This window comes from Podarcis raffonei, chromosome 1 (genome assembly GCF_027172205.1).
Source record: "Podarcis raffonei isolate rPodRaf1 chromosome 1, rPodRaf1.pri, whole genome shotgun sequence".
Lineage (NCBI taxonomy): Eukaryota > Metazoa > Chordata > Lepidosauria > Squamata > Lacertidae > Podarcis > Podarcis raffonei.
Genome location: NC_070602.1, coordinates 11,044,707 through 11,333,064, shown reverse-complemented (window position 1 = coordinate 11,333,064; position 288,358 = coordinate 11,044,707). Strand labels below are relative to the sequence as shown.

The 288,358-nt window shown below is 45.0% G+C and overlaps 2 protein-coding genes and 2 long non-coding RNA genes across 10 annotated transcripts; 3 read left to right on the top strand and 1 right to left on the bottom strand.

The window, feature by feature from the left end:
- The first annotated feature begins 31,066 nt into the window (after positions 1-31,066).
- On the top strand, positions 31,067-37,116 carry LOC128423500 (uncharacterized). The gene is made up of 3 exons (XR_008332774.1): positions 31,067-31,198; positions 32,674-32,747; positions 36,127-37,116. It is a non-coding gene; the product is annotated as an uncharacterized LOC128423500 (long non-coding RNA).
- A 48,706-nt stretch (positions 37,117-85,822) lies between these two features.
- BRF1 (BRF1 RNA polymerase III transcription initiation factor subunit) lies at positions 85,823-285,149 on the bottom strand. Of its 4 annotated transcripts, XM_053407882.1 has the most exons (18): positions 284,879-285,147; positions 274,875-274,952; positions 247,025-247,198; positions 222,268-222,299; positions 211,085-211,157; positions 196,277-196,426; positions 192,520-192,613; positions 184,773-184,899; positions 175,315-175,354; positions 175,139-175,231; positions 172,837-173,088; positions 143,882-143,943; positions 142,732-142,813; positions 140,588-140,643; positions 134,676-134,932; positions 92,153-92,204; positions 88,787-88,955; positions 85,823-86,245 (listed from the first exon to the last, which is right to left on the bottom strand). In XM_053407882.1, exons 1-18 carry the CDS (start codon positions 285,069-285,071, stop codon positions 86,208-86,210), a joined length of 2,022 nt encoding a protein of 673 aa, XP_053263857.1. In that variant the 5' UTR covers positions 285,072-285,147; the 3' UTR covers positions 85,823-86,207. The 4 variants fall into 4 exon arrangements, with proteins under 4 accessions (XP_053263857.1, XP_053263937.1, XP_053264028.1 ...); XM_053407962.1 differs by lacking the exon at positions 196,277-196,426 and having other exon boundaries at positions 284,879-285,149; XM_053408053.1 differs by lacking the exons at positions 247,025-247,198; positions 274,875-274,952; positions 284,879-285,147 and adding an exon at positions 228,419-228,423.
- On the top strand, positions 202,960-208,127 carry BTBD6 (BTB domain containing 6). Of its 4 annotated transcripts, none has more exons than XM_053408356.1 (5): positions 203,034-203,154; positions 205,184-205,475; positions 205,992-206,082; positions 206,430-206,548; positions 206,725-208,127. In XM_053408356.1, the coding sequence occupies exons 2-5, from the start codon at positions 205,273-205,275 to the stop codon at positions 207,755-207,757; spliced, it is 1,446 nt and encodes a 481-aa protein (XP_053264331.1). In that variant the 5' UTR covers positions 203,034-203,154; positions 205,184-205,272; the 3' UTR covers positions 207,758-208,127. The 4 variants fall into 4 exon arrangements, with proteins under 4 accessions (XP_053264413.1, XP_053264331.1, XP_053264493.1 ...); XM_053408518.1 differs by lacking the exon at positions 203,034-203,154 and adding an exon at positions 204,630-204,880; XM_053408438.1 differs by lacking the exon at positions 205,184-205,475 and having other exon boundaries at positions 202,960-203,154.
- On the top strand, positions 208,838-211,245 carry LOC128423456 (uncharacterized). Its single transcript, XR_008332763.1, has 2 exons — positions 208,838-210,106; positions 210,174-211,245. It is a non-coding gene; the product is annotated as an uncharacterized LOC128423456 (long non-coding RNA).
- Positions 285,150-288,358: the final 3,209 nt, after the last annotated feature.

The following is a 288,358-nucleotide window of genomic DNA, read 5'->3' as shown; positions in this document are numbered from 1 at the left end:
GTAAAATTAATCATCACTTTAGTGCAAATGTCTCCTAATATGCACATTTTTGCAAAGCAACTTCCCTCAATATAATGCACCTGTGTGTGTTGCTTTCAGTAATATAGGCATTCATCTGCATGCTTCCGCACCCTAGAATATGCATTTTTTTTACACGTTACTAGAGAAATGCACTGCAAAATTCAGAGAAGTGCACATTTTCAAGGGCAGCTGTGTTTCAGTCTGCATATTGTTTAGGAAAATGCAAATTAGGTCAGTTCAACTTGGAATGTGAACTGAGTTGAATCTCTCCCCAACCCCTAGTCCGCAGTGAACTTCCAAATTGTCCAGCTCTCCTTTAAAAAACAAACAAACAAGAAACACAAAAAACCCACAGAAGCAGACGAGTCAACCAGTTCCATCCCCAGAACTTCCTTGTTAAAAAACCTGTTTTCAGCTCCACAACCAGAACAGAAATAGTGCATTAACAAGGCAACCAAAGCAGGCATGTCTTTTATGTACTCGCATATGAAGATTACCTCTTTTGTCACCCGGTCTTTGAAGGAAGGTTCTGCAAAGCCTTCATGCAAATGTGCTCCAGGAACTTTAATATAAAGACACTTGATGGACAGGCGGCCCCCTCCTTCTCATCACCTTGGTTCGTCCAGAGTTGCAGGGGGCCAGGCGGCACAAATCAAACAAGGTGTAGCAGGTGGTGCTTTGATCACATTAGCCAGACATTCAAAGAAGGAGGCTTTCCACTACATTAGCTTCTACATGTTTCCATGGCTGCTGGAGCACTTCCAATGAGAATTCCTTGCCAGAGCTTCATCATTCTGTCTCCCAGGTCCAGATATGATGAATCTCCAAGTATGGGCAGACATCGAATATGGAATGGAGGACCCTGGTTGGCTTTTTGATGAAGCACAGACACTATCTACACCAGAGGTAGCCAATGTGGTGCCCTTCAGATCTTCCTGGACTACAACACCCATCAACCCTTGCCAACATGGTCAGCATGGCCAGTGGTCAGGGATGATGGAATTGTTTTCCAACCTTGTCTGAAGGGCATCACATTGCCTCCCTATCATCTGCTACAATTGGCCATGCATCACAATAATAAGATTAATGGCATAGCTGTCAACTTTTCCCTTTTCTTGCGAGAAATCCTATTCGGAATAAGGGAATTTCCCTTAAAAAAGGGAAAACGTTGACAGCTATGATTAATGGTGAGGTTAACACCCAGGGTCCAGTGTGAAGAACATGCTTAACTCTTGTATGATGATGATGATGATATATTTATATGCCACACATCTGACTGGATTACCCCGGGCACTCTGAGCGGCTTCCAACAAATGAAAACCCAGGAAGACATCAAACAATAAAAACTTCCAAATACAGAGTTGCCTTCAGATGTCTACAGAAGGACATATAATTACTCATCTCTTTGATATTTGATGAGAAGGTGTTCCACAGGGCAGGAGTGGCTACCAAGAAGGCCCTCTGCCTGGTTCCTTGTAACCTCACTTCTCGCAATGAGGGAAACACCAGAAGGCCCTCATTTTCGGTACTGGCCCCAACTTGGTGGAACGCTCTGTCACAAGAGACTAGGGCCCTGTGGGACTTGACATCTTTCCACAGGGCCTGCAAGACAGAGCTGTTCCGCCTGGCCTTTGGTTTGGACTCAGTCTGACCCTTATGTTTCCCTTCCCTTATAGTCTTGATTTATCGGCTACTTTTAAAATGAGGCTGCATTTTAAATTGCATTTTAACCTGTATTTCAAATTTTTGTTTCCCATCCACCATTATGTTTTTACTGTGATTTTATTGGTGTTAGCTACCCTGAGCCCGGCTCTGGCCGGGGAGGGTGGGGTATAAATTAAATTTGTTGTTGTTGTTGTTGTTGTTGTTGTTGTTGTTGTTGTTGTTGTTGTTGTTCTTTTGGATCTCAGTGTCTGGGCTGAACGACGTGGGTGGGTGGATGCTGTCCAACTGAGCCTGCCTGACAGGTAACTCTTTGTCCCGCTTTGAAACTGTAGTGTCCTACTCACAGAGATACAATCCACAGCACCCAAAGCAAACTACAGTTCCCAGGTTTCTCTGGGGGAAGCCATGTGCTTCATACGTGTGTTGTAGAACCTTCAAATGCAGGGTGTAGGTCTGACCCATCCACTCTTTTGCTGTCCATCATTTGCACGCACAAGCACACAAATCAACAGCACCACCCCAGCTCTGGCAAGGCAAGGAATAAGGGCTTGAGGGCCTGGGGGAGAAACTGCTCTTGTTGTTATTTTTCAGGCAGCTTGCGATTGCTGTCCAGGGCTTTGCCGTCCAAACTTGACTCTGGCTTCATTCCCTCTTTCCTTCCAAGCGAGGCTCTGAAATAAGTTTGAGTCTTCTTGGCTGGTCACCTGAGAACTCTTGCTCATTAACATGCATGCGAGCTCTCCTCTGCCTTGACACCAAGGGCAGCTCGTTCTCCTCGCTCATTGTAGAGAGCATGAGCTGCGCACGACGTGTCTTGGGTTCCATATCACCACATTGTCTTCCTTCCCCTCTTCGTATTACAGCTTTCATTTATCAGCTTCAATATTTTATCAAGGGTAATATGCTTTATTTATATTCTTCCTCGGCCCTTTTCGCAGTTCATATTCTTTAGGGCTGTTTATTTCATCAATATTTCCATACTGCCTTTTCCACCAGGCATGCATGAACATACACCCAAGAGATTCTGACATAAGGGGCAACATTCTCTTTAATTTAGAGGAGCCGAAACGCCACACATTGCCTCTGAATACCAGCCGCTGGGCAGTGCAGAAGAAAATGCTCTTGTAGCCTTGCTTGCAGGTCTGGCTGGCAACTGGGAAAACAGGATGGATAAACTAGATGGGCCATTGTCCTGATCCAGCAGCCTCTCCTTATGTTCCTATGACAAATATAGCATTGTTTTGCACATGCATATTGGCAGCATAGCACATACCCCTTAACTGCCCTGGAAAAAATGGGACATCCCATTTTTACCCAAAAGAGCACGGCGGCCAATTTGAAAGCTGCTATTTTGTGCCGTGATCTTGCCCAAGCAATGACAAACCTAGACAGCATCTTAAAAAGCAGAGACATCACCTTGCCAACAAAGGTCCGGATAGTTAAAGCTATGGTTTTCCCAGTAGTGATGTATGGAAGTGAGAGCTGGACCATAAAGAAGGCCGAATGGATGCTTTTGAATTATGGTGCTGGAGGAGACTCTTGAGAGTCCCATGGACTGCAAGAAGATCCAACCTATCCATTCTTAAGGAAATCAGCCCTGAGTGCTCACTAGAAGGACAGATCCTGAAGCTGATGCTCCAATACTTTGGCCACCTCATGAGAAGAGAAGACTCCCTGGAAAAGACCTTGATGTTGGGAAAGATGGAGGGCACGAGGAGAAGGGGACGACAGAGGACGAGATAGTTGGACAGTGTTCTCGAAGCTACCAGCATGAGTTTGACCAAACTGCGGGAGGCAGTGGAAGACAGGAGTGCCTGGCGTGCTCTGGTTCATGGGGTCAAGAAGAGTCGGACACGACTAAATGACTAAACAACAACAACAACATTTCGTGCCATGATCTTGCCCCCAAAAGTGCTTTTTCGGGACTGTGATCTCATGTGGCACCTCCAAAAGTGCATTATTGGGTGTCATGCCCCCCAAAGCACTTTTTTCAGGGCCACAATCTCACACAAGTCTCATGACTCACGTGCCATTGTGACCTCGAAAGATGGCATCTCAGGTTTTCCCCGCGACGCGTTGGAGGGTATGATAGTATCATCTGACATTATTTACAGAAGACACTGCAACGTTGATGGTGTGCTCAAGATCAGCAGTGGTTCCCAGAGCCACAATAACCACAGCTGTGGCAGCCATAGCTCCCACAAAACCCGTAGTATTTGCATTTCAGGCAGATGACCCCCAAGTCAGCCCCTGCCTTATCTCCAAGTGGGGCAAGGGGAGAAAGCCCTATATGGAATTCTGGAGAGTCTCCTCTGCCACCACAATCATTGTAGACCAGGCACAGCCAGTTTGGTTGGACTACAACTCCCATCATCCTTGATCATTTGTCTTGCTAGCTGGGGCTGATGGGAGTTGGAGTCCAAAAACATCTGGCGTGTGTGTGTACATTCAAACTACAGGGTCGTGGAAAATTGCTCTCCAAAACTAGCCATGTAAGAAAAAGCAAATCTGATCTTCATAAATTTAAGTTTTTGAAAGGAGGAGGAGGGCGAAACCCAATGCAATAATAGAAAAACGGCCGTTGTCATAAATCTAGGATCCAAATGAAAGAACGTGCTCTCCTTTCTGAGGCTATAAATGAAACTCAATAGCAGAAATCAAACTAAGCTGCAGGGTCTGCCAACAAAAGCAACGCCAAGCCCCTGACCCCTCACACCAATCCCAATAATGTGGTTACAGTGAAGTGGGCAGATTTAGCAAGAGCTATTTCAAGGCTGATGCCAAGGTCACAGACTCTGGCTTAGGGAAAAGGTTATCCTGGAGGAGATAATAGAATCCAGATATTCCTTCGTACAGGAACTGGATCCGAGAACCTCAACAGAGATTATTCCGTGCTGCGTTATAATGGTGTCCTGTTGTTGTTGTTGTTGTTGTTGTTGTTTAGTCGTTTAGACATGTCCGACTCTTCGTGACCCCATGGAGAGCACGCCAGGCACTCCTGTCTTCCACTGCCTCCCGCAGTTTGGTCAAACTCATGCTGGTAGCTTCGAGAACACTATCCAACCATCTCGTCCTCTGTCGTCCCTTCTCCTTGTGCCCTCCATCTTTCCCAACATCAGGGTCTTTTCCAGGGAGTCTTTTCTTCTCATGAGGTGGCCAAAGTATTGGAGCCTCAGCTTCACGATCTGTCCTTCCAATGAGCACTCAGGGCTGATTTCCTTAAGAATGGATAGGTTGGATCTTCTTGCAGTCCATGGGACTCTCAAGAGTCTCCTCCAGCACCATAATTCAAAAGCACCAATGGTGTCCTACAGCTCTTCAAATTGGTCTGTTGTCTTTCTCTATAACTGCTTTGCCAGAGTGGGCTGTAGAGAAGGCATCCCCAAACTCGTCCCTCCAAATGTTTTGGGACTACAATTCCCATCATCCCTGACCACTGGTCCTGTTAGCTAGGGATGATGGGAGTTGTACAGTGGTACCTCAGATTAAGTACTTAATTCGTTCCGGAGGTCCATACTTAACCTGAAACTGTTCTTAATCTGAAGCACCACTTTAGCTAATGGGGCCTCCTGCTGCTGCTGCTGCGCCACCGGATCACGATTTCTGTTCTCATCCTGAAGCAAAGTTCTTAACCTGAAGCACTATTTCTGGGTTAGCAGAGTCTGTAACCTGAAGTGTATGTAACCTGAAGCGCATGTAACCCGAGGTACCACTGTAGTCCCAAAACATCTGGAGGGCCAGGTTTGGGGGTGCCTGCTGTAGAACATATCCTTTTCTACTGTCCATTGTACAACCAGCTACGCAATTGCATGCCAAATTTACATTTTCTGTGAAAAAAATCTTATACTTTGGCAACAAGTTTCTTATTTTTTTTACAAGTCCTGGTCTAGAAGCATCCTATTCCACACTTAGTGTTCAAGATAAAGCATGGAATCACAAAGTTTCAACTGCTAGGATGTGCATCCTTCTAATGTTTTTGGTTTTATTCATCTCTCTAGAGCAGGCTTCCTCAACCTCGGCCCTCCAAGGGCCTACAACTCCCATGATCCCTAGCTAGCAGGACCAGTGGCCAGGGATGATGGGAATTGTAGTCTCAAAATATCTGGAGGGCCGGGTTTGAGGAAGTCTGCTGTAGAGGTTCTGTTGGAGACTTTGGAAAAGGGAGGATGTGTAGTTATGAGGGAGAGTCCCTCTGCCTGTGTTGGTTGAATATCTCCCTCCTATGTACAAGGCCTGGACAAAAAACAACAACACCTCTATGCTCCTTCCTCCTTAAATTACACACTGTTTTTGTTCCATGTGCTTGGTAAAGTGTTATCAGGACTTTTCTCTCTGAACTCCACCTACATTATTTAAGTGATTTTGCTAACGGGGCTCAGCTCCCGTATTCTTGGCTGTTCCTTCACATGCTCAGACTAAACGCTGATAACTTCTATTGATTTGGAAAAGGAGTTTCCAGGGCAGTTTTGTTTGCTGTCTGGCGAGTTCAGCTTTCTCCACCACTCACTTGCTCTTCCTTTGAATCCAACATCATTGTTGTTCTTGATGGCAATGATTGCTTCTCCTCTCTTCCCGTCATGCTTTGCTTTTGAATATTGATCTCAAAAATTGTTACAAGCATTTTGTTGTTGTTGTTTAGTTGTTTAGTCGTGTCCGACTCTTTGTGACCCCATGGACCAGAGCACGCCAGGCACTCCTGTCTTCCACTGCCTCCCGCAGTTTGGTCAAACTCATGCTGGTAGCTTTGAGAACACTGTCCAACCATCTCATCCTCTGTCGTCCCCTTCTCCTTGTGCCCTCCATCTTTCTCAACATCAGGGTCTTTTCCAGGGAGTCTTCTCTTCTCATGAGGTGGTCAAAGTATTGGAGCCTCAGCTTCAGGATCTGCCCTTCCAGTGAGTACTCAGGGCTCATTTCCTTCAGAATGGATCGGTTTTATCTTCTTGCAGTCCATGGGACTCTCAAGAGTCTCCTCCAGCACCATAATTCAAAAGCATCAATTCTTCGGCGATCAGCCTTCTTTATGGTCTAGCATTTTAGCATATGTTCAAACAGCACTTGCTATAAATATATCAGTCAAGGTGTCAAGCATATCTTGTTATTAAACATTTAATTGGGTTACAAGAGTATCTGATTAAATGTCCATCCAGCACCTTAAAAAAAAATAATAACTTGACAAACTGCTCCAGGGAGGGAGGGAGCCAGATTTGTGATTGTCACAAGGGCCAGCCAATCAGCACCACGCACAGCCAGTTTCCCCAGAGTTCAAGACCTGCAGTAAATGTAGACATCTGAGCAGGTGATATATGAGGCTCACTGTTCAAATTACATTTGTCTGGATGTACCCATGAAAAGCTTTTTGTATTTTCTTAATGCTTATACCTTAGGTTTAAGGGCTTCGGATCTGATAGGTCCAGAAAGACTGCTGTACTTGTTTAACGTTCCAAAATTGGAGAACTTCTCCTATGTCTTTCTCCAGAACCATGTTACATATCTTAGGGCTTTGAGCCTTTCCTCATAAATACACTGTCCTTTTGGCTTTCTTTTTTCTTCCTTTTAAAATGACCTTGTCAAACAGAAATTGACATTTTCAATTTCCTCACCCTGTACTTCTGTGTTAGGTGTGTATCGCCCAGCTAACATGCCCAGCAAATTGGGACCTTTATCGCGGGGGTACCTGTCTGATCACAGAATAATAAGCATGAACCACCACAGCCACTGCAAATGTTCTTCGTACTCAGGGATTCCTGCAATTCAGCCAGATGTGCCCTTGATCAGCTCCCTCCTTGATTTTGACATGACACGTGCGAATGAAGCTCCAGATGTATAGCAGAGCAGCACACAGAGATGGATCACATCTGGCAGAGCTCGGCATCCTCCCCCTTCTTAACATCAGCAGGGAGCGCCCCCCAGTTTCAGAGAAACCCTGTCTTTCTTTGCAAAGCCCTGCACCCTTTTCTCGGGACAGAGATCAGGTAGACCCACATGGCAACTCAAAAGTTGTCCATGACTCAGAACTCTGACAACGCTTGCGAAAGGCTCTTCTACCTATAACGGGTCAGGGAATGGTCTGCCCCATATTGCACAGCCCACACCTGCAGCAAAAAGGTGTGTGCAACACAGAGGTAAAGGTAAAGGGACCCCTGACCATTAGGTCCAGTCGTGACCGACTCTGGGGTTGCGGCGCTCATCTCGCTTTGTTGGCTGAGGGAGCTGGCGTACAGCTTCTGGGTCATGTGGCCAGCATGACTAAGCTGCTTCTGACGAACCAGAGCAGCGCACGGAAACACTGTTTACCTTCCCGCCAGAGTGGTACCTATTTATCTACTTGCACTTTGAGGTGCTTTTGAACTGCTAGGGTAGCAGGAGCAGGGACCGAGCAATGGGAGCTCACCCCGTCGCGGGGATTCAAACTGCCAACCTTCTGATCAGCAAGTCCTAGGCTCTGTGGTTTAACCCACAGCGCCACCCATTTCCCAGGGGTAGGATATAGTAAAAAGGACAATAAAATTAGTACGATGTAGAAATTAAAACAACAAACTAGAATAGCAATGGCCTGTTCAAACCTAGTGGTTCCGAAGAGCTTGGGGAAATGAAAATGTTTTTAGCTGGCATCCACATTATAGCAATGAGGGTGCAATACAGGAGGTGAGGAGCCACCACAGAAAAGGCTCTGTTGGGCTTTAAGGTTAAGATGTGCACTTTGAACTGAGCTCAAAACTTAGTTCCCTGTATTTCAGCCACTATACCCCTACGGTGCACTTTCTTCCTCAAACATCAAGCAGGCAGCCATAATCTGAAGTGACAGCTTCAAAGTGAACAGGTCCTGGAACCCATTAACAGCCACTCCACTGGGACACCTGGACATTTTCAGGGTAGCTGTTGGAGAAGATCCCTTCAGGTGTATCAATAACATTTCTTCCATGAGCTACATTGCTCTCCTTACAGGAAAGAAGGGAGGTGTTTTTCCACAAAGAAAATTAAGGTTTCCAGCACTACTCTTTCAAATTTGATACGTGCTGAGAAAATTAGAAAATTCAAATGTGAGTTTTAGATGTGCCGTTTTCAGATCCTGGCAGTGTCAAAGAAACGAGGGTCCACTGCAACAGGTTTATAGGCCACCCCACACCATCTTGTTGGGACGCGGGTGGCGCTGTGGGTTAAGCCATTGGGCCTAGGACTTGCCGATCAGAAGGTCGGCGGTTCGAATCCCCACAACGGGGTGAGCTCCCGTTGCTCAGTCCCTGCTCCTGCCAACCTAGCAGTTCGAAAGCACGTCAAAGTGCAAGTAGATAAATAGGTACCACTCCGGCGGGAAGGTAAACGGCATTTCCGTGCGCTGCTCTGGTTCACCAGAAGCAGCTTAGTCATGCTGGCCACATGACCTGGAAGCTGTATGCCAGCTCCCTCGGCCAATAAAGCGAGATGAGCGCTGCAACCCCAGAGTTGGCCACGACTGGACCTAATGGTCAGGGGTCCCTTTACCTTACCTTTACACCATCCTGTTAAATTGCCACATTGCCATATACAGGGACCACACCATGGCTCTGAACTGGCATCTGGCTGACTTACAGCTGAGAAAACAGCCTACAGCAGTTTTCCCAGAGTGTGGTGCACATAACCCCAGGGGGAGGACAACAGCATTTTGAAGGGTACACAGCAGAACAGCCAAATAACCTCTCAGATTCAGAAGAAGAAGAACTCTTGGAGACAGCTTCACCCTGAGAACAAAATTTGAGCAAAATACACTGACATTGGTTGGATATCCAGTTCTGTCAGACAAAGTTGTCAAGTGTCTCCTGCCCTTCCCCACTTCATATCTGTGCAAAGCTGGGTTCTCTGCACTTGGCTGGCATAAAAAAAGCAAAAAACAACAACAACCCTGAAATCTTATTGCCGTGGAGCCTTCAACTGAAAATCGCAAACATTGACCCGGATATCACGGCACTAGCGTCTGATCGCAACCAGCTCCATCCCTCACATTAAGCAGGTCCTCCCTCCGTACCGTACATGGTTTCGTGTAATTGGCTACCTCAAGGTTCATTTTGCCTTTTAATCTGCCTAAGCAGCTGTTGGGATGGAAGACTTGACAGCTACCACTTAGCTGTATCCAAGCGAGAGGGGAAATCACGTCTCCTTGTTGGCAGATGTCAAGAGTTGGAGGCAGGCGGGGGCTAAACAAACCCCATGCAGTTAAGATGACTACTGAATGGCTGACAATGTTGCACAGGGCATTCGTGAGCCGCCCAGGGTGCTACCCAGCCACTCAATATCTGCACACCTGCTGCAGGTAAGAACATAAAAAGGCCCACCAGGTCCAGCATCTCACAGTGACCAACCAGGTACCTGGGGCAAGCCTGCAAGAAGGAACCAAGCGCAAGAGGATTCTTCCCACTTGCAATTCCCAGCAGCTGGCATTCAGAGGGGGCATCTGGATAATTTGTTTGCTGGAGGTTTGTTTAATGAGCATTCATCCTGATTTGTTTGTGAGGAGGTGTGACCACACTGCATCAAGATTGAGGTTGAGGTTGAATCCTGACAAGACAGAAGTACTGTTTTGGGGGGACAGTGGGTGGGCGGGTGTGGAGGACTCCCTGGTCCTGAATGGGGTAACTGTGCCCCTGAAGGACCAGGTGCGCAGCCTGGGAGTCATTTTGGACTCTCAGCTGTCCATGGAGGCGAAGGTCAATTCTGTGTCCAGGGCAGCTGTTTACCAGCTCCATCTGGTACGCAGGCCGAGACCCTACCTGCCTGCAGACTGTCTTGCCAGAATGGTGCATGGTCTAGTTATCTCCTGCTTGGACTACTGCAATGAGCTCTATGTGGGGCTGCCTTTGAAGGTGACTCAGAAACTGCAATTAATCCAGAATGTGGCAGCTAGACTGGTGACTGGGAGTGGCTGCTGGGACCACATAACACCGGTCCTGAGAGATCTGCATTGGCTACCAGTACGTTTCCGAGCATAATTCAAAGTGTTGGTGCTGACCTTTAAAGCCCTAAATGGCCTCGGTCCTGTATACCTGAAGGAGAGTCTCCACGCCCATCATTCTGCCCGGACATTGAGATCCAGCGCCAAGGGCCTTCTGGCGGTTCCCTCGCTGTGAGAAGTGAGGCTACAGGGAATCAGACAGAGGGCCTTCTCGGTAGTGGCACCCGCCCTGTGGAACGCCCTCCCATCAGATGTCAAAGAGATAAACAACTACCTGACATTTAGAAGACAACTGAAGGCAGCCCTGTTTAGGGAAGTTTTTAATATTTAATGCTGTATTGTTTTTAACACTCAATTGGAAGCCACCCAGAGTGGCTGGGGAAATAATTGCTGTTGTTGTTGTTGTTGTTGTTATTATTATTATTATTATTATTATTATTATCATCATCACCTTTTTTATTAACATTCTTATGTCACATATGTATATATTATCATATTACATTACATGGCATATTATAATATAATTTCCAACATGTATACAAAGTTTATATACCAAATTAATGTACCTAAAGAAAGAAAAAACAAAGACATAAAGCCATTTCCAAATAATATTTGTACCAACACTATGGACTTCCTGTCAATCTCATTGTATATTCTTTTTTTACAAATGAATGTACTCTTATTATTGTATATTTCTTTACATTTTATCTAATACATTCCTATATCAATATGTACCCTTAATCTTGTTCTTAATCATGCTGCATCAAATTAAGCGTTATCTTTTTTCCCCTTTAATGTATTTTTTTTATTAAAGATTTCTTGGTTTACAAAAGTATGTGCAATGTCTCTTTTTTCAAGTTACATTTTCTACAGTCAGTTTCATTTGTTGAGACATTAGTGTTACATTAGGAAGAAAAGGAGGAAAAAGGTGGAGGGGGCCGTGGTGAGTGGGGGTCGGGTCGGGTGGCGATGTTTCTATTTTACTTAATGCATGTGTGGGTTTTGTGTCAGTGTCGCTTGTGCACATTCTCTTTGCTGTTCACTTGTGTTCCTTTGGTGGTGAGAGAGGTTGGGGTTGGCCTAGGGTGTGGTTGTTTGTTTGTGATTGGCTGTGGTGGTCTTTGTCTTCGTGTGTGAGTGGGGTGGGTGCGTGTTTTGTTTTGTTTTGTTTTTAAATATATTTATTAAGATTTTCGAATTTAAGACAATAAAAAACAAAAAGTCAAAAAGAAAAAAAGAAAAACAAAAAGCAAAAAAAAAATTAAAAACACATAAAGTTCACAAAATCTATTTTTCAATAACATATTTCCCTGACCTCCTCATACCCCCCTTTCTTGTATTCCAATTCAAATTGTTAATTCAGCAAATCCTTATCCATAATTTTTAACCTATTTCTATGCTTAATTTAACATATTATTATTTTACTTTTTCTCTTTCATCCATTTCCTCAATTTATTTCTGCTAACCTTATTTTCCTTTAATTTAGTCCGTTTTAAAACAAACCAATTTTACCTTATCCAAACTTCAACATCAACACTTCTCCTCAATACACATTCTTAAAACATTCTTTCTAAAGTCGACCCAGATTCCCTTCCACGAATTTCCCAAATTTCATACACATTACCAAAACAAAATGAAAACAAAAACACATTATAATTATGTACCCTTTGGATTCCCAAGCCCTACACCCCCCTTTCCTGGTTTCAGTCCCCCACAAATATCCACCAGTCTTAATCTAGTATTAGCCTGGAGATCTCACATCCGAGGCTCTTAATTCTCTCTCAATTCCTCTCTGCTGGTTTTTCTGATAGTCCTTAAAATTAAACACCAAATCTCGGAGAAGCTCTGGCCCTTCAGGATCCATATTTCTTCCAACCAGTCCTCCATACTTAAAGGTGGGGCCCAAATCTTGTTTCTTACTCCTTTCAAAACCAAATGTCCCCAAGGCTCCAACCTCCACCTTAAGCAAATTTGTAATCCTTAGGTCTTCAGATCTCCACATAAGGAGATCTCTCCTTTTTTCCATCTCCAATTCAGGCCAGATTTTCCACATCAAGTTCTTATTTTCCTTCATTGCCATCATGTCAAACCTCAAGTCCTCTTTCATCATCTGCAGAATTACAGCTCCTCCTTCCTTTTCTTCAGGGACAACATATGTCTCCTTCTCCAAGTTCTCAATGTTGTCAAGTTTCTCTTTCTGTTCAGTTGGATAAACTTCCTGATTCAAATCCTTATCAGGTTCCATGATATTGTTTACAGTTGAGTCCAGAGTTGTAACATTCATAGCCAAAACATCAATTTGGCCTTGTAACTTTCCCAAGAGAACAAAGACTCTGTCCAATTCAGCCTGAACTCTCCCTCCTCCAGCCATTCTTGTAATGTCCCAAAAACCCCTCTAGAGGGATTTTGGTTTCTTAATGTTCATTCCAGTTCAAATCCAAAAATCCAGTTAGTTTGTATTGGTTCTTCCTTGTTTTCAACAAATTGTAACAAAAATTGTAACAGATATAACCAGCAGAAGCAGCAGAAACAAAGTTCTCTTTTTCCGTCTTGACAGCTAATTTGACAGCTGTCAAGCTCTTTAGTACCTCATCAACAGGCTCTCTTGCGGAACACTCCCGGGTCCGGGAGGGTGACACTTCAGCTCCCAAAATTAGCTCTTTTATCCTCCAGCAAGATTTCTTATACTGCCAAACCGTGAAATTAAAGTCTTTTACCAAAGAAGGAAAAAAGAGGTTCTCTTGACCTTAGTTAGCAGGTCTTTGCTTTAACTTGTTTAAAAGACGGGGAGGCAGACTTCCTTTTTACACCTTCCCCGATCGTGCCTAATTCTTAAAAAAAAAAAAAAAATTCTTTATGATACCAATTTCCGTAGTACTCACGGGTTGCTACTTTTAGAGTCCAATTGTTCAAAAGAAGAAGTCAGCGCTCTCCGACCATGGCAATGCGGCTTCACTCTGCAGGAGAAGCAGTTGACTCTCAGCACCGCGCCGCTCACCCCGTCCCCCGTTCCGAAGCCTTTAAAAAGGCTCTTCACAGGTCGGGGGGGCGCAAATGGTGCCCGCCGAGTCACCAGGTTCACAGGCTTCACCGCCTGTGATTTTTAAGGGTCCCCGCGTCACCGCAGCGGCAAGACCCGATCCTGCGGAGCCGATTCCCTCCGGAGCTCAGAGGGAATCCGCCATTAGTCGATGGCGCTAACCCAGAAGTCCGGGGGTGGGTGGGTGTTTTGGATCAGGTTAGCCATATTGATTTGTATGCTGTTGGTGGATTCTTGTCATTGCCTTGTTGGGCTGTGTATGTGATAAAAGGGAGCCATAATGGGCTAAAGGCGTCTTCTTCCATTTGTCCCCATGCCAGTTTCAGTTTATTAGTTAATTTTTCTAATAAGGCTGTTTCCCATACGATTTGGTACCATTGGTCCATGCTTACTCCTGACAGGTCTCTCCAGTGTCTGGCTATGATGTTTCTGGCTCCTGAGAATAGGAAGGTAATTCAAGTGTTATCTGACACTTGGCAGAGCATTTCGTCCATCGCCTATTGCAGAAAGCCCAGTCTTTTGGGGGAAGCTGATTTGTTGCTCAAGGCCAGCATACTTTTTCAGGAGGGGGCCGGTCCACTGTCCCTCAGACCTTGTGGGGGGCTGGACTATATTTTGAAAAAAATAATGAACAAATTCCTATGCCCCACAAATAACCCAGAGATGCATTTTAAATAAAAGGACACATTCTACTCATGTAAAAACATGCTGATTCCTGGACCGTCTGCGGGCTGGATTTAGAAGGCGATTGGGCTGGATCCAGCCCCCAGGCCTTAGTTTGCCTACTCATGTTCAAAGCCTTCAAATTGCAATCGCACAACCTGAATTTTTGCAGTATGTGTATCCCACCCCAAAATCGGGAAGAGCTGGAAGTGCCCTGCATCTGGGGATAGAACATAATCATGGCTAGCAGCCATTGTGAAGGGACGCGGGTGGCGCTGTGGGTTAAACCACAGAGCCTAGGACCTGCTGATCAGAAGGTTGGCGGTTTGAATCCCCGCAACGGGGTGAGCTCCAGTTGCTCAGTCCCTGCTCCTGCCAACCTAGCAGTTTGAAAGCACGCCAGTGCATGTAGATAAATAGGTACTGCTCTGGTGAGAAGGTAAACGGCGTTTCTGTGCACTGCTCTGGTTCGCCAGAAGCGGCTTAGCCTGAAACTGTGCGCCGGCTTCCTTGGCCAATAAAGCGAGACGAGCGCCGCAACCCCAGAGTCGTCCACAACTGGACCTAATGGTCAGGGATCCCCTTACCTTTACCTAGCAGCCATTGTCAGTGCTAGCCAAACTTCTCCCTGCCCACAATGCCACCTGCAACTACCTATCAGTTAGAATGGATCATAGAATCCTAGAATTGTAGAGTTGGAAGGGACCCCAAGGGTCATCTAGTCCAACCCCCTGCCATGCAGGAATTTCAACAAGCTTCCAAAACAAATGGCCCTTCAATCTCTGCTTGAAAACCTCCAAGGAAGGAGAACCCTCCCCTCCCACCTGGGGAGACCATTCCAACTGCTTTTACTGTCAGAAAGTTTTTCCTGATGTTTAATCAGAATCTCCTTTCTTGTAACCTGAAGCCATTGGTTCGGGTCCTACCCTCCAGAGCAGGAAAAAACAAGTTTGTTCCCTCCTCCATGTGATAGCCCTTAAGATATTGGAAGATAGCTATCCTATCTCCTCTCAGTCTCCTCTTTTCCAGGCTAAACATATCCAGCTCCTTCAACCGTTCCTCATAAGGCTTGATTTCCAGACCCTTGATTATCTTGGCCGCCCTCCTCTGCACACATTCCAGCTTGTCAACACCCTTCTTAAATTGTGGTGCCCAGAACTGGGTCGTGACAGCAGTCAAGGATAGCCTCCCGTACCACACTTTACTAGCTACACCTTTAAAAGCAAAACATGTCTCCCAGTGGCCAGCTAACTATCAACTGTATTACAGATCAATATCAGAGTCACCACTGATAGGGAGTGAGTCCCCAGGAACGACCCCACAATTAGCCTCTTCAGCCATCTGCATGGATAGCCAGGGCTCCTAATGGGCTATAGATTTTTTTACTTCACCCCATTAGACACGCATCCAAATATTGACAGAGAGCAATGTCCAGAGTGGCCCAATCTTGCTGTCTTTCAAAACCAAAAACAGTCCAAAAAAATAAGAACACATATTTAAAAATTCTATATAGGTATCTTGGTTAAGCTTCCCAGGCTGGCATTGCAAAGCTAAATATGTGAAGCTGCTGTGTTAAAACAACTACTCATCCCTTTTAAGTTGGAGGAGAGCACCTCAGACTTAATGGCTGAATAAGGCTCTCAAGGCCTGTCTGACCCCAGGACTTTTCTTAGTTCCGCACCCCTTGCTTGAGGATGCAGAGGTGTTGTCATGGACTGGTATGGATGCAGAGGAATGGAGGCAGGAACCACCTGGGGAACCATCAAGGGAAGAAGGCTCAGAGCCCGGGGAGTGGTGGTGGGAATACGAGGAGTGGTCAGAGAGAGAAGAGAAGGAAGAAGGGGTGTCAGAAACTGAGGAGGTAACAGGGCTTAGTGAGCTAGGAGAGTCTGTGCCAGAGAGCAGTCCAGAATCAGAGGCAGAAGCAGGTGAGTGGGAGGAGGGAGGTCAAGAGGCAGAGGTGAGGCAGGCTGGAGAAGAGTGATGGGTGTCTCCTCCTGCTGCTGTGACAAGCTCCTCTCCCACCTTGTCTCCCAGAACCAGAAGAGGCATGAAGAGGTGGGGAGGAGAGGTTGGTGACATGCAGACACAGTCCCCAATTGTTTGCCAAAAACCCCGGAGAGGAGGGAACTTAGGCAGCTGTGGGGAGGCAGGGACCTTCAGCCTCAGCAACAGCTTCACTGGGGCAAGACCTACCAGAGGTGAGTTGCTGGGCTCATTAGGCTTGGCACTCCTTTGCAGATTATGTTTTTTGCTAATAAAGAGTTAAATCCAACTTGCACGGTGTGATTTACAGCCGGCTTGCTCCTGGCAGCGGGTGTGGGTGTGGGTGTGTGTAGAGAAACTACCTTATTTTACAAAAGTAAAATTTACATAGGTTGCTCGACTCACTTTTGCCTGTCATGAGACCCTTGAAGGGTTGCACAGAACTGTGAAGAGGGATTGATTGTTGAGCCACTCCGCTAACTGTAGCTTTGTGAGGGGAACAGGGCACCTCTTAACAACTCTCAGCACCCTTAACAAACCAAAGCTCCCGGAATTCCTTGAGGGAAGCAACGACTGTTTAAAATGACACGGTATTGCTTTCACTGTGTGATGTTAATGTGGCCTTACTCTCCCAAGCAGGTTTATGAGGTCTTGCGAGAAAATTATAACAAATATTATCTTATCCTCTCTGAGCTCATCATTCCAAGTAAGCTATGATGACAGAAGTGTGCTCCGAAAACATGTGAGGGAGGGGAGAAACCCCATAAACTGCTTGCTGAGGCAAACATAATATTGAGGGAAGAGCATAGAGAGGTGATTTATGAACTTTCTGAGCAAAAGAAACCTGAACTGCTGCAGCAAGCTTGGAAGCCGAAGGATGAGGAACAAAGGCAGTTGCCCCCCAAAAGAGGGGTTTCTTATTGGAGGGGGGGAGAGATAAATCACTGCATAGAAAAAGAACGGGTGTCCGAGCAAGCAGATGGTGTCACCAAAAGGAAAACAGTCTCTGTGCAGAGGGCAGGGGAATATTTCCATGCCCCTTGAGTTTCCAGACAACAGGGGAGAGAGCAACACAGAAACAGACGTCATGAGCAAACAAGTCAGCAACAGCCAGGCTTTGAGGCACCATCAGAAGAGCAGGCCTGAGTCAATGCGATGCGCACGCACACCCGGCTCTCCATATCTGAGGAAAACACATTGCTTTATTTGACAAAGACGGAAATGTGGCAACCAGAGACGGCTCCGGATAAACAAACAGAGAGGTGGCAGTGGCACCGAGGGGCTCTCAGAAAGCAGCAAACAGCAATTGTTTGGAGCAAAAGGAGCCCCAAGCAACAGGTGGGGAAGCTATTTGCCACCTGTGACAGAGCATCTTTTAGTACGGAGAGGTGACCTGATGTCAAGCGCTGTGGCAGTGGGTAGCAACAAACAATGTGGGGCCCTGCAACAAAAGGTTGCAGTGTATTTCAGCTTCTTTCCCAGGATACATCGCTGAAGCCCCTTCCCCTTCTAGCAAACACTATGGCTCTGTTGGCTGCAGCTAATGGGGGCCCAGAACGCCTCAAAGGCACCAGGTTGGCAAAGGGAGATGCTTCTGAAACAAAAGTGGGAAACCCATTTAGCCCAGTGGACCAGATCTTTACCTCTCCTTTCCTGCAGGCGAACTTTGACAGGTGGGTGGGACCATCCACAAGTCAGTCATCTGCCATCCAAATGACTTCAGGTGACTGACACCTGCCAAAGTGCAGTGCTTTGCAAATGCCAGACAATCAGCTGGTTATCAAAGTGTCTGTGAAGTATTGGGGTATATGGGGAGTTAGTGCCTCTGGTGTGGGACAAGCCATGCTCCTTCTGGGGTAGTTTGTCCACCTTTGGTCCCCACCCTGCACTCGGCTTTCATGTGTGGCTCTCACGTGTGGCTCCTCACGGGGAACCGTGGTATCGCCGCCGCAAGGAGAAGGGGGGCGTGGGTCACTGCTACACGCCCACCCCCATTTAGGGAAGATAGACTGAAGGATTCCGCCCAAGGCCTGATACCGCCAAAGTTGTGATGTTTTGCTATGGGAAAGGCAAAATTGCCAATGCAGGAGAATTTCTTTCCGGCCCTTCAACAGCGATCCTGACATAGCAGCACCCGCGTACCTGCGGAGAAAAGGTTAACCTGCAAAAGAAATCTTAACTGAGGGTGGGTAGGGTGGGAGAAGCTCTGGGGCCAACTGAGGATTCCCAGGTAAGATCCTCCCCCTATTGTGTGGGCAGGGTGGTCCCTCCCCCTACCTGGCCTGACCACCTTGGCAGCGCCTCCCCAGGCAGGATTGGGCAACTGGCTGAGGTAGGCAGAGACCTCCAGGTATCCCACCTGGGGAAGGTGAAGCCAAGCCTGTGCTAATGGTGCCGCATAGGGTCCCAGGGGCTGCGCACAACCACGCAACGGGCACCCCTTATTTAATGTGGGGAGCGGTCATTATGAAATATAATGTCCCTATTTTCATTGGAGAAATGTTGGACATGGTATGTTGCTGCAACATGCATAGAGCTTCCTTTTTAATTAAAGAATTATTTGCAGTGGGTTGTATCTCCTTCTTCTTTTCCTTGTTGGCTGAACTCCTGGAAAAGCTAAACAAAATGGCAATAGTGAAAACAAACATCGTGTTACGCCTCCCTCATTTTTGTAATTATGTGTTGTTTTTCTTCCTTTAAATGGAATGTTTTAGCTTCTCCCCACCTTACTGGTTTTTTTTAAATCACTCATCATTGTTGACGTGTGTTTTGGACAGTGTGGCAAAGCAGCGCTGGGGGTGGAATCGGGTGTCGGAAAATAAAATGGAACCAAATCACATTAGCAGCAAGTGATCATCTAAAAGCTGGCAACTACCTGCCTGCTTTTCGGGAATATCTTTGCCTACACAAACATCTGCAATACATACAAGGATTTTATTTGATGTGCGTTTCTCAAGCGCACATCTGGAAACGCAAGGGGATGGGAATGCAAAAAAAGAAATTCCATGAGTCAGTCATTACAGAAACTATTTATTTTCTTCCCCCTTAATCAAAGAAACTTAATGCCGAAACAAAGCTTACGGTTTATTTATAAGGTTTTTCCCCCGTCCTCCACCATAAGGTCCCAAGGAGAGTAACAAGAATCAAATATGCAGTTATATAAACAGGCAAAGCCATTACAAGTGTAAGACATGGGAGTTGTTAGAGTACGAGACTTTTAAATCTCAAGGTCATGGGTTCGAGCCCAATGATGGGCAAAAGATTCCTGCATTGCAGGGGGTTGAAACAGATGATCCCCCAACTCTACAAATCTATGAAATGAAACAGAACAATATATTTTTGGACTCACAGCTGTCCATGAGCCGCAGGTCAATTCTGTATCTAGGGCAGCTGTCTACCAGCTCCATCTGGTACACAGCTGAGACCCTACCTGCCCACAGACTGTCTCTCCGGAGTGGTGCATGCTCTCCTGCTTGGACTACTGCAATGCGCTCTATGTGGGGCTACCTTTGAAAGTGACCCAGAAACTACAACTAATCCAGAATGCGGCAGCTAGACTGGTGACTGGGGGCGGCCACCAAGACCATATAAAACTGGTCCTTAAAGACCTACATTGGCTCCCAGCAAGTTTCTGAGCACAATTCAAAGTGTTGGTGTTGACCTTTAAAGCCCTAAACGGCCTCGGTCCAGTATACCTGAAGGAGCGTCTCCACCCCCATCATTCTGCCCAGAAACTGAGGTCCAGAGCCAAGGGCCTTCTGGCGGTTCCCTCGCTGCGAGAAGCCAAGTTACAGGGAACCAGGCAGAGGGTCTTCTCGGTAGTGGCACCCACCCTGTGGAACGCCCATCAGATGTCAAGGAAATAAGCAACTCTCTGACTTTTAGAAGACATCTGAAGGCAGCCCTGTTCAGGGAAGTTTTTAATGTGTGACATTTTAATGTATTTTTAATCTTTGCTGGAAGCCAGCCAAGTGGGCGGGGTACAAATAATAAATCACTATTACTATTACTACTTTCAGCGGTTGACAGTCCTGTCAATATACCAAGGGTAACTAATAGCAGCAGCAGCAATTGTAAAAAAAAGTACTCAGATAAACTTTATTTGGCCTTTCTCTTAGCCCCCAATTTCCTGTCTCCTCTCCAAATGTTGCCCGTGACTCTGCTCTGATTCAGGAATGTAGAACGGGGGCTGGGGGTGGAGAAACCCCCAGATCTTTTTTGCCCCAATATCCAGCCGCAAACACAAACACACACTTCTTCTTTTTTAAGTGTTTTACTTTGTTTACAGGGTGACGGCAAACTGCCATCTTAATTTGCCCAGAGGGCACTCGATACTTTGCTGCTGCTGTTGTTGTTGTTGTTGTTCCGCTCTTGTCACAAACTTGACCCATAGTGATTTACGAAAACAATATAAACGTTTGAGTTTGTTATAGGAATTCTAATGTCATGTGTATGTGTGTGTGTATATATATATATATATATATATATATATATATATATATATATAATGTTCATAAATGTACAAGGCAATCACATACATAAGTATATAAACCATGTGTCTGAAATAGTACAGGAGAGCAATCCTGAAACCATTTTGACTCTCCCAAATTGACCTCAAATGTTTCTCTGCAAGGAGGAAGGAAATGAGAAAGCCTCCCCACTGTCTCTTTGTTCACAAGGGCGTATCTGTGTATGAATAGGGTGAGCCTGTGACCTGGAATCAGGAACTGAGTATTTACCATCACAAAAGAATGGCCAGGATGCCCAGGTAAAAGCAATCAGTGACCTTTATCAGGTATCCTGGCAGACAGGTTTCTGCTGTAGACTACCCCTTTGGTGATGTATGTATGAAGTTTCGGGGGGTGGTCTTGAGCTACAGGGGCGGCAATTTCAAAAGTCTATATAAGAGCTTCCACACCAGTGTTCTGGGTTCCTCTCCTCCCTCCCTGCGTGGGGTGAGCAGAGAACCCTGTTGCAACAGTTTAATAAAGATCAGGCTTACTAGCTCCTTTGCTTCTCAATATTCGCTGGTTGGCCTCTGTTATTTTCTCCTACTGATACAGAACCTACATATGGGCTCCTGGATACTGAGTAAGGGGGAAAAGGAGCAGTTTTGTCTTATAACACCTTAAAACCAAACTCTGTGCAAACTTGTGGCAGGGGCCTTTGATCCCTCAAGTCCTAACAGCATGTCTGCCTCACGCGTGCAAACTGATGCCAATTTCACCTGCTAGTAAGATCCCCAATGGGGCAGTTTCCCTCAGAACTTAAAGCATGTGAGGGATAAATCTGTGAGGGAAAGGAAGTTGGCAAGTGGAAGAAGGAGGAGCAGCAGCCCTAGTAATATAATATGAAACGTACTTTACAAAGAGCAAAAGGCCAAAAGGCCAGACAACAGTAACTAGAACGGAGACCAGAAATTCCCAGCATGGTGGAGGAAGCTGCCACATTCCTTTTGATGAAAATAGGGACATTGTATTCAATTATTATTATTATTATTATTATTATTATTATTATTATTATGCCCCACCTATCTGACTGGGCTGCCCCAGCCACTTTGGGTGGCTTCCAACATATATAGAAACATTGCAAAAACATTAAACATTTCTTAAAAACTTCCCTATACAGTCAGTGTGGTGTAGTGATTAAGAGTGGTAGACTCGTAATCTGGTGAACTGGGTTCGCTTCCCCGCTCCTCCACATGCAGCTGCTGGGTGACCTTGGGCCAGTCACACTTCTCTGAAGTTTCTCAGCCTCACTCAACTCACAGAGTGTTTGTTGTGGGCGAGGAAGGGAAAGGAGAATGTTAGCCGCTTTGAGACTCCTTCGGGTAGTGATAAAGCGGGATGTCAAATCCAAACTCTTCTTCTTCTTCTTCTTCTTCTTCTTCTTCTTCTTCTTCATACCTTAGATCTCAAACTTAATCCGTTCCGGGAGTCCATTCGACTCCTGAAATGGTTTGAAAACCAAGCCTCGGCTTCCAATTGGCTGCAGGAGCTTCCTGCACTCAAGCAGAAGCCACAGAGAATGTTTGGCTTCTGAAAAAAGTTCGCAAACCGGAACACCTACTTCTGGGTTTGCGGCATTCGGGAGCCGATTTGTTCGGCTACTAAGCCATTTGAGATCCAAGGTACGACTGTACAGGAATGCCTTCTGAGGTCTTCTAAAGTTTGTATAGTTACTTATCTGCTTGGCTTGGGGGTTGTGTAACTCCATCCCCTCCAATATTTCTCTGATGAAAATAGGGACCTCCTAATGAAACGCAAGACATTACTCGGTCCAGTATACCTGAAGGAGCGTCTCAACCGCCATCATTCTGCCCAGATACTGAGGTGCAGCGCTGAGGGCCTTCTGGTGGTTCCCTCGCTGCGAGAAGCCAGGTTACAGGGAACCAGGCAGAGGGCCTTCTCGGTAGTGGCTCCCGCCCTGTGGAACGCCCTCCCACCAGATGTCAAAGAGAAGAACAACTACCAGACTTTTAGAAGACACCTGAAGGCAGCCCTGTTTATGGAAGCTTTTAATGTTTAACAGACCACTGTATTTTAATACTTTGTTGGAAGCAGCCCAGAGTGGCTGGGGAAACCCAGTCAGATGGTTGGGGTAGACATTTATTATTATTATTATTATTATTATTATTATTATTATTATTATTATTATTTCGGGATCAAATCAGAAACTGGGATGGCTTTTGTAGATCTGGGACCATCCCTGGAAAATAGTGGTCTCTGAGGGCAATCCTATGGTGCTGTGAGGTTCTGTGGAGGGGAGGCTGGTGACGGAAAGTACTTGAAAGCATTATCAAGGCACTATGAAACCTAACCACGCAGGCAAAGGCTATTGTGCTGGGTCTGGGGGTAATCCATGAAATGGGTCCAGGACCGGTCCAGAATCCAAAGGTTCTGCTAGGAGTCAGTCCGACAAGGCCAAGGCAGGACATGAGGCAGGAAACCAGGTAAGGACAGGTACAGGATCTCAGGCAGGTTCGAGCATACAGCAATGTTGTTCCCACAACCTGGGGCGGGGTCCGACAGCCTTTTATCTTTGTTGGGGTAACGGCCGGTCCTGATCCCCCGGTGACTCACCTCCCTGTCTCGCCCAAAGGCGAGCACTCCTTTTGCGAGTACTCAGGCCTCTCCTTCTCTCAGACCTGAGTTTCTGCAGCTCGGGAGATGTCGGTGGGTTACTGGACCCAGAGGCCGCCTCAGCCTCTCCTGACCCACCTGGCAGTGGAGCAGCTGTAAGTGATTGCCCAGCTGGAGGCAACGAGGTAATCCCCGCATCTGGAGCCAGGGCAGGCTCAGGCCCCTGACTCGGCCCAGCTGGTGCTTGTTGCAGGGGAACCTGTGCAGACTGGGACTCTTCAGGGTCAGGCCCCAGACTAGATTCAAATGATGCCTGAGGCAAAGGATCCGGTGCAGACTGAGTCTCCTCTGGCTCCAAGTCCGAGCCCGAGTCCCAGGCCATCACAACCATGGAGTTTGCAGACCCCCCTGGTCAACTGCAGGCAGCTGTCCATTTTGCTTCAGGCAGATGACAATGATGATTTATTAAACTTGTATACTGATGATGCAGGGCGGTTTACAGCAAAAATTACAAAAAGAGAGCATAACATACACAAAGATTATGACTATTATTATTATTAATGCTGTTAGTATGCTTAAAGCATGAAAAGTTGGGTCATGGCCTCTGCTTTTCTATATTTTCAAAAATCTCATCCATTTTAGAAACGTGGCAATACTACTCTTGGGACGACACAGACGGCAGCCAATCAGTGCTGTGCTTCAATAAAACCCTAGTGGGCTTAGTGTCCCTGAGCTTGGCCTTGCAGCCTGTCAGGTACATGTGTCAAGAGAGCATGGCGAGTGCCCTTCCAGAACAAGACTCCTCTTCTTACCCACGCCAGTACAGTGCACACTTTGTGTTTATATAGCTGGTTGGGAGGAAGGGAGAAGGAGCGGGTTATGGAGCTAATAAATGCATTTTACTCCCCTTTTCGCCTTGAAGATAAATTAGAGTAGTTCCACTTGGCTCATTTCCAAATGAAGGCAACCCACCCATCTCTTTAATACAGCAATCTCTCTCTCCCAGTTCCCCCCGCCCAACCTCTTGTTCCTCTGCTGCTTGATAATTTATAGGAATGAATAATACAGATTTCTGTAAGGATGTTTTCCTTATTTTTGATGTGCCATTTCTCTCCGGGAGACGGCTCTCTGCTTTCTCTCTCTCTCTCTCCCACCCCTCATTTTCCCCTCTCTGCGCAAAATTAATGTGCATCTGAATGGTGGTTTTGGGGACGGGGGTGGGGGGAGTCAGCGGGGCTTAAGAGGAACAAAAGGCGACTGTGGCTCGACAGAGGAGCTATCGTTATAACACGCTACCTTGAGAGAGAACTATTTTTCATTAGCTGAATGGTAATACTATATAGGAAGGTGATTAAGTTTAATAGGCCTGAGACTGGCAAGGGGGAGATAAAGTTACGATTGAGAGCCCTACTGGATGGCAAGGGGCCGGGGGGGGGGGGGTGTCAGGCGGCAGGCAGACTGACAAGAATAGCTCTGTGTAGTACAGCGTTTGGCAGGAAACGGCACAGCTTCCCCATAAATTAGGCTTAAACAGAGGTAATTTTCGGAGATATTTAAAACATTAAGGCTCCTGCGAAGTGGCAGAGGCTAAGCACATTGTTAGCGAAATGCTACTCTGAGGCCCAGGATGTGTTTTGTTTTGTGTTTTTAAGGGGAAAAGGAAAGGCAGAGGACGCGATGGACAAAATAGAAAACAGCACCCGGGCTCTTTGTCAAACATAATTATCGCTTAGGGCGGCAGGCTTTAATTGGTAGATTAATCAACCACAGCTTTAGTTGATTCATCACGCGGGGGAAGGGCAGCTATTTTAATAGGTGAGAGAAGATTTGAACAGAGGCACCTCTGGATGTCAGTGTTTTGCAGATGGGGAGGGAGGATTTCAGCACGGCCAGGGAAATTTACTCTGCCACAGCCGAGCACCACAAATCTGCTTTTGAAAAGAAGCAGGCTTTTTGCAGTTAGGAAAGTGATCAACGATAGCACGTTTCTCCCTTGCGTCCTGAGTTCGAGTGTCTTCAAAGCCCATGACACCTTTGGTTAAGGCTGTTCTCCAACTGGAGCGCTCACAGGCCAGTGTTTCCCAGTTGTCAGTGTTTATACTACATTTTTTTAGATTTGCCTTGAGAGAGTCTTTAAACCTCTTTTGTTGACCACCAGCACTACACTTTCCATTTTTAAATTAGGAATAGAGTAGTTGCTTTGGAAGACGATCATCAGGCATCCGCACAACATGACCAGTCCAACGAAGTTGATGTTGAAGAATCATTGCTTCGACAATGGTGATCTTTGCTTCTTCCAATACACTGATATTAGTTCGCCTGTCTTCCCAAGTGATGTGTAAAATTTTTCAGAGACACCGTTGATGGAATCTTTCAAGAAGTTGGAGAAGGTGTTTATAAGTGGTCCATGTTTCACAAGCATATAGTAAGGTTGGTAGTACAATAGCTTTCTAAACAAGCATTTTGGTTTCCCTGCGAATGTCCCGGTCCTCAAACACTCTACGCTTCAATTCAGAGAAAACCGCACTTGCAGAGCTCAGGTGATGCTGGATATCAGCATCAATGTTGGCCCTTGTGGAAAGATAACTGCCTAGGTAGGAGAAGTGATCGACTGTCCCCACTGTGGAAGGACGTGTGGATCCAGAATTGGACTCCACAACCACTTATGGACTCATTGTTAAAACCGTGTTTATGGAAGACAATCTTACTCGACTACGAGTGATTGCCAAAGAAGAAGAAGTATCTGGGTGCAGCAAGATCAAACGTGGGAAAATAGGAACACCCCTATTTTCTTCTGAGAAATGTTGGCTGGTATGCCGTTCAACAGGTCAAGAGAAACAGGCAGCGCTGTGGTCTAAACTACTGAACCTCTTGATCAGAAGGTCAGCAGTTCGATTCTGCCCAATTGGGTGAGCTCCCGTTGCTCTGTCCCAGCTCCTGCCAGCCTAGCAGATCAAAAGCACACCAGTGCAAGTAGATAAATAGGTACCACTGTGACAGGAAGATAAATGGCGTTTCCGTGCACTCTGGTTTCCGTCACCATGTTCTGTTGTGCCATAAGTGGTTTAGTTATGGTGGCCACATGACCCAGAAAGCTGTCTGTGGACAAACACCAGCTCCCTCGGCCTGAAAGCGAGATGAGCACCGCAACCTCATAGTCACCTTTGACTGGACTGAACTGTCCAGGGGTCTTTTACCTTTACCTCAACAGGTCAGGCCTCCTGGAGCTATCTGGGGGATGGTTACGGGGTGGGGAGTCAGGCAGCAAGAAGGAGCTTGGGCAGGGCATGTCCATTCCCAGCAGTGGGACAAAACATGCAGTCCAAAGGAGCAGGGTTGAGCCCTCCACCCGCCAGCTGTCTTCAGTGGTCTCCCTCAACCATGATGTTTCCTGCATGGAATGTGCCAGGGAATCAGATCCCAGCAGGATTTGTCTTCTTGCTCCTTGGAGTACAGTGGTGCTGAATTTGTGCACATGCAAAGGCAGCTACAACTTAGGGTCTCAAATGATCAGGGTCCCCCTAACTACCAAATGAGCAAACAATTACAAATTTCGAGTTTTACATAATTGGTTAGAAACCAAAGGAAACAGGAAAAACTCCAAAACGGACATTATCAATCTGATGTGAGACAAATATGCAGAGTTATTTGCTGTATTGTGTTCATAAATCTATGTATAAATAACTATAATACAGTGTTCATATATGCTAAGTAAGAAATCATAAGGTATTCACATTTCAAGGTATTTCATATGCAAATAGGCTGCTGTAAGATATATGTTGCAGTTAGAGCATTACTTTTTCACTGCATCCTCACCTGTGTACTTTTGTACTGGTATATATGCAAAGATAAAAGCTTTTTGTTTCTATTTTTGTGGTCCTTTCTGTTAGAACAATCTGCATTCTTTTGTGAAAGCTATGGGGCCTCCCTTAAAAACGTGACCTAGCTTTGTGCCTCACCATGTCTCAGACTGGCTCTAGGATGGAGAATAGACTTCACCAACGTGACGCCCTCTAGTCTAGACAATTTTGGGATGCAACACCCGTCAGCCCCAGGCAGCCTGACCCAATGGGACTCCAAAACACCCGTCGAGCACCATGTTAGTGAAAGCTGCTTTAGATCGCTTAAAAATGCGGTAAGCCAGACCTAGGGTACGTTCACGTTACGGGGTTGAAATGCAGGGAGGTCATTCACACATGCATATGCACACCCTGCTGTGTTTCAAACCACTTTTGCACAGGGTTGGTTGCATCAGAGAGGGCGCAGGGATGACCTCACCTGCCACGCATGACCTGATAGATTATATTCATGTTTGCAGCACCAAAGTGAGCTCTCTAGGGTGAGCAGTGTGCATGGCAGTCCTGGGCTGCCCAGATGACAAGACCCTCTCTCTCAGCCTCGTAAAGGGACCCCTGACCATTAGGTCCAGTCGTAACCGACTCTGGGGTTGCGGCGCTCATCTCGCTTTATTGGCCGAGGGAGTCGGAGTACAGCTTCCGGGTCATGTGGCCCGCATGACTAAGCTGCTTCTGGCGAACCAGAGCAGCACACGGAAACGCCGTTTACCTTCCCGCCGGAGCGGTACCTATTGATCTACTTGCACTTTGATGTGCTTTTGCACTGCTAGGTTGGCAGAAGCAGGGACTGAGCAATGAGAGCTCACCCCGTCACAGGGATTCGAACCGCCAACCTTCTGATCAGCAAGTCCTAGGCTCTGTGGTTTAACCCACAGCGCCACCCGCGTCTCAGCCTCGCTATGGTGGTCCAAAGGAAAGCAGAACAAGACATTTGGCACCAGCTTGGCTGCAGGAGTTGCTGGAAGGAGATGTACAAGACACCATCCTATTATCCAACCTCCACTCCAGATTTCTGTAGGGCTTATTCCTTAGCCTTTTCTCCTTCCAAAGATGGCCTGCAAAGCAGTGGATACAGATTGTTCCTTGGGGTTTACACATGAATGAGTATAGCTGCAAGGGATATGATATATAATGAATTGAAAAGGATGTTTGTAAACAAAAAACAAAAAAACCCAGAAGCTTTTCTTTTGGGAATTCTAGGGACAGAACTACCTAAACTGTACAGAAACTAATTCATGTATGCTACTACAGCAGCAAGAATGTTACTTGCCCCAAAATGGAAAGATGCAGAAGTCCCAGCAAAGGAAGAATGGATACAAAAACTTACGGAATATGTAGAAGTGGCAAAGCTTACGCAAAGAATAAGAAATCAAGACAAAAAACTTTTTATAAAAGAATGGAAACGGTTTATTGAATATTTACAAACAAATTGTAAACGGATAAAAACACTGGCAGGCTTATTGTAATAACCTGCAGCTACATAAGAGCATTCTAGGACGCGGGTGGCGCTGTGGGTAAAAGCCTCAGCGCCTAGGACTTGCCGATCGAAAGGTCGGCAGTTTGAATCCCCGCGGCGGGGTGCGCTCCTGTCGCTTGGTCCCAGCGCCTGCCAACCTAGCAGTTCGAAAGCACCCTCGGGTGCAAGTAGATAAATAGGGACCGCTTACTAGCGGGAAGGTAAACGGCGTTCCGTGTGCTGCGCTGGCTTGCCAGATGCAGCTTGTCACGCTGGCCACGTGACCCGGAAGTGTCTGCGGACAGCGCTGGCCCCCGGCCTCTTAAGCGAGATGGGCGCGCAACCCTAGAGTCTGTCAAGACTGGCCCGTACGGGCAGGGGTACCTTTACCTTTACCTTACATAAGAGCATATATTTAAAGAAGATAAATAAATGAGTACGTTAAGTTAATTTGGATATGCAGAAGATATTGAAAATACATTTAAGGAACCACAGAAAGAGGGGGAAGGAAGTCAAGTTTTGAAATGTTGAAATGATTGTAAAATTAGTGAAATGTATAATCCTGAAAAGCATTATTTATTTATTTTAAAAAGAGTAACGCCGCAAGGCAGCAGATGTTCAGAATCATTACCACTATCTCTGCATTTAGTTTTCTAATCGGATTGAACCTAGGTTGAGGAAGGTGGGGATGCATCAAATGGCAGAATTTGCCAAGAAACCATGAGATCGATGGAGATTGTGACTAACATCCTGCAGCTTCAAAATTTTGCATTGAGAATACACCGGATGCAGAGTGAACAATAAAGTGAAGATCTCCGTTTGGAGTCCTCCGGCTCATTCATCCCACGGGCAGCAGTGATGGCCACCAATTTGGATGGCTTTAAAAGACAGTTGGACAAATTCATGGAGGATACTGCTAGGCATGGTGGCTATGGCCTGCCTCCACAGTTTGATGCAACTTTGCTTCCGAATAGGTAAAAAGGGTAAAGGTAAATGACCCCTGGACAGTTCAGTCCAGTCAAAGGCGACTATGGGGTTGCAGCGCTCATCTCACTTTCAGGCTGAGGGCGCCGGCGTTTGTCCACAGACAGCTTTTCCGGGTCATGTGGCCAGCATGACTAAACTGCTTCTGGCACAAGAGAACACCATGATGGAAACCAAAGCACACAGAAACACTGTTTACCTTCCCACTGCTACGGTACCTATTTATCTACTTGCACTGGTGTGCTTTCAAACTGCTAGGTTGGCAGGAGCTGGGACTGAGCAACGGGAGCTCACCCCGTTGGGCGGATTCAAACTGCCGACCTTCTGATCCATAAGCCCAAGAGGCTCAGTGGTTTAGACCACAGTGCCACCTGCGTCCCTTGACCTGTTGAACGGCATACCAGCCAACATTTCTCAGATGAAAATTGGGGTGTTCTGTGCTAGGTTGGCAGGAGCTGGGACAGAGCAACGGGAGCTCACCCCATCACGGGATTTAGAACCGCTGACCTTCCAATTGGCAAGCCCAAGAGGCTCAGCAGTGCCACGTACTTCCGTATACCTGTTGCTGGAAGCCACAAGAGGGGAGAGGGCTCTTGTTGTCAGGTCTGCTTGAGGGTTTCCCACAGGCCTCTGGGTAGCTGCTGGGAGAACCAGATACTGGACTAGCTAAGTTATTAGTCTGATCCAGACCACTCTTCTAATGTTCTTATGCTGGGCAGGGGGCCCAGACAGCATTGCTGCTCAGAGAGCTTTAGTGGGTGCTGTTTGCAGGATGGGAGCTTTGCCTGCGATTCCTGTGATCTGGGCACTTGCTGGCTTGATGCGTACAGGCCCCTGTTAGCAACCGATACAGCAGCTGCAGGCGCCTCCCCAGGATCGGGCCACCTTTGACCCAACTGTGAAGGGTTAGACAATTTTCGACTAGATGCTTCTAAGCAGGCTCCAGAGGTATTCGTGGAAAAACTCCTTTTCTTTAAGAAGCGATTTTGCAGACTGGCAGGGAGGCAGCTGTTGGTGGTTCACGGCTCGCGTTTCCTCAAGAAAGTGCAAAGTCCCAGCTGGACATCATGATGATAGATTTTATGGATTTTTCTCTGCCTCTCCCAGTCCCCTTACGGCCAGGCAGTTAAAATCTACAATAAGCTGCATTGCCTTAGTATATGGTTAACGTCTCCCCTAGCTAATCCCTTCGCCTTTGTTCTTTGAGAAACATACTGAATAAGCCACTTGTTTCACACTGCTGGGGAAATAACACTTTGGGGGCCTCCTTTCCGCCCTGTTTTATGTATAACAGAAGCACAGTATAGTATAGTATATACAGTACCCTGCCAGATGTTGGCTTTCTCCCCCCTCCCACCCCCCCACAACTACCTCTGGTTTTTTCCTTGCTAGATGGGGGCAGTGAGAAGTCGACTTTGGCTCTGCTGCTACATCCGAGCTTCAAATAATGCAGGGCTGTTTCTGGAAGAAAGAGAAGCTGTGTTATGACAGCGCCAGATGATTGACACGTTGCAGGTAGAGTGATGTGTGCACATTGCTGTAGCTTAAATGATGACGAACGGCTCCCAGCAATGTTCAATATTAGTCTAGTTATGAGCCGAGTCAGTATGAATCAAACGGAATTGCAAAGCCGGGAGGAAAGCTTGCATGTCTTCCTCCAGTCCTAAAAGGATCTTGAGGAGAAGAGCCTGGAAAGTGGTGCCCTCCCTGTGGAACGCCCCCCCCCCCCGCCCCCCCATCAGATGTCAAGGAGATAAAGAACGACACAAATTTTAGAATACATCTGGAGGCAGCCCTGTATCGGGAGGTCTTAATGTCTGACTTTTTTGTGATTTTATATGTACTGGAAGCAGCCCAGAGTTCCTGGGGAAACCCAGCCTGATGGGCAGGGTAAATAATAATAATAATGTTGTTGTTGTTTAGTCGTTTAGTCGTGTCTGACTCTTCATGACCCCATGGACCAGAGCACGCCAAGCACTCCTGTCTTCCACTGCCTCCCGCAGTTTAGTCAAACTCATGCTGGTAGCTTCGAGAATACTGTCCAACCATCTCGTCCTCTGTCGTCCCTTTCTCCAACATCAGGGTCTTTTCCAGGGAGTCTTCTCTTCTCATGAGGTGGCCAAAGTATTGGAGCCTCAGCTTCAGAATCTGTCCTTCCAGTGAGCACTCAGGGCTGATTTCCTTCAGAATGGATAGGTTTGATCTTCTTGCAGTCCACGGGACTCTCAAGAGTCTCCTCCAGCACCATAATTCAAAAGCATCAATTCTTCGGCGGTCAGCCTTCTTGATGGTCCAGCTTTCACTTCCATACATCACTACTGGGAAAACCATAGCTTTTACTATACGGACCTTTGTTGGCAAGGTGATTTCTCAATAATAATAATAATAATAATAATAATAATAATAATAATAATAATAATAGTAGTAGTAGTAGTAGTAATAATAGTAATAGTAATAATTTTATTTATTTATTTAAACCCCTGCCAGTCCAGGTTGGCACAGAGAATTTCTCTCTGCATTCTGGAAGATGAAAACATGGCCAGGCTACAGAGGAGAGGACAACAGTTTTATAAAAAAATGTCCCCAAGCCCCACCCACATTTAATGTTGTTTGACCAATTTGTCCTGACTTGACCCTGAGGGTTTAAGTTCCTATTTAATGTAGTGCACACTTGAGCGAACAGATGGGGGGGAGGTGAAAACAACAGGGAAGGGGACCAGAATTGATAGCAGCGGCAAAACCCGGCCAATTGGAGGGTGACGTCTGCATTATCGGCATCAATAGAGACACTATTCCCTACCTAACTTCAAAGCATTGCACAGCCCCCGACTTTGCTTTTAAGTTCCTGCCATTGTTGCTGACGACAAGCCGCCCTTTTGTCTGCAGGATTCCATCAATAAGCCCCTTTATGTGGGGCGGAGGGGGAGAAAGAGAGGAGGCCTGGACTCAGGCACCTCGACATAAGCCTCCTCCTTTGTTTGCCCCTCAAGGTTCATCTGCGCCCGGGTCTGAGCAGGCGGCAAAGGAGCCGCAAAGTTCAAAGGCTTTGGTTGCAAATTAACAGGTGAGCTTAGAAGATGCTAAACACTGGGAAGTTTCTTTTGGAATAAGGATGCAGTAGCGGGGGGGGGGGAGAGAGATGGGGACAAGGGAGTGTGGGCATTGTTGAAACTTGCCTTCGGGAGATGTACTCCAGAGCACAAAGATGAAAGGCAGGGATGCCCAGGTTTGTAACAAAGATGGTTCACTCGTAAAATGTTCCCTTTGTGCACGACTCTCCTATTTCATCTCCTGCAGTGGCTGGGGGGGGGGGCGTGTCTTACCAAGGCTAATTCCTGCGAAGCCTTTGTTTGATTAACTCCCCCAACCAGGAAAGTTTACACATTTGGGGCTTTTTAGTTTAGAGAAACGGCAAGTAAGAGGATGAAAGAAGTACAATTGTACCTTGGGTTACATACGCTTCAGGTTACATACGCTTCAGGTTACATACGCTTCAGGTTACAGACTAACCCAGAAATAGTGCTTCAGGTTAGGAACTTTGCTTCAGGATGAGAACAGAAATCGTGCTCCGGCAGCGCGGCGGCAGCAGGAGGCCCCATTAGCTAAAGTGGTGCTTCAGGTTAAGAACAGTTTCAGGTTAAGTACGGACCTCCGGAACGAATTAAGTACTAAACCCGAGGTACCACTGTATATAAAATTACGAATTACGCATAGCAAAGAGAACTGGTTTTTCTCCCTGTCTCATAACACCAAGACATGTGGACAGGAAATGAAGCTGAAAGCTGGAAGATTCAGGACCCAAAAAAAGAAAAACATTTATTTACACAGCGCAGAGATAAACTATGGAACTCACTGCTGCAAGTGTCAGTGATCTGGTTATAAGCAAACAGAGAAAGCATCAAGTTGTTGGTTGGCTGCCATCTGTCTGTCTCTTGAGACAGTGGAAGGGCACGTCTGATTGACTTTCATTCACCTTCAAATTTAGTGGCCAGCCCCTGTACCTGTGACTTTAACAGCAGCTTCAGCTGTGGCTATTAACAGGAGAGGATGTTCATTTCCATGCCGTGGAAAAGCTTCACCGGTTCATTGCTCCCAGTCATAAGAACACAGGGAGCTGCCATCCATGGCAATATTGCTGACACTGGCTGGCAGCATCTATCTACAATTTCAGGCAGGGGACATTCCCAGCCCTACCTGGGGATGCCAGGATTGAACTTTCTGCATTCAAAGCAGACGCTCAACCGCTGAACTTCAGCCCTTCCCTAAGTCCACGGGGAAATTCCTCCCTTCCCCTTTCGGTTAGTTAACAAAGATGTCCTTTAATAGCAAAGTCCTTTTTCTGCATAGTGGCGGACTCCTCCAGCCGGTGGCATTCAATTATCAGAGTTACAAGTCTGTGGGCCAATTAGCAGAGTGTGCAGTCCCTGCTTGAGCTGGGTACTGTTGTCAGCCGGTGACCTTGCAAGCAGCTTCTCTTCCTCCCTCTGGACAAGTTTGCATTAATCCACAAGCCGCATTAATTGTGGCAGTAACTCCTTTGGCCTTTCATTTCCCGGGGAGCAGCTGGAGAAGGGGAGGGGGTACGCAGAGCAAGAGAGCACAAAATCGATGTAACTGGAGCAGCACCTTGACTTCCTTATCAGCTGTGGAGTCCCAGTTCCATGTCACTCAAAGCGCTGCTATTGACTTACTCTCCAAAGGGCTGATCAGATTCCACCATCCACCCACCGGCCGATCCCAAGCACACCAGCATTAGCCATTATGCTCAGCATGGGGTGGTGGTGGTCTCACCCCAGTGGCGTTGCGTCCTTTGCCGGTGCCCGGGGCACACGCACATGTGCTGGGCAAGACCAGGGGCAGGGCAGGGCATGGAGGGCGAAGGAAACCTGCCACACCAGCCCTTGCTGCAGACACTGCCAGGTGGGCACAGGGAACAGAGGGTCCATGGGGCTGTGCAGCACTGCCCGCCCATCCGCCAGCGCAGGGGGGAGCCCAGCCAGTCAACATGGCCCTTAGAGGGCACATCCCCCAACAAGTGTGCTGGGCAGCCCTTCAGTGAGGGGGCCTACCATACAGGGCTGTGGTTTATGTTTGTTGTTCTACTCACGGCCTAGGATCCTCGTACCTACGGGACCGCCTCTCCCGGTATGCCCCACGGAGAGCCTCAAGGTCCATAAATAGCAACACACTAGTGGTCCCGGGCCCTAAGGAAGTCAGATTAGCCTCAACCAGAGCCAGGGCCTTTTCAACACTGGCTCTGGCTTGGTGGAACGGTCTGTCTCATGAGACCAGGGCCCTGCAGGATCTGATTTCTTTCTGCAGGGCCTGTAAGACAGAGTTGTTCCGCCTGGCCTTTGGCTTGGAGCCAATTTGATTCCCTCCCCTCTTTCTTTTTTCTTTTTCCTTTCTCCTCCTGTGATGAGGCTGCATTTTAATATTTTAATGTTTCAATATTTTAATGTTGTATTTTAATCTTGTTTTTAAGTTGTATTCATTCAACTTGTTTTTATTATTGCTTGTTAGCCGCCCTGAGCCCGGCCTTGGCTAGGGAGGGCGGGGTATAAATTATAATTATAATTATAATTATAATTATAATTATAATTATAATTATTATTATTATTATTATTATTATTATTACTCACTTTTACTTCTGGCCCTGCTTGCAGCTGACATGTGGCGCATGGAAAGTTGCCCAGAAAGGGATGTGCCCCCAAAGGTTCCCCACTGGGTTGGATTGAAGGAACATGGCCATGGCTATACCTGGGTACTTACTGCTGCCATGTGCAGTGGTAGCTGCTCATGGGAAGTCTGTAAGTGCCTGTAGCAGCTGCTGGTTCCAGCAATTACTGCACCAACCTGTGGCAAGCTCTGACACAGCACCAAAGCTTCCTACTCCCATTAGCACCTGAATTCCTCAAAGCAGCAAGGAGGAGAAACAAGAATGTTTCTGACGATGGACAAACTCTGATTCCTCGCTGCTTGTTCTGTTCTCTATAAAGTAAGCCGAACACTCCCATGGTGAAGATCAGAGGGGCTTCCTGTTACCTTGTAGCAGCTGTCAGAACTCCTAGCTGCTACAGTAACCCGGAGGCTTCTCACAAAAATAGAGCCCTGCTTGTGTAGTCCTGCACAAACTAGAGACTTCAAGGAAGGTTATTATGCTATATCAGCCACTACAAATGTCCTGGGCTTGCAGCTCTCAAAATGGCAACATGCCACAAATCCCCCAGTTCTGAACAAGTTAACATTTCTGTATGTAGCTTTATCTATTAGGCGGTCGAGCAAGATGTTCAATGAGTAGAGATCTGGCTGTTCACAGAATTGCAACCAAAGGGAAAATACACAGCAATGCCCGAGCGATGGCTAGACATTAACTTTCCCTGTATCGTATAGTAACTCTTTTTTGTGCTGTGTCTTCTTTTTTCCATTATTATTTTGCACAGATTATGGCTGCAGCATGCTCAGCAAACTTAAAGACAGCTGTAAAACGCCAGCTGAAATAAATGAGGCCGAGAGCAAGGAACTGTGAGCCATAAGCAAGCTGAGGAAGACTAGAAAAATGAGATTACGGGCCAAGGACACCACAGCATTTTATATGTCTACTGAAGTATTTTTAGATTAGGTTCATGTCTAGAAGGGATGCGGTTGAAGTAACTGATATTGTAAAGGGGATTGGATGATCAGATAGGTAGGCTTCCCAGAGGCATAGCAAGGAAGCCTGTTCAGAGTGAGAGCAAGGCTTCCTGCCCTCACTCTGACTTGGCTTCAATACAGCATCACATCTGATGTGGTGATGGCCACAACATGAATGTCTTTAAAGTGGATTTAAACAAACTCAGGGATGATAAAGCTGTCAATGATTTAGATAGTGGTGGTGGTGGTATTCAACGACAATTGTGTATTACCAGTAGTGTTGGAGGAAGTATGTCTCTGAACATCAATTGCTGGGAATCACAACTGGGGAGAATGCGGTTGCATACAGGTTCTGCTGGACTTTTAGGACCTTTGGCCTGATCCAGCAAACAGGCTCGCCTTATGTTCCTATATTGTGTTCTTATGAATCTGGAGGACCTTCTTTCATTGGAGCTTCTTAAGCAGAGGTTGGGTGGCCATCTGTGATTCCTGCTTTGCAGAGGGTTGGACTGGATGACCCTTGGGGTCCCTTCCAACTTTACAGATCCACGATACTTGCATTGCTCATGTACCTTGGAATATTGACTTCTGGACCTTGTGCTTGCTACTGAGCCTGTACAACCCGAATAAATAGCTCTTTCTCGCTTGCAAGTAAGAGCCACTGACATTGTGTTTTGGGACAGGAACCTGACACTTTTTCCCTTGCAGCGTTTTCCCAAGTAAAATCCCTATTGGCCCTATTAGGGAAAACCTACAGTAGAATACAAGGCTGGGGAAGCTCCAGCCCAGGGTCCAAATGCAATCCTCTAGTACTGTCTCCAGGGCTTCCCCTCAGACCACACCCCTCATTGGCTGAGCTTCACATTATTCAACATTTTTGCTTGGCAGATAGATGTCCTTGAAATCTGATAATGCCTCATGCTGGTCTGAATATATAGGCTAGACAAGGGGGAGTGATAATAATAATAATAATAATAATAATAATAATAATAATAATAATAATTTATTATTTGTACCCCGCCCATCTGGCTGGGTTTCCTCAGCCACTCTGGGTGGCTTCCAACAAATATTAAAAATACACTAAAATGTCACACATTAAAAGCCTCCCTAAACAGGGCTGCCTTCAGATGTCTTCTAAATGTCAGGTAGTTGTTTATCTCTTTGACATCTGATGGGAGGACGTTCCACAGGGCAGGTGCCACTACCAAGAAGGCCCTCTGCCTGGTTCCCTGTAGCTTTGCAATGAGGGAACCGCCAGAAGACCCTTGGCTCTGGACCTCAGCGTCCGGGCAGAACGATGGGGGTAGAGACACTCCTTCAGGTATACTGGGCCGAGGCCGTTTAGGGCTTTAAAGGTCAACACCAACACTTTGAGTGAGTGTGTGTAGAAGCTGGCCTCCTGTACAGAGGTAAAAATTATATTATTTTCTCTCCCCCACTTCTGCCTCTGATCCTCCCCACCACTGCCCAAAGATTGCTCAGAAGGCATTGTGGGCTTTGGGTGGAAAAAAGTATCCATGCCTCTGTACTGATAGGACAAAAGGCAGCTAGAGGGATGGTGGTTTTCATGAGGAAGATGGAGGAAGGGGGAAGAATTCCATGCTCCTAATCAAAACTGGAGCTTTTCCCAAAAAAAAAACTGGTGTTCTCCAAATGTTTTGGACTACAACTTCCATCGTTCCTGACCATCAGCTGATGGCAGGCACTGCAGACCAGAGGGTACCATGTTGGGGAAGGTATAGAAGACCTAATAATCATGGGGCCCTGTTGCCTTGCCTGGGTTTGCCCCCAAAGCTCTCCCTTTATATTTTCAGATGTTGACTGGTATATGAGAAGATCTTTGATGGTCCTCATGGGCTCTCCAGGACTGGACTCTGCCAGAGTGTGATACGCTTCAAAGCCCACCACTAAAGGCATCACAGCAGCCCTTTGTATTCGATACCTGCAGGTTTACTTCTGAACCCATCTCATGTTCCACCTCTAATGTAATATTGGGGCTGCTGTCAGAGTGTTCTGTCCATAGACATACACCCCACAAGCATTTCAAAGCACGGAGCCTGCCAGAAAGTAGTCATTGTCTTAGCCTTTCGTTTAGGCTACCCTCTTCCACAGGACATGCAGGGAATGGTTTCTCAGCTGGTAGGGTCACGACCCATAAATTGGACACCCAAAATATGGCTCAGATTAAGTCCTGGGGCTGCGGCTTGCAGGAGCTCCAAGAAGGAGAGGAAGAGAGGGAGGAGGTGGCAACAGCCCTGGTGCAGATCTTTGCTGGGAGGGAGTGTGGTCATCCCTGTATTCCTTAAATACAAGCATATAAGGACAGGGAAAGGACAACTTGAACACAGAGAGAGGAGCCCTACAATCCATCATTCATAATGCTACATTATGAGTCACTGTTGTGTAGTAGTCAGAGAGTTGGTCCAGGACATGGGAGACCAGGGTTCAAATCCCCACTCGGCCATGAGACACAAGTGCAAACTTGAAAAAAAAATTGGGGGAGCCCAGGTAAGCCATATGCCGCATAATCAATAACAAGACACGTACCATTTGAATGGCAGTGCCCATCAATCTGGAAGGACAGATCGTGAAGCTGAGGCTCCAATACTTTGGCCACCTCTTGAGAAGAGAAGACTCCCTGGAAAAGACCCTGATGTTGGAAAAGATGGAGGGCACAAGGAGAAGGGGACAACAGAGAGCGAGATGGTTGGACAATGTTCTCAAACCTATGAACGTGAGTTTGACCAAACTGCGGGAGGCAGTGGAAGACAGGAGTGCCTGGCATGCTCTGGTCCATGGGGTAACGAAGAGTCAGACGCGGCTAAACAACTAAACAACAAGCCCATCAACTTGGGTGGTGGTGGTGGCCGCCTCAAATATTTTATTGGGGAGCCCAAAGGGACCTCAGCTCCTAGGATTTGGCTCCTATGGTGCAACACATTAGCGACACACATCCTCCCCTCGATTCCTCTCCATCTCCATCAACATCCACTCTGTTGGCCGAGCATCAGTCTTTGGCTCGAGCTCAAGGCAGCATGCACTGAGCTACAAATTCAAAGAGCTGAAAGGGATTGCAGAGGACGTCTAGTCCAACTTCCAGCCCAATCAGGATATCTGCTGCTGCAGCATCCTCAGTAGGTGACCATCTAGTCTCTATTTAAAAACCTCCAGCGAAGGAAAATCCACCCCATTCCCAGGCAGTCTGTTCTATTGAGAAACAGATTGTACCATCAGGAGGTTCTGGAGATCCTGGGGTTGAATCCCAGTGGTACCTTTAGGTGCCGAAATCCCAAGTGGTACCTTTAGGTGGTATCTTTAGGTGGCACCCACTTACCTTTAGGTGCCGAAATCCCAAGGGAGCAGAGAAGACCACTTATGTATGCAACCACGGCTGCACGGATGTTATTGGCTCCGAGTTGGAATTAAATAGTCCCTACCAGGGAAGAATGGCAGATCAAGTTGATGGATTATGCTGAAATGGCCATAATGACCAGAAGAATCAGAAATCAGGAAGACCAAAATTTTAATAAGGAATGGGGAAAATTTATAACCTACCTTAAAAACCATTGTAAACAGTTAAAGTCGTTAGTAGAATTGGAATAACACTTGTAGTTTAATGGAGAATTTTGGACACAATGGAGAGGTAGGAGATTTGGATTATCATAAAGGATAGGAGGAAATGATTGAGAATGGGATCCACAAAGGGAAGGTCCAAGAGATTGTTTGGAATCTTGTGTTGTATGTTAGATATGTGACTGTAAAATTTTAATCTGAAAAATAAATAAATTTATTTTTAAAAAACATAGAATTCCTTTCATTCTTCTAGTTAAAGCTTTGTGAGCTGGGATAGCTCAGTTAGTAAAGCAAGAGAGGCAGGTTAAATGCAACTCCTTCCACCTTTCTTCCTAGGATAGGAACAGAGTCCCTGTGGCCATCATCCCTGACCCCTGGACATGCTGGCTGGGGCTAATGGGACCTGGAGTCCACCCACAATCCAGAGTGTCACAGGTTACCCATCCTGGTCCCAGGTCTTTGCCTCCAGGCACTTTGCTATTTTTTGCCGTCCTCCTTCCCATTTCACACAGACCCATACCCTGCAAAGCACCATGCGGTAGCTCAGACAGAGAGATCGGCCCGGCTCAAGGTCACCCGGCGAGCTCCTCCTTTGTGGCGGAGGGGGCTTCGCATCTTTGAAATCAAGAATGCAATTACCAGTGACACATATGACCTTTAGGAAGGCAGCAACAAAAATCACAGGTATATGAGCAACGCTGCTTGCTCTCGCCAGCTTCTTCTCTCTAGTCAGAGGCAGGAACAGATTTCAAGGATGCCTCTGTGCTTTGCCAAGCGATTTTGGCAGGCAGGAGAAAGGCTGGATCCAAAGCCATCAAGAATGAAGGTCAGAAGCCACCGCAGAGAAGCCAATAATCTTAGGCGGGGGGTTAGAGAGAGCTCAAGGAAAGCTGTCACAGCCAGACGAGACACTGAGGATCAGCCTGCATATTTGCAGTGGTAAATGAGACCATCTTTGAGACGTATGGCCCATCCAGACATCCCCCTTCCCTTCTCTGATGGCAGATGACTCATTCACATGTTACACTGAACACAGGTACAAGTTGCTGCTTGTGTGAAAGGGCATACCGTTTTTCATTTGTACAGCTCAGCTATGGTGTCCTCAGACTGTACATGCATTGAAGGCTGCATGCGAAGAAATGTATGAGTGTACAGCTTGACGGCTGGTGTACACAGTGTGATAAGAATTTTAAGCTCTTAGATATATATTAAATGTTCATAAATGTACCAACCTAGCGCGTACATAAACAGGTACACAGACTGCACACTCACTCAGTGTAACATGTGAATACCCCTAGAGTCGCTGTACACGGGTATTATACTGTAGGTTCTTCTACCTCATAACACCAGACCTCGTGGATATTCAGCAAAACTGGATATCGTAAGTCAGGACAGGTGTAAGAAGACGGAGGAGGTGTTTGGATTTGATATCCCGCTTTATCACTACCCTAAGGAGTATCAAAGCGGCTAACATTCTCCTTTCCCTTCCTTCCTCACAACATACACTCTGTGAGGTGAGTGGGGCTGAGAGACTTCAGAGAAGTGTGACTGGCCCAAGGTCACCCAGCAGCTGCATGTGGAGGAGCAGGGAAGCGAACCCGGTTCACCAGATTACGAGTCCATCGCTGGCTCTCCTCACACTGGTTTGCCAGAGTAGACCCCCTTCTGGCTCAGGTGGGCCCTGGCCATGGTGGCAGGACTCTCCGTCAGGACCAGGCAGTTGGGAGCACAGAGCGGGGAAGAAATTCAATTCAGTTTGCATTTGAAAGTGGATTGACCTCATTGACACCTTCCAAAATAATACATGGCCTGAAACACAGGATTCATCCAGACTTCCCTTTGTGCTGTGTTTCTAGGTGCAGGTCTGTTTTTTACAGCTCAGTGTCTGAGCGCTGCGCCCCTCCCTCCAGCCCAGCGCTTTCCCCACAAAATCCTGAATTGCTGTTTCTTCCGATTCAGCAGGTTTTCCTGGGGAAAGCGAGTGCCAGTTTTCCCAGCAACACCAAGTATCAGCCCGGAAGTGGCAGAAGCCACTAGTGTTCAAAACTATAGATGTCCACCCCCCGGAAGTGTGACCAGCCCAAGGTCACCCAGCAGCTGCGTGTGGAGGAGCGGGGAAGCAAACCCAGTTCACCAGATTACAAGTCTACCACTCTTAACCACTACACCACTCTGGCTCTTTCATAAGGCAGCTTTCTTTCTTCCTGGAGTGAACTGTCTTCCCTCAGACAAATCCCCACTCAGGGTGAGAACTTGGTTTGGTTGGGAAGTGCTGAAAGGTGTTTCATTGCCCCAAAGCCACAGAGGGAGGGCTCATCTGGATTTCCTTTTGTCCCGAAGCTTTTCCCCAGGGGGACGGGACGACTCTTTTCAATGCTCAGTTGGCACAAACGGCAAGGGGGAAACCATTCAGACCCATGCTTTTTAGAGTGTGGATGAGCCCTGAGAGTCTGCTGGCACAGACTGGGGCTCTCTTTGTGTGAGAGACAGCGGAGTGAGGGGGCTTCCGTAAGGGGGAAATGAGGCGGGAAGTGCTGCTAAGCTAAGGCCATTGATGGGCCAGTCTGTTGACTCTTCTGTATATTTGTAACCAAGTATTTTGCTTAAAGTTGAAACTTTAATTGCTGCCTTTACAGTGGTACCTCTGGTTACGAACTTCATTCGTTCCAGAGGTCCGTTCTTAAGCTGAAACTGCTCTTATCCTGAGGCGTGCTTTCGCAAGTGGGGCCTCCCACTGTGCGCATGTCTCCAGCGCACAATTTCCATTCACATCCTGGCGCAAAGTTCACAACCAGGCGCAGCTACTTCCGGGTTAGTGAAGTTCGTAACCTGAAGCGTTCGTAACCAGAGGTACCACTGTATTGCAGTGGGCTTTGTTTGCCTTGCTATGGAATTGCTAATTTGTTGTGGTTTACAGGACCTTCTTTTATGATTTTGTAATTGCTTTTCTGTATATCCTTATTACTTTGTTCCCCTGTTTCCTGCTCTAGGGTTGAAAATATCCAGCGAAGAGAAGGTTGTCAATACTTCCAACTAAATAAATAAATCTCAGCTGTGAGGTTTCACAGCAGCCCTTTGAGGTCAGTTAATCTGAGGCAAGTTTCGGGCAACGTGCAGGAATTTGAATCTGTACACCCTTTAAAGCTCCTTCTTTCCCTCAAAGCATTCTGGGTACTGTAGTTTGTTAAATGCTGCTGAGAATTGTAACACTGTGAGTGTGGCGTAATGGTTAGTGTATAGGACTAGGACCAGGGTTCAAATCCCACCCCACCCCACTCAGGTATGAAGTTCTGTAGTGGTAAAGCTATGCTTGAAAGTTTGTGGTGGTGAAATACAAGACGTGAGGAGAGACACTGAATTTGATTACCATGGCAATGGGAAAAGTTCCCCATGACCAGCAAAACCAGAACAAATCATGCAACATAGGAAAAATGCAGTTGGAAAATTGCTCAAATTGCAGAATGAATACAGGCCTTAGATTTTTTTTAAAAAAAAATAGCACTATTTTTTTTAGAAATTAAAAGAAGTATCACTGTAAGACATCAGGGATATACAGTGGTACCTCGGGTTAAGTACTTAATTCGTTCCAGAGGTCCGTTCATAACATGAAACTGTTCTTAACCTGAAGCACCACTTTAGCTAATGGGGCCTCCTGCTGCTGCCACGCCGCCGGAGCATGATTTCTGTTCTCATCCTGAAGCAAAGTTCTTAACCTGAAGCACTATTTCTGGGTTAGCGGAGTCTGTAACCTGAAGCGCATGTAACCTGAAGCATATGTAACCCGAGGTACCACTGTAAGTTCATATTCATGTGGACAGAGCTCTGATATATCTACTAGTTTGGGGGGTCACTGGGTGATGTTAGGCCAGTCACTATCTCTCAGCCTAAGGTCCCTTGTTGTGAGGATGAAATACTGGGAAAGTTTAGAGAACCTGAGCTCTTCTTTTTGGGTGGGTGGGGAGTGAGATATAAATATAATAAGGAAGCAAAATTCCCCCTCCAACTTTGATTGAGGCCAAACTGCAACTCTTCCACTATGTTCGGTTTCACGTTGTGAGCCATTTCCTCTTTCTACACTCCCCCCGCCCCCAGCCACCAACCCAATTTCTTTTCCAGACCACTGGTCCTGTTTTTCTCGGGGACATCTGCCATCTGTTTTATCATTTCGCCATTATCAGATGCTAAGACTCAATGACCTTTGTAGGCTTTTAATTAAAAGTTTCTTTCTTCTGTAAATCATCTGTGTCAAACTCATCTGCCCAAGTCGTATCTCTTGAGAAGAGTTGATCGTTTTTGATGCCAAAGCGGTACATGGCAGAAATTCATTAATCAGTGTGTGTGTATTCAGTGCTTTTTTTTCTTTAAAAATGTTTAGGGGTACTCTCATTTTGACTCAAGAAAATCACCAATTTATAGTTGAAATAGGGGAAAAATAAGTACAGTAAATGGACAAAAGTACAAAGATTCACAAAACGTTTAGGGGTATGCGTACCCCTGCATACCCCCCAGAAAAAAAGCACTGTATATCTTTAAAAATCTCAAACTGATGTCTGGGAACAAAACAAAAAAACCATGGTAGAGAAGAACTACCTCAGTCTATATACATGTCCTAAGACTCATCAGATGAGGTATAGTGGATGCTCGGGTTGCGAACGTGATCCGTGTGGGATGCATGTTTACAACCCGCAGCATTCGCAACCTGCAGCGGCACACCTGCGCATGCACGCGTTGCAATTTGGCGCTTCTGCACATGCGCAACCCCCAAAACCCGGAAGTAACCCGTCCCGGTACTTCCGGGTTTCAGCGGGTCCATAACCCGAAAAAACGCAACCTGAAGCATCTGTAACCCAAGGTATGACTGTATAATACTTCACACACACACACAGTTTGAGTTTTTGGCAATTCAGCCACAGGGCACAATCATTTTGTATTAATGGGCTTGCACAACCAGACAGTAAAACTAGGGAAGAGAACCTCAGGCCTAGAGCCCAACATGGCCCTCCTGGTCTTGCTGTCTGGCCCTTGGAAATCTCCCCAGGACACATTCCCCACCAGGCTTGCTTCACATCCTCCTTGAGTGTTTGTGCCTGGCAGGAATGCATCCTTGTCTGGTTGGATGCCGAGGAATGGTCGAAGGAACCAGCAAGGGAAGGAGGATAAGAGCCCAAGGAGTGGTGATGGGATGACAATGAGTGGTCAGAAGGAGAAGTCTGGGGGGAGGAGGAGGTGTCAGAAGCTGAATGTCAGGGACCGTGCTGAGGAGGGCTGCACTGAGGAGGAATGGTGGGAGCCTCCCCCTGCTTCTGATCAGGATCCTGAATCTCCCCAGGATCAGGAGGGCAGTATAGCTTTAGAACAGTGGTTTGCAGAGGGGCATGGTTCAGAAGGCAGAAGCTGGGAAGAACTGGGTGGTGAACAGCTAGGAGAAGAAGAACTGGGAGAGAGACAGTTAACAGACTCGCTTTCGCTGGAAAGCGCCCATCCGCCCAGCCTAAGGTCAAGGAGAGCAGATAAGGTGGCAGCACAGGAAGCACAGTAGCTTCAAGATCAGGTTGCAAGACGTAGTAGTGACGTGGGTGACTAGGCTGGAAGTGGGTGGAACCCTTAATTGGGAGCACCTTCGTTCCGAGGAATGGATTCCTTGTTCTCTTGTGATCATTAAAATCTCTTTTTTTAAAAAAGATATTTATTAAAATTTTCCATTGTAATACATTAAAAAATCAAAAAAGAAAAAACAAAAAAGTTTAAAAACACATAGAATTCACAATCCTTATTTTCAATAACATATTTCCCTGACTTCCCACACCTCCCCCTCTTGTATTCCAATTCAAATTGTTGGTTCAACAAGTTCTTATCCCTAATTTTTAACCTTTTTATATTTAGTTCATTTTAAAAAACCAATTTTGCCTTATAAACATCAATAGTGATACATCAGTGCTTATTCTTAAAACCTTTTTCTAAAGTCGGCCTAAATTCCCTTCCACGATTTCCTCAATTCTCAGACAGATAACAAAAGTAAAAACAAAACAGATTATAATTATACACCCTTTGGATTCCTAAACTCCACCCCCCCCTTTCCCGGTTTCAATCCCCAACAAACGTCCATCAATCAATCTACTATCAGCCTGGAGATCTCACGTCCGAGGCTCTTAATTCTCTCTCAGTTCCTCTCTGCCGGTTTTTTTGATAGTCCTTGGTATTAAGCACCAAATCTCGGAGAAGCACTAGTCCAATAGGGTCCATGTTTCTTCCAGCCAGACCTCCATACTTAAAAGTGGAGCCTGAATCTTGTTTCTTACTCCTTTCAAGTCCAAATGTCCCCAAAGCTCCAACTTCCACCTTAATCAAATTTGTAATCCTTGGGTCTTCCGATCTGCACATAAGGAGATCTCTCCATTCTTCAGTCTCCAATTCAGACCTAATTTTCACCATCAAGTTCTTATTTTCCTTTGTAACCATCATGTCAGGCCTCTGGCCCTCCTTTATTTTCTGTAACATTACATCTCCTCCTTCCTTTTCCTCAGGAACAACATATATCTCTTTCTTCACACTCTCAGAACTCTCAAGTTTCTCTTCTTGTCCAGCTGCATGGGCTTCCTGAGTCAATTCCTTATCAAATTCAATGGATTTGTTTACTGTTAAGTCCAGAGTTGCAACATTTATAGCCAAAACATCAATTTGGCCTTGTAACTTTCCCAAGAGAAGAAACACTCTGTCCAATTCAACCTGAATTTTCCCTCCTTCAGCCATTCTTGTAATGTCCCAAAATCCCCTCTAGAGGGATTTTGGTTACTTAGTATTCCTTCCAGTTCAAATCCGAAAGTCAAATTAGTTTGTATCAGTTCTTCCTTATTTTCAACAAAGTATAGTCAAATTATAACAAATATAGCCAGCAGAAGCAGCAGAAACAAAGTTCTCTTTTTCCGTCTTGACAGCTAATTTGACAGCTGTCAAACTCTTCAATGTCTTTTCAACAGGCTCTCTCGCGGATCACTCCCGGGTCCGGGGGGGGGTGGCACTTCAGCTCCCAAAATTAGCTCTTATCCTCCAGTAAAATTTCTTCTAGTGCCAAATCGTGAAATTAATGTCTTTTACCCAATAATAAAAGAAAGAATTCTCTCAACCTTAGTTAGCAGGTCCTTGCTTTAGATTGTTTACAAGACGGGGAGACGGACTTCCTGTTTACGCCTTCCCCGATCGTGCCTAATTCACAAAAGAAAGATTTCCTTAGAAATCCAATTTCCGTAGTACTCACGGGTTGTTATTTTAAAGTCCAAATCACAAGAAGAAGTCAGCGCTCTCCGGCCATGGCAGCGCGGCTTCACTCCGCAGGAGAAGCAGTCGACTCTCAGCACCACGCCGCTCACCCCGTCCCCCGTTCCAAAGCCTTTAAAAAGGCTCCTTCGCAGGTCGGGGGGCGCAAATGGTGCCCGCCGAGTCACCAGGTTCACAGGCTTCACCGCCTGTGATTTTTAAGGGTCCCCGCGTCGCCACAGCGGTAAGACCCTAATCCTGTGGAGCCGATTCCCTCCGGAGCTCGGAGGGAATCCGCCATTAGCCGATGGCGCTAACCCGGAAGTCCGTGATCATTAAAATCTCTAACTGGTAAGAGACTCTTTTCACTTTGTTCTGCTTATCTACAGCCAAAGGGAGGGGGGAGCCGAGTCCCTGAAGCCTGACACTGAAGAGGCAACAGGACTTAGTGAGCAGGAAGTGGCTGTGGCAGAGAGCAGTCCAGAATCAGAGGCAGAATCAGAAGCTGGAGAGGAGGGAGGTCAGGAGGCAGAGGTGAGGCAGACCGCTGAAGAATCCAAGGAATCTCCCCCTCCTGCTGCAACCAGCTCCCCTTCCCACTCTTCCAGAATATGCAGAGAAATGAAGAGGAAGCAGCAAAGAGAGAGAAGAACCTGAGGGAAGAGTCTTAGAGAGCCCAGTATACCTGAAGGAGCGTCTCCACCCCCATCGTTCTGCCCGGACGCTGAGGTCCAGCGCCAAGGGCCTTCTGGCGGTTCCCTCATTGCGAGAAGCAAAGCTACAGGGAACCAGGCAGAGGGCCTTCTCGGTAGTGGCACCCGCCCTGTGGAATGCCCTCCCATCAGATGTCAAAACGATAAACAACTATCTGACATTCAGAAGACATCTTAAGGCAGCCCTGTTCAGGGAAGTCTTTAATGTGTGATTTTACTGTATTTTTGGTTTCTGTGGAAGCCGCCCAGAGTGGCTGGGGAAACCCAGCCAGATGGGCGGGGTACAAATAAATTACTATTATTATTATTATTATTATTATTATTATTATTATTGGGAAGCAGGGACCTTCAGTCCTCGCAGCTGCCTCACTGGGGCAGGACCCACTGGGAAGAGTCGCTGTGATCACTAGGCCTGTGCTGTTTTTGTTTCTTTGAATAAAGAGTTAATGTAACGAACACTGGGTGTTTCATTGCTGACTTGCTCCTGACTCCAGCTCCTGACATTAGGAGGCCCCATTGCCCTCACATAACTACAATTCCCAGAGTTCCCTGGAAAGGGGGGGCAGTTGACTGTTAAGCCACTTTACAGATTGTAGATCTGTGGCGGGATTAAAAGGTAAAGGTAAAGGGACCCCTGACCACTAGGTCCAGTTATGGCCGACTCTGGGGTTGCGGCATTCATCTCACTTTATTGGCCAAGGGAGCCGGCGTACAGCTTCCGGGTCATGTGGCCAGCATGACTAAGCTGCTTCTGGCGAACCAGAGCAGCGCACGGAAACGCCGTTTACCTTCCCGACGGAGCGATACCTATTTATGTACTTGCACTTTGATGTGCTTTCGAACTGCTAGGTTGGCAGGAGCAGGGACCAAGCAACGGGAGCTCACCCCATTGTGGGGATTCGAACCACCGACTTTCTGATCAGCAAGTCCTAAGCTCTGTGCTTTAACCCCCCTGTGGTTTAATCCCCTGTGGGGGGATTAGGGGTCCCTTAACAACTCTCAGCACCCTAAACCAGGCATCCCTAACCTGCGGCCCTCCAGATGTTTTGGCCTACAACTCCCATGATCCCTGGCTAACAGGACCAGTGGTCAGGGAGGATGGGAATTGTAGTCCAAAACATCTGGAGGGCCGAAGGTTGGGGGTGCCTGCCCTAAACAAACCACATTTCCCATTATTCTTGGAGGAAGCTGTGACTCTTTAAAGAGGTGTGGTGCTGCTTTAAACGCACAGTGCATCTGGTCAAAATAAAGTCCCACTGAATTCAATGGGTCTTTCTCCTAGGTAAGGAGTGTAGCAAGATGCTCTCCTTCATTGCAAACTTTGTGAATTTCTGGATTCAGTCCACCACCTTCCCCATTGCGTGTCTGACACAGGCTCCAGCCCCTCCCTCCCTCATCAAATCATATAAAATTATTCACAGCTGTTCAGTGTCTTTGCCACAGATTCAATGAGTGAGCCCAATTGAACACAGCCCCAGTTAAGATTTCCCAATATAAAAAGCAGCTGGAGAGAGCTGGGGAAACAGGTGTAATTGCATTTTTCAAATTACCTGCCTCCCGATGAAAAGCAAGCGGGGTGTTATTATTAGAAATGAATAAACAGGGAGGCGAGCTTTTCAGTCGGGCCTCTACCTTAGAAGCAATTCCACTATCGGCACAGATGGTTGAGACACAAGCAGATTCTATGAGATTCCCCTCTCCCCACCACCACCTCTCTCCCCCCCAGCAAAGCAGTAAAAAGCCTTTAAGTGCACTAAATTGTTTTTCGATTGACTTTTCAGGGAACGGCTTATCGGAGAAGAGGCCTCACACCCCGGTCCATTATGTAGCACCTCACCCTGCGGTCTGTTTAATGGATAGAATGGTTAGAACAAACAAACAGTAAGCAACCCAGAAGCTGGGAAACGTCCGCATTACTACAGTTTCATAAAAACCTAAAATGAAGAGTTTGCAATCACGGAGTTGTTGACTTTAGAGGTGGCCAGGGTGCCACCTCTAAAGGACAACCGTGGTTTGTTTTTGTTTGTTTTTTGGCCTGTGGGCAAGTGCCACTGCCACCCTGTGGGCAGTCCTTGCTCACTTTCTCCCTCTGCTGCCCCTGGGAGACAGAAAGGTCATGTGCACACCCAAAAAAGATGTTAGAATGTTTTTGGGTGGCACTGTGGGTTAAACCACAGAGCCTAGGACTTGCCGATCAGAAGGTCGGCGGTTCGAATCCCCGCGACGGGGTGAGCTCCCATTGCTCAGTCCCTGCTCCTGCCAACCTAGCAGTTCAAAAGCATGTCAAAGTGCAAGTAGAGAAATAGGTACCGCTCCGGCGGGAAGGTAAACGGCATTTCCATGCGCTGCTCCGGTTCGCCAGAAGCAGCTTAGTCATGCTGGCCACATGACCCAGAAGCTGTACGCCGGCTCCCTTGGCCAGTAAAGTGAGATGAGCGCCGCAACCCCAGAGTCGGTCATGACTGGACCTAATGGTCAGGGGTCCCTTTACCTTTACCTTTACAGCGGCAAGACTTCTATTAGCTAAAAATTGGAAATCGCAAGAAATACCAACAATAGAAGAATGGCAGATGAAGATGTTGGACTTTTTGGAGCTGGCCGACCTGACGGGAAGAATCTGTGACCAGAAAGAAGAGGAGACACAAGAGGATTGGAATAAATTTAAAGAATATCTAGCTAAATATTGTAATATAAGATAAATAGAAAATTATTGGAAGTAATAAATAGGCTTAGGGGTAGAAGAAGAATACATGGTAGTAAATATTAAGGATTAGAATATTAACAAAAGAGAAGAGGTTAGTAAATGAAAGGAGTTAATATTATTAGAAATATGAATTTAGAGAACTGTTAAACAGGTGATATAATGAAATTCAGTTAGAGGGGATTTGAGGAAGTCAGTTAACAATGTAATGAAAATTAGGGATCTCTTTTTTCTGTTGTGTGTTTTGTAATGTTTTCTTTTTCTTTTTGTGCGAAAATCAATAAAATTGGTTTTTCTAAAAATGACTGAAATGTAAAAAGGTTAAAAATTGGGGACAAGAACTTGTTGAGCCAACAATTTGAACTGGAATACAAGAGGGGGAGGTGGGGGGAAGTCAAGAAAGTATGTTATTGAAAGTGAGGTCTTTGAATTTTATGTGTTTTTAAATCTTTTTTTGCTTTGTTTTTTTATTTGTGTTTTTGTGTTTTTCTTTGACTTTTTTGGATAATGGAAAAATCTTAATAAATATCATTTTAAAAAAAACAGACTCTCCAAGTGCCCTGGGGTTCTAGGAACAGTCCCAGATTTACAGAAGCAGTCTCAGTTTCTGATTTGATCCCAGAACATCCCGCTTTCCCTTAGGGCATCCCTATTTTCATCGGAGAAATGTTGGCCGGTGTGGAGCTATGTGACCCCCGAGCCGAGGAGATAAGAAACCATACAACCTTTAGAAGACATCTGAAGGCAGCCCTGTATAGAGAAGTCTTTACTGTTTAATGTTTTTATATGTGTTGGAAGCTGCTCAGAGTGGTGGGGGCAACTTGGTCAAGTGGGTAGAATTCCCTCACTGTGAGAAGTGATGTTACAGGGAAGCAGGCAGAGGACCTTCTTGGTAGTGGCACCTGCCCTGTGGAATGCCCTCCCACCAGATGTCAGGGAAATAAACAACTATCTGCCTTTTAGAAGACATCTGAAGGCAACCCTGTTTAGGGAAGTTTTTGATGTTTGATGTTTTATTGTGTTTTTAATATTCTGTTGGGAGCCACTCAGAGTGGCTGGGGAAACCCAGCCAGATGGGCGGTGTGTAAATAATAAATTATTATTATTATTATTATTATTATTATTATTATTATTATTATTAAATATTAAATAGGCTCTCCCTATTTTCTTTGGAGAATGTTGGAGGGCATGAAAATCTGAACCAGTAGAGTTAACTGGGATGAAGAGAATTTTAGGTAAGCAGCATCTGGAAGACCAAAGATTCCCCACACCACTCTCAGAGTGGCCACTTACATGATACCAAACAAGGATGACCCCAATTTGCATTTTTAAAAAATGTGTATGCAGATTTATAGGTATGCACCATTGAGTTGGGCAAGAGGCAGTTCCTCCCCACCCGTCTTGCAGACTGCGTGTGATCATTCCTGGGTCTCTCTGGTTCTCATATCAAAACCGCACTGGACGTTCTTGAAAAATACACTGTTTTTTCTTTGCAATTTAATATTGAATACACCCAGAGTAGATCTTGTAAGTTTTGCCTCTGCTTTTCAAAACTTTTAACGGCATATGATGGGAATGTGAGAAGAAGGCTGTTAGGATTAGAGGGCATAAATTACCTATGGACTCCGTAGTCTTATTAGTATATGAAGATTGGCTGAAATACTCCCTAATAAGTACAGAAACCTGGAAGGGAATATGTTGGCTGCCACTCAGATTTCAGTGGTTGAATACTGTGGGGAGGGGGAGAGCAACAAATTCCATCACTAAGGGAGTGAGGGAAAGACACAGCATAGAATATTAATGTATATCTTACTATATAAAATTATGGGAAGGCGTACGTCAACCAAAAAGGACTCACTCCAGTGTTAACATGACCTTTCCCCAATGAATCCATGGAACTGTAGTCACACATTAAAAACTTCCCTAAACAGGGAAAGCGTAACGCTGGTGGTTAACAAAAGGGGTTTAAAGACTGTCTCAAGGCAAATCTTAAAAAAGTAGTACAAACACTGACAACTGGGAAACACTGGCCTGCGAGCGCTCCAGTTGGAGAACAGCCTTTACCAAAAGTGTCATGGACTTTGAAGACACTCCAACTCAGGACGCAAGGGAGAAACTGTTACGAAAAAGGAGCAATGCAGAAGCAAGCACCAGGTGGCTGGAATGGTAAACAGGATGTGGATGTTATTGGATTGTACCGTGGGAACCAGGGACAGTCTATTCATTGCTCTGAGCGCCGGATGTTAGCTCAGAGTGACACATGACCCTGTACTGGAAGTACATGGGTGGAGTTTATTCTCTCTCTGCAGTTGGAATCAGAGTGTACAGACGTGTTTCTCTGTACTACTGAAAGACAGAAATAAAGACATGTAGATATATTTCTGTCTGTCTCTTTCCCCCTCCCAGGGGGAGGAGTGGTGTGTTCTTCTTCACGTTGAGGAGAATCGCCGATTGGAGACCTCCTTTGATCTTGCCGGGAGTCGCAGACAGGAGGTCATAAGGATTCAAGCCAGGCACCTGGAGGGTGGCCAAATTCCTTTGGACTAAGCTGTGCTCTGCTCGCTTGAATTCCGACATCTGGTAGCACATCGATGGTTATCTGATCTATGAGAATCTGCATGAGAGGTGAGAGGTCGATGAATCGTTGCCATCCTCTGCACCTAAGGAGATAAAGAAAAGCGTCTGCCTGCAGCCAGAAGCTGAACAGAACAGACAGCTGGACACCGAGAGGAGTGTATGCTCAAAAGGTATGCTGCATTTCGGGCTAGAAAGAATGAACGCAGAAAGGCTTATTTTCTGGTTCACAAGAAAGAGCTGCGTTTGAAAAAAAAAAACAAGCTCTGAGGGCAAGCTTGCATACCAGGAATTCCTGTGGTGAGATAAGGAATCCCGTCCTGAGCAGGTTGCTAGGCAACTACCGCAAGTACTTAGAAAGTTAAAGAATGGCTAAAAAGAGCCTGGGAAATCGAAAGTGTATCTGCGCAGCTGTGCAAGGGTTTTGAAAAAACAGCCCAAAGATTTGCCAGCCAGTGAAGCAGTAAACAGAGACTTTTGGAGTATACTGGCGTGAAAGTGAAAGCTGGCTTGAGAAAACTGACCCTTGGATTCAGCATGGATTCCAAGAAGGCGGGAGGTTTGCCCTATCCCCCTCCCCTCACTAATGACAATTATTCATCTTGGTCTATAAAGATGAAGGCCCTGCTGCAGAATCAGAGGGTCTTTGACGTGATTGAGAACCCCATCCCAGCAGCACCAACCCGAGGTTGGGAGTCACAGAATCTGAAAGCCAGAACGGCTATAATTCTGTGTGTGTCAGATGACCAATTGGTGCATATTCAGGGTTTGGAATATGCACGGGAAATTTGGGAAATGCTGCGAAGAACACATCAGAGGAATGCTGGTTCTTCAGCGTTGCTGTATTTTGAGAAGCTGACCAATCTGAGGCTTGCGCCTGATGGAGATGTTCAAGCGCACCTGACGGAGATGAAATATCTGCGCCAGCAGATGGTGGAACGCAATTTCCATCTGCAGGAGGAAGTGTTTTGCTTCATGATGATCAACAGCCTAAATCGGACTTACAAAACGGTTGCCAGTCAGCTTGGTTCCCTCCCGGCTCAGGATTTGACCGCGGAAAGGGTGACTGCCGTCGTATTGAATGAACATGACAGACTTGCTGCACTGGAAGAAAAGGACAGGGGGAGGGAGGAACGGAGTTCTAATTCCCCCGCAGATGAAGCTACTGGAGAAAAAGCTCTAGCTTTGAACGCTGTCCGATGTTACAATTGTGGAGAGGCTGGGCATCTTCAGCGGAACTGCAAGAAGCCACGTCAGCCTAAAGGAGCGAAGGGCCGCTCAGCAAAGCCTGAGGCGTCAGGCAAAGGTCACACCAAGACTTCGGTGAAACCTGGAAAAGCTTTGATGGCGACAGGAACCACGCCAGACGTTGGGAACTCGTTTGTTATTGACACGGGTGCGACAGTTCATATGTCTCCACACAAAGAACTCTTTTCATCGTTTAAGAAGCAAAGCTTCGCTGTGAAACAGGCCAACGGTCAGGAGCTGGAAGCGGCCGGCGTGGGGACTGTCTATCTTAAGAGTCTGGACTTGACAATAAACAATGTTTACTTGGTTCCTGAATTGAAGTTCAATCTGCTGAGTGTTTCGCAGATTGCAAAGAGGACTGAGATTGTCCTACGATGCTGAGAGCTGCAAGATCTACAAAGATGGAGAGTTATTTCTTTCGGCCAGAGAGAAGGATGGACTATATTTGTTGACTTTTGCACAAAGTGATTACATGGAATGTAATTCATCTGTGTCTACCCTAGTTTCTCTTGCAGGTGTGAGCAAGAAGGTGACCGGAGTCAACAGAGCATTTCAGCGGGTGTATGCTGATGTGATTGGTCCTCTAGAACCATCTAGAGGCAATGCAAGATATTATCTTGTGTGTGTGGATCATTTCTCTAACTATGTCTGGGTTTATGTGTTGAGAAAGTCACAGGAAGCCTTGGAGAGGTTTCAGGAGTTTTGTGACAAAGTTAAGAGTATGCATGATGCTAACATTGATTGTCTATTCACAGATGAGAAGCAGATTTTTCTTTTACAGGATTTCCAAAGGTTCCTGCAGAAGAAGGGGATCAGACACAAGATTGCTGTTTCAGCGGAAGCGTGGAACAGGGGTGTCTGTGTACGGGTGAACAAAGAATTGCAAAAGGGGATGGAAGCGCAATTGCTAAGTTCACATCTGCCACATGAGTACTGGGCCGAGTCTCTAATGTCGTTCTGTTATACGAAAATGAGAAAGGTTTCAAAAGAGTTGGGAAGTTCTCCTTTTGAGAAACTGTTCCACAGAAAACCTTCCGTTGCCCGTTTCAAGGTTTTTGGGTCTCATGTGAGAACAGAAGCTCCAGGTGGAGTAAAGAATGCCAGAGGCATTTTTGTGGGGTATGAAAAGGGTCTCTACAGAGTAATTTTGTCTGAATCTGGTCAGGTGATTCTCACAAAATTTCTAGAGAGTGCTCCTGAATAGGAGAGAGTGATAGTACACACATTTCCCACTGAGGATGATTCAGATGATGATGATTTTACTGATTACAGCTGTAATGAAAGTGATGACACTGATAGCTCGGAGAGCTCAGTTGTCACAGTCATTGAGAGGAAGTCTCACACAATAGATAGGCCTTCACAACTGAAGGATGAACCACTGTTTACCATTGGAACTAGTTCTCCAAAGAGTCCTGAGACTGGACCAGTGAGCAGAGAGGATCAGCACCTCATACGTAGGTCTGAGAGAGTTACAAAGGGTCAACCACCCAAGAGGTACTCAAAAGAGTTTGCTAACTTAGCTGTTGCATGTGTTGCTGTTGTAAACAACCGAGGACAGGTTGGAGCTGTGTCTAAGTCAGAGACAAAGACACAACAGAGAGTTGCTAGCCAAGGTAATGCAGATGCACTCATTCCTTGGAAACCAGACAACCAGAGAGGTACACTGGGGAAACCAGTGGCGGGGAGTTCCAAGGGTGGAACTGAAACAACAGGGGAGTGTTATGTGTATAACAACTGTTTGTTTTCTTCTCTGGATCATGCTTTGCTTGCTGCAACACGCATTGATTCTTTTGGGGGAGGATGTTACGAAAAAGGAGCAATGCAGAAGCAAGCACCAGGTGGCTGGAATGGTAAACAGGATGTGGATGTTATTGGATTGTACCGTGGGAACCAGGGACAGTCTATTCATTGCTCTGAGCGCCGGATGTTAGCTCAGAGTGACACATGACCCTGTACTGGAAGTACATGGGTGGAGTTTATTCTCTCTCTGCAGTTGGAATCAGAGTGTACAGACGTGTTTCTCTGTACTGCTGAAAGACAGAAATAAAGACATGTAGATATATTTCTGTCTGTCTCTTTCCCCCTCCCAGGGGGAGGAGTGGTGTGTTCTTCTTCACGTTGAGGAGAATCGCCGATTGGAGACCTCCTTTGATCTTGCCGGGAGTCACAGACAGGAGGTCATAAGGATTCAAGCCGGGCACCTGGAGGGTGGCCAAATTCCTTTGGACTAAGCTGTGCTCTGCTCGCTTGAATTCCGACAGAAACGTGCTAAGAGGAAGGCATGCTTGGCAAATCCACACCGCGATCAACTCCTGCCCAGAAACCAATGTCCCCACTGTGGAAGGACGTGTGGATCCAGAATTGGCCTCCACAGTCACTTACGGACTCATTGTTAAGACCGTGTTTATGGAAGACAATCTTACTCGGCTACGAGTGATCGCCAAAGAAGAAGAAGAAGTTTATCACAGATACTACAAATTGTAACTCTCTGGGGGAGTAAACTACAGTCTTCATGCTTTTTATGAGGAACGTCATGCGTTTTAACTGTTTGGCATGTACACAGACTATGGGGAACAATTGAAAGGACTGCGTGTGTTTAGCTTGAAGAAGAGGTCAGCATGGAGACACAATGGTGGTCTTCGAATTCCTGAAGGGTTGCCATCCAGAAGATGAAGTTTACTTGAGCCCCAGTATGATACCACTTTAAACAATCATGGCTTCCCCAAAGAATTGTGGGAGCTGTAGTTTGTCGAGGGTGCTTAGAATTGCTGGGAGACCCTTATTCACCTCATAGAGATACAATTCACAGATTTTTCTGAGAAGAGGAATTGACTGCTATATCACCCTGGAAATTATAGCTCTGCATCATTGGATAGCCCCAAGTTCTAATGTTAAGAGGGAGGGAGGGAGATCAACCACCCCCTATCCACTTTCTCAAAAGCCAACTTGTATCTTAGCAACCCCAAATTTCTTCACATATTCATGCGTCCCTCCTTCTTTCGATTCCCAAGCTGCTAGGAAGGTCAGGGTCAATACTGGCACAAGCACCCCCCCCCTAAAAAAGGGAACCTAAAAACCACCACCTCACAACAAACTTTTAAGCAGCAGCCATAAACGCTGGTTACCTATTTTCCACCCTCAAAACAGAGCCGAAATCAACAACATTTGCCGATAAGTTAAAGGAAGCACATTTTAAAAATAAAACTAAAAAGCCAGCTGCCACAGACAACAAAAATATTTATAATATTTAGAGTGCATATAGCGCTTTTTCATCTTCAAAGTGGTTTCCAATCAGGAACTAATTAATCCTCAATACCCCTGTGAGGTAAATGTATGTATTATGCATTTACACAGAGGCTATGTTTGATCTTCTCCCTAACAAGTCCCCAAAGCCCTGAAAATTCGGAGAGAAAAACAGGGCGGGGGGAGGGGGGCACACAACGCAGGCTTTGAAATCTGAAATACTTTTTCTTTGCATGTCACACAGAGGAGGAAAAATATCGTTGTCTGGCAAGGCCTTAGTCCCAGAAGAACTGGCTTTCTCTATTTGGTTTGGTTTGGTTGGTTTAATTGAGGTTTAATACACAGTGCATCCAATGAGGAAGACTGAGCAGCCACATTGTCATGGAAAGATGACTATGGGGTGTCAAAGGAAGAGGCAACCATCTTTAATTGCTTGCAGACGGACCGCATGTTTCTAGATCTTGCTGAAGAAACCTGCTCAGCAGCCTCAGGTGGCCAGAAGATATTTCTAAAGATGGATGAATCTGTCAGTTTCAGCTTTCCTCCATTTTTCATCCCCCCCGTCTTAAGTCCAGTTCACCTCATATCCACATCAGTTTGCGATTATTATTTTTGTACGTCCTCATGAAAACTCATCGGCATTTTAGTGCCAATTTCTCAAGAGAAACACAACCCAGCCAGATGAGTGGGGTATAAATAATAAACTTATTGTCACTGATACACATGAACTTGCCATTTTGACGAAGAGACACACTATGGCAAGCAATTTCCACCAAGGCAATGCATGTTTATAAGTTCTTGTTGCTAATGCGTGCATTGTGGTGCACACTTCAGCCGAATAGATACATTTCTGTACACGTCGCACAATTCAGAGAAGGGCAAATCTCAAAGCATAGTTGTGTTCCAGTTCACATCTTGTTGCGTGTCAAGACCTCGTGACCCCCCTCCCTCCAGTTCCCTAGGGGAAATGAATAACCACACAGAACGAATCCTATTGGGTTCTGGCTTGAATATGGCCCCAACTTTATTGGTTACGGTAGAGAATAGTGTGGTGTCTGCTGGGAGTGCATCTAAGCGTAATCGACAACCATGGGGAATGCCCTATGACTTACATCAAATTAGGGGTACCCCAGCGGGGTCCCCATTGAAAAAGTGGTATGGCCCTAGCCCTCACCTGGGCATCGGACAGAAACCACTCCTCCCAGATCCTGTTAACAGGACATCCTTACCCACAGAGGGGCGGGCAAAGGCTATAACCTCCCCTCCACCAAAGATCTAGGCTTAACCAATGCCTAACCACCTTACAAAGTTGTGACGGCCTCGGTCCAGTAAACCTGAAGGAGCGTCTCCACCCCCATTGTTCTGCCCGGACACTGAGGTCCAGTGCTGAGGGCCTTCTGGCGATTCCCTCATTGCGAGAAGCCAAGTTACAGGGAACCAGGCAGAGAGCCTTCTCGGTAGTGGCACCCACCCTGTGGAACGTCCTCCCACCAGATGTCAAAGGGAAACCCAGCCAGATGGGTGGGGTATAAATAAATTATTATTATTATTATTATTATTATTATTATTATTATTATTATTTACTGAAGTTCTCACCCTGGGCCAGCAGGGGGATACTGTCGATAGTTATGCAAATGAAGGATCAAAAGTGACGTTCAGTGATTGGATAGTTTTAGAAAGTTGTACTGGAGCTCTATATAAGCAGGCTGACTGAGCCCTTCAGCTCAGTTCTGTTCTGGCCTCTGAATACACAAGAGTTGTTTGAAGAATCACTGTGTTGTCTGATATGTTCACCCACAACTTAACAATTATTATTATTATTATTATTATTATTATTATTATTATTATTATTATTATTATTATACAAGGTAGGCGAAATCCAGATAGCCGGTGCCAGTTTGCCAAATGGAAAAATCCCTGCCCAGCCCCGAATATGGCGGCCGACTTGGTCCATAGCGAGGTCAGAGCACCAGTAAAAGCAAACACACTAGATTTGGTGAAAAAAAGACAGGAAAGACTGCTGGGCAGGCTGCAATTTAACTACCCCTGGGAGCGGGCCCAAGTGTCTTCACTGGCCGGTTTGGCCCGCTGCCTGGGGGAATACCTGAACAAGGACTGCTGGCATTGGCCATTAACCGAGCATTCTGGCCTGTCATTGGTTGGATCACCTGTGTGGTCTGGAGCCTGGTGGAAGTGTGACTTAGGAAGGGTCACCTGAAAATGTGAACCTAACCCATAGACCTGGGCAAGATGCTCACACAGCGGGAAGCATCCACACTGCGTTCCCACTTCCACCATGCGCAACCGACAGTGGGGAGGGCCTGTTGTTGTGAGCAGTGGGAAAGCTCCGCTTACGGTTTCCGCTAATCTTCCTTACCATCATTCATCCAAGCCTGGAAAGGCTATTTAGGTAATGCAATGTGCTTAAGAGGTCTGTGCCTGCCTTACATTTCCTGGTAGCAGTGTTTTGCTGCACTAGGCTTAAAGTGCCTTGCTGTGGACAGAAATTCTGCCTCGGGTTGTGGGTCCCGACGCTTCACAGCACAAATGGCTCTACCTTGGCAATTAATTGTTGGTGAGAGAAGGGGGTATGGGGGGACAAGCATACGCCACAGTTGGATGGCCACCCTCTTCATTGGAAGAATCGTAGAGTTGGAAGGAACCTTACAGGTCATCTAGTCCAACCCTCCTGCAATACAGGAATCTCAGCTAAAGCGTCCATGACAGATGGCCACCCAACCTCTGTTTAAAAGTCTCCAAGGGAGGAGAGTCCACGACCTCATGAGGGAGACCATTCCACTGTCAAATGTGTGGAAAACGCCAGAAAGCTTTTTCCTGAGATACACAGAAAAGGAAATTTGATATAAAAGCACAATTTAAAGTCCTGAATCAGCAGTCTGTTAGTGGCCCTTATTCTGATTGCCCCTGCTATGAACCCAGCAACCTTTGCTGTTATCTGCTCATTTTGATCTGATAGAGGAAAGGACATTGTGGCAGTGGTTGAGCACCCTGGGGTGGTTAGTACGAGTGGGGGGATGATCTTGTTCCTCAGGTCTTTGTAGAGAGTACAGGACAGGAGGACGTGTGCCGATGTTTCGGTGCAACCATCTCCACAGGGGCAAAGACGTTTCTCAGGCGGGATCTTTTGGAAATGACCCTCAAGTACCGCAGATGGCAAAACATCCAGTCTTGCAAGTGTAAAAGCACATCTGTATTTTGGGATAATAAGTTTGTGCAGATATGGGGCTAGAGAATCAAAATGGACAGGTGGAAACTGGACATACCAAGGGCAGAATTTCCTTATACAGTGGTACCTCGGGTTAAGTACTTAATTCGTTCCGGAGGTACGTTCTTAACCTGAAACTGCTCTTAACCTGAAGCACCACTTTAGCTAATGGGGCCTCCCGCTGCTGCCGTGCCACCGGAGCACAATTTCTGTTCTCATCCTGAAGCAAAGTTCTTAACCAGAGGTACTATTTCTGGGTTAACGGAGTCTGTAACCTGAAGTGCATGTAACCTGAAGCGTATGTAACCCGAGGTACTACTGTAGTTTCCTGATGTTTAGTCAGAATCTCCTTTCTTGTAACTTGAAGCCATTGGTTCGAGTCCTACCCTCCGGAGCAGGGGAAAACTGTTATGTACTGAAGTTCTCACCCTGGGCCAGCAGGGGGATACTGTAGATAGTTTTCACTCAGGTCCACATATGCAAATAAGGGATTAAAAGTGACGTTCAGTGATTGGATAGTTACAGAAAATGGTTACTGTTGTGTTCTCGTGGAGTTCTATATAAGCAGGCTGGCTGAACCCTTCAGTTCTGTTCTGTTCTGGCCTGTGAATAAACAAGAGCTGTTTGAAGAATCGCTGTGTCGTCTGATATGTTCACCCACAACTTAACAAAAACAAGCTTCTTGCCTCCAATTGCATCGCTGCCGTATCCTGCAATGGAGCAGGGCGAGGGACTGTGACAGCAGGATCAGAACTGTGCAAAGACATCATGTGAGCTAATCTACGTGATGCAGGCAGGCAGCCGTCAAGTCAGCAACACAACTCCAGACTTTCCACTGTGTTTGTGTGTGTGTACACACACACAAGAGGGGGAGGGAGAATTGTAAACAGTGGAGTCATGGAATTTAAATATCAGGGCTTGTGGCAGTTCAATTAAAGCTTAAATACATGCTAAATAAGCACCATGACCATTTGCAGCAGCAGCAGTCATCAGTGATAATACCTTCATCCTAGATTTGCTGTGTTAATTTACACCTGTAATGGGACATTATTCAATCCCAAATAGATAGAATTCAGGGATTTGAGTTGGGTTGGGACAGGAGAGGCTGGGAATTCTTTGTGGACCCTTCCAATCTGCATGTCTCTAGATTAATTGTTGTTAGTTAGCTAACTGAAGTGAGACCTCTAGCTTCACTTGATTATTTAACATGGCATGTGTCTGCAATTTGATCTCTCTCTTCAACACTGAGACACTGGAATGGCATTTGAGACACATGCGGAGGACACAGTTCTGCCTTCCATGGTTGGAAAACCAGCTCAAGTCCTGTGCTCATTTGAAAAAACGGAAGGGGAAAAACTGCTAATTGCAATTCAGTAAGTTGCAATGCAATATATCGCTTTATACTGAGACCGTATAACACCGGTCCTGAAAGACCTACATTGGCTCCCAGTATGTTTCCGAGCACAATTCAAAATGTTGGTGCTGACCATTAAAGCCCTAAACGGCCTCGGTCCAGTATACCTGAAGGAGCGTCTCCACCCCCATCATTCTGCCCGGACACTGAGGTCCAGCGCCGAGGGCCTTCTGACGGTTCCCTCCCTGTGAGAAATGAGGTTACAGGGAACCAGGCAGAGGGCCTTCTCGTTAGTGGCGCCCGCCCTGTGGAACGCCCTCCCACCAGATGTCAAACAGATAAACAGCTAGGTGATTTTTAAAAGGCATCCGAAGGCAGCCCTGTCCAGGGAAGTTTTTAATGTTTGATGCTGTATTGTGTTTTTGATATTCTGTTGGGAGCCGCCCATAGTGGCTGGGGAGGCCCAGCCAGATGGGCGGGGTATAAATAAATTATTAGTAGTAGTAGTAGTAGTATTAGCATTCATAGATCACAGTGAAATGTGGTTTACAATGAGGTACCTCCGTCCACAAACCCATCTTCAAGGTGGAGTCTGAGTATAAGGTGGAGCTCAGTTCATTGAAAGGGGATAACAGATGCCACACTTTTCACATTGCCTGTTGCTAATTAATTGTCGCTGCAAATGTCATTTCCCTTTACCTGCCTACCTCCCCCAGAGTAGAGTACCCAGAGAAGGCCAATGAATTTTCCTCTTCTTTACAAGGTGTCAAATTTCACCTGGTTTGCGCATCTGGGATGTTAATAATGCAGAGTGCCATAACTCGTGGCGCTTAGAATAAGCCACAGGAAGTTTGCAGAGTTCATTAGATCCCGTAACTAGACTGCTTCCCTCCCTCCTCTCCACGCATCCCATGGCTACCTTCTGTCCTCCTGAAACACTGAGAAGAGGGCGCCATGCTGATTTCTTTTCTTCTCTCTCTCTCTTGCACAAAAGCATAATGTTCTGGCAAGGTTTTTTTGAAATAATTTAATTAGCCTCCCTTGAATATCGCCGTCTTGCTTTGGATCCTGCGACAATAACATCTCAAGCCTGCTGTGATTATTGGGGGGGGGGCTGCCATATTAATGCTTCCCCAGCAAAACGGAGAGCGGTGGGAAAATGTCACAGTCAAATTATTCTCTCCCCCCACCCCTTTGCCGTTGGGGAATTGAAACCAATCACCCTTTCCCCTCTCTTCAAGGGCAGCTCTGCAACCACAGCCAATCTCGAAATTGCTAACACGAGTGATCCCAACATGATTGCCAATCACTTATCCGGTAACTTTAATGTGTAAAGAAGTGTGCTCTTTTATTAATATTTGCTCTTAGGACACTCAAGAATGCAGGTCGCTGTTCCAGTGCACCTGGGGGAAAGATGTGTAGCTGAGAGAGAACTCTTGTCTGTTGAGCTTTGATGGCCGATCCCAAGCCCTTATAATAACAGAGCTGACGTGTACCGTATTTTTCGCTCCATAAGATGCACCTGACCATAAGACGCACCTAGTTTTTAGCGGAGGAAAACAAGAAAAAAAAATATTCTGAACGAAAGTATGATTTTTGTGGTTCATGCTGTGGCCACAGACATAATATGTGATTTGACAGTGAGTTTGGGGTAGCCCAATGCAAAAAGCCTGAGGATCCATGTGGCTCTGTGCTTTGTAACTACGTTTTTGCGCCATTGCGGCCACACGAAACAGTGGATGCTTTTTTTTGTGCTGGCTGTAGCCATGGACATGCTATGTGATCTGATGGAGAATTTGGGGTGACCCAGTGCAAAAATCCTGAGGATCCATGTGCTTTTACCTCCCCCCTCCCAGGCAGTCTCCTTTTCTCTAGCATCCCTTAATCTCCCTCCCGATCGCTTGCCGATCAGCTGCTCAGCGGCTTCGTTTCAACACCCCCTTCCCTCTTGTTTGCCTTGGTGTCTATTCCTTAGCTGGAGCAGTTTTTTGCTCCTCCTTTTTTTCTAATTTCTCTCCTCATTGCTTTAATCTTCCTGTCTCCTCTCCTTGCAAGTTTGCTGTCTTTACCTCCCCCCTCCCAGGAGAACAATTCTCACCCTCGGAGCCGTTGTTGTTGTTTAGTCGTTTAGTCGTGTCTGACTCTTCGTGACCCCATGGACCAGAGCACGCCAGGCACTCCTGTCTTCCACTGCCTCCCGCAGTTTGGTCAAACTCATGCTGGTAGCTTCGAGAACACTGTCCAACCATCTCGTCCTCTGTCGTCCCCTTCTCCTTGTGCCCTCCATCTTTCCCAACATCAGGGTCTTTTCCAGGGAGTCTTCTCTTCTCATGAGGTGGCCAAAGGATTGGAGCCTCAGCTTCACGATCTGTCCTTCCAGTGAGCACTCAGGGCTGATTTCCTTAAGAATGGATAGGTTTGATCTTCTTGCAGTCCATGGGACTCTCAGGAGTCTCCTCCAGCACCATAATTCAAAAGCATCAATTCTTCGGCGATCAGCCTTCTTTATGGTCCAGCTCTCACTTCCATACATCACTACTGGGAAAACCATGGCTTTAAGTATACGGACCTTTGTTGGCAAGGTGATGTCTCTACTTTTTAAGATGCTGTCTAGGTTTGTCATTGCTTTTCTCTCAAGAAGCAGGCGTCTTTTAATTTCGTGGCTGCTGTCACCATCTGCAGTGATCATGGAACCCAAGAAAGTAAAATCTCTCACTGCCTCCATTTCTTCCCCTTCTATTTGCCAGGAGGTGATGGGCCCAGTGGCCTTAGAATGATAGAATTATCTTATTGTAAAGTTGGGGTGGATTCAAAGGGCCATCTGGTCCAGTCGCATAGTGTAGGGGGGAGCACAGGGGCAGTTGCCCCAGGCACAAGATGGTTAGGGGATGCGAAATGTCAACACACGGTGCTGCCTCAATACAGGTGTGCTCCTCAATCTCCGGACTCGGTTTAAAACAGCTTCTCCATGTGAACCAGGCAGGAAGTGACCTCTTCAAACAATAGAATGACTCTTTTCTTCTTTTCTCTGTGGATGTAATCTTCTGGGTCTTTGTTTTCACCCAGCCCTGGGCACTGGCAAACCACGCTATGCCACTGATCTTCTCCAAACCCTGCAATCACAGCTAGAAATCTGAAATCTGTTTAAACAGCATTGCTTCCCTGTTACTCACTCTACCATCCAGCATACAAGTAACCTCTCCCCTCTTCCTTCAGTTCACACTTTGTCTCCTTGATTCACCGCTGGGGTAGCTAGATCCAGAAAGGCATCTGTTTCCTTCTTCCCACACCATGTCCTAAATCTCTGTAGCAAGCCTTAACCTACTCTTCATTTCCTGCTACTCCTTCTCGGTCCTTGGTCCCTCCCTGATTGAAACCCCCTCTAAATGGGCCACCAACCTTAAGGACCTAAGTTGAACGCTACTGGATCAGGCCAATGGCCCATCTAGTCCAGCATCCTGTTCTCACAGTGGCCACCAGATGACTGTGGGAAGCCAACAAACAGGATCTGAGCACAGGAGCACTCTTCCCCTGCTGCGGTTTCCAGCAACTGGTATTCAGAAGCCTTGCTGCCCCCAACTGTGGAGACAAGAGCAGATCCCTCATGGCTAGTAGCTGTCAGGAGTGTGTGCAGAAGCCAGGCCCTGTGACCAGTAGGACTTTGCAGGACTGGGGCCTTCCTAAGTTTGTTCTGAAGAGGCAAGGCACGGCTGCACAGGTGAGGCCGATTGGTAACTAACAGCACCTAGTGGCAAGAGCCAGGAAGGGATATAAGGTCAGCATTTCCCTTCGGCTCTTTGCCACAGCAACACGTTTCCTGCCTTGCTGCGTTTGGCTTCTTGGCTCCTTGCTTCTTGATCCTGGGACCCTAGACTTCATGACTCCTTGCTTCTTGATGCTGGGACCCTTGACTTCGTGACTCCCGGCTCTCTGACCCTCGGACCCTTGACTTCGTGACTCCTGGCTCTCTGACCCTCGGACCCTTGACTTCGTGACTCCCGGCTCTCTGACCCTCGGACCCTTGGCTTCTTGACTCCCAGCTCTCTGACCCTTAGACTCTTGGCTTCCTGACTCCTGGATTCTGGACTCCCGTTCCTGCTCCCACCCCACCATCTTGCCCCCGGTCCCGACGGCCCCAGCTGGGTCCCATGAACCGGACCGTGACAGTAGCCTTTGATAGCCTTCTCCTCCATGTGTTTGTCTAATTGCCTTTGAAAGCCATCACTGCCTCTGGTGGGAGGAGTTCCATGGTTTACCTCTGTGCTGTGTGGAAAAAGTACCATGCCTTCATCCTGTAGCCCACCATCCATCTCTCTTCCTCCATCTGGGCAACCCTGCCCAGCCTCTTCTGGCTTCTTTGAGTCACCTATGCAGAGAACTGTCAGGATGGCAGCAGAAGCGGGCAGCTCCTTTGCCAGTCAGCCAGGCATAAGACCAGGACGGCAAGCCTTTTCACCACTGGAGAGATCACTTTAATGCTGCCATTTTATTTGCTGTTTCAGCCTTGGCCTTTCGCTGAAACTGTTGTCGTTTCGTTCCGATTTTATCCTCCTTACTGAGACTGTAAGCCATCCTGGAAATATTTACAGGATACAGTTCTCCAAAAACAGATAAAACGTCGCCTGCAGAGCAAAGGCAGCAAACCTGAATGGCTTTACGCTTCTACATTCTGCCACCCTTAGAGTAGGGACGGGTGGTGTTCTTCTCTTGGCATTCTTCCGAACTCTTAAACCGCCGAGCACAATGGAGCATTTGTCAAAATCACATTTGCAATTTGCTTGGTAACCGGTTTGGCAATTTAAATACAAGACCTTGGAGTAATTGCCTCTCCTACGCGCTTTTGAAACAATACCCTACACTGCTCAGGAAGGAGGCTTGATTAAAAATTAATTGCAGGGATCGGAAGGGAAGGTCAGAGAGCGCTCACGAAGCCTGAACTGGTTAATTGGGATGCTCGCACGGCCGCAGGAATCGGCTGCAAAGGATCCAAATGCAAAACCGAGGTCTCAAATGCAATTGCCAGCTGACCTCCTAAGGCAGTTCAACAGCATCTATTTAAAGCACCCCCAGTGCACTTTTTTTTTAAAAAAAAAACTTTTATTGATAAATGCAATACAGTGGTAACTCGGGTTACAGATGCTTCAGGTTACAGACTCCGCCAACCCAGAAATAGTGCTTCAGGTTAAGAACTTTGCTTCAGGAGGAGAACAGAAATTGTGCTCCGGCGGCACAGCGGCAGCAGGAGGCCCCATTAGCTAAAGTGGTGCTTCAGGTTAAGAACAGTTTCAGGTTAAGAACGGACCTCCAGAATGAATTAAGTACTTAACCCGAGGTACCACTGTAGCTGACAAACACAAACCAGAACACGAAACAAACTTATTATACATAGATACATACACCTCTCAACTTAGATTACAAAAAAAAGAAAACAAACATACAAACTAAACATACAGACATAAATTTTGACTTCCCTCCACCTATATGTGGCTTCCTTTGTTTATTTTCTTCTTTTCTCTGTGTTATCAATATTATTTTTGACTATCTCATCTTATACCCATTTCTTCTTAATTTTTTACTCTATACGTTTCATTCATTGCATATTGATATATTAATACCAGAACAATGTTTTTTGATGTATTCCTTCACGCAAGTCCACTCCTCTATCAGTTTTTGGTCTGATTGGCCTCTTACCACTGCTGTAAGTCTTGCTGATTCTATATATTCACAAAATCTTATTTGCCATTCTCTTATTGAGAGAGTTTTTTCTCCCTTCCAATTTTTTGCTATAATCATTCCAGCTGCAGCGGTTGCATATAAGAAAACTTTTTTCCTAGTGGCAGGAATGTCAGTCGATATAATTCCCAAGAGGTACGCCTCTGGGGGGTTTTTTACATAATATTTTAAGCATTTTGTTTAAGTTCCTCTTGAATGTTACTCCAAAATTGTTTAATATACACACACTCCCACCACATAGGTGCACATTTAAAGCATGTGGCTTCCCCCAAGAATCCTGAGTGAACTGCAGTTTGTTATGGGTGCTGGGAATTGTAGTCCTGGTGGCGCTGAGGACGCAGGTAGCGCTGTGGGTTAAACCACAGAGCCTAGGATTTGCCGATCAGAAGGTCGGCGGTTCGAATGCCCGCGACGGGGTGAGCTCCCGTTGCTTGGTCCCTGCTCCTGCCAACCTAGCAGTTCGAAAGCACATCAAGTGCAAGTAGATAAATAGATACCACTCTGGCAGGAAGGTAAACGGCGTTTCCGTGCGCTGCTCTGGTTTGCAGAAGCGGCTTAGTCATGCTCGCCACATGACCCGGAAGCTGTACGCCGGCTCCCTCGGCCAATAAAGCAAGATGAGTGCTGCAACCCCAGAGTCGGCCACGACTGGACCTAATGGTCAGGGGTCCCTTTACCTTTACCTAAGGAGGAAATGGCAGTTCCCAGGATTCTTTGGGGCTGTCATGTGCTTTAAATACGTGCTGAAAGTGCTTTAAATATATGGCGTAGCTCTGACCCTAGTTTATATGCACACACTCATGTGGGACCTGCACAGGAGTGCTCCTCTTCAGAGTTCCAGTAGGCCAGCCAGCCAGCCAGCCAGCCATGCCCCTTTCTGGCATACTTCATTCCACTCCATTCCATTAGCTTTTCCATCTCCAGTCCCACAACACAACTTTCCAAACCCTGTTAACACGTAAAAGTGACTGGTTTTGTTGCTGTTCAAACCTTGCAGCGCCTTGCTTGCCAAAACTCCCTCTTTTTTAAAAAAGCAAATAATAAAGATTATCACAATAAAGAGAAAATTGCACCTCACCAAAACAGCTCATTTTTACCTGAAAACCAAAACTGGAGAATATTTGTGCAGAACTAAATAAAATGCACACACACAACCGGTGCATGGGGCAACCATACAAAATGATTTTCGTGGCGTTTACGTCGTTTTCCCGACCTATTTAGGAAATGTATAAAGTATGAAGTGATGCTAAGTGAGGGCAATGCTTTGATTAGGCCAACCAAAATGTCACAAAATGCAAGCTTGTGAGTTCTCCAGGACTCTCCATCAGGTCAGATGCTAAACAACAGGTGGGAGGAAGTGCTGGCTGATGGACAAACCATCACTTGCACCTGTCCACAGAGAAATGTGGGAGGAGGTAGCAGGAATTCAGATGTGTCCCTCTGCAGTCTAGACAGGTTTCAGAGTTGCACTCAGGGCTTCTGGGAAGGAGGAATATACAGCGGTTGAAACCACCATGGCTCAGTGGTAAAGCATCTATGGTACCTTACATGCAGAAGGTCTCAGGTTCAATCCTGAGCATCTTCAGGTGGGACTGAAAAAAACTCCAGCCTCAGACCCTGAATAGCCACTGCCATTTCAGACACTCCAAGTGTCCCTATTGTCCAGGGACAGTCCTGGATTTACACAAGCCATCATGGTTTCTGATTTGCTCCTGGAATGTCCCGCTTTTCCTTAGGATGTCCCTACTTTCATCAGAGAAATATTGGAGGGCATGGAGTTATGTGACCCCTGAGCCAAGGAGATAAGTAATCATACAATCTTTAGAAGACATTGGAAGACAGCCCTGTATAGGGAAGATTTTTTTTTTAATGTTTCATGCTCTATTATGTTTTTTATATGTTGGAATCTGCCCGGAGTGGCTGGGGCAACCCAATCAGATAAACGATAAAATTATTATTATTGCAGAATAGGATGTCCCTATTTTCATTGGAGAAATGTATGCCATTTAGTGTAAACAATACTTGGTTACTTGGTTGCTATGTTTCATCTTTGGAAATACGAAACCCAGGTGTTACCCTGGTCTGTTTCCATCCTTAGGTGAAATACAGAAGCTTTGCAATGAGTCTAGAAAATTAAAAGGAACCAGGTGTTGGTGGTTTAAAAAAATAAGAAGCGTCAACCAGCTTTCAAAGGAAGAGAGGGAGTATTTCCTGCCTTGCAGAGTCCCTGTCTCTCTGTCTCTCCATCCCTTGACATTCAGCACATCATTTTCTGCCCACTGATTGCCTCTTGCACTTTTAATTTCCACCAGACTCCACTCTGAGGACTTCGACTGATTGCCCTGTCGATGCGCAGCTGAGTCCAAATATTTATGCCACCCTGCCCAGAACCCCCCCCCAGCTCTGCTCATCTTGATCATACCAATGTGTCACAGCACACTGAAAGGAAGGCTCAAGTAACTTAGGCCAAGCAGTGAATCATTACGCCCTTCCCTGCACCGTTAAACTCATCAATGGAGTGACTGGGCACAAGCAACAGGACACCCCCTCCCTTGCTCAGAAGGAAGGAAGGAAGGAAGGAAGGAAGGAAGGAAGGAAGGAAGGAAGGCCGTCTTAAGCATATCCGGTGCAAAGATCACTCAGGTGCCCCCCCCGCCGCCGCCCCCAATTTCCCAGAGTTGTCAACCTTTTCCCAAGCCTCTGTGGGGGTTGCTCTCCTTCTGCGGAGGCTCAGAAAGGAAGCTGCGTGCCCACCAGCCATATAGTTGGCAGGGCGCAGCTTCCATCCTAAGCCTCTGCAGGGATCACTCTCCTGCCGCGGAGGCTTGGGAGGCAAGCTGCACGCCCGCCAGCCATATGGTTGACGGGGCACAGGTGGCAGGCATGCAGGGAAAGGGGAGGCTGCCGGCAAAGCCGAGCAGCTCCCTCACTCACTGGGGCGCCCCTGAGAGGCCGGCGCCCTGGCACATCGCGCCAGTAAACCCAATGGGAAAGATGGCTCAGGAAGGAAGGAAGGCCTTAATATAAGAGAGTCAGGTTACTTTCTGTCCAGGTCTCACACAGCTTATCAGTCTGCCGCTCAGTGGAATGTTCAATCACCAGCGCCTTCACATAAGAACGAGAAAAACCCTGGAGTGCTGCTGCAAGTCTTTATAAATGACTTCAGTGAAGGATTTGAGGGGATGCTCATCACATTTGCAGGAGACACCAAAGTGGGAGGGGTAGCTAATGCCGCAGAAGTCAGAATTGTGATTCAAAACAATCTTAAGAGATTTGAGAACTGAGCCCAAACTAAGAAAATTAATTTCAACAGGGACAAATGTTAGGCAAGGAGAACCAGGTGCACAAATAGAAGATGTGGAACAGTAATACCTGTGGACCACAAGCTTAACATGGTGTGATGGCAGCTCAAGCATTGCATGTGTGACAGTCCCAGAGAGAAGTGGGCCAGACATCTATAGTTTTGAACACTAGTGGCTTCTGCCACTTCTGGGCTGATACTTGGTGTTGCTGGGAAAACTGGCACTCGCTTTCCCCAGGAAAACCTGCTGAATCGGAAGAAACAGCAATTCAGGATTTTGTGGGGAAAGCGCTGGGCTGGAGGGAGGGGCGCAGCGCTCAGACACTGAGCTGTAAAAAACAGACCTGCTCATGGAAACACAGCACAAAGGGAAGTCTGGATGAATCCTGTGTTTCAGGCCATGTATTATTTTGGAAGGTGTCAATGAGGTCAATCCACTTTCAAATGCAAACTGAATTGAATTTCTTCCCCGCTCTGTGCTCCCAACTGCCTGGTCCTGATGGAGAGTCCTGCCACCATGGCCAGGGCCCACCTGAGCCAGAAGGGGGTCTACTTTGGCAAACCAGTGTGAGGAGAGCCAGCGATGGACTCGTAATCTGGTGAACCGGGTTTGCTTCCCTGCTCCTCCACATGCAGCTGCTGGGTGACTTTGGGCCAGTCACACTTCTCTGAAGTCTCTCAGCCTTTCTCACCTCACAGAGTGTTTGTTGTGGGGGAGGAAGGGAAAAAGGAGATTGTTAGCCGCTTTGAGACTCCTGAAGGGGAGTGAAAGGTGGGATGTCAAGTCCAAACTCCTCCTCCTCCTCCTCCTCCTCTTCTTCTTCTCTTCTTCTAACAGGCCCCTGAGGCCCAGAGCTGGCCCTGCCAAGCCAACTTCCACAGAAGCATTCAATTCCTTAGATCTTGCAGCTTGGGGAACTGCAGGCTGTGCGCAACCTGTGTGGGGTGCCCAGAGCATCCTGACCAGCACCCCCTTCAGCCACATTCCTTAGCTACGTCCTTCAGCTTCACCGTCTGCTTCCGCTGTCCTGTTTCCTTTGCCGTCTGAGGAGGATTTTCTGAGGAAAGCGCCTGTCCCTTTAGGCAAAAGGACTGGACCGTTTCTAAGCGGGGTCTGCTGTGTCTCCTCTTTTGCCCCGGAGGGTGGGCTGGCTTGCGGTCTGGCGATACGTCACCTCGGCAATTGACAGGTCCTGCCTTTCCTCTCTGTCTCAACCCTTCCGTTCCTCTTATCTGCCACTGAGCCTCGGAGACAGGAGGAGATAAGTGCTCACAGGGCGAGGTCACAGGCGGGGCAGAGAGGCAGGGGCAAAATGGAGGGCGGATGAAGAGCTCCAAAGAGATGACACAGGGCACTGCGGAGAGGCAGAGAAGCCCCTGAATCCAGGCCTTGCCCACTCCCGGTTCATGTTAATGTTTCTAAGTCACCTCACCCCAAAGGCTCCGAGCTAGTCAGATTGGAGCATTCCATCTTAAAATCCAGTCCCGTTAATGGACAATTGGTGCGTGTGTGAAAAGAGACATCCCAGAATAAACAGTACCTAATGTTATCCCACACTTAGTGTGGCAGCACCTATTTCTCTGGAACTCCCTGCCTATTGATAGTAAGCTGACACCTTCATTTTGCTGCTTTCAACACCTGATAAAAACATTTTTGTTCAGGCACACCTGTCCCAGACAGGCAATTTTATTATATACATTTGCTTTTTCAACTGTTATCTATATATATGTGCATTGCACAGGGATGCGGGTGGCGCTGTGGGTTAAACCACAGAACCTAGGACTTGCCAATCAGAAGGTTGGCAGTTCGAATCCCCGCGATGGGGTGAGCTCCCATTGCTCGGTCCCTGCTCCTGCCAACCTTCGAAAGCACATGCAAGTGCAAGTAGATAAATAGGTACCGCTCCAGCGGGAAGGTAAACGGCGTTTCCATGCACTGCTCTGGTTCGCCAGAAGCGGCTTAGTCATGCTGGCCACATGACCCGGAAGCTGTACGTCGGCTCCCTCGGCCAGTAAAGCGAGATGAGCGCCGCAACCCCAGAGTCGGTCACGACTGGACCTAATGGTCAGGGGTCTCTTTACCTTTACCTTATGTGCATTGCACTTATATCCCACCTTTCCTTCAAGGAGTTCAAGGTGATGTCCACATTTTACCCTCACAGCAACCCTGTGAGGTTGGCTTGACTTCATATTAACAGATTTACTCTTTGTTTGGCCAGCCAGGCTGGTTTGCATAAACCAACCCAGGGATTGCTTGTCTGACACAGTTTGGCAACTGGTACTTTCATCCCTATCCCAATCAATCGAAATCCTACCATTTATTAATTTCAGAGGGGTTGGGGGTGTCCCCGCAAATCTATAACAGTATTTATAATCCGCACTTTCAGGAGAGTATATCAAGGTGGATTACAACATGCATAACTGGCTGGTTGGAGAGAGAAATTCATACTGCAAAGGCCCATCTAAGGAAGGCAGTTTTCAGAAGATGTTTAAAAGAAGACAGGAGTGGATCCTGGCAAACATCTAGTGGTGGGGAGTTTCACAGGGCAGAGCCAGCCACTCTGAAAGCTCAGATGCTAGTGAAGGCCAGCCGGACCTCAGGGGCATGGGGAACCACAAAAACACCCCATCAGAGGATCTTGGTGGGGGGTCAAGGCATAACATAAGGAAAAGGCAGTCCTAAGGGACTTTGGACTCAAGTTGCCCAGGCCTTTGTGAATTAGCAAATCGGCAACCAGCCACATGTAAAACGCATTTCAGTAACCAAGCCTTGAAGTTGCCAATGTAACTTTGGGCTATGCATACAATTCCTGCAATCCACAGGACTGCAAGCGTTTTCCTGGGAGCCGTGCTGCCGCCTGATGAAAAGAGAGGAGGCCCTTTATTGGGCTAATGAGGAGCACTCCTCAAACAGCTCTTGATCAAACTGCCTCAGCTTTTTGTTTTTCATAACGCAACTCTCGAGTCAAGATAATTAGGCTGCATGACTAATAAGATAATAGTACATTTACTGTACAGCTGACTCTTCAGCGTCAAAGGGCTTCATAAATATCAGCCAGAGAATCTTCACAACACCCGTTCGGCGAGAAGCCCTCCTCGCAGGAAAATCGTAAGCAGAAACAGAACCTTTTCTCTAGAAGGGGAGCAAGCCCACAATGAGGAAAGGTCAAAACATTGTGGGGTGGGGGGGTAGTTTAGAGCAAAGATGAATAAAAGGGGACGTGATTTAAGGGCATAAATTTATGCACATTGTGGAGAACACGGGGGCATGCATTGAAGCTGAATGCCATAAAATTCACGGCAGGACTGGGCCGACTAGATGGTTAGCTGGCCTGAACCAGCAGGCTCATCATATTATACCTGATATTATTATTGTAACAACAACAACTTTTTTATTTATATCCCACCCATCTGGCTGGGTTTCCCCAGCCACTCTTTGTGGGAAACGGCCTTGTTGCACAAGACCCCTAAAGCAATTTTAATTGTGTAACCTGAATTTGCCAGAATGTGATGGATTCTCACCAGAAAATAGTGACCGTTTGGAAGGAGACACATAGATATCTGGTTGGTCCCTGTGGCAAACAGGATGCTCGTAGACCTTCGGTAGCTATGCAATACAAATCAAGGAACATCACCTGATCTGGAAATTTTAATGGGGAACACCTGACCTGCTTTGTGTGGTGTAGTGGTTAAGAGCGGTAGTCTCATAATCTGGGGAACCGGGTTCGAATCTCCGCTCCTCCACATGCAGCTGCTGGGTGACCTTGGGCCAGTCACACTTCTTTGAAGTCTCTCAGCCCCACTCACCTCACAGAGTGTTTGTTGTGGGGGAGGAAGGGAAAGGAGAATGTTAGCCGCTTTGAGACTCCTTAAAGGGAGTGAAAGGCGGGATATCAAATCCAAACTCTTCTTCCTCTTCTTCTGCTTTGGCCAGAACTGAGTGGAGGTACATCAGATTTAACTGCCGTATGGCATTATTTCAAGATGGACCGGAACAGCAACCCTCTCTCTGCTGTGAGGGATTGAAGTGTTTCCTTCCCTGCCTGTCTTCACTTTGAAGATAACGGCTGAAGTTGGCTGGCTCATCAGCCAAGCGGATCCTTGTTATCTCAACGGCAGCCTTTTGAGTCCTCGAAGGACTGGCAGAACTAGCCTGACTTTGACCTGCTGCGTCTGCTTGTTGTTCCACCAGACAAGACTGCAGAGCTGATATGGACTTCCTTTGAACAGCGGCATTCCTGATGAATTGGTCTGACAAGCCGAGTCCCACAGACCATTCGCTTGCCACACGAACCCTCCGGGCATAGCAAAAACAATTTGCTTTCATGCTTGCACAAGGGGTGGGGGAGACCCTGCTTTGTCATCAAAGGATCCCAAAAGTGTAAAGGGTATTGTGAAGGCAATGACAGTCCCCTAGAGAGGATAAAAAGGTAAAGGGTAAAGGGACCCCTGACCATTAGGTCCAGCCGTGACCAATTCTGGGATTGTGTGCTCATCTCGCTCTATAGGCCAAGGGAACCGGCGTTTGTGGCCAGCATGACTAAGCCACTTCTGGCGAACCAGAGCAGCGCACGGAAACGCCGTTTACCTTCACGCCAGAGCGGTACCTATTTATCTACTTGCACTTTGACGTGCTTTCGAACTGCTAGGTTGGCAGGAGCTGGGACCGAGCAATGGGAGCTCACCCCGTCGCGGGGATTCGAACCGCCAATCTTCTGATCGGCAAGTCCTAGGCTCTGTGGTTTAACCCACAGCGCCACCCGCGTCCCTCCCAGAGAGGATATTTCAGCCTAAATCTCTCTCTTTAGGCTGCAGGTGGTGGGCTCTCCTTCCTTGGAGGTTTTTAAGCAGAGGTTGGATGGCTATCTGCTGTGGTGGCTTTAGCTGAGATTCCTGCATTGCAGGGGGATGGACTAGATCAGTGTTTCCCAAACTTAGGTCTACAGCTGTTTTTGGACTACAACTCCCATCCAGTGGTCATGGGTTATGGGAATTGTAGTCCAAAACATGTGGAAACACATGTTTTTGGAGGGGGGACACTGGACTAGATGATCCTCGTAGGATCCAACTCTACTATTCCATGATTCTATAATTATATATCATTAACATCATATAATTTTGTAGAGTTGGAAGGGACCATGAAAACCTTCTAGTCCAACTCCATGCAATCCAGGAATATTTTGCCCAACATGGGTCTCAAACCCACAACCCTGAGATTAAGAGTCTCGTGCTTTACTGGCTGAGCTATCCCAGCAGCCCTTGATCAGAATCTTCAAAACTGGTAAGAATCTATGGAAGACTCAGGTTTGCTGCCTTGCAATGCGTGAAAGGTTCCTTAGAGCTGTGTTCCTCAAGCTTGGGTTCCCAGAATATGGTTGGACCACAGTTCCCATCATCCCTAACCATGGGCTAAACTGGCTGGGATTTATGTGAGTTGTAGTCCAACATCATATGGAGACCTAAGGTTGAAGGCCACCACCTTAGAGTATGGCTGGAAAGTCTCACAGTTTGGATGGACTTAAATTTGGCCAACTTGTCCTTGTTTCTTGTGCCATCAAGGATGGTCTGGTCTCTGGTCTGGGATGGTGAAGATTTCTACATGCACACACAAAACACACACATACACACACTTTGTCAGCTGCAATTACAGGCATTTCTACACTGATGAAAACGTACAGCGATCATTTGTGTTTGTCTGGGAGGCAGCGAGGGGCAAAAGAGGTCTAAAGACTTTTGGCCCCTAGCCATTTTCAGAGCAGCTCCGTGGAAGGAGGGGGGGACATAAGTGGCGGGGGGGGCAGAGAGAATCTCTTGATTGGAATAATTATAAATCGTCTTCTCTTCGTTCTTGCTACACGAATTCCAGGCTAAATTATCATCTAATTTCAGAGAGCTCCATGACTGAGATTATCGGTGAGTCATTTGTAATTATGTGCCAGATTGTATTAAAGCATGAAAACACAAAGGATTCTCATCAAACACTAAGAGGGGGGAAAGAATCAAATTACATTTCGCAGGCAGGATAACAGTTCAGACTACATTTCAGATTCATGACATATTACAAATGTAAAACAGGAACGTGGGGAGGGGAAGGATGGCAGGGGGCCGGGGAGTGAGAAACTCTCAGCTTGAAAAGTGCACAACATGTTAAAAGAAAGACAATGGGCCTGATCCAGAAATATGAGGATGCATTGGTGGGTTACTCGTGAGGATCACAGGGTGCTTTACAATACAAAAACACAAAAATACATGCCATAATAACAAACAAAACAATAACCCCACAGTTAAAAGGCTATAGATTGTCTAATCAGCCAAGTACCTGAAGAGGAACATTTTTGCCTGGCACCTTAAAGGTGTATAATGAAGGGGCCAGGTGAACCTCCTTAAGGAGAGCATTCCACAAACAGGGGGCCACCACAGAAAAGGCCTGTTCTCATGCTGCCACCCTCCTGACCTCATAAGATCTTAGGGCCCAGGTAGGTTCATATGGGGAGAGGCAGTCCTTGAGGTGTTGTGGTCCTGAGACATTGAAGGCTTTATGGGTCAAAACCAGAACTTTGATTTGTGCCTGGAAGCTCATTGGCAGCCGGTGCGGTTGAACCAGGATCGGTGTAATATGCTGAATTCTGCACCAGATGAAGTTTCTGAACTGTCTTCATAGTCAGCCCCACGTATAACATGTTGCAGTAATCTAAGCAAGAGGTGGACCTAGTGACATCCAGCAGATAGCACACGGGAATGGCGCAGAGTGCTGTTGTGCACATGTCAAACCTGTGGGCTTCTCATCCACATCTGGTTGACCATGGTGAGAGCAGAATGCTGGACTAGATGGGCCCTTGACCTCATTCAGCAGGGATCGTCTTAGGTTCTTTTGCTAAGAGTCCATGGGAGCAACGTGAAACAAACTTGGTCTGCATCCAGCTTTCAAATCTGTAAGGTTTGTGGCATACACTTTGTACTCAGAAATTTCAGCGCCCCTTCAATCCAGTCATATGCAAAATGTATTCATTTAGCAATATAGATATATACCGCTTGATTGTGATGAAACCTCAAAGCAGTTTAGGTGAAGGTAAAGGTACCCCTGACCATTAGGTCCAGTCGTGGCCAACTCTGGGGTTGCAGCGCTCATCTCGCTTTATTGGCCCAGGGAGCCGGCGTGCAGCTTCCGGGTCATGTGGCCAGCATGACTAAGCCGCTTCTGGCAAACCAGAGCAGCGCAAGGAAACACCGTTTACCTTCCCGCTGGAGCGGTACCTATTTATCTACTTGCACTTTGAAGTGCTTTTGAACTGCAAGGTTCGCAGGAGCAGGGACCAAGAAATGGGAGCTCACCCCATCGCAGGGATTCGAACTACCAACCTTCTGATCAGCAAGCCCTAGGCTCTGTGGTTTAGACCACAGCACCACCCACTCCCCCCCCCTAAAAAAAGATCTACGGTCAGAAAGAGACTTTCCTCTGAATAAACATGTGCACGATTGCACTGGAAATATATCTACAATATATTCACTGTTCTCCCACTCCCCAACCTGCAACAACCACATAAGCACTGTTTTCATTTAAATCATGGCGTAAGTATTGAGCTTTTGCAGAGAGGAGGTACCTTCGTTGCTACATGTTCCATTTCTGCAGATATAATCCCATGGTTTAAAAAGAGAGGGGGAAAGCTAAAGGATTGCACCCTGGTGACACAAGCAAAATGTGAGGAGGGGATCCATTTAGAATGTGGAATTCACAATGTACTGAAGTGTAGATTGAAAAGCCTCTGGTGTTTCCTTCATTGCTACATTTAAAAAGACACTCAGAACCATCTGCCAGCTAATAACGGCTTTATTAAAGCTTTAATGTTGCATTCCGTCACGAAACACACAAAAAAGGTAGGTGGCGTTGCATCGGAGACAGGCAGCAACCTGCTATTTCTTCCCTTGAAACTCAGTGATATTCTTCCCCATCACAAATTAAAGAGGCAGAAGATTTGGGGCCCTTTGAACATCTCCTAATTCCTAAACGCATTTCTGCTTTTGTTCATGAAGCCCCCTGACTGCACAGCTCAGCTCTTATCACAAGGCTTTCAGAGTGGGAAAGAAAGGGTTTAATGCGCAGTGCCAATCTCCTTGGTTAATGTTCCATGCCTCAAGTGTTCATTATGAAAGGTGGGGCAATTCCAGTGCACACATTCGCCCTTAACATTATTCTTCTGGGCTGGGTTCTTGGGGCGAGGAAGGAGGGGAGATACGATGCTCTTTGAAAGCTCATTGAAAGCTCATTACCTCCCCCAAGGAATCCTGGGAATTATCATTCTGAGGGGGAAGCGACAGTTCCCAGGATCCTTTGGGGGAAGCCATGTGCTTTCTATCTACGGTGTGGGTGTCACCCCAGTATGTGCTAGATGGAGGTACAGGAATTAGCTAGTAAATGATGTTTAACGCTACTATGGATCCCCACCCCTCACTCCGCATGGTGGCTGCATACAAGTTCAGTTTTTAGCAGCTGATGCCATGGCCTAATTGGACACAGAGGAAGAGCAGGAAGCACCAGCTTGGGAGCCCCCAAGGCTCAGAGCCCGGGAAGTGATTGTGGGACGATGAGGAGTGGTCAGAGGGAGAAAGACTGCGAAGAGAAGATGTTGGAACCTGAAGGGATAACGGGACTTAGTGAGCTGGGAGAGTCTGTGGTAGAGAGAAGTCCAGAATCAGAGGCAGCAGCTGAAGCAGGAGAGTGGGAGGAGGGAGGTCAAGAGGCAGAGATGAGTCAGGCTGGGGGAAAGTCACAGGGGTCTCCCCCTCCTGCTGCAACAAGGCCCCTGCTCCCCTTGTCTCCCAGGACCAGAAATGGCTTAAAAGGGATAGGGAGGTTGGTTGTGCGCACAGTCTCCAATTGCTTGGAAAGACCCCTGGAGAGGAGACCTAGGCAGCTGTAGGAAGGCAGGGACTCAGTCTCAGCAACTGCTTCATGGGGGTCAGATGAGTTGCTGTACTCATTAGGCCTGTGTCGATCAGGGTTTTGCTAATAGAGAGTTAACTCCAACTTGCACTGTGTGATTTACTGCCGGCTCGCTCCTGACACTCATGTTTATATATGGAATTTTTACTTTGTGTTTTTCAAAAAACGTTTCACAGTATGTGTTGTTTTCCTGTTAAAATTATGTCATTTTCAATGTGGTTCATTAAATGTGTTTGTATCCGATTCTCATTTGCAATACACAATTTGATTATTTAAGGAAGGTTGTAGGCCACTTGGAGATTCCTTTGGACATGTGCAGTGGTATGGAAATGATTAAAAAAATAAAACAACTCTGGAAGATGCCTTGGCCCTAAGCCATGAGCACGGGCAATTGTCTTCTGCAATCTGGTGTAGTTCACTTCTGGTGAGAATGCAGAGGATCAGAATTAGGGGCATTTGCTCACTTGCAGAAGGTACCACACTCTGCATGCAAGAGGACACAAGACTCCTGGTGTCTCCAACAAGGAAGACTGGGAAAGATTTCTGCCCAAGTTCCTGGGGAGAGACCACCCAACCAAAGGCAATGCTGGCCTAACTAAGGAATGAGGAACACCAGCCTTGCTGCCAAATGTTGCCCTCCAGGTCTCTATCTGGCCCTTGGTCCTCTCCCTATGAAAGTAATGCACCTCCAAGAGCTGCACTGGAAGGGTGTGGCCAGAGCGGAGAGGGCAACAGCAGAAGCAAGAATGTTTGTTTTTTCAGGAAGCTCTCTCTGAAGAGTGGGCTCCATTGCTCTCTTGCCGACATCAGAATAAGTAGGGCAGAGTCTGAATGCCCTGTGGGAAACCCCCACTGCCTCCCCTCTCCTCCCAATTAGCAACAGCAAGGCCGCATAGCAGGGCGTCTGTGAGGCCCATGGTTCCTACAGCAGCAACATCGTATGCATCGGGGTCCATAGGAAATATACATTTCCCATGCTTCCCAAGTGCTGGAATACTGCCACAGCAGGAACCAAATGAAAGCTCCCCTGCCAACAGATAAACGTGGGTAAGAAAAGGACAGAGGGAGCGATGTAACAGTAACATGGAAGACTGCCATGGGGCAACATCGGTTGTGAAGCAAGCCCCAAACTGAACCTCTGAACCCCTCGTTCCAGCTGTCCCATTGATCCCAACCACTAGTCCTGCTTTGATACATGTCAATGGTTCTGAAATGTCTCTGTGTCTCATTTACTAAGTTATCAGCATCAGATTAGAATGGTGCTGGCAGTTCCCCCGCACAGGGTGCCAAGTCGAGAGAGTGGAAAGAGAGTGTCGGTTTATGCATTGTTCAGGAAGGGGGAAAACACACACTTTCAAAGAAAATGTACACACACCCTTAAATGTTTTAAAACACTTTTGCTTTGTAGACACAAAATAAGGATATACACTGGGTATTTTGTACACTGCTGTCCAAGTCACACAGAAACAGTCTTAAGAAACAAAAAGCCTGCAAGGGAAGGCAAGAACACATAATAAAAGATGACTTAAAAAAAATATATTTACAGCAGATATTACAATTTGTCTGGGGGGTGAGGAGGGGAGATGGCAGGCCGTGGCTCGTGATGTGGGCTGGAAGGACCCTTCAAGATGCTTACAGATTGTTTCGATTCGCTGGCACTGCCGCGCACCAAATGTGTTGGCCTTGTTAAGATGGGAGCGACAGGCGGCGAGGAGACTATGCAAGGAGTGATACATAAAAACAGCAAGAGGCGATAAACTCCCACGCAATCCAGAGGGAAGGCAAACAGCACAGCGAGAACTAATACGGAGATCACTTTTTAAGACGATGCTACACAGCTCCCGCCAAAGTCTTTCTGTGGTGAAGGGAGTCGCTCTCATGAAACAGAACATACAATTGAGATGCAATCGGTGCACACGTGTCACCATCAAAGCTTGCCTGCCCTAAATTGCTCTCTAAAATGCAATTTATACATTTGCCTCGCAGAGGAGCAAGCTTAGCCCCTTTCCTCCACTGTGCAGACAGCATCTATGCAGGACTGCACAAACATCTGATCATGTGGAGGTTTCTAGGTCCTCAAAAGAGAGGAGGCGGCGGCTGCAAAAACTGGATCTGCACAATCAGAAACGTGTAGGGTTCCTGTTCCACCCACCTAAGTGTTGGCAAGTCTGTGAACTGAGGCCAAGTGACCAAAGGTTAGAAAGACTTCAAGGTAGAAAAAGCCCAACACCACAGTTTGAGGATACTGCCTAGGAAATGTGCGCTACACTAGGAGCGGGAGGGAGCCAGGATTCACACCTCGCAATCTAAAACCAACCATTCTCGAAACCCTGTGAACTCTCTTCATCATCTGAATGCAGAATACGGCAAGCTCCAAATTATTTTCAGGGAAACGCAGCCAAGTGCCTCCCCCAAGGTCACTGTGATATGTTAACAGTAGCAGACAAGGGTGAACTGTGTACTCGCCTTTATTTTAACATTTTCCCTAAGTAGTTATGAAAACAGAAGGTGGCATCTGCTAATCCGTTTGTATTCCCTGAGCTTAGTTACACCGAGGAGGAATGAACACTCCAAAAAGGAAGGAGAAATAAAAGAAATCTGCGTGTAATATTACATGACTTAGAAATGTGCGAGGCAGGATTGAAAATCCTTATGCATTCCAAGGTTTATTAAAACGACACCTTTCTGCAGCCACAAGACAAAACACACACCTCAGTCCTCCCGCAGCTGAAGGCAAAGGATCGCAGCAGAGCTGGTGGCTTCTGAAATGCTCCTCGGCAGGCCTGCAAACTTTCCCATTTATGGGAACTGGAACTCAGGGCCAAACTGGATGGGTTGTTAGATGTGCCTTTGCACCTGATGTGCATCCTTTCAACAAAATGAAAATAGCAGTCGCTGGGGAGTGAATACAATTACTGGGATTCCTGCAGGCAGTGTATGGTATTTTAACCCTTTCCTCCCCTGCCGTGGTCTCAATGAAAACTGGTTCTCTGAAGCTGCTATTTGCACTGGGAGGGAAGCACCTATTGGCTTTAATTCAATTCCATTTGGGGAGGGGCGAGTGACAAATGAGTACAGCAGAATGAGGCAGTGGTGCCAGGAGAGGGTTTCTATTCCCTGCCCCCACTTTAGCTACAACTTTTACAAGTGTACAAGAGCTTTCCCTAAGAGGACAAGCAGCAGCTTGGGTGGGCGAGTTTCATTAGGAAGCACCTGGGGGGTGGTTCAATTCGGTTCTCCCAGTGCTGTGGCCCAATCCAAACTGTGCCTCCTGTGTGGGTGCTCTCTGCAAGAATTTAAAGATCACATACCTCCATCATGACACTGAATTTGGCCCTCAGAATCCCAACCCTTTAAAAAGCCAACCAAGCAAAAAACCCTCAGTGAGCCAAAGTAACACACTGGGGAGGGAGGAGGGGGAAACTGCTGATCCTACGGGACCTCTTAAGCATTAAGCAGCTGAGTAGTGGGCAAACTTCTCTTGTTTTAGCAAGAGACATACTATTGGATTCAAAATCAAACTGCTAAAGGACCAATAGAAGCCCGAGAATAAAGATTCAACATCTCCCCCAAAACTGCTTCTCCTATTTCTGTAGTTGGTATTTCATACGGATTGGCCAGATTCCATAGCTCTCCCTTTCTCAACCTTGTTGGCTAGGATTGACGGGAGTTGTAGTCTAAAATCAGAGCCTAGCTATGCAAACCTGGCCCCAAGGAGGCAAGTCTGGCAAGGAGAGATGCCAAGCTGCCTGGATTATCCACATGAAAAGCAGACTGCAAATGCCAGGGCAACTGCATGGACCCAGCCAACCACACAGAAGCAGATAGTGAGATACTGGCAAGCTCACCTCCTGGTACTTGGTCCCTAAAAAGAATTATTTGGGTTTTTTGTATCTTTGTTGTTTTAGGAGGGAGCTTGCCACAGCAATCTCTGCCAAAACAGAAGTGGCCACGTACTATCGAAGCAAGAATCTCCATTCTCCAAATCCAGACCTAGTAATTCAAATAAACGCCCAGATAAATCCCAGTCAGAGAATTAAATGCAGGATGTCCCAGGAGATCTGAGTCACCTCCTTCTGCCATCTCCTACCATAGTGACTTGAGTCTACTTCTCAAAGAGCTGGCAATCCATCTGGGCTGGAACATCGCAGGCTGAGAGTGGGGGATGGTGGGCCTCGTCAACTAAACCAGGGGTGCCAGACCTGTGGGCCTTCCAGAAGTTATTGGACTCCAACTCCCATCAGTCCCAGCCAGCATGGCCAATGGACACGGATGATGGGAGTTGTAGTCCAGCAACATCTGGAAGTCACCAGGTTCCCCAATCCTGAATTAAATACTTCTCCATACGAAAATATATCTGCCCACATAGAAAACTTTCTCCAACATACTAAGTTGTCTGCATGGAGGGATTTTTATCTTTTGCGAGGCCAGGTAGGTCACTATGTAAGTCACCACTTGCAGTCCGAAGTGGTACATCTCAAAAATACCAGCTGAGCGAGAAGTAGGTCTTCTGAATTCAGGAAAGGACTGCTTTCGGTCTCATCCTCTAACTAGGATATTTCAGCCTGGGGCTCTGGTAAAAGCAAGCAAGGACATAGAAAAGAGGCAGCTTGACCTTTTGGCATGGACAAGGCCAACATGGAGAACTGGGTGTATTTTTGCCTCAATGGGGCGGGGAATCCATTTCCCACAAAGTCAACTTGGCACATCCTCCTTGCCTGCCAGGCAACAGGGATGAGAACCGCCCCTGTGGTATGCGTCCTTTGGCCACCGGCGAGCAAATATATGCCGTGCTGCTAGAAAGTCAAAGGAGTCAAACGCAACGGCAGTTAAAATTCAGGCCGCAATCCTGCAAGGCCTGAAATGAGGAGGTGGGAAACTATTGGTCTGGTTTAACCTTAGGATCACAAGGTTTAAAGTTCTGACAGGTTACTGGACAGAGCCGAGAGAGCAGAGCTTGGTCAAGGTTCTCGCATGGCTGAGCCTGTATCAACCTCATTAAATAACATTAAATTAAATTACATTAGGGACGGGGGGAGAGGGAAGTAGCTTATTTACCTTAAAACAAAGCAAAGTAAAACTTACTGGAGACAAATCTGTCTATTGTGCCAAGCCAACCAAGACTGCCAGGAGGACAAAAAGTAAACAGAACCCCACTGCCCCCAATTGTGGTGAGTAGCACCATACTCTTAAATTTTAAGTGCATCACAGAGGCATAGGAGCTTGTGAGATGCCCTACAGCCAGAAGCAGGAGTGTCAAGTCTACCCCTTGAGCTCTTCTCCCCTGCCAATCCCTCGTTTGCTCTATCCCTATCTTACAGCAGCAGTGAGTGAAGGGAAGGCCTGGTTTAATTTCCTTGCAGCAGGAACAGACTCCCCTTACTGAGATGTCCAAACTGTTTCCCGCACCTCTGAGGTCTACCCCAGGGTACAGCAACCAACTTTGACAAACCCTCCTGTTGCTTCTTCAAACTTCTTAAGGTACCACTGCTGTCCTCTATGAGATACCTGCCCAATGGTGCTCTAACCTTAGGGTAACACTGCATGTATTTGGGGGGGGGGACCAGGTGTTTGGGATTGCTTTCCAGCTCTGATGTTATTTATTTCAGCATGGAAACACGGACACTACGCCAAGGTCAGGGGCAGGGAGATGTGCTTTTATCACCCCCAATGTAAACAGTGCATGTCCACAACTTTTCCACTTGGAGGTTTTGCACATTTATGATTTGCTCCTTGTCATATATGTGTTTTTATCAAGATAGGGCTGGATCAAGGGCAGCCGCAAGGCAGGTCCAACACCGCGCCGCTGAGTTGTGCCAGCCATTTTGCCTCTTCTCCTTTGTTCCCTGAAACTGATGCTTCGCTGAATCCCTTTCTCATAACATGATCCAGAAACATTTCAAGTATTCGAAAGTCAAACCCCGGTGCCAGGCTACAGGTCAATGGAAACTGACCAGCAAGCAATGGAAGTCAGGAGGGTTTGTTGACATCGCCAGGTTAACTTCCTTCACCGATCCCATTAGGTGGCAATTAGTATCCTTCATCGTCGTCCATCTCACAGCCATAATCTGAAAATACCAAAGCGGAGAAAAATTATCAGAAGAAACAGAATCATCAAGGATCCCTTAATACATTAGCCTCTACGCCACCCACTCCCAGAAGACAAGACAACAGAAATAGTCCCTCCTAGGAAAATATACAATGGGGAGGGAAAGGGAAAGCACAGGAAGAAATCACACACACAAAAGCAGTCCAATGAAACACTTTTTAAAAGACAGAGAGTTTAAATGTAGGTCACAGAAATGAGCAAGTGAGCCAATTTCTGTAGCATCCAAACTGTCAAGTAATTTCTAGGTGCATCGAGGTAAGCAAATTGCAGGTTTCGCTGGAGAGATGGGAAAAAAAACTCGCTGGGTTTTAAACTACCCCATGAGATCTGTTCCTTAAAAGAGCCTTATGAACATGCCCCCAAAAGATGCAAGTCTCCCAAAAATGTTACTAGCCTGCCAGGAGCTGGCAGACAGATCTGCCCTGCCTCCCTCAGCCAGCTGCGTTTCTACAGAGAAAGGGGCTTCCTCCTCTGCCCCTACAGCCATATGGAACTGCATGCACCTACCTGCGTACAGTCACCTCTGGCTGCCAGGCCAGTGCTTGAATACAAGGCTTAGTTTAGTTAAAATCTGAGACCTTCTGCTCTCACTCACTCACACCACACTGAGAAAGAGAGGAATAGTCCTTTCTTTCCATCCAGTTCAGGTACCTTCACAGTTCTCTCCTGTCCTGTCTTGCCTCTGCCTCATTCTGTTATATTCGCTCATGTACACTTTCCCCCTGATAACCCAGGGAACCCTTTTCTCAGCGACACTTAATGGTCAATGGTAACACAGATGTGTGCATGCTGGCTGAATCTGCTTCTGCAGTAAATCATTTAAATTATAATCTGCCCCCCATTCTAAAAGCTTAGGGAGACTTAGGGAGAGATTAAAGTTTTCGAAAACTGCCTTTTCCAGTTAAAAATCAAATTAAAGCGGCTCCAACTCTAGTTCTCTGCTGGCTTAGACCTGATTTGTTTGAACCTCTTTACATTTAGGCTTGCAACTTGCATCAGATTAAACATCCTCCAAATGCTATTGCACATATATCATGCTCTTCCTTCAAAGAGCTCAGGGTGGCACATATGGGCCTGCCTCCTTCCTTCCTTCCTTCCTTCCTTCCTTCCTTCCTTCCTTCCTTCCTATCTTCATTGGGAAAGTTAGGCTAAGAGACAAGCTTTTGAACTTGGATCTCCCCAGTCTAAGTCCAACACACTAACCACTATACCGCACTGTCTCTTCAAATGTATGTAGAAATGATTGCCAAAGAGTGTGGCTCTATTTGTAGCTGCTGCTGCATTTTCTTTTCTTTCTTTTTTTTACAAACAGGGTTTAATTGGTTGCAATTTTACGGATGTGCTGAGCATATGGCTGTAGATCCTTACTAAATGCTTTAGTGGATCATGCAATAACACAACTCTCTCCCCCTCTTGATGGAGATGTTCATCTCTAGGGGTATACTTTAATCTTGATTTTCTTATCAGTACATTTCTCTGCTTTCGATATCTGGCTTTCGACATCCCTAGGCTAACTGGCTTGAGCAAATAAGGAGGGCCTTAAAATGCACTGACAAATTTCCAAAGGATGGGAATTGCATGGCTCTAAGAGTCACAGATGAGATGGTCGGCTGGCCTGGATCACGGTGCAATTGAACACTTATGATGCAAATTTGTGATGCAAATATATCAGTGTTTGCATAACAGGGAGACAAAAATATGTTTAGAATGGTTTTAAAAACAGTTACAGTAGTAGAGGGGAAATGATTCAGCGAACTAATTTTGTACAGTTACTAGTACTGATACTATTTAATATACAAAATTATTATCATTACAATTCTTTCAGCTTCATTCAGCCCAGGCACACATCTCTGGCTGCATTTCTCTGGGAGTGCAATTCTAATCATATTTCCTAGAGGAGAAAGAGTTTCCTGCAGTCTGAATGACCCCTTTCCACTCAGATCAAACCACTCTGTTGTGATTATTCTATAGACCATGCACAAAAGCTGAAAACGGCACCAGTGAGAAATTAAGGGTGTTGAGACGATGGCGCAGTAAATAATCAACACCCCAGCACCAGCCTTCTCCCCTTGACACTGTCAGGCACCACAATTAGTGGGTTCTGTGTCAAGTCTTTGGCTATACATATTTACACTGTAACGAGAAGCTTCCGAGCAGCAATAATGCTGTACCCCCAAGTTCGGAATGTATTCTCAGCTCTGTCTGTAGACGCTGAATTCAATCGACTCAATGGCTCCCACCGCCGAAAGACTGTCTTGCTAAGAAATGTTTATGAGCGTTACTCAAGCCTGGAAGTACTGTCATGGTGTACATCACAACAACAGAAGAAGGTTGGCAGCCTAAATCCATGGTAGCCCCATGGGGTCCTTCTGTTACCTGCACTGATGAAGAAGTGCAGGAGCTGGAACATTAGTATAGAGCTGCCATTACTGGGGTAAGGAGGGGTTTTGGCCTTTCTTTAAGTGGATGGGTGTTTGCAATGGATGAAGTTAAGACCTACCATTTCCCCCCATCAGCTGTAGGGCACTCATGCAGTGCTCCTCTTCCTCCTCAACTTCTTCTTCTTCCACTTCTTCCTCATGGTTGTACGAGACGGGCCCGGATTCTACCAATACATTTGCTGGCTTTTCAGCTGCTTGGGCCTCTGTCTGAGTGCTTGGAAAGATTGCCTGCAAAGGATAAGAAAAGCAATAATAATAATAAGAAAAACCTAGACCCATCGCCTCTCACCTTTCCCCTTTAAAATCCCCAACTGAAAGGAAGAGAAAATCGCTTGGCAGATTCCTTATTGTCCCCCTATCAAAGCTCCTCGTTAAGAAGCTTAGAGCTATTCTGGGGGAAGCTCCCGTTCTCCTGTGCAAATTCAGAGTTGTTTGGATATTTCAAAGCATGGCCAAAGACTGAATGAGGAAGACGTTGCAGGTGGATATTAGCACGTAACAAGGTACAAGCTCTTAAAAGCGACACTATTTGGGGAAACTATTCGGGGGAAATTGTAAGTGTTTTCTCTCAATAGGTTTGCCTTTATCCAAACCTTCTGAGGTGCAACAATTGTGTAGGCACAAAATGAAACAAAGTGATGTGCACAACGCCCAGTGAATTAGGTACCATTCAGTTGCAATTAGAGAAAGAGTTAACAATTCATTGTGCAATTTTGCATCCAACTGTTTAATTAGGAGACGGGCCACAACTGATTGGTGCAACACCTGCTCTAAGTGTAGAATGAATCAGAGAATTACAGAATCATAGAGTTGGAAGGTACACCCTAGAGTCATATAGTCCAGCCCCCTGCAATTCATTTTATTTCCTTTTTAATTTGTATACAGTTGTACCTTGAATCCTGAATCCTGAATGCTCAGACGTTTTGGCTCTTGAACGCCGCAAAACCTGGAAGTGATTGTTCCGGTTTGCAAACGTTCTTTTGGAACCCGAATGTCCGACAGGGCTTCTGATTGGCTGCAGGACCTTCCTGCAGCCGATCAGAAGCTGTGATTTGGTTTTTGAACGTTTTGGAAGTCGAACGGACTTCCAGAATGGATTCCATTCAACTTCCAAGGTACGACTGTACTGCCTTTCTGCATTACTATACACAAGGAGGTTTACAGCAACAAGATATACAACAAAGAGCACATGATCTGATCCAATACAAAAAGTCATAATAAAACAAAACTTCAAAATGTTTGTTGGACCAGAAGCTTGGCAGCATGAGCAGCCGAAGCCAGATGATGGATGGGGATGGGTTCAACCTCTGGCATGTGACCTATGAGGATTATGAGAAGACTCATGCCTAAGACTTTTTTAAAGCTCTTGCCAAATGGAGCAGAGCAAACAGAAGAAGGTTGGACCAATGGAATGAACTCCTAATTAGGCAGTTTGATCTGCTGTAGAGGCATCGCTGATACTCAGTGAACTGACAACCAGACCATCAACTCTCATTTGACACCAAGGGGATATTACAAAGAGGCAGAGAGGTACAATGTACAGAAAACAGGAAAAGAAAAGCAAGTTTCACAAGACTTCTAGCAGTGCAAGATATTGCGCAACTGTTGTGCCAGGGGATGTGCTGTGCTCCCAACTGACTGGTTGCCCCAGCTACTCTGGGTGCCTTCCAACATAAGAAAACATCAAACATTAAAACCTTCCCTATAAAGGGCTGCCTTCAGATGTCTTCTAAAAGTTGTATAGTTATTTATCTCCTTGCACGAGCACTAGGCACAACCATTGGTCTTTAATGTCACTTAGCTGCCCTGTGGAGCCCCTCAAAAAGACAAGAGACACATCTACTATATATTTTGGAAAGCTGTTTGCCTGTTCACTCTGCATTTGGACACCTATTAAGGTACGGCAACCTCATTTTGCATGGCGGTTCCTGAGATCAAGGAGTCAGTTTTCGTTTATGTTTGGATACAATAAGGCAGCGTTCGAATCAAGATGGCAGAACCTTTCAAAACTGCACCGATTTTTTTGTTTTGTTTCTTAGAATTTTTGAGCTGAAAGCTGGGTACAAGGTTGTTAGTATTCTAATAATAATAAATACACAGTGAAGCAAAGCAGAAGCAGATAAGTTCTCTTGATTAACGAGGTGCCAGTTGAAACCAGAACTATTCAGACAATAAAGAACTAGTGCAGGAGTTGGCTAGGATATGGCTGTAGTTCAGGCTTCCACAACCTCGGCCCTCCAGACGTTTTGAGACTACAATTCCCAGCATCCCTGACCTCTGGTCCTGCTAGCTAGGGATCATGGGAGTTGTAGGCCAAAAACATCTGGAGGGCTGATGTTGAGGAAGCCTGCTGTAGATGGTTTCCAGTTATCCCATCCTGCCAGCTGAGAGAACCTCAAGGACAGCCCCAAATAATCCTAACAGCAAAAGGTCAAGAGGATAAGAGCTTTTCCCTTTCATGTTACCTCTGCTCTTGCTTTGCAAGACAATTATGCAACCCCAGATCTCCTGTACTCCGCTGCAGGGAATTCAGGTATCAAAAGAAACAGACAAGGCAGTAATAGTGGTAGAAGAAGCGCCATCCCCATTTATATTAATTGTTATGCCAGGAGTTTCCATCTGCCTTGAATGTTTTCACAGAGGAATGGCTGAATTTAAAAGAGCTACAACTGAACCATTATTTTAAAAAATTGCACAACCCTAATTAAAACGTGACCTTCTTCTAATTATCATGTCCATTTCCTGAATGTCTCCGTTCTAAAAATGTGCAGGTTTTTCTAATGAGGGAGCATACAAAGCAGAAAAAAAATAAAATTATTTCCCTTGACACGAGCGCAAGCTGTTTTTGGAGGGGGTGGAGGATGGAATCACGTGTTCTTAATCATTTTAAATGTGAAGCTGTCAAAGTCCTCTTTTAGCAGAACTTCCTGAATTGGTTTCTGAACTGAACTGAAGTCTGGCTTTTAAATTCACACAAAGGATGTGTGTGCTTTCTTGCCCCACTTCAGAAGCAGCAAAAACATGTCAAGCCGTCAAATCTAGCTAGCAAAAGTTTAGAAAGGTGCAAGAGTTCAGAGATTTATGCCTAGGGGTTGAGTAAAAGCGTATTGCACACGTTTTGCAAACTACCAGTATGCACTGGTTTGGTATTTTAGTTCAGCCAGTAGTTGCAGTGTGTGTGTGGGGGGGGGAATAGAAGAGGCACCTTGTTTTATTCTGGGACGATTTTTTGGCTGAGGTCCTACTCAGTTCAGAATCATAGAGCTAGAAGGAACCAGAGGTCACCAAGTATCCCATTCTGCCTCACAGTGTGAAAGAAGCAGTGAACAGCCGGATGGAAGAAAAGGGCTTACAGAGCAAATGAAAAGACTCAGATGACTCTCCAGCTACTGGGATTTTTAGAAGGTTCAAACAAAACACTGTACCTCTTCTGTGGCAGGCTTTTTTGCTAGCTGCGTTGAAATCAAGGGTCTTAACCTGAACGGAAGAAGAATTCAAAATGTTAGACCCTGTATGTGAAACAGAAAGGAAAAGGTTGAGCAAGTCTATCTAGAAAATGTTAAACAACCAGTTGAACTGGCACCCTTCCTGCTACAAAATGAAAAACAAAGATCCCACGGAAAAGCGTCTGACGAGAATTAGGAGAAAGATCAGTAACAGCTCAGTTAACAAACCACCGCCTAATAATAAATTCACATCAGGTCACTCTGCACCAACAATAAAAACTTTACAGGATCAGGCTCATCCCGCATGATTCTCTATATATTTGGGTTTTCGGTGACCCATTTTGGGTTCTTAATCTTTTCCTAAGCTGCTTGAGACTTTGTTGTAGTAAGTCAAATAAATAAACAAGAAAGACCTGGCAGAGTTGCAAGAAAGTTCACCTGAGAGCAACGTTAAGATTCCTGAAGCCCTGGAGAGTAATACTCCCAGGGCAGCTTGCTATGGAAACAAGGAGTGGCATTATACAGAAGCAACAGCCAGCCTCTCTTGCATGGCAATCCATTTCTGGTGTAATACCGAGGACCCAGAGGAGGTTCAATTTACTACCTATCTTCTGAACTGGCCCAATAAGTAGTTGCAAAGGCACACTTTGAAGCATATCGCCTACTCCTTTGGCTGCTTTAAAATGTGTTACAAAAACACTTTATCTCATTTAAAATTGAATTTATTTTAATTTTTGCTAAGCATTTGTCTGCAGGCTGCAAATATGTGAAGGGCTGATTGTGCAGAAGGTTATTACAGCAGTATTTTCCATGTATATAATTACAGTAAGCTACCCTAAGACTACAAGGAAGGGAACAAAATGCATTAAAAATAATCATTAAAAAAGTCAGAGGAATCTGTTTTATCCAGTTCTCTCTGTTCTTCAGATTCACGGTGTCTTAGTGTACACCGACGAACAACATCCAAAATGTTACGGCTGCTCAAACAAACAATGGCAAACCCTGCAATGCATTTCCCTCCCTTGGGCTGTGGGCGTTTTGCTTTTAAAACTCCAAATTCTGTTATCTGAATAAATGTGGTCTGCTTAGCTTGCATAATTTAAATGGTTTCCAAATAAATATGCACAGGATTTTCAAAATGTTTGGAAGGTTTTTGGAAATGTGCGAGGGTTAACCCAGGTCACGGAAGGCAAAAGAATGGAAATGTTGGTTGGATGGACTGTGCAGGGCACCTTCCCACTAAGCTATGGGAGACCTGTCGTTATGAGAAGCAACAACATGGCCTAGTTGATTCCTAGCGACATTTAAAAATGTGAACCCATCAGTCGAAAGGGGCAGAACCGCTGGAAAACGAACCCAGAAGGATGATCCACTGTGATTATCCCGTGAACCGCCCTGAGATCTTATGATGAAGGGTGGTTTATAAATCTAATAAAGAATAAATAAAATAAAATAAATACTACTCTGAGATATAACCTTTGAGAAATCTAATTCCCTTCTAAAGTCACATTCCCTGCCAAGATCCTGATAAAAACTGTACACCAGAGCCACCAAAGCAGTCTGGCCCACTTCCTCTATTGATATTTCAAGAAAAGACGATACAGTGGTACCTTGGGTTAAGAACTTAATTCGTTCTGGAGGTCCGTTCTTAACCTGAAACTGTTCTTAACCTGAGGTACCACTTTAGCTAATGGGGCCTCCAGCTGCCGCCGCTGCGCCATTTCTGTTCTCATCCTGAAGCAAAGTTCTTAACCTGAGGTACTATTTACAGTGGTACCTTGGGTTAAAGACGCTTCAGGTTACAGGCACTTCAGATTACAGACTCCACTAACCCGGAAATAGTACCTCAGGTTAAGAACTTTGCTTCAGAATGAGAACAGAAATCGCGCGGCGGCAGTGGGAGGCCCCATTAGCTAAAGTGGTACCTCAGGTTAAGAACAGTTTCAGGTTAAGAACGAACCCCCGAACGAATTAAGTTCTTAACCCGAGGTACCACTGTACTGTTAAAACTTGCCCCCTTAACACAAAGCTGAGGTGACTAATGTAAGTCTGCCTGCCCCGCGGTCAAAACTCAGTTAACAAATCCTTCTCCATGGCCTTGTAGCAAATCCCTCCCCGCTGTTAAACAGTTCCCCATTAAGGCTAGTCATGATACCCCTTAAGCCAGCTCCAGTCTGAACTGGGCTCTAGACCCCCAATTTAAGGGGAACCGTCCCTATCAGGGAAGTGGGTGGCGCTGTGGTCTAAACCACTGAGCCTCTTGGGCTTGCCGATCGGAAGGTCGGTGGTTCAAATCCATATGATGGGGTGAGCTCCCGTTGCTCTGTCCCTGCTCCTGCCAACCTAGCAGTTCCAAAGCACACCAGTACAAGTAGATAAATAGGTACCGCTGCGGTGGGAAGGTAAACGGCGTTTCTGTGCGCTCTGGTTTCCGTCACGGTGTTCCCTTGCGCCAGAAGCGGTTTAGTCATGCTGGCCACATGACCCAGAAAGCTGTCTGAGGACAAACGCCGGCTGCCTTGGCCCGAAAAGCGAGATGAGTGCCGCAACCCCATAGTCGCCTTTGACTGGACTTAAGCATCCAGGGGTCCTTTACCTTTCCCCACCAGGGAGGGGCTTCTCTTCCACACCCACCCTTTGTTAAGTGGGGTGCCAATTTGCTTAACTGCAGTTCGCACAGGACCTTAGGGAGCAAAGTTACGGCCTACCAAGGGGTAAGTGCAGCATAGACAGCTAGAGGGTGATTTTAATGGATAATCACTTAGTTGCATCTTCACATCATTAAGCATCAGTGCAGAAGACATTAAAGGTCTTCTTTTTTTAAAAAAAAAAAAGAGACAAGAATGGTGGTGATTATACTGATTAGCCACTGCAACCGGAATGTGCTGGCATCATAGGAGAAACCACACTTCCCAACGATACCCTGAAGACATCCTCGCCTCCCAATTAGGAACAAGCTGTTGAAGAAGTCCCCAGGGAAACCAGAATCTGTTGACATTTGTTTTACAGATGAGGAGGGTTCATATGCACCCTGAAAGTAGTTAGGCTCTGCTGCAGTACAGAGAATATTCCACTTTCCTTTTAAGTAAAATGGTGCAATAATTGGCATTCCCTTCCCCTCCAACCCAACTACCGAAATTTATAAGGAACTGTGGTGTGAGCAGATTACTGACCTTCACAAATAACTGCTTAGATCCATTTTTAAATTTCCACCCAAGGAATGTTGTTCCCCACCTCATGGGGAATCTTGCAATAGCTTGCAAGTCAATAAAAAGATAAACTACAGTGCAAAAAGGATAAAATGTTAAGATAAACCTAAGAAAAGCTTAAACAAATCCAAGAACACACATAGCAACAGCCAGTAATAAAGCATCTTAATAGAAAATTAAGAGAGAGCCAACCACCTTCTCTGCTTGCACAACCTGCAATCATTTCCTGACTTCTCAATGAACTGGAAGGTAAAAAGTCCAGCAATCTGTTTTCCCTAGTGACCAACCAGGTGGTGATGGGAAACCCAAAACGAAGATAGCCCTTTCCTGCTCATTTTCGCTTCTTCAGATGCAGAAGGTGCCTGCTTCAGTCCACAGCTGGCAGCTGGATGGAGAAACAGTCTGATGCAGTTTAAGGTTGCTTTCTGCTTTCCCAGAAACTGTATTTAGTGGCATGCAGCCTCTGTTCCCCAGACTAATAGTCATCAGCAGCCATATCCTCAATGAATTTATCCAACCTTCTTTTCAAGCGGTCCAGCTTGGTGGCAACCACCACAAGGTAGCAAATTCCACAGTTTACCTACGCACTATGTGAATTCGTTCTCCTTTTGCCTCTCCAGAATCTCCAGTGTTCACTTGGAGGACTCTGGAGTCCAGTATCTCTAGCATCTAGTTCTCTCTATTCATTATCTGCAAAGCGTTGCATCGTTTTATAAATCTGTCACGCCCCCTGCTTGTCTTCTCTCCCCCTCCAAAACTGTACTAATCGCCAGATGATGAAGGGTTTCCTAATGGAGAAGCTGAGATTGGTGGCTGGTTGTAAGAAGGCAGTGTGAGCTCTGTGGGGCACAGCCCCATTCGTCCTTATGGACCCACAGCCTTCCGCTGCCTCCAGCCTCTTGATTCTTCTCAATTTCCTTTTGCCCCGCCTGACCAAACTGACTCCCCTCTGAAGGCTCTTCCACAGAGTGGGGATCACAACAGAAAAACCCTGCTCACTGCAGCCTCCCAAGGCCACGGCAAGAAAAGCAGGACCTCTGTGGCAGATTTCAGAGCGTGCAGGGTGGAGAATGCCACATAACCTACGGGGCCGCCTCTCCTGGTATGCCCCGCGGAGGATCTTAAGGTCCACAAATGACAACATTTTGAAGGTCCCAAGTCACAAGGTGGTTAGGTTGGTCTCAACTAGGGCCAGGGCCTTTTCAGTACTGGCCCCGACTTGGTGGAACGCTCTGTCACAAGAGACTAGGGCCCTGTAGGACTTGACATCTTTCTGCAGGGCCTGCAAGACAGAGCTGTTCTGCCTGGCTTTTGGTTTGGACTCAGTCTGACCCTTATGTTTCCCTCCCCTTATGGTTTTGACTTTTAAAATGAGGCTGCATTTTAAATTGCATTTTAACCTGTATTTTAAATTGTTTTTGTCTTTGTCTTTTTCTTATTATGTTTTTACTGAAATTTTATTGGTGTTAGCCGCTCTGAGCCTGGCTCTGGTCAGGGGAGGGCGGGGTATAAATTATTATTATTATTATTATTATTATTATTATTATTATTATTATTATTACATCAGGAGTCCTGGGCAGCAAACCCGGAGCACCAACAATAATTTCACCAATTTATTTCCCTCTAAGGCATTACACACAATACTGCTTCTCCTCGTCCTACCCCTCCCTCCCTCTCTCTCTTTTTTAAGAGAGGGAAAATAGTTTATGCCTTTTGGCCGATCACATTCTCCATAGGGAGCAATTCTCCCTTTTACTGTACATGATGTACAGAAAAGTTTTCACAGTGCTGGGTATTCTTGCTGGCGCTTTTTTTTTAAAAAATACTGCATATGCCCTGACCTCCTTACAAGAAAGCAGCCTTCTGCCATCCCAGCCATATGGAATCGTAAATGGCTGGCTGCCATGGCTACAAATATTGGCTCCTTCTGCTGTCTCGTTTAACCAGCGAGGGCTCAGTTACTGAGAGATATGCCATCATTGGGGGGAAAGAAAAAAACAGCTGTTTTCTAGGCTGAGGGGGAAGCAGACACTGCTCTTCAAGCTCAAAGAACCCCTGAAAAGAAGAGCCCAAGTCTTTTATTCCAGCTTTTCACCAGACAGGTCTTGCCGCAGTTGGCACAAACCACATATGTTTCTTTGATTATTCAGATTTTTTATTATTATTATTATTATTATTATTATTATTATTATTATTATTCTGGGGAAGGGCAAAGAGGAGCCTAATAAAATTGGGTAGATTCAGAACATACAAAAGGGGAGCAAGTTTATGGAATTTGCTGCTGCAAAATGTGGTAACGGGCACTAGCCTAGGTAGCTTTGAAAAGAGAATATATAAGTCCACGAAGGATAGGTCAATCCAATGGCTAACAGCTATGACATTAATAATATATAATAATAATTTATTATTTCTACCCCGTCCATCTGTCTGGGTTTCTCCAGCCACTCTGGGCAGTTCCCAACAGAATATTAAAAATACGACAAAACATCAAACGTTAAAAACTTCCCTAAACAGGTGACTGTTACGAAAAAGGAGCAATGCAGCAGCGAGCTCCAGGTGGCTGGAAAGCCAAACAGGATGTTGATGTTTGGGACTGTTCCGTGGGAACAAAGGAACAGTCTATTCACTGTACTGAGCACCGGATGTTAGCTCAGAGTGTCATCTGACCTGTACTGGAAGTACAGGGGAGGAGTTTTTTCCCTCTCTGCTGTTGGTGTTAAGAGAGTGCAGACACGTTTCTCTGTACTGCTGGAAAGACAGAAATAAAGACATGTAAATACATTTCTGTCTGTCTCTCTCCCCTCCCTGGGGATGGCAGGGGAGGAGTGGTGTTCTTCTCATGTTAGAGGAGGATCGCCGATTGAGATCTCGCCTGATCTTGCCAGGAGTCGCAGACGGGGAGGTCAACAAGGAACTCAAGCCGGGTGCCTGGAGAGTGGCCAATTCCTCTGACAAGGCTTGATTCCTACATCAACAAGTGGGAAGTGCAGCATGGAGTGGTCCTGTGCTGTGTTCCAGACAGCTCACCTCTTCCAGGATACTCTATTACAGTGGCTCCCCCAACTCCCCTTCTGAACCACTTGTAAACTGCTGTGGTTCTTGGTGAACTACTTAAATGGTTTTTCTTCCTGTTGCAGTAATTCTAGTGAGCAGTGCTAGGTGCTGTATGATTTTCAATTCTATTTTTACAGACATGCTGTGGACCACTTAAGTGACAGTCATCTGCGGACCACAGTTTGGGAACCTCTCACTCTATTGCAGTTCTCTTCCCCTCAATCCCGATGATGAGGGCTATTTTAGAAGCCCCGTGTTCCTAAGCAGTTGGTGGAGACCAGCATGGGAGAGCATTCCCGCCTTCATGTCCTGCTTGTGGGCATCTCAAACGCATCTAGCTTGCTGTCCATTCTGATAAGGAGAAAGCTAGACCAGCTGGACCTTTGTTCTGGTCCAAAAGGCTTCTTCTTGAGAAGGGTCTTTATTCCAGAGGAGATACCTTGCAGAATTTACTGTTGCTGTATGCTATATTTTATTGCACTTTCCCCCACATCGGAGTTCTTGCAGGACGCGCCACTGTCTTGTACTAAATTGAAATACTTCTAGTTATTATTCATGGCTAATGAGCACAGTCCTAAGCACTGGAAGCCCCACAGCTCAATTAGATCTAAATCCTAGTCAGTGTCCTTACAAGTTATGAATGCACATCCACCCACACTGGGCCCACACTGGGGGAGGGGGTGTATCAACAGTGCTCCAGAAGAAATGATGTGAGTTGATAAAATAACCGATTGCCAAAAATAAAGGCCCAGAAAATAGGAAAGTTTTTTGTTGTTGTTTTTAAAGTTGATTAACCAACCACCTGTTGTCTAGCAGATTTAACTCAAATTGGGATAACACTAAAACCACAGGTGAAATGCTGAATGTAGTGAACAATAACTTACTAATGAAATGCAAAAGGCTACATTGTGATTTCCAACTGCAATAAAACAAAGGAACCAAAACAGCTTCAAAATGGAGGTGAGCACACCCCTAAGTCACAGTCCCTCTGTTGAAAATTTGCCCCATACCAAATTAATCAGTCTACAACTGTTGATCAGTCTACATTTAAACTGCTTAGAGCTTTGAAATGAGTTGGTTTAAAGAAAAAACCACCACCAACACCCCAAAGCAATAAATTGGTTGAACCAGCTTGAAAGCTATCTAACTAGCACCCCGTCAAATGAGCTATTTAACACTGAGAGCTGACAAAGCTGACATTCTCCTGACAAAATGTGATTGGGACGAAATTTGTCACTGTGTCTGCTCACCGCTGAATCTGCTTAGCTCATGTTCTGTCTTCAATTGAGCTGTAGAAGATAACATCTAAGTTTGTCCTCTAGCTTAACAACTTAAAAGAAGATTCGATATAATAGATTCTGACAGGGCTGAAGAGCGCATAAATTGAATTGCCAAAGTGAACAAACACGGAGGGTAAGAAACAGCAACAGGCAGGCTGCGGTAAACAGCTGCTTTTATTTGCTTTCATTCTATAAGTGAAAATTAGACCATGCAGACACCCTGGGAGCCACCATGATATGAAAGTTAAATTAAGACGCTCCATTTTGCAATAGGGTAAAGGGGGATGGAGCAAGGGAGAATCGTGTTAGCCACCCTGATCCCCTTGGATGTGAATGAAGGGAAAGAGAAAAAGATTCTTTTGAAATTTCATTCTGCTACGCAGGGTGGGAAGCCCATCTGTTCAAACAAGCTCAAATGAGACTGGGGGACATAGTTCAACCTAAGGACCACATTCCCTTGTAGGGAACCTCCCAGTCTACATGCCAGTGATGGTGGAGCAATGGATGCAATTCTCACCCTTGTGGATGTTACATTGCAGCCATTGGAAAAGGCAGAGGTTACTCTACATATGTCGTGGATTGGTTGGAGGCACCAACCTGGGGACTCTCCAAGGAAAGACGGCTCCGAGCCCAGGGATTGGTAGTGGGACAACAATGAGTGGTCAGAGGGAGAAGAGGGAAAAGACTGGGAGGAGATGTCATAAGCTGAAGAGATAACAGGGCTCAGTGGGCTGGAAGTGTCTGTGGCAGAGAGATGTCCAGAATAAGAGGCAGAAGCTGAAGTAGGAAAGGAGTGAAGCTAAGGGGCAGAGATGGGTCAGGCTGGTGAAGAAGCACAGGGGGTCTCCTGCTGCAACAAGCTCCCCTCCCCTCTGGTCTCCCAGAACCAGGAGAGACATGAAGTGGACGGAGCAAAGGCAAAGACGCCAGTGTAGTCTCAGATTGTTTGGGGAAAACCCTGGAGAGGAGGAGACCTAGGCAGCTGTGGGATGGCAGATACCTTCAGTCTCTGCAATTGCCTCACAGGGCCAAGATCTACCAAAGAAGAATTGCTGTGCCCTTTAGGCATGGTGCTCCTGAGCCGATCCTGTCTCTTCTAATGAAGAGTTAGCTTCACTTACTCTGGGTGATTTATTGCTGGTTCTCTCCTGACAACATGCATATCTTCAACCAGGCAAGGAAAATACATTATCACAGTTGAAAGACACATTCCAAACAGGCAGAAACAGCTGCGGCGGGAGTAGAACTGGGTTGGTGAAGGGCAAGCCCTGGAGAGGAAAAATGGTCTAGACTCTGGGGAGGTTCCCAGGGGCCAGACTGAGAGGCCTGGAGGGCTGCATTTAGCCCCAGGCCTGGGGTTTAAACCTAGCTATGTGGCAAATATGTATAAGATGGAAGTGGGAGGGATTTTTTTAGAGCCAGCTTTTTTAAAAACAAAGGGAGGGCATGGAAAGGTAAGGGAGTGGCATAGCAAGGGTTCAACTCCCCACACATATTCCTCTTTCGCTACTATCCAAACACATTCCCTCCATCTCTACCCTGCTTTATGCTTGATGAGGTCAGGCCAAGACTTAAATAAAACAGTTCTGCAGCCATCACATCTAGTTTGAGCATGAATGGGGATGCAATCCCCAGCATGAGAAATCTCTTAGGCATCAAAATAAAGCCAGGCACCTTTGCCATCTACCAAAAGTCTTTCTAATCCCACTAAGAGCAGACAAGCATATTCTGGTAATTCCTTATTCCTAGCTCTAGGTTCTCCAATTTGTGCTTTTCTAAGAGTCAGAGAGAGGGAGGGAGAGATCTTAATCTCGAATAGTGCAAAGCACTGTTATACTATGTGAACCCCTTATTCCACCTGTTCATTTAACAGCATAATGGCAGCAAGGAAGAATTGGATTTTCCAATGAAAAGTGCTTTCTGTCAAGCATTCTTATAATGGAGTTCTATATTCTCTTGCTTCTCATCGAGAGATCTGCAAATCACAGCCAGCTCACCCAATGCCTCCAAGTGCTAAACTACTCACCTCTTTCCTATTCCCCCTGACCCTGCACCATACTTTGCTGCTCATGATGGCAGCTACGGACCAGTCCCATCTTTCCTTCCAATACCATACATGCATGCATGTGGATGGGCAACACTGCCAAGCAACAAGGAGCCCAGTGCAAGCAACACCCACTGGGTGCAGCAGGTACACCAAGCAGTTCATGGGCTCCAGAACAACACTGCAATGCAACATTTTCTCTGGGGAACATTCTTAGGTACCGCTTTCTAAGACTTACAGAAATAGCCTATCACTATAATCTGTGTTACCAGTACAATTTAAGTCTTGGCTATAAGTGGGGCCACTGAGACATAAAAGGCTGGCACAGATCAATGCTTGGTTAAGAGAAGGTTTGGCATGGGCCATGGAATCACACACTCCTTCCACAGCCCCCTTCTCCCATCTTAACCATGACTGGAGGTCTGCTCTCAATCTCTTAGTTGTGTTTCTTATGCCAGCACTGACGCTAAGAAGGTATGCTGAAGCTCCAGCAAATGGTTACACAGGTTGTCCTTCTCCAATATGGTGGCCTCCATATTTGGACTACAACTCCAGTTGCGCTGGTTGAGAATGACCAGAACATCTGCAGAGCTTTCTTCTGGGAAAGATTATCTTCCATGAACACGGTCTTAATAGTGAGTCTGTGAGTGACTGTGGAGGCCAATTCTGGATCCACACATCCTTCCACAGTGGGGACATAGGTTTCTGGGTGGGAGTTGATCAGGGTGAGGGTTTGCAAAACATGCCTTCCTCTTAGAACGTTTCTCCCTTTCGTCCTCAGTTATAGCGTCTTCAAAGTCCATGACACCTTTGGTAAAGGCTGTTCTTCAGTTGGAGCACTTGCAGGCCAGTGTTTCCCAGTTGACAGTGTTTATACTACATTTTTTTAGATTTGCCTTGAGACAGTCTTTAAACCTCTTTTGTTGACCACCAGCATTACGCTTTCCATTTTTAAGTTCGGAATAGAGTAGTTGCTTTGGAAGACAATAATTAGGCATCCAAACAACATGAGCAGTCCAACAAAGTTGATGTTGAAGAATCATTGCTTCAACACTGGAGATCTTTGCTTCTTCCAATACACTGGCATTAGTTTGCCTGTCTTCGCAGGTGATGTGTAAAAACTTTTGGACACACGGTTGATGGACTCTTTCAAGAAGTTGGAGATGCTGTTCATAAGGGGTCCATGTTTCACAAGCATACAGTAAGGCTGGTAGTGCAGTAGTTTTGTAAACAAGCATTTTGGTTTCCCTGCGAACATCCCGGTCCTCAAACACTCTGCAGAGCACCAGGTTTGTGAAGGCTTGTATACGTAATGAAATAGCCCAACTGTAAAACTGTGTGGAGAATTCAATCATTTAAAACTGTATGTAACGAGATACTAAATTTCTAAAAATCAAGGAACAAATTGTGCTCCCTGAATTACGTTAAGGCTTATAGCAGAGCAATCTTAAGTGCAAGATTAACCACATTAGTGCTTTTAACCTCCTGACAAAGTTAACCAATATTTGTGTTTCTTAAAAAATAAAACAAAACCCAGGCCTCACAAAAAGAATATAACGAGGGAAAAGACGAAAAGGAAAAAGATACACTAACCATTCATTTCCAGGAACATTCTACAGGGATTGTAATTATCCAAAGGTGATGCAAGATTCATTGCAAGAACTTCCTCTCTTGAAAGCAATTTGATGGCATAGCCATAATCCCCCCAACTCTATCAGATAACATTAAAAACCTCTTGCTGGCAAACATACAAAAACACAGAACAGGGGAGTGGGTAGTTTTTAAACAGTAACTGTGAAGTAAAAGAAATGGTTGAAAAAGATATTTCTACCTGCATGTGGTATGCAGCACATTAAAAGAAAAATATCCGCAACCATCTGGAAATCAACAGAACTTGGACTTTGTTTTAAGATTATCTTTCACTCGTACCTAATTATAAGCCACAAATCATTCCTTCTTGTTTGCAATTTATAGCATCCAATTAAGGCAAATCTCTTATTTAAAAAGCAAACATTTCTCTAAAATTCCTGGCTAAAGCCATCTAATCAGATAGCTTCAAAGTGCCGCCCTGGAAAGATTGCCCACCCTCCACAAAGGGTTGGAGAGGGAGAAAAAGCACATACACCCACTTTAACACATACAGTACTGTTCTGTGAAAGATACACAGAATCAAAGGAAATGTCAACAAATGTTTTTAAAGTATGTTGTCCCTGAAGTATACAGTCACCGAAAAGCATAATGAATGCTAACTCCTTTCCCAAATCAAGTCTCTGGGAAATAATCAGGCTTTGGCACAAGCAGAACGAGAGAGTTATCAGCAGGAAAACTCTGAAGTTATCTTCAAATATCTGAAGGGTGTCACATGGAAGATGGAGCGAGCTCGTTTTCTGCTGCTCCAGAGGGACCCGAACCAATGGACTGAAATTACAAGAAAGGACATTCTAACTAAACATTAGGAAGAACTTTCTGACGGGAAGAGCTGCTCAACAGTGGAAAGAAATTCCGCAGAGGGAGATGGACTCCTCTTCACTGGAAGGTTCTAAGCAGCAGTTGCATGGGCACCTGTCATGGATTCTATACCTGCAATTTCTGCATTGCAGGGGGAGTGGACTAGGTCAGGCATGTCCAACAGGTCAATTGTGATCTACCAGTCAGTCGTGGGACGTCCATGCTCAACAAGTCTGCCTCCCTAAAAAAAAAAACAACTCAACAACTTTGGTCAATCCAAGGGGTAGATCACTGCCAGTCTTTTTAGTGGGAGTAGATCGCAGTCTCTTGGAAGTTGGACATGCCTAGACTAGACTAAAAAGCAGAGACATCACCTCGCCAACAAAGGTCCGTATAGTTAAAGCCATGGTTTTCCCAGTAGTGATGTATGGAAGTGAGAGCTGGACCATAAAGAAGGCTGATTGCCGATGAATTGATGCTTTTGAATTATGGTGCTGGAGGAGACTCTTGAGAGTCCCATGGACTGCAAGAAGATCAAACCTCTCCATTCTTAAGGAAATCAGCCCTGACTGCTCACTGGAAGGACAGATCCTGAAGCTGAGACTCCAATACTTTGGCCACCTCATGAGAGGAGAAGACTCCCTGGAAAAGACCCTGATGTTGGGAAAGATGGAGGGCACAAGGAGAAGGGGACGACAGAGGACGAGATGGTTGGACAGTGTTCTCGTAGCTACGAACATGAGTTTGACCAAACTGCGGGAGGCCGTGGAAGACAGGAGTGCCTGGCGTGCTCTGGTCCATGGGGTCTCAAAGAGTCGGACACGACTAAACAACAAGACTAGGTGAACCTTGGGGGTTCCTTCCAACTCTACAGTTCTTAAAAAAAAGGCTTTAAGAAGCACCTTAGAGTTAGCAGCAAGGATGCCTGCTGAGTTGCCAATGTGTGGATTTTTGAGTGGGTGCCATTGGGTGTCTTCAGTGTCCCCCAGAACAGTGACATACGCAGGAGGCAAGGAGAGAGAAATAGTGTTTCCACACCCACTTTACTTTTCTAAGGGATCTGGGTAAGAGTAGTATCCAGAATTGATCAAAGCTTGAAAAACGCATAGTGGTGAAAAGTTGCCTTTTCAAGGGAGAAAAAGACAACCACCTTCACAACCTCCTGGCCATGGCTTTGTGGGCACTAGGGGAAGTCCTCAATGGCACCACTGTGCCTGCGAGCACCATGTTGTCAACTCCTGCATTACAGTTTTATAAGTACCCATAATAATGATAATAATACAGGGAAGTTCTTAAATGCTTGATGTTTTATTGCATTTCTAATGCTTTGCTGGGAGCCGCCCAGGGTGGCTGGGGCAACCCGGTCCGATGCGTGGCATATAAATTATTATTATTAATATTATAAAGATGCCCTTGGACTTTAGAAGAAACACAACAACAAATAAATGTTACTCAACCCTCTCCTTAAAAGCTTGCTGAAGTTTCATGAAGCTGGTTTCATGCTGAGTCACTAACGCATTCAAATGGTCTACAAACAACAATTATCTGCAATTAGCACACAGACTGGAGACTCAGTCCTGGAATAGCATAGTACTTTCAAGGTAGATTGGGCCATCCAGTATAATTGAATTTATCTGCTCCATGGTGCCAGGATACACTTAAATGAAGAAAGAAAGAAAAAACTCTGCCAACATACAACAGAGCTGGCTCCAGAAAACTGACTGCTCAAGCATATGCAGAATGTGGCCCAGGTATCTTTACTGGAGTACCAGGGGCTTAATTTTGGGACAGCATGTTTTATCACTGGTCCTCCCTTCTCCCCCCACACCACACACACAAGACAATGCCTGGATTACTTGTGCGGTTGGGACCAGCCTATCCAACACAGGTTTATCCACTCATTTTTGCACAAAGTTCACTCTACACCTCAATGTAAGGTGGCCTTTGTGTCTTGACTAATTTGTATTTCAATTTGGTGCAAATTCATCAGCTATCAAGCTTATTTACCCCTTCTAGGGATGCGGGTGGCGCTGTGGTCTAAACCACTGAGCCTCTTGGACTTGCTGTCTCATAGGGCTGGGAGGTGAAATCCACTTCAAATTGTGAAGCATCCAGTTTGAGCCCAGCAATTCCTCAATACGTTACTGGATGTAGCTATGTGCCTAATTCTACTTTGACCCATATCCTGATCTGGAGTCATGCTAACAGCACAATTCTATGCTTGCTTGGAAAGAAGTGCCACTAAGTTTAACAGGCCCTACTCCCAAGTAAATGGATACAGGATTGCAGTTGTAAGTGATGTGAAGGATGCTGTTTTTTATATCTAACACTTTTCATATCTATTTCACTGGGAAATATGGTGTCAACGTAGGAAATGACTATCTTTACTTTGAAATACACTGCCAAGTAGCCTAAGGCATTATTAGGCCAGCGCCGAGGGCCTTCTGGCGGTTCCCTCACTGCGAGAAGCCAAGTTGTAGGGAACCAGGCAGAGGGCCTTCTCGGTAGTGGTGCCTCGCCCCCCAGGTGGAACGCCCTCCCACCAGATGTCAAAGGAAAAAAACCATTATCAGACTTTTAGGAGACATCTGAAGGCAGCCCTGTTTAGGGAAGCTTTTAAGGACTATTGTATTTTAATATTTTGTTGGAAGCTGCCCAGAGTGGCTGGGGAAACCCAGCCAGATGGGCAAGGTATAAATAACAACAACAATAATAATTAACGGTCATAAGTTTTGCCAGAGACATACAAAGTATTTTGGGTTCTCCTCCTCAGGAGTTGCATATTAAAACAAAAACAAAATAAATGCTGGGGGTGGGATAATTACAGTGGTACCTCGGGTTACAGACGCTTCAGATTACAGACGCTTCAGGTTACAGGCTCCGCTAACCCAGAAATAGTACATCAAGTTAAGAACTTTGCTTCAGGATGAGAACAGAAGTTGTGCGGCAGCAGCAGGAGGCCCCATTAGCTAAAGTGGTGCTTCAGGTTAAGAACAGTTTCAGGTTAAGAACAGACCTCCAGAACAAATTAAGTTCTTAACCCGAGGTACCACTGTATGCCAAACTAAAGTTTAGCACATATCTCTTATTCATCATAACTCACAGTGTCTTGTTTGTGTGAGAAACAGAATGATTAAGTACAGTTGAAAATGAATGAGGCACGAGGGAGAGCCTATCAGGGTGGATTGATTTAAATCAGCCAGAAAAAAAACATTTTAAATCAAGTTTTCCATTGCAACCTCTTCACATATTTCCTAAACAGTGCAAATTTGATCATTAAATCATGTTTATCTGCAACTAAACCAAGTATGATTTACATTGTTGTTTCCTTCTTAACCAGGGCTTGCATCTCATTGCGTCAATGCATATATTTTGCCACAGAATCCTAGAATTGTAGAGTTGGAAGCGACCACAAGGATCATCTAGTCCAACCCCCTACCTGCAATGCGGGAATCTTTTGCCCAACGTGGGGTTTGAACCCACAACCCTGAGATTATTTTCTCCTAGAAAAGGAAATGGCTTTAAAATATTAATAGATCAGCCATGGAAGTTTGTGAGGTTATGAATGGGAATTCTGGAATCTCACAAAAACTTAGTAAAAAGGTCCATGGAGGACAGGTAGAAACAAAGTCTGTGACTTAATGGCAACCTACAGCAGATTATTTTCTTGAGATGAAAATGAAATGCTTATTTTTGGCAGGTAGGGTGTAATCATATTTGAGAAATGATCAAGCCTTCTTTAATTCAATGCATCTGGTGGAGGCATTGATTTAATTTAGAGATTAACTGTAGGCCCAACATGCTTAAATTAAATTTATTTAACACTGACCTAGTTGCAGTATTTGCAATTTATTTATTTTTAATCTAATTTATTTATTTTTTAAAGTTTTATTTTTTTTAAGTCAAATTTAATTTACCCACAATCCTTATATAAAAAAAATTACTGTAGCTGAGATGGGGGGGGGGAACGTCTCACTTTGTGAACTCTTAGATACAGTTACAGAAAGGTAGCCGTGTTGGTCTGCCATAGTCAAAACAAAAAAATTTTTTCCTTCCAGTAGCACCTTAAAGACCAACTAAGTTAGTTCTTGGTATGAGCTTTACGTCCAGACGTAACACGGACACTGGCACCAGAGCCTGCAATAAACCCAGATGCCAACTTTGCTGCCACATACACCCGGACAACACCATTACTGGCCCCAACAGCATCACACATACCATCTCGGGACTATTTAATTGCTCATCGTCTAGCATTGTATATGCCATCAAATGCCAACAGTGTCCTTCAGCTCTCTATATTGGACAAACAGGCCAAACCTTACGCCAAAGAATAAACAGACATAAATCGGACATCAAGAATCACAAGACAGAGAAACCAGTAGGAAAACACTTCAGTCTCCCAGGACATTCTATACAAGATCTCAAAGTAGCTGTTTTACTACAAAGGAATTTCAGAAATAGACTGGAAAGAGAAGCTGCTGAATTGCAACTCATTACCAAACTTAAAACCATGGAGAGACCTGGTCTGAACAAAGACATTGGATTCTTATCTCATTATACATGACAAAGCCATTTTTCACCTTCTCACCCCTTGCTTTTTCCTGTAAGACCTATTGCAGTCGTTAAGAGTCGTCAACAGGCTCATCACAGCTATCTGCCAATCACCCATTCCCACCACCCTTCTGAGTAATACCCCTCCCCACCTTCTCACTATATAGAAGGATCTGGCAACTTCTGTTTCAGTGTATCTGAAGAAGTGTGCATGCACACGAAAGCTCATACCAAGAACTAACTTAGTTGGTCTTTAAGGTGCTACTGGAAGGAAAAAAATTCTTAGATACAGTGTATATAAATAACCTTAAGGGTGTGGAAACAAGATATTTCATTGATCTTCACACCACTAAAATTCTGCATCCAGCTTTGCTTTCTCCTCGCTGCCATCAGCATTTAGTGTTCATTTATAGCTGGGGATAAGCCAGATGATTCTAAAAACAAAAGTAGGATAGGCAATCTGTCTTAACCTGATCCCAACCAAACCTTGCATTTCAGCAGAAGAATTCAGCTTGCCAGATGTCTGGATGCAGCAGAAAAAATGGCTCCCTGGATGGGAGGCCTTCAGAACATATCTTAAACAAAATAATACCATGTTAAAATCTGTAGCAGCTTCTGAGTGATCCCTGTGGTTTTTATTAATTGCTTATATAAATATGAACATTTATAAATTGTGAAAATATTAACATAAAAAATAGTATTTTGATATGACAATAAATTTATGCAAAAAGAATTAAGGAATAAATGGGAAGTCAGGTATAAAAGATAATGAGATTTTTTACTTTTATTGTAACATGAAATTGTAATCATACATTTTTGTCATAATTTTTATCCTAATAACAGATTGTGTAAATTTTATTCTCTTCCCTCCCCTCTTAAGTTGTATCCCCTTTTCAGTATTGTTCCCTTTTTTTGTATGTAATAAGCACGGAAATAAAGAAAAAATAGCTCCCTGGAACATGGAGATGTAGAATCAGAAAACATTTCAGCCAGGTTTGTAAATAAAGCCTTATTTTTCTATATGAATTATGATAGGTGTTTTTTAAAAAACAACCTCCACCCAAACTTTAGATGTACAGTAAATGTATTAAATTAAAATTCAATGGGCTTGTTTGAATTTTTTTTTGGGGGGGGGAAGGAATGCTAGTTTATAGAATCATGGAACTGTATACACCTTTAGGCAAAAGGCAAAAACGTTCCTTTTTGACCAGGCCTTTGGTTGATTTGATTGACCCTTTTAAAATGTGGGGGTTTTTTGAGAGGGGGGTTATTGGGTTGTTGTTTTTATTTTGATTATATATTTTGTGGTTTTATATTTTGATTTTGTTCTGTGGACCTCCCTGAGACCTCCAGATATAGGGCGTAATAATAATAATAATAATAATAATAATAATAATAATAATAGTTGGAAGGGACCCTAAGGGTTATCTAATCCAGTCCCCTGCAATGCAGGAATCTCAGCTAAAGCATCCTTGGCTGATAGCCAAACACCATTCAATGAGGTAGGAAAGAAACCAAATTTAGCAAAGTAAGGGGGTGTCTGTGATGTTACATGGTTTGCTTTCCTTAGGCTTAGTTTCCCTGTAATGTCCAGTTTGTACACACCACTACGCCTGATCATAGCTTAGTGTGGATACGCAGGCTCCCAGAAAGGAGATTGCAGTCGCTTTGTTACTGAGATAGGTTACACTATGGTTTGGGCTTAGTGTGTCATCCAAAACTGAACATAATTTGCCTCCTAGGGAGTGGTATAACTTGTGGAGAGGGGAGGGTGTGTGGATGTCTTGAGGGCCAGATAGACAGACATGTTGGACAACATACGGGGCCCCAGACCTGAGGTTCACACCTCTGCCACATGTTCACATGTCTGTGCTAAGCCGTGGTTAGGCTTTGTGAACCAGGTCTAGGATCCTAACCATGATTAAGGGGGAACAACCGTGGTTAGCACTAACCATGGTTAAGCACCATGTCTGCCACAGTTTGTTTATTTTCTAAGCCTTGTTTCTTCTTGGGCAGTGTCAACAGCTTGACAAAAAGTTTGTCAAAGTTGTGAGGAAGCCTTTTAGAGACCTTGATATAAGCTGTAACAAAAATGCTAAATGCCTCAAGAAAAACCTTCCGATTCCTTTTGAATCTCATAGTACTTATGCTAACTTCTGAGTTGTTGTTTTCCCCTCAAATATGCACCCGGCAAAAGCCAGCAAGATTCCCAGGGCGGTTAAGCTGCTTCGACGTATCGAGCTATACTGTAAGATCAATAAAGATACCCTGCTGCATTTTTTATTCCGAACATGAAGCCAAGGAACACTCAAGTAAAACAAAAACTGCGCCGAAGACAATAAAGAAAGCTAATATTCCCAGATGATGGTACTTACTTCAAAAAGAGAGAGAGGCAAACAGCCTAATTGGGAGGCCACTTTTGTACATGCTTTCAATACACCCATCCCTGTTCAGACCAGAAGGATTCCTGTTGCACATAAATAGATGATTAAGCCAGGGCTGGAGTCCCAACTTCAAAGGTTGCTATTAATACATTTGACAATTTGCCTTTATAGAGAACACGAACCAAACAAAGCGCCAACAACTGCAGCACCATTAAGGTCCCTTGGAATATGCCGCATTCTACTGAGCATAGAAAATGTATTGATAGATTCGGCTTCTTACTAAACTTAGTGCAACATTTGCAATTAGGTAAGCTGCTTCCTACAAAGCTTTGAAAGACTAAAAAAAAAAAAGTCAGTTAATGGGGTGTTTGATGCACTTTCAGTTGTACAGCAACTTTTACACACAGCGAGTTTTGCACCAGTCGTGCTCCCTTGTCCAGCCAAACGGAGGGGGGAATCAGGCCCCCTAGCCTCCATAGTTTTGATGGCAAAATACAAACTATTTTTTTGTTTAAAATATTTCATAGAATCGTAGGGTTAGAAGGGACCCTGAGGGTCATCTAGTCCAACCCCTAAAATGCAGGAATCCTGCCCACAGCCATCCTGCTCAAACCACCAACCTTCTAGTTAAGAGCCAGATGCACTGGCCCATTGTGCCACAGGCTCACATTATATACAGGCTCACATTAAAATAACATCAAAGCAAAGCAATAAAATAAAATACAAAACAACAATTCACTGTAGAATTAAGAACAATCCAAGCAATGTACCACGTGTGGGGGACCAGCGGCCAGCTCCGCTCTCATCCTCCCTCTTCTTGGAGAGCCAGTGTGGTGTGGTGGTTAAGAGCGGTGGACTCATAATCTGGTGAACAGGGTTCGCATCTCCGCTCCTCCACCTGCAGCTGCTGGGTGACCTTGGGCCAGTCACACTTCTTTGAAGTCTCTCAGCCTCACACACCTCACAGAGTGTTTGTTGTGGGGGAGGAAGGGAAAGGAGAATGTTAGCCGCTTTGAGACTCCTGAAGGGGAGTGAAAGGCGGGATATCAAATCCAAACTCCTCTTCTTCTTCTTCTTCTTCTTCTGAGATGAAGATCACAGGATGAAAGAGGCAGCTGGTGTTAATTATCTGTTCAGCTTCTGAATGTTTCTTCCTTGGCACAAGACAAATGGTTTGAAGTCCACTCTTAACCACGGGATCTTCATCTCTCAGGGACTAGGCAGATATTTGAACACCACCGTCGTGGTGAGATTACACCAACTAGTATCTAAGGTACTACTGCCCTTTTGGAGATTTTACTCAACCAAAACAGACCACCCCTTACATTGAAAAGTTTCTTGATTTTTATGCAAGATCAGCACTGCAGCATCAGATTGTGGCCCAGGCAGATCCAACAGTAAGGCCAAGAGAATACCCGATTCCTTGAAGAGCCTGGAAATTTTAGATATTAACTCTTCCTGTAAGTACATACTGGGTGCGTGTCATGATTTGTTCCAATCAGAATGGAGGAGGATGTTTATAGGTCCCTTATAGAGCATTATAGCATATATTTATGTATTTCTCTAAATTCTACTCAAAATGCATGGGCTACAAATTGTTTGAGTCAATTTATAGTTCTCTCTTTGTTCTGGTTAGTTTAAAATTTACTTCTCCGCACAATATGTGTACACAGTCGTATGTCCTGAAACCTGAACTCTTTGCACAGTTATAAAACTGAACAAACATGGTGTTGTTGCTTTTAAACAACGAACTCCTCTGATGGTCACTTATAGCTTCAAGCTAAAATGACTCCGATGTCCCAACAATTAGCAATAGCCTAGCCTAAAAAGCACTGATGGCCCTGGAGGGCAAAACCCCACCCTTCCCTTCCTCCACTGAAAAAGCTGCTCGCCAGCAAATTACTATCCAACAGAGCAAGTTCTGCAACAGACTGTGATGCCGGGTAAAGTGATAATCCTATAAGATCATAGCCAAACACTACTGTGTCCACATCTGAGCCAGAAGTGCAGTGCTAAACTGAAAGCCTGATTCACCTAAAGGAAGATTTAACAAGTGCCATGGAGAGTTCATCCCTCTTTGGCCAGTGCCATCCCTAATAGCCCCGGACTGCCATTTGAACTAGGAAGTATCAGCATGGAAGCCAGCAGAAATAAGGAGGAGAATAAAATAATTGTATAACAGGTAAGGGAGACAGGGCAAAGGTAGTTAGTGGCTGTGCCGTGGGCCAGCCCCACACCCAACTTGGGAATTATGGTTCTCCTACCAAGCCAGCCCTCCGGTTTATGGCTGCTGTAGCTGAATGCCAGGTCGGCTTTGAGTAAGACCTCCCACATCCATGATCTGATTATGGATGTGGAGGTTGATCTTGCCACTGAAACCTGATTGGGTGTGCAGGGTGGAGTTGGTCTCACCAAGCTTTGCCCACCAGGATACTAGGTGCAGCATCAGGACAAGCTTGAGGAGTGGGGAGGGGGACCCAGACCCTCCCTGCAAACATCATTGGAGACTCTTCTTCATGTGTCTCCTCCACGAGCGGTCTGGAGGGTATCAACAGGAAGAAGAAGAAGAAGAAGAAGAAGAAGAAGAAGAAGAAGAAGAAGAAGAAGAGTTGTTGTTTGGATTTGATATCCCGCCTTTCACTCCCTTTAAGGAGTCTCAAAGCGGCTAACATTCTCCTTTCCCTTCCTCCCCCACAACAAACACTCTGTGAGGTGAGTGAGGCTGAGAGACTTCAGAGAAGTGTGACTAGCCCAAGGTCACCCAGCAGCTGCATGTGGAGGAGCAGGGAAGCGAACCCGGTTCACCAGATTACGAGTCTACTGCTCTTAACCACTACACCACACTGGCTCTCCAGGGGAACAGGCCTTTTCTGCTGTAGCTCCCCACTTGTGGAATGCTCTCCCCAGTAATGCTTGTCTGCTGCCTTGATTACATATTGTTAGGTGGCAGACAAAAATGGTTCTCTTTGCCAGTGGCCTTTTACACTGTGTGTTGGGCATATTGCTTTTGTCTGTTATTATGGTATGTATTTTTGTGTTTTTATATTGTAAACCACCCTGTGATCTTCAAATGAAAGGCGGTATAGAAATTTAATTAAATCATAATCATCATGGGCAGTCTTTGGAAAACTCAGCTTGATAATGAAAAATATTCCCTTAGACTTGAAAGCGAAAGTGTTCAAAACGTGCATATTACCTTTGATGTCTTATGGAGCGGAGAACTGGACAATAACACAAGAGAGACATGAACAGCCTTAGAATAACATAACATGCCACAGAATGTGCAATGTTAGCAATATCAATGGAAGATGGAAAAAATAATTGGATACAACAGAGATCGAAAGTTACAGCTGTAGTGGGAAAGGCCACAGAGTCAAAATGGACATCTGCAGGACATGTGGCAAGCAGTGATTCAGGCCCATCATGGAATAAGGAGTGCGGGTATGGAGACTCTACAATTTCAAAAGACCAAGGGACGACCACCTACGTGATGGGTGGAGAATTTCATGCTAACAGCAGGGCTTATGTGACTGCAAAAAGCAAACAACAGAACATGATGCAGAGAACTTGAAGAGGTGTGTATCCAAAGATGAATGTGAGTTGCTGCAGAAGGAGGCAGAGAAGGAGAACAAGGAGGAGAACCAGAAAATTCTGGGAAAGATCCGTACTTCACTGACAGAGCATCTGCCAGTGATTCAATCCCCAACATCTGCAGGTAGGGATGGAATGTCCTGTCTGAAACCCTGGAGAGCCACTGTGAAGACAATATTGAGCTAGAGCGAACAATGGTCTGGCTATGTATAAGTTTCTAACTGAAATAAATTTGATAGCACTTAAGGAATTAAAAAGGGAAAAGAGCCAGTAAAAACAATTTTACTTCTCTTTGGATGATCAGAGTAAATGAAGGATCCAGGGAAGCTTCTCCTCCACCCCACCCCCACAATCCATCTTTTCTTTTCTTATAAAAACGCAGGAAAGTTTAATCCATAATCAAGTTATACATGATCCTCCTAACTCCTTGGTGGTGTCAGATATAATAAAAACATTACAAAGAGTGTGGGAACAGGGGAGGCACACAATTAGGAGTGCTGTTCTGGAGGTTTTTCCACCTCTGTCTCTCTGACAAAGTCCTACATTGTGCCCCAGGCACACCTTCCATACACAAAAATCACTCTCAGGGTATCATAGAGCGGTGATCAAAATCCGAAGCACACTTCACCCGTCGGGAAATTTAATGACTTGGAGCAGTCTGAATTATTTGCAGGCTTGAGAGGGTGTGTGTGTGTGTAAGAGAGGCAGAGAAGAGACAGCTTTGAGATTCTCTGTCTATGGAGACAAGAGAGCCAAAATAGACATTACCTTGGCAAAAGCGTGATCCCAGCTCCACATTTGCACAGATCACGAGGAATGCAAGGGCAGCGCTTAGGGTAGGATCTATGGGTGTCTCTCTGGCAAGGCTCACTTTTGGCTCTGGGGTGTCACTGAAAAAAAACTTGAAAATTGCAGGGAAGCACAAATTTTATTGCTATTGCTGCATCTGTTGTGGTTTTTATCTGCTCATCCTTCCCCTCTTCCGTTTTATGATTGTGTTTCTTGGCTTTCATTTAGATTACTGTACCTTGGGCCTGGTACCACACTGTAATAAAGGATGAGTTTAAAATATTTAAAATCAATGCAAATTTGCAGGGAGAAGTGGTGGGTAGGAGAAGGGTTAAGGAAATAGCGGGTTAAGTGACCCACTAGGAAGCGGGTGGTGCTGTGGTCTGAACCACTGAGCGTCTTGGGCTTGCTGATCAGAAGGTTGGTGGTTCGAATCCCTGTGATGGGCTGGGCTCCTGTTGCTCTGTCCCAGCTTCTGCCAACCTAGCAGTTCGAAAGCACACCAGTGCAGGTAGATAAACAGGTACCACTGTGGCAGGAAGGTAAATGGCATTTCCGTGTGCTTTGGCTTCTGTCACGGTGTTCCGTTGCGCCCGTAGTGGTTCAGTCATGCTGGCCACATGACCCAGAAAGCTATCTGTGGACAAACGCTGGCTCCCTGAATGTTGCACCCCAGTCGCCTTTGACTGGACTTAACCATCCAGGGGTCCTTTATCTTTAGTGACCCACTGCAAATACTCTCTCCAGATCCTACATTATGAGGGAAAGGCATTGTAATGAAATAATGGAATCACCCAGAGCAGCCTTCGCCAAGGTGGCACCCTTCCAATGTTTTAGATTACAACTCCCATTAATTATAATGTCCATACCAGTTAGGGCTAATGGGAGTTGTAGTCCAAAAGACATGGAAGGCACTACCTTAGTGAAGGATGACCTAGTCCTAGAGAGTTTCCGAGCACAATTCAAAGTGTTGGTGCTGACCTTTAGAGCCCTAGACGGCCTCGGTCCTGTATACCTGAAGGAGCGTCTCCACCCCCATCGTTCAGCCCGGACACTGAGATCCAGTGCCGAGGGCCTTCTGGTGGTTCCCTCATTGCGAGAAGTGAGGTTACAGGGAACCAGACAGAGGGCCTTCTCGGTAGTGGCACCCACCCTGTGGAACAGCCTCCCTTCAGATGTGAAGGAAATAAGTAGCTATCCTATCTTTAAAAGACATCTGAAGGCAGCCCTGTTCAGGGAAGTTTTTAATATTTAACGCTGTATTGTTTTTAATACTTGATTGGGAACTGCCCAGAGTGGCTGGGGAAACTCAGCCAGATGGGCGGGGTATAAATAATAAATTGTTGTTGTTGTTGTTATGAGGAATCTCCCTTTTTTGTCATGAACTCACTGGGCTGTTTCACAGAAGCTGCTTTTTCTTTGCTTTAGCCCCCCACTCCACATGAGATAATAATTCTAACCTACCTTACTTGGTTACTGTAAATACTAGAATTTATGTGTAGCACTTTGAACGCATGAAACGCTAAGCGTCACTGCAACCAAGAACATGAATTTTGAATAACTGATAATGGCCTTCATCTGATTATGTGAGAAAAAAATTTCTATTGTCTGCGATATTTGGTGCATTTTGCATATATTTGTGATGGCGATGATGATTATACTACATATTTGGCTCTTAAAATTTCACATAAGCACACTTTCCGCATAATTAGTGAATTTCCTTTAGATCTGAACTGTATCAAATATTGTATTTTTTATTCTTTTAATGTACACTGCTTTAGAGCGTTTTTAAAAAAAAAAATACATTAAGCAGCGCTTAAGATGTTAATTTTTTTATAAAAGCAAAATAAATAAGTGCCAGTGAATCTGAGTCTTACTTTCAATTTGTGTTGGCTGCAAGAAAGGTGGCCTGAAAAAAAGACAGGAAGGAAGAGGCATGAAGGGCGATGAAGGTTGAGATGATATATTTTAGTTGACCAATTTACTGGGGGAAATAGAAAAAAGGGTCAGCCATCAGAAACAGGGCTCAGCAAAGGGCAAGAGACAATTCTCCTCTACAAAGGCAGCATTCACAGAATTTGTTGTTGCTGCTGCTGCTGTTAAAAGGAAAGATTATTGCTGTCTCAGTACCTGAAGCAAATCCGTCCTAGCAATAATAATAATAATAAGTTATTATTGATACCCCACCCATCTGGCTGGGTTTCCCCCAGCCACTCTGGGCGGCTCCCAACAGAATATTAAAAACACAATAAAACATCAAACATTAAAAACTTCCCTAAACAGGGTTGCCTTCAGATGTCTTATAAAAGTGAGATAGTTGACAGGCTCCATAAAGGGCTGCTGCTGCTCAACAGAGAGGGCTCTTTTTTAATATTGTTTTTATCAATTTTAAATAGTTATTGATATTAATGTTGTATTTTTAGTTTTAGATTTTAGGATTTATGTGGAAATTGTTTTCCATTTGGTTGTGTACCTTTTGATGTGTTTTATTTATTACTTATGACTTTTGTTATGTTGGTCATTATGTAAATCTTGTCTTCTAAGCCGCCTTGAGTATTGTTTTAACTATGGAAAGGCGTCATACAAATAAAATGATGGTGGTGATTTCCTTGACATCTGATGAGAGGGCATTCCACAGGGCGGGCGCCACTACCGAGAAGCCACCTGGACTCTATTCAGTTACTGTGGCACCTCCAGTGATCCATACCTTGGTACCCTCTGCCCACTTTGGTTGGCTCAGCTGGCCTCTTGCTGGTCCCCCAAATATTTGAGAGGGGAGAAGGCCTGTGGGCAGTATCCCTGCCAGTGGATTGACTCAAAAGCAGGAGGAAGGGGCAAGACTGAACCGGGATCCAATGGCATCTGAGTTGCTCTCACAGATGGTGCCAGCTAGCATCAGGGCCCATCTGCATGAGTTCCTGCCCCCTCAGCAGCCCTGCAAATCAGTGCTGCTGTTAAGCAAAAAAATTAAAAAATGGAGAAACCAATCACCATTCTCTAGCAGAAGACTTTCCTCAAGAAAGACAGGAAGGTGGTGCAAAAACATAGTGCTGATCTGCAAGTATCACCAGATTTTCATGCTTTTTCGCATCTCCTGTGACCTGTTTTTGTAGGTATTAAAAAGGTAGCTACTGCCATGGGAACAGATGGCGGTCAAGCAGACAATTGGAAGCCTTCTAGAAACCTACTCTGAGAAGGTGTTGAGCGTAAGTCTGGTCAGGCATCTAAAAACAGCAAGGCTATGCAAGCAGGTGCCAGAAACCCCCTTGTTACAACAGAGAAAATGCTGTGAGTAGGAGATCCATTAGGAACGAAGTAGTTCTTCGCTGCCTGCGAATCCAACTTTTAACAAACATTTTGATCCAACTGGCAAAGAAAATAAATCCAAGGGCAAGCCGTAGCTCAGGGACAGAAAATAACACGGGGGAGGAACCACAGATTTTGAGGTAGAAATCACCACAGCTAACTGGTAGAGCATACAGTTTGCATGCAGATGGTACCATTTTCAGTACCTGACATTTCCATCAGAAAAGGATCAGGTAGCAAATGATGGAAAAGACGGATGGAGCAATCACCTGACTTAGCAAAAAGCCCATGTGTTGCTTATGAAAGATGTTTCTTGCCCTATGGCCATGGAGCCCCTTGGTCAACAGTGGCCTGGATGCACAAATAGCCCGACCAATTATAAAACAGCTTCCTAGTCTCCTAAAGCATTTTCACTTACGTGCAGGCATGCATAGGACTTCAATTAACACTTATTGATTCAAGAGGGATGGGGGTGGAAAGAGACAGCGGGAGGATTTGTCATTATAGGAGGCAATCTGTTAAAAAACAACAACCACCATTAAGGCTTCTCCAGATTTCACTCTAAATAGGTTACCAGTCTGTGTGATAACACCTGTGAAGAGGGACAAAGTAAGAGACTGTTAAGACCAGATATGCAAAGTCTGGGACCTTTACAGTGAGATTTAACCTTTTTAAAATTAACAGGGCCCCTCTCCGCCAAATCAGAACCATAGTACTGGGGGAATGAGCTTAAACTCTTCTCCTCCACAGGAGTTTGCTAAATGTCTTCCCATGGGGAAAAACATACAGACATCAGATGTACCATTGTGAACACAGATCTTCTGCACCATCATTTGACTGGGCCCTAGTCATGATGAACTCTGATAATGTGGGCTTTATATACCATAACATTAACCTGTAGCAAGGCACATAACATGGGAAAGTGGAGTTTTTAATGGGCAGTTTCTAAATGTTACTTCTAAATGTTGGGTTTAAGACCAGAGTTCAAACAACTATTATCAGCATGAACATTTGAGAGAGAGAGAAATAGCGTAAGGGATACACATTCAGCTCCGGTTTTCAAGGGAATTTGGCATCTTGGTGCTGTCATTGTCCTCAACTCCTTAAAAACACATTGTGGTGATCAAATACTGCAAATGTTTGCAGAGGATGTGACCCCAAATGGCAGAAATGAAAAGCCCATCTTTAGAATTATTTTTGATTTTTTTTATTCTAGATGGCCTTTTATCAGTACAATAATCTGTGGTGTGGAGCACTGAAGTCAAAAAGCTTGCATCAAGCTGTTTACCAAAGGCAGTCCAGATACACTATTATTCATTAGAGGATGCTGGGCACGAACAGCTGCTGTGGATCAGACGGAAATGTAACCCTCGCCGTCGTCAGCAGAAGCTCCCCTACATGCCTGCAGCGTTCTTTGAAAGCCAAGGATGTGCTTCTCTCACATCAGTATTTATTGCTGCCAGTTAATGAATGGAAATCTCATGCCTAGTTGGATTTTGCAATCACTGTTTTGAATGGGTTCGGTGCAATGGATATATTATGGCCATGTGCGCAGGAAAGATCCTGGTGTACAAGCAGGTAGGCATCCAGCTGTCTTGGGAGACAACGGAAGAGCGTGCCATTTAGTAGCACAAACAGGCTGCCTGGGAATCTGAGCTGCCACTTTTCTGCTGCATAGCAGCAAAATGGAGCACACAATTTGCAGCCACGTTTCTGATACACATTTGATGAGTTAAGTTGGACAAAAGTACTACGGAGAGGGGACCTGTAGGGAAAAGCACCTACTGCTGCCCCACCCTTGCAAGTTTTCTCACCCCCGCCTTGCAGTAGAGAAGCAGTTCCTAGGCTAGGGGCTAGACCTTTAACTGCCTGAGACAAAGGAGAAATGTCTCTTCCCCAATTCCACAGACGCAAGTCAACTGGACTGGCTATTGAATTTTAGAGATAGCATCTGCCACCAAACCTGAGAAGAGAAAGCTAGTTCGGGGAGCACAGAGCTGGTCGTGTAGTTAGTGCACATAGCTCTGCCCTCCAATGGAGAGAATGCTTTTTTGGGGGGAGGGGGGCTCAGAAGGACTGTCAGGGATAGCCACTGTCCCCCACCACACCCCAGAATCTGCAACTCACTCTGCCTAATGGTAGGCTCAGCCCTGCCCCAGGCTCGTACTTGGTGGACAACTACCACCACTCAGCCAAAAAAGCAAGTACCAAGACAAAAATTCTTGCTGGAGTTGTTGCTCGGGGAAAAGACAGCATACTAAAAAGGTGGCACAGTAATACGTTCAGCATCTCCAAGCTTTTTCCTTCCAGGTTGTTGTCTCCTCCCTTTCCTCTCTTGTTTTCCACCCACTCACGCCTATAGTCTTTGGCAAAAGTGTTCCCAAGATGTGCCATTGTTTTAATCCAGGCATGTCCAACAGGTAGATCGTGATCTACCAGTAGATCACTGGACGTTTGTGGTAGATTGCAGTAGATCCCCCCCCCGAAAAAGCTTTGGCTCCCCCCGAAAAAGCTCAACAACTTTGCCTCCGCTAAAAAAAGCCCAACAACTTTGCCTGTAAATAACAATGAGTAGATCATGGCCAGTATTTTTATAATGTGAGTAGATCACAGTCTCTTGGGAGTTGGACATGCCTGTATAGTAAGGTTAACCATAACAGCGATAACAAAAAATGCCTACCCTATCACAACAGCTAATATTCCCTCTGCCAAACAGTCAATAAGGGCGCTAATGGAAAGAGTTGAAGGCAAGATAAATATGCCACTTTTAATCAATCATAAACTACTGTGTCATCAATAAGCTTCCATTGTTGTGACATACTGTCTTTGGTTACTTAGAAGCAAATGTGATGAGGAGGCCATACCTGCATACTAATCGCCAATACTATACAAATTTAATATATGACTTGGGAGGGGTGTGTGTCTGTGTGGACTGCTGTGTAATTTAGCTGTAGCTCCATGATTTTGCTTAGGGAGTCGAGCATCTGAGACCCGCAACTTATACAAATCATCTTTTGAGTTGCCGTTGCTTTTAAAAGATAACCTACTTATTGATGCAATTCATAAGTAAAAAACATGTTGTGAAAATCCTTCCATTCTACAATAGTCTTCGCATTCCGAAATGACAACTGAAAAGCTGCTGGCGAGACCTGTGAACCCAGAGAGAGATCTCTCCTAAAAAATGCCAGGAGCAAAGATTATTACCAGCCAACCCAAGAGGCAGGACTAGCAGGGCTGCCTGGGGCTGGCAGAAATGTGGGGGCTCAAGGTTAAATGGGAAATCCCCCAAGAAGGAAAGACATCTTTCCTCAGCTACTGAAGTTGTCCTAAATATCTGCCACCCAGATTAAAACTTCTGTGTCCCTCCCTACACTCAAAAATGGCATCTCTGGCAAGAACATGCCCTTGATTATAGAAGGCAAGGGAAAGGGGGCCGTCAACTTAACTTTATTCTCCCCAAACTCCTCTATTTCCCTGTTTTCTCTTTGTGGGGGAAATGACACTCCAGTCATGTCCAGTCAGCTGCAGTCCTGGCTCACCCTGCTGCTTACCCAATTCTGACATTAAAAAATCATGACTTTAAATTTATTTCCAGCTAGAAACCCTGAATTTAATTTCCCATCCACTGTCCGTCTTTGCTAGGGACTATTCTTCTTCCTTGTTCAAAATAGCAATATCCAACAGTATTAGCCAGATTGCAACACTGCTAGAGGCTTTAATGGATCAGTTCCTTGTCAACTTCAGCTGTGAGCAAGGAAGGGCATGCATTAACTTCGTTCAAGGACATTCGTCAGAGTCAGTGGAACTATCTCTGAGAGCTGCAATAAGGCAACTAAGCGTTAACTTGAGGACCGACCAGGGATGAAAGCCTCATTCAGCCATGAAGTTCGATGGGTGGCTTGGGGTCAGTGACAATCTCTCGGCCTAGAATTTGACACCACTGCTGGAACAGCTGCACTGGCTGCCCATCTACTACGGAGCCAGGTTCAAGATCCTTGCATTAATTTGCAAAGCCTGAACAACTGAGGTCCAAGGCACCTCAGGGATCACTTGAACCCTTATTATATCCCGGCCTGATCATGGATATCATCTGTAGGAGCACCGTTGCTCGTTCCTCGAGTTGGTGAGGCTCATTCAATGACAACAACAAGAAACCAACCTTAGTGCCATCAGCCCAGTTCTGGGGAATACTCTGCCAACAAAGATTCAGCAAGCTCCTTCTGTGCCAACTTTTAAATGCCTGCAGAAGACTTCAATTCTGCCAGGCCTATGCAGGCAATTAGGAATGCATCTTTCCTTACAGTTTTTCTTATACAGTCGTGCCTTGGTTTTCGAACAGCTTAGTTCACAAACAACTTGGAGCTCTAACATCGCAAACCCGGAAGTAGGTGTTCTGATTTGCGAACTTTGCCTCGGAAGCTGAACGTCTGGTGCAGCTTCCGATTGGCTGCAGGACGCTCCTACAGCCAATCGGAAGCCACGCCTTGGTTTCAGAACATTTCAGAAGTCGAACGAACTTCTGGAACGCATTTTGTTCGAAAACCAAGGTACGACTGTATGGGTTTTTTAATTACTGTAAACTGCTTTGATATATTTTTAATGACATAGCAGTATGTAAATATTTTTATGAATAAATAAATAAGCTACCTCACAGGGTTGTTGTGGGACTAATGGGGGAAGAGGGAGAACTGTGCATGACACCTTGAGCTCCTTGGAATAAAGGTGGGATAGAAATATAATACTAAATATCAAATAAATGCTGTTAACGGCTTTCATCCTTGGGCCTACAGCACTGGGATGGTCCCTCCTTGGTTTATCACAGGGAATGAATTCAATTTTGCCCATAATTTTGCAGTGGGAAGATTCAAAGGATTAATCTACAAAAATAAAGATTCATAGTTGTATTATCGATAGGCTGGATATTGGCATCTAGCACAGTTTGCAGTTCTTTCTGTGGCATATACCCTCTCTCTCTTTTTAAAGTAAGCCAGTATCTATAAGTTATACCATCTAAATAGTTCTAAACAACCTAAGAACCACACCTCAAAGTAGAACACTAGAATAGTTGAATAGCCAAAAATGCAAAAGATTTGGCCATTAATAATAAACTCTGCCTTTTGTGTTTGAAACTAGCTTGATGTTAGAAAAAGGCAGAGTGGTTCTTCCCAACACAGTATATTCTGGAAAATCTGAATTCAACCCACAGTATTTATTTCCAACAAACTACAGTAAAATGGCCAATATAGTCCACACCCAGAAAAAAAGCAGGTTTCCAGTTCTTTTGATCAACTATCGCATCAACAAACATGATGATTATCTGTGTGCCCACCCAACAGCTTCAATTAAATGAGGTAATGGAGTTTTCTGCACCAAAATGGAATGTTTTCTAAAACTCTGGTTTTGCATCAATTTCTTTCCTATAACTAAAACAGAATGTCAGACCAATTGCGCCATGCAGGGTAACTCGCATCATTTATTTTGCTGGTTAGAACTTCACTTCTAAAACTGTATTGCAGCCAATAAGATTCTAAGTTAAAAACAAAGACAAATAGCTTTTAACCCCCATGCATTTGCTACGAAGTTGAAAATGGCCTGTGAAAGTAATGAGACACACACTTTTACCATAAATACTGTTCTTGTATAGGATTTTTGCTAATCAATATAGCCGAAAAGTACCTTGTCGGATAATTAAGCAAAGGAAGATTGTCTGGGAGATAGGCATAGTTCTTATGTTCTGAAAATGTAGAACCACTCTGGGAACCAAAATCTATAATCTTCTGAGAAAAATTAGAGATGCTGATTTTAACCTATAATACCTTACGAAGCTGAAGCCCTGTGTAATTTAGATTTACAATCAGTCTCCTTACCATTTGCCCATCATGGACCATTAGTACAGGCCATGAAGACTTTCTTAATGGTGCAAGGAAACATCATGTTCAAATGGGAAGAGCAGAGAGAGGGGCATTTTTGGCAGCTGCCCCAAAGCTACAGCTGCAACCTCTCTCTACACTTGCCTAGCAGTAAGTCCTACTGACTATGTCCATGGAGTTTCCTTGGCAGGGATACTGGAGTGGCTTGCATGTTCCTCCTCCAGGTGGATCACATTTGGTCAAAACTCTCCACTATGACCTGTCCATCTTGGGTGCCCTGCTCAGCATAGTTCATAGCTTCTCTGAGTTATTCAAGCCCCTTCGCCACGGCAAGGTCCGTACAGTTAAAGCTATGGTTTTCCCAGTAGTGATGTATGGAAGTGAGAGCTGGACCATAAAGAAGGCTGATCACCGAAGAATTGATGCTTTTGAATTATGGTGCTGGAGGAGACTCTTGAGAGTCCCATGGACTGCAAGAAGATCAAACCTCTCCATTCTGAAGGAAATCAGCCCTGAGCGCTCACTGGAAGGACAGATCGTGAAGCTGAGGCTCCAATACTTTGGCCACCTCATGAGAAGAGAAGACTCCCTGGAAAAGACCCTGATGTTGGGAAAGATGGAGGGCACAAGGAGAAGGGGACGACAGAGGACGAGATGGTTGGATAGTGTCTTCGAAGCTACAAACATGAGTCTGAACAAACTGCGGGAGGCAGTGGAAGACAGGAGTGCCTGGCGTGCTCTGGTCTATGGGGTCACGAAGAGTCGGACACGACTAAATGACTAAACAACAACAACAAGTCCTACTGAACTCAGTGCAGGTTACTTCTGAGTAGGTATGAACAGGTTTGCATTGAAAATCACTCAAAGCCTGAGAGCATGGGGGGGTTGGGGGGGGAGTGTGGTCTGTTTTTTCCAGTTCTGTTTGACTGTTGGTACCTGGGTGTTAAGCCTGTGCAGGGCCACTGTGCTGTATTGTTGAATTAGGCCCCGTGAAACCAGGGTTTTTCTTTCCCACTGATCAATGAAATTTACTGGATGATCTGGGGCCAATAGGGTATTTCAGTGATCACTATTCTTCCAGAGTGTTGTGAAGAGAAGAGTGGTGTGTGTGTGTGTTTGTGTGTTTAGAATTGTGTGTGCCAGCAGAAAGTCATGCCAGAAGTCTTCCCCAACCTTGTGTCATCCAGATATTGAAGATTACAACTACAGCTGTGCTGCTTGGGCATTTGGTGTAAAGCCTGTGGTGGACACCAGAATGGGGCAGCACGCCTTAGAGGAAAGGTAGAAGAGAAAAGTAATAAATACCTTAGAATTATAGAATTGGAAGGGACTACAAGGCTCATTAAGGGACGCGGGTGGCGCTGTGGGTTAAACCACAGAGCCTAGGACTTGCCGATCAGAAGGTTGGCGGTTCGAATCCCTGCGATGGGGTGAGCTCCCATCGCTCTGCCCCAGCTCCTGACAACCTAGCAGTTCAAAAACACGTCAAAGTGCAAGTAGATAAATAGGTACCGCTCCAGCGGGAAGGTAAACGGCGTTTCCACGTGCTGCTCTGGTTCGCCAGAAGCAGCTTAGTCAAGCTGGCCACATGACCCGGAAGCTGTACGCCAGCTCCCTCGGCCGATAAAGCGAGATGAGTGCCGCAACCCCAGAGTTGTCCGCGACTGGACCTAATGGTCAGGGGTCCCTTTACCTTTACCTTTACCAGGCTCATTTAGTCCAACCCCCTGCAATGCAGGAAACTTTTGCCCAACATGGGTCTTGAACCCACAACTGTGAGATTAAGAGTCTCATGCTCTACTGACTGAACTACCAAGACAGGGGTACTCATTCACATGCCAATAGCATGTTTTTCTCAAATCTGTACCCTGAACTTTGAGTCTACAGAACTATAATGACCTTAAAAAACAACAACATAGCAGTATAACAAAACCACAAAATAAAAATGGCAAATTAGTATAGACCAAAGAACCTGTGGAGACTTCAGAATGTGAATGACTCACAATGGAACATAGCCCTTTCTTTCATCTAAAGTCTTGGTGTACAGTTTCCAGGATGTTTAAAAACAAAAAACAAAACTGCATTACTTTAAAGGGCAGGGCATTATTCCAGAAGGCTACAGCCCCTCTAAACATGACACACACACACCCCCAAATGTTGCAGCAAACACAAGCCATCTCCCGCCCCAAGGGTTGCAAAGAACAGTGATTTCCACTTTGTGCTGCCTGGAGATATATATGTAAGCCTGTAATACAAGTCTTGAAGATGGAGACACAGGTTTGCCTCCTCAAAACAGCCTTTTAAGAATAATTTCAGGGTACGTCTGAGGTTAAAATTCATTTCAAAATAAAATCTTTCCCCCAAAAACCCCTGGAGGCATTTCATAACCACCACTAACATGATTTCAGTCTTGAAGACATTCATGTTTGAGTGTGAGTGTGTATAGGGGAAGAGGCAGGAAGAGACAGAGGGACAAGATTAACCCGACATATTTATTCTTTTTATAATACTGCCTGTTTCCTTGTATATCATTGCCAGTTTTAAGTACCAGGAAACAGGGAGCCTTCACATTTTAAAATGTAGTGACTTGAAAGGTAGTTCAGATCCAACATTTGCCAGGTGCAACAGATTTTCCTCCACAATAAATATAATAAGATTTCAGTTCAAGCAAGTACAACATGCAACTAGATGTTTCTCTGGACACAGCTCTGTCTTCCTCCTGGCACAGAATAATCCAGGTACAGAAGTAAGACTGGAGCAAGTTTTCATTTAGCCATGACTAAAGCAGATTTAAAAACAACAATACCACAAACCCACATACTGAGAAAGATTAGTGGTATAAACTTAGGCTCCTGCTTTACAATAGTGATAAGACATTAGGAAGAAACCATGTTGAAGCTTGACAGATATAATGTTAGCTTACTGTAAGCCAAAAAAAAGAAAAAGCATTCCACCCAAATTTAACTATGATTTGTTGATAGAGGACACTTAAGAGAAAGCATTTTCCATGTGAAAATTAGATCTGACCTTTTTCCTATTAGGCAGCTTCAAATTACATACAGTGAAAAATGTAATTAAAACAAATTTACATAAAACTGAGCCTCCCCCCGAAAAATATGCAAACTTTTTCATTAGCCCCACAGTTGATGATCGTATTAAGTATTGCTCTGGTGATCTGCTTAAAAGCTATCTCTTCCTGTTTGCTCTTTTAAAACACACAAACAACAACAACAACAGATAATTGCATGCAGTTTGTAATACAACAAATCACACCGTAATGTAATTAGCATTTGAAAATACAGTAGTGGCACGCTTGATGCCCTGGAATTAAAAGATAGGTCTTCCATTGGTTTTTTAAATGGTATACTGTAACTGAAGTCCCACAAAACATTTTCAAATTAGTACAGTGGTACCTCGGGTTACAGACACTTCAGGTTACAGACGCTTCAGGTTACAGACTCCGCTAACCCAGAAATAGTACCTCGGGTTAAGAACTTTGCTTCAGGGTGAGAACAGAAATTGTGCTCCGGTGGTGCGGCGGCAGCGGGAGGCCCCATTAGCTAAAGTACCTCAGGTTAAGAACAGTTTCAGGTTAAGAACGGACCTCCAGAACGAATTAAGTTCTTAACCCAAGGTACCACTGTAATCAGCTGCCCCTAGAAAGGGAACAAACACCTTCCAAGCAGGCTGCTGCACTGAAATTATGATTATGATTATGATTATTATGTTTACCACCCCACCCATCTGGCTGGGTTTTCTCAGCCACTCTAGGCGGCTTGCAGCAAGCATCCTTTTGGCTTTGACAGTTCACGAGGACAATGACAGTGCCCTTAAAGAGGGAGAGGCGTACCTTTCTCGGCATTTGGGAGTTGCCCTCCCAGCATAATACTCAAGATTGCTTGTCCTCAAAGTACAGGAATTGTAATGATCTGATACTGTACATTGCCTTATATAAAACTCTTACATTCACACACATTTCCTAGAAAAAAATTGAGGGGGGGGATGGATGGATGGATGGATAGATAAATAAATTATTATTTATACCCCACCCATCTAGCAGGGTTTCCGCAGCCACTCTGGGCAGCTCGCAACCCAATATTAAAAACACAATACAGCATCAAACATTAAAAACTTCCCTAAACAGGGTTGCCTTCAGATGTCTTCTAAAACTCAGATAGTTGTTTATTTTCTTGACATTTAACTGGGAGGGTGTTCCACAGGGCGGGTGCCACTACCGAGAAGGCCCTCTGCCTGGTTCCCTGTAACTTTGCTTCTTGCAGGGAGGGAACCAGCAGGAGACTCTTGGAGGAGGACCTCAGTGTCTGGGCAGAACGATGGGGGTGGAGACGCTCCTTCAGGTATACTGGACCGAGGCCGTTCAGGGCTTTAAAGGTCAGCACCAACACTCTGAATTGTGCTCGGAAACCTCTTGCCTTAAATGCTTTGTTCTAAAAGAAAACATGTCATAATCCAAAACGAATTTCAAAAAATTCAGAAAACAGGGGCTTTGGGGGTAAATAAGGGTGGACTCCCCATCATTCCCCGCTCCCCTCCAAGCCTTCACATTCCTCAGAAGGAGGCAAGTGCACATTTCTGAGCCTAGTTCTCAGTTTTCAAACTGCAGCTTGCAGTCAGCCTCCATCAGACCCCAGCACTTTTTTTGTGGTTAAGATGTCACAACTCGACCTTGAAGGCTTAACTTGCACGAACTGAAATATTGGGTAAAAAGTATCCCTCTGCAGTTGCTTATTAGGCAAACCTCTGCTCCTGTCAGATAAAATATTACTAAAACATTTAAGCTATCTCTGAAGATAAAACCAAGGAGATTATTAATCACTGCAAATTAAATGGCTAGTAAGATCTGTGCTCACGACTTCTAGATGGAGAAACACGAGGGGCTTCGTTGTCAAATGAGATGTGTAGCACGTTTTGTTCTTAATTGCACATAAATTACTGTGATTATTGTATTGCTGAGGAAAAATGCATTTATCCGCTAACACCTCGGAGGAAGAAATGTGAACAAAGGAATTTATGCATTACACCCAAGAATAACGATGAACAAATGAATTTATGCATGCCATATGATGTACTGCATTTAGAGTAATGGAAGAAAATTCAAAAGGTCTACTGTAAATCTTTAATCCTGAGAAAAATCAAAATAAACTATACACTTGCCAAGTTCTTAAAATATGATATTCTAGATTTTGAATGCAAATTTCTACACTTGTATGCACATCCATGCCTTCTGACCGTGTGCAGCTACCTTATGAAGCTGAGTCAGGCCATTGGTCCATTTAGCCACTCCTGGCTGGCTATGGCTATGCCGAGTCTCAGCCAGAAGTCTTTTCCAGCCATCCTTCCCACTGGTAATGCTGGAAAATGAATCTGGGACCTTTCACACAAATCTGCACTAGCATTTAGCTACAGCCTAGGGTGGTGGGTGGGGCGCGGGTGGCGCTGTGAGTTAAACCACAGAGCCTAGGACTTGCCGATCAGAAGGTCAGCGGTTCAAATCCCCGTGACGGGGTGAGCTCCTGTTGCTTGGTCCCTGCTCCTGCCAACCTAGCAGTTCGAAAGCACATCAAAGTGCAAGTAGATAAATAGGTACCGCTCCAGCGGGAAGGTAAACGGTGTTTCCATGCGCTGCTCTGATTCGCCAGAAGCGGCTTAGTCATGCTGGCCACATGACCCGGAAGCTGTATGCCGGCTCCCTCGGCCAATAAAGCGAGATGAGCGCTGCAACCCCAGAGTCGGCCACGACTGGACCTAATGGTCAGGGGTCCCTTTACCTTTACCTTTAGGGTGGCGGGTGGTGCTGTGGTCTAAACCACTGAGCCTCTTGGGCTTGCCGATCAGAAGATCAGTGGTTCGAATCCCTGCGACGGGGTGAGCTCCCATTGCTCTGTCTCAGCTCCTGCCAACCTAGCTGTTCAAAAGCATACCAGTGCAAGTAGATAAATAGGTACCGCTGCAGCAGGAAGGTAAGCAGCGTTTCCATGCGCTCTGGTTTCTGACATGGTGTCCCGTTGCGCCAGAAGCGGTTTAGTTATGTTGGCCACATGACCCGGAAAGCTGTCTGTGGACAAATGCCGACTCCCTCGGCCTGAAAGCGAGATGAGCGCTGCAACCCCATAGTCACCTTTGACTGGACTTAACTGTCCAGGGGTCCTTTTACCTTAGGGTCACCATATTTCAAGAGGTAAAAATCCAGACACAAAAGCTGTTGAGTTTTTTGGTGGGAAAATCGCCCAAAAAGTTGTTGAGCTTTTTGGGGGGACGCTAGAAAGGGACACTAAGTCCACCGGGTGAATCTGGTTATGTGTCAACCCTACTATAGCCTAACTCCCAACAATCTAAGAAGGGAAACAAAATAAAAAAAATTCCGTCCAGTAGCACCTTAGAGACCAACTACGTTTGTTATTGGTATGAGCTTTCGTGTGCATGCACACTTCTTAAGGCGTTAACCCTGTAAAACAGCTGCTAACCAGAAACAGAATAACACACAAGAAGAAATCATTTGGATATCTTTGTGTGGCGAGTGTCTATAAATAATATAAATAATATAAATAATAAAAAATAACACCATTATTATCTGTGTGTTCCATGATGCCACAATGAACAAGCCAGTCAATGTCTATTTCTTCAAGTAATGCAATCTCCTCTTTGCTCCCTGCCTTCGTTTCACCTCTTTGCAGTCATATGTTGTAACCAAAAAGCACAACAACCTTTAGAGTATTTCTTCAGCTGACCCATGATCATTGTAAGCCTTACAGAGAAAAGTTATATGGAGAAGACACCTGCGGCTCTCAAACAAAGGCATACGGAAGTCAAAGACTGCAGCGCCTGAGCAGAACACAAAGATTTGCCACCTCGAATTATCTCCGTGTTCGCATATGGGATGCAGGAGAGAACAAGGCTCCAAGAGCGTCAAGAACAAGCCTAGGCGAGAGATTCTGAGTATGAAATGGCAAATGCCACAACAGTAAATTCGGATTTGAAGGAAACACCCAGCAGCTCAGTTGCCATCAGTCAGCACTGCGGGCATTGGAACTTGTAATAAACACACACTAAAACAAGAATAGCAAAGGGGGGAGTCAGGCTACCTACATTTATGGATATTGAATATACTGAACTGATAGCAATCTCAGAAATTGCTTTTTTTTTAAGGGATTTGATAAATAGATGGGGGTGTATGAGTAGCCACAGCTACTAGCCAGATGCAAAGCCTCCATTTTCAGATATATGTCACGGACTGGTTGGATAAATAATAATAATAATAATAATAATAATAATAATAATAATAATAATAATTTATACCCCACCCATCTGGCTGGGCTTCCCCAGCCACTCTGGGCGGCTTCCAACAAAATATTAAAATACAGTAATGCATCAAACATTAAAAGCTTCCCTAAACAGGGCTGCCTTCAGACGTTTTCTAAAAGTCTGGTAGTTGTTCTTCTCTTTGACATCTGGTGGGAGGGCGTTCCACAGGGCAGGTGCCGCTACCAAGAAGGCCCTCTGCCTGGTTCCCTGTAACTTGGCTTCTCACAGTGAGGGAACCGCCAGAAGGCCCTCAGCACTGGACCTCAGTGTCCAGGTAGACCGATAAAGGTGGGGACGCTCCTTCAGATATACTGGACCGAGGCTATTTAGGGCTTTAAAGGTCAGCACCAACACTTTGAATTGTGCTCGGAAACGTACTGCAGAGGAATGGTGGGAGGAACCAGCTGGGGAACCCCCAAGGGCAGAAGGCACAAAGCCAGGGGAGTGGTGGTGGGACGACGACGAGGGGTCAGAGAGAGAAGACTGGGAAGAGGAGGTGTCAGAAGCTGGAGGGGTAACAGGGCTTAGTGAGTGGGGGGAGTCTGTGGCAGAGAGACGTCCAGAATCAGAGGCAGCAGCTGAAGCAGGAGAGTACGAGGAGGGAAGCCCAGTATACCTGAAGGAGCATCTCCACCCCCATCGTTCTGCCCGGACACTGAGGTCCAGCTCCGAGGGCCTTCTGGCGGTTCCCTCACTGCAAAAGCTACAGGGAACCAGGCAGAGGGCCTTCTCGGACGTGTCACTCGCCCTGTGGAAAGCCCTCCCATTAAATATAAAGGAGATGAGTAATTATATAACATTTAGGAAACATCTGAAGGCAGTTTAGGGAAGTTTTTAACGTGTGATGTTGTTGCTTTTTTATCACTGTTATTGGTGTTCTGTTGGGAGCTGCCCCGAGTGGCTGGGGAAGCCCAGCCAGATGGGTGAGGTATAAATAATAAATTACTGTTGTTATTATTATTATCATCATCATAAGCCAAGAGGCAGAGAGGAGTCCAGCTGGGGAAGAGTCATGGGTGTCTCCCCCTCCTGTTGCAATAAGCTCCCCTCCTCCCTTGTCTCTTAGAACTGAGCTGAAACTGGCGGAGCAGCGGCAGGCTGCACACAGGCGCAGTTCCCAATTGCTGGGGGAAAGCCCTGGACAGGAGGGGACATAGACGGCTGTGAAGTGGAGGGGACTTTCAGCCTCGGCAACTAATTCATGGGGCCAGACCGACCAAGGATGTGTTGCTGTGCTCATTAGGCCAAGTCTCTGGGTATCGTGTTTTGGCTAATAAAGAGTTAACTCCAACTTTGAACGGTGTGATTTACTTCCAGCGGGCTCTTTGACAACCTAGCCTCTGACTATCAGATGTGGGTGTTTAATTAGATAATCATTATCTTGATGTCTGCACAACTATGTGAAATGCCTCTTGGTAGTCGGAATACTGAGCTGGCAGAGCCATTGGGCTGGCCCAGTACAGCCATTCTTATTGAAAACTCAAACTAGATTTGAGCCTTACAGCTAGCGTGGCAGTCGCCACTGGTGGTGCTAAATTGCATCTGCCCCGTTCTCATGTGCAGCGCAGCTGTGTGGGGCATGGGGTTTATTTCGAGCTGCTGACAGCTCATTACGCAGGAGTTGGAAGGTGTCAAAGCAGCCCTGGAAGCCCAGTGCCAGTGCAAATCCCGCGCCAGCAGTATCCTCTGTTCCCCTGCAGCTATAGCTGTCACTTTGCATCGCGCTGCCCATTTGCATCCATTTACGAAATAGCCCTGCCCCAAAGAGGAAGGCACTCATAGCTGAGCTTTAATGAGGAGGGGAAACAGGCAGATGGGAAGACATCAGCCTCGGGGAAAGCATGTCTTGCAACAGATTCCTGACCAGGGGTAATAAGTTCTTCTGGGAGATCACCTGGCATCATCTAGATGCTCCAAGGTAAGCTGCAGGGCCAACTAACTTGGCCTCTTTAAAGCATAAGCTGGCCAGGAAGAAATAGCTATAAACAAAATCATCTCAAAACTCCGACATTCATTTTATAGACAGCAGAGACCCGAGGAGGAGTTAAGACAGCTGAATAGGCACATATATTTTAAATGCAGAAGATGCAACCAAATTTGAATATTGTGCCCACTTCGACAATAGACCTCCCCCCTCATATTTTAGGAATATGCAACCTACAGATATATATATATGTTTTCTAGGAAGCTTTGTATCCGAGGCAGTAATTAGCGACCAAATTTTGGAATAAAATTCAAACAAAGAACTAAATCACGCTACTGCAAGCTGTCACAGCAAGACAAGAACCATTATTTTTTTTAAATCAACATGAAAAAATGGGGTGGGGGTAGGGAAGGCTTCAGCAAGCTTTTCACGCCAGCTAACACAAAATCTGATCTTTGGGCGGGGGGAGGGAAGAACAGAAAAGAATAAGAGAATTCTAAGAAGCAAAGTTTGTTACTGAGGGCTGACTGGTGCCTTCACGTAATGGTGATTAAGCCACAATGAAGCTGCCAAGCCAACATGTGGCCTGTGGAGGATGATTCATTCTGGCTCCACACGCTGAACTAAAAGTGAAAGCCCCAACATTACCTGAGTGTCAGAGAACTGTTAACAATCTATAGATGCACCGTTCACTGAAGAGAGTAGGATTTAAATGAAGAATTGTGGTACCTTTTCCCCACACTGTTTACGGAGTTGGCCACATTCCGAGCCGCCAGAGATTTTCTTCTTGACAGTTTCTTGGTGTTGCTGCTGTCATCAGTGCTGTCATCATCTTTCTTTGGTGAGCTACCTCCTTTGCTGTTGAGGTCCCTTAACACGTTATAATTAATTTTACTTGAAATCTTCTTCTGTTCCAACATCTTTTCAATTGCCTCTCCCGCTGTGCTGGCCTGGATCAGCTCCCGCTTCTTTGCAGACTTCTTGGGCTTAATTAAAACATAAACAGCAATTTTAGGGGGCAATCGGAATAATTTTACTGAGGCTGAAGAATGGGCTGCAGTTTAATCATCACCGCTCAGGTGGCAGCTGGCTGAGAGAGGAACTGATAGGTGGCACAGTTGCATCGGCACACTGCAAAGGATCCAAATCCTGAATAGTGGAGCTCATTGAAGATCCTCTATTATTTTTGGCCCCTTAAGGACGCTGGGTTGCAATGCTAGTTTGAATAACTATCAAAACGCCCACCACATATGGGAACTAGCAAATATTTCAAAAAGAATGTACTTTCTCCACCATGCGAAGCCATGAATGCCAGGTGAAGCCAGAAAATTGCATGATCTTTTAGGTGAATTAAAGCTACATCAGTCCTGCTGATGGATAGGCACCTCTGTTTTGAGGTCCAGATTATTTTTTCCTGCCTTTTGACCATAATTAAGCAAATGGGTGAGAGTTCCAATAGTTAGGCTGAGACCAGAACCAGATATGATGGCGATTACAGGATTGCTACCCTGCTGTTAAGACTATAAGCTCCTTGAGGTAGGGACTTGTTCTCTTGCACTTTGTAAAACATTGCACACATCATCTCCAACACAGTAATTTTAAAATGCCAGCTCTCCCTCCTCTTTCTGCAATGTGTAGCAAAAGAAGCCCATGTCACCACATCACTAGGTTCCCTTTCCTAACTCATGATAACCACTGGTGGTACAGGGAAGCACAATATGCCATAACTACACATTATGGAAAGAGGAGGGGATTCAATACAGAATCACCACTATTGGGAAAAACCTCTGTGGCTACTGTGACATTTATTTCTGGCCACAGATTGTGGCTGGATGCACTAAGTGCAGGGTCAAATGGAGTCACAACAAACCCCCACATAGGGCTGGTCTGCACTTTCTATTTTATTTTATTTTATTATTTATTGAATTTATATACCGCCCTATACTCGCAGGTCTCAGGTCGGTTCACAGAATAAAATCAAAATACAAAACCACAAAGCACATAATCAAAATAAAAACAACAACAAATGCAGGAACATGCTACACATTATAGAAAGTTGGCTGCAGATTTCTCAGCCACCATACACTGAAAGTAATAAATGAACCAGGTGCACACGTGATATCCTCAATTTCCCCAGTCCTTTCAAACCTATGCATACAAGGAATGCAGAAACTGGAAGCAACATGCCTGCAGAACTGCATGGATATGCCCCAAACTTCCAGTATTCCTCTGCTCAGTAGTCTGTATACTGAGCCATACCAAACACAAAGGGAGGGTTTCCCATGTATATAATGCATGGGAACCTGCTGAACTGAGCTACTAAAGTTTTAACTGGTTGTGTGAATTGGCCCCTCATGCGTTCAGCTGTAATGTCTTTCTTGTCTCAAAAGCAATTTCATTTATTTTCCCAGGGGCATACTTTGTCCAGCCTTGGGTTTGCAGTAAGAAGCGAGCATCTATAGCCCACCTGTGGTTTCCAGGGAAGCAGCTCATCAAAGCAGATCATGCGAGGAAAGGGAAAGGGCACGAGTGCAGTGCTTGCTCATTACATGGAAACTGGCCCACCCAACAACAACAGCAACAACCTGCTATCAATTGCCATTCATATGAATCCTGTCTGGTCCTTTTTGAACTGCATTAGCGGCATCTGATAGAACAACATTTAACAGGTCAACTGCACACAGCGTGTGAAAGCAGCGATATTAAATGCTCCTGCCTGTTGAATTTGTTGGGTGACTTCCTGGCATTACATGCAAAGGAAAACAATGGTTGCAATCCTGTACCTTATTTACCTGGGAATAAGTCCCATTCAACTGAAAATGTTTTTTCTAAATCATTTTATTGCTAGCCGATATAGACATGTCTGCTACCTATAGTACACCTTCTATAATTGCAGCGTTGGAAGGCACCCCCAAGGGTCATCTAGTCCAACCCCCTGCAATGCAGGAATCTCAGCTAAAGCATCCATCACAGATGGCCATCCAACCTCTGCTTAAAAGCCTCAAAAGAAGGAGAGTCCACAACCTTCCAAGGGAGACTCTTCCACTGCTGAACAGCTCTTACTGTCAGAAAGGTCTTTCTGATGTTTGGTCGGAATCTCCTTTCTTGCAACTTGAAGCCATGGGTTCGAGTCCCACCCTCCAGAGCAGGAGAAAACAGCTTGTTTCCTCTTCCATGTGGCAGCCCTTGAGATATTTGTAAATGGCTATTATATCTCCTCTCAGTCTCCTCTTTTCCAGACTATACACACCCAGCTCCTTCAAGCGCTCCTGGTAAGGCTTGGTTTCCTTGAAAACGTTGAACGCCAAATAGATTTTTTAAAAATTTAAACAATTTGGATAACTTTGTGGTTTTAACTTTTGACAACTGGCATTTCTGCAAACGTTATCTATTTAGCTTACTCTTGAATTGCCTTCTTGTAATGGCCATTGGCTATGAACATCAAAATGTAACTGACTGATTGACTGACAACATGACTTTGGAGACATGCATAGATAGGATCGTGCTGTGAGTTGCTCTTTCCAACCTGCTTGCATTTCCCTTCAGTCATATTCCATTTTCTCAGCCTCTTTCCTATGCTAAAGGCTGATAATATTTTTAGCTTGCAGCTCCTGGTTTCCACACATTCACACATTCCTCCTCCAGGCTTCCCTTGCTGAAGATTCCCTACAATACGCAAGTCCTTTATTGCTGAAGTCTAGATTTTTTCCCCCAGTCGCAGAGGATGGCTTTTGTTTTGTTTTGTTTCAGTAAAAATAAAATATTAAGGAAGCATATTCTCACTAAAACTGCCCCGCCACCAGCAAAAGTAGGTACAAAGACTGAGTGCAAGCCAGAATGGAACATAAATACCAAGTAGCATTACAACAAAAAGCTCAAGGGATACAGCAGCAGTTTAAGTAAAAGTAGAGAGCTGTGTTCGAGAGTTCCCACAGGACTGCCACTCCACAGATCAGTGAAGGCAACCAAGTGGAATACATGGAGTTGGAAACCTGCCTGTTAATGGGGCTGGGTTAATGCAAGCCTCTGAGAAATGGCGTGTGCTAGTCAAAGCAACAAGGACAGCTAGACGCATACTGCATTAAACCCAAAAGCTGCTCAGTCATGGGGGAATTAAGGACGATTTAAATGCAGCAATAGAAGCATAGGAAGCAGACTTGTTCCGAGTCAGACAACTGGAGCGCAGCTCTCAGGGTTTTAGAAAGGAGTATCTTCCATCCCTGCTAGGCAGTGCCAGGAAGTGAAGCTGGGATGCAAAGCCCAAGTTCTATTGAATAAGCAACCTCCCCCTTTCCTCTATATCAGGCTTCCTCAACCTCAGCCCTCCAGATGTTTTGAGACTACAATTCCCATCATCCCTGAGCACTGGCCCTGCTAGCTAGGGATCATGGGAGTTGTAGGCTAAAAACGAGGGCCGAGGTTGAGGAAGCCTGCTCTATATGCAAAACCACAAATATGTAAAGCAGATAGGGGAAGATACACGATTTCTTAGCCGCAAAAGCCCTATGCCAGGGTCCATCAGCATACCCGCTAAGAAAGGACTCAGTAAATTTTCCCCTAAACATCCACAGTATACAAAAGACGCCTTGCACTTCCTGCTCTGTTCCTGTCTCCACTGTCTCCAAGCCTCTCCTCTTGAATGGACGCTCACCCTTCCATTCATTCTACAGAGAGGAGGGCAGCGAAGAGTGCTGGCTGGTGTGGGTGCCTTTGCCTCAAAATGTGGAATGTTACTATTATGGAATGTGGAATTTGTATTTTTATATATTCTACTGCACATCAGCATTTGTTGGGACGTCAACTGCTTTGAGATTTCTTGAACTATAAAGCAGTACAATTTCAATCAATTAATTAGAAGAGGGCTTTTCTGGGTCTCAGATGTCTCCCAAAAGCTTGCCTATCTAATGTCAGTTCACTGGCAACTGCTTGGGCAACATTTTTTTTGCTTCAAAAATAGCCCTCTTGCCTAGTAACCAAGACATGTGTTATATGTAGTCCATCAGGTTTTGACCACGTTATGTTGTCACTGCTACTGCCAAGGTAAGAACTGTTTTGATGGCAGCAGCAACAAGAACAACAAGAACAACAACCCGTGAAGCTTCAGCAAATGCAGGATATGAAGAGGTTCACAATTGAGCACTTCCACCTGATGCCAGGCACAGGAAGTAAGGCAACACAAATATTTAGTGTGGTGGATGCATTCTCTCTGCAGACATAATCCCTGAAAAGCCCTCCCAAAGATTTCCCTTTACAGTGGTGCCCCGCAAGACGAACGCCTCGCAAGACGGAAAACCCGCTAGACGAAAGGGTTTTCCGTTTTGGAGGCGCTTCGCAAAACGAATTTCCCTATGGGCTTCCTTCGCAAGACGAAAGCCCATAGGGAAATCTCCAGGACAGCGGGGAAGCGCAGCGCGTCTTCCCCACTGTCCTCGGACCTCCTCCGAAGGCTGGCGGTGGGGCGGAGAGACCTCCTCCCACCGCCAGGCTTCGGAAGGCTCCTCCGAAGGCTGGCGGTGGGGCGGAGAGACCTTCTCCCCGCGCCAGCCTTCGGATGGCTGTCCTGAAGACTTGCGGTGGGAGGAGGGTTTTCCTTCCCACCGCCAACATTCAGAATGCTGTTCTGAATGTTGGCGGTGGGGAGGAAAAAACCTCCTCCCACCGCAAGCCCCGGGAACAGAGGAGAAGCGCTGCGCGCCTTCCCCTCTGTTCCCGTACCTGTCCCGAAGGCTTGCGGTGGGGAGAAAAGCCCTTCTCCATAGGAACGTATTAATTGATTTTCAATGCATTCCTATGGGAAACCATGCTTCGCAAGACAAAAAACTCGCAAGAAGAAAAAACTTGCGGAACGAATTAATTTCGTCTTGCGGGGCACCACTGTATACTAAACTCCACGATGAAAACATGTTACAGTATTCAGGTAAAACAAAAAACAAAAAATTGGAGAAAATAGTGCTTGGATTACTTTCTTTCCTTTTAATGATCAGGGAGGTTTGAGTAAAAGATGGTTTAAAAATATTTACTCCTACAAGGTAAAAGAAGAAGAAAAGCAACTGTATGAATTTTAACAAAACAGAGTTTATATAAGCTTTTATATCACATCTCAAGGTTGTTTTTTCCAAGTCACGTAAGGAAGATTTTTCCTTTTAACCTATTGCAAAGCAGGGTTAGATTTACTAAAGAAGAACGCTCTTCTGGCAGTAAGAGGAGATATGATAGCCATTTACAAAGATCTCAAGGGCTGTCACGTGGAAGAGGAAACAAGCTGTTTTCTCCTGCTCTTGAGTTACAAGAAAGGAGATTCCGACTCAACATCAGGAAGAACTTTCTGACAGTAAGAGCTGTTCAGCAGTGGAAAGATCACCCTTGGAAAGTTGTGGACTCTCCTTCCTTGGAGGTTTTTAAGCAGAGGTTGGATGGCCATCTGCCATGGATGCTTTAGCTGAGCTTCCTGCATTGCAGGGGGTTGGACTAGATGACTCTTGGGGTCTCTTCCAACTCTACAATTCTCTGATTCTCTGAGTTAATCTTTGGGTTGCCCCTGTGCTTTCTAAATCAGCCTGGTCCAAGAGCATGGTGAATCTGAACTAAAATTGTCTATCCACGTACATTTTCAGTCTACTTATTCAAAAGAGTTTATTTACCTTATGTTCTTTATAAATCCCAAGCTCCTTCTCTTTCGCTATCCTTGCTTCTTTTTCTGGAAGAGGACACAAAAAAGTAGTATGAAAGCACAAGTGTAATCTGGCTAGTAGAAGACTATGACTAGTTTTAAGGACAACTTAACTAAGGGAACCCCATGTATGTCATTCTGAGTTCTATCATGGAATAAAATAATTTTATATGTGCACACAGAATTTCACAGTACTTTGCACAGTTGAAATTTTGAAGTACACACAGAGAACTCTGCTTTAGAGCAGGGAAAGGCTGGCTTCATGTTCCATTATCTACTTATAAAAAGAGCAACCCAAAATCTAAGTGACCCACTGGTATATGCTAAGCTGGTAAAGCAGGAGTGCATGTTTGGGATTTCTTTAAAGTTAAGGCGCCTCTCCTAACATGACTACAACTCCCATCAGCCCCAGCCAGCACAAAGCATCTGGAGAGCACCAGGCTGGTGAAGAACGAGTTAAGGCATAACTAATCATTTGGTTATCATGATACTGCACTCTTTCTAATGCACGTAAGAGGTGTTTGTTGGATCAGATTAAGGCCTAGTTCAGCACCAAGAAAATACTAAGTGGTCTACTGGAGAAACGTGACTGGTAAACCATAGTCTACTGCCTGTCCACCCCTGGCCTAGAGGGCCTTTAAGTTAGAAAGGGGGGAAACTGATTTGAAAACCAGTTGTCTAATAAATCCCCCTACCAAACTGTCAAGCTCTGCATGGAATTCCTTTCAAAGAGGCAAACTTCATGTAATGGCTACAGCATTTGGGAGGGGATGGTGAACCAAAGTTCAAATCCCTAAGAAGTTATGAAACTCCTTGAGATGTATTGAGAAAGACAATTTTCTACCAGCCTAACTTGGGCCGGGGTCGTTGTGAGGCTAAAACACTACTCAAAGCTCCTTGGAGGAATGATGGAATACACATGTAGCAAATGATCAAGTGCAATTTATATTTATATGACTTGAAGCCTTTTTGCATACATTGGCCCAGTTCAGATGCAATGCCAAACTATGTTTTAGTACAATATTCATGTGCCTTAAGCTTGCATGATCCCACTCCTCCTCTGGAGCAGCCATGAAACAAGATCAGAAGTTTTCGCTTCTGTTTCTAAACTAAACACAGTTCCTCATTACATCCAAACTTTGGGAACTCTAGCTAGTTTAAACTATGTTTTGAAAATAACCCATGATCTTAAGTCTCAATTTGATCCTGGCTTGTTTCCCCCCACCCTTCTCATCCCCACTCACCCCAGTTTTTTTTAGTGTCCACCAATCCTGACTCATCTGAACAAAATAGAGCTTAAGCTAACTAGAGTTCATTGAGTTTGGATGGAACAAGGAACTGTGGTTTTAGACAATGGATGCTTAGCACAGCTTTCCCTTAGCTGTGCCAGAGGAGAAGACAGGAGGGGGAGCTTCAAGTGCACTGCGGCTCATGCATGCAAGCAAAACCAATAGTTCAGCACAGCATCTGGACTGGACTATTATCTCAGAAACCCTATCATCAAGGATGTAAAGCACGGCACTATGATTATACTACAAACAACTGGTTGGTTTTGCTGCAATAGCCTAACATAGCTACCCCTCCGGAAATAAGTTTATCTGAAATCATCTTGCTTGCTTGCAGCTCGCTCTTAGTCATGCCACAATATGCCAAAACCAGCGTTGGTTTCATTTTCATCCTGCCCTTCATCCTGATAGCTTAAAGTACAGGGTGCACCCCCACATATTTATCCTCCCTTGTGGGGTAGGCTAGACAATGCGAGAGTAGCAACCCCCCAATATCAGCCAGTAAGCTTTGCAGCTGCATTGGGATTCTCCCCCTCCCCAGTCCTAACTGGATCCCCTATCGACGACACCAACCTTCCCCTAGCTGGTGTTCTCCAGATGTTTTAGACTGGCTAGACCAGATGGGAGGTGTCGTCCAAAACATCTGGAGGGCATCAGGTTGGGGAAGGCTGCACTATACCACGCTGGTTGCTAAGGCACTGTTAGAAACCCTGTTGAAAGGCAACAGAATTAGGTCTACAATGAAGTGATTAATCACAGTTGAATGTTTTCAGCCTCAAGACTTCACTACATGACTCACCCGAAAGAGACTTCCATTCATTTGGCTTACCCTTTTGTTCCTTCAGATAATCTGCATTCTCCCTCATCCAGAGTTCTGCTTTTATTTTGGCTTCGGAATCATTAAGTATATACTAGGGACCAAAAGGGGAAAAGGTAAGTGTTTTGTTTTTTTTGTACTTCAGCAGCAGACATAGGAACTCTGCCCATCAGCTGCTGCCCACTCCATCACCTCCTCGCTTCTACCTCTCCTCCGTTGACCTGGCTGGGGCTTCCGCGTGACGGAGAGGAGAGAAAGAGGCATGGGTGTGGCAAAGAGCAGAAGGGGGAGCAAGGCAGCAGTCGAGGCAGGTTATAGAATGAGATAGGTGAAGAAGGATTGGGGGTGTGGAGAAAGGAGAAGCCACCAAAGGAGATCCAGTTGGCAGACAATCTTGAAAAGAGGACCAAGGGAGGGAAGGGAGGAGACAACACTCTTCAGAGCTCCTCAGGGCTCCCTGATACCAGCACTGTAGTCACCACTTTCATTAAATGAACTATTTACAGTTGCATGTATGGAGGAGATACTCTTGCGGGTACCACAGAGCCGTCTAAATCCACCCCTCCTCCTTTCACAACACATATTTAAAGCGCAACACTCTACCAACAAGGAAGTACCTCATCCCTGAGCACCTAGCAGCATTTCTCGAACTTGGGTCCTCAGCTCTTGTTGGACTACAACTCCCATCACCCTTGACCACTGGTCTTGCTAGCTAGGGATGATGGGATTTGTAGTCCAACAACAGCTGGGGACCCAAGTTTGAGAAACACTGACTCTACAGCCAACCATAGCATGCCTTAAAAAGAAAAAAAGCTACAGTGTTTGCCTCTCTTGACATCATTTTGATAACACACTACAAGCATTTTGATTTTGTAAAAATCTGGTCATTCTTGCAGACAACCACTAAACGTTATGCCAGTGCTCTGTATCTGTAATCTACACCTGACATTGTGTGGGTTTCTCATCACTGTTGCTCTAATGTCTTGCTATTGGTGCTGGTACCACCAATTAAAATTAAAATAATAATCTAAGCGATTGTGGCATGCATCGTCAGCAGAATAAAGCAGATATTTTTTATTCCCGGTAAAACAAAATGCATATTGCATGCAGAGACAATTTTATTGGTGGCGGGGGCAGAGTAAGAAAGAGGAAGCATTCTTACCATATCTATTTCACTGTCGTCAATTCCACTTAGATCTAATTCACCATCTCCAGTATTTTCATCTAAATAGAAGCAACAGAAATTTTAATTAGGGTGTGCATTCATTCCAAATCAACTCCGATTCAAACCCTGGCTTTAATCATCTCGGAAGTGCGGTCTTTCTGATAACTGGTTTGCTAACAAAGCAATCTTTCACAAGATGGGGCCCGTCCAAATTAAAAAGGGGGAGAAATGAGGTTTTCCTAACGATACTCTTCTATTGTTGCTGTTTCTTGTGTGAACACAATTTGTCACTGAAGTTAATTAGTGAGGAGAAGACACCAAAAGGGCTTGGCCCCCGCCCCCACCTTGCCTCCTTGCGAATCACCGCTAATATGATTCAATGGCAAACACTCAATTAAATACAAAGTGATGGAATCAGAGGTTAGGAACTTTAAAAAGTCCTCCAAGTCAAGGACATGCAACATTTGAACAGCTGCTGCCCTGCCTCATGTGACTGGCAAATACTAGCGCGAATGCAGCCCAATCGCAGCATCTGCTTTGTGTATTGCTGAACATACATATGTGTGTGACACAGTTGTAAGATACCTAGGTAGGAGTACAGCAGCTGAGAAGGAGCATTTGACTGAGGCCCAATCTGCACTATAATTTAAAGCACTCTCATCCCACTTTAAACAGTCGTGGCTTCCCGCAAAGCATCCTGGGAACTGTAGTTTGTCGAGGGTGCTGAGAAGTGTTAGGAGACCCCTATTCCCCTTTCAAACCTACAACTACAGGGGGGAAACACAGACCCATAACACTCAATCCTTGGAAGTGAAGCAGGCATAATAAGCTCTTGTCAACGCTGCCAATTCTCAGAAGCATTGAACTACCTGCCCGCAGACTGTCTTGCCAGAGTGGTGCATGCTCTAGTTATCTCCCGCTTGGACTACTGCAATGCGCTCTATGTGGGGCTACCTTTGAAGGTGACCCGGAAACTACAACTAATCCAGAATGCGGCAGCTGGACTGGTGACTGGGAGTGGCCGCCGAGACCATATAACCCAGAAGGCAGAGCTAGTCCCATAGATTTATTTCTTTTTACCAACTTTGAGTGAGCTCAGATACCCACTTACCAAGTGCTAGCTTTCTGCAATGTGCACGCAACAGCTTGGTGAATTGTTCACCCAAAATATCCTGCTAAGGAGCAGGAATTCCTCTGCCCAATGCTTTTTCTGCAGTTGATTGGAAATGCAGGGAAGCGAAGGAGTGGGACAATTCCCCTGACTAGTTTCCCCTGAAGATTAAGACAGACAACCTGCCTAATGAATAGCAACATCCCATCATTTGTTTATTGCATTTGTATCCCACACTTCCTCCAAATTGTTCAGAGAAATACAGGGTGCTGCCTTATACCGCGTTAGATTGCCCATCTGAGTCAGTCCTTTCTATTCTGACCGGCAGTGGCTGCAGAGTCTCAGGCACACTAAGAGATTCCAGGGACTGAGCCTGGGACATCCTGCAAACAAAGCACATGCTCTTACCATTGAGCTATGGCTCCTTCCCAGCTATGGTACCTCCACTGACGTACACAGTTCTCTCTTAGTTGCATTTCAGCTTCACAATGCCCCTGAGAGCTAGGCTGGGCTAAGAGAGGGTGACTGGCCCAATGTCACTCACTTTGGAAAGTGGCGATATGAACCCCCATCTTAGCCAAGCGTTCTACACACTCTTGTCTTTGAAGCACCGAAGTGACCTCCCCGGGGTGCAAGACTGGGCAGCGTGTATGGAGGTCCTGGGCTGCCCAAATCTTCCCTCCCCCTTGGATTCACTGATGTGGTCCAAAGGAAAGCAGAGCAATACGTTTGGCACCAGCTTGGCTGCAGGAGTTGCCAGAAGGAGGTGTACAAGGTGCCATTCAACCGCCTTAGGGACTGCACTCTGGATTTGTATAGGGTTTACTCCTTAGCCTTTTATTCTCCTGAAAATGTCCTGCATGACAGCAGGTACGGATTGCTCCTGGGGGTTTAGTCCCAAATACTTTCTCATGAATGAGTATAGTCGCAAGGCTGTGGAGGTTTAGGATCAGAGTTTTCACCAATCAGTAGCTACCCGAGTCGTCTTCTTCTTTCCCCCACTTTTTAAAGATGGGGACAAAAACTGCCTGCTTCTAGTCCACTTTTTCTCCAAGATTTCTCGAAGGTTACAGAGAGAGGCTCTGAGATTACATCTGCATGCTCCTTTAGTACCCGTGGGTACAGTTCATCAGACCCATTAGTTCAAGTGTGGGAGAGGCTGTGTGTGCACTAAGATGCCTCCTCTGCTAAAGTGAATGGTGGGGCTCACTCATACAAGAGTTACCTAAGTATAAATTCTCACTTAAGGACAAAAGAAGTGCTTTATTGAACCAGTTCGAGGTCCCCCTAATCTGACATACTATGCAGGAATCACAGCAACCAGCAGGCAGAAGAGGGTGGCCTACCAGTGGGGCCACTAGCAACCTTCTGCCTACTCTTGTTTAAAGTCATTATTCAAAAATTAATAGGCAAACCATATGCTGATTAGGGAATGCTTTCTGCAGCACTAAATTCAGTTTTTTGGGTCATTTACATTTCTTCATCCCCACTCCCCACACACAAAAAAGTTAATTTAACCGGTTTGAGCTTTGGGGTATATTTTCCTACTCTAATCCTCCCAAATTTATTCTTAGCGTTTTGTAGAACAGAAAAGGGGAAAGTGCCTGAAACGCACACAAATCCTTAATATGCCAGTTGGAAAATAGGCCATTTCCATGCACTGTGGAACAGTTTTTATGTCAACACTTTAATTTTAAACTAATTTTGGAATTTGGTGCCAGTTGTTTCCTCCATCAGTGGCAGTCAGAGAGAAGTCATTTGCCAACTGCCAAATTGCAGGAAAAGGATCTAAGAGGAAGTGATCCGAAATAAGCATGACTTATATCGGAGAGAAGATGTATAGGGAGTAATTGATGGCTCCTGGTCCTGCTTGCAAATAGCCACTCTTCAGACTGTCTGACAGGCATTCATTACGTGCAAAGATTTGCTGAGAATGCGCGGGGCATCCAAGCTCCCAGGTTTTATGTCCCCTCTAAACAAAACTGTTTTGTTATAAAATAAACATCCACTGTAATGCTCAAATTTGAGAAAGGAAAAACAGCTGTTCCGATGTACCACAGCAAACTCCGCTGCAATCATCGCCGAAACCAGCTGAACTGCCCTAACTGCTGAGCATGACCATCTGTTGTCCATTAAACAGCTTGCTCCAGAGGCAGAGAGAGAGAAAAAAGGAGCTCCTGACTCTTGGCTCTTTGTCAGCTGGGGGGGGGGGGGGAGGCACCCCCTTTCGGCTCAACTTTTCCAAAGAGTTTCTGAACAATATTCTCATATTTAATAAAAATGTCTGAAACGCCATATTCCATAAACACAGATGTGACCACCCTTTGGCCCACGATCTTAAAACAGCAGGTCTGAATGGTTTTGATGTGGTTCCTTGCAAGTTTCAACTTTCTTCTTCTTCTTTTCCTTCCAGAGGAAGTCAAAGCCTGCAGGGTACAGGTAAAAAACAGGCTTCTGGATTTTTAAAGGAGGTAACGCTTTAGGCTATTAATTCTGTAAGCAGATCAGAGAGCGCCTTTATGGTTAAACAAGGGCAAGGAGCAACAAGCGCACCCACCACCACCTTCCCTGCCCATTCTAATCGCTCCAGCGTAACTAGCACCTTCTGCGGCTTTCGACCAAGTCTCCAAGTCAATTACAGTCCTGAAACTTAAAAGCACCTGTCATGCCCTTTGCAGCCGCCACCTCCCCCTCCCCCTGCCCCAGGCCTTCTGAAGATAAGCACAAGGGTTGCAAAAGAAGGGGAGGGGGTGCTCAGCGCAGGAGCATACGCTTTGCTTGTAAAAAGTGCTAGGTTCAATCCTTCGTATCTGTGGTCAGAATTCCAGATAGGAGGAGGGCAAGGAAAGACCTCCACCAAAGACCTTCGAGAGCTAGTAACAGTCAGGAATCAATAACCTTGCCTTAGATTGATCAGTTGTGTAGTTCAGTGCAAGGGCAGTTTCACATACCTGTTGCTTATGGATTGGGCTTTGTAAAACTATGTTTGGAACAACTACATTTCTACCTGTCTGTTGACCATTCAGATCTTCATCTAAAGCTCTGCTCAGAAGCCCTCCTTCTAGAGAAATTAGAAAACTAGTAGGAAAAAGCAAGGGTTTCTAAGGAGCAGCACCAAAGCTCTGGAATGACCTCTGGGAGGGAGTACACTCTGAAAACCTGTTTTCTCTGGGAATTAGTTCTCTGGCTTTTTATCACCAGACTAGGACTTGATAACACTATTGATTCTGTGGTTTTATATTGTCTGCCCTTTAAAAAATGGATTTCTAGCTGTTTTACAGCTCTTAATCATATGCGGCATGGCTGGGCACCTGCCAAAGTTTTCCTTTCTGCAGAGGGCACATTGACACCATAGGAAGATGCGGAGACATATTTAATTTCCCAACAGGAGAACTGCTTGCCATAGGAAGCTACAGTGGGAATGCCAGCTTGCATTGAAGGTGTGGGGTACAAGACCATTCCAGAGTCTCTAGGGCAATCATTCATTGCCCTGTAGGAACATTGTCTGATCACACACAAGAATGGCATCCTCCATAGCTAACCTTTCCTACTGTGAAATGGAAAATTGTCCCAGAGGCCTGTGCAGTAAGTATCCCAGTGGCCTCTAATGTGATCTCATATTTGCTGATGGAAACGGCAGCAGATGACCCTCTCTCACTCCTTTTAGGCCTCCTTCACCTGACAAGGCTAAACGCTCAGCTCCACCCTGCCCACCTGGAAATGAAAGCTCAACCCAGAGTCTTCAGGCAGAGGAGACCAGCAAAGCAGGGGCATGGGGAAGGTTAAAAAATCCAGCTCTTTCTTCTTGTGCAGAATCTGGCACAAAACGTATTTGCAAAGAGCACAAGAGTTCCCGATGCAAGGCTCATAATCATGTGACCAGCTACACAAGATTTAAAGAGAGATGTGCTGGGGCAGACACAGACCACAGGCAAGGCGCAGCCAAAGTTAAGCCCATTTAAGCCCCACTGATTCCGGCGGAGTGTGTGTGCTTAAAACTCTCCCACTGAAAGCTTAAAAGGGCTGGACTGAGCCCTACATCTTAAGTATTGCATACTGCTACTTGCAGTGGAAGAAGTCGTGACTTTTTTGTTTTTAGCTTTAAAAGAATGCATTGATTTGAGATTATAATTTGAAAGAGGCACTGATGACATCACAGCCTTAAGGACGTTTCTTATTTCTCTGACAGAAGGACAAAACTATGTCCAAATAAGAGGATTTCCTTAGAGCCACCCACTAAGTGGATTGCAGGGAATCCTCTGAAGCCTGTACAGTTAAGAACACTTCAATTTTACTGAACCAGGCTATTAAATAAGTACTATGCTATAAAACAAAAACGATTTGTGCTGTATGGTTCCATGGTGGTTAATTTTTTAAAACGCTTTAGCATAGATGTCAAGAACTTCAATGCAACAATAATTATTGGGTTTGCAAATGAAACAGAAATGCTGTAGATTTCCACTGCATGATCCAAACTATGGATTTTAACCTTGGAAAATCAATTGGGCTATTCATAAATAAGCACTTTCATGCCAAGACATAAACCAAACATGAGATCTAAGCCACAAACACTAACGTAAACCAAATGCACGATGAACAGCTATTTGCCTCACCACCCTTGTCCATTCTCAAACCACTATCAGTCTATAAAATCAGCTGCCAACATTCTGTTGCACTTTAAGAAACAGAATGGATTCTTCATATGCAGATGAGGAATTCCTGAAGGTTCCCAAGGTGGGGACAGCCGTCTTCATTGTTCGCAAGCTGGGTGCCATTTTGAATCGAGGTGGCAGACCAAAATGTGACTTTGGAGTGACTTCACCTATTTTGGTCCAAACTCACTTAAAGATTACAATACTTCTTGGTTTCCTAAATGTCCCAGGCAGTGCTGGGCACTCCCCACTAGTCAGTCTGTAAAATGAGCCACTACCCTTCTCTTGCTATTCAAGAAATAGCATGGATTCCTCATATGCAGAGGACGGGATGGCGATATGCATATAGCAGCAAGCTTGACCCTCAGTGACAGGAGAGAGGGGTCACCAGAGGCAGAAAATGAATTTAACATCAACCCCAATGGTGTCTGTGGAGCAAACACCTTCTTTTCTACCCTACCAGTGAAATAATAAGAATGTTATTTTCTTGTACTCTGCCCATCTGACTGGGTTGCCCCAACTACTTTGGGCAGCTTCCAACAAAGTATAAAGGAACACATGGAAACATCAAACATTAAAAGCTTTCCATACATCCATATGCAGTGTGGGAAATGTCTGTACCTGGGAACTCTGTTGTACCAACAGCAATATCCCTAGCACTGGGCAGATGACGAAACTAGACATTAAACATAGTTCTAGATCAATGTTTCCCAAATTTGGGTTTCCAGCTGTTTTTGTAGTCCAAAAACAGCTGGAGACTCAACTTTGGGAAGCATTATTCTAGATATTCATAATAGGGGCAAATATGTCTTCCATTATGTCTCTTTCTCTCTTTCTCTGTGTGTATGTGTGTGGAGCCACAAGTGGTTATGATTTGGAGTAGAGAAGGAGTTACACTCCCCTCCCTCCTTGTTTTTTAAATTATGATTGCTCCTACAAGCGATTATTTCCCCAACAGCTGCACATATCTACCTGTAAGTTCTGCCTACCAGGGATCTATAACTGAAACCCTTTGCCCACAGGCATAATGATAGGATAGGATGTAGCACCAATCTTTGAGCTGCCTCTCTTTGTCACACTCCAGCCCAGTCTTCCTAAACCAGGTGCCCTCCAGATGTTTGGACTAGAAGTCCATGGTCAGGCTGGCTGGAACTGATGGGAGTTGCAGTCTAAGATGGTAGGAGGGTACTTGGGTGGGGAAAGCTGCTCTAGCAAAACTGGGACACCATCACACCAGCAAATCACATTTCCTGATGGGAGACCTTTTTAGGTATGCAGGTCCCACAGAATGAATAACATGGAGTATATGAGGTGACAGCTGTCCTGATAAAAGTATCACTCCAAATGTTGAAAGCAAGGTTTCAAGTTACACAGAACAATTTTTCAGGCTTGGCTGAAAACGGGTAGGGATGATGGGAGGAATTAAAGAGATGATGAGACATGCCCAGGCTCTCTCTCTCTCCCACTCCACCATGTGGGGTTTAAAACAAAGGAGGAGGGTTTAAAAACATGAATTGTGTTAACTGGATTACAAACCGTCTGACCTTGCCAAAGGGATTAGGTTACACAGCACACCCTGAGGAAGAAGGCAGCGAAAATGTCAACGAGATGCACAGAAGGAGATTGCTAGCAAGGAAGTGCGAAGTAATTAGATTTTGAGGCATTTCCCCATCTCCAGTCCTATTCTGGTCTCTCAAGAATCCCCGTCAGTTTCTTTCTGCTGCCAGATTTTGCCGTCAAGACTTCCCACAGAAGCCAGGGAGAAAGGAGAAATGGCTGATTCAGCATTTGACGCCTTCCAGGGTGGCTTCTGCAGTCACCGTGGCTTTTAGGCTTGGTCATGCTGCGGTACAAAAAGGGGCCTGCGACCCATAATGGTGGTATGGGAGCCTTCACTTGGCTGGGCTTTCAGGCAAGCATATGAGCTCACTTATGGCCACACCATCTCTTCCAGATGTTGTGGACGGCGCTTTCGTTTGTAGGTTTGTGCTCCTGCAATTCCAGGCTCTAATTGTGGAGCTGGAAATCAAACCACCCAAAAGAAAAAATTATACAACAAAACGTTTTCTGCTTACCATGTTTTAAAAAAAGAAAATAAATGCCAGTTCTGTGAAGTATCTTACATATAACAGAGCCCAACTTCTGTTGTTAAAATCAAACATGTATTGTAAGTCCATAGTAGCTTCCTTTCTGGGGCTAACAACACCTTAGGGAGCAATTTTGTTGTTGCAGAGGCTTGGGGGAAAGAGTTAAACCCCAAGGTCCCAGTTAAGGACTCTCACCCCCCGCCCCACGGCTGCTGTTTAAAGGGGGGAAACAAACGTGACAAATGCCATTATGAATTAAACATCACATCTGTTCTGGCCTTTAACAATATAAGCCCTAAAGCTGCAACACTGGAACTTTTGCAAAGTTGTTCAAACTTACTTGCTGCTGCTGCTGCTGCCGCTGCCGCCTGAATACCCCAGTGAAGCCCAAAGCATGTGTTTTATTTCTGTTTGATGTCCTGTTTTAAATTATGGCCTCAGCAGTAATGAGGCAATGCAAGAGTTTGCAGTGGTACTTTGGACAGCTCCTTGCAGGGCTCAGGCTGAAGGTCTCATAAGAGTGGAGTTCATATGTTGTTTCAGCAGCAGTAGAGCAGTAGTCCTCAGGCTGAGCCTTAAACAGGAGCTTCAGCTCCAGGTCAGTAGCTAGCTCTGCCTTCTGTGAGAGGAGCCCTTCCATTTTAAAGGGCCCAGCCTGCTTTGTTGTTGTTTACTCATTTAGTCGTGTCCGACTCTTTGTGATCCCATGGACCAGAGCACACCAGCATGCTTTAGCAACTCTGACTGATCTGGTGAGACTGTGTTTCTGCTGGGTGTGGAGCCTTTATGCAGCCCAAGGGCCACTTTCCCTGCTGGGAAACCTTCCAGGGGTCAAAGGCCTATAGGTGAATCCAGAGGCAAAATTGGAAATTCAGATTCACTAATGTGGAGCACAAATAGTGTGGCAGTTACCGTATTTTTCGCTCCATAAGACGCACTTTTTTCTTCCTAAAAAGTAAGGGGAAATGTCTGCGCGTCTTATGGAGCGAATGCAGGGTCCCTGGAGCCAAATTGCCCAGGGGCAAAAAGCAGGTCATATTTTGGTTTAGTTTGGTTTTTTTGAAAGAGGGAAGAAGGTGTTGAAACAAAGCCACTGATCGTTTGCAGATCGGGGAGAGAGATAAGGGATGCTAGAGATAAAGGAGGCTGCCTGGGAGCGGGGAGGTAAAGACAGCAAACTTGCAAAGGGGGAAAACAGGAAGACTAAAGCAATAAGGAGAGAAATTAGAAGAAAAGGAGGAGCAAAAAACTGCTCCAGCTAAGGAAAAGACACTAAGGCAAATAAGAGGGAAGAGAGTGTTGAAAGGAAACAGCTGATCGGTGGGATCAGAAGAGAGATAAGGGACGCTAGGGGAGGATGCCTGGGAGAGAATTTTTCTGAGAATTTTTCTCACTCTCACGATCCCTTGCGATGTCATCTAGCGGGCTCAGGGGACAGCCCATGGTATCATGTGCTGTGTTCACCACCCTCTGTAAAGACTTTCAGTTCATGGCTGTCAAGCCAACGTACCACACTGTGATAACAATATGAGAGGACACTTTCTATTGTGGACTGGTAGAAGGAGGTCATCAATTGTTGTTTAACATTGTTCTTTCACAAGACCCTGAGAAAATGGAGTCTCTGTTGGGCCTTCCTAACCACCTGAGTTATATTGTTTTTCCAAGTGAGCTCTTCACTAAGGTAAGGTTTGTAGTCCAAAACATCAGAAGAACGCCAGGTTATAAGATGCTGGTTTATTCTAACTATCAGCAGGTCTCCAAGGCCACAAGCAGAGTTCTTTCTGCTACCTGAGATCCTTTTAACCGAATATACCAGGGAATGAGCCATAGGCTTTTTGTGAGCAAAGCATGTCTATGACAGAACAGGATGTGTTTGCTCCAAAAAATACCAGTGAAACACTAAAAGCACAATAGCCATCCCCTTGACATTGGATATCCAGAATGAGCAAGCTCAGTTTAAAATATTGCATCACTTCTGAAAGATGCTCAGGCTTGGGTTCTAGCTAGCCTCAGTAGGAAGATAATGCCATACATGCAAATGCCAGTACATTGACAACATTTGTTATGCATTTAGGCTATTTTTAGCTCACTTTTCAAATCGTATTAATTCCAAAAGTGGGGCACAATGAACAATGCAAATAAAATCATAAATGCAACAAGGAAATAGCAGAGGGATAAGATAAAAATCAAGAATCAACATTAAAAGCAGTATTGTAGATAAAAGAGAGGAGATTATCTCTTATCAATCTAGGCTTTTAAGGCTAGAGAAAGCATGCTGGCTTCTTAAAACTGTCCATTTATGCAGGGCTGGACAGAAGCTGGCTCTACATGTGGCAAGTCAAACAGAAGCTGCTTAGCCTACCTGCCATTTATTAACACACCTGTTTCATAGTCCCAGGAGTTTGGAAAAGCTAATGAAACCTTTAACATTATAGAGCAAGACATGGCCTGTGGCTAATTTCATTTTTACTCTATTTAAGATCTTTCTTGCCAGAAAATATAATTATATCCTCAGATCAGGCTTTATGCACTAGGCCAGGGATAGGCAAACTAAGGCCCGGGGGCCAGATGTGGCCCAATTGCCTTCTAAATCCAGCCCGCGTATGGTCCAGGAATCAGAGTGTTTTTACATGAGCAGAATGTGTGCTTTTATTTAAAATGCATCTCTGGGTTATTTGTGGGGCATAGCAATTTGTCCATTCCCCCCCCCCAAAATATAGCCCAGCCCCCCACAAGGTCTGAGGAACGGTGGACGGGCCCACGGCTGAAAAAGGTTGCTGACCACTAGACACCTCCTTAGCACCACTTTTAAAAGGCAAGCTGAAGGTCAAAAAAACCCTATGACTCACCAAATGCAAAAAGAGAAAATGAGATTCAGCCCAGGTATTATATCTTCTGTCATGTACCCATTTTATCTTGAAATGTGTGTGTGTCTCTGCATGTGTATGAGAGAACTAGAAAGTCCCCACCACCACACACATGCAATTATTAAAATAAAGAGTGTCCCCATGGCCACACGACTGGCAACCTAAGCAGCAAATTGGTACAATTCTACCATGGAAACAAATCAGAAAGATTTAACTACACAAACCACTGTAGATACTTTCATGTCTTCTAACTTGCATCTTGCTTCTAACTTACTTCTTACTTGGCTTTTCTCTTGAATCAATCAATCATTAGTATTTGTAGCCAGATCCTCATTTGAACCTGCCCACCCCCCGCCCCTACCAATTGCTCTCCAGGTTCCAGGTGCACATTTGCAAGAGTGGACGTGCTCTTTCTTGAACCCTCGAGGGGGGAGAAGCATGGGGAGAGTTGTCGTAGACAAGTGCTATAGACAAGACATGAAGAAAAGCCTGCTGGATATTGAGCTGTCCTGGTCAGTCGCCACCAGTTCAGACGCCATCGGCATAAATGTGAAATTAAGATTACTTTTGCCCTAACAGGCATCACTCGACACTTGCTTCCGTTCAACAGTGTTTGCCATTTTACCACCCATTCACTCCGTTTGGAGAGGTCCTTTGGGGCATTTTTTAAAGGTGGCAACCATTTCTCCCCACAAAAAGCTCCGAAACGATGCTGCACTGAGACTGAGAAAAGCAAATGATGGCCATTGATGTTGACTCTGCTGCCGCTGCTATCACTGATAGCAACAAAAATGTTTAGAAGGAAGGAAGGAAGGAAGGAAGGAGCATCAAAAAAATGTGAGGGTCATAATGAAACAAACAAAACACAGAACAAAATAGGCTTCCGGCAACAAACGCAAATATAGTGGTACCTCGGGTTAAGTACTTAATTTGTTCCAGAGGTCTGTACTTAACCTGAAACTGTTTTTAACCTGAAGCACCACTTTAGCTAATGGGGCCTCCCGCTGCTGCCGCGCCGCCAGAGCACGATTTCTGTTCTCATCCTGAAGCAAAGTTCTTAACCTGAAGCACTATTTCTGGGTTAGCGGAGTCTGTAACCTGAAGCGTATGTAACACGAGGTACCACTGTAGAATCTCAAACTGGAAAAAACTTTATTGCCTTTCCATATATTTTGGACACAGAACTCCCTGGGAGAAGCAGAGGGATGCTAAAGGACAGGGAATGGGCTGTGTGGCAGAAGGTACACAGGTAGGGGTGTGAAAAGGAGACAAAGAGGACTTCCTGTTCCTTACAGGGGGTCTCCCACATGTCAAAGCCTGCTCAGTGGCTCAACTGTGCAAGACAGACAGAAATAAAAGTGGTACAGAAGGAGCATTTCCAATTATTTTCCTAAGAACAACTGAGGGCTCAGTAGTGAAACAAGGACATGCTGTACTTGTTTTTAAAAGCTTAGAAATGCTATATATCCATGACTTCCCAGGTTGCTAGATAGCTTATTGGAAGGAAATATTTCCTTCCAGCATAAACACTAAGCCTTTGTAACATGCAGACCCCCAGCATACGAGCGCCAGTGTATTCAGACGGGCCAAGTGAGGTGGGCCTCAAAAGTCGCTGCAAAGGATAGACTAACCAAAAGCTGTCACAAAAAACCGAGTCCGACAGTGATGCATTTAGGCACAGACGAAATAAAGCAGGACCGAGTCAACTGACCTCTGCTGGCAAAGAGAGCCGGGAAATTAATGACTCAGAGGAGAAGTTGGCCTTTGTTCCAAAAAGGCTTTATAAGTCAACGCACAAGCATCTTACAAGCAAACCAAAACTTGACAGGTAGCCAGTACAGCCGGGCCAGGCTTGGGCAGGAAGGGAGAGGGGGAGGGAGCGCAGCTGAGCCAAAAATAAAACAGCCTGCGATTGCCAAACTCATAAAAGCATTACAAGGATCTATTTGTGAGGCCACAAAAACACAACTCAGAATCTCTGCACAAGGAAAGGTTTAATTCTGGAAATATTTCTCAGACGCTCAGACTTTGCCCCACATAACCGAAGGGCATGGCTGCGACGGCAGAAGCAGATTTCACCACCAACAGAGGGGGCGGAATGGGGAATGGGGAGACACTCCACGACACTCGTGCCAAACGCATACAATCACATGCTTGTGCTTGGCTCCCATAAATCCACCCTTCTGCCGCCCTAACAGGTTGTGTTGTAAAGGGACAAATAATCCCTCTTCACTGAGAAAGGTGGAAGTTGTATACGTTTGTTCTTCTTCGTGGCAACTGTGCTGCGCCAAGTTTTGTGGGGCATTTTGTCCTCTGAGCTATTTAACATCGACATGAAACTGCTGGGATGGGCCGTTTCCTGTTGCCTCTTCCCCCGCCCCACTTAATTTACCAGTTCAGGTGTCATAGAAGGTGGGGGTACAGAAGAGTGGGGTGCAGCAGGTTGGGATGAAACAGAATCGAGTGCAGTTCTTGTGGGTGGGAGGCTTTGCTCGGTCAAAAGGAAACGAGATGGGAATACTGAAGCTGGTAGATGAGTGTTGCTGCTTTGGTCTGTGAAATATTTCGGAGAAGCAACACTCTGTTTAGTCAAGCATCCCCAACCTTCAGCCCTCCAGATGTTTTGGACTACAATTCCCATCATCCCTGACCACTGGTCCTGTTAGCCAGGGATCATGGGAGTTGTAGGCCAAACCATCTGGAGGGTTGGGGATGCCTGGTTTAGGTAAAGGTCTTACTAGAATTTAGGACTCTCTAATCTGTGTCCAACACACTAATCACTGGGTTACGCTATCTCTCCTCAGAGGAAGAGTTCCCAAAGCACAGTTGCTTAGCCACAGCTGCACAGCAGGCTGCCAAAAAGGCCGGGTACAAACGGTAGTGAAAAATAATAATTCAAGAATAAATAAGCAGTTTTGAAACTCGGTGAGCATTACAGCTGTGTAGCACTCCAGAGAAGCGAGATTTCCCCAGCAGAATGTGTGAAGGAGTGCTGTTACTTCCATTAACTCAGCAACAAACTTTTACCACAGTTATTACGTGGAGGACACAGTTGTAAATTAATATTTCCCCCTCCCCGCTCCCGACAATCTGAATTCATTCATAGTAACTGTGCAGAAGCCCTCTCTTATTTATTTGTGTGATCACAGTTTTTAAAACAGGATAAAAGATTATGTGGCATTCTTCCTGATTCGTCTGAAACAAAGCTTGACTTCTTGTGCAGAACCTGGGCTTTTTGCTAGCTTCTTTTTTAAAAAAAAGATATTTATTAAAATTTTCCAATTTAATACAATAAAAAAGAATCAAAAAGAAAAAAGCAAAACAGTTTAAAAACACATAAAGTTCGCAATGCTTATTTTTCAATAACATGTTTCACTGACCTCCTCATACCTCCCCTTCTTGTATTCCAATTCAAGTTGTTAGTTCAGCAAATCCTTATCAGTAATTTTTAACCTATTTCTTTACCCCTTTTTTTTCCCACATCACTCACAACATTGCAGCTAAAAACCTCTTAATTTCTATCCGATATCATTCAACATTCATTAATTTTACAATATTTCTGTAAGTAATCCTTGAATTTCTTCCAATCTTCTTCCGCCGACTCTTCTCCCTGGTCACGGATTCTGCCAGTCATTTCTGCCAATCCCATACAGTCAATCATCTTCATCTGCCATTCTTCCAGAGTGGGTAGATCTTGCGTCTTCCAATACTTTGCGATGAGTATTCTTGCTGCTGTTGCAGCATACATAAAGAAAGTTCTATCCTTCTTTGACACCAATTGGCCGACCATGCCCAGGAGAAAGGCCTCTGGTTTCTTCAGAAAGGTATATCTAAATACCTTTTTCAATTCATTATAGATCATTTCCCAGAAAGCCTTAATCCTAGGGCACGTCCACCAAAGGTGAAAGAATGTACCTTCATTTTCTTTGCATTTCCAACATTTATTATCGGGCAAATGATAAATTTTTGCAAGCTTGACTGGGGTCATGTACCACCTGTATATCATATTCATAACATTTTCTCTTAAGGCATTACATGCCGTAAATTTCATACCGGTGGTCCACAACTGTTCCCAGTCCGCAAACATAATGTTATGTCCAACATCTTGTGCCCATTTAATCATTGCAGATTTGACCGTCTCATCCTGAGTGTTCCATTTCAACAGCAAGTTATACATTTTTGACAAAATCTTAGTTTTGGATTCTAACAGTTCTGTTTCCAATTTAGATATTTCCACCTGGAAGCCGACTTTCTTATCTGAATTGTAAGCCTCCATGATCTGATAATAATGAAGCCAATCTTGCACTTTATCTTTTAATTTCTCAAAACTCTGCAGTTTCAGTCTATCTCCTTCTTGTTCCAAAATTTCCCAATATTTCGGCCATTTGGCCTCCATATTGAGCTTTTTCTGAGCTTTAGCTTCCATTGGTGACAACCACCTTGGGGTTTTATTCTCCAGTAAATCCTTATATCTAATCCAAACATTAAACAATGCTTTCCTGACAATATGGTTTTTAAATGCTTTATGTACTTTAACCTTGTCGTACCACAAATATGCATGCCACCCAAAAACGTTGTTAAAACCTTCTAAATCCAAAATGTCTGTGTTCTCAAGAAGCAGCCAGTCTTTCAACCAGCAGAATGCCGCTGATTCATAGTAAAGTTTAAAGTCTGGCAGGGCAAATCCACCCCTTTCCTTTGCGTCAGTTAATATCTTAAATTTTATTCTGGGCTTTTTGCCCTGCCAGACAAATCTAGAAATATCTTTCTGCCACTTCTTGAAACAGTCCATCTTGTCCACAATTTGCAATGTTTAAAACAAAAACAACATTCTAGGCAATACATTCATCTTTATGACTGCAATTCGACCCAACAAGGAAAGCTTCAAATTTGACCAAATTTCTAAATCTCTTTTCACTTCCGTCCAACATTTTTCATAGTTATCTTTAAACAAATTCCCATTTTTAGCTGTCATGTTAATCCCCAGGTATTTCACTTTCTTAACCACAGTCAAACCTGTTTCATTCTGAAACTTCTCTTTTTCAGTCAATGTTAGATTTTTCTCTAAAACCTTAGTTTTTGACTTATTCAGTTTAAATCCTGCAACCTGACCAAATTCTTGAATCAATTCCAAAACTCTTTTAGTACTAGATCCTGGCTCCTGTAATGTCAATACTAAGTCATCTGCGAATGCTCTCAGTTTATACTGTTTAGCTCCGACCTGTATACCTTTAACCAACCGGTCCCTTCTAATCACGTTCAGCAGGACCTCCAGGACCGAAATAAAAAGCAATGGGGAAATTGGGCACCCCTGTCGTGTCCCTTTTTCTATCTCAAATTGTTCCGTAACCACGTTATTTACAATTAGTTTCAATCATAGACAGTGTCAGATCGTGATCCTCTAGTTTCTTATATACCAGTGGTATCTTCTCCTGAGTAGCAATTGCAATTTCCTTAGCTTCCTCTGCTATCTTTCGAGTTGAGGCCGATTCCTCTAATAGTTTTTCAATGGACTGTGTATTAGAATTCACCTTCTTTCCCAGTTCATTAATACTTGTAGTGTTCAAGTCAATTTTTGCTGAGGCCTCAGCTACTTGTTTATTTGTTTCTGCTACTTGTTTGTTTGTCTCTGCTACCTGTTTGGTTAATTTTTCCAAAGATTCATCAATTTTGCCGAGTGCCTGGGCCAATACGTCTTCAGATGACATAGCTTTTGGTTTTACTTGCAAAGCAGCAGCTCCTGCTGTACCTGCTGCTCCGGATGTTGAGGCCCTTCTCTGATGTGTAGTATCAGTCTTGTATTGTCTGCCGGACCTGGTGGTTTTTTCCTGCGCCAGCTCTATCTTCCCTTTCTCATTTGCCATAACACTCTCATGTAAAACCCAAGGTCAGTCTCACGCCTGGTAGATTTGTTTTGAAGAGGAATTTTCCAAAGCTGTTATTTGGTGGCTTAAATGTTGTTGCAACATAGTCTCCTCTAGGGGGACACACTTCCAACTTTACTTTGCAACTTTTAAAACAAATATAGTCCTTATAAGTCCCCCGTGTCCCTATAAAGCCACAATTTCAATGTCCTTAAAAGTTACTTTATAGTCAGAAGCAGTTCTAAAAACACTGTATCTTTCGCAGAGTTACTTCAAGATTCTTTACCCTTAACATGCTGACAGTTTTCCCACTGATCGGCTTTCCCAGTCATAGGCAAACCGTTCCCAGGTTTTAGAGGCAGCGGATATATCTTTACTTCCCTCTTTTCTTGCAGGTAAATAATCTCAAATTTTCTCCCCTCCGCTCCTGCAAATGGGAGGGGAAACCGCTTTTTTGATGTTGGATTTTAAGCCTTCAAAAAAAGGTCTTTCAAAGTTACAGCTTCACAGTCTCTTTGCTTTGATCTATTTACAATCCGGAAAGGCAGACTTCCTGTTTGTGCCTTTCCCGTTTCGGTGCCAAAATTACTCAAAATTTCCTCCGACCAATTCGCTTAAACCTACTCACGGGTAGTTGCTTTAGAGTCCAATTATCCAGAAAGAAATCAGCGCTCTCCGACCATGGCCGTGCGGCTTCACTCCGCGGAAAAGGTAGACGACTCTCAGCCCCGCGCCACTCACCCCCGTCCCATTCCGAAGCCTTTAAAAAGGCTCCTTCGCAGCCGGGGGGGGGGACGCAAATGGTGCCCGCCGAGTCTTCAAGTTCACAGGCTTCACCTGTCCCCGCTTCGCCGGAGCGGCAAGACCCAGTCCCGCGGAGCCGATTCCCTCCGGAGCTCAGAGGGAATCCGCCATTAGTCGCTGGCGCTGACCGGAAGTCCGGCTTTTTGCTAGCTTCACCTTCCTCAGGATTATTTAACTGTGGAAATTATTGCCCATATGGTATCATGATTCTGAAAATGCCCCAATTTGCCCTTTCCTTTTGTTACTAAATCAGTAGGTTGCCCTCTTAAGTTCTGCCATATTTTCTTTTTTGTATTTTAACCGGAAGGAAACTTGCCTTGTAATAAGAGAAGTGCTAAGGTCACTGTGGCCATTTGCAGCACATATTTGCAATCTAAACATATCAAGATGAAACTGATCTTATCGGTCAGTGCCTAGAAATGGAGTAAAAAAATTTCTGGACTGCTTACGTAGTTAGTGGTTTGGCAGTACTACAAGGAAGCATGAGTGCAGGGTACACATAGTCGGGGACACAATCCATCAAGTACCGTTCTTGTGGCAAACCGCACACAGACACAGACACCCAGCATTCTTGCAAGAGGCTCGGAGAACTGGTGGAATGGATACGTTGAATGCCAGAAGCATATGGCCAACCCAGTTTTGAAAAGCAACCAAGCATGTCAGCTGGGTGAAAGTATCACGCTGGAAGCCTGTAAGAATTCTTGAGCCTATGTTTTGACAGTGGAACAATCTCCCTCGGGAAGTTGTGGACTCTCCTTCCTTGGAGGTTTTTAAGCAGAGGTTGGATGGCCACCTTTCATGGATGCTTCAGCAGTGATTCCTGCAATGCAGGGGGTTGGACTAGATGACCAGTGGGTCCTTTCCAACTCTACGATTCTATGAAAGGGGGAGTGTTAAGTGGGGATTCAGTATTGAAATCACCCCATAGTTCTGTTGTTGTTTAGTCGTATAGTCATGTCCGACTCTTCATGACCCCATGGACCAGAGCACACCAGGCACTCCTGTCTTCCACTGCCTCCCGCAGTTTGGTCAAACTCATGTCCATAGCTTCGAGAACACTGTCCAACCATCTCGTCCTCTGTCGTCCCCTTCTCCTTGTGCCCTCAATCTTTCCCAGCATCAGAGTCTTTTCCAGGGAGTCTTCTCTTCTCACCAGGTGGCCAAAGTATTGGAGCCTCAGCTTCACGATCTGTCCTTCCAGTGAGCACTCAGGGCTGATTTCCTTAAGAATGGATAGGTTTGTTCTTCTTGCAGTCCATGGGACTCTCAAGAGTCTCCTCCAGCACCATAATTCAAAAGCATCAATTCTTCGGCGATCAGCCTTCTTTATGGTCCAGCTCTCTCACTTCCATACATCACTACTGGGAAAACCATAGCTTTAACTATATGGACCTTTCTTTCCAAAAGGAAAGAATGGTGAGGAAACCAGCCAAGAGAGCCTCCTCTTTACATCAACAGGTCAGAACAGGTTGGCTGATACTTCCCGATTACTATAAAGGCCTCCAGATCAGCTAGAATTCCTCGCTGCTCAGGCTAGCAAGCAAGATTAACCTGGAAGCTTTCAGGCTGTTTGTGGCTTCCTCCCCGTGTATTTTTTCCATCTTGAACTCCACAAGAGCTACCTTTGACAAAGAGCAAGAGAGAAAAGCTCTGGGGTGCACATGCCATAAGTCTGCGGCAACTGCCTAGCTAGGTCAACAGCCACAGACTCCAAAATACAACAAAAAACTACATCTGTATTTTAATGCACAATTTCTCTCATAACAGCTATGCTAACTGAGCCACATTTACCCAAATGCCTTCCCTTGTAAGGTTTCTCTTTATGTTTCATTTTGTTTTTTGGTGGGGGTTTTTAAAGAAGAGGTCTCATTTTAAAATGCCAATAGGTAGATTCTGGATGATCGAGGCTATTCATTTAAGGAGAATCGTTTCAAGAGTACATTCTGCTTTATGAGGCGAGCATGAGACCGAAATAGACAAGCGACTTTAATGTGGTGGAAAGAAGGGGGGGGGAGAGAGAAGCAGCAGGGACAGCTGCAGAGAGAATAAACTAACTAGCATGAGAAATTAGCAATTTGGTGCTAGTGAAGTGCTAGCTTTCTGCATTTCAATTATGGCTTGGGCTAAAACGGCAAAAAAACCAACAACAGGTAATGGGGATGGCATGTTGAATTTATAGATTTCGCTTACCTTGCCCAAACTAACAGGTTACATAATTTGTGTTGTCCCAAGAAGCACCTGATAAAAACATGTTAACAGTTACTTCCATCTGCACCTCCCTCAATGAAATCAAATGTTGATGAAGCCTTGCAGCATTAACAGCACAAAAACTGATGGAATAGAGCAGTGGGGTCAGGCCCCACCCCACACTGAGAGGTCCTGGACACAGACAAATTAGATTAATTCATGGAGGAGAAGGCTACCAGTCATACCTCTACTGCTGGAAGTATGCCCTGAATACCAGTTTCTGGGAATTGCGCACAGACAGAGAGAGAGATGTTGCGCTCAGGTTGTGCTTGCAGTCTTCCCATGGGCATCTGATTGGTCACCGTGAGTACAAGGTGGTGGACTAGATGGTCCACCAACTGGTCTGATCCAACTCTTCGTGTGTTAGAAAGACCCTTTCCTTTCGGTACTTTCCTGGTACTTTGGGCTGTAGGCATAACATCGACTACCCAATTCCAGTCAACCTGAGCAGGGAACTCTTGAGTTTAGGGCATGTCAGTTCCAGATCTCATTTTGCTCTCTGGCTCCAGCAACCCAAGATGGTGCCATAGAAGGGTAACTGGAGGAGGAATGAAGGGAGCAGGGATTGACATAGTGACCGATTTGTGCAGGGGTTTCATTGCAGACCCACATACAGGTTGCCGGGGCCCACATAAGGCCACCCTGCCTCATTCCCCCCCTTTTAATTAGGTTTTTGGGGTACTTCCAGGTTTGGCACAATGCCTCAAGCAGTTGTTGCCGATATTTCTTCTCTTCCCAGGCATTTTAACAGTCACTGTGCATGTGTATTGGGGGGAGGGGAGCAATCTTGATTTGTGTATGGACTCTTTCAAGATAGGCTGCTTTCTCCCCATACCCGCAATGCTTTTGGCGAGTAGGACCTGCTTTCTGTATGCACAAAACTGAATGATCTGATAGCGGGGGGGAAATATGTACTCAGCTTAAAGCACTAGGCTGCAGTTTATATGTTGAGACTAACATATTTGGATTCATTTGGATAAGCCCATAATAATGCTTGGGGGAGCTTCATGTCATTTTTCAAAATTGATATGGAGAGGCTCACTGTAAGGCTGTCAATTTCTGTCCTTAAGAATAAGTTGACCTCATTAATTGCCTAATTATATCTTATTTACTTGGACCAGTATGTCAACCACCAATACCTTTCCACCCATAGATACAGGGGTGGGGGTAAGAGAGAGAGAAGTATAGACATGGGCAAATGTATGAAGTCAAAACTGAACACTGGGAGAGCTATTAATAACAATACTGCTAATAATAATTTTATTTCTTATACCCCACCCATCTGACTGGGATGCCTCACCCACTCTGGGCAGCTACGAACAAAAATACAAAAAATAAAATAAAAGCAAACATTACAAGCCTCCCGAAACAGGGCTGCCTTCAGATGTCAACAAGGCTGCCTTCAGGTGTCTATATAGTTAACTAGAGCAACTAATGGAGTTTAAGGCAACGGTGCAACACGGGAGGAATTAAAAATATTGCTGCTATAAAAGCTAACAAATGTCTTACGTTTGAAATTACATGGGGAAACCCAATTGCCCTCTAAAGATTTACTGCACAACGTTTAGCAAAGCAAAATACAGATTGCAAGGCTTTTTCGCCCTACTTTGCATAAAATCTCAGTAAAACCTTAGCTGTAGCATAAAGAGCGTTAGCCTCTTCCACTGTGACTTAAAAATTAAGTGCAAGAATATCATTCCTTGGAGAGAAAAAAACCTTCACTAGTATACTCAATGAGACTACTAATTATCAATATATAATGGAATCCTCCCACATTTTACCAAACCATCCCTTAGCCAATCTCTCTTATGTCATCCCAGACCCTTCTGGGATATAATAATCTTGGGGTGGGAGACCTTTTTCAGCCAGAGGGCTAAATATGGCAACCCAGTTATCAAGGGGTACACCTGACTAGAGATCTAGGGAAATAGCAGTAGCGGAGATAAAAAAAAATTCCTCCCCACTTGGCAGGATGTCGCAGACAACCGGCTTACAAAGTACTTATACACATATTGTGGTAAACTAGGTAAAGGACCCCTGACCATTAGGTCCAGTCGTGACAGACTCTGGGGTTGCGGCGCTCATCTCGCTTTATTGGCCAAGGGAGCCGGCGTACAGCTTCCGGGTCACGTGGTCAGCATGACTAAGCCGCTTCTGGCAAACCAGAGCAGCGCACGGAAACACCGTTTACCTTCTCGCCGGAGCAGTACCTATTTATCTACTTGCACTCTGATGTGCTTTCGAACTGCTAGGTTGGCAGGAGCAGGGACCGAGCAACGGGAGCTCACCCTGTCGCGGGGATTCGAACCGCCGACCTTCCAATCGGCAAGTCCTAGGCTCTGTGGTTTAACCCACAGCACCACCCGTGTCTCTTGTGGTAAACTACCCCTTGATAAATGGTCATCTGTCCTCACCCGTCCTCTTCTATTGGGTGGGGGAAGGCTCTGGGTATTCAAATGGACTCCCCATTACCCCCTACTGACAGAAGAGGCAAGAAAGCTCTCCAGGGATGCTTGTGAGTTTGTGGAGAGCCAGTGTGGTGTAGTGGTTAAGAGCGGTAGTCTCATAATCTGGGGAACCGGGTTCGTGTCTCCGCTCCTCCACATGCAGCTGCTGGGTGACCTTGGGCCAGTCACACTTCTCTGAAGTCTCTGAGCCCCACTCACCTCACAGAGTGTTTGTTGTGGGGGAGGAAGGGAAAGGAGATTGTTAGCCGCTTTGAGACTCCTGAAGAAAGTGAAAAGGCGGGATATCAAATCCAAACTCCTCTTCTTCTTCTTCTATTGGCAGCCTTTTCCCCCCTTGGATCATAAATTCAAGGTATACATATCACACACTATACATTGTTCCCTTGTAAATGATCTTGTATATCAGCCTCCTTTTACCCTCTCTCCCTTCTGTGATAAGAATGGCCTGTAGCATTTATACAAAAGAATAAAGTGCACTAGGACATGCTTCTTATTTTACCAATCACGGTACTGATATTTTCTCTTTCAAAGCCTATTTTGTGCCCTTAAGGATATCTCCCAGAACCACGCCATAAGACCCACCCAACACATCTCGAGAGACGGCTGTTCCTTATTTCTGCTCCTTAATGGGATCTCTATGTATTCACATCCTTTGTTTGTTTTTCAGGGGTTATTGCCTTCTTTACATCAGTTAGCCATCATTGCATCTCAGCCAGGTTAAGAAGGCAGGCAACTGATTACTTAAGCACATTATACATTACAGTAGAAGCAAATAAATAACTTTCTGAGGTCATTAATTTGACCTCTTCCGTTTGAAGGACTACCTACAGCTTTCATTACCGACAGTAAATTTATCCACACACAAACACACTTCTTATTCTGGTAAGCGTTATGATTATTGAGCCAATATGCAGTTATTCTGTAGCACAGGGAACTGTTAGACACGCTCTATCAAGAATTTTGTGTGTTCTGTTATATGCAATTTCAGCTTTAACTTGCAATTCATCTGAATTTTAGCTGAATTCATCAGGTTTTAGACTGTTCTTAAACTATACAAGTCTTAGGACAGAAATACACATGATTTTGTTATTCTTCTTACAGCCTTTAGTTTTACAAATATTAAACCACTGAGGTTTAAGTTTGGTGGAAGAGGCTTATGCAAAGAAAATGGACTTTTAACATTTTCCAGCCCCCAAATCAGTCATCCCAAGTTGCTTTCACTTTTGCAAAAGAAACAATTCAGGTAACCCCTAGGTTTCAGCCAGGTCAGGGTAAAAAATATGGGCAAGTGATCTGGCAGAGGGGAGTCCTTCCCTGATGCTGTTTCCCCCTTTGAAATTGCACATTATTGTAACTAAAAAATAAAAATCACCAACTACAAACATCCAACAAAGCTACAAGGATTGCAGCATGAGTAGAAGAACATGCTAAAGTGACAAAACATCTGTTTAAAATACCTTTACGGTGCAAAACCCCACAAAATTCACTCCTCAAAACGCCAACACACTAAACAGGAAAAGTAACCTGCCATGTATCACCTGCTTGCCATTTTGACTCATCATAGCACCTTTGCACAACAGGAGTTCCCACAACAAAGCCCCCTAGGACCAAATCTTTCATCACCTGTGAAATTCACGAAGGCAAGGCGCAACCAAGGTTAAGCATATTTACATCCCCTTCGTTCTAATAGGACAAATTTAAGCATGAAACAAGTGCTCCGGCAGGAAAAGACCCTCAGTTGGGCTTGAGAGACAAATACAAATAGGGCAAATAACCTGCTATTTATTATTTGTTTCTTTATATTCATTGCCAACATCCAAAGGGCCAAAAACAGATTACATGGTTGAAGATGGCAGGCTTGTGGGATCAGGGGACAAAATTTGACGCACAAAAGGCTGGTTTTCCAAGACCTTACATTAGATCTCTCGTGTGACCCATAATTTGTCTTCTCCCTCTATGGTTTAGGGTGGTGGTTTGGTTGTTTTTTAAAAAGCACTAAGATAATGGTACTATCCAATGAGGTCAAAGTTATAAAGAGAGGTCATCTAGGGCAAAATGTAAACCCAGTAAAACATACCCAAGGTACCTCATCACTCTGTATATTTATTGATCATTTGTCATTCTGTCTTCAAAGCAGTTAACCCCAGCAGAATTCTGTGTTTCCTTGTATCACCTCCTGCCAAGGGCAAGGTCTATGGCTCTTTAGCACAGATTAATAAATCTTCATCCACAGCTGAAAGTGTGGTGATGAGTCTTCTCTGTGTTGGATACAGTCTTGGAAGGCTACTAGTTTGACATTTCAGTCAACGCAATGATAACTGCTTAAATAACAGTTCTCTAATGGGTTTCATTTTCACTTGAATCCAATGAAAGCTCCATTTGATCGCTAAGTTGTCATCTTCTATAATGCTTCTGTAATAAGCAAGATCAATATGATCACCGGTTATTATAATAAGAAGTTTCTAGGTTAAATGAAACAGAGAGAGAAATGGGCAAAAGAGACATTCTTTTTACTAGCTCCCAGTGACTACTCATCCAAATAATTGACTGCAATGAGCTCAGATGCGGACAAAGGATGCAATCCATCCAGTGAGCCGGTGGTCTTTCCCCCTCGCCCCCTCACCACTTATGGGTTCAAGTTCTTTCTACCTCCATCTCCTTGTTCATGACCCCGAAGGCACCTCTCCTGTATGATGATAGAGCACCCCATCAAAATGAAATATGAATCTCAGAGGCTGGTGCATACAGAAAGGAGAAAGAAGATGGCGGTCATCAATACACACACACACACACAGCTCAACATCCAAAAAGAAGTCGGGAGAGGACAAAGTTCCTTTGTATGCTAGATGGCAGGCTCTGCACCTGAAACTTTGCCACAAGAAGAACAGAAGGAAGCAATGCAGTTGCCTCATGTCGTCGGTCGGTAGCCAGTATGTGAATTTGTTCCACATAAAGGCCTATAAGGAGAGAATGCTTGGTATAAAACAACTTTTGTTGACACAGCAGCACCACGTTCAAACATGCCCAAGTCTGCCAAAAGTAGATGCAACTCTGCCAAGTTAATGAGTGACATCATCAATCACGATGTTCAGTAGAAGATCCCTGCCAAAAGAAAAAACACAGCTGTGTTCTTAAGAAAAGTACACTGCCGATGTTTATCGCATGCGAACCTACTAGGTCCTGAAACCCAAATCCAGCAGTTTGGAAAAAGATGGCAAGGATAAATAATTGCATCATGTTTATAATTATGATTAATTATTAACTCAAATTTCTACTCCACGTCCCAAAAACACTTTCATAATAGCTTGTAAAGCATAAGACGCAGTACAATATACATGAAATGCCATCAGAGCAACACTTAAAAATAAATCCAAATATATAACCAAGTCATAAAACCACTCTGAATTCAATTTCCTACTTCAGGCATTTTTTAAAAGGGAAAAAGTTCTCATAAGAAGTCTGCTCTCATAAACAGCTTTTTTTATTAGTTTCCTGGAAGGCGACACTGAAATAGTCAGGGGGCGAGCCTTAAAGTGATTTCTGAAGGCTGGGTGGCATTACCAAGACGATCCTAGCCCCTCTTGCCAACAGATGACATCATCATCATCATTATTATTATTATTATTACTACTACTACTACTACTACTACTACTACTACAATTGACTTATTGCTGGTATTTGTAAGTTGCACTGGGATTTTTTGGGGTGAAAAGCAAGATAAAAATGCTTTAAATAAACAAACCCCACCATTACTCCAAGGAGCTCAAGTCCTCACAACAACCCTGTGAGGAAGATTAGACTGAGGAGTAATGACTGGCCCAAAGTCACCCAATGAGCTTCAAGGCAGAATGGGAATCTGAAACCTGGTCTCCTAGGTCCTACTGCTTTGATTTATGCTCAAAACCCAACGGATGAGCAACATACCTGAATAAGAAGAGGAGCACTATAGCCTCTTAGGCCAGACCTAAACAGGATCCTGACATTCTGGCCAGGTGCAGTTCCTGAGCAGTCTTCAAAGATGCCCACACAGACGGTGCATGACAGCAATCTAATCCAGAAGTTAACAAGGGACAAAAGTCGGAGGCAAAGTCTTCATGGTAGGAACAAAGGAAGTTACCATCTATTGAATCAGACTGTTGGTCAACCAGGCTCAGTATCACCTACAATGATCAGCAGCATCTCCCCAGGTCCTTCTCAGTCCTACTGGGAAAGATTGGGGATTTTTGCGTGCACAACAGGGGCTCTACCACTGAGCTACTGCACCTCTTCTAGGGGAGGTTGCAAATGGATAAAGACAGCTGTTACCTGCCTATTAAACAGCAGTTCTAGGTCAAGAACCCAAAAGAACTTTCCATTCTAAGGGCAGTGAGATCTCATATACAACAAGTCACCCACTGACTCCCGACTCCACAAGCTTTTTAAATTAATTAGACTGGAAGCATAACTTCTACTCTTCCAGTTTCAATGAACATCTGAAGTCACCTTTGAGTTTGTACCGGTTGCAAAAATTTTCCCTTGCAATCAGTCTCAACCAAATCCTAGAAACCCCAAAGCACTGGGCATGTTTTGATTAGCATATGCTGCTAACTCAGATGAAAGATTTCTTCAGTCAAAAGAGCAGGTCTTGCTGTGTGGCACTCGAGCCTATCACCATTCAAAAGAGCATATGTTTTTATGTGCAGTCAACAGATTGTTAAGCAACAAAATTGTTTTCTTCTGCCGGTGTTTGGGTCAAAATTATATAAATTGGAGACAATTCATAGCAAAGAATTCAGATACTGGAAATTGTATATGGAGCATCGGGAGGGGGGCTGAAGGGAGGCTCCAACTTTATCAAGCCGGCTGCAGCGAGATTTTCACATCTCATTAACAGCATAATGAAGGCTCAATCACAGATACAATAGTCTATAAAGACTGCCAGATTTATGAGCTGTACACAGAAGGTTCGACTTGAAGGGTTTGCTCTGACCGAGATTTATCATCGCCCACTTAAAGAGACCTTTTCAGCATGATACGGTACATGGAATATACATTAAGAGCAGACTGCAAAAGCAATTTGCACGTTTCCAGGGGCTTTCATTAGGGCAACTACATGCCTAAGAGGCCACATATTAAAGAATTTTGACAAGTGGTACTAAGAAGTATAAAATGGAATCCATGCCTCAATAAGAGTGAAGAAGGGAGTAGGGGGGGATCAGGGACATTGCTGCACGATTTACCTCGAAGCAAACGGCAAAACGAAAGCAGTTTTTAAGCAAACAACTGCACATGTTCCAGTAAACAGATGGAAGCACAATAATGATCTGAGCCTTCTTACCATGTTCCTTAGAGAAAACATACTGCGTGAGACAAAAATGACTGCACACTGCTACTACCATTTACCATTTATTTGGCATTGCTTGAGATCTAAATCTTGTGGATTCCTGAAGGTCACGAAGTGAATCAGAGGTGAGGATTAAAGGCAGGTGTAAAAAGCTGGCGGAAGCTTGAAATAATGCAAAGTGAGCAGTGGAATAGATGGTCAGAGGAAGAGAAAAAGAACAGATACTGTATTGGCTCTGAAAACTGAACCGAGAAGCAGCTTTGTAATCACATTCCATTCTTCATTTAGCAAGAAGTACTTTCTGTATCTGAAGGCTGCTACTGTACCAATATACGGTAGTTGGTCATATTACAGACATCCTGTTTTCAGGATTACAGCATCCTGTTTTCCACAGTGACCAACCACATGCTTCCAGGAAGCCTATAGAAGACATTTTGAAGCAAGGTTTGATCCTTGTGAAACAGAACATTTCTCCCCTCTCCTCCCCCCTTAAATATATTCTGGGGTTCTCCCAACCCTCTGGAGCAGCACAGGGCACACATGGGGGAAGAAGAGGAGGGAAATCTCATTGCACTAGTGCTAATCGTTGCACCAGTGCAACTATTTAGTTGAATATCACCCAATAGTATCTTGGTGCCACTATACAAGGCTGGGTGAGCCTCTGTATAAGTGAGCCTCTGTATAATGCAGAATTTGTCAGACTTGGATCCCCAGACCCAGATGCTGTTGGACTCTAATTCTCATCAGCCTCAGCCAGTTTAGCCAGTGCTTAGGAATGACGGAAGTTGTAGGCCAACAACATCTAGGGGCTCAAGGTTGAAGAAGGCTGGCATAATGACTTGTTGACAATCCCTGGGAGAGGATGGTTAAAACCGGGATAAATTTAATGACATATAGAACACATCACATGAGCAGAAACTGATCCCAAGACAATATGAGATCCTACAAACATTCCAAGAGCATTCACACCAATAGCCACGAATCTTGAGAGTACAAAAGGATATATATGAAAGTCAAGGTGAAACACACAAAAATATTAAGGAAAATACAAGGCAAATCTCTTCAGTCTAGAGGCTTAAAAATTCACAGGGAAGGAAGGAAAATGAATGGTTTACGTATTAGCATATGTTGTCCATATAATATTCATTATACGGACAACATATGTCGGTATGTAAGCCAATAGTTCCAAATATACTTCCAAGAAAAGTTAAAACATAATACTGGCAGTAAAACTGCACAATGAAAAGATAGCCCATGGCATGATCACCTTATTACAAAGCTAATGAAGGCACAGCATCACCTAAATGTGCTTTTCTCCACGTGTCACCTGAGAGTTCTCTCACTCTGTTTTGAAGCTCTCAGCCCCTATGGCCACTAGGCTGATGCAGGAAACACTGACAAAAGCCTCCACCAATCCCCATCACAGAGAAGCAAGCTCCAATTTGGTACAAAAGTGAAATTCCAGTGAACAACGAGAGCCTCTTGTGCTTCGCAACTCAATTCATATGTCTAACTCAGGTCATACTTACTGTGGTCTCGATCCTTAGTCAATATGCATTCTTTTATAGATTCTGTTATTCCAAGACTGGCGGCTGTAGGGAGAGGGCCAAGCAGGGATTCCAGGGCAGGTGGCCTCAGAGGAGACTCTTTTTCCTTTGACCTGTCTTTATCCAGAAGTTCACTGTAAAAGTCCTTGTTTAAATGATTCGCAGCTGCTTCCAGTTCTTCGTCTTCTCCCTCCTCTTCTCCAAATATACTCGAGGCATTGTCTTCCATGCAGTCTTTAAAGGGACAGGATCAAATAATTTCATCAAAAATGTTAAAACAGATTTGTGCTGTATGCTGCTGACAGGCTTCTTTAGACTCCTAAGAATCTCTCACAATCACTATTTCTTTCTAGCGTGAGTTCATTACTCGTCCTTGTCAAAAAACAAACATCAGAGCCACACTCCCCTCCGCTCAGTGAATGCATATGGAAGGTGTGAACAGAGCTGGAAACATGCCCTCTAAAGATGTGGTGGTTGGTGCAGAGGCTGCTTTGTGAGCAAATCCAATGCCATTGTGAATTAATTCAATATTTTGCAGTTTTAACTGTGGCGTTTCAGTAACGAAGCAACATTGTAAAGGGGGGAATTGATAAAATTTTGTTGAAGCCATCAAAATGAGACAAAGCATCTGCCCAGCACCCCTCCATCATTCCTAGGTCCAGCTCCAGCTATGAGCACCTGTCCAGCAACAGACTTTGCTGAGACCACCAGAGGATCAGTTTCCCCAATTAGTGGCTGACAAGCCTGCTCACAGTGCTTCAAAGTTGGGCTACTGGCACAAGAGAGATTGCCTTCGCAGCTTCCAGCCTTCAGAAATCCCACTCCTTAAGAATTGGAAGACCACAATCTCTTGATTAAAAGCTCCCTCACACAGATGCCAATGTAACCAATGAAATTATCTGAACAATGAAATGTAAAGCTAGAGATGCATTATTCCGCAGTCTTCAATTTTGTTTTATTTTTAAATCAATGTGTCCAACACAGATGGGCATCATCATATATTTTACTACTTTCCTGTATGTCCGTGTTTAATGCATTTCTGGTGGCTGGGAGCTCGCAAAAGGTTGGGAAGGGAAATGAAGCTATTTATATCCCATACTGTAATGGTTATATGGGGTTGCTCGTGCGTAAGTTGCCGCCACTCCTGGCTAGGTTGCCTGGTTAAACCTTTTCCTGGCTGGACAGCCCTTCACTTCGTGGCTGTTTCAGTCGCTAGCAGAATCCGTCAGTGGGCATTTCTTGAACTTCTTCCAGCAAAGAAGTTCTTTGACGCCAAGTCTACGCCTACTTTCCCTGCGCGGAAGTCTTCTGCGCAGGGTGGGTGTGGGTAGCGGAGGACCTGTGCTCTCCCCGCTGGTCTCCGGCGAAGAGTCCTGGAGCCCCCTCTCCGATTCCCCCATCCGCCCCCCTTTATCCCTGGGGTTACGCTGATTTCCTTCCCCAGTCGATGAGTTCCCTCTCTCCCTGCTGGGCCCTTCTCCGGCATCGCTTGGGAGCCGATGTCAGTTCCCTGACACATACGTACTTACAAAGTTCTGCAGTTGAGTAGACATATCATCTGGGAAGACATTCACCAATACCAATGCCTGCTCTCTTCCCTGGAAGCTATTTGATTTCTCTACCAATAATTTTTAAAAGTCAATGCAAAACTCTCAATTCATCTAGTTAGGGCTAACAACACTGAAAGAGGTAACACAAATTCCCCAACTCTGTTAGAAAATCCAACTCTTCCTGCGTCATTCCTAGCTTACAAATGAAATACTTCATTTTTCTCTATATTCCATAGAATCATAGAATCATAGAATCATAGAATCATAGAGTTGGAAGAGACCACAAGGGCCATCGAGTCCAACCCCCTGCCAAGCAGGAAACACCATCAGAGCACTCCTGACATATGGTTGTCAAGCCTCTGCTTAAAGACCTCCAAAGAAGGAGACTCCACCACACTCCTTGGCAGCAAATTCCACTGTCGAACAGCTCTTACTGTCAGGAAGTTCTTCCTAATGTTTAGGTGGAATCTTCTTTCTTGTAGTTTGTATCCATTGCTCCGTGTCCGCTTCTCTGGAGCAGCAGAAAACAACCTTTCTCCCTCCTCTATGTGACATCCTTTTATATATTTGAACATGGCTATCATATCACCCCTTAACCTCCTCTTCTCCAGGCTAAACATGCCCAGCTCCCAAATATTCCAAATTGATGCACTTATATACCCAAATTCAAAACTATGGTAAAATCATTCTCACATTTAACATACTCCTGATTAAGGGATTTTAAACAGACTTACCGTCTTTACTGAAATTTGCATAAACTCCTTTTGCTTTTGGTCTGCTATTTTCTAACTCAATCTCTATTTCATCTTGGTAGCTTGATATTTCACCTGCGGTACATACAAATAATTGTCACCAGTGCACAAACACAATGTGACAGAAATAAGACAATTGAATGAAATGTAGCCCCTACCTTCTAACTCTTCAAGCTTTTTATACAGCTCCTTCTCAAGCTGGAAAAAGAAGAGAGGAAGACAAATGAGCAACAGAACCAAACTGTATGTTAGGAAGATTTACAAGCACCAATAACTATATCCTGTAAAAGATATATTCTTCAGCAGGCCTGACAACGTTCAAAATCAACAGTTGTGCATGAGCTAAACAGGTATGGATTGCATCTAGGGTTTACAATGCACAAGAGAGCCCTATGATCTAGGACACAACAAAAGAAAAGGACTGGAAACTAGATTTAAAATACTGCTTGAAACTCTCCACTAGATTCATGCCTCAATCCAATAATCAAAGAAAAACTCACAAAAGGTATTTGTTAGATTCTTTGGTTTACTTTATTCGCTCTGAAGCTTGCAACCAAAAGCAAATGCAACAAAACCCCACTGGGTATTACAAAGTTTAGCGGTATACCTGACATTCATAAATGCTGGGGTGCTAGGTTTCTCAAAATAAGCCCTTTGACCGGGGGGGGGGGGAGCTGAAATCCAGAATTAAGTACACAGATTTGATGACAGGATAGGTGGACATTCTGAATTCACAGCAGGGTAAGATGGGCTCATAATCAATCTAGAAAGCAATTTAGGAGACAGAGAAAGTTAGTTGCCCAAGGTCATCCACCCATTTTCATGGCTGAGTGAGGATTTGAATCTGGCCACTTCACTGTCTCGTTAATGATTTGCATGTAATTTTCAAAAGGTTCAAGTCATAATCTTTAGATACAGAAAGATGAACCAGCTCTTAAAAATTATAGGGGGCTCCATCTCTAAGCGGCAAAGAACATGCCTTACATGCAGATTCTCTAATACAGTCATGCCTCCGGTTACAGACGCTTCAGGTTGCATTTTTTGGGGGTTACGGACCACCGAAACCCAGAAGTTCCGAAACGGGTTACTTCCGGGTTTTGGCAGTCGCGCATGCGCAGAAGCGCTAAATCGCGCTTTGCGCGTGCACAGAAGCGCTGAATCGCAACCCACGCATGCGCAGACGCACCGCTGCGGGTTGCCGACGCTGCAGGTTGCGAATGTGCATCCCACACGGATCACATTTGCAACCCAAGCGTCCACTGTACATCATTCACTTTACAGTGGTACCTCGGGTTACAGACGCTTCAGGTTACAGACTCTGCTAACCCAGAAATAGTGCCTCGGGTTAAGAACTTTGCTTCAGGATGAGAACAGAAATTGTGCGGCGGCAGCGGGAGACCCCATTAGTCAAAGTGGTGCTTCAGATTAAGAACAGTTTCTGGTTAAGAACGGACCTCCAGAACGAATTAAGTTCTTAACCCGAGGTACCACTGTATTTGTAATAATGACCCATGATTAAACAAATGAGTACTTCACTTATACCCAAATGCTGAAAGGAAGGGACCTAGACAGTTTGGTGGGCCATATCTGCCATATCCACTTCATATGGCCACCTGCACACATTGGCTCAATGGTGGGGCACATACGTTGCATGCAGAAGATCCCAGGTTCAGTTCCTACCATGTTCAATGAACCTGACGATGTAGCAGGAGATGGGCAAGTCCTCAGTCTAAGACCTTAGAGAGCTGCTGCCAGTGACAGCATACAACATTGGGCTAGATGGACAAATACTCTGACCTAGTTCAAGGCAACTTCTGACAAGTTGTAGATTGGTTACAACTGCCCAGGAAAGAGGTCTGTCTGGTGCTTCCTAAGCATCAGATAATTAAAATAAACATCATCATCAAAAATAAGAGAGTGCAGAGAGTACTCATTTTGCACAGTAAAGGCATAATGGCTCTCATGTACCAACAGGGAAACTGCAATGGATTAGCCCTGCATTTTACTGTCTGTGGCTGCTATAAATGTCACAGGGAGAGGGACACTAACTACATTTATAGCCATCACAAACTGGCTATTTCTCAAAAGGCCACATTCAATGCATGGCATTTATAGGGCTTTATATTTAATGGGATACTCAATTTTGTCTCTACAATCTGAGTATGCAGATTTTCCCACTGCTGACTCAAGTGTACGCACAAACATGCACAAGGTGCCTGATTGCTATTGAATAGGAAACTTCTCTCCTCATAAACAAGAACCTCTCTTGCCCGGACTGAGCAGTGTTAAGGCAGTCGATTTCATTGGGTGACAACATCTAGTACTCTGAAAGTGAACAATCCCTCCCTGTCTAATTACCCCACACAATTTGGTAATTTTATAAACCTCTATTAGCACCCCACCCCACTTAAATCCACTGTTTTCTCAACTAAAATCTGTAACATCCTTATTCATTCCTTGTAAGAAAGATGCTCTGGCCTGCTCATCATTTGAGTAGCTGTGTTCTGTATCTTCTTCTTGTACCAGCAGTCAAAAGCTGTCTTCGCATGGTGAGCAAGAGGTTGTCCCAGGGTGGTGGGTGCAGCAATGACTGTACTTTCTCTCACTTCGTTTTATGCCGGTGGCAATTTTGTATTATGCCACACCCTCGTGGCAGCCACTTTGTGACTGGCACCCAGGGCACTCTTTCAAAATCTGAAATGTGTTCGCTGGGACAAAAAGGTTAGCAACCCCTATTCTAAGCCACCGTCTTATAGGGTGCAGACTAGTTTAACACCCAGCCCAGCATTGTTTGCTCAGGCTGGCTGTTTGGGGTCTCACAAAGAGATCTTTCCCATCACCCAGTGACATAGCGTGGGGGGTGCAGGGGGGGCCGGCCGCACCGGGCACAACATCTGGGGGTTAGAGTTAGGGGGCGCAAATCCACAGGTTAGGGGGCGCAAATCCACGGGTTAGGGGGTGCAAATTACTTGCCTTGCCCCGGGTGCTGACAACCCACGCTACGCCACTGCCATCACCTGCTGTCTGATCTTCATAAAAGGAACGCTGACAACTGACACAGAGACCTTCTGTGTGCCAGTGTTCTACCATGGAGCTATGGCCATTGCTTTATACACATAGGTGGAAATATCTCTTCTGGCATCATGTTGCCACCCAGTTTGGATAGATACTTTGGGATCATTCCCAACTACCTCCATGACAGAATGAGTCAGCATCCAAATGTGTAAGTACCTTCAGAATAATAATAATAATAATAATAATAATAATAATAATAATAATAATAAACGGCTAAGGGAGCTGGGCATGTTTAGCCTGGAGAAGAGGAGGTTAAGGGGTGATATGATAGCCATGTTCAAATATATAAAAGGGTGTCACATAGAGGAGGGAGAAAGGTTGTTTTCTGCTGCTCCAGAGAAGCGGACACGGAGCAATGGATCCAAACTACAAGAAAGAAGATTCCACCTAAACATTAGGAAGAACTTCCTGACAGTAAGAGCTGTTCGACAGTGGAATTTGCTGCCAAGGAGTGTGGTGGAGTCTCCTTCTTTGGAGGTCTTTAAGCAGAGGCTTGACAACCATATGTCAGGAGTGCTCTGATGGTGTTTCCTGCTTGGCAGGGGGTTGGACTCGATGGCCCTTGTGGTCTCTTCCAACTCTATGATTCTATCATTCTATGATTCTAATAATAATAATAATAATAATTTATTTATACCCAGCCCATCTGGCTGGGCTTCCCCAGCCACTCTGGGCAGCTTCCAACAGAATATTAAAATATAATAGTCCGCCAAACATTAAAAGCTTCCCTAAACACAGGGCTGCCTTCAGATGTCTTCTAAAAGTTTGGTAGTTGTTTTTCTCTTTGACATCTGGTGGGAGGACATTCCACAGGGCAGGTTCCACTACCAAGAAGGCCCTCTGCCTGGTTTCCTGTAACTTGGCTTCTCGCAGTGAGGGAACCGCCAGAAGGCCCTCGGCGCTGGACCTCAGTGTCCGGGCAGAACGATGGGGGTGGAGATGCTCCTTCAGGTACAGTGGTACCTCTGGTTATGTACTTAATTCGTTCCAGAGGTCCATTCTTAACCTGAACCTGTTCTTAACCTGAAGCACCACTTTAGCTAACGGGGCCTCCCGCTGCTGCCACGCCGCCACCATGTGATTTCTGTTCTCATCCTGAAGCAAAGCTCTTAACCCAAGGTAGTATTTCTGGGTTAGCGGAGTCTGTAACCTGAAGCGTATGTAACCCGAGGTACCACCGTATACTGGACCAAGGCCGTTTAGGGCTTTAAAGGTCAGTACCAACACTTTGAATTGTGCTCGGAAACGTACTGGGAGCCAATGTAGGTCTTTCAAGACCGGTGTTATGTGGTCTCGCGGCCGCTTCCAGTCAACAGTCTAGTTGCCACATTCTGGGTTAGTTGTAGTTTCAGAAGGCTATGTTAAGTTTCAGCAAAGATCTGGTGGGGATAAAAACTTTTTGAAAATGTCTCTAGAAAACCTTTTGGAGAAAGAGGATTTAAAGACAACACTGAGGAGGAGGAGGAGGAGGAGGAGGAGGAGGAGGAGGAGGAGGAGGAGGAGGAGTGTGTGTTTTCCCCCACAGTGATAATAATTTATATGCAAAATTAGTGATAGATATTTCAGGACAATCAGCTCAGGAGCAGATTCTAGTGACACTCTGCATGTCTTGGCAAGCAACATTTTGGAGCAATTCCAATGCAATTTAATCATAATTAATAGCAGTGCTTATTTTAAAATGGACCAGTTGAAACACAGAATTCTATGTAACGTTGTATTCCTCCCCCAACCCTGGGCATCTCCAGTGGGAGCAGAACCTGAAACGGGGCTTTTTTGGTGGGGGGGAGCCAATTAACAAGCAAATACCTTTCCAGCTGTGGCCTTGGTTAATTGGGGTGGAGGAATGAGAGTGGCATACAGAAGAGAAGGAATGTACAGGCAACAAAATAAGCTTAGCTGTATCATGTGAAAGATTTTAAATCTTGTAAGTCAGAATAAATTTGTCGCTGCACTGGGTGGTGAGCTGATGGGGAGAGCTTGGGCACAGCAGGTAACCTGCCAGGAATTATGTTGAAAGCAACTGTGACGGCTCTGCAAAGGGAGCGAACGCTCGTGCCCAGCGGAATTTCCCAAGCAAAGGCGGGCACTGAACTCAAAACGCTGATGCAGGGCTGGCACATATTCACTTCTTCAACTATCTTCTCTCTGAGCGTTCCCTGGCTACAGCTCAGTCCTCTCTCGCCTCTGCCAAAAAGCTCCACAGCCAAAACCGTTCACCACTCCTTGCTGCTCAGATCACACGCCTCCCTCCTTTCTCGATCCCTCCCACGTCCAGTGCATCCTTTAAAAATCTCTGAGAACTTGACCCATCTTTCGGCTCTCACTTCCCCCCAAACCCCTTGCCTGTGACCTTCATTCTTCAAACTTTGCTGCTCCTCGGCTGCCCAAACACAAGACTGGGCAAGGCTTGCTCTCAAATGGCTCCACCCACTCACCCCTTCTAGGCATAAGAACCTAAGCGCTCTGATCAGTCAGCCCAGCGGCCCATCTGGTCCAGCAATGCGCTCTCACAGTGGCCAACCAGATGCCTACAGCAAGCCCATAAGCAGGATGTAGGCTCTATAGCACTTTCCCACTTGTAATCCTCAGCGATACCAGAGCATACTGGCTTCATACTGGACAGTGTGGTGTAGTGGTTAAGAGCGGTAGATTCGTAATCTGGGGAACCGGGTTCACGTCTCCGCTCCTCCCCATGCAGCTGCTGGGTGACCTTGGGCCAGTCACACTTCTCTGAAGTCTCTCAGCCCCACTCACCTCACAGAGTGTTTGTTGTGGGGGAGGAAGGGAAAGGAGAATGTTAGCCGCTTTGCGACTCCTTTGGATAGTGATAAAGCGGGATATCAAATCCAAACTCTTTTTCAATGCAGGAGGTAACAGCCTTCATGACAAGCAATCATAAATAGCCAAATCCTCCATTGCAGAATGCCTACTCCACAATGCCATTTCATTCTTCCTTACAGCCCCTCCTCAAAAACCCCACTTTTTCTATGAAGCCAGTGGCATTTCCCTTTGCCAGCATTCCTCCCCCTTTTCTTTGCATCTTCCCTTTCTTTCTTTCTTTCTTTCTTTCTTTCTTTCTTTCAAAAAAGACTTCCAATTCCCTAGGGTATGGATTTTTCTCGTTTTCACATGTGAAGAAAGACACCCTACACATTGATGGTTCTAAATAAATAATGGGTAATATCATAATGAAGTGAAGAGCTGTTAGAAATTGAGCTATCAGTGCACTGGGGAAGGGTCTTTTTTAAATAATTTTATCAATATGAAAAGCATATCACCACCACCCAGGTCATTCAGCAGCTTTCCAGAATGTGTGTTAGACTGTGTAATGAATGCCTCTTTGGCAGTTGTTGAAAGGGCTGTGTGTGTGTCCAGTAGCAGACTTGACTCATTTTTCTCTTGGCACACTTGGGCCTGTCAAATATTAGCCCGTCCCTGCCAAAGCCCACAGCTAATACAGATAAAATAAAAAAGTACTGAGTAGCTCAGCTGAGTCTGCCTTTTTGGACATGTTGGTGGGTATATTTCTGGGCCAAACTCAAAAAAATCCAAGGAAATAAAACATCCAAGGCTGTTTCCTAGGAATCTGAATTTTCAGCCTGGACTTGCATGCCCAAGTCCTCATCACCAGTTTCAGACATCTGAAATGTACATCTGGCAGCATCAGTCACCAGAATGAGAACTTGTTCAGAGGGCAATGGGCAGGCAGGGTGGATTTCAGCATGCCTGCAATTCTCACCAGATAAATTGAGGTGAATGGGTGTGTAATGGTTATAGGGGTTGCTCGTGCGTAAGTTGCCGCCACTCCTGGCTAGGTTGCCTGGTTAAACCTTTTCTGTCTGGACAGCCCTTCACTTCGTGGCTGTTTCAGTCACTAGCAGAATCCGTCAGTGGGCGTTTCTTGAACTTCTTCCAGCAAAGAAGTTCTTTGACGCCAAGTCTACGCCTACTTTCCCTGCGCGGAAGTCTTCTGCGCAGGGTGGGTGTGGGTAGCGGAGGACCCGTGCTCTCCCCGCTGGTCTCCAGCGAGGAGTCCTGGAGCCCCCTCGCCGATTCCCCCATCTGCCCCCTTTATCCCTGGTGTTACGTTGATTTCCTTCCCCAGCCGATGAGTTGCCTCTCTCCCTGCTGGGCCCTTCTCCAGCATCGCTTGGGAGCCTTGCCTCCGCCTCTCACTCCGATGTCAGTTCCCTGACAGGGGGAGTTTAAATAATATCTGAAATGAAGCCATCCCCAGGCACTTCAGTGGCCTCAACCTTGCAATTGGCAGGCATGTCCAAAGTCCATTTCGAGGGCCTAATCCCGCCCCTGTGGCAGTTTATTTCCTGGGGTAAAATCCTAAAAATCCTTTAAAAAGTCAACTTTGGTTGGCCCTTTGGTCAGCCCTCACGGCCCTTCACCTCATCAAATCTGGCCCTCTTTGAAAAAAGTTTGGACACCACTGGAAGGTTAAGTAAAACCTCTTTCCGAGTGAGTAGCTCAGAGGACCAACTGCTTGGAGGATTAACCACTGCTCTATGTCATTTTAAAATGAGTGGTTGGAATAGTGCATTTGTTTGCAGGATGGTAACTTTCAAGTTCTCTATCAGCAACAAGTATAGTTCATGTAATATGAGGGTACCAGTGGAAACAGAAGACAAATTGTGCTACAAATGAATTGAAGGCTACACAAGCCAACATGGCATTGCCCAGAATAGATTCAACCTACAGTGTTTGTACTTAACAATAGATCAGTATTCTGCTAGGAGCAAAAGACAATATAGAATAACAAGCTGGGCCTGCAACAAAATGCCGCAGTGTAGAATGATCCTGAGGGTCAGATTTAAGGTGCTGGTTTTGACCTTTAAAGCCCTTCACGGCCTAGGACCCTCGTACCTACAGGACCGCCTCTCCTGGTATGCCCCACGGAGGACCTTAAGGTCCATATATAGCAACACCCTAGAGGTCCCGGGCCCTAAGGAAGTTAGATTAGCCTCAACCAGAGCCAGGGCCTTCTCAACTCTGGCTCCAGCCTGGTGGAATGCTCTGCCTCATGAGACCAGGGCCCTGCGGGATCTGATTTCTTTCCGCAGGGTCTGTAAGACAGAGTTGTTCCGCCTGGCCTTTGGCTTGGAGCCAATTTGATTCCCTCCCCCTCTTTCTTTTTCCTTTCTCCTCCTGTGAAGAGGCTGCATCCTAATGTTTTAATGTTGTATTTTAATCTTTTTTTAAAATTGTATTTTAATCAACTTGTTTTTATTATTGGTTGTTAGCTGCCCTGAGCCCAGTCTTGGCTGGGGAGGGCGGGGTATAAATAAAAATTATTTATTATTATTATTATTATTATTATTATTATTATTATTATTACTGCTCCAGTCAATCTTATCTTCACCAATATTCAATCCATTTCCTCCCCACATCCAGCTTTCTGTCCCCCACCCTAACAGTCAGCATTCCATGTCCCCTGGGTACACCATCCTCACTGGTCTGTTCAGGGAAGTTCTCCCCTTACTCCCCTTTTTATACTTTTGCAAGCCTTGGCATTATTTTGTGCCTGTCGATACCTCCTCCCTTGTGTGCAAATGGTACCACTTTGGCTATAGAAGGACCATCACTCACCTCTGAAATTTGGAAATGGGGGGGGGTGACAATACAATGTGGAAAACACCATTTATCACACCCACCCCACCCGCATTATTTCCTGTCATCCCTACCCAAAAGAAGCAAGCGTTAAAATCAACAACAGCTCCATATCAACAAAAGATCAATGGCTGTACAAAAACTTCATAGAGTTCATAGGATTAGCAAGTATGACAGCCAAAATAAGGGACTGGGGTGAAAGGGAAACAAGGGGCAAGTGGGAATATCTTGGAGAATACTTAAAAAGAGGTGACGTTAGAATCCATTTTCAAGTGGGAACAATTTTCTGAGCAGCAGCAATAGAAACTAAGGAAAAGATGGGAGTAAAGAATGGCGGAGAAACTAATTGAGATGCAGCATAATGAAGGTTTTCTCTAGAGGGTTAGTTTGGGAAGTCTGAATGAAATGCTGTAAGATGAAAAAATGTAAAACGATGCAGAAGGTATACTGTAAAATGTGTGAATAACAAATAAATAAATCAACAAAATCAACACTAGCTCAAGCTGGCACCAACCAATGAAATTTCACACGTATCAGTTGGCAATGCTTTGCTCTGCGCTGAAAGTAAAATCTGAAAGGGCTTAGGGCAGGGTCTTCTTTGTGCTGGTGCTTTGGAAAGTTCACACATTTAGATGAATGATGAAACATATATTAATTTTTTTTTTTCATGACACATGGATGGGTCTAAGTAGATCCTGATCCTGATTGTTTTTGAGAATTATTTTTACACACCAGGTTTTGATGACGTGTTGGAGCTGACCTCACTATTATATGATCTTGCTGGTATTATGTGCACTTTCATGTGGTTCTTTTTTCATCGCTTTTGGCTTCCAGATGGAGGAATAAAGCAGGATAGAATTCTATAGACACTGCCTTTCCGGCCACAAAAGCAAGGAAGAACTATGCGTACAAAAGAATTCACCTGCTGAATCTTTATCTTTCGTTGACCAGCTGTAAATGAAGGAGGGTCACATTCCTCTTCCAAATCAATTGTCATGAACTCATCTATTGTTAGCTGACTTGCAGGTGTGTCTTCAAACTCTGTAAGTCTAAAAGCACATGGGAAAAGGTTAACACAGGATTTCTCTCCGTGAATTTCACAGCAGACCAACAGAAAAAGATGTAAAAGATGTTCCCCAATTCAAAACAAAACTAAGTAAAGAGCTCAGCCAAAACAATTTCAAATAACCCGTCTTTAATGACCAACAAGCAAGGCCTATAATCCCTTTTTCCAACATAAAATGCCCATTGAAAGGCAATTCCAGAGGGACAGTCATATTAATCTGCTGCAGCGAAAATAAGAACAATGTGGCACCTTTAGACTAACAATTAAGTAGGGCAAGAGCTTTAATCAGATGTATGAAGTGTTATCGTGAGTTGCAGGAACATATACGCCCATGGATAGCGGGGTTATAAACAGTGAAGTAACAAGGAAATTCTTGCATTTAATTTCCTTTATAATCAATCTTTATAATTATCATTAACTTGACTAATTTATAAACTGCTGCACAGCCTGAAGCTATCAGAGCACTGTATAACAAAATATGAGATTAAATACAAAAAATGCAAGCTCTAAAAACAACAAAACCATTTGTACAAATTCTTATAATTATTTTTAAAATTTCTACAGATATACATTCCATAAATGACTGGGTCAGACCTCAGAGAAAGCCTTCTTCCACAAAAATAGAAGACGCTACTACATCATTAACAGTAGTCAAATTAAAATGCAGGAACAAGCTTTACGTTCATCTCAAAAAAAATGTAATAAATCAATATTGTTTAAGTATTCATGATAGCCCCCATATTGCAATCAAGTTTAAGTCATCCAGCCCTGTACTGACAGCAAGGCCTACAGAGTCAAAAGTAGAGGTCCCTTCCAAGCCTGTAACCTGAGATCCTTTAACTTGAGATATTTGGGAATGAATGTGCAATGTTATGTTACACATGCAAAGCTCGGGCAGTGACATTTTGGGTGTTGTGGTTTTTTTTTAGCACACACACAAACACAAAATTGTGGGGGAAATTTATCCAATACTTTCAAATCAATAGAGTACAAGAAATTATCAGCCCTGGCCTGGGAATAACCATACTGCTTTTAGAAGCATTTCTCCCCCCTCTCCTCACTTCAAGTGTGATGAACACTACGTACTTAATAACACTTTGCATTCTTATAGCACATTTTAAGTGTTCAAAGCACTTCATATACTCTTGCAGTAATCTTGTGAGGCAGGCCAGTATTATCAGCCCCATATTGCTGCTGGCAGGAAGCTGGAGCTGAAAGGACAATCACTTTGCAACCACTACTTGATGAGCTCCAGGCGAATGTGAAGCTTGAAGCAGGGATTTCCTGGCTTCTGCTCTTAGCACCTGCATTGCAAGCACTCCTCAGACTGGGGGGAAACAGCAACCGTACGCCACAAAACGGCAAAAGCTATACCTAGTGGATGAACCATCCATCTCTCATGCCACGAGGACCTATCCTGCAGGAATTCAAGTACCAACTGTTCTCCAAGAAGGCATTACATACCATCACAAGCTTCACTTTGAATCTTCAGGTGAGGTTTTTCAATGTAATCGGCCCCTTTTTCCACTTCCTGAAAAGTTACAGTCTTTACAAGTTACAGAACTGGATATCCAAGATAATTCTGTACCTCTGGATTGGGACCAACCAAGAAAGAAAATGATCTGAGCTTGTTTTTTTGGTGGTAGTGGGGGAAGCAGTGATCGAGACACCTGTTGCCAGCAAGAGATGGGATAGCTGGTTTATTTCACCAAGCAGTTTCTCTGTTTTATTTTCTTCATTCTGCACACACATGCATAGTGCATACAGAAGAGCAGGTAGCAGTCTGGAAGCAGGCGTGAATAGGGACAGCACTGAACCCCACCCCCAACTGAAACTGGATGCGACACCTGGCTCTTGTTCCTACTGTGACCTAAGAGGGTGGGGAGGGTCCTGGGGGCTGCCCTTTTAACTCTCACGGCGGCCTTGCCACATGAAATAAAAGAACAGGTGGCAAAAAGGAGCCACCCTAGCTGACTGGCTTAGTGGTTGGCTGACACCAGATAGCAGTTCAGCTCTAGCCTAAGTTGAATTATATCCAACTCTCTTATCTTCTGCTATACCAGGCTTCTTCAACCTCGGCCTTCCAGATGTTTTGAGACTACAATTCACATCATCCCTGACCACTGGTCCTGCTGGCTAGGGATCATGGGAGTTGTAGGCCAAAAACATCTGGAGGGCCAAGGTTGAGGAAGCCTGTACTATACACACACAGTGCTTTTTGTGATGGCATCACAGGTGCAGAATTTCATCACATTTGTTGTTGCTGCTGCCGCCCATGGCAGTCGTTTTGTGCTGGCACCCACAGCACTGGTATTATCATTATTAAATCACCTTCCTCACCAAAGTGACTTACAATGTAGACCCAAAAGCCAATGACAATGAACATAACCAATACAAAACTTTTAAAAAAACCAACAACCCACAACCCACATCTATACAAAAAAAAATCTGCAGGTCTTGGAGATCCTGCCCCACCAAAAGAGACCACAAGTAATTGAAGCCCTTCAAATTAAAGGTCAAAACCTCAGGTAAAACAGAAACGATTTGCCTTTTATCAAGATATGAGTATCAGCGCCTCGTTTTTCACCAATAAAAAGAGAGCACTGTCTGAATCCACATCCATGAACCCCTATCTCCAACACAACACCCTCAAAAGTGGCCAGCAAAAAGTAAAGCAGCATAGGGTCTCCTGCAGATGAAAAAGGGAGGTATGAGGATAGAAACAGGCTGGTTGCTTTGAGACAGGTAACAGATTTGACCCTTATCGAGCTGGCAGGTTGGTATGAGATAACGCTCTACAGGCTAAGACCAGGTTATGATGCTACCAAAGCATGCTCTTCAACTGTGACCCTGGATTGCTGGCCCCCAATGACAGAAATGCGACAAGGCAAGGCAATGTGTGTCTGTTCAGAGCCGAAGCAGAAATGTGCTGTACCTCCCAGGAGTTCTTGTAATACTATGCAGGTATCCTCACATCACGACATCTACATACCAGTCCCTGACCCATCACAATGATTAGCATATTGCTAGTCAAGAAACCAGGTTTTGGCCACATGTACAGGGGGGAAACCTAAGAACGGCTTGGACTCAAGCCAAGGGTGCTGTAAAGATTTGAACTTAAGACAAGTGCTTTCTAATTCCGGCAAAAGCAGCAATGATTCTGTCAGAGTTAGACAAACATAACTTGTAATCCTCTTACAAGTGTCACAGACTATGTCAAAGAAATCTTCGGGGACCCAAAATTTTTCTAGCTCATCTATGGATCAATGATAGTCTAAGGGCAAAAGGAAGAAACAGCAAACCATTTTGGGTTGTTTTTGTACTGACTTTGTAGCTGCAACTCTCAAGCGACAGCAATGCTGACAACTGCTTAAGCGAGTGTGAAAATGAAAGTACTGAAGTCTACCAGCAAATTCTTAGTGTCTTTGTTGTAAATAGTTTGCTGAAATGTTAGACTCGCTTGGAGGAAAATCCTGTGGGGAAAATGGCACTTTCTCTATGGAAGGAAAACAGAGGTTGATCAGTGAAGTTACTGGAAGAAATATCAGAAAGATACTCAGATTGGATCTTTGCCTAATGTGCGAGCAAGCTGCTTGTCATTCAACCAATGATAGCGCTTTGAAATTATGCTAGTATGTATTTCAGGCCTCTACTTAATTTAGCAAAGCAATTCTTGGTGCCTCTCCAATGAAATTTGTATCCAGATACCAAAAAAAGCCATGCACTTCCATTCATAACAAACATTCTTTTCCTTTTGGTAAGATCCCAAATTCCTCTTCTCAGCCATCTGCTTAACAGCTGATTCAAGATCCGTCTTGACTGACACATATCCGCTAACCACTGACATTGCATGTTCCCCACCCTACCCCAAGTGCTTAATATAACCTCGCTTCATCTTGCTCTCTTTCATTGTTAAAAAAGTTTAATACAATGCCCATGAAAAGCATCAGAACCTGACCTATCACAAAGCCAAAAAAAACCCCAAAAAACCCCAGAATATCACTTCTTCCACTCCTAAAAATAACCCATGCTAGAGTCTGCTGTGTACATGAACTTGTTCACCCCTACAAAGTGAAGCCGAAGGAAATGTCATTCAGTATAAGAATCCTAGAATCCTTGAATTGTAGAGTTGGAAGGGAGACCAAGGGTCATTTAGTCCAACCCCCTGCAATGCTGGAATCTCAATTAAAGCACAATTAAAGCAATTAAAGCTCAATTAAAGATGGCCATCGAGCCTCTGTTTAAAAACCTCCAAGGAAGGAGAGTCCACAAGCTCCCAAGGGAGACCCTTCCACTGTTAAACAGCTCTTACTTTCAAACAGTTCTTCCTGGTGCTTAGTCAGAATCTCCTTTCTTGCAACTTGGAGACATTGGTTTGAGTCCTACCCTCCAGAACAGGAGAAAACAAGCAAAAGAATTACGCATTCTCCAAAAACTGTCAATACAGGTTACAAGTATGCACAGTTCCAGTGCATATGATTTTATAAAGCTCCGACACTTGGATGCAGTTGATGGAAGGCAGAAACTAATGACCAAGAAGATTCTGGAAGATAGGACCATTGTTCCATATAACACAGTATTGCACAATATCAGGTAGGCAATGGAGTGCCCTTCAGATGAACTGCGGTTCCCCCCCACAGCTGATCATTGACTATGTTGGTTGGTGCTCATGGGAGATGGGAGTCCAACATGAACTCCTTGTCTATACTGATGGAAGACAGCTCTACCAGACTTCTTTCCTTGTCCTACCCGGAGATGCCAGGGACTGGACTTGGGAGCTTTTGCGTGCAAATTATGGGCTCTGCCACTGAACTGCAGTCCTCCCCAGATACAATGAACTGAGAAAAAGAGGGACAGGGAGAGGAAGGGGCAAGAAATCTACTCCCAACCTCACCCTGAGAAAAACCTCAGGTGAAAAAGCAATGTCTATCACAAGAAGCAGTGTGTGTGTGTGTGTGTGTGTGTGTGTGTGTGTGTGTGTGTTTTTAAACAGTTATGTGAAACAAGTACTTATTAATTCAGCCAACTTCTACCTAATGACATTTCAAGAATCTAAGTGCTTGAAGGAAAAATCTTGGGCTCAGGAAGACTTACTCAAAAAGGTTTGTTTTGAATATGCCTCTGCGATAAATGCAATATAATGTGGGGTTATTTGAGAAACATCAATCATGTTTTATGGATTTGTGATAAATACAGTTGTAATTATAGCTCCCTGAAAATAATTCAGCTGTCACGTTTACCTTGTCAAAGTAAATAACACTGTCAATTTAGTTGATATGCATGACCTGAGTAAACATTTCAAAGCACGAATTTTGCAGTTACGCTCCTTCATTTTAAACAACTGCTCAAATGAATGTGCTTCCACTACAATTCAGCACATTTGCTATCACTCAAATAAAATGAAGGCTGCGCGCCAATAATCCATCCAAATGATTTGGAAACCGTGCAAAATATCTGCTCCGCAGTGCCACGCACTTTTAAATGGGCTTAAATCGGTATGTTGATCAACTAAAGATCAATCAGTCAGAATTGTGGCTTTCAAATGATGTTCCTATGAAGCCAGGATTTGCCCTGAAACTTATCAAGTGGATTAGAAAGCAAAATTAATTAGAGATATGCCATTTGATGCTATAAAGCAGCGGGATGGCGAACTAGATCTGGGCCAAGTTTGACACGCATACAGGACCAGCCACCTGTCAATCACAACAGTGTCAAGTAGGGCTGGGTGACATCTGGTTTTCAACATCACAATATACCACCAGCTAAACATTGTGATATACTGATATAATCACAATATCATAATAAAGATGGAAGTATATAGAGGCATTAGCTAGCTTCACAGTTTTTCCCACATTGTGATTTTGGCACAGCACACACACGCACACATAATTCACGATATATTGCCAGGTCAAAGACTATTAGCTTACCGGTAATACATCCAATATATTAAACTGTATTTTCAAGTCATTTTTCAGACTTAAGTATTCTAGCATTTATTGAAAGCATAAGCAATAGAAAAATTCAGTGAGATAATTCTGCAGGTATTTGCTTTTTAAGGGAGGATGACAAGCTCCATACCACTCAACTGTACAGACAGTACTACTGTACAGACAATGGGTTTAGAATTCCTATTTAATGCAAATGATTAAAAAGTGTATAATGTGTTTTTGCAACATGAACTCGACAAAACACAAACACTTTTTAAAACAGAAAGCTTTTTTTTTACAAACTTTTTTTAAAAATGCTGTGCCAATTAAACATATGGGATTACATGGAAAATTTCCATCATACAACACCTTTGTCATTCAGACCCATCAATGAAATATTATTTAATACAGTTGACTCATTTGTGCTTGCTACTGTATGGTTCACTTCAACCTCTGAAGCATTTCAAATGCTGGGCTTTAAAGAGATTTCTTTTATCGGCAGCAAGCTACAGGGAGAATCACCTTCCATCCTATGAGCTGCAAATGCATCCCATGGGTTTTACTTAAAACAAGTCCACAGCATCTGAGCCTAAGCCCTAATAATTTTTGTTGCCAGCATATTAAATGAAATGCTTGCAAGGCAGTGGAATCCTTGCCTTAACATCTCTGTAGAAATGACTAATTTTAGAACAGTTTTTCCAATCCCAAAATCCCTTGAACATATCATATAGGAGGTTTCAGAGTTCACAGTACAGAAAGGCAACCTCCTTAACTTCAATGAAGGGGGAAGCTGCGTGCCAAGGAAATAAAAAAGGAGCTGCTCTTTTTGTGTAAATGAATGGGGAAGTCTACATGCACAATAATTCTACATGTTCATCCTTGAAGACATTGGTAATGGGTGGAAGCAGCCGAGTTCCCACGTTTTGTCTTCACTGTCCTATAGCTTTGGCAGCCCGCTTGAGCTGAAGGTCTTACTAAGTACGAAGGTGAGGAAATTGTTTGGCACAAGTTTGGGGCGAATGCAAATTCAACAAGCCTTGTGTTCTGTAGAGTTCTCCAATGCAAGACAACTTCAAATGAGTTACTCTCTAAGGGAAAACTCAAAGTGGGTATGTTGTAAGGTACAACAACAGACCTTGAACCTGGAATTTCATAACCATGGGAGATGGTCAAGTGAGTTGTCCGTCTAGGTGAGCAACACTGGCACCAGTAACTGGCGAGTAACAGGAAACCTCTGAGTTGGCTATGCCTCATAGAATCATAGAGTTGGAGAGCTGGAAGGGACCACAATGGTCATCTGTTCCAACCCCCTGCAATAAATAAAGGATACCAAGCCTTCTGACCTTGCCTAGCCTACAGAGCAGTACCTTCTCCCTGCTAAGACCTCTTCAAATCTAGGCTCCAGGACCAGCAACTGACCTGGATTCAAGAATAGACCTTCCCAGCCTATATCTGGGTACAGCCACTCATCACAGCCCAAGCTAGGCCCTGGTGCTCACCACCATTCATATTCCTATCAGTGGAAAGTTCTGTGTGAAACTGCTACTCTTGCACAGGGTCAGGATTGTGCAGGCAAAGAATGTCTTTCTAGAAGTGTAAAATAGTCCTGTCCTCATGGTAAACACATTGCGCTGCATCTTACGTAAAATGCGAAGACCCCCACAAACTTGACCTACCTTTTTCTTAGTGTTGATTCGCCAACTTTAACCACTCTGATGACTTCTTTCACAGTGCGCCGAAAATCATGCATTCTTGCCGCAACTAGAAGAGCTAGAGCATAAACAGGGAAAGGGCTACATCAAAAGGCAGTTCAATGCGGGGGAAAGCAAGGGAATACAGTGAGTCATGCAAGTACCATCTGAAATTCTAATTCTCATATTAATTTTAAAATATTGATGTTTAGCTCTGGGCTTGAATACAGAGTGATTAAATTGGAATTTTATAAAACTTACTTTGCATGCAGTAAAATCAAGCCAGCTGCAGAAAAAGTTCTGTAAATGCAACACAGAGCTTTTTTCTTTTTCTTTTGGACACACCATATATATATACACACACATACACACACACACGCACATATACCCTTGCAAACTCACATGCACACACAGACACTGCAAGGCAAAGGGCAAAGAGCTCCAGCATTGATGCAAAGTTCACATTCCTCACCCCAACGATCATGATCAGACATGGCTGAAGCAAAATGCTGTAGCATTGCAGAAGCTAAGTGACTATGCAGATTAGGGGGTGGAGCTAGAAGGCTTGATTCTCAATGGCAAGGATCACCCGGGGATGGAAAGCAGGTTTAGTCCATTCATCCCAACCCCAACAGGGTTCCCAAGTGCACCCATTTACATATATTTAGATGAATGTTATTTATGTTCTGCATTTGTCCCTCATCTACATAATCAGTGAAACTGTCTCAACCTTAAAAAAGATTATAAAAGATGACAAAAAATGCTTGACCTATAGTTGTGTAATGCCACGGTCAAGATTACAAGAATAAATCTGTCCAGGACAAACAGGTGCAGAACCCTGGCTTAAATAAAATGGGATTGCCTTTTGATTCAGCTGTAAGATGTCTGCGATCTGTGGGCAAATTCCCTTCCACTGCAATCTGTACCAGGGCTTGAGTTATCTGTGGTTCAATTGAAAGCACAACAGAAGCTTTTAAAGTATAGAAAGGAGTGGACAGGGGGACAATTTTCTCCTTAATTCTAGAACCTGAAGAGTCACCCAGCAAAATTCACTAAAAGCAGAGACCAAACAAAAAACAAAAACAAAAAATGCCACTTTTTCAAACAACGTTTATTCACAGGGCTGTCACCCACATCAATAAATCCTAGTCAATAAAATATGTACAAGTTTGCATGTGAATAAACAATAATTCTGATGAAAAGGGCACTGCTAACACATAATGGGCACTATGTAGCAATAGTTAGATTCAGAGTAGACCTATCGAATGGGACGTGAGTGGCGCTGTGGGTTAAACCACAGAGCCTAGGACTTGCCGATCAGCAGGTCGGCGGTTCAAATCCCGGTGATGGGGTGAGCTCCCGTTGCTCGGTCCCTGCTCCTGCCAACCTAGCAGTTTGAAAGCACGTCAAAGTGCAAGTAGATAAATAGGGACTGCTCCAGCGGGAGGGTAAACGGCGTTTCCGTGCACTGCTCTGGTTTGCCAGAAGTGGCTTAGTCGTGCTGGCCACATGACCCGGAAGTAGTCTGCGGACAAACGCCGGCTCCCTCGGCCTATAGAGTGAGATGAGCTCGCAACCCCAGAGTCGGTCACGACTGGACCTAATGCTCAGGGGTCCCTTTACCTTTTTTAGACCTATCGAAATCGATAGAATTAAGTAACTTGCCCATTTATTTTACTCAGTGCAAGCAGTCTTGCTCTACATAATGGGACTTTCTCCCCTCTCCTCCTGCCCCCCACCTACCCCCAATCTATTCTGTGTTTCCCTAACCCTCTGGAGTAGATATAGGAATAGTGCAGCGCACACATGGGGGCGGGGGGGGAAGAGGGCATAAAAGTCTCATTGTACAAATGCAAGTCTTTCTACTCATGCATTGTCATATAGAATACTGCGCTGAGAGTGACTAATGTCTGATACCACCCTGTACCTACACTTCACAGTAGTCATAGTCTTGAAGAGAGTATTTTAAGGGAGAATTGGGCATTTCCCTTCAACGTCACCTGTCACCCCCAAGTCTTTTTAAAGCACTTATCTTTTATAGAGTTGGTTTTGTTTTAATCTTTGAAAAACTGATTAATTGGTTAAATTTTGCAGTATTACTTCGCTGACTAGTGCAATCAAATGCCATCGTGTTCACTGCCCTGCTTCAGAGTTTTCCAAAGGAATCTGGCTGGCCACTGTTAAAAGAAAATTGGACAAGATTGATCATAGTCTGATCCAGGAGGCCCTTTCTTCTGCTCTTACATAATCACCTAATTCCATGTGCTACAAAAACCACTAGCACGATGCTCTTCAGGGAGCTTATTGTCTCTGCTCGAGGAATACTAATGTGCGGATTACTCCACTAGAAACTCATGCTGCGTTGCGAGGGGTTCTGTTAGGCCAGCGGAGGGTGGACTTTAGCCTTGCTTTCTTTGGCAAAACCTCAAGCCCCCACCAACCGCAGCCAGATGCAAAATAGTGGCATGGGGACACATTGTTTAAATCAGGGGTGGACAACCCGTGGCCCGCAGGGATCATTTAAACGGCCCCTGAACAGAGCTGCCCCCTCAGCGAGTCCCCGCGAGCTGCACTAAACAGCGCAGCGTGGAGCAGGGACTCGCTTCCGCGGCACCAGAACATGATCCAGCCCACGGAGCAATCTCCACAGGAGTGAACCAGCCCAGGCGAGGTAAACCTTGCCGACCCCTGGTTTAAATTAAGGGACAGGGCACCTCCGAGACATGCTCAACCCTGGAAATTGTTTCCAGCAACAGGACTGAGTTTTCTGTCACATCACACAAAGACCCAGCCCTGGTTTTCCTCCTCAAGCTTTCTTCCTATCAGCAGCACAATTTAGAAAGGGGGGAAGGGCTTTCTGTTGTTGCTCTTGTGAAACAATTTGGAGACAAAGTCTTTGCTGATCTATTGCAAACCATACAGTGATTGGTTACCAGCAGAGTTTGATCTACCGTTCTGTTGTTGTCGGCATCCATCTATCTCAAGAGACAACAGAGTGCACCTCTGGAGGTGAAGTCAAACTGCTGCATTAGCAGCATCGAAGTGACCTCCCTGGGGTACAAACCTGGGCAGTGTGTATTTCTATGGGTCCTGAGCTGCCCAGAGGACAAGACCCGCCTCTTGGCTCTGCTGATGTGGTCCAAAGGAAAGCAGAGCAGTATGTCTGAGAGTCCCATGGACTGCAAGAAGATCAAACCTATCCATTCTTAAGGAAATCAGCCCTGAGTGCTCACTGGAAGGACAGGTCGTGAAGCAGAGGCTCCACTACTTTGGCCACCTCATGAGAAAAGAAGACTCCCTGGGAAAGACCCTGATGTTGGGAAAGATGGAGGGCACAAGGAGAAGGGGATGACAGAGGATGAGATGGTTGGACAGTGTCCTTGAAGCTACCAGCATGAGTTTGACCAAACTGCGGGAGGCAGTGGAAGACAGGAGTGCCTGGTGTGCTCTGGTCCATGGGGTCAAGAAGAGTCGGACACGACTAAACAACAACAACATGATTGGCACCAGCTTGGCTGCAGGAGTTGCAGGAAGGAGGCATTCAAGGTGCTATCCAACCTCTTTGGATTAGTCCCTGGAATTGAATTCCAACCTTCTTCAGCTTTATTCTAAGGTTGTGCTTGTCGATTCACCAACTGCTTCTTACTTACAAAATGAACAGGGGGTCACCTGCAAAGCGCCTTCTGCACAACCCACTGCTGCTGCTCTATGCACCCAACAATTCCCACAAATTCTTCCATACCTGCACCACAAAGCCCCGAAGGCCGTCGCCCTGTGTGCATCCAGTCTCTCTTCATCTGCTGCAGGAGCCTCAGGGCAGTCATGGAAACCTCATGGTTCTTATCGCCAAACTCCAGCATGTGTGCAAAACGAGGAATATATAAACATGGATCTGCAACAAAACAAGAGTCGGCTATTTCTGATCCTGACCTTTACTTTCGTGAACATGCTTCTTGAACAATAAAGCCTACCGTCAGTTCTTAGTTCACTGACAGAAAATGGGTTACACTACTGCAACGTTTCCAGTCCAGACAGGTAACAACATATTCCAGCGGAAGAAGTACATAGGGACATGGAAAGTTGTTTTATAGAGTCAGACCATTGGCCATGTAGCTGAGCACTGTCTAAATAGACTGACAGCGACTGTTGTGGGTTTGGGACAGGGGGCACTCCTAGCTCTATGTCAGGGATTGAGCCAGGGACCTTTTGCATGCAAATCAGATGTTCTACCAAAAAAAAACCCAAACCCACCATGATTTTCAAGTTAGTGCACTACACAAGGAAATAACATGAACTGCTGACTGCTGTGGACTGTAAAGAATACGACAATGCATGCAATAACCAGGGCAGTAAAAGATATTGCCAGAATGCTGGGGAAGGGGGGAGGCGTGCCCAGGGGTGTGCTAGAGGGCAGCACCACCTGGGAGCAGGAAGTGACGGGGAAAATAATGTTCTCGTAAAGCATGCAGAACATTTTGTCTGTAAATTTTTCCTGTATCAAGTGTTCCTCTCTCATATCAGAGATCAAGGGGGTGGGGAGAAGAGGTCATAAAATGTTTTTACTTAACAACAACAAAAAATCTGCAATTTTTATTCTCCCATTTGATTTAAGCATGCTCTTTTATATTATTATTTACAATGCACATGCGACCACACAATTACACCAACTCAAATACTGACAATACAAAAATACGAACATAAATGCTACACCTATGTGACTTCCCTCCACCAGCATTCGTCACTTCTTATTTTTTAATATTCTTATTTAGATTGCGATTTGTAACTCTCATCCTTAATAGTATTTCTTAACTAATATTTTGTTTTCTGAGCCAACTTCACAAACTTATCAGACTCGACACAGGGGGTACATGATCAGGACCTCCTGTACATATTTATTTGTCTTTTGCTTCAAAACAGCAATGTGAGGCACTGGCAGTGGGCGAAAGGCTGCTGCATCCATTCTGGCCACACTGTTTCCTCAATCTAAATTCCAACGGCCTGTTTAGCCCAAGAGGGCAGGTACAAGATATCAGTTAAATAAGCAGCCCACATGGCCGCTTTGAAGCTTGTTTTTAAAGAGCAACAAGTATACCATGAGAGATCTGGCAGGCCATCTCTACTTTAGCCCACTGGGCTAGCAATTGCAGGAGTAAAGGACTAGCAAAACCCAGTCTCCTGAAGAGTATTAGAGTTGCCAGAAAAGTGTGCTGAGAGCATAGCAGCTGTGGTAGCCCCACTTCGGAGGAATTGAGGGTGGGGTTAGGCTGCAACTCCCTTCCCAAGGTGGCCCATAAAACAAATTGCTCACCTGGGCTGTAAAGTTTATGCTAGAAGAATCAATGTTCCACCAGGCATAGATTAGATGATGTTTATTTCCCCTTTCCTGAAGGAGTGATACAGGTTTTCCAGTGACAAACAGTTGTTTGGCTTTTCTGCTTTATTATACAATTTTCATTCATGCATGTTGCTTTAATAATTTTATGCAAGCAAACCACCTGAAAAGCAGTATATGTAACTTACGTAAATAAATATTTTCAGATTCTCATTTGGAAAACCAATTAGAGCATGCAGCCATGTGGTTTTACCAGCCCACTTGTTTTTCCGATTTATCTCAGTTTAATGTGCTTAGCAATGCAGCTTGATGCCTAACAGTTGCGGCGCAATAAAATCATTGTTATATTGGTGTTTGTGGTTCTAAACGAAGAAAGCTACATAAATAGTGCTTTTTTGAGGCGTCAGCTTCTAATGCAGCAAATCATTTTTTTAAAGCCTTTGTTTAATACGTCTATGCTCTTCTGCGGAGGAATCAGTTTCTCATTTCCTGCCAGGTAATCTGTCGGCGAATATGCTTTCTCAGTTGATGCCCTGCTTGAGTTCTTCCGTTGATAAAGATGAGGCTTTGCTTGAAAATGTTCATTTAAATAGTTCTTGTGGACTTCTAATGAATGAAATCAGTTTCATTTCTGCTAAGTGTTAACACTTATCCATTATGCAACGAGTTCTGTTTATTCTTATTGTGTGATAAAATCACCACACATACACATATTCCGCAACACTGCATGAAAACCTCTGTACAGGCAGTAATAGATCATAGTAAAAATACCAAGTAAATTATTAACACTACCTGAGCTGTAGAGATTCATGGAGGAAATCCCCACATTAGTTATCCATGATGTTCATACAGATTTATAGTTAAATTGCTGTAAATCAATGAACTTGTTCGGAAGAACTAAAGACCCCAAGAAAATCTAGTATCCCAAGTTAAAGCAAATGCTATAAATCTTCAGCATCACAACTTCATTAATATATAAAAGGTGTAAGCAAACCATAAATATGATTTTTGTGGCTGCATTTCTATGTTACATTTCACAATGCAACCGAGAGAGAGAAAAATCACAAAACTTTCTCATGTGTGTTGGCAGCAGTAACATGAAGGCAGCTAGCAGGTCACAAGATGAGAATCTCCTGGGATGAGGTTAAAGACTTTTTATCACTTTTTTACCTAAAGCTGCCCTGCACAGAGCCTCAAATGCATTGTGGTATTTCAGAAAATTATTTTGTCTTTCATGCTTACAGACTGCCTTGACAACACCAGTCTGCACTGTGCGTTAATAGAAAAGTGAAACTCACCAAAGAAATTAAAAGCCTTGAAGACTGAACAATTCAATTCCCAAAACAGATTAAATAAAAATACCAAGGCCCACAGACAACAAGGTTCTTTCTTCCAAGTACCATGTTAGCTTGTGATGCCAGAAGATCCTTTAAAAAATAATCCTATGGAAATTATAAAGGTGCGTAAAGTTTTGCTTTGTAATGCTGTAAGACTGAGTCCTAGTTTGGATGTAATTGGGAACTATGGATTCCTGCTACATGAAGTCTAGAGTGCACACACTCCATCTCATTCTGTGCATACCAAATGAGATCAAAAGCACCCACCCACAGGTTTAGACAAACCAAGTTCCTTGTGACATTCTAACTCAGGAGACGGTGGTTTGTTTAAATGACAATCTGTGAGAACAAGCCAGGAACCAGAACCATTGTTTTAATCTGTTTCATTCTCATTTACCTTCACAGTCTTTAGCACCATTTGGTGGGATACAAATTTAACAAATAGTTAAAACACAAACCAGTCACCCATGTTCAGATATCACAGGAAACTTGGTTTGTTTAAAAGCAGAAGCGGAAGCTCCTAATCTCCTTGTAAAAGCAAAAAGGGAGAAATGTGTGAGCCTAAGGCCCGTCACAAGTTTCTTCACATAGCTGGAAACCACGGTTTTTCATTTTATGTGAACTAGGCCTGAAAATAAAGAACTCAGATTAACACAACTAAACAGTGCCATAGAGACATCACAAAACAAGCATTGGCTCAAGGCACACTTAAATGTTGGACTTCTTCCAAACCTATGCCCAAGCTTTTGTAACACTTTCTGTATATGTGTGATTCCATGTCTTGAGTAGGTTCTGGATCAGAGGTATCAACATTTTGTAGAAAGGGTTCAATACAAGTTTGGATATACAGTGGTACCTCTGGTTGTGAACAGGATCCATTCTGGAGGCCCGTTCGCAACATGAAAAGCCTGCAACCTGAAGCGCTGTATCTGCGCAGGTGTGCGGCGCAATTTGGCGTTTGTGCGCATGCGCAAAGCATGATTTAGTGTTTCTGCGCATGCATGAGCAGCAAAACCCAGAAGTAACCCTTTCCGGTACTTCTGGGTCGCCGCGGGATGCAACCTGAAAAAACGTAACATGAAGCAAACGTAACATGAGATATGACTGTAGTTTATCCAAATGGTTCAAAAGAGTTTGCAAAATGAGATAATCAGAAGTTTCAGAAACTCAGGAGCTCTCTTCTAGGCCGATAGCAACAACAGAAAGGGGTGCATGATTTGGAAAAGCAAGACATACTTTTTTGTGTTCACATGAACAAAAGCAACAAGCAGCTACAAAGGTGATAGATGCAAGTTTTTTATTTCTGTGCCATCTGTCTAGGGGAGGTCATTACCTGTCTCTTCCCCCACCACAAGGATCATTTCTAGTTGAATGTGGATATCCCTAAGTTGTTCTCCATTATGGGACAGGATACCTCAAGAAGGGACAGAGAGGGCCTTGCAGTATCAAGTGAGGATAGTTAAGGAAGCATTCCCTCTTCACTCTAACAATCCTCTATTCAACCAAGTCCTACTCAGAGTAAACCCACTTAAATTAATGAACCTAAGTTAATCACGTCTATTAACATCAGTGGGTCTACTCCAAATAGGACAAGCATTGAATACCACCCACTCACTCCGTGCTGACCCTGCCCTCGCTGCTGACAGGCGGGCACTCATGCGCGGGGGGGGGGGAGGACAGGGCACAGAGGGTGTTTACCTTCTGCCCCCTGCCCCTGCTTGGCTGCCGCTGCAGCAGCAGCCTCTGTCCCCAAGGGGGGGGGCACACAAGCCTAACCAGGGCACTGTAGGGAGGCACTACTTCCCTGGGCCAAGTTGCTCACTGGGGGACCAGACACTTTGAACATATTACACCGAACCTGGTCTGACTGCACTGGTTGCTGATTAGTTCCTAGGTCATTTCAAAGTGCTGGTTTTGACCTATAAAGCCTTAAACGGCTCAGGGCCACAATACCTCAAGGACCACGTCCTCCGTTATGAACCAACCTGGACCCTGAGATCATCATTCGAGGCCCTTCTTCATATGCCTTCTCCACAAGAGGTCCAGAGGGTGGCAATGCGAGAACGGGCCTTTTCTGCAGTGGGTTCCTCTTTGTGGAATGCTCTTCTCAGAGAGGTTCACCTGGCACCTTTTTGTTTATATTTAGGCACCAGGAGAGAAACATTTCTCTGTAAGCAGGCCTTTGGCTGATTAACATTCTACGTCCTTTTAAATATGGGGGCTTGGGGGGGCGTATTGGTTTGTTTTTGTTATTTTTATTATGTTTTTTGTGTTCTCATTTTGTATTTTTATGTTGTGAACCACCCTGTGACCTTCAGATGAAAAGCAATATACAAATTAATAATAATAATAATAATAATAATAATAATAATAATAATAGGCTTGTGGGCTTCATTAGGCATCTAGTTGCCACAGTGGGGAGCAGAATGCTGACAGATGGGCCACTGGCATGATCCAGCGCAGAAGCTCTTCTACTGAAAGGAATCCTACCCCTTTTTAAAGAAAGAGATTCAGTCTAGTTTCTTGAGTCTAGTTTATTTTTTATTAAACCATAAACACAACTCAGCACTTCAGCACCTTTCGCAAACCCCACAAACACGTATTTTTTTTATTCAGCTTAAAATACAAATGAAAGAAAAATGAAGCATTTCACCCTGGCAGCTCCAGGCTTGTGGACTCTCTTTCCTTGGAAGTTTTTAAACAAAGGTTGTATGACTATCTGTCATGGATGCTTTGGTTGAGATTTCTGCATTGCAGGGGGTTGGACTACATGACCCTTGGGGTTCCTTCCAACTTGATTCTGTGAAATCAGTGGTTCCAATTAGCTAAGCACTGCAAACCAGCTCCACCTGGTACGCAGGCTAAGACCCTACCTGCCCGCAGACTGTCTCGCCAGAGTGGTGCATGCTCTAGTTATCTCCCGCTTGGACTAGTGCAATGCGAACCATGTGGGGCTACCTTTGAAGGTGACCCGGAAACTGCAATTAATCCAGAATGCGGCGGCTAGACTGATGACTGGGAGTGGCCACCGGGACCACATAACACCGGTCCTGAGAGATCTGCATTGGCTCCCAGTACGTTTCTGAGCACAATTCAAAGTGTTGGTGTTGACCTTTAAAGCCCTAAATGGCCTCAGTCCTGTATACCTGAAGGAGCGTCTCCACCCCTATCGTTCTGCCCGGACACTGAGGTCCAGCGCCGAGGGCCGTCTGGCAGTTCCCTCGCTGCGAGAAGTGAGGTTACAGGGAACCAGACAGAGGGCCTTCTCGGTAGTGGCACCCGCCCAGTGGAACACCCTCCCTTCAGATGTGAAGGAAATAAGCAGCTATCCTATTTTTAAAAGACATCTGAAGGCAGCCCTGTTTAGGGAAGTTTTTAATATTTAATGCTGTACTGTTTTTAACATTTGATTGGGAGCCGCCCAGAGTGGCTAGGGAAACTCAGCCAGATGAGTGGGGTATAAATAATATATTATTATTATTATTATTATTATTATTATTATTATTATTATTATTATTATTATTATTATTATTATCACCCCCACCCCCTTGTTTCAAAAGCCAAATTTTTGCTATCTCTATGGTAGTTTTTGGGCGACTTCGCCTTGGTTTGGGCGGACGAAAACTTTTGCAAAGCGCTATGCCCCCCCTCCCCTTGCCTTTGCCCGAAGGAGGGGGTCGCACGGAGTGAGAAAAGGAGCACTTTGCCAGGCTCGGGCCAGAAGGAGCAGGGGCGCCCTCGCTCGGCTCGCTTCGGAAGGAAGCTCGCTCGGGGCCGCCGCCGCTGCACTAAGCTGGGATCGGCGAGGCGGCCCCTCCCGCCTGCCTGATGCTGCCGCCGCCGCCGACTGCCATTTCCATAATCATGGCTTCTGACTCCAAGGATGAGTCCGCCGCGCAAACTTTCCCAGCCGGGCTGGGGCGAGGGGGCGCCTGGTGAGCGGGCCAGCAGGTACACTTGGGTGGCTTTTATCAGGGCCGTGGGGTGGGCGGCGGCGATGGGAAACGGGGAGGGCCGCGGCTGGGATCGGGCGATCCGGGGTCGGCGGGGCGCTGCAGCCGAGTTCGCCAGCTGCAGGACTGCTTGCCGTGGTTACCTTGAGCGACCCGACCGCCCCCTCCAGAAAAAACCACGCACTTTGTAACTAGACCAAGAATGGTCGTCGGTGCCGACTGGCAAGGGATGACAGAATTTGCAAAATCTGGACGCTCCGCTCCAGCTGAGGCTTGCATTACGCCTGGGAAAAGAAGGGGGGGTATCCAAACCTGGCCCCGTTTGTTTACTGCTTTCCCGATCGCGTTTTGGGGCAACGGCAGCAGCAAACGCAGAGGCGAGGTCAGGCGAGCTGCTGCCAAGTGTGTGTTGTGTAGGAAGGGGAATTTTCCCATGCAGTCGCTTAAAGGTGGGGGGTAAAGTACGCTCCCCCACCCCACCCCCACCCCCAAAAAGCAGCCGAACTTTTATCTGCAAAAAAAAGCCCTGCAGATCCCTTTCTGAACTGAAATACTTCTGCAGTTTCCGCGGCGCCTTTCCCGAAATTGCTGGAGGGGGTTTTCTTTTGGTTTGGAAAGCGGGGGCTGCATGTTGTTCTTGGTTCTCTTATGCTCCACTGCAGCCGCGTTTGTGTGTGCCTGTGTGTGTTGTGCTTTTTCAAAATCTGCTTCGCCCAACAAGGAAAGCGAATTTGGGTTTCCTGTAAATTTCCCAAATGGAGGAGGGGACTGGATTGATTGGGGGGAAAGGGAGGGGGGAAGGGGGTGGGCGGCTAGCAAAGGAGCGGAGAAGAATGACATATTGTCTGGCAGGGGAGGGGTGGCAGGAGGGAGGCAGCCCTCCGTCCCTCCCCGTGCGCCCTGCTCTCCGCCGCCTCGCCATTGGAGCAGGCGCCGGTGACGCGCGGAGCTGCTGCTGGCTATTTGAGGCAGCGGGAGGAGGAGGCGGCGGAGGCAGCAGCAGCAGCCGCGCCAGAAAGGGAGAGACGGGCGAGGAAGCACATACGCGCGAGGAGGCGCACACGCGGACGGCCACGGGCGCCCAGCCCGGCAAAGCGGCTCTTGCTGACTTTCCAGTTACGACACAGGCGGCGGAGCAGCAGCAGCAAAGAGAGAGAGCAAGAGCGCATCTCCGACCCGGCGCCCGCGGATGGAGAAGAGCGCCGGGGACCGGCCTCCCCGAGCGCAGAAGCTGAACCGCCGCCTGCAATTTCGCTAGGGTTTTCCTTTTGCAAAGAAGAGCGGCTGGATCGGATGCCGGCCCCCACCCGACTCCTCTGCGCATCGCCGCCGCCTCTGGGATTTTACCGACGGAGGGTCTTGTTGCGACCGTGGAGGAAAATAATAATAATACAGTAATAATAAGAATAATCGGGGATCGGCTGCTCCTTCGCGGATGTTCCACCTCCGGCCGGAAAATAAAAATAAATAAATAAGCCAGCAAGCCCGAGTTTCCTGCTTTCGCTCGCTCGCTCCCTCCTCCTCCGCTCCGAGAGGGTTGGCAGAAGTTCAGCGCCGCCGCTTGCCGTTTCCTCTCCGGCGGAAATCGGTGCCTCGACGGCTCCCTGGGCTTTACCGGTTCGGTGGGCCCAGCGCGGTGGGGTGCTGGCCGCCGGCTCGAGGCTGGGACACCGCCGCGTCTTCTCCCACCCCTCCGCCCCCATCGCTCCGCTGCCGGGCGCCAGGTGAGCGATGACTCACTAGGGCATCACCGCTGCGCCCCCATCAGGAACGGAGCGCAAAAAGGCGCTTTGGGCATAGATCTCTCCCAGCGACGAGCCGAAGCCGCCACTGTTTGTTTGTTTTTTCCCTTCCAAAGGCAGGATTTTCTCTTCTCTTTTGGTTGACATCTTTGGACGTGGGACTGTTGTGCTCGATTGCCCGTCGAGGAGGAGGAGGCGGGGATCCCTCCCCGCTGATGCCACTGGACCATGGTTGCTTCCATGGGCGGATCATGAAGTGCTTGACTTTCTTTCTTCTGCTTCCAGAGACCTTAAAGAAGTCCAAAAGGAGCGTCCGGGCCGGCGGCAAGGGGCCAGCATGCTATGAGATAGTGCCCCTGGCCCTCAAGAAGAAGATGGCTGCGGAACTTTACCCTGCCAGCGCCAACACCAACCTCGCCAACAGCAATAACGCCGCCGCCGCCGCCAACAGCAAGAAAAACGCCCTTCAGCTCCAGCAGAGCGCGCAGCCCCCGCCGCCGCCGCCGCTGCAAAACCTCAACAACAACAACGTGGAGAGCGCCAACTGGCAGTCCTTCCACCCCACCCTGCGCGAGAGGTAAGCGCCCGCCCGGGCAAGCAGCCCAGCGGAGGAGAAGCTCCCGAGGTGGCAGCCGCGGCAGGAAAGCAGGGCAGCAGAGAGAGAGAGATCCCCTTTCTCTCTCCTCCTCCTCCTCCTCCCTCACCCCACAACCTTGAGAAGGGGTGGGAAAGCTCCAGCGGGCTGCAGGTTGCAGCAAGCAACAACCTGGGCGTGAACTTGTGCTGTGCAATATCAACAAGGGGGGATGGAGTTTGGGTGTCTGGAAGAAAGGGCACTCCAGTTGCACTCCAGGGTTTGGGATGTTTCCAGAGATTTGGGAGGCGGGGCAGATTTGAGCTCCTACCTGCCCCTTTCCAGCGAGGAAGCAGAAGGGAAGGAGGCACTGCAGTCATGGTTGGAACGGGTCCAAGATGGGGGAGGAGGAGGGCATGCAAACTACTGAAGAAGAGGGGAGAGCAAGGAAAGAGCCTTGTGATGCCTGCCTGCTCAGCTGCGGTTTTAACAGCATCCTCCTTTTCTGTAAACTTGCAGGAACGCGCTCATGTTCAATAACGAACTTATGGCGGACGTGCATTTTATTGTGGGCCCAGTGGGGGCAGCCAAGAAAGTTCCTGCTCACAAGGTTTGTGGGATCAAACACAGCTTTCTTTTCCCCTGCTATGGGGTTCTATTTGTTCTGTTCTCCATTGAAAGACCCGTGTACCATTCTACATGCCCCAGCTCAAATTTTTCTTATTTATAGGGTCATCCCATATTATCTTTGCAAAATGCAATTAAGGAGTTGTATAAAACATATAATATATTCTCTGACACTAGATAAAATAAATTTACACTCGTGTACATTCTAAGTTTTATAGCTAAATGGGGAGGGGAAATACTCCTAAAATTGAAATTATTATATAATTCTACCTACTTAAATATAGCTGCCTACAACCATGGCTGATTTTCTTCTTTTTTTTTAAAATGCAGTATGTTTTGGCAGTTGGTAGCTCTGTCTTCTACGCCATGTTTTATGGAGATCTTGCAGAGGTCAAATCTGAAATCCATATACCAGATGTGGAACCTGCAGCCTTCCTAATCTTATTAAAGTAAGTGGTAGTAAAGATAACTTGGATGAAAACAAAGCTTTTCAACAGTCTTTCAGCAGCTTGGGAACATGGGTTTAAAGGCCTTTAAGGATGGTTGATGTTAAATGATTAGCTGCAACCATATGCCTGTTCTTTTTAAAAATGGGATTATTCTCTTCTCTTTTTTGCATCGATAGGTACATGTACAGCGATGAAATCGACCTGGAAGCAGACACTGTGCTTGCTACTCTGTACGCAGCCAAGAAATACATTGTCCCGGCATTAGCAAAAGCTTGCGTCAATTTTCTGGAGACCAGTCTAGAGGCCAAGAATGCTTGCGTTCTGCTGTCTCAGAGCAGACTCTTTGAGGAGCCGGAGCTGACGCAGCGCTGCTGGGAAGTCATTGATGCTCAGGCTGAGATGGCACTAAAATCGGAGGGCTTCTGCGAAATAGATCAACAGACGCTAGAGATCATCGTGACGCGGGAAGCCCTGAACACGAAGGAGGTTGTGGTGTTTGAGGCAGTCCTGAACTGGGCTGAGGCTGAATGCAAAAGGCAAGGGCTGCCGGTTACGCCAAGGAACAAGCGGAATGTATTGGGGAAAGCTTTGTACTTGGTACGGATCCCAACCATGACTCTGGAAGAGTTCGCCAACGGGGCTGCTCAGTCCGACATCCTAACGCTTGAGGAAAGGCATAATATTTTCTTGTGGTATACTGCTGCCAATAAGCCCAAGTTAGAATTTCCGCTAACAAAGAGGAAAGGACTTGTACCACAAAGGTGCCACCGATTTCAGTCCTCCGCCTACCGTAGCAATCAGTGGAGGTACCGAGGTCGGTGTGACAGCATCCAGTTTGCTGTTGATAAAAGGATATTTATAGCCGGACTGGGATTGTACGGGTCGAGTTGTGGGAAGGCGGAATACAGCGTCAAAATTGAACTGAAGCGGCTGGGGGCTGTTCTTGCCCAGAACCTGACGAAGTTTACCTCTGATGGATCTAGTAACACTTTCTCGGTATGGTTCGAGCATCCCGTGCAGGTTGAGCAAGACACCTTTTACAATGTGAGCGCCATCCTGGATGGCAATGAGCTGAGTTACTTTGGACAAGAGGGAATGACCGAAGTGCAGTGTGGAAAAGTGACGTTCCAGTTCCAGTGCTCCTCGGACAGTACCAACGGCACTGGGGTGCAAGGAGGGCAGATACCTGAACTCATTTTCTATGCATGATGCATTTCACTTAGAATGTATTCCGGGACTGCTCTGCATATTATGGGATACTCTGACCTGACTGCAAATATTCCAGGGCGATTTGGAATGTTCCGCTACTTTTAACTGTCTACTTACCATCTGGCTATCAAACTAAGTGAAGGAATGCTCTTGAATTTAATCTTATTTTATTTATTCATAAGCTATTTGACTTAATTATTGAACTGCAACATGCAGGAGGGGGAAATGTTTTAAAAAATTTGCACGTGATGTGCGTTTATTTTGTATATAGATAAACTAACTTGCAGACTGCAGCTGGCTCAAACAGAATGTTCTAAAGTAGAGCGGTTTGAGAATCTGTTGAATATAAAACATTTTTACTTGTCCTAGATACCTGTGTGCTTTGCTGATTACTGGATCCGTGGTCCCTTGTGTTCACATTAATGTTTGCATATAGTATGACTTAAGAGGCTCAACACAAGGCTGCACTCCCACACCCATTTATACAAACCTAAGCTCCATTGGGTATTAAAGACACATAGGCTTCCACTACAGTGAACTCTTACATTTGCAGTTTATTCACTTGGGCATTTCTGCTAGCTGAAATGTACAGTCCCTGATAACTATGGTCCTATTGGGTCCATCAAAATAAGAGATACAATAAATGTACCAATTTCTCTTGATACAGGACTGTGCTGGCACAAGGTGCCATAAACATTTGTGCAGCTCAAATGGTTGAAATCTCTACAAAGAGTTCTATTAAGCTAAAATCATTGCGCTCCAATACCAATGGATGTTTACTTACTAAACAACTATAGTATCTCAACCCTGTCATTCTTTTTGTAAGGTTAGCCACCAAGGTTAACTACAGGGAAACAAGCTTTTCTTCAGTCTGTCAAATGAAGCAATGCAAGCACATCCACTTGGTTTTCAAAATCAAAAATTATAGCAAACTGTAATCTTATTCATGTTTTCCTGAGAATAGGTTATTTTGAATTTTGAGGGATTAACTTCTGAATAAGCAAACGCAGGGTTGTACTGTTACTATTCGTAGAATTTAAATACCTTTTAAAAATTGAGTGGGGGTGGGGAATACAATACAATAAACCCCCAGTAGGATACTGTCAGTTCATCATATACCCTATCGAAAAGGGTCAGAAATGAGTCCTCTCTCTCTCAAGATATTTCACAATCACTTTAAACTAGAAAGTGGGATATATTTATTGCCGCCGTTTTCACCTATATAAACTCTGAGCTAAAGCAACTGGAGATCTGTCTCTAATTACAAAGTTTACTTGTGTTCTTGGTGGTTTTGGCAGCCATGATGCCCTTTTACTAGAACAGATCTTGCGAGTTTGCCATAACTAACACGTTTTCAGAACATAAGCTCAAATTGATTGTGAGGGTTAAACATTCGCATCTGAAGCAAGATTCAGTTAATTAGGTTACACAGAAGTTTAGAGTGAAGAAAGAAAGTCAAACGAGCCAAGATCTAAAGAAAGTTACAGCCAATTCTTTGCATCCAATGGAGTCAAAAGCTCCACTGTGAACCATTTTTGCAACTAGCTATAACTTCACAAAGTCACAGTCAAATTTGGGCATATACCGCACCCCAAGTAGCTCTTTGGAGCCTAGGCAGCATCTTTACAAAGATCACCATGACTGAGAAGCCAAGCAGCTTTTGAGATACTTCAGCATCATGCCAACGAACTCCTACAAAACAATACTCAGCACAAATATATACTGATGTCACTGATGCAATATTCCTGTCCAACCTTTTAAGATCCAACAATGCAAGATGCTTGGTGTGCTTTAAAAGAATATTTGTATTGCCACTGTCCCATTTCAGTTAATTTGACAACTGTAATGTTAGCTGGTCTCTGCATAAGTTCCTGAATAACTTGGGTATCCTGAGAAACCAAAAGCTTAAATATTCTAGTAATCATGTAGGACAGCATGCAATACATGCAAGCTTTCGGAAGTAGCTGGCACAGCTTTATGGCTAAGAGTACAAGCTACGACACCCCCGTTTAAAATCTCACCTCTGCCATGAACTGCCCAGATGACATTAGCCAAGCCACTCTCAAACTTTTGCCATCCATTATGGAGTGTAAACAGGGGCTACCACTGACCTATGGTGTTATTTTAAGATGGCTGGGGTAGCATATGTAAAGTGTTCCGGACACTCTAAAATACTATAAAAATTCTAAGAATTATTATTATTATTATTAGATATCAGAGTTATTACCAGACAGGTTCTGGACAACAATTACACAAGTGCCTTGATTAATGTGGACTAACCTGCTTGTAAAAATTAAATGCAGTTTTTTTATTTTAAAAAATGGTTTTTGACATTTAGTCAATTTTGGGGTTCCCTGGCATGTCTTGTTTCCTCAAAATACCAGAAATTAATTTGTAGACGACAATAATCACCAAGCTTCTGACTTGCCACGATATGTATACGTTTAACAACATCAGGCACACAGCAGCACTGTTACCATTGCTGATACATATCCTTGCAGGAGTTAGTACTGCCTGGTAGTTTGATGCCAATAGAAGGCATTGCTGGTTTATACTCCCATAGCACTAACAGTGCATGGAAACAACCCCCAGAGAGTCTATGTTTAACACCAGTGTTACAACCACTGCCCAAATCTGTTTTGATTTCTCGAGGTTGTTGATGAAGCACTGACCTTTTAAGGTGGGTTACACATCAAAGCCAGCCAAATATTGACCGACTTCTGTCTGAAGTAAAAGAGCACTTTTAAAGGTATTTTAATCTCATTATTATTTCAAACCAAGAAGATGGATTATTCACCTACACATCCCTCTTAGAGGAGATCCACATACATACACAAGGGTGTGATGTTGTTTCTGAGCAGATCTACTACCAAGAAGCCCAAGTGGCTGAAGGGGTAAGTGCTGGTTGCAATATGTCAATGTCTAATTGCAAAGTCTCCCACACTAAAGGTGACCACGTTAAATATTTGCTAAGATAATTTGCACCATTTCTACTGAATTTCAATCAACAATTTCATGCTTTTAATCCGAGCCTGTTCGTTTACTTAAAATAAATAAATAAAGGACAGAAGTAATTGGAAGAGGGAGCCTTATCTTGCTCACACTGCTGATAATAAACTACTTAAGATTTTTCTGTTCTAAAGTTACCTCTGTGCTTTTAATTGGCAGCTTTCATCTCTGGACTCCTTGGATTTAGTATTAAAATGCCTTCTACACACAGGTTAAATTGCACTATGTAAATGTTTTTTTTTTTAGCTTGAGAAGCTGCCATGAAATCATGGCACAAGTATACCCACGTACCGAAAGTCAACTCTTATTAAAAAATACCTATAGCTGGAGCATTTATGCAGAGCTCTCTGGCCAGCAGAAGAAAAGTTTTTCCCAGGACGTAGACATTCACCTGTGTAAGGAAGGGGGGAAAGGGTACTTTGATTATTAAGCAGCAAAATTTACAATGTCCTTGTACAGAAATAAAACTGTGTCCTGAATATGTTTTAAACAAGTGTTCACATGTTTTAAACATATGAAAGTATAAACTTCTTGTGCTGACTATTATTTACCAGTCTCATCGGCAGTGCCGGATTTACGTATAAGCTAAACAAGCTATTGCTTAGGGCCCCACTCTCTTGGGGCCCGCCCAAAAAAGGAAAAACAACCTGGATGTACATTTCCAAAATATAAGATAAAACACAAATAGAATAAAACCTACATACAGCAACAGTGGCAAATGGCTTTAGATACCTATTAGGTGCATAAATTATTATACAGCATATATTCAACACAAAAAACAGCGACAATTTGTTGTTGGCAAAGGACAGCTGGACATATAAAGGGCCCCATTACCTTCAGTAGCTTAGGGCCTCATCAAACCTAAATCTGGCCCTGGTCATGGGGCAAAAATATCCACATTGAGTCATAATACTGTGGTGACTTTACACTAGCAGAAACATTTCCACTCATGCGAGTTAGGGCACTCAATTTTCACTAATTCCCTCTACCCACTGTAGACTCTTGTGCCTGCCAGAAAGATGTGTCTGAAGGCCAGCCAGCGTGGGATGTGGCACAGAGAGAACAGGCACAAAAAACAGTATGGGATACAGCACAGAGAGAGATACAGTGGAGAGGCTGAGCATTGTCAGCAAGTGGGTTCTGTGGCTTGAACCACCGTAAGCACTTTCCACTAGGCCAAAACTACGATTGGATACAACCTAATAAATAGAACTGGAAGCTTCACCACATGCCATGTGTGACCTTTGACAGGCTACCAATTTCATGGAATGGGCGAGTTGGAAGGGACCACAAGGACCATCTAGTCCAACCCCCTGCCCACCGTGGGGATCAAACCAAAGGCTCTTAGATTAAGAGTCTCGTGCTCTACCGACTGAGCGATCCCAGTCGCTAAGCACTTTGGTAATTCTCAGATTTTTTTAGCTTGAATCACAACCTTTCGTAGTTCATACACGGACACACATGCATGTGTGTGTGTGTGTGTGTGTGTGTCCCCGTATATGAACTGTATATGAGCCCAGGGTGGAATCGGTGTGCAAATGTCAACATTTTTCACTTTCTGAACATCCATTATGATACATAGATCCAGATGATTTCAAATTGCTGTTCTGAAAGATAACACATTTGGGGTATTGGAGAAAGAAAAAGACTTCAACCAAGTCAAAAAAGGGGTGTCAGAAAATGTACAGCAGAGGGTAGTGCGTAAGTGGCACTCAGTAAACCCAGATGCTGATCAGGGTGTAACAAGCTGATCTCAAAACTCCTTCAAGCTTTCTTTTATAATCTGTGGATATGCTTGGGGGGGGGGGAGCCCCAAATTTCACTGACAGTAATCATTCTCATTTCATAGTTATTTATACTTAGTATGTGTTTTTTACTATGCAATAGGTTCTATAGATGTCCTATCAAGAAAATGGCTTTATAGGTTTTTTGGGAAACTGCTAAGAGAAGTGAAGTGATTTCTTCAAGTTACAGTTCCACCCTCTTAATAGGATGAGCTGCAGCTCTAAGCCTTCTTATACTTCCTCATGTACAGAATAATCAATAGACACTTCTGCCTACTAGTCCTCTGCCCCTTCCCATTTTTAAGTGGAAAGCGAGGGGGGATTCACTGTGCTGCTACAAATTAAATCCAGCAGAGCAAGAGAAACTTGTAATCAATGCCAAATGTATTGCAAGGAGGGAGGGACAACAAGTAAGTGGGGTCAGGGCTAAGGTTACCAGATGTCCCCGTTTCCCGGGGACGGTCCCCGGATTTACAAATCAGTCCCCATACAAAATTGAAAAGTGTCCCCAGATTTATTGAAAAAAATCTGGTAGCCTTAGTCAGGGCACAAAGCTGAAATTGCTACCAATGTTTAGGGGCACCAGCATCTGGAAGTGTTCCCTCCCCCAAAAAAGACCCTAAAATATTCAAGAAGCTTCACTTCAGATATCACATTGCAATGCACTTTGCATCTTTCTCCCTTCCCACACCCTTGAAAAAGTGTGGGATTATCGTCAAACTGTGTCTTGAACAGCACTTGGACTGAACTAGCTCAACTGGATGAAGTTCACAGAAGTAGTTCAAAAATGAACTACACCTGAAAGTAGTTCCCATAATTGCCAGGTCACCTGAAGGCAAATTAAGTTCATTTGGGGTAGAACTTGATACCATATCTAGTTTATCTTCACATACACCCTCTGTACCCCCCCCCAGCAGGAGCCCTGACTCTGATTTAGCTTTTCTTTAATGGAGACAATGTTCTAAGGCTTATTTGGCAGATATGTCAGCGCTTCTGTTGCTAAGGAAGCTTAGTCGCTTAATCACTCTTGCTAAGCATCCAGAAAGAAGGAATGTGAGGCATTTCCTGTATCTTCTCTGAGAAGATATTTACTCTCTTCCAACAGGAGCAGCTTGAAGCAAGAAATACAGGTACAGAGACAAAGTGAATGATGCCTTGTGCCTTTAACTGCTGTGTGACTGGCATAAATTAAACAGAGTAAGCCTTTTGTAGTATGGAAATAAAATTATGGGGAAAGATCCACCTGTAACATTTTGCCAGTTAGACATCTTATTACTGAGTATGACCCCAGTATAATTTTGGATGCTATACTCTACAATTCTATGATTCTAAGATAAAGGAAGCATTACAATTTATTTTTCATTTTCCTCCTCTATCCTGCCAAGTTTTTTTAAAAGTGCTTGGTCCAGCTGGTAGTAACACCAAAACATGGTTTGCACTAACCATAGTTGTGAACAAATCATGGACTGAGGTTCCCAAACTAGGGTAAGCCATAGTTGCGTATTCTACCTGTTCAGTTCCTCCAGTTTCTATTAGTGCAAGGGCTTCCCAGAGGCAGAGTAAAAGCTATAGCTATGGTTTGTCAAGTCACACAGCATACCAAATCATACTTCATGTAAACCATGGTGTTCAAATCCCATCCATTACTTCAGAGTCTAGTTTGTTATCAGCAAGCCAGTGCTTGCTTACTGAGATAGCATACCAAGCCATGGTTGCAATTACTTTACTATGGTTTGGTGTAAATTCACTCAAACTGGTATGTCTGCTCCTGAGTGTCATGACGTCCACTCAAATGACTGCAATTCACTGCCCTCTGCCCTCCTGCACTCCACCCCACACCATCTGCTCCAGAAGACTTCTGCTCAGACAACACTGGATTTTACCCATATTAGTTTACCTCGTTTTGTCTAAAGCTGGAGTCAGAAGACTATAGCCCTCCAGAAGTTGCTGAACTACAACTCCCATCAACCTTGACAATTGGCTGTTGAGAGTTGTAGTTCAACATCTGGAGGGTCAAAGGTTCCCCACACCTGAAGTAAGATCATGGATTGTGGTTTAACAGTGTCATTATTGTGGTACAGGTCTCTCTTTTGATTATTTCTGTCCAAAAAGAAACAACAGCAGAAAGTAAAATGACCTTAGACCAGACCAGCATTGACAATCCTGACTAGCAATGGCCCTCAACAGTCTTCAGCAGAGGGAGGTCTTTCCTATCGCCTCCTACCTGATCCATTTTACTGGGAATCCCTAGGGTGTCCTACTACTGAGCAATTCCCCCTCCACACACAGACACCACAGACAATGATTCTTTTATTTTACCCCCCACCCAATTCCTGAAGAAAAGCTGTCTCTGTCCCTGATCTACCCTACTTCTTCCATTTGTACTCCAAGAGCAAGGCAGACAGCTTAGCTTTGCAAAAAGGAAAAACAAAACACTTGATATCAGAGACCCCTGGGAATTTCTGATCTAAACTCTCAAAGTACAATTTCCCAGAGTTTGGTTTTGTCATCGATTGAGATAGGAAGCCTGCATGCACTGCTCACTATTCCATTGCTCCACTGGGTTTTTCCATAGACCTCATACATGTTTAATGCCAGTACAAAAAGTCAGCAGGAAGAAATTGGTTTAGAGTCCCTTGATAAGCAAGTGTTACTGATGCTTCAGCTGGAGAACACACACATGCTCACACTTCATTTTGGAATTATAAAGTATTTATAAGCTTGAATCTGGAGCTTTATACCAACAGTGAGAGAGGGGATAACCACAAGGTACTCAATGTGAATCAATGATGGGGCCGCGTTGTTGCATTGTGTCAATTTACGGTGCTTTGATGTAAATATTTTACAAGCATCCGTCCTCTGCTCTGGGTCTTTTTCTTTTTCTTTTTTTAGCTGCGGGGCGGGGTAAGGAGGAGTGTCATCATCTGCACACATTCAAAATTCTTGCTTCTTACATGGATTCCATCAAATCGCACAGGTGCATTTCACTTTTCGGTTGCCGCAAACTGCCTTTTCAAAGATAAATACATTTCTTTCCTACAATACTCAGATCTCCGCAGCATCCGGCACTGCCTTTGCCACAATCTCACTTTGGCAAGCCACTTTGCTCTTAGGCCTCGGCTCTCCATCTGCAATGTTGGAAATGGGGATCCGCAAATTTTGACTGGCTTTGGTAACCAAGCCAAAATCTGTGATCACCATCATTCTGCCCTCCCCTTCTCTGCAACCTCAACTGCACCTCCATGGAAGAGCAGGGGCAATCCCCCTTCCTGGAGGTGGGGAATATTCCTATGCAACTGCAGAGATGACCTTTCCCATAGCTGCACTGAGCATCTAAAGCAGGCATAGGATGTTTTGGAACTACAACTCCCATCATCCCTAGCTAACAGGTGTGAGCATTTTATGCATCTCATGCTGCAGATGTGATTGGTGTAAATCACATGCCTGTCTGGGAAGACCGTGGGAACGGAAGATAGCCTTTTCTCTCTTCCGTTGTGGGTACTGTTGGACTGTACTTTTGCTTTTACTTCGTCCTATTCTCTCTCGGAGCTGATGAGAGAGGACACCATAATTCTTTGTCTGTACATAAAAGTTAAAGACCCCTGACCATTGGATCCAGTCGTGACCAACTCTGGGGTTGCGGCGCTCATCTCGCTTTACTGGCCGAGGGAGCCGGTGTACAGCTTCCGGGTCATGTGGCCAGCATGACTAAGCTGCTTCTGGCGAACCAGAGCAGCGCATGGAAACGCCGTTTACCTTCCCGCCAGAGCGGTACCTATTTAACCTCTTGCACTTTGATGTGCTTTCGAACTGCTAGGTTAACAGGAGCAGGGACCGAGCAACGGGAGCTCACCCCGTTGCAGGGATTCGAACCGCCGACCTTCTGATCGGCAAGTCCTAGGCTCTGTGGTTTAACCCATAGCGCCACCCGCGTCCCTTGTCTGTACATAGTGTGTAAATAAATATGTAGATTAGCTCTACGATGTCTCACGCTTCCTGTTGTGTAATGCTAAAAGATTAGTGTGCATATGCCATCTGGTATATGTCGCTGGGCGCACTGGAGAAGAAGGGAAATGCCTTTTCCAGAGCTGCGCATACCAGAGGACGCTCAGAGTGCAGGATGCAGGAGCACCTCAGGGCGTTTACCAACAACAGGACCAGTGGTCAGGGATGATGGGCATTGTAGTCCCAAAACATCTGGAGGGCCGAGTTTGCCTATGCCTGATCCAAAGCTCAGAACAATGGACAATCCCCACTGACTCTCCTACTCCAAAGTGGAGAGGACAGCTGAGTTTCTCATCCTCATCCTCATCAGAGCAAAACAGGTTAGTCACTGAGGTGCAGGTGAGGATAACAAATAGGAACTCTGTTTGGACTAACACAGACCTACCAGGGTTGTCATGTGGATTGCTTAAAAAAAAAAATAGAACACTTCAAAAAGAGCCTGGGAAATTGCAAATATTATTTTAGGTAGCAAGCTCTGGTTGAGCCTTTCCCAGCTTTCTGTGCAACCCGGAGTTTCAAATATCAAGCTGCATTTATCCGAGGCTCATTTGATTCCCAAATGATGAGATGCCCATCACAGTAGCACTTAGTCTATTAAAGACAACAGGCAAGTAGGGGGACCCAGTTGCAAATGCTTCATCATCAACAAGGTCAAGAAAAGCAATTCCAGGCAGAGCAGAGAGCTAAGGCACTCAAGCAACCGGGCTCCGTATCAGGTTACCAGCTGTTCAAAACTTACTGTAAAAATAAGATCCACCATTTCACTCTGGAGATTACAAAAGAAATATTTCAGGGAAGAAATAATTATTATCTGGTGACAGCCAGCCAAGAGAGATCAAGATTGTTTCCAAAGGAGGAATTTCAACATCTACTGAGGCTATCAGTTCACTCTTTTGAATTATTTCTTTAACTATACTATGCATTATTTCCTCATACTATACCAAGTCAAGCAGTTCCCCAGACAATGTCTCCAATGACTGGGGTTTACCTTTGTGGAGAAATCATCCCAGTGAAAAAAGAGTTGTTTAAAAAACTCTACTTTCAGAGTACAAAGCTTCAATACTGGATAATTCCTCCAGTTCTCTCATTTTAAAATCTCAGCTCTCAATTTAGAGTGGAGTTTCTGCACAAAGCAACTTTTTTTTGCCCTTCAATTCCTGACTTCCATGGTGGGGGGGGGGGTTCACTATATCATTTCTGCAAGCCTGAGCCTGTAAAACTCCATGTAACATCTAGTTTTTTCCTCCAGATCAGGAGAAAGGCAAGCGGTAATACAGCCATCAAAGGAAGTCAATGGAGAACAGACAAAGACCTGGCCTTCAAGGGCAAAAAAACCACACTATTTGGGCAACATTAAGAAATATATATCAAAATGGCCAGCAGCATAACATCAACCAGAAAAATTCATTTATAAAACAAGATGCATCACAAATCAGTAGATCACCTTAATAAACCAACAGAGCTGGAGCACTGCTCAGGTGAGGCATTTTAAGCATGTGCCTAAATACAAATACTGTATGCGCCTGCCTGATATTCACTTTGGGTGCATTCCAAAGGGCAGGTCTCACCACACTAAAAGCCCTGGTCTTAGTGAATATAAGACGAACCTCAGGAACATAAAAATTCCTTCAGCAGTCAACACATTTTCACACAGTTTAGGATAGGGTTGCTCCAGGGGGCTTTCTATTAAGAGTTAAAGGTGACCTTCCCCCATCAACCCAATAAAACCCAGCAGAATGCGTTAAATTTATTTATGCACTGTATTTATAACCTGCTGTATACAACATATAAAAATGAAATCAATAAAAATTGCCCATAAAGCCATTATTAAAAAACACCAAGAATTACTAATTGGTTGAAAGAAGAAAAAATGCATTTTTCAGACAGACCTTTGCAATCTAGTTTTCAAAAGACGTCTGAAAGAAGAGAAGGATGGTTCCTGCTGAACTTCTACTGGCAGGGAGTTCCACAGGGCAGGGCCTGCCACACTAAAGGATCAATCCTTTGGAGAAGCCCCACAGAACCTCTGGGGCATGGGTAGCCACCAGAAGTGCCTCATCCGAGGATAGTGTCATCCCATTCAGACATGAAACTCACAGGTGAGAGCAGAGAGGGAAGTTCTTCCTGACTAGAGTCACCACCAGTTTGTGAACAAAATCTACCCAGCGAGCTGTACCGTGAATAGATTTTTCTCTGGCCACAGAATTCTCAAAAGTCTGGCTAATCCAGACTCTAAATTTAAATTCCTAAATCTAAGAATTTAAGGAACCATTTCAAATATCAGCTTTAGACAAGACATTAAAGAGTTACGTGCGAGCTAATTATTACAAGTGTCATAACCGAACAGCAAAGTCATCAAGCAGTCATCAACATCATCCTAATTAGTAGTTGACATTTCAACCCAACTACCCTTAGCTATAGTAAGCTACATAAAATGTGGGTTAGTAACTAGCCTGAGCCTCTCACACCCACTTCCTCCTAGTCTGTATTTAAGCATATAACCATCATGGACAGAGACAGGCAAAGGCACTTAAGGACCTGATCCAGCAGGATTTCCCCCTCCACCCACAGAGTGATCTACCTTCAATTGCCCTGTGGAAATAGGGCGTGTCATTTTAGGCAGCGAAACTTAATTTTTGCAAATTTCTTAATGAGGGGTCTTAAAAATATGTTTTTGGGTGTGATTAATTTTAATCTGCTACTATTTGGGGAACTGGACAACAGTTATCTTGGTAAGTCTACTTTTGATGAAGAAGCACATAAATTGCTTTCAGAAAACCAAAGAGTTTTAATTTTACCTTCTGAAAATGTCAAGTAATGCTAAATAATAATTAAAAATAATAATATATCTGCAAGTGCTTGTCAATCCTTTTTAATTGCACTTTTACACACATTTTACTTACCAAGCAAATCTATGTTATATTAATCTGACCCAAATTTCTTTTGAATTCCAAAATCACCTTGCAACTTTTTAGGACCACTCATTTTTGGAATTTGAACGCTGAAAGATTCAACATGCCCTACTGTGGGAATGAACATGAGGGAAGAGGGAACAAGCTTGTTTCCTCCTGCTCTGGCGGGTAGGACTTGAACCAATGGCTTCAAGTTACAAAAAAGGAGATTCTGACTAAACTTTAGGAAGAACTTTCTGACAGAGATATTTGGCAGGGGAACGGTCTCCCTCGAGAGGTCGTGAGCTCTCCTTCCTTGGGGTTTTTAAAGCAGTGTTTGGACGGTCATCTGCCATGGATGCTTTAGCTCAGATTCCTGCATTGGAGGGGGTTGGACTGGATGACCCTCAGGGTTCCTTCTGACTCTAAAATCCTATGATTCCATGATCACTACTTTTTATTCTGTTGTTGCTCATTTTGACAGACTTTTTTAAGAAAAGGAAAAAGAGTAGGAGGGGAAAGAGTAGGCAAGAGTAGGCATTTTTTAAAAATATTTAATGCTGTATTGTTTTTAACACTTGATTGGGAGCCACCCAGAGTGGCTGGAGAAACTCAGCCAGATGGGCAGGGTATAAATAATATATTATTATTATTATTATTATTATTATTATTATTATTATTATTATTGAGGACAAAAATGGGCATGTATACAGTATTTAATAAGCAGACACCATGCTTTAGGCAGATGTCAAAAGTGAACCTGAAAAGGGTGGGAAATAGTGGGAATATAAATAAATCCACTTGTCAAAGAGATCCAACAATCCAGAAGAGCTAAATGTTTCCTTCTATAACTATCTATCATATAATAAAAATTAGCATTGGCAGCCATGAAACCCCAATGTCTCTCTACCACCTCTGATATACTGCTATATGGAGTCTATTTTTAGCACTGGCCCCCTTAAGAATAAAAATTTGCTAAATTGCTGCAATTCCCAAAGGTTCTTTGAAGCTCCACGCAGTCGATGAGAGGATGCCAGTTACTAGAGACAGCTGGAGAGGCCAAAAATAACCTCTACCAGCTGAGTTGTGTATAGAATATTTTGATATGGGATGGTCATATCAAACACATGCAACACACACATATATATATAACCGTTGAGAATGCCAATCCTTACTGCACTTCTACAGACAACTCCATGTGCACTTTCAGTCCAAATAGTTATCATGCAAGTACACCAACTACCAGAGGCTAAAGCTCATTCAACCATCACCCTAATTATTCAGAAAATATGCAACAAACCCATGTGTATCAATCATTTTCTTTTCAAACCAACCCTGCTAAAATATTTTCTCCCCCATTTTGACCCATGGCCCTCTATTTCACATTTTCTATAATTTCGTAACAAGTAAAAGCTAGTTTGAATGGTGCATAAAAGCCTACCCCAATAGGGCATGCTGAATTTCCCAACTTTCAAATTCCGAAGACGAAGGGTGCTAAAAGTTGTAAAACTGCATAGAAATCATTAGAAAATGTGTGCCATGTACTTGCAGTTATATTACTGATTTACGTTTATATTTATTTAGCATCACCTGACATTTTCAGAAGGATTAAAACAAAAATTGGTTTGTTTTCCGAAAGCAGTTTATGCGCTTCATCGGTAGACTTAACAAGCTAAATGCTGCCCAGTCACAAAAATAACAGCGGATTTGCATTCCTCACACCCAAAAATATTTTTTAAGTCTCATCACTGAAGAAATTTGCAAAAATTAAGCTTCATCCCATAAAATGACAAGCCCTGCTACCCCAATCTTGTGCCACCCAAATGTCCTGAAGGAAGGTCGCATCTCGTTGGTAGAAAATCTACTCTGCATGTAGATGGTCCCAGGCAGGGCTGGCAAAGTCTTCACCAGTCTGAAACTCTAGAGCAATAGTTCTCAACCTTTTTCCAACCATGGTCCCCTTCCTGCCTTGTTTCCTTCTTGTGGCCCCCCTGTCCTACCGGATAGAAAGGTAGCTATTTAAATGTCTTGCTTGTAAATAGAACATGTCTTATTTATATTTTTTACAAATCCACTGGGAAGCATGGTCACCTCTCGGTTGACTCTACTCTTGTTTTCTATTCTCTACCACTTCTCTGTTTTCTTTTTTCTTTTCTGATTTTTCTCAGTCACTTCTGTTTTCTTCACTTCTCACTTCCCTCTGTGGCACCCTAGTCTCGTGCCGTGAACCCTCCATTTATGCGATTTTCACCTGTGGCCCCTTTGGAATAGTCTATGGGGCCTCCAGGGGGCCATACGGCCCATGGTTGAGAAACACTGCTCTAAAGCAGTGCTTCCTAAACTTGGGTCTCCAGCTGTTTTTGGACTACAATTCCCATTATCCCTGACCACTGGTCTTGCTAGCTAGGGATGATGGGAGTTGTAAATAAAAATCAAATATCTTTAATATGGTCAGTGACCAGAAAGGATGGGAGTTGTAGTCCAAAACATCTGGAGGGCACCAGATTGGGGGGGAGGCAGGTATATATAAAATCTGATCTTGGGCCACTGCCTCAGCAGCAAGTTCATTAGCATCACAATGATACTAACTGTTGATTTGTTATTTGTTGAAGGGAGCGAGAGGCACCAAACACTTGATCTCTAATTGCATAGAACAATTATCCCCCATTTCCAACCCCTGTGATTTTCCTGTCCAGCACTGCTAAGCCAAAAAAAGAGATAATTAAGGCTTCCTGAATAGGCACCCACGTTAGCAGCTCTTCACTTGCAAGGATTAATGTTTGAGCAGAATATTTGGAGAAAAGCAGATGCAGTACAATACCTGAAGGAGATCGCTGAGGTCAAGCAGCATGTCTGTGGTGGAGGTTAAGGAACTTAAGCACATACTCAGGCGTGAGGAGCTGCTCTTTGATTGGCAGCTGGGAAAAGAAACAAAAGCACTTTGCTCCAAATGCACATGAATAGGGTGGGTCATCTCCTTATCCTGATTTGTTAAGCAAGGTGGTTAGGATTTTCCAAACACACACACACGATCCACTCATTCATAAGTGTTTAGCAAGGGTCTGGATCTTTCACTGCTGTTTTATTAAGAAAAACGTTGCCTGGCATTTAAGCCAATATTCTAGTCAGTAAAGGTAAAGGTAAAGGTACCCCTGCCCGTACGGGCCAGTCTTGCCAGACTCTAGGGTTGTGCGCCCATCTCACTCAAGAGGCCGGGGGCCAGCGCTGTCCGGAGACACTTCCGGGTCACGTGGCCAGCGTGACAAAGCTGCATCTGGCGAGCCAGCGCAGCACACGGAAACGCCGTTTACCTTCCCGCCAGTAAGCGGTCCCTATTTATCTACTTGCACCCAGGGGTGCTTTCGAACTGCTAGGTTGGCAGGCGCTGGGACCGAGCAACGGGAGCGCACCCCGCCGCGGGGACAGAACACTAATTTCAGGATGGAACGAAATGCTAACAAGAGACAGGAGGTGTATCAAATTATAGGGGAAATGTTGCTTTATGAATGCCACAGATCCCACCATTCGCTTCCCCCAATTCTAACCAAATCATGCTCCCCAGACTTTCTAAATGCACCATGTGGTTATCGTAAAAGAGAGTCAGGTCTGCTCTGCTCCCCACCCCAGAATTTTAGAACTACACACTCCTCCTTTTCTAACAACATCCGATAAAACCAACACATTGTGCAATGTGATCAAACTGCAGGTTTGCGGGGGGCGGGGGGGTGACTTTGTTTTAACAAACCACCACGACGAATGGAACAAAACATTTGCTCCCAAAGGCAGAGAAAGGGCTCAAAAGTATTGGGCACACCATATTTGAGTATCAGGTGGCGGCACCTTTTGGAGGTTGGTTTCCAGAGTATAAGAAGGTAAGAAAAGCCCTGCTGGATCAGAAGGCCCACCTTGCCAGCACCCTGTTTTCCGCAGTGGCAGATCAGATGATGTGGAAATCCCACAAATAGGGAACAAGAGCAATTGTCCCCAGCAAGTGGTACTCAAGAGGAATGCTGCACATCTAGTAGCCAGCCACTGACAGCCTCACCTTCTGTGACTTTGTCCAACCCCATTTTTAAGCCATCTTGTGGCAGTGAATTCCATAGTCTTATTTATGAGCTGTTTCCTCAGTACTGCCTCTCCTCTATTCAGCTGCAAGTCCCCACTCACCAATGAGTGAATGCCCAAATCAAGCAGAGACACAGCAGGGGTGTTCCTCTGAGGACAGGGAAATTATTACTGTGAACACATTTTAAAAGCAAATCATTTGACCTGAAAGAATGACTGAACACCTCCAATTTTATAATTCAGAAAGAAGAAAAACATGGCTCAGCTATCAGTAGGTTTGGCAGACACGGCTAACACATTAAAACTTTGAACATGCTTCCTTCCTTTCCTCACATCAGCCAAGTAGCAATAGCACCCTCCTGCTGGAACAACTAATAGGGGGGAATGTTTCACCAAGAGATTGCATTGATGCAATGAACCACAGGCACCTCTACCAGCAACAATCATCAGCTTAAAGCCAGGTGTGTCTAAGTCACATGGAACACAAAGCACACTGGCCAGGTTCTTCTCACAGGGACTGCAAAAGAAGAGTTACCTTTCTTTGGATCCCATCCATCTTTCTGCTATCATTCTCCCTCCGGTTTTACATTTCCTTTCAATAACATCTCGGTTTCATTTCAAAATCTCCTGCCGATCTTGCTGTCTGGCACAAGCGTTTTTGCCAGGGAGATCTCTGAGAACAACTCGCCAAGTATTGTGTGATTTTTAAACAGCTCGACGTGACACTTATTAACTGTGCATGCGACACTTTGCACAGTTTCGTCACAAAAACAGAGAAGTCCCTGTCCACGAGGAAAATATATAATCTAAAAATATTTTTATTGTTTATTACATTTTCATTCTGAAAATGCAGGTGCTCTGGGAAGCATACGTGGTTCTCTCTCTCTCCCCCCCCCTTATCTTCAAAACAATCTGTGGAGTAGGTTCAGGAGAAAGAGAGAGAGAGAGAGAGAGAGAGAGAGAGAGAGAGAGAGAGAGAGAGAGAGAGAGATGCTGGCCCAAGGGCACCCCGTGAACTTCATCAGGGCCAGCTCCAAGTGTGAGGGGGCCCTGGGCAAATTGTGCTCCTGTGAACCCCCCTTCTCTGCCAGTGGGCTCTGGCTCATCTGGCTGCAGTGACAGTGCTCCAAGCAGAACTGGGGATGGGTTGGGTCTACTGTCCCCCCCAAACAACCTTTAATTCCCCACATTGCTCCAGAATGGGCAATAGGCTGGGGGCATTGTGAAAAATGAGAAGGGTGGCTAGATCCAACCACCTGCTTGGAGTGCCAGGTCAGGGAAAAAAACCTAGAGGGGTCTCAGGAAGGGGCATCATCAGTGGGTTCTGCTTAGGTCTGGGATCCTGGCCCCTGGCCAAGGACACCAGCTCCAAGCTTCACAGACAAGAGAGAATTTGAACCTGGGCCTCCCAACATCCTAACCACTGCACTACAATGGCTTTCTAAAAAAAGGCTTTGCTAGCCCTCTCATGCAAGATGGCTGAGATTCAAGGTGTGGCAGTGAGCTGTAACACTGAACAGGATGTGGTTTTGGTCAGCGCTGTGACAGTCAATCTTTCTGGCTAGCATAATACAACTCAAATCCCAAGGATGAGATGGTCCAACTCTAGGACAGCACCATAGCACATGTACCTTGAAACAGTCTTGCCTCTATTCAACCACAGTGGAGACAGGGACACAGGTCTAACCCCATGCTATAACTTGGCCATGGGCCCTCTTAGTCCCATCTAGGGATGCCACAAAAACCCAGTTGCCTATTGGTCACCTATGGGCCAGACAACTGTTTTTATGCACTCAGTTTCCTGATAGCGAGACTTTGCTACTGCACGGTTTCAGAGATCTTCACAAAGACTGGAGCAGCTTTTAGAGTGACTATGAGTTACACCAACAGAACACTGTGCAATAATACAACCCGTATTTTTTGCACCATAACACTCACTTTTTTCCTTCTAGAAAGTAAGGGGAAATGTCTGTGCGTGTTATGGAGGGAATGCCTACGGGTGGCGGGGGGGTCTGCTGCAGTCGTGAGCAGAGGATCCATGGTTCCCCTTCCTTCCCTCCTCCGTGGCTCACTTTGAAACAGCAAAGCGGGAGAAGAGCCGCTGAGTGGGGAGGAGAGAGAGACGGAGAGCCTGCTTGCTTTAAAGGAGCAAAGTGGGAGAGGAGAAGAGCCGCTTACACTCGTCCAGTTGGTTCCTTTAAAGCAAGCAGGCTCTCTGTCCCTCTCTCCTCCCCACTCAGCTCGCTAAGCCAGGGATGAGCGGGGAGGAGGGAGAAAAGCAGAGCAAAGTGGGAGAGGAGAAGAGCCGCTTACACTCGTCCAGTTGGTTCCTTTAAAGCAAGCAGGCTCTCTGTCCCTCTCTCCTCCCCACTCAGCTCGCTAAATAGCAGCAAAGTTTTTCAGCTCGCTAAGCCGGGGATGAGCGGGGAGGAGGGAGAAAAGCAGAGCAAAGTGGGAGAGGAGAGGAGCCTTCTCCCCTTATACCCCTCTTCTTCATTATTAGCAGCATCCTTCTCCACCCACCCCACGCATGCTTCTTCTCCCCTTAAACCTCACTTCTGCATTATTAGCAGCATCCTTCTCCTTGTTCCTTGAGTGTTTTTCCTTCCCTCCCCACTTAAAACGTGGTTACAAAGCACGGATCCACATGGATCCTCAGGATTTTTGCACTGGGTCACCCCAAATTCACCATCAGATCACATAACATGTCCATGGCTACATCTTGCACCAAAAAAATCACACACCCACTGTTGCCTGGGGCCACAGTGGTACAAAAACGTGGTTACAAAGCATGGATCCACATGGATCCTCAGGATTTTTGCATTGGGCTACTCCAAACTCACTGTCAGATCACATGTCAGTGGCCACAGCATGAACCACAAAAATCATACATCCACTGTTTCGTTTAGAATATTTTTTTTCTTGTTTTCCTCCTCTAAAAACTATGCGTGTTATGGTCGGGTGCGTGTTATAGAGCGAAAAATACGCGGGTTGAGATTTGCTGCTTCTGCGCATGACCTCATTTTGCATGTCTGCGCATGCGCGAGCGGCGAAACCCAGAAGTAACCCTTTCCAGTACTTCTGGGTCGCCACGGGACGCACCCTGAATACGCTCAACCTGCAGCGAACGTAACATGAGGTGTGACTGTATACCCACCCAATCCATGAACTGGAATCAGCTCTGGATGGATGCAGTTACCCTTACCCCTTCCTATCCCAGCTTCTCCCAGCAAATGGGGTTCTGGATTGGGGGAGGAATAGTCTAGGCTAAGAAAGAGGTTTCCGTACCTTGAATGCCATAAAGGGGGCAGGAGGGGGTTTGTTTACTCCTTTGTCATGTAACTGTAAACTGGTTTGCGTCTAGTGCTCTTGGGTGTCCTAGAATCATAGAGTTGGAAGGGACCCAAGGGTCATCTAGTCCAACCCCCTGCAATGCAGAAATCTCAGCTAAAGTATCCATGACAGATGGCCATCCTGTTGGCTGTTTGCAGTTTAGTAGCGCAGAGAGCTTGCTGGGGAGACCATGCATTAAAAAAATAAAGGACTCAAAAATAACTTAAACTAGGTTTTAATAAGAAAAACAAAAACTCCTTTTACACTAAGTACATTAACAACCAAACCAGACCCAACCACCAACCCATCCCCCAGGGTAATGGGAGAGCTAGGTGCTGCTCCTTATATACTACACCCAAATGCTGACACACCTTAATCAAATACAACTCAGCAGCACCTGCTGTGTTTCACAGCTGTAAAGCTGGGTCTCATTATCTTACTCTGGCCCTTGCTCTGGCCCCTTAAAGACATACACATTGGGTGGAACAATGATGAACCTTTACATTTAAATAAACCATTCAACACATCCAACCTCTGCTTAAATGTCTCCAAAGAAGGGGAGTCCACCACCTCTTGTGGGAGTCTGTTCCACTGCCAAACGGCTCTTACTGTCAGAAAGTTTCCCCCAATGTTAGTCGGAATCTCCTTTCATGCAGCTTGAAGCCTACTCTCCAGAGCAGGAGAAAACAAGCCTGCTCTCTCCTCCATGTGACGGCCCTTCAGATATTTGAAGATGGCTATCATATCTCCTCTCAGTCTCCTCTTTTCCAGGCTAAACATACCCAGCTCCTTCAAACGCTCCTCATAAGGCTTGGTTTCCAGACCCCTGATCATCTTGGCTGCCCTCCACTGCACACGTTTCCTGTCGCTGCCCATTGTTCTATGAAAAATAATCAGGGTGCTTTTACATTGATTAGGGTAGTAAATAAACAAGGGACGTTGTACAGGTGTCAATTTGTGACAATTTTCAAGAAGAAGAACTTTGTAGGTCAACTGATGTGTACAGACAACTCCTCATTTGATTGCATTCAATAGGTGCACGACCGCGCATATGAGCATCACATCTAACTCGGAAATGAGCCATAAACATCACAAAAGGGGGTGGGAACGGGGCGGGGCAGGGCAGGAACAGGGTGTTTGCAGGCTTTTTTCAATGGTGTTTCAAATACACCTTACTTTACTCAAACAGGCGGTGCCTCGGAACATAACCCCCCCCCCCCCACCATAGTTATTTGTATATGAAAAGTATGCGGGGAAAACCCTTTTGCTTCCACTAAACGGTCAATGAAGTAATTAAACATAACATTTGTACAGAGCTTTCAAGTGGTCACAGTGCTTCATATACATAACCCACTTGCAATCCTTTTACTGTAAGGCTTACAGAAATTCAGAAGGTCAGCATCTTTTAGACCTGTCAGCAGCCTTCGACATGGTCGATCACGAACTCCTAGACCACCGCCTTGCCGACGTGGGGATCCAGGGCACAGTCCTCCAATGGCTGCGCTCGTTTCTCTCTGGTCGGGGACAGAGGGTGGCGCTTGGGGGGGAATTGTCATCGCGCCACTCCTTGGTGTGTGGAGTGCCTCAGGGTGCGATTCTCTCCCCGATGCTTTTTAACATCTTTATGCGCCCCCTCGCCCAGCTTGTCCGGAGTTTTGGGCTGGGTTGCCATCAGTATGCCGATGACACCCAACTCTATCTGTTGATGGATGGCCATCCTGACTCGGCCCCAGACACACTGACCAGATGCCTGGAAGCTGTGGCTGGATGGTTACGTGGGAGCCGGTTGAAGTTAAATCCTTCGAAGACAGAGGTCCTCTGGCTGGGACGGGACGATATGGGATTGAGGGGGCAACTCCCATCTCTTGCGGGGGTGCAGTTAGTGCCAGCACCGTCCGTTAAGAGTTTGGGTGTAATCTTCGATACCTCCCTCTCTATGGAGGCGCAGATTACAGCTATAACAAAGGCGGCATTTTTTCATCTCCGCCAAGCTAAGCAGTTGGCCCCTTATCTCTCTCGCCCTGACCTAGCCACTGTGATCCATGCGACGGTCACCTCCAGACTGGATTATTGTAACTCGCTCTACGTGGGGCTGCCCTTGAGACTGACCCAGAAACTCCAGCGGGTGCAGAATGCCGCGGCGAGACTCCTTATGGGGTCTTCGCTGCGAGACCACATTCATCCGGTGCTATATCAGCTGCACTGGCTCCCGGTGGAGTACAGGATCAGGTTTAAGGTGCTGGTTTTAACCTTTAAAGCCCTATATGGCCTAGGACCCTCGTACCTACGGGACCGCCTCTCCTGGTATGCCCCACAAAGAAACCTACGGTCTGCAAATAAAAACATCCTGAAGGTCCCAGGCCTCAGAGAGGTTAGGCTGGCCTCAACTAGAGCCAGGGCCTTCTCGGCTGCGGCCCCAATCTGGTGGAACGCTCTGTCACAAGAGACTAGGGCCCTGCGGGACTTGACATCTTTCCGCAGGGCCTGCAAGACAGAGTTGTTCCGCCAGGCCTTTGGTCAGGGCGCAGCCTGACTCCCTCCTCTGGCAACCTGCACAGAGCTTTGTTTAATGGTTGCTATTAACTTGATTTTAATTAAATTTTATAATGAAATATTTTTAGAATGTTGGTTTATTTGATTGTTTGATTATTTGATTGTTGTTAGCCGCCCTGAGCCCGGCTTCGGCTGGGGAGGGCGGGATATAAATAAAATTTATTATTATTATTATTATTATTATTATTTACTCCCATACTTCAGATTGAGCGACTGAGGCTGAGAGAGAGAGAGAGAGAGAGAGAGAGAGAGAGAGAGAGGGGCTTCCACTAAGACCACCTAGAGAAAGCAGGGACTTTCTGATTCACAGCTCAAGTCACATCCACTCCCCCTATGGTTTTCTCCCAGAGAATCCTGGGAACCATAGCTCACCCCTCACAATACTACAATCCCCAGCACCCTTAACAAACTACAGTTCCCAGAGTTCTTTGGGGGAAGCCACATCCTTTAAAAGTATGACACAGATACGACCTCAATCCTTTAACCACTTCTCTTCAAAAGAAGCCTCCGCTCTAAGTAGATACAAAACATCTCCATGAATATAATATTTATTTGTGTGTGTGTGTCTGTGTGTGTATTGCATTACACTGAATTTCAGGAGTCACCAGGTGCTGCAATCCTATTCTGGGGCTTAAGGATGCCCCCTCCTTCATAAGACCTTACTTCTGCCACAACAGCTTGTAAAAAAAACCACCCTTAAGATGGCAGATCCAAGGTCTTCCGACTAACTCCATATCCTATATCCAACCTGCCTTTGTCAGTGCCATAGAATTTGTATAGGAGCCTAGTGAGAGAGACAAAAGATCCTTTGTTGCAAGACGCGCACAAATTCAGATGGGCTGTACAAGCACATCCAGCCTCTGACAAACCCTTCACACAGACACACCCTTTGACAATTGCTTTACCAGTGGAACAAGAGAAGAGGGCGAGGCTTTATTACTGTCTTCAAAATACACTGAAATAAATCATCTCGCCTGCCTCGGCTCTGCTTCCAGCTAGCCCATTTGCAGCTTAAAAAGAATACATGTAACAATATATTCCCAAAGTTCCTAAAGATACCTTGTGCATCTGGCATCACAATGAAAACCCATGGAGAGAGCTATGCAGAGGCAGAAGTGGGGCTTTCAGCAAGATTCTCAATCGCTCAAAGGTCAGAGAGCAGGTTTGATCTCATAATACGCCAGGCTTGCTTGCTTCTAAAATTCATAGAATCACAGAACTGCAGAGTTGGAAGGCACCCTGAGGATCATCCAATCCAGGGGTCAGCAAACTTTTTCAGAAGGGGCCCGGTCCACTGTCCCTCAGACCTTGTGGGGGGCCGGACCCACCGTCTCCCAAAAGCAACCCCCTCCCCAAAGGACCCCCCTCACCTGAAAGGAGAAACCCCACCAACGCCACTCACACTGCAACTGCCGACGCCACCATGTCTTCGGAAGCGTTGTCGTCCTCTGCCTTGGCCAGGGGTTCACGGGGCGCAGAGCCCAGGCCACTGGCCTGGGCGGCAGAGGCAGCCTCTCCGCCACCACCGCTTCCTCCCGCTCGGCTCTTGGCCATATGCAGCTGCCTCAGCGGGAAGGAAGGGGCGTCACTCAGAGGCATTCGCGGCTTCGGATTGGCTGCAGGAGCTTCCTGCAGCCAATCTGAAGCTGCGTCAGCACTGCAGAAGTCAGTCCCCATGTGGCAAGGCCTCAGCGCTGCACTGATTTAGCGAAGGGACTGACCGAGCAGGAAGCAGGGTCTGCAGGCCAGATGAACGAGCCCGGTGGGCCGCACCCGGTCCCTGGGCCTTAGTTTGCCGACCCCTGATCCAATCCAACCCCCTGTGATGCAGGAATAGGCAGCTGTCCCATAAAGGGGTCAAACCTTGGCGTTATCAGCACCACGCTATAACCAACTGAGCTATCATGGTTATAAATGAAGGGCTGCCATTCACGCTGGGAAAGGTGAACCACTGCACTGACTTGGATCCAGAGCCCCTCCATGCGCAACTCCGCTCAGGCTGCTCCCACTGAAGAAAGGGGGGCATGCAATTTTGGCAGCCCCCTGCAAAGCTGCCCAGAAGGTTCAGGGACACCCCAGAACAACGTAGGAAATGTGAGGGGCTGCAAGGAAATGGAGAATAGGCAAAAAATAATAATGCTTCCCTGCCACCACCTTAAGCTGGCGCCTCTGCCAGGTTAGTCCCTTCCATAAGCAAATGGGAGTCTTTCCAAACGCTCTGGATTAAGTTCACTGACAAGTGGCTTGGCCCTCATTAAAAACAATTCATCAAGAGAAGAGAAAGCACACTATTTCCACAGTCCCAGCAGTATAGAAGCCTCACAGAAGAACACAGAATCATAGAACTGTAGAGTTCTATGGACTCTACTTCCTTGGAGGTTTTTAAGCGGGGGGGGGGGCATCTGTCATGGATGCTTCAGCTGAGATTTCTGCACTGCAGGGGACTAGACTAGATGACTCTTGGGTTCCCTTCCAACACCACAATTCTATGCTCCTTCCTTTTGCAAATGATAACTCACATCTAGCAGAGGCTGCTGCTCCACTAACGGGAGAACATTTCTGTGGGTAGAGGGAGGAGGAGAAGGACTGGCCAAAAATCACCTCTTCTCTATTCTGCCTGCAACAGCATCCAAAGCGCTGCCAAAGACAAATCTGGATGGAACCCAACAACAATATAGTGAGTGTGTTGGATCACGTTCATACACTTTCACTGTAAACACAATGCACACACAAACCTTGAAGAAAAGAATCTGATGAGCCAGAAATAGCTTAGCACACGGATGCCTGAATGGAAGACAACAACACTAGAAATTCATTACATATACACACAGAGCAGCATTGTGTGATGGTTCAGATATCCATTAAAGATTAAGAAAAGTTCAGGGCGCAAATTTGAGGCCTCCCTTGCAGCAATGTCAGATAATGTTTAGATGCCAGGCTGCCAGAGCAAAGAGGAAATGTGTCATTTGCTTTCCAAGGGGTGGCCTGTTCTATGCCTGCTGTGAGAGCAATTATCAATAGGAAGCAGTTGTAAAAACACCCCTTTGTTTTTAATCTCTCTCTCTCTCTTTTAAAATACAAACGGTTTGGGAGACTGTGAATCACAGAAATAGTGACTTCATCCCCAGCAACATGCTGGGAGAGAAAAGGTCAGGAAGATGGAGCAAGTAGTATCTGGGGTCTTTAATGACGCTGGAATGCAGCACACAAACCAACATTTGTCCCCCTTAGTATGAGCCAGTTCAATATAATCCGTGCAAAGACTAAGACCCCCATATGAGGTCAAGCCCCCTTTGTTTGCAAGATTATCCCTTTTGATGAAGCCATTTGGTGGAGCTATTTATAGACAAGACATATAATACCCATCACAAAAGGAACTATATAAAGGACAAGGCACCCGCTAAACACAGCAGAGTTCAAATCGAGCTGCAAATGTCTAACTGGCTACAAAAGCCGGGGGAAAGTCCTCCAGATTACCTCATGCTATTGTGTCTGGTTGCATCAGCAGACCACAGTTTGCAGCCAAGCAAAGGCATGCAGTATAAAAATATTTGGGGGTGCGGGGTGGGAGAGGCCGATGGAGATGTTTGGAGTTTGGGCCTGGAAAGAGCCTGAGACAAGAGCAGAATAATGGGTGTGGTGACAGCCACTTACCAGCTGGACCATGCTCAGAGAAGAGCTGCCAGGACAGCAAGGAGTCTGAAAATTAAGTCCTCTGAGGAACAGTTGCCAGAGCTAGTATTGTTTAGCCTTAGACAGAATAGGAAGAGGTGAAGGGGAGATGTCTCTGAATATCTGAAGGCGTGCCACGAAGAAGCTGGAGCTGATTTTGTCTCTGTTGCCAATTTGGGCCAAACTAGAATCAAGGGATGGAAGCTGCACAGAAGTAGATATCGGGTCAATATTAGGAGAAATAACAAGAGCTGTTCAAGAGTGGAACAGACTGTGGTGGGCTTGCCTTTGCTAGAGGTATTTAAGCAGAGACTGAATGGTCATCCTTCAGGGATGCTGTAACTGCATCCTGAACTTCAGATTCTTGCACTGAGAAGGGGGTTGGATTACATGAACTCCAAGGTTCCCTCCAACTCTGATTCTGCATGCAAAGCATGTCTTCTGCTATGAATTATAACCCTGCCCAATGTTTTATAGATTTTCAACTCAACTCAACTACAATGTGAAGACAAGTGATTGGAGGCAATTACTCTGCACCTCGCAATTTTAAAAAATCATGAGGTCTCCTTGTTTATCATTGTTCTCTAACCAACACTCAAAAAACTCCACTCAGCGTTACAGCTGAATAACCTGCCTAGCAGAAATAGAACTTCTCCCTCATTAATTAACATAAAGCTAATAAAATTAATACAAAAAACTATGCAATTATTTAATTAGGCTCGTTAACTGACACTTCTAGTCTATCAACACCCAAGTACATGGCACAACTGAAGAATAAAAATAATCAGATAACAAATGTGGCAAATGTTACAACACTCAGAATCAACTTTAGATTAGTTGACCAAAGAGAGATTGGTTGCTTATGTGCGAAGCATGCAAAAAATGCTGTAGCACAAATACAGAGCTGTTCCTTGTGATTGCACCATGAGCACTCAGAGAGGCTGCCTGTATCTGTGTTGCAGAAGACTGTACAAATCTGCATATCAAAATTCCCTGCCCTGGGGGGTGGGGTTGGAAATCCTCTTATTAAAAAACAAGGAAAAGAAAGCAAAAAGATTCTCAGTTGGAAAAGCAAGGATGCAAACTTGCAAAATCAGGTTTTACCTGGAAGCTGAATAAATAAGAACAGCTGGACATTAGGAACCCAAAGAGCTCTCTGATAGATCACCTACTGATACCACTGCTTGGATCTGAATGGTGCCATTTTGGCTGCATCAAAACTGGCGCTCTGATAACAAATTTGATATTAATGCACAGGATGCTTGTTACTACTATCCTTTATAAGGCGCTTCAAAGTACTTCACATACATTATCTTATTGTAATCTCCCCAGCCTCATAAGGTAATAATTATATGCTCTGAGCAATACGCTTCTTCTTCTCCTCTCCACTACCAAGTGAAGGTTCTTCAAATAGCTGTGAGGCAAAAGCATGAATGTTTTTGTGTTTTATAATCCAGACATAAACATTCTCCCTGTGAAGCAATTTACATAAAGAATATTAGGCTTCAAACCTATGCACATTTTGCTGCCAGTGCCAATGAACACAGAAGGACATTGGCATGCGTAGATCAGGCAATACATAGATGTTTTAAATTGTTTGTATTAAATTGCTTGTTTTACTGGAGACGCGAGTATTTTATTTGTACAAGGAGTGTGGCACAAAACACACACACTGTGGATTTTTTTTAACGTTTGATATATTTTTGTTTGCACCCATGAATTGCCCCCACTCCTACCTTTAGATCAGGGGTCGGCAAGGTTTATCTCCCCTGGGCCGGTTCCCTCCAGCGGAGATCCCTCCGTGGGCCGGATCGCGTGCACCCGCGATTTCCGGTGTCTGCGCAGATGCGATTTCCGGCACCGCAGAAGCGAGTCCCCGCACCGAACTGCGTCGGTTTAGCGTAGCACGCGGGGACTCGCCGAGCGGGCAGCTCGGTTCGGGGGCAGCTTGTGGGCCGGTATACGACTCCTGTGGGCCGCTTGTGGCCCATGGGCCTTAGGTTGCCGACCCCTGCTTTAGACAATCCTTTGTGCTTTTTGGTAGAGTGAGGTTATTTGCTGCCAGAAAATCCTAAACAAGCTTGGACTTTCTGGAGGAAGTTGCAGAGAGCAGATGAACTAATATGCAATTCTGACTGATGCTGTTGGGAACTGAAGTCCACCAACTTCCTGAGGATCAAAGGTTACCTATTCTTTGAGAGTTAGCAGCCCAGCACCCACAGATCACAGCAAATACAGTGGTATCTATCACTCCCTTCAGCCTCAGCCAGCAAGGCCACTCTGGTCTCACCTGTCTAAGCCAGAGTATCATCCTGCTATGTATTATGGTTCAGGGCTTTGGAACAGGCCAGAAGGCCAAAAACAAACCCCAGAAGCAACCTGGATATGTGGCACTCAGGCCTTGGAGTCTTCTTCAAGCAGAGGGTAGAAGAAGGAAGTGCAGCATCCGTCTAAGACTGAGTAGCAGAGCGAAAGCCCCATAGAGCATTATCTTCTGCCCACTGCTACACTTCAGGCTCCAAAATCACACAGCAGCAGAAGTAATGCATGAATCAAGGATGAACACAAGAAGCAGGACTTACCTGCCAGTGCTCATTTTCTTCCAAGGAAATTTATAAAGGTAAAGGTAAAGGTACCCCTGCCCGTACGGGCCAGTCTTGACAGACTCTAGGGTTGTGCGCTCATCTCACTCTATAGGCCGGGGGCCAGCGCTGTCCGCAGACACTTCCGGGTCACGTGGCCAGCGTGACAAGCTGCATCTGGCGAGCCAGCGCAGCACACGGAACACCGTTTACCTTCCCGCTGGTAAGCGGTCCCTATTTATCTACTTGCACCCGGGGGTGCTTTCGAACTGCTAGGTTGGCAGGCGCTGGGACCAAGCAGCGGGAGCGCACCCCGCCGCGGGGATTCGAACCGCCGACCTTTCAATCGGCAAGTCCTAGGCACTGAGGCTTTTACCCACAGCGCCACCCGCGTCCCTAAGGAAATTTATACTTAGCCCTAATTCAGAGTAACCACAAAACATCAGTCTTTCCTACAGTTATCAAGATTTAGAAGGCGATCAAGCATCATAATCTTTTATATCCGTACCTGGCAGTGTATTGCCTAATCAAAACAATGAGATCACATGGGTTTTGCTATAAAATGCTGTTGAATTGCTCAAGAACAGTGAAGCCTTCAGGGAATGCTAACAGTAGAATGATGAAATCTTCAGCTGTGACAAGGAAGCAGGGGACAGATTTAGTACGCTAACTGCTACAAAAGAACTTGGTTAAGAAAGTTTTGGAAGACAATTCCTCACCAGCCTTTCATATGGGACATTTCTGTACCATCTACACATGCTGCAGTGTGCATGAAAAATCCTGGTGCCAATTGATGGCAGAATTAAGAGACTGCTGGTATGAGCAACTAAATGGCTAATTGTCTGTCTTAGTTATCTAATAATAAGCAACCATCAGCCACGGGGGGGACTGCACCCCCACCCTTTTTCTTGGCTGGCTTTTGATCCAGCAAAGACACCAGAGGACTCTGCACAACAGGTGAATGGCAGCTCAAAAGGCTGAAGGGGAAATTGGCAAAAACCACTTTCTTCCTTTTCCCCTTAGGGAACACATTCACAGGCGCAAAAGCGCAACTGGATTCCACCAGTGAAGATTTATCAGTCTTTGACGTGACCTGCTATTATTGAAATATGGTATATGAAGTGCTGTATTTTACAAAGACAGAACTCCTTTTCATTCCAAAAAGCTTGCTTAAGATATAGTTAATTTGGTCTGTCCATGAACTGAACTCTTGTTTTGCTACAAGGTCTGTAATAACCAGACTTGAATGATCTTTAAGCAGCAATTTAGGGAACCACTCACTCACAGACACACATACCCTTCTCAGGGAAACATGAAAGCATCTATTATTTTGTTTTGAGACCCATTATCTGTGAAGAGTCAAACCGGCCTATTTAATCAATATTTGACACTTATTTACCAATTAAATTTAAAAGTTCAAAGCTTTATGATGTCAGTGGCGAGTGGCACGAGCAGATTCGCTTCCAAAGGAGGTGAAAAAAATGCAATTATCCAGGTTTCTAAATTACAAGCATATAACCTCCCACTAAAAAGAAGACTCTCAACAAAGACAGAGAATCTTTGCTCGGAAGCGTCATCAAACTTTTATGCTCCTTAATCCTCTGTAGATGGCAAACACTTATTGCGAGTCTCATTTACAACCCAGAAAGTGCTCTTTTCATTATCAGGGTTTGTTGTGTGTGTTTTCTAAGGATATCTCGTAAACTTAATCTCAGTTACTAGAGCTCTTCGCAAGAAAAATATGCACTGATTGTACATATCATTTGCCTCTGGCAAAATAATCACTGCCAGCAATATGCTGGGAAAGAGGTAATCAAGTCCTCTTTGCATACTACTCTGTTGTGGGTTTGACTGCGATCGGGCAGCGCAATTTCACATAGCACGCCACGGCACAAAGATCGCAATCTATTCGGATGCAGCTTGCATCCAAAATGCAGCTACAAGGAAAGACAGGGCTCTGTGCTTACTATGTCCCTCCATTCAGAAGCAAATTCTCTGCCTTCCCATTTGGTGGAGTAGTGCTGGGGAGAAGGAGCTCAAATCCCCACATTTAGCTACGATGATGCTCAACTCAGGCCTGTCACTATCTCTCAGCCCAGCTTACCCTTAGGGTTATTTATTAAGACATTTTTATCCAGCCTCAAAGTGGTGTACAAGACTAAAAACATAGTATGCAATACAAAACAAAATAAATGCCACTGAAATCAGACAGATAAACACCTAATGGCAAAGGCCTGTTTTAAGGAGAAACCTAAATACCAGCAGTGTGAGGTGAATCCCAATAAAATGATGCAACTAAGTTCTGCCCAAGGTGCTGCCAAGGTTACTGCACAGATAAAAATTGGGGATGGGGAGACATGTATGCCACCTTGAGCTCCTTGCAGATTGCCTCCTCCAGGGTCAAATATTTAAGGCCCTCGGGCAAGCGAGTACCTGGGGGTGTGCCACTGCTAAGTGCTTACTGGCTGGCTCTGATCACATGGCAGGGCCTTCTTAGTGATGGCTCCCCATTTGTGAAATGCCTTTCCTGCTGATGTGAGCCTGCCTTTCTCATTACTAACTTTTAGGAGAAAGTTAAAAGCTTACAATGGCTGAAAGATACTGCTCCCGGTAGTCTTGACATTATTGGCTGTGAGGGTATGTGACTGTTTTTAAACATTTTTAGATGTTCTTAATGTTCCTACTTATCTTATAAATGGAGGGTTTTTTTAATGCATTTAAAAAGACACCCCCACCTTCAATCTCAGGTGTTGCAAGCACTACTAAAATGCAGCCAGTGTATAAAATAAATACAATCATATTAAGCAGTCAGCATCAGATGTGGTACTGGTGGAATAAAAAATATATGTCTGCATAGCTTTTCCAAACATGCCGCTACACGATCATCACATCAGGGTGCGTCTCTCAACTGCCTCAAATGAGATAATGCCACTTGGTAATGAATAGGGCAATGCCTGCAGACATGTGCATAAGTTGGCTCTGCATGTCTGCAGGGGAAGACAACACTATACAGAAAACCTTATGCATTCAGAGCTCAATCTCCTTCACTAAAGTGAATGAATGGCAAGTTGCTGGGTGGAAGCACTGAAGGTCAGAGAGAAAAGCACAGAAATCCACAAATACACTCACCAGCTTGTCAAAAGCAAATATCCAAACCCTTTCTCGTAAGGAGAAAGCACAGATCAAGCCCTGGCCTGGAGCCCCCAACCTCGAAACTGCACTGGTGTGTGGAGAAAGTAAGAAACAGCAGCAGAAAACCCTCAGGTATTTCTTAGATTTAACCCAGTGCAAGTGAAAGAAATTCCTGCCTCTCTTTCAAGCTTACTATATGCTCCAGAAAAAGCACGGGCACAATTTAGATCAGCGTCTGCTGGTAGATATCTGACTAATTTGTCATGGATCAGCAAGAGTTTCTAAACTCCTCTCAACTGGCTGCCAAGAGCAACTACTAAAAGGCTTCCATCATTAAATTAGGCCGCTAAAACAAAGGAAGCTGGAAGCAAAACCAGAAGTGAGCTTTTGTGTGAAACGATTGTGAGCTTGGTTTTCATACCGATTACAATTCCTGGGCTGAACACATGTAGAGGCGGCTTGTTCCTTAATTATTCGCTTACATCTGTGCTCCTGCCCTTTCTTTTGCACCTGACGCTGGTTGATAGACCTTAGAATTAATCGGAAAATGAGGTAGGTCCTATAAACTTGAATTCCTGCCATCCCTGTTCCGGAATACTTGAGAGATGCTGGGCCTTATCTCAATTGCACTGAAGTTTAGAGAACTTTCGGTGGTGCCCTGAGCAACCCTTTGGGAGATTCTGATTCTTCTTCGGCGGGGGGGGGGTGTTAAAAAACATGCTGCGTTTTACCATTTTTGCTATTGGCTCTCTTGCTTTTGGATGCTTTTTTTAACATATTTGGATATGTGCATTTTATCAAAAGGCAGCCTATAAATAAATACAAATAAGTAAGGAGAAGCTTGTGCAATGTGATAATCCGACCACAGTGAGATAGGAGCCTGCCTCTTCCCAAGCCGCAGGTGTGGTTAGAGGACTTGGGAGTAAAGCAAGTTTTTATATTTGTAGACCCCCCTAGAAACACCACCTTCCTCAGCAAGCTGACTTAGAGCAACTTCAGCCCCAAGCACTGCATACTTGTACCCACTCTAAATTGGGTTTACTTTTTTTAATGCAAAAATGGAAGGGGGGGATAAATCTATGCTCTTCTTGGAAGGAGGGATAAAAAAATGTAATATAAAAATATGTCAGGTGTTGTTTCAGACATTACAAATTTAAGTAGGATTACAGTCTGCATGTGATTGTTTTTGTAGAAGTACAATTGAGCATTCTGTCCAGCTTTGTTCTTCTGGTGTGAGGAAGAGGGTTAACTTGTAAACACCAAGCACACATTGTGCACCTGTATCCTGTTCCCACTAGGAAGAAACATCCTCCTTTTACTCAGTGACACGGGAACATTCTTATCTGGCTCGCTCGCTCTCCAAAACGAAACACACGGCAGCATATGTGGAAAGGAAAATTAAAGCCCATTTGTCGAGAGTACAGGGGGTCCATCCTTCATATTTTCCATCACCAGCTGCAGTTATTCCTGTCTACCAAAAGTTCACACGGTGAGCCATCTGTTGGCTAAATCCTAGTGAAAACAACTCAGTCCACTCTTCTAGTTGTGAGAAGACGGAGAGAGTTTGCCAACTGCCCCTCCCTTCTTATTTACCTTCATTCACTTTCCTCCTTGCAGGACTCTTCTCTGATTGGATTGCAAGCCTGCATGCAGTGCCTGTTTAGTTTTCAGGTTTTGCATGGACTCTTAATTGGTTTTAGGTGCTCTATTCAGTACTGTTATTGTGAACATAATAAAATGCTCAAATTGGCAGAAATAGCAACTCCATAAGTGAATATCCTTAACTATCCTTAACTAGACTTGGCAATCTAGTAAATTTTCAAAATGCTTATAATTCAAAATCAAAACAACTGAGGCTTCTTTTCCCCCAATAGTACTATTGTCATGTCTGAGCCACAATGGTCCCTCAGATGATGATGATGTTGTTGTTGTTATTGTTGTTGTTGTTGTTGTTCCCACCCCAAAGCTTCTGTTAGTATTGATTAAACTGTCAGAGATCCTGACCCTGGATCTCTCACTTCGAAGTCAGCCCTTGTCCTAACTTTCAGTCTCGCCCACTGCACTTGGGGAAGGAGCCCTGGGGAAGGAGAACGTCAAAGGGGGCATGTTCCATGCCTTGCATGGGCCATCAATCCGGAACCTCTTGGAGGAAGGGCAGGATTTTTTAAAAAAAGAAGAAAGAAAGCAACGCTTACGCAACACTACCACGCATTTCAAAACATCCTACTCAGAATTTGGTCTTAACAGCAAGAACAACCAGTTGTTCCAGCCTGTAGTTTGGAAAGTTTTAAAAAGTGCAGCCTCTCCCAAGTACTTTCTTGGGTTGCTCCACTAGAGTTTACAACAGTAATATCAAAACACTTTCTTGCCAAGATTACAGCACACGTTCCTGCATGTAATTCACCCAAATGATGCAGAAGGGCAATGCTTGGGGTCAGGAAGAAGTCAGAGAGTCACCCTTCCATTAGAAACACAAAACAAGATTGGGGGATGGGGATTTCGCAGCTGAGGAGTTCAGTACATGCTGTGCATGCAGAAATCCCCAGGTTTAATCCCTGCCATCTACCAAAGGATACCAGGCAGCAGGACTAAGAAAGACCCTCTGCCTGGATCACAAAGAACTGCTGCAAGAGTACAGAGCCCTGAGCCAGAGAGACCGACAAGCTGACTCCAGAAAAGGTAGCTATGCATGTTCACATGAGAAAGAAGTTATCAGTAAACACCACACTAAATAAGAGTTGATTTATTGTGATGTATTATCTGGCAAAATTATATTCTTCATCTATGCACACACACAAACACAATGTGCATTGCATGTTGTGACGAATTCCAGCTCAACTATGGCTAATCTAAAGAGCAGTACAGAAGTCCACTGTTAAAAGTCATTTGATAGCCTTCCATTTTGCCCTACTGGAAGGACTCTCTCAATTTATATGCAGCGTTGAGAGCACACCAGTACAAAAGTAGCAGATAATTTGGTATGGGCATATTATTCAGCGTCCTGCAAATTTTTGCATTTGCTAGAGGTCTCTCATTTGCCAGAGGTCTTCAAGCAAAGGCTAGGCAGTCATGTCTTTGGGATGATCAATTCTAGATTTCCTACATTGATCAGGAGGGTTGCTTAGTTTCCGTAATTGAATTCTGCTTCTCTTGGTGCAGGTTTTTTGCACTATCATCATATACGAATACTTAGCACTTAAAAATATCCAAAGAGATTCAAAGACATCTACATTTTGTAATCCTTAAAAGCTTGCAAGGCAGGTCAGTATTATTATGCATTCATTTATTTGAAGAACTTCTAGTTCATTAAATTCAATCCCACAGCAGGATGCAATACAGTGAGAGAACGAGAGTTTGCAGCTCACCAAGATTCAAAGATTCTCCTTCTAAGATTCAGACCTGTAAGGGGCTTGAAACTCAAAAGACAGACAAGGCACCTACAGCTTTCCTGCCCTTAGCAGGACCAAATCTCACAATTCACCTATACCCGCATGGAGTTGTGTGCATTAGTGGTGATCCCCCATAGAGTTCATTACCCCTCCAGGTCTAGGCACTGCTAGAAGCCTGAAAGCAGGGCCACCTGATGCACATATGTGCATCTCATTAAACATAATGGATAGGTGTGTTACCAAACACTACAAGCATATGATAGTGGGGGAGGTTTCATAGGAACCTTAAGCCAGGTCAAATTATTCACCCATCTAGCTCAGTATTAAGGGACGCGGGTGGCACTGTGGTCTAAACTACCAAGCCTCTTGGGTTTGCCGATCAGAAGGTCAGCGGTTCGAATCCCCACGACGAGGTGAGCTCCCGTTGCTCAGTCCCAGCTCCTGCCGACCTAGCAGTTCAAAAGCACACCAAAAAAAGTGCAAGCAGATAAATAGGTACCGCTCCAGCAGGAAGGAAAATGGCGTTTCCGTGCGATGCTCTGGTTTCGCCAGAAGCAGCTTAGTCATGCTGGCCACATGACCTAGAAAAACTGTCTGCGGACAAACGCCGGCTCCCTCGGCCTGTAAAGCGAGATGAGTGCTGCAACCCCAGAGTCGTCTGTGGCTGGATTTAACTGTCAGGGGTCCTTTACCTTTACCTTTTTAGCTCGGTATTGTCTACACTTGACCAGCAGCAGCTCTCCAGAATTTCTAGCAGAATATTTCACTCACTGCAACCTGATGCTTTTATCTGGCGTGGTGCTGAACCTGGGACCGTCTGCATGCAAAGCATTGAGCTATATATAGTCAATGCAGAGCTATGCAGATCTACTTCCATGCAACTGGCTGCCCAGGCAGCAGGGAATTTTGCCTGTGTACAAAGGGGAGGGGGGAGTACAATCCTTCTTGAGGATTGCTTTCAGTTATAACCTCATGTTCTTGTTCGTAGGAATGAGGGGGCCTAACTATCCAGCAAAAGGCAGGCACATAATTTAAGTGAAACTCCACCAAAGTGAAAACACTCCAATATACCCAGGCTGACAACATACGCAAAATTAGTTATCCACTCTAGTTACTGCCTGAGCTTATGTAACAGACCCACATAGATCACTGTGCCAGATGGTCTCTTACACATACTACGTTGTCCTGGGGGCCGAATGTCAAGGTAACCACAAGGGGAAAGCTGAAGCAATTTATGCTGATGAAAGAATAAAAAGGGCAAACATCACCCCATCATATTCTTTTTAACTGCCCCCTATTCCCCACAAACTTGCAAAATAACCCTGGTAGATAATATCCAGATTATTTGCATATAATGTTGAAATTACTGGCAAAATGCAACCCTCTTTTCAAAAGTCCCACACACACACCCCACGCTTGAAAGCAGATTGCTACAACTTTTGTACCAAAAAACCTCCCTTATTAGGGGGTGGCTTCTTGTTTAGCCCTAAATGCTCCTTTAGAAAGACCATGAACCAGAAGATGCTAGTCAATTTGGAAATATTATTTACAATGGCATTTCATTTTTGTAAATTTAAACTCAAGAAGGGGCCTCCCCCCTTTTTTTTGCAATGGCTCCCCGTTTGTAAAATACTCTCCCCCAGGGAGGCTCACCTGGCACCTTCATTACATATCTTTAGGAGCCAGGCAAAAACGTTCCTCTATCAAGAGGCCTTTAGCTGACTGAACGTTCTACGTCCTTTTAAATATTTTTTTTTGGGGGGGGGCGTTATTGGTTTGCTTTTGTTTAATATGGATTTTGTGTTCTCATTTTTTTTAATGTTGTAAACCACCCTGTGATCTTTGGGTGAAGGGCAGTATACAAATTTAATAAATGCTAACAACACCCAGTATCATGCAACAATGGGTGGTACACAATGAAGTATTTTTGTTAGTGCTAAGACTTGTGGCTGTAGAACAGAACTTACCCTCTCTCTGTTTCCTCCATATGCCCATAAATCTGTTCTGGGGTTTCCACCAACCTTCAAAAGCAAATTTGGGGAGGGGGGGGCACACAGGGAGAAGGCGAGGAAGTTCTGTTGCCCAATTGGAAATCCTTGCACTAAGGGAACTACTTCACTGGATGCCTCCCTACACTTTAATCTATTTCTCATGTTTAGCTTTTTGTCTATTTCTTTCCATTTTATAAACGTTTTCTTGAGAGCTAAACTTTGAACATGCTGAAAATGTTAATTTAACATACTCTTCAACCTTTTTTGCCCTTTGAAAATGTAAACATGTTTCTCATTATATTATATAGTTGCTCTGCTGCAAACCATTAAAATATAAAGCAGCTTTATACTGAACGTTGGGTATTTCTATTTCTGCAGCCAGGAGCTTGCCTTTTTTTGCTCTACTGTGGTTAAAGAAACCTCCTTCAACTCTTACTTCAGCACTCAATTTGCTGCCAGAACTGTCGTATGCATTTTCATTTAATCTTCTGTTTACTTTAAATATTGTGATTCATGTTGGATTTTCGGTATTTTTGTTCTTTTTCATTCTTATCCCAAACACTGCGCTCTGCTACCCCCTCTAAGGCAAGGAACCTCTGACCTGTGGGCTTCATTAGACCTGACAGACCACTCTATTTGGCCCACAAGGCTGTTTCAGCCCAGTCTGCCCCACACCTGACTTCACATACTTTTCAAAGTGCCATGGGTAAGCCAAGTCATGACACCATTGTGATGTCCCACCTGTCAAACATGGTCCAAGAAGGGCTGAAAGGGTTCACCACCCTTGAGCTAAGTCTTAAAGTCTAAGGTTTACACAACATATTACCTAGATAATAAGGGAAACTGCCTAATATTCTAACAGGCTAACAAAGGATAGAACAGGCTAACAAAGGATAGAAGTAGCATAGCCCTGTTGAAGGAGGCACATGCTCATTCCTGGTCTGCCTGAGGAGGTATTTCCTTCTATCAATGCGGACCTGAAATTCTAAGGAGCAGAAGGAATCCAATATACTGGGTTTGTTTGCACATTACACTTGTCATGTGGTATGAACCCCAGATCACTGTTTGTTTGTTCGTTTGTTTGTTCCGCGAGCAGGAAGCCGAAAATAACAAACATCACTAATGTGAAAAAAATTAAACATTCCCAAGAAAATGGTACACCAGAAAAGAACACCAGGATCATGAAGTTAAGGTGGAAATGGGTACAAAATGTGAAAGACAGTTTGCCTGCTCAGCAGAGTGGGAAGATTCAAAGGCCTGCTATTTTGGCTTTAATCAAAATGAAATGCATCTTACGCTACTTTTATTTACATCATCACAGTTTTGCATGGGTGAGTGAAATAAATAAATGGAGAGGTCCTGCTCTCCATTTATTTACTGTCCACCCCCCACCCACACCCAGTGGGTTCTCTTTGCTTACCAGGCTTTGGGAAGAAGGGGAGAGGGCTCTGTGACAGTGTCTTCCATCTTGGAAGGGGGGCTGGCAGTTCCTGAGGTTCCTGGCTATATGCAATTTTGCATTTACGAGTGAACCTCCCAAATCAAACCCTCGCTTAAGATGAAAGTTACCTGTATACTGTATTGTTGCAAATATAATTTGTTGTCATTATATTTTGACATGAGACAATCACCCTTAAAAACCACATGCATCAAGAGATTTAGGGCATACACAGCTAGTAAATAGGCACATTTACCGTATTTTTCGCTCTATAGGACGTACTTTTTTCCCCTCCAAAAATTAAGGGGAAATGTGTGTGTGTCCTATGGAGCAAATGCAGGCTCCCTGGCTTCAGCGATAGCAACGCAAAGCCTCCGATACAGAGGCTTCGCGTTTCTTTCGCTGAAGCCAGGAGAGTCTGGTCTTTGAGGCTGGCGGTGGGGGAAAGCAGCGCTTCCCCCCACCGCCAGCCCCACAGGCTTGGGGGGCAGCGGGAAGGCGCGTGACGCCTTCGCGCTGCTCCCCGACCTGGTTTTGAGGCTGGTGGTGGGGGAAAGCAGCGCTTCCCCCCCCCCACCAGCCCCACAGGCTCGGTCGAAAAGCCTGCAGAAGCTGCATGCGCTTTAAAGGGTGCACGGCTCCTGTGGGCTTTTGCGGGAGATGGGGGAATTCCCCCACCTCCCGAAAAAGCACACAAAAGCCGTGCGCTCTTTAAAGGCTGCGCGGCTTCTGCGGGCTTTTCTACGAGGTGGGGGAATTCCCCACCTCCTAGAAAAGCCCGCAGGAGCCGCGCAGCCTTTAAAGAGCGCACCGCTCTTCGGGGCTTTTCCCCAAGGAGGGAGAAGGGACTGACTGGCCGAGTCAGTCCCTTCTCCCTCCTGTGGGCTTTTGCGGGAGATGGGGGAATTCCCCCACCTCCCGCAATAGCAGGGAGAAGGTCTGGGAGAAGTGCACAGGCTGCTCCCAGAACTGGGGGGGGGGGGGTCATATTTTTCCCCTTGATTTCCCCCTCTGAAAACTAGGTGCACCCTATGGTCAGGTGTGCCCTATAGAGCTAAATACGGTAATTGTTTATATAAAAAAAAAACCCACTCAGTGCATAGAATCAGTGAGCTGACCTGAAATGTGGAATAATCACATTGTGGCCTGATCGAATATGAAGGGGCAGGGAGGGTAGTCTGTTCATGCACCTCCCCTACAGGCTAGGGCACCCTATTCAACTATAGATTAAATCGGACGATCCCTACCAATTTCACCATTGACTTTTATTCTAGACAAAATGTTTTCCTGGCGTTTTCTTCGATGAGTGACAAGATTAAAGTGCACAAAAATGGACTTATATTTGAATTAGCACAGAAGAATTAAGCGCTCAGACGGCCCAAGGAATGCCCCCCAAAATATTCAAGCAGCAGTGAAAGGATACGTGGAGTGCCTTCTGTTCTGCACACCAGGTAGAGGCAAGCAGCGATCACATGGGTCATCTTCCTCCCTCGGGTTAAGTGCTTGCTCACGGCCATCTTGAAAAAATTGAAGGCTGTATCAAGGCAATGCTGATTCAGTTGCAGCTGGTTCCCCAAATGATGGATCTGCCGTTTTCCTTTCAAGAGAAAACAAAATAAATTAATAATAATAATAATAATACACCATTTGCAAAGCATACTTACACTATGAATTGAAGTCAACTTGGTTGCTCTATACTTTTGGGTAGGGGGTTGTTTTGTTATAAAATAAGAAGTTAAAACTTTTAAAGCCGCTAGGTCCGCTCTCTTTCTCAGATACTATATAATTTGCACCCAAGAAGGGGTTGTGTTCATTCAATATGGGTAGTATAAAGATTTTTACTTAAAACTATGTACAGTGTTAAATATATACAACACCCGAATCAATTATGAATTTCTGCAGTGCTGCCCGCAGATTACAAAAAACCCCACAAACTAATATATATCCACTTAGATAGCATAGGGTAAAACAATTTGTAGCCCTTTCTTTCTTTCTTTCTTTCTTTCTTTCCAATAGTGGGTATATTCACAATTTTGCTTGTATAAAACTAAAGTACAGTATTCATTTTTTGATGCTGCAGTCCTAGGCACTTGCCCAAGGTTAAGCTACACTAAAAAGAATGGATTTTACTTCTGAGTAGATGTGCATAGCATAAAATTCATATATGTGCCAAATATGTGCACACAGATAGATAGATTTTAAGCTGTTAGAGAAATCAAATAAGTTTAAGTTGGATGATAAATAAGCATGTGTCAGGGGCTCAGGAGCAGAAGCACAGGGGAGAGAGGAAATGGAGAGCGAAGGGGAGGAATCCGAGGGCAGTGTAGGGGAGTATGACGGTGACCCGAGAGATTCCATGAGCTTCTCCAGCGAATCAGAGGATTCCCAGAAGGGGGTGCCGATGGTCAGGGCAAGAGGGGTCCCAGGGGGGACGCACCAGAAACAAGGGGCCAGCGGGGACTCCCAAAGCAGCAGCGGGAAATCAGGACCAGCTTCCCCACCAGAGCGTAGTGGGGGGGAAGAGTCACATGTGTCAGGACCAGCGTCTCCTCCAGCGGGGAGAGAAGATGAGTCAGGGCTGAGCACGCCTCCATCGGAAAGTGGGGAAAAGGAGGGGAGGTCAGTTCCAGCTAGCCTCCCCGAAGGGGGGAGCAGTGACAGCAGCAGTGCAAAGGTCAGGAGGAAGGTTGCAGGCTGGGCGCGCGCGCCAAGTTCAAATGTACAGGAGCGCGGGACAGCAGGAAACCCGGATTGGGAACCAGGTCCTAAAGCCCGCCGGAGGGAGGGGGAAGATTCAGGGGACTCAGCGTCAGAAGAGTCTAGGAAGGGTGAGACCCCGACGGACAGGCGGAACCAGAGGAGGAAAGAGCAGAGGAAGAGGTGGAGCAAGGCTAGAGTCTTAAACTGGTGTCAGGGGGGAGGAGATTCAGACGGAGCTTCAGCGGTCTAGAGTTTGAGACGTAGGGCTGCGCGCTGCGGCTGTGAAAGTGAAACTGAACTTCAATAAAGACTTTTATACTTAACAACGAAGCGGCGTTGGTCCTTTGTGAGCTGGGACCTCGGGCAGCTCTGACAGCATGCATTTCAGTTTCCCCCCAAAATTGTCTATTTCCCCACTGCTCCCAAAAAAACAAAACCAGATTGTGTGATTCCACCACCGCCCATGGCTTCAAACAGATAAGCCAAAGGATTGTTAAGAAGCAGGATTGTTTTCATCTGAATAAATGTACAGATACTCTACTCCGAAGAGAGTGAAGAATGCACTCAGTGTAAGGGTGCATGTCTCAAAATTGCAAACCAAAGACATTCCACGTTAGTTTGAAAGAAAAGTAGAAGTTTTCAGTTCACCAAAAACCTGGTAAAGCACATTCTTGCTCATGCAGGTCCCCTGACCGCAAACAAGGCAAAACCACAACTGAGGAAATCTGGCCATAGAAAGAGATGTGCCCTCTAAGTTTGCCACTGCTGTGGAAGTACTTCCTGCAAATCACATTTGAGGAGAGCTCAGCTGCCAGATTACAAAGATTAAGTTGTGGCTTCAAGAAGACGGATGCACCTTATTGCTTTGTTTGAAGCCCTTTAGATGACTCATAAGAGGATATGGCACAGCTGGTGATACAGTTGTGGAAAGCATAGCACAGGCACATCATGCTAATAAACACTTCAGCTGCAGGAAACTGTGGCAAGAGCACAAGCCCAAATTGAAGGAGAGTACTTATAGAAGAACAGGGTAAAGTAAGTATGGTATTTATTGACCGGCCAATGAGTAGAGCATAGGTTCAATATATAAGAAAAATGTTTCTGCCATGTGTTGTTACAGGAAATATGCAGAACATTAAAGTTTCATGGGGATATTAGAAACAAATAACATTTCCATGCAGGGAGAGAAGTTTGCCATGTGGCTTGTTCAACAGTTTAAACTAAGCACATGATGACAACGCCAGACTTGTCGGGGAAATGAAAACACTGTGTCCATGTGCATTACTTTGTGCTTCTTTTTCCGGACTTCCTATCAAAGCAGCTATGACACCAGGCTAAGGAGAAAGTAGCCAGCATATGACAGATAAGCTCTTATAGGGTCGGTTCATAATGCAACCTTCCATATGGGTCCTGTGTCCAATGGGCCAAGATAACAAATCTTTCACCACAACCAGTAATATTTTATATAATCTAAAGCTATGTTCATAAGGGCTCAGAAATCTGCTTTACACCACTGATACTTTATACCATGGACTATACTGGGGTTGGGAAACAGAGGTACTCCAAATATTATAGGACTCCAGCTCCCATCATCCCTGACCATTGCCCATGTTGGCTGGGCTTATGGGAAATCCAAGAACATGTTCCCTATGCCTGGCCTGTCTCACAGGATCTCTCCAGTTACAGAAAGGTAGCCGTGTTGGTCTGCCATAGTCAAAACAAAAAAAATTTTTCCTTCCAGTAGCACCTTAAAGACCAACTAAGTTAGTTCTTGGTATGAGCTTTCGTGTGCATGCACACTTCTTCAGATGCATGCACACAAAAGCTCATACCAAGAACTAACTTAGTTGGTCTTTAAGGTGCTACTGGAAGGATCTCTCCAGGATTTCAGTCACAAATCCTTTCCATCCCTTATCAGAAGATGCCAGGGATTGAAGCTGGAACCTTTTAAATCTAAAAGTAAGATCTACCAGTATGCTGCATCCCTTCCCTGGATACATTAATCTATAAATTCAACTTTTCCCATAATACATTCACTAGGCTTTCTCTTGTCGTCTGCATTGCCTACCAAATTTGTTTGAAGAAACCCAATCCTGGCCTGTGTTATGCCAGTTATAAACAGGGGAAGTGAACTTTGCCCTGGGAATTACAAATTGCATTTGATGAGACTGACTAGAAATGTGGAGAAAGACATATCTCAATTCCTGAACTGTGCTAAATATTATTTGGTCAACACAGGACGCTCAAGATCTTGCTTTTCCAATCCAAGCTGATAAAACTGTTGCCGACAAAGCTCACATATATAATTTTAATATGTAATCTAAAAAGTGCCTTGTGTACTCCGAATCAGATCAAAGCTGGTGCCAGAAACATGGGGAATTATTCATGGGACTTTTTCCACAATGAATCGTTTTGATTAAAGCCAACCAAGCTTTCACAGAAACACCTGGTGTCTCTCTCTGTCTGCTTGTCTGTACGTGCATCATTTTTGAACTGCGAGAAACTAGACTTTGTTAGTGCCGTCTTCCGACATGAGCAATGCCCATAGTGCTGCCAATCCCAAACCCCAATTGCCAAATGCCCAATCTAGCACCATTTTGCTAATTAAATTAAATTAAATTGCTTGCAGATGTGCCAGCGCTGCGCTGGTCTCTAACCCACATAAATTAACTATCCTGAACAGGCTGTGCCTGGCTATAATTAAAATGGGATGTGCAGGTTAATCAGCAACTATGTTTTTAATTTCCCTACAAAGGAGCATAGTGCACCCACCATTATTTTTAATTCCTAAGCCTCTTTAACAAACATAATCCGTACTCTGATCTTAACCCCACACACACATACACCAAAAGAAGTTGCTCCTGCAGGGCACAGTGCAGTTGATTCTCTTGTGGCTGCTTCAAACGTTATGAAATTGTGAGATGAAAAGCAATACAAAGCTGCAACTGGCATGCAACCAGCATGTAAATACTAATGTGATCACATACATGTGCAGTTCTATGATTCCATGTATTTTGCTACATAGAGATATGGCAGGCAGCTGCAATGAGCTGGAGCTTCCCAGTGTGCATACACTACATGCACCAACATCAGAAATACATACTATGATTACTACATTATGCCCACCAGGCTACGTGCTAATTCCTAAACAGAAGCACTTTCTCAATACCAGTTTTGTAATGCCTTCTTTTGTAAACCCTTCTTTTTCCCTATGCTCAGGGGAATAAGAAATACCGTAATTTAGCACTGGAGTATAATGAAACACTGCTTTCTTCTGTCTGGGTCTACAAGCAAAACAGTGCAATTTTAATTTTGTAGACTGTAAACTGTGTGGCAGCCCTTTGGACTAGGGGTACGGGTGGGCCGGTGAGTGGGTGGGCGGGTGAGCGAGTGAGTGAGTAAAATATAGCATGGCATACATTGAAAGTTCAAGCACATTATGTCACCAGTATCCATTTCCCAATGACGGCAAAATGATTTTGTTTATACAAATTACCGTATTTTTCTGTCTATAAGATGCCCCTATGTATAAGATGCCCCCTATTTTGGGGGACTCCGGTTTAAGAAAATGGGGGGAGATGGCCCCCATGTATAAGACGCCCCCAAATTTTGGACATTATTTTTTAGGGGGGAAACCTACATCTTATACACGGAAAAATATGGTATGTCATCTTTTCACATCTTTTTCATATAATGTCCCAATTTGCTCCCTATTTTCTGCTTTTGGTGTATTAAAAGTAATTGTTTATTGTTTTAGTGATTCAGCACGACGTTTCTCATTCTACTTTCACTTACAACTGTCTCCGTTTACATTTGTTTTGGCAGAGTTTGAATTCCTTTACACGTTCCTCGTTTTAGCTTGTCCTTTTTAGTTGCTGTCCAAGCAGGGCAGGTGATAAAAATGTGGAACTAGTTTCCAGAAAACTGAAATAGTTTTGCAATCCTGGCTCATGGCACACCAACTAAGCAGGCCCTAGAGAAGATCCAGGTGGCCTGGCCATCTGTAGAATCCCAAACCCTGATTTCACCTTCACCACCACGAAAGAACACTTGCATTAATAATCAAAAGGGGAGATAATTTTAACTTGCTGAAGGACCAGTACAGGCATGAGAAGCTGTGAAACGAATTAATAAAACATGCTATTAGCTACCGAGTGCCGAGTTCAGACCAACAGTGCTTCAAGTTCAGTGTTTCGTAGGAATCTGAAACACGCAACTACGTTTGCACTGTGATGGTGTGATGATACCTCAATACATCAGCCCAACAGACAATTCAGCAAGACTGCAAGGCTTCATCAACAGGATGCCTAGATTAGAGCCTCCGGATCATCCTCTTCACTCCAATGAGCTCTCTCTCAAGTGGTTAATAAAGCTGTATTCCCTGCAGGCCCAGAGAGCTTCAATCTGTCAACCACTACGCATTGAAGGGTGTGGAAACTAAGCAGCAATCATAACGGAGAATTACAGCTTTAAGGAGTGACAGCACTGACAGCAAAAGATCAAGTGTATTCCCCCCCCCCCGACTGGAGACCAGGGCAGAGAAACAGCCCAATTAAGGTGAGAGTCAGTAAGCCTAGAAAAGCCAACACAGACTTTTGAGAAAATCCTGTCCTCGGGGGCCATGAAAAGCACTTTATATATTGCACCTCAGTAACTTCCAAACAAAAGGTCAGGGCTTCTGCTAGTATCGAGCACTGGGGTACATAGCATGTCCAGCTGTTCACTGAGAGTAAGTGGGTAGGCACTTTGACCAGGGAGGCATCCATTCAAATCCGAACTCTGCTATAAACCTCACTGGGTAACCCTGGACCAGTTGCTAACTTCTAGTACCTATTATAACCTACCATGGAGAGTTTCCTGAGAGGATGCACTGCAACCTGCAACCTTCCTGAGGGAAGAGGAAAAGCCGAAGGGAAGCTTCTGAGCTGGGCCTGGGACAGTCAGATAAAATGAAAAATCTCACTGATTCCACATGTCTCTGAAGCTCATTACAACATCAGGGACAAGTTCCCTTCAGGCTCAGGGGAAGGGCGGGGGTCCATCCCTGACCTGACAGTGCACTACAGAGACACTCAGATAAAATGTGGCTTCTTTCTCACTGCCTTCCAAGTGTCTCTGAAGTTCAGGCTATCACTGAGGCAGGGGAGGAGGAATAATGTCAGTGGAAACCACATACTTTGATTGCAAACCAAAGCTAGGTGTAATTTGGGGGTTGGGGAACTGCTGTGAACAAAAAAATGGGGACCATCCACAGTTCAGGAAGCAATTCAACCATAGAAGATAACGCTCACAGTTAATAAGATTGTTATTAATAATGATGGTGGTGATCAATCGTCTTCCACAGGTGTATCTAAGGCAACGCGCAAAACATTGTAATTTTAAAATGTTTGGCATGCCAATCTAGGATGGAAGACAAGTATAAGAGTGAGCCCCGTTTTCCCTCCACTTGCTGCAACCAAAATACATATAGATTGGCTGGAATAAGAGCTCTGTGCCAGCAGAAAAATACACAGCTCTGATGGCTCAGATGCACAACCCATAACTACTAGAAACCTTGCATTCAGTGTAGTGGACCCAAGCCTATGGAATTCCATTCCAACAGAGATTAGACAGACACCCTCCTTGCTGAACTTCAGGCACGTGACAAAAGACTTTCTTGTTCCAGAAGGTGTCTTACAGTCAATTTTCATGGTTTTGCTGTCCCCCTTTCTGTAAACTGTGTTTATGCATACCACTTAGAAATGTGAATAATTAAACAGTATTAAAAATGTCTTAAATAAATAAAAGTTGCAGCAGGAAACACTGCAAGGTGGTGGTATGCGAATCAAAGTCTCAGAATTCCAACATATCTCCAAAAAGGCATACAATATATTTTACCGTATCAGGTTTCCTTTGGTTTCTTTACACATTTGTGAGGATTCTTCTACTAGGATATACCAGAATTATGCCAACTTCTGAAACACCATGTCAACAGCACATCCATCTTATGCATCAAGATAGGCATTGCTCCCGAGCCGAGGAATTGTCTGATCCTTCCTTCAAGACATAAGTTATTCATCAGGGCACTGAATTACTTTTCACAGCCCCCAAGCCATTGCCTTTTGCTTCAGTCATCTTCTGATCTAGAGCCTTGCTTGGAGGAGCATTCTAATTGGTCCTGTTTGGAGTCACACTTGAGAGCAGACACTTATTCAACGTATATCAAAATCTGAAAATGGTGCCCCATAGGACACACCTTATACAAAGTCCAATTAGTGAGCAACATTCTATGCCTTCAAAGATCATTTATCCACTACTACTGAAGTAGAAACATCTGCAAAGAGCAGTGTTTATTCACAATAGTCAAGTCTCTCGCTAGGTAAATCTGGCTAAAGATTGTGCGGGGAGGTTATGTGCAACAACACTATCATCATATACAGCTGTAGACAGTTTGTCTCCACTATATAGATACCCTGGTTCAGGAATGGATGAGAGAAAGAGGTTTATAATGGGAAGCATGGATGATGGCATTTGAAATACTGCTACATATGAATGCATGAATATATATGTTGTTGTTGTTTTAATTAAGTACTGCTGTCCCAAAAGTTTTTACAGATCTTCCCACCACATCAGCACCATCTACTTAGTTTGTGGTTTCTTAAACTGTAGGGTGCATTCCCCAAATGAGCAGCACCAGACTATCTAATAATCTCATAATCTGAGTGCTCTATCTTGCCACATGGGGAAACAGACTGTTGGGGCTCCACATTATCCTTGTTCCCACTAATTTTAAGATTAATTTAAGTTTTTTGAATGGCTTTGCAAGGGCACGCTGGCACATAAAGGAACCAAGGAACCAAAGCCACCTCTTTAAGAATCAAGCAGTCTTCGCCTAAAATGGCTTATCATATCCAAGAGTAAATCAGGCCCACTGAGAATCATGGTTTGCAAATCGGGAGCACACAACTTCACCTCATCTCCACAACAATTAAGCCCTTCACGTTTTTAACTGCAGCAGTTATTGCACACCTTTGGCCCTCCAGGTGTTACTGTACTATAGTTCCCAACTTCCCTGACCACTGACCTTGATGGTGGAAGTTGGACAATATATGGACAGTCACAGTTCCGTCCCTAAACTGCAGTTTCAGTCCTTGATCTTTGCAGGAACTGTCGTTTGTGTTAACTATGGTTTTCATCAGTGCTCATATCAACGCAAGAGCGAAGTTAACAAAGCAAAGAATAAAAGTAAAAGGAGTGGGGAATTGCTCTGGACAATCGCAGTCTTTTAACCATAGTTAGGAAATCAGGAGCATTATGACTGCTCTGGGCCTAAGATCATTTTACAGGCCATTTGCCGGCCTTTCCATCAGAATCTCAGCCTTTGGTCTCCCCAAATTTCCCAGAGGTTTATTTCAATGGCTCTGACTTAAACCAGAGCTTGGCAGTGCTCTTAGGAAAGCACTTATTTATATCATTGGAAAATACACAAATAGAAATACAAGATAAAAAAGAAAGCTATTAAAAACAATAGTCCTGCCTCCACAGACAGAGGCGGCATGCTTCTCAATACCAGTTGCTGGTAAATCACAAGTGGGCAGAGTGCCATTGCATAAGCATCTGGACCAGATGGGCCTTTGGCCTGATCCAGCAGGGCTCTTCTTATGTTCTTAAAAATACTGTCCCACTGAAGACTGCAGAAGCTAAAACTTCTTGAAAACATTGTCTGCATTACATTTGACTAAAACAAAATTTGCTCTAAAAAGAGACTCCATGGTGACTCAATTAGTCAATTAGCTTTCTCATTTCCAAAAGTATTACCGACCTTCCAGTATGAGAAACTCAGATATATATAAGCTTAAATCTAGATTACAGTCACCACAATGGAATATCTATTCACCAGGGGTTAGACTAAATGACCCTCAGGGTCCCTTCCAATACAGTGGTACCTCGGGTTAAGTACATAATTCGTTCCGGAGGTCCGTTCTTAACCTGAAACTGTTCTTAACCTGAAGCACCACTTTAGCTAATGGGGCCTCCTGCTGCTGCTGCGCCGCCGGAGCACAATTTCTGTTCTCATCCTGAAGCAAAGTTCTTAACCTGAAGCACTATTTCTGGGTTAGCGGAGTCTGTAACCTGAAGCATATGTAATCCGAGGTACCACTGTTCTACAATTCTACAACTCTATGATCTCAACTACAATGTTTGACTGTAATTGTTGTTGGTTATTGAATTTATATACCACCCTATACCCGCAGGTCTCAGGGCAGTTTACAGAATAAGATCAAAATATAAAACCACAAAATCCATAATCAAAATAACTAATAACTAATAGCTAATAGGAGACAATTTAAGCATAAGGCCCTTGGCTTAGCACAGCAGTAAAAAGGACTGGGGATGATCAGGGCAGTTGTGAGCATCTCTGCCGTACAAACCAGGCAAAGGAGATGCTCAATGCTTATGATAAACCACAATGCCCAGAGCTTGCGTTTCCTTAAATTCCTGTTGTTTTCATGCAACGATCACCAACTACACACAGTGCATTTTGTGTTAATAAGAATCTGAATGATTTATATAGCCTTTCCCTGCTCCTCGCTTATTTTGGTTTGTGGAAAAGATTCATAAGCCTCACGAGTGCAGTGCAGCTTCTCAGAAAAACAAAAAACAAAAAAATTCAACTGATTTGACTATAATTAGCCCACAGCTTTGTTGTATTCTGCACTGGTTAATTTCCCTTTAAAAGGCAGCCCCCATCATGCCTTTTTCTTCCCTTTGTTCTAGCACAAAAGATTCCCAAGACTGGAAATTTTCAGAGAAAATAAAAATTCTTAATAATAAAAAATGTGTTAAGCTGCAAAAGAAGATCATGCACCTCAGAACAAAAGGACCTCCTGAATAACCCTCAAACTGTTCTAAGTCAGCTTCCAGCTTCAAGAACAAGGATTGCAATGACTGAAACCATTCGCTCTTAAAAGATGAACTACATGCTACTTGCAAACACATATAATAAAACTCCTAATGGATGCTGCTTTTAGGCAAAGCAGATTCAGAAGAGGCTAGAAAACAGAGCTCAACCCTCCCCTTGCCTGCTTTTTTACCCTGCAACACCCCACCCCACAGCCACCTCCCCCTCTACTGACGCATGGACGCTCAGGCTTGGACAAATCCATTACAACAGCACAGACCGGTAAGCCCACTGATGAGCAAGGAGGTTCCCCTTCCAGGATGGCCCATTACAACGCTGCTGCTGGGTAAGTGAGCATGTGGGGAAGGCTGGCCGTCACTCCACCCTGACTACCACAAGCAGGCATACCTAGTCACTGCTTGTGGGCACAGTGGGGAAGGATTGGACAACTGTCAGACTCCCCCTGACTCATCCGTGGGTTTGCCTGGAGACAGAGTTAGACTAGATGACCCTTGGGGTCCCTTCCAACTCTACGAGGTCCCTTCCAACTTTGTGAGCCATCAGCTTCACATAATGATACAGCGCAAAGGAGTAGCTAAGTGGCGACAGAGGTACTGAGGGGCAAAAAGTCAATATCCCTGTCTGTATAGATAAATTAATAAAATGTTATTGTGCTATCACGGTGGACCTGGACTTTCCAGCTAGCTAGTAGAAACTAGCATGAGGCTCCCAAGCCCGTAATTTGCAGGTCCCTTTGTGTGTGTGGCTTTAAAGGAACAAGAAAATACAGGCTCAGTGGGTTGCTTTTATTAAACAGAATATAAACTTAACGTAACATAAGAACAGCCTGATGAATCAGGCCAATGGGCCTTCAAGCCCAGCATCCTCTTCTCACGAGGCCTATCAGAAGCCTAGAAGGAGGACACAAGTGCAACAGCACTCTCCTCACCTGTGATTCCTAGCAACTGGCATTCAGAGGCAGCACAAACGAGTGGAGACAGTTCTGTGTATCTGGAATCGGAAACAATCTGAGACTGGGATATATTTTTCCCCCTCCTGTGATTTTCACAGCACAAATGCTGAAGAAGAAAAATTGCATAAGGCTGCAGCAATTTCAAACAAAAACTGCACTTACTCATCTGCTGCAAACAGCTAATAAACAGAACATTTCTACAAATCCTCCCACTCGCGTGAACTCAAGCCAAAGAACAGAACACAAAATACCTTCCTTCCCCTTCAAAAGGGAAGGGTTGCAAGTGCCGTGGCTGCGTCCTTCCCCCTCCGTTTCTCACATATGCACAGGCACCGTTAGAACGCCGAGTCAATTCCAGCCCAGAATTTCAAGAGAAGCTCCTTCCAGGGATATGGTGCCAAAATAAATGTTTTATTTTGTAGACTCCCAACATAATGAAGAGAGAAAAGTGCATCCAGCGTGAGAAAAAATGCTATGGCTCAACAGACCTGGGTGAGAAAATGGCACACTGTGGAAACACACTGCAGAAACCACTGGCAAAAACACCTGCCATGTCTACAAAGGAAGCTGAGAAGGGTTAATGGAGGTGGATCAGATATTATCTCCTCCTTCCCCTTCCCTGCTCTGGCCTACAGACTAGTGCACAGGGAATCACAAACAAGTGGTCACTAATGCAAGGTGCGTGCTGCGGCTATTTTGGCAGTGGCATCAGTCCTCCATAGCCGCCCTGTCTCTGAATCTCCAGCAAACTATTGTACATCTCAGGTCTTCCCCTTCGCACCAAAGAAAGGGAGCCACTGAGTACAGTCACTATATCCTGCTCCATGACACAGCCCCTCTTGTAGGAATTACAACACTCCTCTACCAGCATGGAATAAAAGTAAGCTTGTCCCAACTTAAATAAGGGCTAAAGGTGTGTTCAAAGCATGTGTTTTACTTGCATGAGATCCCATGTAGGGCTGGGAAAGAGTCCTGTCTGAAATCCTGGCAAGCTACTGCCAAATCATGTAAAATAGACAATAGTGAGATAGATGGATCAATGGACAAAGGCAGCTTCCTCTGTCCGACCAAAGAGCTTATTTTAGGAGTGTCTTAGTACAACTCAGAAAGAAGCAAAAATTCACTGCTGGTCCTCACATTTACTACACATACAGTATTGTTGTTGTTTAGTCGTTTAGTTGTGTCCGACTCTTCGTGACCCCATGAACCAGAGCACGCCAGGCACGCCTGTCTTCCACTGCCTCCCGCGGTTTGGTCAAACTCATGCTGGTAGCTTTGAGAACACTGTCCAACCATCTCGTCCTCTGTCGTCCCCTTCTCCTTGTGCCCTCCATCTTTCCCAACATCAGGGTCTTTTCCAGGGAGTCTTCTCTTCTCATGAGGTGGCCAAAGTATTGGAGCCTCAGCTTCAGGATCTGTCCTTTCAGTGAGCACTCAGGGCTGATTTCCTTAAGAATGGATAGGTTTAATCTTCTTGCAGTCCACTGGACTCTCAAGAGTCTCCTCCAGCACCATAATTCAAAACACATACGGTATACCTGTTGCCTAATCTGACATCCTCAGAAACTCAGCTTCAGTTTGTATTTAGGGGAAGGTTCCAACCAATATGAAATTTCCAAACTCAGAGGAAACCTCAGAGTTATCCAAGCAGTGAAGCTGGAGAAAGGTTCAGAAGCAAGAGCAGGACAGGCAGGCCTTCAGAATCTCCCACCCCAGGAAAGGTCACCTGGTGGCTGCTTTATCATTTAGCTTTGTCCTGAGAAGCCGCTGCATGTCAGTGAAGACAATACTGAGCTAGACTTACCAATGATTTGACTCAATATACGGAAATTGCCCTCCCATTAACAAGTCCTTTGTTGTTGTAAGTATCATAGGCCAACAATCACCTTTATCAGACTTGTTTAAAGTGCAGGAGACACCACTGGGGGCACTTAGCCTACAATAACTGGACAGGTTTGATTAAAATATAAACATTAGCATAAACTCTGAAAATGGACATAACCAACCAACTAAGCAATGTTCCCAGGCAGTCTCTATCTTTCTTCAGACTCTTCAGCTGCCTGGCAGCAGTGATTAGAGAGCTGAACTGTGCAGGGTGCGCATGTGAGCAAGAGAGAGAATTTGCTACCCACCCTTACAAATCTAAAGGAATCAAATTAAGCTTGAATAGATGAGTGTCCTTCACTCAAGGAATATCAATTTACAGTACTTGTAAAGAGGCACCGCTTTTATTTGAATATAATCCACCAAGTGAGTTGCACACAAAATAAAGCATAAAACATAGCAACAACGTGCAAAAAGGCTTCAAAATTACACTGAATTAATAGCTGGAAAACCAGTGCTCTACATCAGGAATCCTAAAACACAAGACATAATTAGGCCCACAATGTACAGCTGATTCACCGCTTAAATGCCTTTTGGTCAATTAGAAGTCCATGGAACCATTAAAAAAAAACTGCAGGTGGCAGACACCATCTTAGAGGAGATGTTCCTCCTCTCTTACTCAAGAGGGAATGCCTCTTCTTAAATAAAAACAAAAAAATTTTTTCCTTCCACTAGCACCTTAAAGACCAACTACGTTAGTTCTTGGTATGAGCTTTCGTTTTTTTCACGAAAGCTCATACCAAGAACTAACTTAGTTGGTCTTTAAGGTGCTACTGGAAGGGAAAAAAAAATTTGTTTTGACTATGGCAGACCAACACGGCTACCTATCTGTAACTCTTCTTAAATAGCAGCTCTTGTGGCTGTTTACTATTTACTTATTAGATCTGTATACCACCCTATACCCGTAGATCTCAGGGTGGTTCAAAACAAAAAATTACAATAGAAAAACACGAAATACGTAATAAAAACAAAGACAATCCAATAATCCCCCAATAATGCAGTGGTCCCCAATTAGCTAAGTACTGCAGGGCCCCTTGTTTTTCAAAAGCCAAGACACAGAGTCCCTGCTTTTGAAAATGTTGATAGGTGCAGTACCTAAAATCAAAGGGAATGTCCTCTTCAGAAACACTGTTTTATTCATTTGCTCAGTTATGCTGATTAAAGGAGTGATCCTATAAAAAGACCCACCAAGTTCAGCAGGGTTAGGATCCAGTGTGGGTTTCCAATTAGGGGTCCAGAACACACCCTGGGGGTCCACGGCCCCATCCCTTGCCTCCCCCCCCCCCACTAATTTTTGTCATTTTTGCATGGCAATATCACAATTTTATGGTCTATTTTAGCACTGTGTGGTTTTTCAATACATTGGCCAAAATCGGTTTTGAAATCACACAGTGATAATGATTTTGACCTGGCGATATGCAACAATATCGCACATGTGAGAGCAGGGCAGCCAATTTCAAGGCACCGCTGATATCTCAAGATGATCTCAGCCAATAACACTGCTGATCTGAGCTGCCTTCCCCTCACGCGGATGGAGAACAGGGCAGCTGACTGCCCTCAACTCAAGGCACTGTGGCACTACCTTCCCCTGGCACTGAGGCACAGCAGCTTTTCTGTCAGCAGGAAAGTAGCAGCTGCCATAGTGGGTGTGCATCTTCACTGGCTGCCCCGCTGATGGCAGCTTGATGCACCCCCATCCCCTCCCCCTCAAACCATGCGATGGAGGTGACTCCACTTCCTCTCCTGCCCCCACCCACCGGATCTCCAAGGCTGCTCCTTCCCTCATCTCCATGCCTGATCTCCCATTTCAGACATCGTGATATATCGGAATATCGCGATGTTTAGCTGCTGATCTATCACGAGGTATCGCTCAGCCAGTCCTAGTCTGTTATTTAGTATACCTAAAATCCTTTGCTTATTAGGAGCTACCCCACATTTTGTTCAAAAAATTGCTTTGCAGAGGTAACTACCATAGAGTCAGCAGCGTAGCAAACTGCTGGGGTGCCTGGGGCAGGGCGGAGAGCCTATAGGGGTGGGGTGAGCTGAGGCAGGGCATGCTGCCAGAACTGTGTCCCTCCCAGCACCCTCTACCTGGAGGGCCACGGAGTGGGACACAGTGCTCGTGCATCGCCCCAGCACAGCCTGCAAAAGCAGCACAGGGCTGGGGCCAGAGCCGCCACGTTCCTGCGGGGCACCCTCCAGCTAGAGGGAGTAGCGAGTGACACGGTATGACAGCCCTTCTGCTGGAGAGCACCTGTGGTGAGGTGGCACGCGTACTCATAGGGCCAATGTCATTCATGGGGCCAGCGCATGCCAGTTGCATCCTTTTTGGCCACCCTCTGGTGGCCGGGGAGGATGCAGCAGCTCAGCGTGCTAAGAGCCCAGCCCTGGGCTGCACTGCTTTTGGGAGCAGCGCATCAAGCTATGGGGCACCTGGACTAGCACGTCACCTTGGGCCCCAGCGTGCCGTCCCCAATGTAAGTGCTGCCCGGGGTGCCCCACCCCCCTGGCCCCTAGCTATACTAGTGCATAGAGTTATCAAATTTTTCAAGAGTAGGGGGTTCGTGGCTTGGCTTTTGAGAAATAGGGGGTCCTCAGTAATTAGCCAATTGGGAACCACTGATCTAGTAGATCGCTGGCTGAGCCAGGAGGTTTTTAATGCAGCCAGGCTATGCTGGCAAAACTCCCCATCAGTGGGATCCCAAGCCTGTTCAGCCTGGTCATGTGCCTGGCAACCTGGTGTAACTTTAGCTGTGGAAACACACTGGTGTAACTCCAACCCTATTTTAAAGGCTTGTTTTCCCTCTACCACTTGTGAAACAAGTTTGGATCTGGTGTACTTTACACTGGCTTAATCTACACTAGGTTGCTTTATGAGAGCTTCTTGTGTATAGGATTATTCCCTTAACTGATTAATCACATGAATTTGGCTAATTCATCAGTTAAGATTTCTTTAAGTGGACACCAGCTTGACGTACTGTGTGTCATTGCTTTCGTTTTACCCTGATGAAGAGCTATATAGATACATCTTGAAACATAATGGGTCCCCCAGCTATTTATTTATGTAGATCGCCACTGTATTATTCAGCATAAAAGCCATACAAGGCAATAATTTCTTGAAAATTTGAGTTGGCTTAAGGTATTTTAAAGAGGAAAGAGGAATTCAAACAAATAGCCAGCACGTGTAGACACAAAGTCAGAAAAGCTAAAGCACAGAATGAACTCAGGCTTGCTAGAGAGGTTAAAAGCAACAAAAAAGGCTTTTATGGGTATGTTCGTAGCAAAAGGAAGAACAAAGAAACAGTGGGGTCACTCAGAGGAGAAGATGGTGAAATGCAAACAGGGGACACAGAAAGGGCTGAACTCCTCAATGCCTTCTTTGCCTCAGTCTTCTCCGATAAAGAAAACAATGCCCGACCTGAAGAATTTGGAGCAAATGATTCAGCAGAGGAAACACAGCCCAGAATAACTAAGGAGATAGTACAAGAATACTTGGCTAGTTTAGATGTATTCAAGTCTCCAGGGCCAGATGAACTGCATCCAAGAGTATTAAAAGAACTGGCAGATGTGATCTCAGAACCACTGGCAGTCATCTTTGAGAATTCCTGGAGAACAGGCGAAGTCCCGGCAGACTGGAAGAGGGCAAATGTTATCCCTATTTTCAAAAGGGGGAAAAGAGAGGACCCAAATAATTACCGCCCAGTCAGTCTGACATCAATACCAGGGAAGATTCTGGAGCAGATCATTAAGCAAACAGTCTGTGAGCACCTAGAAAGGAATGCTGTGATCACCAATAGTCAGCATGGATTTCTGAAAAATAAGTCATGTCAGACTAACCTGATCTTGTTTTTTGACAGAATTACAAGCCTGGTAGATGAAGGGAACGCAGTGGATGTAGCCTACCTTGATTTCAGCAAGGCATTTGACAAGGTGCCCCGTGATATTCTTGTAAAGAAGCTGGTAAAATGCGGTCTTGACTATGCTACCACTCAGTGGATTTGTAACTGGCTGACTGACCGAACCCAAAGGGTGCTCATCAATGGTTCCTCTTCATCCTGGAGAAGAGTGACTAGTGGGGTGCCACAGGGTTCTGTCTTGGGCCCGGTCTTATTCAACATCTTTATCAACAACTTGGATGATGGACTCAAGGGCATCCTGATCAAATTTGCAGATGACACCAAACTGGGAGGGGTGACTAACACCCCAGAGGACAGGATCACACTTCAAAACGACCTTGACAGATTAGAGAACTGGGCCAAAACAAACAAGATTAATTTTAACAGGGAGAAATGTAAAGTACTGCACTTGGGCAAAAAAAATGAGAGGCACAAATACAAGATGGGTGACACCTGGCTTGAGAGCACTACATGTGAAAAGGATCTAGGAGTCTTGGTTGACCACAAACTTGACATGAGCCAACAGTGTGACGCGGCAGCTAAAAAAGCCAATGCAATTCTGGGCTGCATCAATAGGAGTATAGCATCTAGATCAAGGGAAGTAATAGTGCCACTGTATTCTGCTCTGGTCAGACCTCACCTGGAGTACTGTGTCCAGTTCTGGGCACCACAGTTCAAGAAGGACACTGACAAACTGGAACGTGTCCAGAGGAGGGCAACCAAAATGGTCAAAGGCCTGGAAACGATGCCTTATGAGGAACAGCTAAGGGAGCTGGGCATGTTTAGCCTGGAGAAGAGGAGGTTAAGGGGTGATATGATAGCCATGTTCAAATATATACAGTGGTGCCTCGCAAGACGAAATTAATTCGTTCCGCGAGTTTTTTCTTCTTGCGAGTTTTTCGTCTTGCGAAGCACGGTTTCCCATAGGAATGCATTGAAAATCAATCAATGCGTTCCTATGGAAAGCGCCTTCAGACCAGGTCCGGGGACAGTCTGTCCCCCGACCTCTTCTGAAGGCTGGGGGGGGGACAAGGGCTTTTCTTCCCACCGCCAGCCTTCAGAAGGCTGTTCTGAAGGCTGGCGGTGGGAAGAAAAGCCCTTCTCCCCACCTCCCACCCCGCAAGCTCCGGGGACAGGAGGGCTTTCCTCCCGACTGCCAGCATTTTAAAAGCCCCCAGGACAGCGGAGACTTCTCCGCTGTCCCGGGGGCTTTTAAAATGCTGGCGGGCGGCAGCGAAGCTTTCGCTGCCGCCCGCCAGCATTTTCAGATCGCCCCGGGACAGCAGAGAACTCTCCGCTGTCCCGGGGGCTTTTAAAATGCTGGCGGGCGGCAGCGAAGCGTTCGCTGCCGCCCGCCAGCATTTTCAGATCGCCCCGGGACAGCAGAGAACTCTCCGCTGTCCCGGGGACTTTTAAAATGCTGGCGGGCGGCAGCGAAGCGTTCGCTGCTGCCCGCCAGCGTTTTCAGATCGCCCCAGGACAGCGGAGAAGTCTCCGCTGTCCCGGGAAGGCAGGCGGGGGGAGCAAAGACTTTTGCCCCCCGCCGGCCTTCAGAAGAGGTCCAGGACCTCTTCTGAAGGCCGGCGGAGATTTCCCTATGGGCTTTCTTCTTGCGAAGCAAGCCCATAGGGAAATTCGTTTTGCGAAGCACCTCCAAAACGGAAAACTCTTTCGTCTTGCGAGTTTTTCGTTTTGCGAGGCGTTCGTCTTGCGAGGCACCACTGTAAAAGGATGTCACATAGAGGAGGGAGAAAGGTTGTTTTCTGCTGCTCCAGAGAAGCGGACACGGAGCAATGGATCCAAACTACAAGAAAGAAGATTCCACCTAAACATTAGGAAGAACTTCCTGACAGTAAGAGCTGTTTGACAGTGGAATTTGCTGCCAAGGAGTGTGGTGGAGTCTCCTTCTTTGGAGGTCTTTAAGCAGAGGCTTGACAACCATATGTCAGGAGTGCTCTGATGGTGTTTCCTGCTTGGCAGGGGGTTGGACTCGATGGCCCTTGTGGTCTCTTCCAACTCTATGATTCTATGATTCTATGATTCTGTTAGCTCAGCTGACAAGCTCCCAACAATGGGCACAGACATGTGTGCATTCACACATGGAGTTAATGTTTTACTCATGCTGGAAATGTACGGTCACGTGCAACACACAGCTCCCTCTAGGAGTTTTAATGCTGTTAACTGTGTTTTTAAATACAGTTTCAACCAAACCCCATTTGCCACTAAATTTGCCAACACACAGGCTGCACATCTAATTCTCTACAGGGAAAAAAGCTCTCACTTTAATGGGCTTACAGAAATTGCTTTATGACTCTTAGCTTTGACTTCATGCATAATACAAGGAAAAGTGCACTGTGTATAATCACTATGTGTGTAGGATATGAAATGGAACACCGGGGCTGCACTGATGACAGTACCAACATCAGCCATGCTTTGATTTTCATAGAAGAACAAATAAAAGTGGGGACATGACAATGGGGTTCCTCACTCTGGCCAACAGACCCCACCCTTTAGATCCATAGTAAGCAAATATTGCAAAATGAGATCAAAATAAGCATACAAAATTATTAACAGGTTCTCCCAGTACCACCCACAAAAGTCCACAGGGTATCTCCTACTTCTAAAGCTTTCGCTTTGTTTGTATACTGCCCTTCATCCAAAGATCACAGGGCAGTTTACAACATAAAAATACAAAATAAGAACACAAAATACATAACAATGCAAAAACAAACCAATAACCCCTCCTCCCACAAACACATTTAAAAGGCCACAGAACGTTCAATCAGCCATAGGCCTGGTTACAGAGAAACATGAGGGAGGCACATGAAAAAGGACCTCAGATGATTATTGCAGGGTTCAGGTTGGTGCATATGGGGAGACGAAGTCCTTGAGGTATTACGGTCCTGGTGGCAAAGTTTGCAGATAACACCAAATTATTCAGGATGGTGAAAAATCAGATTGTGAAGAGCCAAAAGGATTGCTTTACTGGTAAGAAGGTCAGTTTTTCATGGGCTCCCAAATACTGTTGTCAATGAATGGTTCTGAGATCACTAACAAATTTCAGAATCGTCGGCTTCAATGGGGCATGCATATCTAAATAACTGTATTTTTATATTTTTAACTCGTTTTCTGCACGAATATTCTCACTGTCAACTTTGCTACTATCTCTCCCTTGCTTAGGATTACTGCCACTCAAGATGTCAGCAACTTTCACATTTTCCACCAGTCCTTCCGTATTTGACAGAAACAATTCAAGACCCGTCATATTCCTCATTGCTTCTTCCGTTTTCTGAAATAGGTTATCCTCAAGAAATTACTACACAGCCCATGTTTTGCCTCCAACAAATTAGGATAGATGGATTAATAAACCATTGATACCAGTTCATATATACTTGACAACTTTGCTGACTCCCTAAGAATGCATTTCATCTGTCTGTCTGATTCTGTCATTCCAAATCCATACCTATAGTTATGCCCCCTCTCTCCCCACACCTTGCCCCCAACCTTCCTTGCTCTTACAAATACAGAACGGTCTGCAGCTTCAATTTTGCAATTCTCCAATTTTGCTTTAAGCAATCTAACCTTCCTGATGTATTTCTTAATCAAGAAATACCAGTTCAATGGTTTTGAAGCATTATGAACTCAGGTCTGCAAATAAATTACCAAGTTCTAAATGCCATTAGAGAACTATTAGCAGCAGCAAAACAACAATTTCACCAAATGAATAGCTTTCTTATTTTTGCATAGTATTCAACTCCAGGGGGAAATGTAGTAAAAATGCTTCTGCCAATTCATTTAAAAAGTACTTGCCTTAAGAAAAAGAAAAAAAAATTTTCACTTCGCATGCACAAACTTTCCATACTGTTTTGGTTACATGACTCATTTCTCTCAGCTGTATCATCATTAAGTGGCCTGGTACAAATGTAATGTTCCATGAATACTAACTGTGGTCAAGAGATCAGGAACATGCAATAAGCTTGTAGGCTGGAGCCCAGGCCAGGGAGCAAACATATCCTCAGATGATGATGATGATGATTATTATTATTATTATTATCATCATCATCATCATCATCATCATCATCATCACGTTTATTATTATTGTTATTGTTATTATCTTTACGCTCATCTGACTGGGTTACCAGTCAGTTGGAATGAGAGGACTGTGTCAATCTTCATTTTATATAATGCATTTGTTTTAGTCTTTAAATTGTAAACTTCCCTTTGTGCGTTGGTACGAAGGCCATATGTAAATCCAATAAATCATCAGACCTGTTCTTTGATCTGATTTGAGGAGATAGAAATCAAGGGGCAAAGATTGCCCAAAATGAAGCAGAGGAAATTCCAGGATGAAGGGTGTGAATAAAAGAGTTTCAATGTTTGTGTCTGAAGAAGAGCAAGTCAGGAAAAATAACCTGGCTGGAAGATAAAAAGAGGTTAAAAATCATTAGCATTTCCCAAGGGAGAAACAAGCTGGGAAGTTTGATGATATATTCCAGCACTATGAAGTGGGTGGAAGAGAGAGGGAGGGATGGAATTTACGGTGGGTTAACTGCTAAATTAAGTGGTAAATTACTGACCGCTACATATGAGATTGAGATTAAATCTTAATTCCCTTTCCCCCAAATCTGTTTCACCTTGAATGACATGACAATGTGAGGATGAACTAAAGCCAGCTGGGGGGGGGGGAGAGGTACCTAACTGAATTAAGTTATTCCAATACCAGTTCCTTAAACAAATAAATGAAGCAAGCAAGAATCTGTTAACCATAGATCATTCCATCACATATAACGCATGTAAAAACTATAGGGGTGTGGATCTGGATTAATATCCCTATTCCATATTTGTTGGCAGTCGGCATCCATCTGTCTTAAGAGACAATGGGGTGCGCCTCTGAGGATAAAGCCAAACCGCTATATTAGCAGCACTGAAGTGACCACCCCAGGGCACAAGGAGCATGATATATCCCTCACCAGAGGTACTACCCTTCTCCAGAGATACTATCCCATACACCCCTTTTCCCTATAATCTACTGTATTTGAAATTAAAGCCCTGTATGACCCTCTTGAACTTGTCTGTCCCAAGTCTAGCCTTGGCCCTAGCACAGGGGTCGGCAACCTAAGGCCCATGGGCCACAAGCAGCCCACGGGGGTCGTCTAACTGGCACATGAGCCGCCCACTCAGCGAGTCCCCGTGCCGCACACTGCGCTAAACCAGCCCAGCGTGGCACGGGGACTCATTTCCACAGTGCTGAAAATCGCATCTGCGCAGAAACAGATGCCGAAAACTATGGGCACACGCATTCACACGCTCATGCAATCCGGCCCAGGGAGGGATCTCTGCTGGAGTGAACCGGCCCAAGCGAGGTAAACCTTGCCAACCCCTGCCCAAGCACAAACATGTCAAAGTTTTGTTCTAAATTGGAGACACAGTTAGCTAAGAGAGGTCATCTTGTAGCTCTCACAAACTATATTGTCCTGGTGGTTGTGAAAATACTGGGTGGCGGAATTCGACACAGTGGGAATTACAAATTGAGATGTGGATTTTTAATATGCAATTTGCAATCTGATTTGCAAGCTGATTTCAGTCACTTTGCTGTATCTTCAGACTTTCAATTCTGTAAGAAATAAAATACTTGCCTCATCTACATTTTCCAAGAAGTCCTTTGAATAAAACTAGTTACATTGATCTGTACCATCCGAAGCCTGCCTGTATGCCTGTCCTTGAGGCTAGCTCTCTAAAGGAGTGGACCTGTGGTGGAGCGCCTGATGGATACTAGATTGTAAGAACGTACTACCTTCCCAAGTTACAATTCAGAAACTTGACATTCATTTCCATGAACACGAATTCATGATCATCAAAGAAAGTTTCTGGCAGTTTCCCTCTCTACGCTCCCATATTCGATTCCTCAACTAGCTGTGTTCCAGGTAATTGGCAAATTGCTAGGGCACAACAGAGGTTTGCTAAACCAGTATTTTCATCTTGCTTCTCTAAGGTGACAATTCTACGTATACCCATAAAGCAGGGGTGCCAACTTGAATAAAATATTATGGGGGGTCAGGTGAGCCCAGCCCCACATAACTGATCACATGACACAGTGCACACACACCATATGAATGGGAATATGCCCATCAACTTGGGGGGGGGGGGTTCCGGCCCCCTGAAATATTTTATTGTGGGGGCTGAAGCAATCCAAAAGATGTGCACTCAGAAGCGAGTCCCATTGCATTCAGAAGCAAATCTAATTCTATTCAGTATACTTCCAGGAAAGTGTGCACGTGATTGCTTGCAGACTTAAAGTCAATAAATAGTATGGGAAGGACAAATGACCTAGTCTGAATTTCAGCACTGCAACTTGGCGCTCAAGTATTCCTTAAGTCGGGGCTGGGGAACCTATGGCCCTCCCAATGTTGCTGAACTACAGCTTCTATCAGTCCCAGCAAGCATGACCAATGTGAAAGGATGATGTGAGCTGTAGTTCAGCAACATCTAGAAGACCAAAGCTTCCCAACACCTGTCTTAAGTGAACAGACAAAATTTGGAATGCCTCAGCCAACTGGCAGTCATGCCATACTTGTCAGTTCACAACCGTAGCAGTTATCAGTCTTAGTCACAGTCAGCTATACTGACTTCTTATTTTTACCCTTATATGTTCAGAATAAGTTACATATGAACACTCCATTAAACTATATATTTGCTGCTGGGGGGAGCCAAGGGTTCCAAGGAAGGAGTGCATGACCTGTAAATTTTTTTTTTATGTCGCAAAGGATGCTGAGGCACAACTCTCATGCCCAGCCACTTTTCTGACCTTAACCACCTTTCTCAGGCAGCCATTCCAAACGTCTCAAGCAGGCCATTAACAACTCTTAAGGTTGATGCTTGCACTCTTCTGTGGTTCCGGCTCCCCCTCAGGGGTGCATATTCAGTTGATGGAGGGCACTGACCGGGTCCATAACTTCTGCCCCCATCAACTGAAAGTGTGCCCCAGAATGCCTGCTATTAGGAATTACAGATGAATATCACAAATGTTAGTTCCTTGCAAGAGGGTCTGTCCACTATCACTAATCTTCTGACTGAATAACTCCTCATAACCTTCCAGGGAAACTGTATTTAACAAGACAAATGATTGAAAATAAAAAGCAGGTTCCACTGGTAGACATACTTCCTCTCGAACCAACTCTTCAGCAGTGCTTTACTTTAAATATATATGTATTTTCAAGTCAACAGGCAAAGCTCCATGAACTTCAAACTGACAAAACACTTGTCAACAAATGCCAATGAAAATAAAAATTACAACATCATTCCCACAGTTTCATTTGCTCCTGGCCCAAAAAGGAAGGGGGTGGGATTATGCACAATGGCCAGCCAACTGCTTTTCACATCGAAGTCGGAAGAATGTCCTCATCCACCCCAGTGCTGTGTACATTAATACAGACTGTTCTTTCAGCACCTGGGGAATCTGCCAGCACAGTGCTGCACACGCTGGAAAGGAGTTTCTCAGAGACAGAGTGGCAGCAAGCCAGAGGAGGGCTTGTTACACAGATTAAAGTCTGCATTCCTTTCTACCGAGTGAAAGAGAATACCCACCATGCACTGTCAGTAAGGTGGCCCCAGATTAAGCCACAAAAGAAGACAATTCTGCAAGCAGTCTGCTTCTTTATACAACCGTTTAGCAAAGCATTTTACTTTCAAGCACTGTATCTGGGACATGTGTCCGTTTTACTTTGGTGGGACTCAACCAGCTTAAATCCAAGCACTCCAGTTTAATAGCGTCATGGAGTAGACAGCCCCTGTCGCCAAAAGAAGACGGAATGGAGAGATAGGGAGAGAAGTGAAATACATCGTTCAAGGACTCCTTCTAGGAGTCATTGTTGGGGATATGAGAGACACTCTTAAAACAAAGAAATTGTTTAAATGCTAATCCTAGGTAAGTAAAAGCTGCTTCTCTGTGAGCCGCTGCAACATGGCTGGAGTAATCTTTAGATCAGCGATGGTGACCCTGTGGCCCACCAGATGCTGTTGCACTCCAACTCCCATCAGTCCCTAGTGAATGGTGAATGCTCAGGGATTCTGGAAATGGTAGTCCAACAACATCTGGAAAACCACAAATTCCCTGCCACTGGTTTAAATTATCTGGCCGTGGAATCAGCAGCAAGGGGGCTCTCTAGGAAAGTGTTTGCCAACCCAGTGCCCTTCAGATTTTCTGGACTACAACTCCCATCAGCCCTAAACAACACAGCTAATATTTTATTTGGAGGCATTTACCGTATTTTTCCCTCTATAACACGCAATTTTTTCTCCTAAAAAGGAAGGGGAAATGTCTGTGCGTGTTATTGAGCGAATGTGTGGTCCCTGGAGCCGAAAAATCAGGCAAAAATCAAATCGCGCTTCACGGAGAAGGGAAACCTGAAAAGAGGAAGCGGCTGCTTTCCTGCATTCTGCCTCAGGGTCTTACTGCCCACCCTCCTCTGTTTCGTTGCTGTGTTTGCTGAAACGGAACAAAGAGCAGGGAAAGCCCCTCCCCTCCAGGCAAGCAGAGGGGAAAGCAGAGTGTCGTTCCTTCTAATTCCTCTCTGTGGTCCGGTGCTGCTGGGGGAGAGGGAGAGAGAGGGAGGGAGGGAGGGAGGGAGGGAGGGAGAGAGGGAGAGAGGGAGAGGGAGAGGGAGAGAGAGAGAGAGAGAGAGAGAGAGATGGCTGGCTTGGGTGGGGGGAAACTTTTGCCTTTCTTTCTTCCCTCCCGTTAAATCCCTCTCCTGCATTCTTAGCCAGCTGCTTCTCTGCACACCCCTCTCATGTCCCTTCTTTGTTTTTCCTTCGCTCCCCACTTAAAATGTGGTTACAAAGCATAGATCCACATGGATCCTCAGGATCTTTGCATTGGGTCACCCCAAATTCACCATCAGATCACATAGTATGTCCATGGCTACAGCCTGCCCCCCCCCCAAAATCATGCACCCACTGTTGCCTGGCGCTGCAATGGTGCAAAAATGTGGTTACAAAGCATGGATCCACAGGGATTCTCAGGATCTTTGCATTGGGTCACCCCAAATTCACCATCAGATCACATAGCATGTCCATGGCTACAGCCTGCACCAGAAAAATCACGCACCCACTGTTGCCTGGGGCTGCAATGGTGCAAAAACGTGGTTACAAAGCATGGATCCACAGGAATTCTCAGGATTTTTGCATTGGGTCACCCCAAATTCACCATCAGATCACATGTCTGTGGCCACAGCATGAAGCACAAAAATGATACATCCACTATTTCATTCAGAATGTTTTTTCCCTTGTTTTCCTCCTCTAAAAACGATGTGCGTGTTATGGTCAGGTGCGTGTTATAGAGCGAAAAATACGGTAAAAAATACATGCATGAACATCTTTGGGCTAGTTGTGGTGACCATTGCTCAGCATGGTTAATTATCAATTTTAAGAGACTTACTGAAACTACCAGAACTGTATGAAACTAAACTTTTGGGGAGAAAAATCAGTTTACATGCACCCTTGCAGGACATGCTGGCAAGAACTCATGAGAAAAAAATCAGCCAATTCTTACATTAGAAAATAGACAACACCCAAGATTAGTCTACAAGCGATTAAGGGTATCACATTGAAAATAACGGCAGTGTCAAACTGCCTAAAGAAAGCTCAAAATACAGAGGAAATGAGAACAGCCCATTGTAATTTTTAAACGTAGTATTCATTTTCTGCTATAAAATTTGCTTGAAAATATATACAGTAATTGCACTATAGGATTTAAAATATAAAGTCAACATCATAATGGGCATGGTATACCAAGCAGTATGTGCACGCACAGAGAGAGAGAGCAGCCCATGTGATCAGTGTACAGTATGAAAGCTACATCTGATGTAAATATGGGAGGTTGGCCTTCTGCCCCTGCTTTGTCAACAGAGCAGTAACTTTTAGTTCCTGCAGTCCAAGCTCCAGCTTCTCCAACGCAAAGGGTCTGAACAGGAGAGCACTCCCTCCAAGTCTGAATCTGGCCCCGAGTCTAATCTGGCTCTTGACACTAATGCACAAGCCTGCCTCCATAAACAGATGTTGCACATAAGTAGCATTTGTTGGGTTTATTATTAAATATATGTCCTGGCTTTCTTCTACTGAAGAGCATTGATCAAACCAAGACTTACTTAGCCTGAGTAATGATCCTACATTAGACCCACCCTTTTCCTAATTTTATTTCACAACAATACTAAAGATTGTTTGGGCAGAGGTGTTGTTTCCCAAAGCACATAGTTTGTCTTTTGCGGGAGGCGAGTGCAGAACAGATTGTAAGAAAATACAAACATCTATTCCATTTTGAGTTTGGAATCATCATAAATAATAGGAATGGGGGATTACGAATCTGCCAGATTTCAGTACAAAGATATTGTGGAGCCTGAACTTGAAAACCTTTTACACACTAATGATTGATTGATTGATTGATTGATTGATTGATTGATATTTATTTATATCCTGCCTTTCTTCCATTAAAGCACTCAAGGCAGAATACACAAGTTTCCCAAGTGGTCTCCCATCCAGAAACTGAACAGATCCACACCCATTTGGCATCAGGAAAGTAACTGCATCATGTGCTCTCAGACAATGCCCTGGGAAACAAGCTCCCTCTATTGCAAGGTTACTGGGTGCTAGAAAACCTGTGGGGTTCAGAGACTGCACTGAAAAAATTAGGTACAAGAAGGCTTGGCTGAAGTGCCACCATCCAATCAGACTTGTGCCGTTTTCCTGACGTAAACCCCCTCTTCCAACAGAACACATCACACAAGAAGGTGTTAGAATAGTTGTCCATCAAAAATGGCTGCTCCTTTCTGAAACGCCACCCACAATCAGTAGCTGACAAACCCATGATAGTTTTAGGATAGAACTATTTAGCAGAGCAGCCTTCCCCTTAGTTTTAGTTTTTAAATAAGTTATAACAAGTTACCATTTTGGAGAGTCTGCGCCCGCGATTCCTTTCCCAAGTTGACGTGAAATCCTCCAACTGTTTGTGTTTTTCCTGCCGCTGCAAGGAACAAAAAAGAAAAAGCTTGTCAAATACTACAGATTAATGGAGGTATTACAATACATCTTGTGATGGCTCCCTTTTAGTAAGCGTTTCATCTAACAAACTTCAGTGGTCCTAGACACAGAGGCTCCTCTTATGCTGATTAAGGATCCAAGAACACTCATAAGGGAACTCAAGAGCTCTCCTTTCTGCAGTTTCATCTGCTTCTATCACAGAGTGCAACAGGCTCTCAGAGTGGGTGACTGAAAGGTTGTGCAATATATATTACTAGGGGCTGCCATCGCTGCTTGCTCTGCTCACCCACTCCACCCACCCATCTCTCTGCCCTTACCACACAGCTGACCAACCAGACTCTCTTTACACCTTCCCCCATACCTCACCCCAAGCCCCTCCTCTCTCACCCCATATCCTTTGAAAGGGAGGAAGAGGAACTTCACACAGCAGTTTGCTAAATAACTGTGTGAAGGGTCTTCTCACCCTCTGTTAAACAGCTTACCTGGGCCAGCCGGCCATTCCTCATGCTGCATTTGGCATAGCTACCTATTGGCAGCCATGCAAGCTGCAGAGTGTGACGACACCTTACCTTTTTATGTAGGGAGAAAAACAGTGTGTGGGCACCTGCAAACATTTCCAAAGATTCTTATTGGGTTTTCAAAGTCAGGCTGCATGTTAACTACTGTAGTACTTTGGGGTTTAGCAAACTTCCAAAAGGTAGCAAGCAAACGCATCAAGAAGCCTCTAAGAATATGTATCCTTCAAACTATGATTACCAATTTAAGAACAAGCCAGAATATGATACCTCAGTTCTGTCCCCGTGCTGTTTAACAAACTACTGAATGGGATCATACAAAGCTTTGGAGTACGCTATTATCAGTATACTGGCGATATACAGCTCTATTTCTCCTTTTTAGCTTCTGCAGGTGAGGCAGTGGATGTGCTGAATCAATGCCTGGTTGCAATAATGGACTGGATGAGAGCTAATAAACTGAAACTTCATCCATACAAAGACTGAGTTGCTGTTAGTGAGTGGTCCTTCTGTTCAGCTGTGTTGCGTGCAGTCTGCTTTAGACAGGGTCACACGCCCTCTGAAGAAGTAAATTCAAAGTCTGAGGGCTCTCCTGGATCCACTGCTGCCACTTGAGATGCAGGTGCCTTCAGTGACGCAGAGTGCCTTCCCCCAGCTCAGGGTAGTGGCCCAGCTATGACACTGCATGGTGTGCAAGACTAAAAGAGCATGGGTGCAAGACTAAAAGTTTTTTTCTAACAAATAAATTATTCCAGGAGCCATCAGAACCCATTCCATGGTGATGTGTCCAGTCAGAAGGAAAAAATTAAAATGAAAAACCCATTTCTGGTTTCTATGCCATTTATGAAAGGTGTCAATCCAGACCTCTTTCAGCATATTTCTTTGGAAATCATTTGCATGTTAAGTTTCAGACTTCTCCCAGTTGACAACAGAACAATTTGTGCTAAAAAGTGGTTTATTTATCAGAACTATTGAACCAAGGAAGCTGATGATGTGGAAGTAACTATGGTAGGAATATTAATTTTTCTACCGTAAGAGAATATGTGGGGGTTTAAGTAATATTTTCACCACTGCACTCTTATAAAGAGAAAAATGGCACATACTAAAACAAGGAAGGAAACTCGTAATATCTGGTACTTTACACACTTATAATGCAGCCTGCCACTTATGAAGAAAGTGTCCAACCAACTGTGAGATAACCATGGATTACACTGGCTAATTGGGAGACTTAAGATACAAAAGCTAGATGCTTCAGTTCCATAGTATCTGCAATTGATAGCAACAAATGCAAAGATTCTTAAATTTTTCAGTCTGAGGTTTTCAGCCAAAAGCTACTGCTAAAAGATGGCTACTCTCAGCTTCTACCATTCAGCTGTCAAGCAATTTTACAGGAAAGTAAACAGATCTGAACACTCTCCAGCAGAGACAAGTTCTGTCAAGCCCATTCTCTCCACATCCCCACCCCCACTCCACCCCTCTTCTGTTCCCAGGTATCACCCCAGTGGGAGTCAGATTCTGAGGTTCTTCTCTGGATGAAATACAGCTCTATAAAAAGCAGGGGGGGGAATCAATGCAGTCACAAAGTGCACAATTCAGCATTTTCATAACTGCCAAACTATCCTCTGCAGCATCTCAAGCAAGCCTTTGTTGCTGTCATGAAAGCAGCATATACAGGAAGAGGGTGCCAGAAAGAGATTTAGCCCTGATGCATGATACAAGACTGACACCTGGAGGAAGCCATGAAAGATGCAATGAGAAAGTCACTCATATGCTGTGCAGCTTCCCTGGCAGTTATCTGTTTCCATGATAAGGGGCGGCATCTTTCCTACGTGATTCCAACAATCTGTTTTGTCCACATGACTCCTGAGGCACTCAAGAAAGTCTGTAATATGACGACAGGCAGGTAACAATTAATAAAGAAAGATAAAGTTTATAACAAGTCTATAGGCAGGAAATGCGCCCATGCTAATTAAAATCTTCCTGTCCTAAGACCACCTGTAGTTTGGAAAGCTGCTATTTTTCTAATGCAACTCTGGGGAACCTGAGTGCCTTCCATAAGTTCTTGGACTCCAACTCCCATCAACCCCAGCCAGAACAGCCAATAAGATGGAAGCTGCAGGCCAGCACCTTCTGAAGGTCCCACAAGTTCCCTGCCCCTGTTCTAATGGCTAGATGTGTAAGCAAGCACAAACAATGGCAGTCTGTGTAAGTCCTAAGGTAAAGGTAAAGGGACCCCTGACCATTAGGTCCAGTCGTGACTGACTCTGGGGTTGCGGCGCTCATCTCGCTTTATTAGCCGAGGGAGCCGGCGTACAGCTTCCGGGTCATGTGGCCAGCATGACTAACTTGCTTCTGGCGAACCAGAGCAGCGCACGGAAAGGCCGTTTACCTTCCCGCCAGAGCGGTACCTATTTATCTACTTGCACTTTGACGTGCTTTTGAACTGCTAGGTTGGCAGGAGCAGGGACCGAGCAACGGGAGCTCACCCTGACGTGGGGATTCGAACCGCCGACCTTCTGAACGGCAAGTCCTAGGCTCTGTGGTTTAACCTACAGCCCCACCTGCGTCCCAGTTGTGTACAAGTCCTACTCTACTAAAATAACTCACAAATGAGGGTCTTCTGCATGACCATCCCTCCTGCCTTGCTTTCAGAATGCAATCTATAAGGAACCTCAGAGAAGCAATGTCTGCAGTAAACTCTGCATTTGAATTCAGTATGAATGGGCTTTAGGATAGCAGAAACAACAACCACCATCAGTCAAGCTTATCTGACACTTGAAACCCTTTATCAGAGAATGAGCCACTCAACAGAAGGCTGGGGCTGTTCTGTTTATTTAAGAAATACGCTCATCTGAAAAGATGTGTGGAAGTTTGCAGAGAGATATGGAGAGTGGCTAGGGGCGTGGGGTAATACGATTCTATTTATTTCACTTATTGCATTTGTATACCACTTTTCTGCCAAACCACTCAAGGCAGTTTATAATTTGTATAAGCCATTATCAATCCAAGACTGCTACAAAAGGATTGGCAAGAGAAGAGAAGAGAAAAACAAACAATTTCAGGTCCAGGCTCTTTTATAAGGTTACCTAATGAGCTGGTGGAATGGCCACAGCGGATCACATTGACAACCAACGTATAAAGTGAATTCTGCATTCTATCTCCCACTGAAAACAAACAGCATCATAATTTATGGAAGGATGCTTCTGGAGTCTAAACATGGCAATGTCTCTTTCAAGTTCTGTAAAATATTACTGAAACAGATGGTAGAAGAGTGCTAACATCTTCAGCAGTTTTGGCACCACTGTTAAGAAATAAAAGTTATCAGTGCTCGGGGGTATGTGCTTGTTTTAAGTTGCCTGACTTCAACTCATCAATAGGCCAAACTTGGGGTTTTGTAGGTGGGGTTTGTTTGGCAAGCACAGAGCAATGCTTCTGTATGAGCAGAGGTATCTAAGACCCCCATCCATTTCATGGAAACTGCCCATATTCTCAAGCTTTCCTGAGTAACTAGAAACCACTGTAGGAGAAGAGCAAGCCACAGGAGCCTTCCGTCTTTGTCAACAGGGAACTGGCACTAGCTGTACTAGAGAGAGACTGTCAGTTTCCCCCCTTTCTGTCTTCATAGGCTATAAATGGGCATTGGACAGTGTCTAAAAGATGATAGTACAGTGAAAGTTTCAGGGGCTAGGGAGTGTAATATTTTATACAGTGGTACCTTGGTATTCAAACTGCTTGGCTCCCGAATGCTGCAAACCCAGAAGTAAACGTTCCGGTTTGTGAACGTTTTTCAGAAGCCAAACATCCGACACGGCTTCCGATTGAGTGCAGAAAGCTCCTGCAGCCAATCAGAAGCCACGCCTTGGTTTTCAAAGGTTTTCAGAAGTCGAATGGACTTCCGGAATGGATTACGTTTGAGAACCAAGGCACCACTCTTAATGCGCCCACTTGTTAATCCCATCTTGTGAATAGAAAGTGACCTGTTTCCTGCTCAACTCATCAGGAATGAAAAAAAGGTGCAATTTGTTAAAGTTCCTGGCATTAATATAAGCTTGTGATGATTATTACAGCTTAAAACTGCCCACTGACTTTCAAAATTTTCTTCAATTTCTGGGGGGAAGTGGGTGTCACACCAACTTCTTACTGCACATTTCTTGATTTTCAGATGCCATAGTAGGTTAGGTACACATACATGCTTAAATTTCCTCCCTCTGCAGCTTTCACCATCCTTTCTAGACACTTGCCAAACTCAGTGGTAAAACAGATTCTGTAATAAGAGAGGTTGATGAAGAAAGAACAGGAAGAAACAAATACAGTGGTACCTCAGGTTAAGTACTCGTTCCGGAGATCTGTACTTAACCTGAAACTGTTCTTAACCTGAAGCACCACTTTAGCTAATGGGGCCTCCTGCTGCTGCCACGCCGCCAGAGTACGATTTCTGTTCTCATCCTGAAGCAAAGTTCTTAACCTGAAGCACTATTTCTGGGTTAGCGGAGTCTGTAACCTGAAGCGTATCTAACCTGAAGCGTATGTAACCCGAGGTACCACTGTACTTCTGAATACGAGACAAGACCAAATAGACAGAAAAACCTAACAGATCTGAGCATTGAAGACATAGCAGGAAAGAAAGTCAGGTAAGTAAATGTAGTGGATTGAACTGTGAGAACCATATGAATGGATCTGTATAGGTGTTTTTTTGGGGGGGGGTATCTACCTTTACCAGAATTTCCCCCCAAATTCTACTCAATCTGATCTCACAACTTCCCAGCCTTCAGCCCACCAAAAATCACATCCACTCTTATTCCGGCCATTCCCCAACTCGGTCATATCTAAGCCATCATTGGTTACACCTTTTCACTTCCTCTGTGCACACACTATTCACTTAAGGTCCCCTCTCTTGATCTCCATCACCTCAAAATGATACGCAAGACCACAGCAATTCAGAAACTATGCAGTAGCCCCCACAAAAGTCACACAGACCTCTTAAAATTAAGTCTCTTCTGCCCTAGAAACTACCTGCCCCCCATTCACATTTCACCTCATACCCAATGCAGGTCCTTCAGAATTATAGGAAGCTACCTTATACCAAGGGAGACCGTAAGTTCATCTAGCCATTATTGTCAACACTGACCGGCAGCAACTCACAGGATTTCAGACAACAATTTCCTATTCCCCACCCTGCCAGCAGATGCTGGGAAATGAACCTGAGACCTCCCGCATGCACAGAACATGTGCTTCCTCTGAGCTACGGCCCTTCCCAGCCAACCTCAGCTCATTCGAACTGCATCCCTACCCTGCTACGAACTGCCCTAAATCCAATGCTCTGGCACAGCCACCACATGCTGTTCACTCCCTAAAAACATAAGAAGAGCCTGCTGGATTAGGTGAAAGGCCCACCTCACCCAGCATCCTAGTCTTACAGTGACCCAAAAGCAGGATTCAAGCACAAGAGCCCTTTCCCCACACACACACACACACACACACACACACACACACACACCGTGGTTTCCAGGACCCTGTTATTCAGAAGCATTGCTGCCTCCAACACTGGAGGCACAGCACAACCATCATGGCTAGTAGTCACTGGTAGCCCTCTCATTCATGAATTTGTCTAATACTCTTTTAAAGCTTCCTAGGTTGGTGCCATCATTGCCTCTTGTAGGAGTGAGTTCCATAGTTCAATTATGTGCTGCATGAAGAAGTCCTTTCTTTTATCTGTCCTGAATCTTCCAACATCAGCTTCACTGGGTGTCCATGAGTTCTAATGTTATGAGAAAAGGAGAAATAACTTTCTTCTAGCTGCTTTCTCCATGACACACATAATTTTATAAACATCATCATGTCACCTGCTACTCGCCTTCTCTAAGGCTAGGCTAAAAAGTCCCAGACCCTGCATGTTCAAGGGGAGTTTGCTCCATGCCCTGGATCATTTTCGTTGCCCTTTTCTGAACCTTTGCGTATTAAGCTTCCAATCCTTCATTATTAGTATTATTATTAATTAGATTAGTCTTTTTTGCCACGGCAATGAAAAGCGACCTCAAAAACAATTTTAAAAAACATATAAACATTTGGGGAGGAAAGACATTAAAACACCTCACCCACTCTAAAACCCCATCAATTGTTAAAGATGTGGTTTAAAAGGAACATATCTGCCTGAATCGCCTTGAAGTCATAACTTTAACCCATCACTGTGCATCTGGTTTTTAAGGAAGGGTACAGAGGGATGCGAGTGGCGCTGCGGGTTAAACCACAGAGCCTAGGACTTGCCGATCAGAAGGTCGGTGGTTCGAAAGCCCACGACGGGGTGAGCTCCCATTGCTCAGTTCCTGCTCCTGCCAACCTAGCAGTTCAAAAGCATGCCAAAGTGCAAGTAGATAAATAGGCACAGCTCCAGTGGGAAGGTAAACGGCATTTTCGTGCGCTGCTCTGGTTCGCCAGAAGCGGCTTAGTCATGCTGGCCACATGACCCGGAAGCTGTACGCCGGCTCCCTCAGCCAATAAAGCAAGATGAGCACCGCAACCCCAGAGTCAGCCACGACTGGACCTAATGGTCAGGGGTCCCTTTACCTTTACCGAGGGACAAAAGGTAAATGAGATTTCACAAACCACTGCTGTGCTGTTAATGGGATATTCTCTCTCTCTCTCTCTCTCTCTCTCTCTCTCTCTCTCTCTCTCACACACACACACACACACACACACACACACAATATAAACATTTGAAAATACTTTTTTAGGCCAGGGGCAGCATTGGGGAAAGAAGACTGGTCTTCATCTTTCTTACAACAGCAGTGATTCAAAGAGAATCCTTCATTTGCAAACAAGCATGCCCTGGTGGTTAATGGGCAAACTAACATCCAGGGAGATAGATTCAAATCCCTACATAGCCATGGCCATAACTCTTAACAGGTAACAGTGACCCTGTAATACCCTCTCAGCCTCCTAGCCTACCTTGCAGGATTGTCTTGCAAGAATGAGGAAACATAATCACACACGTGCAGCCTTAGGGTATAACAGCAAAATGTGTTGGGTGTTTTTAATAAAGTTTCACCCAGTCAGATAAAACCTGTTTTCAAAAAGTACCCTCCCAAAAAAATATAATCCTGCTTTAACTGCCCCCGCACACACAAAGAACTGCATAAAAAGCAGTCTATAAATTAAATAGTAATAAATGACCTGTGATCAGCTGTGTGAACGACTGGTAAGCTTCCAAAGAATCTGGCAACAGCTGACATTTAGCCTCTTTTGTATGCCATTAAAAGCATCCCACATTTTACCAAATTCCTGTCACATCCAAGAAATAATGCATGCATCTCTTTATTACACTGAGGAGGGCACAGGTAGAATCCCCAGTGGCATCTCCAGGTAGAGCTGGTAGAGACCTCTGTCTGAAATCCAGGAGAGATGCTGCCAGCCAGTGTTAACAATACTGGGATGGATGAGCCAGTGGCCTGAAGCCAGAGTCCTAAGTTTACACAAATCTGAAAAACCTCTGATGCAGTGTTAGAAACTCAGATATTTAAGCTAAGCACCAAATGGTTCCTTAAACCAAGGTTAGTGTCACCAAAACAGAATGTCTAATTGCCATTTTGGGGTAAGATGGCTCTAAAGTCTTATTTTTCAAATGATGGACTGACTACGATTCTCAGTTAAACATCTGGCTAGTTCAGATGACAACCTTGAGCTAGTTTAAGAGATCTGAGAACTTAAAGAAGAAAAGTCACTTGATCCAGGGACAGTCCAAATATATATTGGCCTATTCTGACCTCTTTTTCTTAATGGTGAGTACTCCGGTTCAGGCTGCACATAAAAAGCATTTTGGTTCCACAAATTCTTTCCGGTTGTACAGATTAAATATAACTGATAGAATTCTACAGGATGGAGTATTAGTGTGTGAAAACAGTCCAGATCCAATGATTACCCAGGTGCTGGAGATGCGAGACGCCACTCTGGCATCCAGGCATCTTCACTTGCTTGCATGTGATCGAAAGCCAGGTGCAAAATGCACCTAGCGCCTGGCTAATTTTGAACACTGCTCTGATGTTCTTGTTTTTATCATGTATTTAGTGTTTTTATGTTGTTAAGTCAGAGGTCAGCAACCTTTTTCAGCCATGGGCCGGTCCACCGTCCCTCAGACCATATGGTGGTCCGGACTATATTTTTTTTTGGGGGGGGGGAATGAACAAATTCCTATGCCCCGCAAATAACCCAGAGGTGCATTTTAATCTGTTCCGGAGCCCCGTTCGCATCCAGAAGCGAACGCAACCCACATCTGCGCGGGTTGTGATTCGCCGCTTCCGTGCATGCACATAACATCATTTTGACCGTCTGCACATGCGCGAGCGGCGAAACCCAGAAGTAATGCATTCCCACTACTTCTGGGTCACCACAGCGCGCAACCCGAAACTACTTATCCCGAAGCTACTTCAACCCGAGATATGACTGTATAAATATTATTATTATTATTACTATTACTAGTAATATTATTTAATAGGACATCCCTATTTTCATTGGAGAAATGTTGGTGGGTATGGAGTTCTGTGACCCCTGAACCAAGGGGATAAGTAAATATTCAACCTTTAGAAGCAGTTACAGAAAGGTAGCCGTGTTGGTCTGCCATAGTCAAAACAAAAAAAATTTTTTTCCTTCCAGTAGCACCTTAAAGACCAACTAAGTTAGTTCTTGGTATGAACTTTCGTGTGCATGCACACTTCTTCAGATACACTATTATATACACTAGTGTATATACACACTAGTGTATATAATAGTGTATATATATATATATATACACTAGTGTATATCTGGAAGGGGAAAAAAATTTTTGTTTTAACCTTTAGAAGACATCTGAAGGCAGACCTGCATAGGGAAGTTTTTTAATATTCGATGTTTTATGTTTTTATATATGTCAAAAGTCGCCCATAGTGGCTGGAGCAACCCAGTCAGATGGACAGCGTGAGTTTAAAATAAAATAATAATAATAATTTAATAGGACGTCCCTATTTTCACTGGAGAAATGTTGGAGGGTAGGGAGTTATGTGACCCCAGAGCAATCTAAAGGCAGCCCTGTATAGGGAAGTTTTTAAAAAAGTTTTCTTGCATTTTTATGTATGTTGTAAGCCGCCCAAAGTGGCTGGGGCAACAGGTTCAGAGGTGTGGGGTATAAATCCTGAAATAACAACAACAATTCTTCATATGGAATAGTAATGATGGTGGTGATAATGATAATAATAATAATAATTTCTTCATATGGAATAGGACGTCCGTATTTTCACAGAAGAGTATGCCCCAGCCCAGCTCACACACACCCCTGCCCCACATGCCCTGCCAGCCCTCCTTGCCCCCTGCCGGCTTCCCCTTCTGCATCCCCTTTTCTATCCCTTCCTTTTATTTCCCCGTCACCCACCGTCGAGGGAGACGAACTGCCCGACGGCCGACGACCCTCCTCCGCTGTTCTCCACGAACTGCACCTCGGAGACGATGATGTTGTCCTCGAGGACGGAGCCGCAGCCCGTGCAAACCGCGTCTCCGCGGGCCGAGTCCACCTCGATTTCCGAGCTGCCGCACGCGGCGCACACCCGCCCGCCGCCGCCCGGCATCTTCGGGCGCGAGAGGCAGCAGGGAGGCAGGCTCCCCTCAGGCCCAAGGAAAAACCCCGCCGCCGCCTCGCGGGCCGGGCCGGCGACCCCCTCCGCCCGCCTGCTCTCTCTCTCGCCGCCACACGCGCGCTCTCCCCTCACGGGCCTCGGCCGGCTCCACTCGCCGGCTCCACCTCGGCCCGCAAACGCCGCCCCTTCTCGCGAGGCCGGCGAGGCCTAGTCGCCTCCCCTTGCCGGGAACGGGCGAGCCGAGCGCTCGCGGGCCGAAGGGGCGCGTTCGGCTCCAGCCCGCTCGACGCCCCGCGGCCTTGGCGCTCCCGCGGGGCTTCGCGGGCCCTCTTGCCTCAGGCAGGGCAGTGGGAAGCCTGCGGGCCCCTCAGGCTGCTCGGGGACTACAACTCCCGTCAGCCCCCGCCAGCGCGACCTGGTAGCAGGGGCTGATGGGAGATGGAGTCCAGGAGCTGCCTGAGGGTCGCTGGTTCGGCTTCCCCGGGATGAGGCCCGGGATGCTGAAGGGAGGCTTTGTTTGCTGCTTGGATTTTGGGTTCTAGCTAAGCAGGTCTAGCTGGTGGCTCGTCGTTTTCTGAAGGGGCTCAGTATGGGCTGTTGTAGCTTGCCCCGCGTTCGCAGAAAACAAGCAGAGGTGGGGCGAACCCAATTAACTTTCAGTTTAATTTTAACCCCCAAAGTCAAAAAGTGTGGTTTTTTAAATCCTTGCTGCTAGGGCGCACAAACACAAAAGTTGTGCCGTGTGGCGGGGGTGTTGTCACATTGCAGCTTGCAGATGTCAGCAAAGAAACCACCTTCTCGGGCTTGCAATGGGGAAGACACAGCACTAAAGGAAAAAAGGAGTGGGAGGGAGAAGGTGGAAAAGCAAACCTATTTCTTCATTACCGAGTTCTTGTAATGAGCAGGTGGAATGAGCAAAAAACAGCTGGTCTGTCAGCAGAGCTAACAAAGAAAGTACTCTTTCCCACTCCCATAGCTTGATGAACCCAGCCAGATGGGCTGATAGTAAATGTGTATATTCCTCAGAACTGTTTTGGCCATATGTATGTCAAATTTGGGGGCACGGGTGGCGCTGTGGTCTAAACTGTCGATCAGAAGGTCGGCAGTTCGAATCCCCGCAACAGGGTGAGCTCCCGTTGCTCGGTCCCTGCTCATGCCAACCTAGCAGTTCGAAAGCACGTCAAAGTGCAAGTAGATCAATAGGTACCACTCCAGCGGGAAGGTAAACGGCATTTCCATGCGCTGCTCTGGTTCGCCAGAAGTGGCTTAGTCATGCTGGCCACACGACCCGGAAGCTGTACACCGGCTCCCTCGGCCAATAAAGTGAGATGAGCGCCGCAACCCCAGAGTCGGTCACGACTGGACCTAATGGTCAGGGGTCCCTTTACCTTTACCTTTATGTCAAATTTGAGTGGCTGGGGAAACCCAGCCAGATGGGCGGGGTACAAATAAATTATTATTATTATTATTATTATTATTATTATTATTATTATTATTCCTAACTGTTAAAGTGTGGGGCTTGTCTCCTTCTTGAGCTAGAATTTCACCCCCAATCGGTGACCTTCCCAGAGAGGGTCTGGATTGCTGCTGTGGAAAATGAAAGTGTGCGGAGTGTTGCACTAGAAAGGGAGGCCTTCATTTGGGTTGGTGATTTCATTCACTGCATGGAACACTCCATGATATCTGAAAAATAAAGAGCCCCTGAGCATGGAGAGTATATTTTCCTCACCACTGAATAAACAAAGCCTCAGCAAAGAGAGAAAGAAAATTAAGAAACATGGCTCATTCGCAATGATTTTCTTCCTAGTTATGTGTAAGGTAAAGGTAAAGGGACCCCTGACCATTAGGTCCAGTTGTGGATGACTGGAGTTGCGGCGCTCATCTCGCTTTATTGGCCGAGGGAGCCGGCGTACAGCGTCCGGGTCATGTGGCCAGCATGACTAAGCCACTTCTGGTGAACCAGAGCAGCGCACGGAAACGCCGTTTACCTTCCCGCCAGAGCGGTACCTATTTATCTACTTGCACTTGACGTGCTTTCAAACTGCTAGGTTGGCAGGAGCAGGGACCAAGCAACGGGAGCTCACCCTGTCGCGGAGATTCAAACCGCCGACCTTCTGATTGGCAAGTCCTAGGCTCTGTGGTTTAACCCACAGAATCACCTGCGTCCCAGTTATGTGTATCTAAGTACAAAAAGCAGCGTATGAAATGGGAGTGTTTTGCCAGGAGACGCAAGGCCACTTAGAAGCTGCATCCCCTCCTTTCCAGGAAGAGCATCATGGCAAGGGGAAGATAAGCCTGGTCCCATCCACCAGGTAAGGAGCAGCTGCGCCCCCCACCCCAAACTTGCCAAAAAATAACATTCCACTTCTTCTGCCTGTTCTTAGACTGGAGAGCTGAAGGGAACCAAACTCCTGCCTCATCCATCAGGCAAAGGACTAAGGAGTCCCGGGCTGTGTTCCTGCCATGAGTTGCAAGGTATAAACCTTCTAAGCAAATAAGCAATAGATCAAGCTACAGAGAGAAGAAAAACCGTCTTGTAGGATCAATCTCATTTTACATGAAGCAGATGGCTTGGCACTTAGCTGAAATGCCTCAAGGTTTGTACTGGAAATTCCATCACGACAAATCAGTCCTAAAGTACTCTCAGCTAATTATTGTTCACTTGGGTCACTTGGTCTAGCATTTTCCTAAGTGCAAATTGCCCATCACTCCTCAAACACTCTTTAATTAACCCCCCCCCAACACACACACACACATTCTGGAAGAGTGCTTAAGAATATAAAACATTGAAGAAAATGTACATGCACATTTAAGGCTAAATTATCTTCTTCTTCTTTGGTGATCACTCGTAGCCGAGTAAGATTGTCTTCCATAAGCATGGTTTTAACAATGAGTCTGTAAGTGACTGTGGAGGCCATATTCTGGATCCACACATCCTTCCACAGTGGGGACATTGGTTTCCGGGCAGGAGTTGATCACGGTGTGGATTTGCCAAGCGTGCCTTCCTCTTAGCGCGTTTCTCCCTTGCGTCCCGAGTTCGAGTGTCTTCAAAGCCCTTGACACCTTTGGTAAAGGCTGTTCTCCAACTGGAGAGCTCGCAGTGTTTCCCAGTTGTCAGTGTTTATACTACATTTTTAAAGATTTTTTTAGATTTGCCTTGAGACAGTCTTTAAACCTCTTTTGTTGACCACCAGCATTACAATTTCCATTTTTAAGTTCAGAATAGAGTAGGTGCTTGGAAGACGATCATCAGGCATCTGCACAACATGACCAGTCCA

What these genes read in the sequence shown, in the direction of transcription:
- BRF1 (XM_053407882.1), bottom strand. Translation starts at nt 285,071, where the DNA reads ATGCCGGGCGGCGGCGGGCGGGTGTGCGCCGCGTGCGGCAGCTCGGAA. An exon ending in GCAGTTCGTCTCCCTCGACG is followed by an intron (nt 274,953 to 284,878) that starts GTGGGTGACGGG and finishes TGTTCCTTGCAG; the next exon opens with CGGCAGGAAAAACACAAACA. An exon ending in TGCAAATTTCAGTAAAGACG is followed by an intron (nt 173,089 to 175,138) that starts GTAAGTCTGTTT and finishes GTCCCTTTAAAG; the next exon opens with ACTGCATGGAAGACAATGCC.
- BTBD6 (XM_053408269.1), top strand. Translation starts at nt 205,114, where the DNA reads ATGCCACTGGACCATGGTTGCTTCCATGGGCGGATCATGAAGTGCTTG. An exon ending in CACCCCACCCTGCGCGAGAG is followed by an intron (nt 205,476 to 205,991) that starts GTAAGCGCCCGC and finishes GTAAACTTGCAG; the next exon opens with GAACGCGCTCATGTTCAATA. An exon ending in AGAAAGTTCCTGCTCACAAG is followed by an intron (nt 206,083 to 206,429) that starts GTTTGTGGGATC and finishes TTTAAAATGCAG; the next exon opens with TATGTTTTGGCAGTTGGTAG.